The 243,511-nt window shown below is 32.1% G+C and overlaps 8 protein-coding genes across 31 annotated transcripts in view; 3 read left to right on the plus strand and 5 right to left on the minus strand.

Annotated features, from left to right (window-relative positions):
* Positions 1-18,842, minus strand: part of LOC148627312 (ubiquitin-like modifier-activating enzyme 1) — a 19,777-nt gene extending 935 nt beyond the window's left edge. Inside the window, exons 1-27 of one of the 5 annotated variants that reach the window (XM_088571282.1) lie at positions 18,586-18,842; positions 18,114-18,209; positions 17,034-17,069; positions 14,738-14,802; positions 14,005-14,173; positions 13,618-13,752; positions 13,235-13,341; positions 12,367-12,457; positions 11,961-12,093; positions 11,554-11,651; positions 11,192-11,338; positions 9,625-9,906; positions 9,306-9,386; positions 8,756-8,908; positions 8,085-8,250; positions 7,466-7,548; positions 6,809-6,922; positions 6,205-6,318; positions 5,729-5,875; positions 5,004-5,078; positions 4,338-4,533; positions 3,503-3,684; positions 1,977-2,063; positions 1,507-1,611; positions 1,049-1,132; positions 653-753; positions 1-336 (exon numbers count right to left, since the gene is read on the minus strand). The exon at positions 1-336 is cut by the window's left edge and continues 935 nt beyond it. In XM_088571282.1, coding sequence (XP_088427408.1) covers positions 195-336; positions 653-753; positions 1,049-1,132; positions 1,507-1,611; positions 1,977-2,063; positions 3,503-3,684; positions 4,338-4,533; positions 5,004-5,078; positions 5,729-5,875; positions 6,205-6,318; positions 6,809-6,922; positions 7,466-7,548; positions 8,085-8,250; positions 8,756-8,908; positions 9,306-9,386; positions 9,625-9,906; positions 11,192-11,338; positions 11,554-11,651; positions 11,961-12,093; positions 12,367-12,457; positions 13,235-13,341; positions 13,618-13,752; positions 14,005-14,173; positions 14,738-14,802; positions 17,034-17,069; positions 18,114-18,209 — 3,189 coding nt within the window. In that variant the 5' untranslated portion in view covers positions 18,586-18,842 and the 3' untranslated portion in view covers positions 1-194. Of the gene's footprint in view, positions 337-652; positions 754-1,048; positions 1,133-1,506; positions 1,612-1,976; positions 2,064-3,502; positions 3,685-4,337; positions 4,534-5,003; positions 5,079-5,728; positions 5,876-6,204; positions 6,319-6,808; positions 6,923-7,465; positions 7,549-8,084; positions 8,251-8,755; positions 8,909-9,305; positions 9,387-9,624; positions 9,907-11,191; positions 11,339-11,553; positions 11,652-11,960; positions 12,094-12,366; positions 12,458-13,234; positions 13,342-13,617; positions 13,753-14,004; positions 14,174-14,737; positions 14,803-17,033; positions 17,070-18,113; positions 18,210-18,304; positions 18,424-18,585 lie in introns of those variants that run through there. The other 4 variants (XM_088571283.1, XM_088571284.1, XM_088571286.1 and 1 more) reach the window with 4 other exon arrangements.
* Positions 18,843-31,294: 12,452 nt separating this feature from the next.
* LOC148627313 (THO complex subunit 7 homolog) lies at positions 31,295-45,986 on the minus strand. Its single transcript, XM_088571287.1, has 8 exons — positions 45,950-45,986; positions 41,868-41,991; positions 37,768-37,895; positions 36,336-36,422; positions 35,380-35,437; positions 34,498-34,564; positions 32,360-32,429; positions 31,295-31,673 (listed from the first exon to the last, which is right to left on the minus strand). Exons 1-8 carry the CDS (start codon positions 45,963-45,965, stop codon positions 31,624-31,626), a joined length of 600 nt encoding a protein of 199 aa, XP_088427413.1. The 5' UTR covers positions 45,966-45,986; the 3' UTR covers positions 31,295-31,623.
* Positions 45,987-46,191: 205 nt separating this feature from the next.
* On the plus strand, positions 46,192-64,835 carry LOC148627314 (uncharacterized). The gene is made up of 11 exons (XM_088571288.1): positions 46,192-46,324; positions 46,478-46,546; positions 47,462-47,566; positions 49,093-50,307; positions 50,593-50,672; positions 51,415-51,713; positions 53,777-53,909; positions 56,724-56,857; positions 57,451-58,309; positions 58,536-58,596; positions 59,713-64,835. Exons 1-11 carry the CDS (start codon positions 46,237-46,239, stop codon positions 60,057-60,059), a joined length of 3,390 nt encoding a protein of 1,129 aa, XP_088427414.1. The 5' UTR covers positions 46,192-46,236; the 3' UTR covers positions 60,060-64,835.
* Positions 64,836-70,626: 5,791 nt separating this feature from the next.
* On the minus strand, positions 70,627-96,441 carry LOC148627315 (lysine-specific demethylase 5A-like). Of its 2 annotated transcripts, none has more exons than XM_088571290.1 (31): positions 96,153-96,441; positions 94,790-94,867; positions 94,554-94,613; positions 94,198-94,260; positions 91,575-91,748; positions 91,187-91,321; positions 90,587-90,674; positions 88,366-88,433; positions 87,887-88,045; positions 87,292-87,411; positions 85,644-85,799; positions 85,323-85,415; positions 85,060-85,148; positions 84,706-84,868; positions 84,321-84,440; positions 83,619-83,813; positions 82,556-82,670; positions 82,109-82,300; positions 81,439-81,589; positions 80,958-81,075; positions 80,544-80,690; positions 79,886-80,094; positions 79,367-79,505; positions 78,744-78,923; positions 78,247-78,390; positions 77,196-77,367; positions 76,218-76,850; positions 75,590-75,810; positions 74,965-75,214; positions 74,248-74,490; positions 70,627-73,836 (listed from the first exon to the last, which is right to left on the minus strand). In XM_088571290.1, exons 1-31 carry the CDS (start codon positions 96,303-96,305, stop codon positions 73,148-73,150), a joined length of 5,517 nt encoding a protein of 1,838 aa, XP_088427416.1. In that variant the 5' UTR covers positions 96,306-96,441; the 3' UTR covers positions 70,627-73,147. The 2 variants fall into 2 exon arrangements, with proteins under 2 accessions (XP_088427416.1, XP_088427415.1); XM_088571289.1 differs by having other exon boundaries at positions 91,157-91,321; positions 96,153-96,440.
* Positions 95,165-111,126, plus strand: LOC148627316 (coiled-coil domain-containing protein 77-like). Of its 2 annotated transcripts, none has more exons than XM_088571291.1 (10): positions 95,165-95,229; positions 100,917-101,044; positions 101,552-101,673; positions 101,956-102,093; positions 104,565-104,724; positions 106,770-107,019; positions 107,703-107,916; positions 108,672-108,797; positions 109,228-109,380; positions 110,158-111,126. In XM_088571291.1, exons 1-10 carry the CDS (start codon positions 95,189-95,191, stop codon positions 110,326-110,328), a joined length of 1,503 nt encoding a protein of 500 aa, XP_088427417.1. In that variant the 5' UTR covers positions 95,165-95,188; the 3' UTR covers positions 110,329-111,126. The 2 variants fall into 2 exon arrangements, with proteins under 2 accessions (XP_088427417.1, XP_088427419.1); XM_088571293.1 differs by lacking the exon at positions 95,165-95,229 and adding an exon at positions 99,791-99,838.
* A 3,991-nt stretch (positions 111,127-115,117) lies between these two features.
* LOC148627317 (IQ motif and SEC7 domain-containing protein 1-like) lies at positions 115,118-194,193 on the minus strand. Of its 15 annotated transcripts, none has more exons than XM_088571295.1 (13): positions 193,681-194,193; positions 144,931-146,430; positions 143,580-143,741; positions 134,608-134,689; positions 133,742-133,774; positions 129,985-130,159; positions 125,020-125,159; positions 123,774-123,899; positions 123,288-123,387; positions 122,151-122,272; positions 120,618-120,831; positions 118,807-118,856; positions 115,118-116,432 (listed from the first exon to the last, which is right to left on the minus strand). In XM_088571295.1, exons 1-13 carry the CDS (start codon positions 193,890-193,892, stop codon positions 116,256-116,258), a joined length of 3,093 nt encoding a protein of 1,030 aa, XP_088427421.1. In that variant the 5' UTR covers positions 193,893-194,193; the 3' UTR covers positions 115,118-116,255. The 15 variants fall into 15 exon arrangements, with proteins under 15 accessions (XP_088427421.1, XP_088427425.1, XP_088427426.1 ...); XM_088571299.1 differs by lacking the exon at positions 193,681-194,193 and adding an exon at positions 177,547-178,688; XM_088571300.1 differs by lacking the exon at positions 193,681-194,193 and adding an exon at positions 165,662-166,236 and having other exon boundaries at positions 120,728-120,831.
* A 5,812-nt stretch (positions 194,194-200,005) lies between these two features.
* On the minus strand, positions 200,006-218,348 carry LOC148627318 (sterile alpha motif domain-containing protein 3-like). Of its 3 annotated transcripts, none has more exons than XM_088571311.1 (2): positions 218,230-218,348; positions 200,006-208,453 (listed from the first exon to the last, which is right to left on the minus strand). In XM_088571311.1, exon 2 carries the CDS (start codon positions 208,405-208,407, stop codon positions 207,505-207,507), a length of 903 nt encoding a protein of 300 aa, XP_088427437.1. In that variant the 5' UTR covers positions 208,408-208,453; positions 218,230-218,348; the 3' UTR covers positions 200,006-207,504. The 3 variants fall into 3 exon arrangements, with proteins under 3 accessions (XP_088427437.1, XP_088427435.1, XP_088427436.1); XM_088571309.1 differs by having other exon boundaries at positions 218,163-218,342; XM_088571310.1 differs by lacking the exon at positions 218,230-218,348 and adding an exon at positions 213,597-213,797.
* A 6,727-nt stretch (positions 218,349-225,075) lies between these two features.
* LOC148627319 (uncharacterized) lies at positions 225,076-239,011 on the plus strand. Of its 2 annotated transcripts, none has more exons than XM_088571312.1 (4): positions 225,076-225,133; positions 227,922-228,089; positions 229,479-229,576; positions 232,678-239,011. In XM_088571312.1, the coding sequence occupies exons 2-4, from the start codon at positions 227,967-227,969 to the stop codon at positions 233,684-233,686; spliced, it is 1,230 nt and encodes a 409-aa protein (XP_088427438.1). In that variant the 5' UTR covers positions 225,076-225,133; positions 227,922-227,966; the 3' UTR covers positions 233,687-239,011. The 2 variants fall into 2 exon arrangements, with proteins under 2 accessions (XP_088427438.1, XP_088427439.1); XM_088571313.1 differs by lacking the exon at positions 225,076-225,133 and adding an exon at positions 225,152-225,421.
* Positions 239,012-243,511: the final 4,500 nt, after the last annotated feature.

Raw genomic sequence — 243,511 nt, forward strand, 5'->3', positions numbered from 1 at the left:
ACCAGTAGTTATATCAAATAGTTTGAAAGCCTACAGATAACAAATATATCAAAGATTTTCTTGAGAGTTCTTTTGTACCACAAATAAACTAGACAGTAAATACATAAAAACAATTATTTGTATCCCCAAAAATAATTAACATGTATGATTTGCAAAATGTTTGATCATTTCTTTACAACTAAATGTCATATACATCATTGTTTTGGTAGGTTGTATTTGATGTATGGTACTTCTACATCCTCTCCGTCTTTATCATAACAACATATTTCTAGGACTAGAGCACGTACATAACTTGGAATTTTCTTCTTTGATACAGTCTTCACAACTTGAGTTAACCTAAAATATTTTGGAATGGTTATTAATGTCCTTTGCTGATGAAGTCTGATTATTCTAAATACCTTAAAAATGCATTACTGACCAGAAATAATTTTGAAAAAAAGCTTGTGACATCCTTACCATTATATGAAATTAGACATGTGGACCATTGAAATTTTCCTAATGACTTTTTATCAACTGCTGTTTCACTCCTTGGTCATATGTAATGTGCCTTGAACTAATTCTTAAGTTTACTCACACTGGTGAGACAATCAATGACATGGTTTATTGAGGAGCAATCATATTAATTTATACCAGGGTCGTAATTTAAACTTACGGCATAGCTTTCCTTTCTTTAGCTTTAGCAGGAGCCATGAAAAATGAGAACAGCATTGAAACACCTTGGGATAGCATTGTGATCTCCAGCTTGTGATTTTTCTGGAAGAATTTTAACATGTTATTTAAGATAAATACTGTTACAAATGTAAATTACAATGGTCATATGGTTGTACTGTAAGAAGTGCAACAATGTCTTTGTGCAATGTTTAAAGTACAAAGAACAAAAAGATTTCATTAAGACTGTTTTCAACTCCTTCATCGAGTTCATTTATACCATTGAATAATACATAAAGCACCATTTGTTAAACCAAAAAATCAGTTATTTTATATTTATTCATTAGGAAACTAAGTGTTCAACAAACTAAATGTATTTGTACTGCAGATGTAATCCTACCTCAAAATAATCCAAGAGTTCCTGAAGAGTCATATCACCTTGTACTTCAAATCTATCCCACAATGTAAACTCAGTTTCATTATACTAAAACAATTAAATGAAAAACATACTTTAAAAAATTTGTAATGCAACAAGAGAAGTCCATATGTTAATACTCCCCATTACAATTATCAATTTATTATTAAAAATATTTCACTACAACCAATTCAAAGGCTCCCTCTGTATTATTACTTTGTACTTTTAATTTTATAATATTCTAATTATCAAGAAAATGCAATATATCATGCGACTATAGTGATTTTGTGACCCTTTTTAAAAGATTTAGAAGGTTAAGGGAATATAATTGAGCAACCAGAAACTCAATTCCATATGAAAATGATATTTCAATTGAAAATAGTTTGGATATTAGCCTGTGAAAACACTGGACTTAATTACATGTTCTTCAGAATCAAACCAACCTTGCTCTTTTTGGCTGCTATTGGTTCTGAGAAAGCAAAGAATGGCAATGCTAAATTAAGGAAACCATTTTTATATGTTTCCATTTTCTTTTGTCCTTGCACAATCTGGAAAATAAGAAGCACTCTAATGAATCAAGGTTTTCAAAAGTAAGCTTCAATGTAAGTATAAAATAAACAGAGAGTTAAAACTAGAATAACAGTTGGCAAACATTGAACAGTTTGTTAACAAAGAATGTTTGCAGTGTATTACAAGTAAGTGCAAAAAAATAGTACTGGCTTTAGTAGAATTTAAACAGTAAATAAAAAAAAATGCAAAAAATAATATCAAAAATAGGTTAAGTTGCAGAATCCTAAAATTAGTATGAATACATTTATAACAACAATACAATCTCAATTTAACATACAATAAACTAATGTCTTTCAGAAGTATAGACAGTTTGACAAAATGAATGTTGCACTATCAAACTTACTTTGATGAGCTCAATACACACTAGACCAACAACCAATGCAGTAGTTGTTGCTATGGCTGGAATGATTTTTCCTGCTATCAGTTTGCTCTGAAATCAGACACACATACAGTATGTGCAAAATTTGCAAAATCTTGTAGACAGAAGAGAGTGATGAATAAAGCAAAACTCGCTTAAAGTAACCATATCATGCCTATTGCAACTCAACTGTGGACTTGCATTACCTTTCTTGCTTTTTCACTTCATTAAGAGTGAATTTTCAACCCTGAAAATGGTTTCTGTTGGTTTTGAATATTGATTTATCATGTTTGGATGTTTGGGAAATAAAACTGTTCATTCAAAATTTGTTTCATTATCTGTGTACATCCCTAGAGTCTTATATATGAGGTGAAGTATACACTATGACTTCGATACAAGCAAGTCCATCCGCCTGCAAGTCACACCCCCCTTTTCCGTCCAAAATGTCTTGAACCTAGCCTTGACACACGTAAGTCGGACTGATTTCTGACAGCTGCATTGCTAACTTTCCTTATACAATGAGTATACCTGTTTGTTTTGATAACTTCAATAAATGTTGAAGTTAATAATTACAAGCCAGACTAGTTGTTTTTATAGTGGTAAGTAATTTAAAGTTCTTGACAAGCCATGTGAAATGTTTTTATAAGGCCATTTTTTCATTCATTCTAATTTTGGTACAACCAATGACATAAATTAAAATCATAAATACAAAGAACAACAAAGAACAAAAAAGAAAGTTAATGATACTCTTACAACTCACTTTAGAAGATATTTTAGTAAGTTAAGAAGATAAAAGAAATTCATAAAAAGAATTGTCATAACCAACTAAAATATTGATTACTATTGTTACGAATTATGGTACGTTATTGGGTTATGTTTCTATCACACCTTTGTGTTTTTGGCTATATGAGTGTACACAGGTAAAAATCAATTCACAAAATGAATGAGAGGGAAATATGAATAAAATCATAAAAGGCAAGTATTATGGAAAAACCAAGACTAACAGTAAATATTCTTTTACTGCATCATATTTTAGCAGTAAAAGGTAGAAGATGTTGAAAGTTTTCCTAAAACTGACGTTTACAATTTAAACATTAGGGGTAAACAGCGCTGGTCTGGTTGAATGTTGGGTGTCACACTCATGTCAATTATCAAGCTTTTGATATTTTCAAGCAGAAAATTTTAGTTCACATGATAGATCTCAACTGTAGGTCCGAACCCTTCCCAGCAGTTAAAAATTCAGCCTAAAAAATCTGACTTATAGGCAAGCATGTACGGTAAATAAAAGTTTAGCTATTACTTCAGACACAAAAAAAAATTACCTGATAATAAATTGACATGCTTGCTGAAATTAAGGATACCAACATCAACTGGCTATAATTCAGACCTGTGAGCTCTGTCTACTACTTTTAACTCAACCTTTTTAACAATACTACCACCATAACCAACACTGCAGAACCCAAGATCACCCTCAATAAATTCAGAATAAGTACAACTATGTAGTAACAAACCTTGTGCCTATCAGCTGGTGGTATAGAATAGTTCTCAGCACGTAAGTTTGAACATGCAACAATAAAGTCCATGTGATAATTTGTATCATCATCTTTTTCAAAATCAATAGGTGTTAATTTGAGTCCTTTGAAACTTTCTGCAGCTGGGATAGATTTCTTCAAGTTTTCAAGTTGTTCATCATCTACAGTAGAAAAATGTAATGTATATACTACAGCAGTATGTACAATAATACCATTTTTTTTCACATGCTTAGGAAAATATCAGATATATTGTGAACAAGATAAGGCCAGGAGGTGTAATAAAATGAAATTTTCCAAATTCAAGGCAAATTATTGAAGTATACACTAAAAAGCTTTTATTAAAAATTTACGATAGGTTCTGTTTAATCTGTACAGTATTGATTCCAGACCGTGCCCATGCAACATTGGCATGGATTTTTTTAAATGTGGTGCACAAAGTGTGGCATGTGGGCAGGGCATACAGTCTGTGATTGTAGATCTCTGAATTTTAAGATTTCTTCCAATTTGCATTTCTGTTATTCAAAGCGATAATGAACTTGAACGTTCCACAGTAAACATATTAGAGAAAAAAATGTAGCAACAACAAAATGAATGATAAATTGAATCAGCAGAATGTCATTAATAAACAAAAATTTTACTGCCAAGGGGTCCTTACGCCCTATTTTTTTTTAAAATGAACCACTGTAATTTTCAGTAATAAACACTGTATTTAGAAATCAAAAGACAACTCAAGTTTAGTGACTTCATTTGACAATCTGAAAATCGATCAAACTCATACACAAACTTATCCTACAACGTTATAGAAGATCATTACCACAGTTTCCTGAGCTTCTGTTGGCATCCATATCAGCATCATTAACATCTATTCTGACACCAGACTTTGGTGTAAATTCTGGCACTGTAACCTTGGCAACCATACTTTTCACAGCCTTTCTGTCCTTGACCTGTGGAAGTCCATATATTTCTGCTTTCAAATTAGCTGTGGCCTCAATAAAATCCATGTGCACAACCTGTCAATGAAAAAAGATATTTAAAAGTATCAACTTCTTCTTTGAATAATATTTCAACAGAAAACAAGGTGTTTTAAAAAACACACACTGCATTTCCTCATTTATCAATTTACCAGTTACAGTTTTCATCAGCTAAATATCTCATAAACCTTGATTGTCACTGTGAATTTTGATTTCAAGAGAGCCAAGATCTATTCAACTAAGCAAAACTGATGAGATTTCAGAAACTTGTCCTCAACCATTTCCAAAGGTTTTTCTTTATAAATTAGTAACGAAAAATTATGTTTTCCATAACTAGTTCCAAGATTTCTTTAGAAATTGTGTCTTTAAAATCTTACAATACTTATGTAGGGAAAATTATCACAATTAAACTCTTTAGACATGGTAACAATTGTCTCCTATACAGGAATTGGCAATTTTACATCTCTCCATACAATAAATTCATGCAACAGTTTACATTTTTAACTTACATTGTCAGCATTGAATTCTATATGATGAGGACATCTCTTGGGTCCTGACCAGAAAGGTGCTCCTGATGATGTCACCTGAAAATGAAACATAAGCATATTTACGAATACAAGTATAACAGTAAGACTTGACAAGATTTTGTTCTTACATTAAAATGATAAGTAGAAAAATATATTTTATACAAAGAACTGAGCAAATTTAGACAAAAATGTTTACCATTTAAGGTCATATTAAAATCTACATGCCCATTTTGACCCCTGTGACTGTGTAAAATAGAATTTGAACATTCTGAATAAATATTCAAATCACCAGCTAGAACTGCGAGTGAGTAGCATGTAATCCTTTCAAACCACCTAGTAATAATTTTCTTGCTTGATGCATTTCTGCACATGATGTCATGAGATTGATCTGTTCGGGTCATCAACCCTGTAAAGTTTCAGACATAACCACCTATGGTTTTAGTGAAATTAATCTGTACAAATTATGCAATCAGAAGCAAAGATTTCCTCACACAGTTATCTTGTTCGATCAAGTGGAATCAAAAGTGGATCTACTTTATGGACTCCTCCATACACTAAACATATACATGCTAAGATTGAATATAATCACTTAAGTGGTTTTATTCCAAGTCAAACAAAATATTAAAAATTCAAGGTTCAAAGATGCAATGTGTAAGCAAAAGCTTACTTGGGACATTTGATAAAAAAAAACCTTGAAAGTGTAATACCTGATCTGGAGGGAAATTAAACAGTAACTGTCGTATAGAATTGTTGTAATTCTCTTGGAAAAGATTTCGAGCGAAAGCCACACAATCCTGAAAATCTTTTGGTTTTTCTGTTGTCAAAACTCTTTTCACAGTCTCCAATGTTTCTTGCTGTACAAATAAAATGGCATCCCAATTAAAGAATATAAAATTCAAAAATAGTAGCAATACTTATGTTGCTATCTAGATAGGTTTATTCCTAAAATCAGTGTTATAAGTATCTTATCTAATGGCAAAAAATTCTTTAACATGTGGTGATGAATAGTATAAATGACTATGTCTTAATTGTATCTAAATCATGTATGACAATGTCATGAATGTTCTATTTTATTTGTATTAAAATGCTGACAAGAAGTCAATCATATGAACAACAAACATCTTTACCAAAAATATAATTATTGTGTGGGATCTGAAAATAAGCAATCAACATCTTATCTTACTGGTTGTGTGCCCTGTAATTTGAGAGTTCTTTCTATGAACTTTGGATCTGTCAGATACTGCAATGCTGACTCAACTGGTTGAGTATACAGTCCTTCAAACTGATCTCGTGCCCACTGAAGTAAAAACGAACACACTGCACCAAATCTGGCAAAACTAAAGATGTATTCAACTTCCATTTAAGCTTGTATTATAAAACAGTTAACATTAACCACAAAGTCTAATAATATCTTGAAAAATTAAAGTCTAAACAAATTCAAATTGAAAGATTTTTCTCTGCATTAATAAATAAGCATAAAAAGATCCCTAACCCAAAGACAAAGATGACACAAAGTTGCAAATTTCATGCTAGGTATACCCTTACTTGTGCAGGAAATTGATATTGGACAGCAAGCAAAATTACTTTCATACCATATTTGCCCTATCTGTATAAAGCCACATACTAAATTGCAACAAATTTCAGGTAGACAGACAGAAGTATGAAGTGATTTTAATATGCCATCAACTTGTTAAGTAGTGCTGAAATTTACATGACTCAACTTGTCACAGCTTATTTTTATGCATTACAATAAGGAATGGCATTTCACGTACTCATATAAGTCTTACCTGTAGGGTATGCTCAATCGCATTTGGGAAATTCTTGAGAGTACAGATAGGAATGGATTTTTCTGGTGGATCTTGTGATGAAGAGTAAGATTCTGTCATGTGAGGAAGAACCACCTTTTAAAAGAGAACAAGTACATATATACAAATGTACAAGGGCTAATTCATTCAGTAAATACTTAGAATAAATACAGTGATTTTCCACTCCCAATTTTTTGTCCTGATTGTGGTTCCATTTCAAATGAGAATTTCCCAGGAAGGGTTGGAATGTCACTAAGATATTTAAACATTGGTTGGGTTAATTCCGATATTTTACATGATTTAATGCATCAATTTTCTTGGGGGTAACCCTTAAAGAGTCCTGGTGCTCCACCCCTCCAAGGAAATTTTAATGGAGTAGCCATGACAAATATGCTCTAAATTTTCCAATTTTCTGGAGACAAATGAGTAGAGAAATTTAAGTTGGATACAGCTTTAAATTTTGATGGTGATTGAAACTGCATAGGCTTCTGACAAAGAAAGAAAATGTTTTTTTTATATAAACATTTGTATTGAAAGTTAAGATTAAAATCTCTAGCTAAAAATTTGTTTGTATTAAACTTAATCAATTATTTAAATACCTTCACATGTGTAATACTAACAGACTAGAATAAAACTTACCTGAACATTTCCTTTAGTACCAAGAGTCCCTGATTCCAGCAGGGGTTTACAATAATAAACACATCTTCGGTCCATGTACATCCCTATACAATAAAAAATTTTACAGTGTATTTCCATCATTGAATCAAAAATGCAATTTGATTTTGACAAGCATACCTGAGTCTTACCACTCAAATTTCTTCTCAAGACAATCAAATGGCCTTGCGGAAGAAATCTGAAGAAAATCGAGGATTATTTAGTCACCATAAGGAAAATCAGACCAATACTTGAATACTATATCTACATCATCATGGATTCAGTTGAAAATAATACATACAACATACCATTGTGATGGTAATAAAGACAAGTCATTAGATCATTTATTATCCACTAACATTTAACTTATTTAAAATTTTTTTAACTCATTTTCTTCAGCAGAATTAAAATAAGATAAAAATCAAGTTATATTGCTGTAAAAGAATTCTGTGATTTGAAATAAGTCCAGGGAAGAATATAACTTCAAACAACTTATTCTATTAACTAAGACATAAGTTTTACATTTCAATGCACAAGGAAGTTTTCTGAAAGAAAAAAGTAAAATATTGTAAATCCACTAGACTATTCATTTGATAAAACCTACTAGCATCAACATTATCCAATGCATTAGTAACACAGTCAAGAGCTTCAAAAAATTCATCGGTATAAATATTTTCTGTATCTGCTCCAACTCTGTTCTCTTGATGTACTATGTTAAAGGCTGGATTCATCTCTTGAGCAGCCTTGGCAGCTGTGCTTGATTTAGGTTTCTACAATTAAATGTTCTGGATTATATTGTGTACATGAAATTACTAGAAACTTAATCTCAGCACATTATGTACATGTACATGTATTCATCAAGAAATTAATCAAAATACATAATATATATAGTGTATCTTAATTGGTGTTAGAAACTTCAGTTCCTTTCATTTTTACACCAAAGAAACAGGAGTAAATCAACAATATTTTCCACAATACATCTATGAATTTATACAATGATAATATCCCATCTTGTCATCAATGGAATTTCAATTTTTTCAAAACTTCCTTGTTCAGTAATGAAGAGATTTAGACAATTCTACCTATAAAATCAATGAATTGGAGCGATCACTCTGGAAAATATCATGATGATGTACTACAAAGATATCAACATATATCATACATAGCATCATGCAGAAACTGCATGAAAAAAAAAAATTGTATAAAACTTTTTTTAGCAGAATAAATCAATAGGTGCATGTAAACAGGCACAAGGCAGTGACATAATATCATTACCTGTACATCCCATGGTCTGAATAGGAACTGTCTGTTGAGATTGGATTTCTCGATGATATCCATGTCTGTGACTATGGCCTTTCCTCCATCACTAGCAAGACCCATCATGGCCCAATTCTTCAACATTTCACAGCCTATTGCACCTGCCCCTACCTGGAAATAAATCATTTACAGTTATCTAAGTGAAAATCTAAGAAAGTGAGCTAGTTTCTCCAATTGGTATTAAAAGATAGTGTAAAATCTTACATACTCAGCAGTCATTGTGGCTCATAAGGTAAAATTTTAAGAACATTCTGAATATTGATGTGGACCCATTTAGACTCATGTAAATTGATTTCTGAATCGTATTTATTGAAGGTAGTGTAAACACCCTTTTGAGAGTGATTTCATGCATACTAGAATTTTTGTTAATTAACTGCTTATTTTTTTCCCTTCAAAATAGACCTTTCTGACACATAAAACATTTAATCTCCATTACACATCTGACAAGAGTGATGATTTACAAACAAAACATTGTTTGATGTAGCCAGAACATAATAAATGTACAAACCAAAAAGTTATTTTGTTTTCCCATTTTCTTCTGGAAATCACTACCAAATACAGCAATTTGACCATCATACCGACAATTTTGCTGAAAGCAATATAAATATATATTAAAACTCATCAATTATATTATTTAGAGATGAACCAAACAAAGAAATAATACATCCACATTATTTTTATATTATTTCAGAAATTTCAATGATTCAATCTTCATCATGCATACAGCACTTTATTTAATAAATATTTCACTGGAAAGGTTTTAGTTTCTTTACATGAAACAGATAGTATAGTGCATACCTGCCGAATAAACATGCAAATAAACTTACAGCTTTACATTTTTCTTCTGTGAGTACAGAATCCACATTTTCTTCTGGCAAACATTCAATGGCATCAAAATAGAGATATTGATTAATTGGGCTGAACTTCCCTGAACATGCTTTCATTACTTCCTGAGCAGCTATACCACCAATCACAGCTGCCAAGGGACAAATGTCACCCCTGGCTGTATAGGCAAATTCCTTCATTAGAGATTCATCAAGATCATCAACCTTGGCTGCTGATTTACTATTGACATCTTTAGCAATAGCAACAAATGCATCAGCATCAGCCTATAAATATACCAAGAAAATATTGTCAATAAATGTGAATATGCAGATTAGCATAACAATTCTTATTCACTCACAATTTACCCATTAAATTACACTACAACATACAAACAGGCAAAAAAGGAATATATGTTTGTTCATGGTTAGAAAACTGCATTTCAGTTTTTGTTTAACCCTTCAAATGCTGCACTGTAAATACAGCATGGGCGGCTACTGCTGCATTTTTCTTATATTTTTTGTTCAAATGGTACACTAATTTTAAGCTTTCACAACTTTTTTTTATCTTTGGAGATACAAAAAAGTTTATGTATGAAAACTTATCAATAGATATTATTCCAAGGTATAATAATGTTCCTATCCTTCCTCTAGACTTATATGCTTATATGGCATATTAGCACCTAAGGCCAAAATTATACCTCTGTTTCCTGCTTTATAATATCAGGTTCTTGAGTGATTAAAACATAATGGCCGACTGCCAAAAAAAAGAAGACTTATGTCATGAGTAGCAGTGGCGGCCAAAGAATTAGCATTAAAAAGGTTAAAATGTGTTATGTTCTGGAATAGCGGATATCATAATTGAAATGAAAAAAAAAGGAATGTCCTTAAATATCTTCACATTGATATAAATATAAATAATATTTTTTGGTCTTACAAGCAGTCAGTTATACATTGGTTGCATACTTAACCACCATGAATTATGAAACAAAGTTTGATACCAAAGTCATGTTATATTTTTTATTATTACATTATTGATCAATTAAAAGTTATATAGATGATTAACACATGAACAGCAAAACTTTATCCATACTAAAAAAAATAACCTGAAGAACTTTCTTAAAATTAAAATATTCAAAGTTTACTTAATTTAAACCTGAAAAAGCCAATTGTACCCATATGTCCCCCTTAGCCGCAACAAAAAATTGTTAAATCACGCAAAATGTTTCAAATCAAAATGGTGGCACAATATGACGAAGAACAACTTGTGACTAAAAATCCTACAAAATTTGAACAAAATCTGTAAAGCAGTTTCCAAGGAGTTGCATCCACATGGTGGACAGGATGGATGGATGCAGACAACGGTAGTTTTATGTCCCCTTCCACTAAGAGGCAGGGGACAATTATAACAGCAAATAAATAACACTGATGCATGTAAGTAATTCTCCTACAAGTTGCATTTACAAAGTACTTGAGGCACAGACAAATATTACTGAGTACCTCTGTTTGGTCGCGGTGGAGGACTAATAACTTTGCATGTAAAATGAACGACCAGGCATCACAAATTTCTTACCTTACACCTGCTTTTTGGCAACTCTCCTTTGGTTTTAACATACTCTGATATGGCTTGAAATGCAATGTGTAACTGGCCTGGTCTGTCAAACTTGGCAAAATCTGTCAAGAGGAATTCTGGTGCATCCATAGCATTCTTTATAGATTTCTGCAAGAGAAAAAAAAATGATTTCTTTTTTCCTATAAAAAAAATGATTTCCTGTAAGATAAGATTTGTAGCTCAATTATTTACTTTAACATTTCTTGAAATATGTACTTACATGTACAAAACTCATTATTAGGTAACAGAAAAATGATGAACAAGCAACACACATTTCTTCACTTAGGAATGGAACATCATTAAGAACTTTTATTTGAACTTACAAATTTGACTTCCTTGGGTTTTTTCACTTGTGTTACATTTCCACCTCTAACATAAGCACTCAAACCTGTTGTGTCACCAATACTAAATGTGTATGGACCTAAAAATAATTACAGAATTTATTTAGTCAGTTCAACTGTCAATAACCAATACTGAGTCACTAACATCTTGCATGTATTACTGGTTGTGATGTACCAAATTTTAAGGCTTTATTTAAATACATAAAATAGAACTTCAAATGAATTTTTTTCCTTAAAATTATGAGCACTACTCAATAAAAAGGGGTAGCATTGTCAAGGCTCTTTATAGGCCCAATAAATCAAAATATTAAAAAAAAATATATAAAAATAACAAGCGAGGCAAAAACCAAAATCTAAATGGGAAACATACAAAAAATAAAATTTTCCACCTAAAACTTTTATTTTCCTTGGTTCACAACCATTCAATTCAGTCATTCCCTGAACTTCAGAAAATGTGACATAGTCTCCATCTTCATATCCATGACGACTTTCATCCAAACATGTGACAACTCCATCCTTATCCTGTAAATATTAAAATTGTGCTTCAAGTTATTTATGAAACTTAACGAGAAATGAGCTTGACAGAAGCCCAGTAGTCAATGATACTGAAAATTTTGTTGAACCCTTACTTCTTATAGAAAGGCAAACATATGGGTTATACAAAAGTGTAACTGTTCACAAGTTGGGCACCTAGACAAAAAATTTCAAGCTCCATGGCCTATCAATTTTTCAAGAACTACTGTGAAAAATTCTATGAGATAAAATAAATATTCAAATAAAGATTCAAATTCCTACCTTTGTTACAGATGCAATCATGTTGCTAATTGGTTGTTCACCATCACTGTCTGCTACCATAAAACTTTCTCCAAAATCACAGAATACTTCACTGAAAAGATTATATTAAGAACATTGTTTGCCCTACTCGCACTGGTGAAAAAGTTGATAAATATAAATGTTTTTTTTTAACATTAATATTAAGAGTGTTACACAAAAAAACAGTCTTTTAATATTTGACCTGCCACAACCTTACAAAATATGAAAAATAATTTTAGGTCTGAAATTTAATTCTTAATGTTTGTGACATCATAAAATCATTTAACTTTGGTGTGAGTTACCATTAATGTCTGAAATATTCACAGGTATCTTTTTTGTTCAATAATAATAGGATAATTCAATGGAAAGAGTGAATAACCAAAACAGGATCACGATTGCCGAAGAACACCCAGATTTAACGAGTGTGCGGAACTTGTTCCGTGCACAAGTTAAACCTAAGCGTTCTTGGCAAGAGTGATCATATTTTGGTTATTCACGATAACCAATTGATTATCCTTTTTATCATATAGATTACCAACATTATTTATTGCTATTTTCAATATGAATTATATATTTTGTGAACGGCGGAATTGATATTCGTGTTGTGAAGTTTTGGCAGGTGAAAGCGTGAGAGTGAAATTACCGAATTTATTTCACAGTGTGAATTATCAATTTTTTTACAGTGGGAACATTCAGCAAATCACTGCTACCTATATAATATATGGGGAAAAGTGTTCATATATACATATTATTTCAGAAAACATTTCAAACATATTATGACTAAAAATGTTTGAAAACCTGACAACAAGGATTTCATATGTATAAAAAGAACAAACACAGAAGTCCTCACCCAAACAAACCCTTTGTATCTGCTACAATTAATTTGATTCCATTACTATGGCAGTATTCTCCCAACTTCATCTGCTCATCTAAAGGTGAATTTGTAAGAACCACCACCTAAAACATAAAACATATAATCAGAATTAGACAAGATTATACTATTTTTAACATACTGTCAGCTGTTACTCTTTTTATTTTTCCCATTTTAAGAGGTACAAAAAAACTTTCAGAATAGATAAACTATAATCATTTCTAAACTGTATGGGAAAAAACTCTGAATTATATGAATCCTATGAAATCCAAATGTTAGTGTTCATTGGATGTCACAGAATTTTGCCATTTCCTTGTACCTTCAGGAATTTTATTACATGTATTTCAATTATGAAAATATACCTGGAACTTTTTTACAAAGCTTTCTGCTAAAGGGTCTGTGTTAGCACTAACTGGAACATAGTTGTTCAATTCTGCAAGTCTGGCTACACAAGCTGTGGCTCTGTTTTTTCCAATATCAGCTTCTCTTAAGAAAAACTGCAATGAAAAGTTACAATACTAAAAGTGTACAAATTATTCTGAACAACAGCAAATCACCTTTCACAGAAAAATATCTCGGTTCCAGTTTAATCAATTGTTACAAAATTAAAACTATAATTAAAAAACTACTCCTTTTCAAGTACAGATGTGGGAACACATTTTGAATACACAATTAACACAATATGTTTAAGAAAAATGCATTTCATAAAAGTTAATGAGTTTAAATAAAATGTATAATATTGTACACACCTGAGAGCTCAAATCATACCAGGAGGCATTTCCTGTGTCATGTATAGTCACAGATTTTACTCCACCAAGCACAACATTTTTAGCAATTTCAATTCCAAGTCCCTTCATTCCAGATATAAGGACATTGGAATTGGCCATTTTTTTCATGGCTTCATGACCAAGTACATATCTATAAAAATAAACAACAAGCATTTTATACAATAATGGCATCCTGACAATAATCATTTATAGCAAATATTTAACCTATCTAAACTTTTAATATTTTTAAATTCTTAACCATTGATTTTTAAGCCATTTCAATTTCCAAAGTAAGACCACTGCCATTTGAAGAAAAAAATATAAAATAAGAAGCTGCATTTGATTTCTATTCATTTATGGTTGGGTGAAGCTCATCAGGGCAATGGAAAGCAGATTTCCTCCACCCTTTGAAATTTAGTCCACAGAAAGTTAAATTTACTGCAGGTTGATTTATGTAGAAGAAAAGTTCGTTTTGTCATAAGCTGTCAGAAAATTTCTAAAATTCAAGAATACTGGTTTGTCAATGTTAATAAAATACTGTAAAAACTTAATAAAAGTTTGAAGTTGTGGGTAAGTTATAATTAGGTCATTTGAAATGTTTACTTATCTCCTTTTCTATTAGTATGAAATAGCACGCTCTCTGTTCAACAGTAACTGAAACCTCTAGACAAGGTGCTAAGAAATGTTATTTATCTCTTTCCATTACATTACTCACAGTTGTCTGGAGTACAGGCTTTCATCAATGTCAGCTTCACCAGTTCCATTTTGCGACATGTTTACCTGAAATAAAAACATATTTCATCATTTTCATCATGTGTTTTAGGCAGTTGCATTAAATTCTGAACTGTTTATTGAAAGATATTGAAGCAGTATCAGGTCTAACATATACATTTTACCTGAACTGTCATAAACATTTCAAGTGTATTTTGAATGTCATCGAAAAAGTATGCAGGGTTAAGGTAACATTCAATTTACTACTCATGCAGTTGCATACTAAATTACTTTTAAGCATATTATTAGAAACCTCAATTTTGGTAATGACACGAAATTACAACAAATTAACAAATCATTATTTTGGTTGAATTCACATGAATGCACTCTGGTGAACTAAACAATAAGCAAATCTAGGTAATAAGACTTGTAAGCTTAATATAGGAAATTCTAAATACATTTTCAGGTGTTTTCAAACAGAAAGAATGTGCATCACACTGTCTTGTTTACCCACAACATTTTATAGAAAAAAAAAAAATCACAGTATGTACGAACAAGATATAGCCACAAAACCAACATGAAATTCATGTTTCATGGCAATATCAAGTCAGTTTAGTCTTTCCTAATTTAAAATGTCTCTTTGAATTGCTTATTTGAAGTATTCAAACATAGAGTTGAGGTTGCTGTTAAGGGAAATAAATATTACATGCAAGATTAAAATAATTTTACAATCCTATCATTTAAAATCCCTTCAGAAATCTCTATCTTGATTTGCCATGTACATTGCAGATGCAGTAAACTGTTAGAAGATGCCAAAATTTCTGTACACAGTTGATAAAGCAAACTGATTGTGAAAGCAGTTGGGATTCAAAATGATTTTTTTAATTTTTAAAAAATGGAAATTACTTAAATGTGTCTTTCTAATACAATTAATGTACATGACACAAATAACTTGCACATATATCTGTAATGACAAAAGTCACTGACAATTTACCAGTGGAGTCAAAATCAACATAATGTCACTAAAATTTTACTGAACAAAATGAAATCCACATTCCTTGTTTCTTTCAAATTTTAGCAATGTCGATTTTTTACATATCAGTAATTAACTCAGACCCATCGAAATTTTTTTAAGCACATCTGACATTCGGTCAGACACAAGGTGATGACTTGTCTGACCGAACGACAATTTGTCTGACCGAAAAAACTCTGAACAATTTATCGACACGCTAACATTTTTGATGGGAGGTGGGAATCTCCAAGTACATTTTATTATCAAGCTGATTTTAAAACTACTGGGTATGGGCTCTTGAATTTGTTAATTTGTCACCATTATTCATTTTGGCTAGAGTGTATCTGATGAGTCTTCATAAACGAAACATGTGTACTTTGTTTTGAGTTCTTTGTATTATATATTGTTGATTTTTTAAATTTGAAATAAAGCATTGTTATTAAATTATAAAATCTATTCTCAATCTCTGGCATAAAACATAATTATTTCAAAATTCAACATTTCATCTTGATAGTCAAAACATTCACTGTCTTCATAATCATCATCATTGTCAAATGAAAATTTGTTTTATCAGATGTTCAATTATTAATCTTTATCAATTTCGATGTAAAAGAAATATACTTTATTATTTTTTTTCATTATTATTTTGACAATATAGTGACCGCATGTTTCACATGTAAACGAGTAGCGAGACAACGGAAGGGACGATATATCAAAGGACGAAATGACGTGTAGCGAATGAACCAGAAGTTACATATTATTGTTTACAATCAAATTGATTGACTATCTCGCTAGACTGTAGACTAATTCATGTAATTATTAAAATGTTCTAGTTTTATTATTCACAAAAACCACTTCAGTTTTGAGAAAATCTTCTTTAACGTAAGAAAAAAACTTCGGACACCCGGGCCGACAAGCAACGTGTATTTACCGGACAGGTCCGACAGTCCGGCAGGTTTCGATGGGTCTGTTAACTTTATTGAGCGCAATATTTAGGAATTAACAATTAAACTACATCTGTAATACATTAGTATGTATAACTTGATTGACTTGATTTGCTTACTTTTATACAAAGGTATTTTACGATGTTGGGCTACAAATTTCAAACAAATTGTTTGTTCAAATATAAGTCCTTTCCTGTAGTTATATGAAATATTGAAAACTAGTAATACATCTCCTTTTTACCATTCTCATAACATGGAATATGCTTTCAAAATCATTTTGAGACCCAAAGTACATAGTCAACTGACAATATAATGCAAATGGAGTACAAGTCATGTACATGTACCTTTGATTTTCCTGGCTTGGAACCCATTTCATATTCCTAAAGTAAATTCATATTTATAGACTCTCTCTAAAAGATTTTTGTGACAACACACAATACCCTTCAAAAACAGCATTGATTTATGAATTAAATGGTACAAATTGAAGTTTTAAAGTATACTGTAACTATTAATACTGTATTCAAAGGTATTATTATTCATTACATTTTATTGAAATAACCAGATCAATACCATGTCTGCACCTGCGTTACCATCATACATGTATATTTGTCAGCACATTAGTGTCTTCAATAGGTATATATGTATATAAATACTAAGCAAGTAAAAAAACCACAGTGTGGGTTACAAATGTCTATATGTAATGTCCTAATCATAGCACATACTGGCCAAGTTCAACATGCTAAACATGTTATAGGAAGAAATTTATCAAACTTTTCCATCATGGGAATTGCACATCTTCAATATGAATATAATGCCTGTGCAAAGTTTGAATAATATTGGATTATGAGTTAAAGATTACACAAAGTATATACCCTTCACAACATAAAGTGACAAAAATGGAAAGCATGAGCATGAACATAGTAAAACCCTTTTCATTTCATAATGAAAACTAAATTCTTCCATTTCAACTTGTTGTCAGAATGTCATTTTTATTCCCATGGTCCCAAAATATTGGGATATTATCGGAAGATTTTCCTTTTGTGGTGACTTAAACTGGCCACGTAAGACAGTTTTTTCCACCATTAAAGAAACACCAATACTTGTTTGGAAAATGTCAGTAATTAACTTTCAAGGTACAAGTATCTCATATTTGACTGTGATAAAGCAGAACTTAAGTTGAGGTCTTGCTCATCTCATAAGTTTGGTCTTTCAAGTAGTCAGAATATGCAGAAACTGGATAAATGTACTAAATGAAGTACTATGTGGTAATGTTTCTTAACCTGTTTTGAGCTTTGTATAATTTGAACATGAATCATGATAACAGTTTTAAATCAAAGTCTGCAATCAGGTATTTTAAATAATTTACATCAGAGTAAGTGAAATGCTCACTAACTACTCAGCATCCAGCAATTCTTAAAACTTACTTCTTTACCAACAGAATTTGAGGTACAGTTTTCTGATATTTGCTCTGTTCGCTGTTTCTTGGCAGGGGGACCCTCAGAATCTGTGCAACTGGACATCTGACAAAACACAAAGAGAACAAATTTTTAGCATTTATTATTTGGGAGCAAACACCGACTAAAAGTTCACGTATACTTATGAATGTATGCTAGACCTGTCTTAATCGAAAATGTATAAAAATCTTTCGAAAGAATCTCTTTTCTTTTGCAGACGAGTTTCAGCGCCACAAAAATGGCGGAGGTTACGGAAGCCCTACACGTGCGAACGGCGCACTCGGGCTTTATCATACGGAAATCGAAACAAAAAAAAATTGACAGCTTCTGTCCCACATTCGTTTCTATGACACAACACCTTTTCAAAAAGTCGGGGTTAAAGTAAAACTGTGAAATGAAATGTTAATATTTTTAAGGTACATTAACAATGAAATAAACCCACCAAATGTAGATTCAAAACATTCGACTCGTTCGACCGGCTTCCTCCGTTAACGAATTGATATTGTTGTATCACTCGATAAAAACATTCAATACACGCAGCACAGTGTGAAATGTGTAGTTATTTGTGTAAATTGTGTGAAAGGATAATCAAGGAATTTCTGTCAATTAATAGCCGTGACTCAACGATTACGGTGATTTCCAATAATATTTCTGACATACAAAGTACTTCCTGTTTCTATGTCACTCCATTGGAATTCTGGGAATATGCAAATGATTTTTTCACGTGATGCCTTTTCATTATCACAAATATGTATTCAACTTCCTGTTGTTGTTAAAACCATTTTTTTTCTTTTTGAAATATCATATAATAAATAAAATAAATAAATTCAACCAAAGATCTTATAGACTGAGTATAATAGAAACTTCAAATATGCATGGTCCAAACCCGCATTGGAAATTATCAAAAAGTTGATTAAGAAAGTGTACTAAAAAAAACAGATTGATGAATTTGCTGAAGCGAACGATTGTGTTTTTTCTGTTAAATGTAATAATGAATATGAACAAATCACTGATAGACAAGGGGTACGCAGCTGGGTAGGCTTCATTGAAAAAAAAGATAGATTGTAGTGGAAATCAACAGAATATAATCCAGGGACAAAGACCAGACATGGAAAACAGACAAACACAACAAAGAACAAAAAGTAAATAAAATAATACATACAGAGTAACAAAAGTAAAATGAGCAACCCGGACTCAACTTAAAACCGGGAGCATGGGCCAGGTGCACCGGTAGGGTAATCGTCCTCTGCTTTTATAGAAACGTCTGCCGAGTTGCTAAAAAAGTCAACTCCGGGGTAGAGGAAAAGGAAAGAAAAACTATGACACATTGAATAAATCAGTTTTCATGGTGCAGATGGATACACTGTAGCGATCAACGAGTTCATGATGACGATCGTAAAACTTCTGTAGTGATGACTTCCATCTTGTATAGCAACATAGCCCTGTTCCAGAAGCCTAATTGTAAGAAGTCTAGCGCGATACAAAAAGTCTGCGTAGTTACGGCAAGCTCTGGCATAACGTATGAGCTGTGATATGAAAACTCCATTCGCATGTGCTGAAGGGATATTGCCAGAGATGAAAGGAAAGTTGACAATTCTGAATGAAAAGTCATCACGTTTGTCGTAAAGTTTGGTCAGTAGTTTTCCGTTACCATTGATCTCTAAGTGTAGGTCAAGATATGAGACTGACTTCACAGTGTCTGTAGTATCCTTTATCTCAAGTTCTTTGGGGTAGATGCGATGTATCAAATCCCCGAAACTAGGATTGTTTAGCGACAATACGTCATCTATATAGCGGAAACTGAGATTAAAGTATCTAGCTAACGATGTTCTTTCTTGCGGATCAGATCAGCTATAAAGTCAGCCTCATATTAAAGAGTGAAGGAATAGGTCAGCAAGTAGAGGAGCACAATTCGTTCCCAGGGAGTTTAGGAATCCAGTACATAGACGGTAAATTACAATCATCGTCTTTGGTAGAGAGACCAAAAGAGGATAGCACAGATTTATGGTTTTCTTCTTTAAAGAGTTTAGTGGCAGTATAGGTCTCATATAGGTCTGCTATTACTTTCTATGTCTACCTCTGATAATAAAAATCTGATATAATACGTTTTGCAGACAAAATAATGTTGTACGACAACATATTTGTCATGTATAGTAGACAATGGTTAAGCTACATCGGGTTCTTTGAAAACTGATGTAGCATTGGCACTCATGGACCTACTTAAAACTTTCATTCGTTTCAAAATTAAAGACCTCACGACCTTGTTCTCGTTTTATCCATTTTCGTGTGTAGTCCTCCACAGCATCCATAGGAACTTGAAAGTACTAATTCCAATTAATAGAGCGTGATTCACTACTTGGGATCTTTAGAGACCTTACGGGGAGATTCGTTTTCTATGATGTTTAAATCTCCAGTAACGACTTGACCGGAAGGACCATATTTGAATGGAGAGTTTTTGCAAAGAATAGTCAGGTGGTTTAGCCTTGAAGTCCTCAATCTCGAGGTTCTGCAATAGCCTTTGGATTTAGTAGGTGAAGTATAAGAATATGAAATAATCGGTATTGATTTGTCCTTGGAATATAGGGGAATTTTGTTACATTTTTGAGAAGGAGGATGTTAGCCAAATTAATTGCATCTATTCTTTTGTTGACAAACGGTAGTGGAAGAAATGACCCGAGATATCTTACGTCTCTGTAAGAATCTCCAGGTGACTATATTCATAGCGGATGGGTCAAATATTTTATGAACTGAAAAGCTTCGGAAAATGACTCATTTCATGCCGTCTACAAGAAACGTATCGAATCAGATGTCTAGTCAATTCATTAGTCCTTTGCTGAACCAAATAGTTACAGTGAAGAAACATTTACCACCGAAGAAGAAATTTGATCTATTATGAATTAACTCAAGTGTGGAAAAGCGCCAGATGAACAGATGTTGACAAGTGAGCATCTGATTTACGGTGGTGAGTTAATAGTTACCATTTTAAAACAGATTTTTGAAAGGATATGGTCAGATTGTGGTATACCTAATTCTTTTAAATCAAAATGCATAACAAGCCATCGGATGAGCGTGACTTGTGTTGCAATCGGAACTACTCGGTCGTTTCCGCTACATTAAAAAATTTCTCCGTGTAACCAGGAAGGCCGAGTAGTTCCGATGGCAAAGTATTTGAATCAACGGGGGGCGGATTCAGGCGGGGGCGTGGCGGGTATGCGCCCCTAAAATTTGCAAAGCATGGGTTGTCAGGGGTAGGTTTAGGCGGTTTTAGGTTAAAACTTCAATTTTTCGCTAATTTTACTGCAAAGGATATCTACCTTGCACCCACTCTAGAAGAATATTTAAATAATTCAACCTAAAAAAAATTTCGAAATTTTAACTGTGCGCCCCACCCCCATTAATCTAAAATCCTGGATCCGCCCCTGATCACTGTATTTGTCACGAATAAGTCCTACGATCGATCATACTCAAAACCGACTACAACGGGGATTCACAAAAATTTATTACCTACAAATGCGACACTTTTACTTAAAGAAGCAATTTTTTAATCAAAAGACCAGAACACGAAGCTATAGGCGGCTTTCATTGATGCGTCAAAGGCGTTAGATGGTGTGTGGCATTACTCTTTACTTCAGAAGATATTTGAAGGAAAGGACTGGATGATTGTTTATAATTGGTATCAAAAGTTACATTCAAAAATAAAATGGGATGAACATGTCTCAAGACCATTTATAGAAGAATAAGGGGTCAGACAAGGTGGAATCCTGTCGCCTTCTCTTAAAAGGTGTTCATTAATCCTATGTTAAATTGGTATGAAGAAAATCGTCTTGGTTATCAAATTGGTTCTATTCACGTGAGATCTCCTGCGTGTGCAGATGACATATATATATATATATATATATTTTGTTTTCCAGCAATGTACAGGACTTATAAGTAATGTTGAATCTGCAGGAACATTTTGCGCATTTTTGTGAGATATACTTTAGGGAAACCAAAACCAAAGTCATGACTTTGAACATCAAAAGAAAAGATGCTAGGGTTGATGAACTAAGCCTGAGCGGTAAAAAGATGGAAGAGGTGACACGCACATTGGAATCAACAGAAACCATGATGCGAAAGAACTTGTCCAGGAGAGAATCAAACTTGCCAGGCGTATAGTGTATGGTCTTATGGGTGCTGATTTACATGGGTACAATGGCATAAATTAATGATAATTTGATCAGCGTATGGTGTAGTTGTTGATATGACCCGATAGATATTAAGAAGGATAATATCAAATTGCGATTCTTGTCTAGAGTGTACATAGTACAGTCAAACCGTAGTAAATTTAACCACAACGAAGTTAATCCCTCTGCCTGTTATGTGAGCTGAACGATGAAGATATTGAACATTTTTGCTGCTCTGTGACAAGACAGAACAAGTCAGAAGCCCGTATATGGTCTTATTGCGATCTATTATTCAAGATTCCGACGGTGATCTGGAAAGTATGATAATAAAAATTTGAAGTTTACATTTTAAACACTACAGAATACAAATGTCAGTCAATGAGAGGGAATAGGTTCAGTGACAGACAAGCTTTTTTTTTTTAAAACTACTTTAAGCCCTTAAAATTTTATACAAGTATGTACGTTCTATCAGATTTATTCTGATAACTGCCATCAGAGTTGCGCATAAAGCCTACTTAATTTTGTTGGTGTCTCACTTGTATTATGATTACAACCAATATGATATTTTAAAAATCAACTATAATGCAATAGAATAATTACGTCCGACCTAGTTTCCAGTCATGAATTAATTTCATTTCATGATTTACGTTTTAGATTTTAAATACAAGCAAAGACCTTATCTCAATGTATTATGTGTTCTAAGTTTTTGCTATATCTTTAAGTTTGGTTCAATGATTTGTTTTTGATCTATAGTTTACGTCTCACGATCTTCCTTGATTATTTTAGATTTTAAAAATATAATGTACGGTTTTACTATATATACAAAATGCAAATATTCATTTTATGAGTATCATACTCATTTGACTACATATGTCCATTAAAAAAAAAACGTTTTTACTTCTCTAACACATAATTTACAAATATCATTTGATGCAATTTAGCTGGAGTGATGGGGGTCTAAAGTTTTTTTTTATATCAATTATGGTTTTCAAGGTATTGGCTAAAACTGTAAAAAAAAACTTCATAAAGGAGTCATCCAACTTTGACCAAAGGGCACCTCTGTTAAACTGACGAAAATTGTCATAGCAAGCCTCAATTTGCAATACTACGGAGTCATTTTCTAACAGAAGAAAATATTTCATATTATTGACTAACGTTCGAATATTAGCCTAAATATGATTCAAAACTGCCAGTACAATACAGAATACGAAAGTGCGACAATACGGGAATCGGGATTTACTCGCCATAACGTCATATTGGACTAGTTAAAATCCATATTGGCCTAGGCTAATGTGACGCATTGCACTAGTTAGTCAAATAAAGGTATAATTGCGTTAGGTTTTTCATATTGGCTGAGTTGTTGGTTTTGGACTTCAGCTCAGTCCAAAATGGCAACCTCGGGCCAATAATTAAGCCATATCGAAAACCTTACGTCATTAAAACTATAATATTACGAAGTATAATTTGTGCCATTCATTTGGTAATATAACATATTGAACTTCGAATATTGATAAAGCATTTAATAATATTAGTATATATATTTTTAATATTAGAAAATGATTTCTTGATATTGTTAATCCCAACGAATTTTCTAATATTAGAAAATCATTTTTTAACATCAAGTATATTTCTAATATTGTTCACCTATTCATTATTCTTTCTAATATTGCTGAACAACCTTTTAATATAATAAAATGGTTTTCTGATATAAAAGAAATCATTTTATAATACTAGTATGTCAATTGTTTGTTAAACAATTGAAAGGTCTTTCCCTTGTAAACTTTCTCTTTGTAATATATACATTAAAACATCTACAACAGTTCGACTTTTTGCACTTGGTGACCTTGTCAAATGCAATTGTCGATGTTCCCATCATGACTTTTGTAATGTCAACTCGACGACCTTTCGTTAGATATACAACAACCCTACTTTCTGTGAACTTTAGAATTTTGCACTTATTAAACCCAACTGGGTTCTTTTTCTATATAAATAAATTGAAATTTGAGATGTAAAAATTATTACCATTTATTTGATATGCGACAACCTAACTACATAAACAACTTAAGTTTTGCACTCATTGACCTCACCCAAGTCATTTATTTCGAGACAAAACATCGACATGTACGCTTCAAGACCTCTCATTTGATATGCAACAACCTTACCCTGTACGAACTTTAAATTTTTGCACTTAATGACCCTACTATTTGAACATGTATTACTTATCATGGTTGAAACTCTGATAATGTGCTCATTTTGACCTTCAAAATGATGTATCACGTGACCCCCTTCGACAAAGTTGAAAAAATGATGCAATTTCAAATCTATAAATAGGTATTGATGAAATATATCAAACCATTGGGAAATGTGAAAATTTTAAGTTGTTGTAGTATCACTGTTTTTTTTATCAGGCGCGTAGCTGCCGTTAGGCAAAAAAGCTTTTGCTTGCACTTAATTTTGCCAATTTTAAAAATTTTTTTGTATTTGAGATAAAATACATCCAGGAGAGGCATAAACGATGCTCTAAATCGCTATCTCCGCGGAGTTTCGGGGGGGGGCTTTGCCCTCCTGGACCCCCTACCAGGGCCCCGCTCTGGACCTGCTGGGGGCCTTAAGCGGCCCCCAGACCCCCGCCGTAATTTTGCCTACACTTCAATTTGGCCTCAGGTACGCGCCTGTTTATATTGAATCTTGGTATTTTGTGAAACAGTTGTACTTGTGCAGATCTTTCATTCTGTGGAATGACAATTTGTGTGTCTGCTGTGGATTTTAAAATATATACCCCCGCTCTCAAAACTTAAAATTTCAATAGATCCAAAACTAGACAAGATATGTCAAATCTGAAAACTATGATAATTTGCAAAACATATACAACAAAATTACAAAATAATTTGGGCGATTTTGGAGCTCATTTTGAGCCCAATGATTATTAAAATATGCAATAACAAACTCCAGTACCAGAAGTCGTAAAGACATGAAACTACCACTATACACCTTAGGATTACCTGACCTTGAAAAAACTTACAAGGTCAAGGTCATATGTTTATGTCAAGGTCACAAACCGGATTCTGCAAAACATTTAAATTGTCATAAGTTTTGAACAGACGTTCAAAATGTAGGACTTATAGAGAGGGTCATTGCATACGCTGTATGTATGCACTTATCTCTTATTGTTTTCTCAATATCAATGTATGTACTTTGCAGTGAGAAGGCTTTCTACAACTCTATGAACTTTGACCTTGGATGCAAATGAAAGATCAAATGAACCAAAGATCAGTGATGAAGGTCCCATGTTTCTACAACTTCTGGTTCTCAAAATATAAATTTGAAAAACTTAAGTATGATGTTTCAAGGAATATAACTCCTGTATGATAATGATATCCTGAAAAATGAGTTCGGGGGACCTATTACCCATATTGATAAGACGCTAATAAGCGGGAGATAACTTCTACAATGGATAATGAAATTCTGAATGGGATTATCCTGTAAAAGTCCTCAGAAAGGTCTATTGATGGTCCAATTTTGTAATATCTTGAAAGATAATGCAACAGGCCGTGCCAAAGTAAATATTGAAAGGGAAATATACTAGCACTCTATGACCTTTGACCTTGGGTGCAAATGAAAGGTCACATAGACAAAAGATCATTGATGAAGGTCCCACGTCTCTACAACTTCCGGTTCTCGAAATATAAATTTTTAAAACTCAAGTATGATATTTCAAGGGATATAACTCCCGTATGGTTTGATAACAAAATACAAATTTATGTTTATTAATTGAGCCGTCTGCTTATGTGCATGAAAGGTTTTCCAGAATTATTCTATCTCATGGTTTTTAAGATATGAGTCATTAAAAGAAACTGTTTTAAAGGGACATAACTCTTAAAGATGGTAATGAAATCCTAAGCAGGGTCATTTCTTAATTGAACCTGATGACATCTATATGTTCATCAAATATGGTCATGATATTCTGAAAAATGGTAGGGAAAGCCCTTAATTACTAATTAAACTTTATTATTAATATTAGAAAATGGTTTTGTGATATTATAAAAACAATTTCCTAATATAATTAATTCAATTTATGAAATTAAAAACTCTTCCCAAAATATTTAGTACTTATATAAAATCCTTGTATAATATTACAAATTAATTTCGTAACATTAGAAAATGATTTTGTAATATTAGTACCAGTAAATAATTTTGAAACATTACAAAATTATGATTATGTTATGTTAGGAAATGATTTTGTAATATTAGTATTTTATTTTGTAACATTACAAAGTACTCAGTTTAGTAAACTTTGGTTTGCATACTATTACAAATTCATTTAGTAATGACAAAGAATCATTTCATGATACTAAAAAATAGGGCAGATTTTTTAAATATAACTAAATATATCCTTAATATAAGAAATTGCATTTTTAACCTTATAAAATGAATTTCTAATTTCAAAAAATAATATCTATTTACTGTAAGAGTTTAATTGAATTATTAATATTAGACCAAGATTGCTACACCTAGCCATATGTTGCCTGCCGTTGCAGAAAAAGTTGAAGCCCAAATGTCTCCTAATTCCTGTATTTTGTGGAACCATAGCTGATATCAATCATTACTGCATGGGAATATACATATGTGCAGAAAGTAAAAAAAAAAAAAAAAGAAGGCAACCAAGTTTCATAATTATCAAAGTTATGGTTTCATAGAAAACAACTGAAATTCAAAGGTGAAGTTAATATTAAGTGTGACCGAGAAGAAGGAACAGATCGAAAATTGACAAAGCATAAAAATTGAGAAAATTTTACTTTGCAGGTTTGTTGGTGAAAAAAATATTTCTCTTAAGCTGCACTAGATATACACATCATACAAGTTCGCGTTAAGATAATTTTATACAGTAAAAAAAAAAAACGATATCTTTCTTACATAGCATCCAAAAAATGAAGATGAAGGAATGTAACTTCACCAGCAAACAGAAATAACAATTTAACAAAATTTGTAGGAAATATGTTGAGGGGTCTCAGAGGAGTTGCATCTTCAAAGTGTTCCCATAGTGTAACGTAAAAAAATCGACTGTCCCACAACTCCCGTTAACTTTGCCAAATCAAAATGGCAGTTGAATATGATCAACTACACATGGTGACTATCAATCCTACAAAGTTTGAAGCAAATCTGTTTCACAGTCTCTAAGGAGTTGCGTCCAAAATATGTTGCCATAGTGTAACATGTAAAAAATTGACAAAGTCCCACAACTCTCCTAAAATTTTACAAAATCAAATCTGTGGTGCAATATGATTAACTACATATGGTTACTAACAATCCTACAAATTTTTAACAAAATCCATTTAGGGCTGTCCAAGGAGTTGCATCCACATAGTGTTCCTATAGTAAACCATGTAAAAAAATCAACAAAGTTGCATAACTCCCCTAAAATTTGGCGAATCAAAATGGCATTTTAATATAATCAATTATATTAGGTAACTAACAACCCTAAAAGTTTTAACAAAATCCATTCAGTGGTCTCCGAGGAGTGGCATCCACAAAGTGTTCCTATAGTGAACCGTGTAAAAAATCAACAAACTCCAGCAAAATTTGCCAAATGAAAATGTTGGTTGAATGTGATCACTACATGGTGGCTTAAAACATTACAAAGTTTGAGCAAAATCCATTCAACAGTCTCTGAAGAGTTGGATCCACATGGTTCGGATGCACACTCCAATGCCTTGACACCAGTATCTTCAAGTCCCCTGCTGCATTGTGACAGGGGACAATGAATTTGTTACATTAGATATTAACTTTTTTAAAATTAGAAAAATATTTCATAATTTCAAAAAACAAATTTGGTCTACTTTGGCATGCCATAAATGGTCTCATTTATTTTCCAGTATTTCTCTTTTAGTTTTTGAGATAAATGTAGAAATCCCTGTGGTATAAAAATAGCAGAAGCCACTGTTTTACACTTGTTCTACATATCAACACAATTTTCAAAGTAGATATCCTATATTTTGGCCAGCTATTACCGACTAAAAACATTTATTTTTCTCCAGAGTTATCTCCCCTCTTCAATAGTTCTGAGATTCCAAGTCTGGACTGTTTTACACCTTTTCACGTGTATAAATGGATCATAATACTATAGATTTGAAAACATTTCCTATTGCAATTAGTTCAAGGTTAAAAAAAGTTATTAACTGGACTGCTTAGGTGGCGATTGATCACTTACGACAGTAACAATTGTAAAAATTGAGTTACTTTGAAGACTAGCATGCAGAGTTTAACTTTGATAATGGCCCTTTATTCAAATCTGGAAAAGACTGAGTAACATTGACTTATTCTTGCTATTTCCTTGTATAATCAATATAGAAATTTCAAATACAAGAGTATAGATTTCATTTGACAACTACAGTAATGTAATGATAACTGATTTTGTTAACTGTAACATATTGAAAGATTTCTTCTTGAGTGCAGTATACTTAAAATCATACAGTGACTTATATGACTGAAATTCTCCCTTGGAATGAGAACAATTTTTTGCCAGAAATATTGATTTTCACATGGCCTTCAAATCTTTTGAGACTAAGAACACTACAAATACAGAGCAGGCCCCATACATAGGATGTGTGAAGGTGCAACTGCACACCCTTTGATAACAAACAACCACTATTAAACTCGTCATTTTGATTCAACTGTGACTATAAAAGTGACATTACCCCTTCCTCACCTTCCAATAAAGTTTGATAAATCCTGGGTATGGGCCTGCAGAGGAGTCTGCCACATATTTTGATCTGCTATAAATATTTGAAGAAGGCTCACAATTAAACACTTCAGTTTTTATTTTGCATTTGTCTGTAGTAACATTCTTTCTGCCCCTATGTTTATATCACAGCTCATAAATTATGTCAGAGCATGCCTAAGCTCCATGTCCTTTTTGTTTACAATGTATATATGCCATGGGAATAAAATTACTTTGCCATGGTTAGTCCAAAAGTTTTACATTGGACATCATGAACTCATTGGTTGTTATGGTGTGGCCATATTCACCATGAGACCAATGCCATTGTAATTTCCCACTCATTTGAAGCTGGAATGCATATCAAGTGAGCAATTACGCTTACCCTAATGGTGCACTTGGGCCATATAAGTTTTACTGGCCCTGGTTGCTTGTTTATTCTTTAGTTACTGTGTGTCTAGCATCATTAAAGTTTTTTTTTTTGTCTCGACTTTGTACTCGTGGATCATGAATATTCTGTTCCACTTCAGATTTGTTTACCCAGAAACAAGATCTAATCACTTGAAAGCAGGAGTTTGGCATGTATATTCCCAATTTTCACTTAGAAAAAAGTTTGCTTGATTCTGAAAATATCCACCTGTCAGTATTTTTAATTGCCACAAACTAATTTGCACTGAGCAGCAGATATGATGGTTTAACACATATCAAGAAAGACCTAAAATGAAAAATGAATTATTTTTCTTATAAAAATCACCAAGTTTTTCCTCCTCTCGCCCTAAACCCCATTTTTTGTTTAAAATTTGTTTTATTTGGTGCAATTTTGACAAAATTGGGCAAAAATAGCCTGGACCTACCAATTTTTACATATTTCTGGACCAGAATCTCCTTTTTATATTTCGACCAGTGCAGGTCCAGGTGCCAAAAGAATAAGCCAGCAGCAGCGCTAAGCTTGTCGTAAAAGGCGACTAAATAGTGCTCAGAACTTTAGCCAAGGGCTAGGGTGCTCTGCCCACTGAGCAACTGGGCTGTGTGCCCCAGGTGGTAGAATGGGGTACCCCTAGTGTGTTACATGCTGGGGTTGTAAGGCTATAATACGGAAAACCTGAATGCAAACCATAGTGGTACACTTGTTGGGAAAGATGCCACATTCCTCGCACATTAAAAAATCCTACTGTGGTATTCTCCCGGAGTAAGAACCATAGGGCTCTGCCACAGGAGGTCAAATTGCCCAACCCTTTCCACCTCTCCCTATTTCCAGTGGCAATCAAAATTTGTCAACCCCATTATCCTTGCGTCCCATCCCATTTTTCATTTCATCATCATTTCATGTTCATTTTATCATCGACTTCATGTCCATCGCCTGAATGTAGCTGAAATATTGCTGCTCGGGTGTTAAACCCCAACAAACAAACAAACCAACCTTTTTATATTTCTGTATCCACCCCCAACACTGACCAAGCAACAGTAGGTTTATAAGACAATCTTCTATTTTTCAATGAGAGCTAATATTAACACCTATACATATCTAAACAAAAAATATGTCAACCAATGTGTCTTTCACATTTTTCAACAGTAGCCATGCTTATTGTATGCATACACATACAATGTATGTAACAATTTATATTGTATTGCTTATCTGATGTAAATAATGTACTTTGTATCTTTGGAGATGGCTCATGTAGGCATTGCCTGCTGTCCGATCCTATTCAGACCCATACTGAATAAAATATTGTTTGAACTAGCCCATTAACACCAAGTGAGGATTGTTTTTAAAGATTATTGTTGTGAATAAAGTTTTACAACATTATGCCTGTAATTCAGAGAATAAGAGATGATATCTGAAAGTGAACAACTTGACTACAAGATTGCCTATAAATAGTACTTGCTGCAAAGAACACATGTACCTTTTAAATGCCTACCACCGGCCTCTATGTCCTAAATTGTTTAAATCAAAACCCCTAAAAGCAGATAAGGCCTGATTTTGCGGTGTGGTACCTTGTACAATTTTGTACAAACCTAGTACTCAAGTAATTGTATGGACACAAAATGTCTATGGATGCCGTCAAAATCCAAAACATTAGATGATAGAAAACTTTTTTTGTGATTTTATAAACATTAAGAGCATATTTCTGAAAATTCAAAAATTGATTCAATAATTCTTTGATAATTTAAAAATGCTAAAAATCATTTACAAAGACTGGCAGTTGTTGTCTAATCTTTCCTTTGATATGAGATAGCAATAAAAAGTCAAGAATAAATGATTCAGAATCATATATGTAAAATTGATAATGTAATTTAATGAAATTTAAATGAAAATATCAAAATATCTTACATTTTCTCACAAAACTAACATTTACTTGAAAGTCAACAAGGAGAAACAACATCTTTCTTTGACATAAAAATGATGATTGACATGCATAATTAAAGTCACATGATTCATTAATACATATATCTAAGATCTAAGTTCTAAATAAAAATGAACTAATTAGTTGAAATATGTCACAGATGAAGGTGTTTTTCACATTTGTATGTTTGGCAGAAAATATTAGACAATGGACATGTGACAATAAAGATAATGAAGATTCTATCAGTGTGGCCAATATCAACTTGTATCCATTACTTCATCCTTGCTCTCCTCGGTTTCTTCATCGTCTGCAAGTAAAAAGTAGATACAAATATCTAGAATTTATGAATGCAAGTTCATAATAAGTGAGTATAAGATTTCATGGTGTATCAAAAATTGTTTTCATTCATGGATTTTTTTTTATTAAAGATTATATAAAATCATCATAATAAATTTTCCAGGTAAGTTTTACATTTTGTTGAAATTTGATTCATAAATTACTTACAGAAAACAAACATGAAGTTGCATACTTTGCCATGTTAGGCATACCCAAACTTGTACAAGAAGTTGAAATTGGCAAACAATTAAATCACAACATATGCTCCATCTACATGAACCCATACACCAAAATTATAATCAATTCAATAATTTGGAGCTCAGATTTTTGTGACAAAAATTTTCACTATTATTCCATATATTGAAAAAGTCAAAGTGCCAGAACACAGGAAGTTGATATTGGACAGCACCAAAAATCTTTTCCAATGTATGCCCCATCTATATAAAACCACAAACTGAATTGGAAATAAATACATTCATTGAAAGATAATTGCCATGAAATTTGGAAAGACAAACAAGGTGATTCATATATACCACCTTGTTGAGTGGGTGAATAATAATTGGAAAGAAGAAGAAGGTTAGAATTTGTTGAAACTTACTAAAAGAACACTCAAAATTAAACACTACCAGTAATTTACACATGCAAGTTAAAACATACCATCCAAAATCTGTTGGAGCTCATGAATAGCTGCAATCAGCACATGAAACTGTTTCCTTCTCATGTCCAGCTTAAATAATAGAAAATTAATTTTCATATGACAATTATACTTACAAGCAGAGCTAAAGCAGACAATAGTTTTAGGTTCTGTCTATCTATCATTCTGCATCAAATCAGTTGACTACCTGTAGATTTGTTTCCAAGTTTCCAAGTTGTGTAAGATAAATTCTTAATTTCTAATTTGTCGATTTGCTTGCAAATTTTTCAATAGAATGTTAGAAAAATGATGTTTTTCACAGAGTTATCTGCCCCTCAAATGTTCATTTACAGTGCATTTCAATGATATCATATCCCAATGCACCAACATGATATGGAAAATTTGGTTTTTTTCCCCTTGATTCTAATCATGCAAAAAGTCAAATTATGCTATCTTAATGATGGGTTTTTTTTCATACCATATTTCACCCACTGCCTGATTTTTACAAAGACTGACACTTAAAAAAAAAGAATTGTGAAAACTGATTATGAAATACAGTTTTTAGATCAATTTAAAAAAAAAACACTTATTTTACCCATTTGTGCACAATGGAAAAGGGCAAATGACCAAAATGTAAATAGCAAGCTTCATCTAACATCAAATAACAATATTTCAAAATTTCATGAAATTTAGTTCCTTAGAACTATTACTTTATATACTCTGAAAACCCATTTAATGTAAATACAGCATGATTAAGAGGTAACACCAAACCATCACCAATATTTCATTTGAATATTGTGACAAAATATTCTCATTTGTGATTCATGATAAAAGCTTATTATGTATAATTAATCAAAAGCTTTGCCAAGCACAGCATGGTAAGACCACTGACAATTAAACTGGGGCAAATGTGGATACAATTATTTTTGAGCCACTTAAACTTTGGGACTTACAGTTCATTATGGACACAACAACTGGTTTGGATACAATATTGCCCAATATTAAGTAAAAAGTTCTCTGCTTTCAGAGATCACTTTGTGCCCTGATCTCAAAACAACTGATGATGAGCCCTTATGAAGAGGAACAATTTACAAAAACAATCATTAAAATCAAATAAAATTTGTAAATATGACCCCTAATTACTAAAAAAGGATGAGAACTCAATCTTCATGGGCCTATGTTTTTTACATTAAAATTCCTAAGTGTGTTCATTCACAAAGGTCATCTTCCAGAATAACAAGGACAATTTATTTTCATTGGATTTGCTTGCAAATTTTTCAATAGAATGTTAGAAAAATGATGTTTTTCACAGAGTTATCTGCCCCTCAAATGTTCATTTCCAGTGCATTTCAATGATATCATATCTCAATGCACCAACATGATATGGAACATTTGGTTTTTTCCCCTTGATTCTAATCATGCAAAAAGTCAAATTATGCTATCAAAATGATGTTTTTGTTTCATACTATATTTCACCCACTGCCTGATTTTTACAAAGACTGACACTTAAAAAAAGAATTGTGAAAAATTAAATATGAAATACAGTTTTTAGATCAATTTTAAATAAACACTTATTTTACTCATTTGTGCACAATGGAAAAGGGCAAATGACCCAACTGTAAATAGCAAGCTTCATCTAGCATCAAATGACAATATTTCAAAATTGCAGGAAATTTGGTTCCTTAGAACTATAACTTTGTTTATCACACAAATATAAAAAAAAAAATTAACACTGAAGATTACACCGCCCCTTACTATAATGACAACATCTTCACTTAATACAACTAATTTTTTGCAGTTGTATAAAAACTACAAAAAGTATGAAGTTGCCTGAAGAGAACATAGAATATTGCATCATTTCATTAAGAAATCAAGACAACCTGAATCAGGTTTGTTAATAAATCAAGATGAGTTTTGATAAAAAGACAACCCTGAGGACGCTTACTCTACCGGTGCACCTGATCCATGCTCCCAGTTTTTAGTGGAGTCCGAGTTGCTCATTTACTTTTGTTACTTTGTATGTATGATTTTAGTTACTTTATGTTCTTTGTTGTGTATGTCTGTTTTCCATGTCTGGTCTTTGTCCCTGGATTACATTCTTTTGATTACCGCTATAACCTTGTTTCCCTTGGTTACTCTTTTTTTAACTCTCTGGATTTACCTTTTGTTCCAGATTTGTTTTCTTCTCCTCCAAACTGGTGACTTCTTTGTCTATAACTTGAAGCTGCCTATATTAAAAATAGCATTTGATTCACATCTTTACACACTTGTTATGCCATATAACCTTGAGCAATTCAAGGCTAGTTCAATTTATTTTTTAAATGAGTAATGCCTGGTTTGATTTTTTATGACTTTAAGTCCAATAAAACATTTTAAAAGGTTTCAAAAATGTGTTAGTAATAGTAAATTATATCGCTTATTTTCAAATCCAACTGATCCTGCAGGACAGAGGCATCTACAAAACTCGAAACATAAAGATTAGAACATGCATAAATCACAATTGTGAACGGCAATAACTCTTTAACAACTGCACATACAAAGCATAGTTCTAGGTTCAATGTTTTTGGTACTAAATATAAAGGTGGTCCTTTGACCTGCAAGTAGTTAATTTGACTTACAGACATTTCTAGAATAAACCAATGTAAATTGAATTAAATTTAAATAAAAATACTTTTGTTGTGGAGAATAATAGTATCCATTAACAGCAACTTTATCTTTAAGAAAATGTGGTTAACCAGGAATTTTATAAAAATAGATAAACACCTACCCTTCTTAATAAAAAAGAATCATTTCAAAAAGGAAACTTCTACTAAAAGTTTCAATGTTATGAAAATATGCCATGTTAACTTCTCCCTTAAGGGCTCTACATTATTTTTTAAAAAGAACATAGAACTATGCTTCATATGGTAAAAGAGTTTTCATAAACATTTTTGCAATAAAGTTAATGTTTGACCCCTCTTTGGAATATAGTTCCTCCTCTTTCATATGTAACCAATCCTTATAATTTAAATATAAGGTACAAAATATTTTTATATATATTTACTTAGTTGTGTCCTGTCTGTCCGGGTGTTTCTGTATAACTTTAGCCAAAGCATCATATTCTGAAAAGAAACAGTCCATATGTAATGCAAAGTATTCATGAATGCAACTTTTATTCAGAAAAAGTTTCTGTCTTCAAATGATAGAGCACACTACTTCAATGAAACACTGATTGCTAAAAATAATGTAGTCTTGATTCTAAAACTAATATACCCAAGATAAACCAATCCTGCAGATGAATTTATATATATACTTAAATAGCTCTCTAGGTAGACACATCTGCCCTACATTATACTAATGTGTCCTACTTAACTACTTCAGAACACCTGTATGATCTTTTGGACACTGTCTTTTAAGTTTGAATAGCTGTCAATTATGATGACAATGATTTAAATGGCCTCAGTGAGTTGTATTTACTTGACCTTTAGAAGTATAGGTCATCATAATTGACAGCTATTCAAACTTAAAAGACAGTGTCCAAAAGATCACACAGGTGTTCTGAAGTAGTTGAGAACATATTGGTTTAATGTAGGGCAGATTTCTACCTAGAGAGCTATTTAAACTACTCAGAAGTCTACCTAGATTTGTATTGAAATTGGATTTGGTCTATTTCAACAAGCTGTAAATTGCAAAATAAATGCTGTATTAAAATTACAAAATTATACATCAAATTGCTAATATTTTTCAAATATGATGCACCTGCACACATATTTTTTCATTAAAGACATTCCTCATCTGTAAAAATATTTTTTTATGTTTTAAGAAATAATTACACAACATTTTCATCTTTTCAAGGGCAATAACTTGAAATGGAGGTCTCTTACACCTTTTACTTAAGAATATGTCGTTTGTAGATATTTTCATAATGATTAAATCATTAGTAAAACTGATTTTATCTGATATAGGTTCTAAAAAGAAGCAAAATTACATATTTTGCTTTTTAAAGGCACACATTACTACCTTGTCTATTCTTTCTGATTCTCTTTGCTTGTTGTAGTTCATTTTTACATTCTGATATCTTTTCTGTGGCTTCATTTATTTTTTGTTCTACAAGACAAATAAGATGATGATTACAGTCATTGGTGTACAATATCTCGAATTCTCAATATATAACATTTTCCACATCAACTTTTTATTGTGGTGTTAAAGCTCAGCCTTTTTGTTGTGTTTCATGGTAATATTTTGGTTTATATATTATTTGTTTTTTGACAAGTGAGTTACAATAATTTACAATATAAACATAAGAGATATCTGAAATATGATTGAAAAATACAGGCAGGTGACTTTCATGAGGAAACTAATTAAAAACTGTACTATAAATAAACAAGAGGCTCCAAGAAGCCTATATTGCTCACCTGCTTAACCCTAACATGGATTTATCTGACAATTCTGACTCAGCAAAGACGTAGGTAGGACTTATTATAAGAATCATGTCATCAATTGAAGTTTCTTTCTATCTATTATAGTTTTCAAGATATTGGCTAAAAACTGCTAAAAACATAAATTTTTGCCATTCAAGGGCAATAACTCTAACAATGAGTCATCCGACAATTTTGATCTTTGAAGACTATTGTAAGCCTTATAATAAGAATCATTTAAGCAACTGAAAGAATTTGGCTAATTCTGGCAGTTTTGGAGAAATTATGAGAAAAGCTTCTGACCCCTTTGTTCTATTTTTAGTAAACCCTGCCATGTTTATTTCAACAGATCAAAAATCCCCACATCAGATCTATGCAGAAATCCCTTAGGAACATTCATACCAAATTTGTTTTCAATTGGTCAAGTAATGTCAGAGGAGAAGATTAATGAGAGAAAAAACATTAAAAAAAAAAAGAGCAATCCCCGAAAAAAAAAAAACAATAACTCCAACATTGTTTCACAGATTAAAACAAAAATTTGACCACATATAGATCTCATCATGCTGAATACTTTTACCCCGTCAAAATATTGCTACACCAAACAGTTTTGAAGATATATGTAAAAAACTTCAGTCTGACCTCTATGTTCTACTTACTTAAGTAACAGTGGCCATGCTTTTCAATGGATCAAAAATCTCCACATCATTTCTAAGCAGGATTCACCAAGGAACATTCATACCAAGTTTGGTTCTAATTGGTCAAGCAGTGTCAGAGGAGATTTTTTTAAAATTGTAAACGACGACTTATGACGACAACAGACGCCAAATGATGGCAATGGCTCATATGGCCTTGGCCAGGTGAGCTAAAAAATGAAAGCTTGCAGAAATTTAAGTTTGTACACAGTAATAAAGAGTTATACACAGAAAAATTGAATAAAAAAAGCATAATTACATTTTGAAGTGAGAGAAAAAAATGTTAAACAATATGCAACAAATAATACTTTTGTAATCTATTTAAAAACATTTAAATCATACCAATTTGTTTGCTTAACTTCTCATAGTTCGTCTGTTCTTTCAGGTTCATTTTATAAACATTCAAACATTTCTCTATTGTGCAATCACACTGTGCCAGACTAGCCAACATTCTTTCATATTGTAGATGACTGTACAGAAAAAGACAATTCATGAATTATACATATAGAAATTTTACTTAAGTACAGATCCAGGTACCAGGGTTTAAATTCACATACTGTGAAAGTGCTATTGTTCATGGGGTAGCAATTTTTGTGGATTTTATGAGTAAGCTAAACCATGAATTAAGTCCTTCTTTTGCTAATATGAGACCTGAATAAATATTCAGATTGAAATCTAAAATAAGGAGTACATATTTAATGAAGATTCTGTAAAAGTTTCATTACATTGGTTCAGTATGACCAACAGATAAGAGATGGATACCACCTTGTAGCATATTCATAATAACAAAGTCCACATTTATAAAAAGGTGCATAATGGAAATGTGTAAAAAAGGGTTTGTGGAAGTTTCATTAAATTCTACTCAGTGGTGTAGTAGAAGTAAAAGATAAGAGATGTGTACCCCCAAGTGCAATGGGAGGAAGTAATGATACTCCTATCACTATATACCCCCATTTTGCAAGTTGTGGGTATTATAAAAACATGATACTCTATATGTTGAACATGTTCTAAGACCAGTCAAACAGAATTGATTGATAGATTGATTAATTGTAGTTTAATATCAAATAACAGATATTTCAAGACAGGAACTTTAAACAATGGAACAAACCTTGCTTTGTACTAGTCCAACACACTGAGTCAGATCTTTCTTGTGCTAGTTCATAGAAGCAAAAGCAGGCATGTAGGCATATCAACCAATTCTAATATATTATTCTGACTCTGAGCCAAAAAGACATCATTCTATCCCCTATATACTGAATGTCTGGCACAAAAGCATTGTCTCTTAATATGACTCGGCTGGAGATCGAACTACAGCCTCCCACACTTGAGTTGACCACACAACTCCAAAACCACCAAAGCACTTGTTATGCCTTGAAGCCCTTACTATTACTGTCTATATTAAATCAATATGATATGCTATGACATGAAACAATAAAATTAAGTTATAAATTCTGAACTATGACAGTGCATCAGCTAGAAATTGAAACGAGCAGGGCACAATTTTTTTTGCAGTGTACTTTTTCCCATTATATGTCTTTGTTCTCACATTTTGTATTTGAGGCAATTATCCAAGTTTTCTCTTACTCAACCTGTAACCAATGCATTAATCATTGCTTGTAGACAGTACAGATAACATAGAATCGAATCCCAATTGGCTGGTCCTATCAAAATGTACAACTTGGACATGTGTTTCATTACAGTTACTGCATACCATGAGGTTAAGTGTTGCAGGAAATGTAATGAATGATCAAGATTGCTACTACCAAATTCCCAAAATCATCACTAATTTAGACAAAAAAATAATAATCTTGTTTCCTGCTACCAGCAAGAAAAAAAATGGGTAGGTAGGTAGGCAAATAATTTAATTTTTTCAAAAAATTTTACATTGAGTTAAATGAGAAACAATCTAGACTTGAACAGTACTTGAGCCAAAATGACAATAAAATGTTTAGGATAGGCACAAAAAACTAGGGAAGATAGGGTAGCAGGAAACAGACATATTATTATGTTCTCCCCAAAAGGAATAGCAATTGCAAGCACATTTGGCAAATAAACTGTACTGTTGAAAATACAAAAAAAAATTGGAACATTATGCAGGAAGTAACTGACAATTTGATAAACAAACAACTTTGTAATTTTATATTGTGGTTCAACATACAGTAATTTAGACCTGTTAAATTAACAGTATTTGTCTAATTAATTGTGCAGTAGAAATTACTCATTATTAAAAAAATGATTTGCTTTCCCTTTTCTACCTGTCATTATAGGATAACCCTGATCAGCTGATTGGTACCCCTGGCATATTACATGCTGGGGTTGTCAGGCTATAATACGGAAAACCTGACCGCAAACCATAGTGGTGCACCATGTTGGGAAACATGCCACGTTCCTCGCACGTTAAAGAACCCTGCTGTGGTATTCGATAGGAGTAGGAACCATTGCGCTCCGCCACAGGAGGCTAAATTGCCCGACCTTACCCATCCCCCCTTTTTCCAGCGCCAATCAAAATTTGTCGACCCTATTATCCTTGCGACCCATCCTTTTTTTTTTTATTTCATGTTCATTTTATCATCCATTTTATGTTCATTGTCTGAATATAGCTGAAATATTGCTGCTCGGACGTTAAACCCCAATAAACAAACAAATTACTGGTCACAAAACTTTCCCTTATCTGTTTAGACAGCAATTAACAGGTTCTAAATTGGGCTAATGAGACCACTGTAAGGTTCATTCTAGTAATGTATTTAGTCATGGTTTTGGTGTTTGGTTCTCCGTTAACAATTAACTGAACAACTGTTGACATTTGCCATCTCTGATAAAACTAAATAACATTCTAAAACTGCTAAAGGGTGTATTGAGATAAAAAAAAATGTCTCCTCTATCAACCTTAAAATATAACATTCTAAAACTGCTAAAGGGTGAATGGAGATAAAATATATCTCCTGTATCAACCTTAAAATAATCTGGGTCCAGTTTCATAAAACATCTCAAATTGAGATTTTCCTTAAATCCTTCCTCAACTCAAATTTCCACCAATCAGATCACTTGAAATTGAAGATTTGAGGTAAAACACAGGATGAGGAAATTCCCAAGTTGAGATTTATTTTATGAAACCCAGGGTCCATAAAGAGCTTACAATAAAATGTTCTAACTCTGGGAAATTTTGCAATGACTGACCACCCTTTAAGCAGAAAGGGTTACACTCATTTAAACCACTTTCAGGCCCTGTTATTCAGTAAACATTTTAGCTTACCGAATGCAAAGACTTATTGTCATATTTCTGTGTTAGAAACCTGGACAAAAAAGGTTTCCAATAATTTCTTTAAAAATTTGGAGGTTTGTAAGTGTTTTTTCTGTACAGACATACTGGCCACATGTTTCCATGTTGCTCATTTACTTTTGTTACTTTGTATGTATGATTTTAGTTACTTTATGTTCTTTCTTGTGTATGTCTGTTTTCCATGTCTGGTCTTTGTCCCTGGATTACATTCTTTTGATCACCGCTATAACCTTGGTTCCCTTGATTACTCTTTGATTACTGCTATAACTTTGGTTCCCTTGATTACTCTTTGATTATCGCTATAACCTTGGTTCCCTTGATTACTCTTTGATTATCACTATAACCTTGGTTCCCTTGATTACTCTTCCACAACTTAAATATTTAGTCAAAAGTTGTCATGATACAATAGGCTTTCATGGTGGAAATATTGAAGTTGTCGATCAATGTGGCCAATATCTCCTGAAATAAAAATTGATATCAAGTGTTTTTCACCAATTCGGCAGAATTAACAGATTTTGGCTTCATTTAGCACATAGAGGTTTCTATTTTATGCATAGATGAACAACAAAAAAGGTTTGTTGGGAGGTATATACTCATCTACTTAAATATAATATTATTCAATTTAAATGTTGATTTGATAAAGTTAAATGTCAGGGCTGACTTTGATATTAACTGAACAAGCCCCTTTGATAGCCATACTAAATAAATGTAAAGATAAAAAAGGTTGCTATGCATAGCTTTATATCTGCTGATTAAGTCCTTTAACCTCTGTAAAATATGTTATGTCAGAAAAGCACTATAGTATGCACATCTAAATATCACAATACAGCATTCCAAATATCAAAGGGATCTCTCATGTATCCTATTGATGATTTATGCTAAAAATAGTCTCAGTACAATAACTCCTACAAAATTTGACAATCAAAATGGCCTAAGGCCTTGTAGCATGCATACCTAAATATCATAACAATGCAGTATTCAAAATATCAACAAAATCTGTCAAGCGGTTTCAGAGGACTTGCATCCACAAAACCTAATGGGCAGATGGACGGACACCTACCATTACCATGTGCCTCTGACACTTCATGGTAGGATACAAAAATTATAGTATGCCCCTGTACAGTAATCATTTTACTTCAAGAAACTTAGATATTAGTGTTACTTTTCTTCTTTAGAATCTTCAGCTTCATTTGCCCAATGAAAGAATGTTTTCAGCAGACTATTGAGTCTTTTGTCATCTCCACTCCCATCACCTTCTATGAGTAATCTTCTTCTAAATATATCATCTACAAGTAAATACAGAAAATAGAATTAGATAAAATTAATAAAAAGAAGAAATTTTGAACACTATATGTAGTAAAATATTGCACAGTATTGATTATACAGACATTGAAAATTTTTTAGCATTAATTTATATCATGATGGATGCAATTGCTTTTATAACTCTTTGAATTCTACTGAATTTAAGTATGAAAAGGGTCATTTTGGGTCAAACTATTATTTAGTCAAACTGACTTATTGATTAAAATTTGACAAAGTTAATTAAAGCAAGCATTCTGAGAGTATTGCAAAACAATACATAGTCCCTTATTGGCCACTTATATCACTGACCCAAATACTACCTTGGATCATCAAGTATAAATGACAACCTGAGGAAATGACCTTGATTTTGATACTGCAGGGATATGGACAAAGACAAGACAGATGTTCAAATCCATATAACAGATGCAGATTTGCAAAGTTTTATGCACGGACAATTGGACAGATTAGGTTTCAAATTCCATACCAATCTAAATGAATAATTACCCTTATTGGTAACCTTAAAATCAGCAAAGCAGAACCAAATGTAAACTTGGTCTGTATCTCATCAAGGTAGACTCACATACCAAAAATCAACTTAATACCTGCAAGCCTTTAGAAAAAAGTGCAGAAAACTTAAATTTCTGTAAATTTTTCAAAGTTCAAGGGCCATAACTCACACAAAAATCAGTGAAGTGTAACTAAATGTATACTTGATCTGTATCTCATAAGCATTTAGAAAAAGTGCAGAAAACTTAAATTTCTGGACTGACAGATGGATGGATGGATGGATGGATGGATGGATGGAATGCAAATCTTAAGTCCCCTTTGGCTAAAGCTGGTTGGGGACTAAAAGGGGAGACTAGACAAAGTGATGCACCCACACTCCACATGGACACAAATGTTTAACCGAACTAATCAAAGTAAGACTACCCTAGAAAAATCTTTGAGTATGCCCAGCACAAGAAATATTTGTATTGACTCTTAGGTAACATAATAAACAATTTTTCACTGAGCTGCTAAGCACATTTTATATTAATCCTCTATAAATATAATGCCCATGCATGAAAAAGAACACATTTAGATGAAAATATTTTAAACTAGAGGCTCACCAGCCTCTATAAGCAACATTCTATTTTGGCAAAAGCAGCCATGTATTTTTCTTGGATAAAAATTCCTAATGCTCATATCTAGGGATCAATCATATCAATTTTTATTAAATTCTGTCTGGTAGTTTGTGAGGAGAAAATTTCTTAAAGTATGTAATATAATTAAAAATAACAAAAAAAAGTAGAAAAAGGACAATAACTCTAACATGGCAAAATTGATTAACACAAACATATAACCACAGATAGATATTATCATGCTGAACAGAGGCCATACTTTTTTGACGGATCAAAAATCCCCAAAACAGATCTATGCAGAATACCCTAAGAAACATTCATACAAAGTTTGGCTTGATTGGTCTAGTAGTTTCAAAGTTTTGAAAAATTGATGACGACAATGACATATGATAGCAGAAGATGATGACCAATGGCAAGTGACAGTAATAGCTTAGATGGCCCTTCAGGCTAGGTAAGCTAAAATACGATTGGTTTCACCATGCTGATTTGAATCCAACAATATCATCAAAAAAATTCACACCAATTGCCGCAAGTGTTTTACTGTGAAAAATTGACACAATGGATATATATACTTTCCTTACGTTTCATTATAATTGATAACGATTTTTGAATAATTGAATAAATAACTTTTCCTACAAAAAAATGTACTTCCCTTGTATTTTGTATTTTTGTACCTCAGGAAGTAATGCTATAAATAAGCCTTTATATACATAATGGTTGATGGGGAAACACCCAGATAATAGGTATTCTAATATGTAATTAAAATCATTAGAGGCTGTCCTTTGACAAAATAAGACTAAACCATTATTGATACAAATAAATGACATTTACCCAAAACAACGAAAAATATAAGAAGTATAAAAGGTTATGACTGCCAAGTCAATTGGGCTACAAACACTACATGTCCATTTATAAAGTGTTGAAATAAGTAGTAAATATGTACACAGTTACTGCATATTATATTTTAAACCAAAAAGTTCACCTTAAAGGACCTTATGAACCATCTTGTGCTTTTGTAAGTTTTTCTCACATGTAAATCACAGGATGCAAAAAGACCAAACATTGTAGCAAAGGTGCTTCTTTGGAAATATAGCGCAAAATGTCGAAAATTGTATTTTAAGCAATTTTTATTGTATTTAGTACTTTTCTCTGATTTTTCTCAAATTCGTATATTTGAGAAAGCTAAAAATTCTTTCTACAGATTACATTGAAGATTTTGGATATCTGAGTTGAGCAATTACTGAAATCAGCCCTACTTGTGCTCAAAATCCTGGGGAAAATGGCCCAGGTCCTTTCAAGGAATAACTTGAAAGAAAAAAAACGAAAAAAATATAAAGAAAGCTTTCCACTATTGATATATACACTTTCTAAAAGTTTCAATTCAATTGGTACAAGCAATTTTGAGTTATTGTGTGCTTCGAAGGTCCAAGATTTAATTTGCATTCTTCACCATTATGAGGACTTAGTCCTCTATTACAGGAACACCTTGTCTGAAATGAGAAAAGTGTTCTATTTTAAATTTGTTTTATGCCTAAGGACAGCTATCATGCAAAATAAAAAAAAATGGCTTCCAAAACATACATAAACATATTATTTGAAGTATTAAAATCTCTGTTTGATGCCAAAATCCATAAAATTTAACATAAACCATCCAATACTGATGGCTCTAATTGGCTTTAAAATACCAATACCAAGCTATGCATGGTACAATGTATTGATGATATAGACTGGATGAAGCTATTTTCACTTGCACCATTAAGTTTGACAAGAGGTCACTCTCTAACTTTAAAAAAAAACAACATGTAGAATATCACAGCAATTAAATACATCCTCCATCAGATTGTAGAATATGAGAATTGTAACAAGTCAAGTCGCCCCCGAGACAAGTCGCCCACTATCTAACTTCAAGTTATGTTATCTTGTTGGTTTAAAAAGTTTACTCAAAATATGAAATGAAGGAATGTTTACGCATCTTCTATTGATCAACATATAGATATACATAAACAAAAAAATAACTATTTATCAACATTCCAATACAAGGAAACATTTGGAAAATAAGGACACAAGAATTCATTTTATCCAAATTATGCAAAAATAATAAGTTTAAATTACTTATTGTTACATAAAATGCATTTATATTTTGATTGGGCATTAATGAGGGGGCAACTTGTCTTAATTAAGTGGGCGACTTGTCTTAATTAGGAGTTGGCAACTTGTCTCACATTCTTGGGAATAGCCTATCTGATTCAACTCTTGCTTCAAGGTTAATCAATGCCTTCAAATCTGCCGTAAATGACGAGGAATGGAACCCATACAAATTTACCTGATCATGTTAATTTTGTAGTGTTATATTGCACATGTATTTTTGCGCAAACCCACACATAAGTTCCTGTATCTAAGTTATAAGTTTTCATAAGGCGAGAGAAAACCTAGCACCAAAGATGAGGGATCTACAGAAGCTTTAGTGCTTAATATCGGACCCAAAGTCAAAGATAGAGGTATAAGGTATAATAGGTAGCCAAACATGAATCAATAAACTTGTGATTTCTATAAACTCCTCTACCTAATTTTGAGGGCAAAAAATCAAATCAATTAAGTGCTGATAAACGGCACTCATGAGTAATGTCACATGCCCAATAATATGCCATAGTCCCATACCCCTAGCTATTTCCCGCGTTTGACGGACCACACGGACAATATCATTACCAACATTTATTTTTTTTCGAAAGTCTTTAAAAAAATATTTGAGTTACATAATAATTTAAATTTGGGTCATTTAAAGCGCTTAACATGAAAAGTGTGCTGCACGTGCAACACTAACCATCACTGACAGCCATGTCGTCGCTTACATCAATGAGAATTGTAAACATTCTGGAGTTTCTCTCTTATCACTCTAAACATTTTGATTTTCATTTATTTATTGGTGATAAAATATGAAAAACTACTAACGTATTTTGTTTATTTCATTTCTGATTGGTATTATTCCAGGATTTATTTTACAGAGCTGTAAGCGGAAGTCTCATATCATTGTAGCGGACATTCTCGAACTTTACGTCACAGTACTTCGTTGATATTCGGAATTTCAGAAAGCAACAAGAAAACTGCAAAATGGCGACCCTGGACAGTAGTCCGTCGCATTTTGCGGGCCAACCATGGTCCGAATGGGCCAAAAATGTGCCTTCTCCACCATACAATGGTGAGAATTATGTCTTATCTTGTAAATGATTTGTTGATGTATATTCCCACTGTATAAAAATATTCTATTGGCGAAGTTTTTCCATACCCCTATCTTGTCCACATTCAAATTTCCCCGACAAATGTCAAAATATACCGCTTTTGTTTATTTCAGATTCAGGTGGCGAACGCACTGAATCTCACATTTATGAAGATGGTGACAGTATGAAACTGAACATTGAAGGTAATACTTGAACAACATGAGAGAAAAAAAGAATTATTCAACAATGAACATAACAAATTGAAGGGAACGTGCATGTCTGATGTTATATTCCTTGATTCATGATAAATTTGTCTAATAAAAGCTTACTGTCAAGCATTAATTATGCTCATTGTGATATTTTTTTCATTTTTTATGTGTAAAGTCAATTCACGAATTAGAACTTTTTGTAATATACTCAACTTATTCTCAAAATATGAGAGTAAAATAATGTTACTGTGGCCCAGTGATAATTTATCTTTTTGTTAGAACAGTAATACAGTGACTATTTTGTAACCTTCTTCTGTATCTTAACAATTAATTGAAATGGGTTTTTGAAAGTTTTTGGTAGCTTCTGTTCAAAAAAGAGATATACTAGGGAAAAAGTTGTTAATAAATTTTTTCAAGATTTTGGTTTTTCTGTAATACACTTTAAAACACAGTTTATATATGTGTACTTTGACACAAATTGAAAACATATCTAGTGATTTTTCATTTTTACTGCAACTGTTCTATTTAAGCAGTCAAAATGCATACTGTATATACAAGTGATATACAGTGACTGACTGAACATACAAATGTAACTTTCTGTTGTGACATTACAAACATTACATTGTTTTGAATTTGCAAGGATGTCACTTGCATTGAATGAAAAAACGTTTTTCTTGCTTAAAAGATAATTTTTCTTGCAGTATAATGTCAACAACAGTGCACTGACTTGACAAAAACTTTGATGTACGAATTTGGCTTGAACTGATGAAAACAAATAGCCTCTAATTTTCCCGCAGTTCTAAGCCTCATCCATATATCAATTTCATATCAGTGCACTTTTATTGTCTTTGAAAAATAACTAAGTTTTTTGTAACAACATTTTTATTGTTCCTTGTTTAAAATTTACAGATAGTGCATTGTTTGGTGTATGCCCATCACAGGATGAATTTTACCTTATTGAATGTGAAAAATGTAAGAAAGTTGTGAAGCCACAAGCATTCAAGAGACATCTGCGTAAGTACTGTGGTGCAGTAAAATTGTCAAGTGTTAAATATATCAAAGAATTAAGCATCCAGACAAACTGTTGTATCCAGATACATGTACATGTATGATGATAATGCCAGTGAGTAATTGAAGGCCAAAACAGTCAAGCATTTAAAAAAAACGCAACAGTAAGGCTTAAATGTAGCTTAGAGTGAATGACAGTAGAACTCGAAACATAAATAATGTACTAATTTGCAAACATATAGTCCTTCGAATTTATTGGTTAATTTTTAAATAGTTTACTTAAGTTGAACTTTAAATATAAAAGAATTATTAAAATATTGTAATTCAGCTTAGATTTATAGTGATTAAAAAGACTATTTTTTCTTGGTATAATGAATGCATTCCCTTTGCTATACAGGTTTTTTTTAAGTAGCAAGATTCAGGGACAAAATTTGAAAAGTTCCAAAATTTATAGAAAGAACCATAATAAATGTAATATAAGATATAGTAAAGTCCCCAAATCACACATGTCATGTCTAGCTGCACAAGGTAGCTTTAAAAAAATCCCCAAATTTGTTAATATTCCCCAATATTGACTATTGAATTGGTTACAAGTAATAGGTTTTCTAAAAAGTTAGCCATCTCTTGCTTTATCAGCCTTTTTGTAACACACCTCCAAATAATGGACAAAAATTTCGCCAAGTATCAAGATTTATAACATTTAAGTTTTGTCTAGAGGTATTCTCTTGTTTATGATGCACCTTATGATAATGGACAGTGATATTCTCACAAACCCTCGAAATATAGCATTACTGTTGTGACCGACATGGGGAAGTTTCATTATCTTGACCAACTCTACAAAAGCTGTGTGTTGAAGAGTTATTTCAAATAGAAAAGCTTGATACAATGTGAAAAGATAAATGATGTCATCTTTTATTGTCATGCATTTTAGGTTGATTCTGTACATCCATAATATGTTTCTTTTTTTTTCATAGAAAATATCTTATAACAAAAACACAAGACAGTTCTGTCCTTTTAAGTTGACTTTCTCCTCTATGTAAATCATAACATTTTTTTATATTGTTAAATTGTGGCTAATTTAAGAGCTGCCATCCAGTGCCTTGTGCAGATTTCTATCCACATTGCAGCCAAATCAGCGACTTGACAAATCAAAAACCGTTATTTTCTCAACTGTCACCCATGTAACACGACTAGTTGCTTATTATAAGCTTTTCATTATTTATCCCATCTTGCCAGCAAGATGGGAATTAATCTAACACTTAAGTATGGAAAAGAATAAAATTTTAAAATCTGATACTAAAAACATTAATAACCCATTATCCAAGTACAATATTTATACCAAAATTTGGATTAATACAGTTGTGAAAATTAGTGTGCAGAATGAAGAGACATCAGGTACATCCAATACAGGAGGTACCATGTATTTAGAAAAAAAAATATCATCACTATGTTATAATTGATAAAAATGTTTCTAACTCAAGTGAAAAAAATACATTTTCATTCAATATCATTTCTTTTTTATTTTGTTTCAGTTACAAGGCATGCGAATGATAATGATACAACCAGACCTTCTGTAGGAAATACCTCTTCAAACAGTCGCTCATCAGTAAAAGCATCTCCAGCCAAGTCAAGGTCAGCGAATCTGTCTGTGCCAACAAAAGCTAGTGTGAAGGAAATACCCCAATCTGTCAATAATGCTAGGAAAATGGGAGAACTTCATGCTCAGCTGACAAAGAGCACCAAGAGCAAGAGAAATCACACAATGCCTGTAGTTAAGGTGGAAAGGATGAATGTTCACAAAATGGACATGAAAAAGGTGTCTGGTCAATCACAACTAGTTGAGGATTCTTCACCATTAACTAATGGTGATTCTCATCATGTTGTTAAAGCAAGGAGCACTCCAACACCTCCTATAAAGGAGGATACTTCTGTCGGTTCATTGACATCAAAAACACCCACTCCTCCACCAGTTTTCACTCTTGCACAATCAACAAGTTCAACGAAGGGTCTTTCAAGTAAATTTAAATCAACATTTACTTCCAGACCACTGTCTCCTCCAAAGCCAGCCTCTCATGGACTGTTCTTGACTAACACAACTCCTTCACTGTCCATGGCAACACCAACATTAACAACTGCAACGACTACGTGTATGACAACTACCATGACAACAACTCATACTGATCTCCAAGTCTCAACAACATTGTCATTTAACAGTGTCAGCTTTGCAAAGCCATATATAAATGATGAAGACATTAAGAATCTGCAAAATCTTGAAGTAGATGATGAAGTACATGATAAAGACACAAATTTGAATGATTTCAACTTGAATAAAGTAAAGGTGGAGTCCAGAAGTTCAGATGAGGGGTACTCTTCAAGTGTCTTAAGTTACAGTGACTCATGCTTAAATCATAGACCTCAAACCAGTGCTGTTTTGACAGGGCATTCTACATTAAGTTTAAATGAAACTAAGCCACCTGTTAAAAGTAGCAGTGCTTCAAATGTAAATTTGCATCGAAACAGAAATCCCATCTCTGTAGACAATGCACCTTACTTGAAAAGCCATTTATTGAGTGGCAGAAAAAGTTTAAGCAAATTAGATACTAGTTTAAGTAGTGTGAGCAGCACAAGTTTGAACAGTTCAAGTAGTTCCAGTTTGAACAGTGGAGGGAGTAGTCCAGGTGATCCCAGTAAGAAAAAGTATCCTAGATTGCTGTTCGGGAAGGCAGACAAAGTTATTCCATGCAAAGGTATATATGTATCATTGAAAAGTAAGATGCAAAACTCTATCCTTGTACACACATATATTGTAAAAAAAAAAATTACGGTGCATACTTAAGTAAAAATGAATGAGGAATTTTCAACAAGTTTTTAAGAATAATGGCATAAAAGAATTGACAGTTGAAAAAAAATTAAATTTAAATAAGATTAGCAGTAGAAGAAACAATGTTTACCATGAAATTTTGAGTTCAATAAAGATTTAAATTATTTTTCCAACTAAAATGTAATTACAAATATTAAGTATTTGTTTACAGATCGGGAATACGATCCTGATAAGCACTGTGGAGTGACCGGTGATGATGGTAAACCATGTACTAGATCCCTCACCTGTAAGGTAATGCCATTTGTTAGGGAGAACTCTGAATTAATGGCCTTCTTTGTTAAGTGCTGATGATCATATTAACATGACAATGTTTGCCTGTCTTTTCATACTATACTTCTGTAACTAGGGTCTCACTAACCACTAATAACATTTACATTACTTTACATGTTAAAAAAGTAATTTTCAAAGCTTCACGATGAAATCCCAGAACAAATAACGTCTTAAAGTTGCTAACATTGCGAAGCTTGGAAAATAAGGCCTTCAAAATCATTATGCTAATGGTACGATAATTGTACAACTTCTTCACAAAATTTACTTGAATAAATAATACTAAAAATCCACATTTTTACTTTTTCTGCTAACTGACAGCTTGCAGGCAAATTACTCGCTCATGTAAACAATATTCATACACTTTTGTAGTAAATTACAAATATTATTTTAAAGTACACCTTCTCAGCTTTATTTTGACCATTTTTAATCAGAGTACACACAAACAATGCACTTAAAATGCATAGGTCTAGGTTCAGTGTGTTTTTGGTACTACATAGCACATTTGACCTGGAAGTGGTTAGTGAGACCTAGGCTTTACCATTGATTGTTTCCCTTGCACATGTGTAATTGTCTCTTTGGAGGCTTTTTTCAGTTAAGTAAATATCTGGAACAAAAGTGAACATCAATGTATGATTTAAATACTTTACAACAAGGTCCACAAAATTTGTTTTAATACTGAATTCCACAATATCATTTTGTTTAGACTCATGCTATTTCAAGAAGAAGGAAAGTTGCAGGTAGAAGAAAGCCATTTGATGACTTGCTAAAAGAGCACAGAGCTGCCAAAGAGTTGTTACTTAAACAGAAAGCTGAGATGAAGCAAGCTGCTGCAATGGGATTGAGTCCTACATCAGTTTTACAAGGTGGCATTCCTACTGTCCCAGAAAGCAAACCTAGCACAATCAAGATAGAGAAAGAAAATACATCTCAGTATTCTGGTCATGCTGATTCACAAATTCCTATCTTTAAACCTGTTAAACCAAACAGTATACACACTCATAGGTATGTACTTTATATGATACTTTGAATTTCATGGGAAAAAAAGGATTGAATGGTCAGGTGCGAGTTTGATGTAATTAATCTGCATATTATAAATAAATGTTTTTTCATACTTTTTAGAAAATATGTTATAAAAACAGAAATCCAATTTTGGATTGACAATTTTGGCCATCAGGGAGAAAAAAAAACACATTTTGTATATTGAATTTACTATTAGGAGGCATACTTCCAAATACTTGGATAAATGCATCTTGAAATGGTAATATGCCAACCATTCACAGAAAAATTGAGCATTAAGGCCATACCAAAAAAATGCCTAGGTCCTCGGACCACTTTTTAAAAAAATTGATGTGGGAGGGAGAGGCTTTTTTTTTTTTTCAGAAGCAAGTTTTCTTTTCTTTTGAGAAATTTCATCGAATTGAACAATTCTGTAAACGTACAGGATGTTGAGAAGTTAAATAAAATACTCCATGGCATTAAAACTTTACTGGAATATGAGATCTGGCAAGAAATAAAAACCATCTCTCCGCCACAACATGAACTTTCATTTTTAATTGTCATTGTTTAATAACAGCCTCATTCGCATTGTACCTTTTACTTTTCTGTCAAGCGCACAGATGATTCCATAACTAATTAAAAGTCGGCTCCTGACTGGATATGAAAATTTCTGGAACGGATATAAAATTTGCGGATTTTACCATAATAAAAATCACAGATACAGGAGGGTTTTTAGGGATGCGGGGGTACCTTAGAACCTAACATTTTTATTTATTATTATTTTTTTTTTTTATTAGCCTAAATAGCTACATACAACAAAACTTAATGGTCCTAATTATTGTGTTAAAGTCTGACTTGATTTGGTTGAGGGGTTCTTTAGTCATGGTATGGAAACCCGTAAGTGTGACAGGAAAAGAAAAGAATTGATGCACACCAAAATAACTACCATATTTTCCAGACTATAAGTCAGATTGCCTAATTTTGACCAAAATCGACAAAAAAACATAGATAAGTTGAATTTGGCAGATAAGTGGAGGGTCAAACGTGTGCATTTATATCGTGGGTGTCAGCAGAGATCTGCGTTGAAAGGTTTGTTTTTAACAGCCTATTATTCCAGCGATGTTATTTTTATAGCATTTCTGATTTAAATTAATATTTGTGTTTTTGTTAAAGTGTACTTTGTGCGTGAGTCCAAATATTTTTATTGAATGGCATGTCAATGGCTCTGAAGCCTTAGATCATCAGGAGTACAAAATCGTAAACATTTCAAGCTTGGGCACCTATGTGTGAAATAAGCGCCTTAGTGGGAAATTGGTTTGATGAATTGGTCATAATTACAAATGGTAATTAATAAACAATATTACCTGGTATTACGAAATACAATAAAAAATAATTTTTTCTTGTAAATTTGATTGCAATTAGCCATGTAGATAACACCTTAATTGAATTATAATTTGAGCCATGTGTGAATGTGTTACAACATACCGTAAATGGGTATAAATTTGCATATTGAAGGACCAATAACCCTCGAAAACTCAATAATGTCTTCCCAGTTAAAAAAGAGTTTTACTAACATATTTTCTAGAGTTAGTTTATTTATTTATATATTTTAACAGTTTCAAAGTTTTTATTAACATTGTCGTATTCATTGATAAAGGATAGCGTCACTGATCAATAATCTTCAAGTTCGATTGCCGGTTTGACTGTTTGTGTGACGACTTTCATTGAAAGTGAACTAAACAAATCTAATGAAATGCATTGTAGATAAACAATTTTTTTCTTGATAAATCCTTATATAATTTAAGTGGTCTATAAGTCGAGGTGGATACTTTGCTGAAAAAAAAAATTGACTTATAGTCCGGAAAAAACTCTCCTTGTTAGTCTGCTTGAAATCACCAAATGCTTACACTTACCATTTAAAATGCAACTAGAAAAATTAGGCTTTTCATATCAATCCAAATTGGCCAATATATCTGAATCCTTTGAAAGCTTAATGAATGATGCAGGTCTTGTTTAACCTGTAAATTGATTAACTGCCAAATTTATCAACTTTACTTGCATGTTTTCAGATCTAGCCTATCCAGTTTACATTCTTTTTCAACACCAAGTCCTCGAGAGGATCTAAAGCCACCAGAATTCCCTGAACGTGTTGAGGATGAAGATGAAAGTACCTACTTACCCCACCATCCACGCCCTGCTGCAGTGAGTGTAGATCAATGATTATACAACATCTTGTGTTGTGTTTAGCTCACCTGGCCCATAGGGCCAGGTCAGCTATTGCCATCGCTTAGCATCCATTGTCACCATTGTTAACAATTATTCAAAACTCTTCTCCTCTGAAACAACTGGACTAATTAGAGCCAAAGTTAGTATGAATGTTCCTTAGGGTATTCTGCATTGAATTGATGTGGAGATTTTTGATTTGTCAAAAAAAAAACATGGCCGTCATTATTAAAAAAAAATAGAACATAGGGGTCTGACAAAAGCTTTTCACATTCGTCTCCAAAATGCTTTATCAAAATTTTGATGGGCTAAAAGTGTTCAGCATGATGAGATCTATCTGCAGTCAAGTTTCCATGTAAATATGTTATGCCATGTTGGAGTAATTACTCTTTTCAATGTCTTTTTGACGTATTATGGTATACCGTTGTCCATCTGTCCGTCATCATCACTTCCGACAATAACTCAAAAATACTTTCACCAACTTTTGTTAAACTTTGGTGAATTGTTCATATCGATTTTTATAAATTTCAGTTTTTCGTTTCTGTGTTATGAATTTTTTTACTTAAAAAAAGGGGTATTTTCAAGTATTCGCACAATAACTCAAAACACTTTCACCTACTGTTATGAAACATTGGTGAATTGTCTATATCTGTTGACATAAGCTCCCTTTCGATTTTTATAAATTTCAAATTTTCGTTTTTTCGTGTAATGAATTTTTATACTTAAAAGGGGGATTTTCAAGTTTTCACCCAATAACTCGAAAACACTTTCACCAACTTTTATGAAACATTGTTGAATTGTCTATATCTATTGATGTAAACTCCCTTTCCATTTTTATAAATTTCAGTTTTTTTGTTTCTGTGTTATGAATTTTTATACTTGAAAAAGGGTGACTTTCAATTTTTGGCACAATTACTCAAAACTTTCTCTTAACTTTTTTGAAATTTTGGTGAATTGTTCATATTTATTGAAGTAAGCTCCCTTCCAATTCGTATAGATGTCAAAATTTTACTTTTCCTTGTTCTGAATTTTACTCTTTAAAAAACAAAATGTATTTAAACTTGAGATAGCCTTGATAGTACCAAATTTTTTGTGCATTTTTTATTCCCTTTTTTTTTTTTTGGGGGGGGGAAGGTTATTTGACAAGGCTCACATTATTTCTAGTTGATCATATAAATTCATTAAAAGCATAATGACAAGTTAAAAGGGCAACAAGTGTATCATGTGCTTAAAGTGCCGCTCTTTATTAATATTTTTACTTTTAAAAATCTTCTCCTGGTCTGATTGTTCCTTAGGTATTTTTATGATAAATTTTATTCAAGAAAAAAGATGGCTGCTTTTACAAAAAGTAGAATTTTGCTTATCAAGCCAGGTGAGTGATTCTAGCTCTTTAGAGTCTCTAGTTTTATATACCCTAACCATTTCATGCTTTTTATACAGCCACAAAAAATGTGGTCGTATAATGGTAGGGCATTGTAGTCATCTGTAGACACTTGCTTGGTTTTCATGGGATAGCATGGATACAAGTTGTTTGATCTTTGCAAATAATAAAACGAGGTTCCAACCACAAAAGGAAGGTTTGTATTGATTTTTGGGGTTATGACCCATATTGTGTTGGAGTTAGGGTCAAAAACAAGCGTTTTATACAATTAACCTACAGAACTCCAGTAAAAGCAAACAGATGTCTTCCACTGTGTCTATCGAAGTTTGATATAGGTCAGATTGCAATTGATTTTGAGGGTTAAGACTTGAACCTTTAAAGAATGAGGGGCCAAAAAGGTGTCATAAACAAGCATATTCCTGTTGTCAAGACAATAACTTGACTATGAATTATTGCATCTTTTTAAAATTGTCCACAAGGTGCCATACCACCAAAGGTAGGTTTGAACTAATTTTAGGGGTTTTGACTTGATTTGATTAACATTTAGGAATTAGTGTTTTCCTGATGTCCAAAGAATAACTTCAGCAAAAGTTAACTGATTTCTTTTTAATTCTTCTACAAGTTGCCATACTTCAAAATGAGACTGGCATTGAAATTTGGGGTGTAACTTCAGCCAATTAAGAAGTAGGGACCACAAACGCACCAGAAATAAGAATTTATCTTATTTCTAGATAATAACTTCAGTAAAAGGAAATAGATCTCTTTTGCTACCATACTCCTGTAGGAAGAGAGAGATTGATTTTGGTTGTCACTGGAATCATTAGGGAATTAAGGGCCAAAAAGGATCAAGCTGTGCCCCATAAAGGTTTTTTTTATATTAAGGATATTGTATGATTCATTTTTTTTTTTTTTTTTTTTTTGTTTTTTTTTTTGTTTTTGTTTTTGTTTTTGTTTTTTTTTCGAAAAGGTTTGATTGAAATGCAGGAACAATAAATTTTAAACCTAGTTTTTCTTTTTCTAAGTTCCTTAATAATGCAGATGAAATGGTTGACCATTTTTAAAGAACTTTGAAAACGAAATTTACAACTTTATGACAATAGTCTGTGTTTATATTGGCTTATTCTAAATAATGTAAGAAAGGTTTACCTGTATTCTGTACAATTAATATTAGTGATACTTTGCAGATGCATTTAAAAACATATTACAGTTTTTATTTTGTTTATCCATTCAGAAGGTACACTGTATATAGTTTGGGCACGTTACCAATAGAGGTTTATAGTACAGACTCTAGATTAATTGTCAACAAAGTAAAAACTTAGTTACCCATATGTCATATTGTTGTTACCTTATGTAAGAAGGGAGTTGATCAGAAATATATAAGAAAAAAACACATTATTTTTATATTTCAACAGATGTGTACTTATGGTGCCAGATTTCACAGCAATAATGCAGGGAAACGATGCTACAGCTTTACAAGGAGAACAGATATGTTCCGTGTGGCATTTATCAGTGCCCTTGAAAAACATCTTAACCCTCCTCCTGCCAAGTAAGGCCACTCATATAATCATTTGACAATGTATTTGTATAAAATAGAGAAAAAGGGACAAGTTGTAATGATTTTAAAATAATGATACTTGTAACACATTTAAGCTTTGCAATTAGTGTGTCAAAGGTGATTGTTCAAAGCTTCTGTTTTGAATTTGAATAAATAAAATTAAGTTATGAAAGTCCTAAACTTGCTACAAGTCTTTCTATATTAAATATATGACAGAGAAAAATTATGTAATTAATCTCTCTGACAACGCCACTATTAATTGCTGGCCTGGAATGATTAGTATATTTGCAATAGAGAGATACTTGCAATAAATAAACTTTTTTATTTATTCTTATAGTTAAACAGAGAGACTTGTAGCAGGTCTATGAAAATGTTCTGACCCGTGTACCTACCCAGTAATGAATATCCCAAAATGTTCTGAATTGTTTTCTTCCAGTATGCAAATCAAAAATGCTTTAATCTTGGAATTTTAATAGTTCAACTGTTGTTATATTTAAACAATTAAGTATGATATTAAGCCATGGATTTTTTGTCTGTAATATTATTTTAGAGGAAAAGTAAATTCTTATATTTTGTATTATCAGAAAAAGATGTTTGGAAACCAATCTTTCAAAGGATACTCAGGGTGCCATGAACTGCAGGGATCCATATGATTTTCAGTCTCTTGATGCTGGGTCAATTCCTCAAGTTCAGCATTTCACTCCAGTATTAAACCAAGTGGACAACTTGGGGTCTAAAAACAAATCTAGGTCGTCAAGTGGTGGGAAGCATAAACAGAAGGACAGTGGCTCTAAAAGTCCAAGCAGTGCTACAAATAGTGCCATACTTAATGCAATTGGAAATAGTGCTAAACGTAGACGTAGTGGAACTGGAGCTACATCTTGCGCTGGATCAGCATTGACCTCTGGTTTAAGGACCGTAACCTCAAACTCAACAATGCAGACTGTTGGTGCCCCTGCTGTTATGGGAAACATTACAATCAATAGTCAAGGAAGTACACCATTGATTGCAATACCAAATGTGAATCTGTCTAGTACAACTCTTAGTCATATAAGTGCTAATCTAAATAATACTAAACAGCCTAAGAACAGTGCAATAATCAAAGACATTAAGGACATTGGTTTAGTATTGACAGGACTTGATGGATCTATCGTGAATGGCCAGTATCTGAACATCACTGCTGCTCCGCAGCCAGTAGATGACAAGCTACTTCAACCACATCTAGTCGGTAAAAATAACAAGATTGTGAACTTAGACCAATTGAAAACCTTGCCAAAGAATCTTATACCTGTAAACCAGTTGCTGATAGATGGAGGAGTTCAGTCAGGTACAACTGTCCTGGCTCCTGTGACTCTAGCACCCATCTCCAACAGCTCAAATATAGTCACCAATGTATCTCAATCTCAGACAACTCCAGTTCTAGTCTCTCAGAATCTTAAACCAGTAAGTATGACTTCCTTGTTCTGTCTTTCGAAGTATATTTTGAAGTAGACAATCTTTAAAACAGTACTATTTTCATGGGAGAAGTAATTAAAACTGCTTATTATTTGAACTTACATTAGTATTGATATTTTCGTCCCACCTACGTCTTGTTAGATATGCCTCGGTTGCTTCGACCAAGTTTGTCTTCAAATTCTTGACTTAATACATGTTTTGGTTAATTTTACAGGGGATAGTTAGTAGTCATGTGACACTGACATCCATTCCTAATGGTGTGATATCTTCAGCAGGTAAGTGTACGAAAAAATACAAGTACAGTGAAACTTTTCCAAACCGGCCACCGCTGGGACAAGAAAAAATGGCCGGTTTATTGGGGTGGCCGGTTTTGTGAAAAATAGCAATGCATTCTCAGATGTGTTCTATAACCCTACACATTGACAGTTTTTTGGTCAAGATATGTTTAATGCCAATTCAAAACTTTTGGCTTTTTCATACATTTCAAATCTTGCATCATTTGTAAATGATTTGAATTTACAAACAGTACTGCCGACAAAATAATGTTCACGGTTTTGAAAGAATGTGTATTAAAGAACAAAGGGCTATTGATGGTAATTAATTATTTTTATTTTTTTATAAATTACCTATCAAAAAAGTCTAATAATTTCACCCCTATGTTGTTTTGGCTTGGTACAGGTCACATTAATTGAAGTTAAAAGATTGTAAAGATCGTACTATTAAATGACCCTGGTTGCCTGACATGTGTACACACCAATTAACAGCCAACCAGTGACAAAATGTATTGTCTGGATTAAATTCGTTGTTTAAACTACTGTCCCCTTCAATTATCATCTGTCCACTGATGACCGGTCAATGAACGAATTATTAATTACGTAATATTACATAATCATTTACAGTTTTGTTGACACATTTATTACAGGTGAACAATAATTGAGCGGCCGGAATTGAGAGTTTTTTTTTTTATTTGCAATATGTAACTAAAACTCTGGAAAACTGGCCGATGTACGGTTTTAGGGATGGCCGGTCTATTAAAGACAAAACACACAGGTTTTAAGGTATATCGGCCGGGACTTTTGAAAACGGCCAGTTTTAAGGGAAGACCGGTTTTCTGAGGGTCCGGTTTGGAGAAGTTTCACTGTATTCCATAGTAAAACTAATTATTGAACCAAAACAAGCCTAGTGTGAAAGATACAACATTATTTCCTTTTGTGGAGAGGACAGTTTTTTAATTTTTGAGATATTTTTATTCTGTAAAATAAATTGTCTTTTAATGTCTCTTTGAGGTCAAGATCAATAATCGGAAATTGCAAACAAATTCAAACTTATGACCCTTCACTCTCAAATTCATTGATGTGAACTAAAAAAAAATTATTGCTTGTTATTTTCAGACAAATCCAACCCAAAACCACAAGGTGTTGTGCATCATAAGCCTAAGTCAATCCATCCACAGCATAGCATTCTTACCAATGCTGTCATTGCCTCATCAAACAACAGCCAAGTTTGTGGAGGTCAGATTATAACAACCCAGCTTGCTTTAAAACCAATGAATATTGCAAAGTCTGGTGCGACTGGAGAGATGACAGTACAGCCAGTTTCATTGACATTCCCATTAACTGGCTTACGTGTCCCAGGTCAGCAGCATCCAATGCAAACATTCTATATCACCAGTACCAACGAGTCCCAACAACAACATGACAATATACAACAATTATCAAATTCACCGTCAGTTTCATAGTATAGAGTTTTCATTCTAAGCTTTTTATATATTGCTCATGTTGTTAGTTGCACATATCTTGTTGAGTTTTCAAATTCGTATTTATGCTTGTATTTATTTATTATTTAATGGTACAAAGTTGTGTGGCATATACAATGGCTGATTTGACAAACCTCAAGATGATTATGTGACATAAAGTAATGTCAGGGATCTCTCCTCTTGAATTGGTGATTTTTACTTAAGGGTTATTTATGTAATGGTGAAACTGCTTCTAGCTTATCTACTTTTAGTATACTCTTATAAGAAAATGATATTAATTGCTCATGGTATAAATTTATGTACATTTTTCTTTGGAATGATTTTGAAAGAAGAGTCTTCTTTTCTTACGCCATTAATGACAAGCCTTTGAAGGTTAGTGCAGGTACATCCTTTCTGGATTTGAAGAAAATGTTTATGATTGAAATTGTGTAGTAAATAGGAATGTTTTTTTTTAAGTAAATAAATAAACAAATCAATTTGCATAATGGGAATTAATATTTCCGTTAATTACAGATAATTGTCAAGTATATATAGGTTCAAATTTCTAATTAACTAATATAAAGGACTGATTTTCCCAAAGACAACTTTCTTAAGTTTTTAAAGTCTATTCAAGGATGAGGCAGATAATTACAGTATACCAGTGCTTAATGTTTCAGTTGTACTTAATGCCCAGTTGTTTTGTTTGTTTTTTTTTTATGTCTTTTTTAATTCTTTTTGTCACAAGACTTTTGATGAACTGGAGAGGAAATTATATGGGCTGTTTGACCCATTATATACAAGTCAGAGTGTCCCTCAAAGTTTCTGGTCTTTACAGAATGTTTAAGTGAATAACTTATGGGAATATTGTAAGTACAGTTTTGATTTTTTTATTCTGATGGGAAGTTCTCATTAAATGGTTGTTGAATAAGAATTGTGAATCTCTATTGTTTGATTTCTTGACTATTATTTATCAAGTCTATAATGCAGTGGGATAATAATGTTCCTTATGTGGTAATATAGTTGACATTTCTTTGCCAAAAACTGAAATTTCGCAACATCCAATTTCTTGGTTTATAATGTAAGACTTTCTTCACCACCATTATTCATTTGAATTACACTTAGTGATTTTTTTTACCAGAAATATTTAAATTGATATCAAAGCACACATCAACATGTAAAGTAGAGCATTTTGGTATAATATATGGAAGATATGATGGAAAGCATTGTAAAATTAATGAAAATAAATATTAAAAAATATTGCCAATAATTAAGTTCTATTGCAAATATTTTTAAATAATTATTATTGTTGCTAAGTAGATATATTCATTTTGTTAATGTACTAAAAGTAAATAAGTTGTAATGATCAGCTACTTTTTTAATTTGTTAAAAAGCAACACAAGAGATAACCTGACTGATGCTTTTAAGGTGTTAAGAAGCAGCAAGAAGTGTATACTTCCAATTTCATAGAGAAGTTATTTGTAATATGTGAAGTGGTTTCTAGTGTATTAACATAAAATTACTTAACCATATTTTTATGTATTCTAGCTGAGCTACAGATACACAGAAAATTGTAGAACCAACACTATGAGAGTGAATCAGATTTTTGGTCTCCCACTGATATCAGGTTGTTACTAAAAGTAAAGTAATTTTTTACTCGTTCTCAAACCAAAGATACTTTACACTAGTCTTGAGTGGTTTCAGAATGTTTTCTATGCATGAAGTAGTCTGGTACACACTGTTGCATTTTATGAAATTGTTATTTTCTAATTTATGATTCTGGTTAACTATCAGTGCTTCCCATTGGCAAGTGCCAGTAAAGGGAGTTAACCCTTACATTGTGTGCTGACACTGATACAATAATTTTGATTAACTGCACTGAACATTTATTTATTTTTATAGAAAAGATCATTTGTTATATATCTAGTCAGTATTATGTGCCACTGATGTGTATTCAGCTTATCTTTTTGCAACATTTTATAAACATTGAGGGCAATTGGTTTGTAATGAAATATTATAAAAATGGATGTATGATAAATTATCATTTAAGTCATTAGACTTTAAACAGTTTGACAAGGTCACACTTATTCTTTTCAGGTGATTTATATGTTGGACAAATAATTTTTCTATTTTCTTTTTTTTTTTTCGTCCACAATTAGTGTTGAATTCTTGAACACAATGGAGATATTTTTTGTCTCATTAAATGAAGAATGGCATGATCTCTAATCATACTCACAATTGTTTTTTTTTATTATGATTTTATAACATTATGGAATGAACCAATATCTTACTGTACAAAAATGTACCATTGGTATTATTTTGTTATAAAGCAATATGACTATCAGTCAATGTAACTCTATACAATTACCTTCTGTAGAATAGATCATCAAACAATATGTAGGTGGTTCCTTGGAAAAAAAAAACTACTCTATATGTTGTCACATAACTCTCTTGAAAGTTGTTTCTGCTGAGATGAAGACTTGAAATCTTGAAAAAATGCAAAAGTGACAAATTGTTGTGTGAATAATGCAGCGACTGATTTCTACCTCGGAGATAGTAAGATTGATAATGGTCACTCAACTGAATCTGTGATATTAAAATGAGAGTAGGCTTCAATGTAAATTAGCCATTGCCTTTTCACTTAGCTGATTTTATTTTGTTGTGCTTTGCATTTTTCTACTTTAGTGTACATAGTAAGTTATTTTAATGAGCCAGTGATATGTGAAGGGGCTTCTGTCTGTGGTTGAAAATTTTGATCTGTATTTATTTGACTTACAAACATGCCCTGTCAGAAAGTTCTCACTTGTATTAGTTTTGTCTGATTTCCTGCTGCGTATACTCTGACAGTTGTACCAAATAACCAATGTTAGATTCAAATGACAGGTAATCTGTAATAGAGATTTATTGTTAACAAAATAACCTTATAGGGAATTTTTTAACTCCTACTCACAAATACCTTAAATCTAGTGTATTTTTAATACAGGGGCAGATCTAGAACATTTTTAAAGGATGGTGTTCCAAACAGGAAGTGGGTTAAACTATGATTAGTCCAATTTTGCACAAGATTAACAAAAATTTTCCAAACAGGGTGGGAGGGAGTTGGAGGTTCCAACCCCTAGATCTGCCACTGTAATACCATTTTATATCGTTTCTTAGATTTATTTATAATGACTGCATACATTAGATAGGAATCACAAAAAGATTATTAAGACAACTGAAGTTTCTACCATGTGTAATACTGGTATTGGTCTCATTTCATGCTTGCCATGTGAAGGCTCCAAGAACTTTGCATTGCTGAAAGTGCCATTGTTTGTATTTTATGTCAATTATATTCTTTTCAATTTTTTATGTTAATACACTAGTGCAGATCTGGACATCTGTAGCTTACAAGTTACTTGCAGACATCTTTGTGCATTCTATAAATATTTCATATAATTGACAAAAAAAAACTTAATACTCAAAGAGTAATCAAGGGAACCAAAAGTAGCATATTGTGTCATGGTAGGAATGTGTTTTTTTAATTATTCCAACAATGGTTTTTTATCTCTAAAAATTAAGTACCATTAATGCGTATAAGATAACACTTATACTTGAAACAAAGTTGTGATTTTTCTGTTTTCTTGTACAGATTAAACCAGTATTTATTTTTAAAAAAACTTTTCTGGAAGTTCATTTAAAATCAGGGACCTTAATTTCAGCCAGATTTCTCTGTTTCATTCCAGGAGTTTGATAAAACAGTCATTTTATTTTGTCAAACATCATTTCATATCATCAAATGATCTTAGTGTTGTTTTAATAGCTCTGTCCATGTTAGTCAACTTCAGTTATTCTCTCAGTTTATGTTCTTCAGCATTGAAGTTGTTTCTATTTAAGGTCTCTTTTACTAGTTAAGGAATTCCTCCTACCAATTATTTAAGAGGGGTCAAGTAAGAGGATTGCACCAGGTTGAAAATAGGATAAAAGGGCATAATCAGTGAAAAGAGGTAATTTAGCATGCTTTGCCAGGACTTCATTTTTAATCCTTGTTAAAAAAATGAAAGGTAAATATTGAGGTTTTTTGATAACTATATTAGTTATAATGTAAGTTCGTGTTTATTTTGAATTAACTTGCTCAGTTGTCGATAAGAACAGCTTTGTTATTCTTCCTTAACTGTCTTTCGTTTACTTCTTGGGTTAGGAATTATTTTATTTCATTCCACTAATTACAAAGAGTTCCATTCCATTGGTGCAGACTTGCAAAATTTGGTGACGATGGGCATTTAGGACACAAGTATTAAACTGTTTCTCTCAAATAAGTGGATATGGTTGTTGATTGCTTATGACATCTTCTGTTGATATAACTAGAATCCAGTTCCTTTGAAAAAAAGCTAAATTTATGTTCTTGCACATTTTCCTCCTGAGTGCTCTATGTAAAAATATAAATGAAATTTACTAGTAAATTTACTTATAATTTTTTTTCTGTAGTGTAGAATTCAGATCTTGTATAAAAATCCCATTGACAATCTTATCAATTTGTTCATTACCCTACTAATATCACAAAATCAGCAAATTATATTTTGTTCAGGGAAAGGTCACTAGATTGCACATTTTCTAGACATAGAATATATATATCATTATGCATGACATACATTTTTTTCATATTTGTACAGTTAATTTAATAGTTTTTGTAAGTGAGAATGTGTAAATAACATTTGTTTATTATGTACATTTGATTGTTATATAAGATTTATATACACTGTTTAAGTGATACAATAAAACCAGCAACAGTTGGTAAAACAATTCTCTATATGTGGTTTATTTCTCTTGTAAAAAGGCCTCCAATAGCCTAAGTCAATTAGATGTTTGGTCCACTTCACCAGATAAACACCTAGGCATAGTTCATTTAGAAACAATTGGAAAAATATTCCCTTATAGTTTTATAAGGGAATTGTAACTGTGCTGAAGTGTTCTGAATTGCAGCAGCACAAAATATTTGCTAGATTTTGGGTAATTCGCTAAGTGCTTGTTTATTTTAACCAACCTGAAAATTTCTCCAGTAGTTAAATTTTATTGTGCAGTTGTAGTTGTCTGTGCTGTCATCCTGAGACACTTGGTTTCATATGATAACTTGAATTGATGGACCTTGAAGTTTTGCAACAAAACAGGACAGTTGGTATTGATTTTATAGATGATGGCTTCAAATGTGTGTGGAGGGGGGGGGCTAAAAAAAATCAAGCATTTTATAAGATTCACCAATATAACTCAAAGATAAGTTAATAGATTCTCTATGAAATTGTGCTGCTAGGTTCCATACCACAAAATTCAGACCTGCATTTGAGTTGCGCCATATGATCTGAAATATTTAAGATTTAGGGGCTGCAAAAAGTCAACAATAGTTTTCAGACAATAGCTTGAGGTGTTTAGATATCGCTTGACTTTGCACTGCAAGGTTATAAGCACGTTGGTCCTGGCTGTAGAGAAATAAAGGGTAAAAAAACAAGCATTTTATAAACTTTTCTTTATAGAATATTAATGACAGAAATTATTTTGGAGGATATAACCATTACCCAGGAAGAAGTTGTCAAAGGGAACCTGCAAAAAAAAAAACATTTTCCTGTTTTTGATTCAAGAACTTGAATAAGTGGGTACTTTGCAAACATTGGTTACTTATATGTAATTGCAAATTTTAAATTATCAGAGCTCTTTCATTCGGTGTCTGAAAATTGTATAGTCGCTGTTTCAACCCAACTGTTCAGGATTGACTTTTGCGGTCATACCCAGCTGCACTCAGCAAAGCATTTTATTTAATATTTAATAGTATGTCTGGTAAAGTTGGTGAAACATCTTTCATGCAATTAAAATCTGCATATCTTATCTTTCATAAGGCTTTCACATGTGATTTCATATTATAGACACTTGTTTCTTTCGATGGTCAGTTACTATCAACTATGGATATACAAGTTAATGAAACTATAATGGTGTGTTGTGGTATATCCGTAAATAGTCTTCCAATTTGTTACATTCATGGTCGGTTTGAAGACAGTTTTCGTTTAGTTCAAGGTTCTTTTCTCTTTAAACAACAGAGAAACCACAGTGTGTCGCCCTTATTAAGGCTTCACCATTTTGGTCAGTCACTAGCAATCGGGAGCCTTAAAGTGGGCTTTTCCCATCACACCATCCTTTTGGTCGATTCCGCGTATCAAATTAAACAAAATTGAAAAAAAATCTTAAGGATTTTTCCTAAAAAAAAAATATCAGTTAACTATATTGTCGATGAAAGAAAATGCACTAGCCGCAACCCAAGCTTCATGTCTAGATTTGTGTGCACATTGATCGTTTTTTTTTTATATATTGTATGCAGTTGTTTAGTATATACGAAAACCCTAACATTTGCAACGTATTTAAAGGATTTGGGAGAAGCGTTCAATAATTCCACTTCCTCTGTGATCTGCTGTATTGGGACCGGGGTGTGCGTCTACCAACCAATGCATTCACGAAGACACGAGAATCAAAGTATGGACAATCTCGTCAACCTAAGCGTGAATAAGAATAAGAAAGGGAATATTTATCTTCTGCCTTTAATCCTTTAAATAACAGTAGATTATTATGTCTCTAACTTGTTAATAGAATGCCAATTTTGCAGAAGTTCTATATATCTCATTTAATTTTACATTAATAGTAAATACATTGTTCTAATTCACGTATTAGCCTTAATATTACAGTAGTCTCGAATATCCTTTTTACCGCTAACTCTTGTGCGAAAGTAGTTCGGCACACTTGTTCAGCAAAGACAATATTGTACAATCAAGAATTAAATACGATACGATTTGAATGATAGAGGCAAAACAGAATATATGGAAACACATTATCAATGATCCAATTGAAAATGTTGAAAACCCAAGGGTTTCATTAAAAAGCTCTAAACAGAGAGTTTAATCAAATCTAGGATTTTAAGCTACCTGGCTAAAATTGGAGCTGAGGAAGGATCTTTTTGACTTGTTGCCGTTTACTTAGTTAAGACCACTAAAACACACACTTCCCAGTTAATTTGGTTTTTCAATCTGAACTTTTAAGTAAATATTTCACAATACCGAAGGTACAAACGAGGGAAATGCAACGACGAGAACACCAAAATGACAACATGCACAGAAGAACTAGACACGAACAGCACGAACCTGACAAAAAATCGGGAAGAATTTAGGTGTTCCTGGAGAGTAAGCAGATCCTGCTTCTTGGGAGTTACCTGTCGTGCTGTTCATCGAAAGTCATGTATGGTGAAAAAAAATTTCTAGTGGGAAGCAATCCAAATATCAATAATTGATTCGTAATCAAAACGTTATTTTGTATGGGAGTATTTCACAGGGGCTTGCTCTCACTATAAAATATGCAGCCCCACTTGTATATATAACCACATACTAGTGAGGCTGCATATTTTATAGTAGTAGCAAACCTCTAACTGTGAATATACGAATCGCAGAGTGCGGATCAAAAAAAGGTATGTTTCTACGGGTTTCTAACTTTGAACAAGTTTTACTATATAACCTGTGGTCCTTTTCACAAAAAACTCGCAAGTGTAAAACTAGTCGTAAGTTATGAGGTCATAGTAAATAAAGGTATTGTGACGTCATGACTTACGACTAATTTTACTCTTACTATTTTTTTGTGAAAAGGGCCACTGGTTCGGGCCAGTTTACATTTTTTATAAACCGTTTTACGCATAAACTGCCGCAAACCAGAATATTTCGTATAACTGTTCAAACATTAAAAACATTCCTTAATTAAATGTCCATGATACTAGGTCATGTGCTTGTTGTAATGAGTTGGATCTTCTAATGGGCTAAAATTGTACTAAAATGCTGTTTTAATTATTCTTTACATTTTACTCTCCACGACCATACACAAAAAAAAACACGTTTTTAAATACTTTTTTGGTCATGTTAGTGTATGGTCATGGATAGTAAAATGTAAAAAATCGTTAAAACAGCATTTCAGTACAAATTTTGTCCATTTAATGGATCGAACTCGCTTTGTATAATAGATAATACGGTCAGCGTACGTTTGTTCGTTATACCGGTGTCTGCTGACTCAGCAGAACGTATTAACTACGTTTTGTGGAGACGAAGTTATTTAAATACCATACGCTGCGATAATGGCTTGTCAGAAACACCGTAAGATGGATATGACTAGCAGGGATGTCAAACTGTGGAACTTGTGGAGCGGAAGGACCGTACAGTTCGGACCTTTGTGGAATAAATCTAAAGGGTGTGTTGATTTATCCAAGATTGATGTATTTTCTGAACACTCTAAGGATTGTTTTTGCACTAAACTTTCAAAACCACTTTACAGAAGAACTTCAACTAGATCTTGATGAATAGCATCATACGAATGAAGACCTGCAATCTCGAAAGCGATATCTGATGATGTCATTGGGGAAAAAAACTCCTCCGAGTAATGACCTTCCCAATTTGAGAATAATCGATATTTACGACTTATAAAATATATAGGTAGACAAAATGATGTTTACTTCAAAAACTCGATGTTAACTTCAAATGGAACAACCGTTCACATTATTGTATTTTGCCGATATTTGTTTGAACTGTATAAATATTCCTTTTAAATTTTAAAATCGTTTGACATTCCATAGAAGTCCTGAAGCAAATCGTGCGTAGTATCATATGCTTATTCAGCGACAATGAACAGTTTTCTTTCCGTATAGTAGATCTTCCTTCATTTCATCAACAGCAATCCCACAGGTGAAGACAAAAACTAACTACTATTAACATGCGATTTGGCCGAGGCAGATTGTCATCCGAAAATTTTACTATGGAATTGTGGCATCCTTAGAATCATTTAAGTCCTAATTTTCAATTGTATCTTTATTCAAATACATTTATATCAGTGATACGATTTTGTGCAAAATTTTGATGGCGTGCATTTTGTCACGGATTAAATGGTGGCAAACTAAAAAGGATCAATTTTGCCTACAAAAATGTATTCATTAAGCGAATGTGTATTTTTGTCCAATTTTCACGCCACAGCTGATGAACAGTAACAACGCATACAATTAAAATCCGAGGTAAAACATGTTGTAAAAAGCAAGTTAATGTTTAAGGGTGAATAAAAAAAACTTATCCTAGCCTTTTTTTTTATTGCTGGCCATTTCAGTTTATATAAATAGCCCTCAGATTGGCTATTTCCCCGCGTGCTTCCTTAGTCTGATTATTATAAATGAGATTCCGTACGTTTTAAAGTATTTAGTTGTTATAATGCCTTGCAGAAACTAAACTCAATGAATACCCAACTATGCAACAGTTATAGATAATTATAATTGAAAATATCCATTTAATTTGCTTAACTCATCGTACAAGTTGAACAGAATCGTCCCAATAAGGACAACCCAAAAGAAAGAGTATCATTACCAGCATAGAATAAAGACACTAATATATCACTGACAAGTGTAAGGAGACCGGGATGAAAGATGTCAGCTCACGGCACCCGTGGGTCTTCATTGAATGAAAAGGAAATCCTCACAACACAGGACAGGCTGCAGATGGCCCCAAAAAACAACATTATACACAGGTACATCGAAATAGTTGCACCATATATCCCAGCAACATAAATGTAAACTGAAAGTGAAAACGAAACAATATATACAAGGCAAGAATTAAGATCCCGACTTTGGACAGGCGCATCAAACCAAATTTTGCAGAAAAGCACTCAAGTTCAACAGCCATCATTTCTACAATTTACGTCCAAACATAAGTTCCTGACAGTAAGTACATCCTAATATGGTAATTTAACACCCCATCAAGTTTCATTACAATCCTGCAAGTCCTTAAGGAGGAGTAGCGATCATTGCATCAGACCAAGTTTTGCTGTAAAACACCTAAGTTCAAAAAGCAGTAATTTCTACAAAGTTTGTCCAAACATAAGCTCCAGACAGTATGCACATATTCTTGTATTAGTGTTTCATCCAACAAAATTTCATAACAATGCTCTAAGCTGCTTAGAAAATAGTTTGAATGGATGGACAGACAGGGGGAAACCAATATACCCCTAAAACTTTATTTGTGGGGGTTATAAAATTATTACATGAACACTGGTCCATGTCACATATTTTTGTTTATATTTGTCAATTTTTGTTTACATGAAAACTGATTTTTTCAACAAGTCATGGTTTCCTTTTCTCTATCGTCTACCCTGGACTTGACTCTTTTTAAATCAGCTGGTGTTTCAAAAAAAGCAGAAGGCGCTTACCCTACTAATGCACCAGGTCCATGCTCCCATTTTTTAATGGAGTCTGAGTTGCTCATTTACTTTTGTTACTTTATATGTATTATTTTAGTTACTTTATGTTCTTTGTGGTGTTTGTTTTCCATGTCTGGTCTTTGTCCCTATACTACATTCTTTTGATTACCATTAGAATTTTGGTTCCCTTGATTACTCTTTTACAAGATCTCTTTGTACAAATGTACTATTTTTCTAGTTACATGTGATATTTGGTGCCATTTTTGTTAGGCTAATTGAATATTGAAGACAACTGTAAACATCCTAATGTACATTTTTGTTCAGGCATAAAGTAATGAAGAGAGTACAGTTTTACATGGTAATTTAATCAACTGTCTTTCATCAACATAAGATATTTTCTAAGTGGACAAATAGCACTGAACATTCATATTTACATGGCACACTAATATCTACAATTGTATCTATACACATAGTATGGGTACTCTCAAACAACCTCCATCCTGATATGAAACAAAATTAATTGTAAATTCAGAAACTATTGCAAATATACACCAATAGCTACATCACCGTGAGCCTTCTTAAAATTCTACATATCTTTTCCAAATGATCATTAATAACTAAAAAAACTTCTGTTGTCTACAATGACATATCAACTTACATAAAATTACTATAAGAAAAATGAATTAATATTCTGCAACTTTGCTGAATTCTTAAGCAAAAACAAAATGTGAATTTGGTAATAACAAAAATCAAAGGCATAAGTCTCCAAACTTGGAAAACTTAATAAGTGAATGGACTCAGCCTAGAGTTAGTGACTAAAATTGATTACTGTGAAAGTACTTTAATTCCTGGATACAAATTTTAGTGGATTAGGGAAGAAACACAAATTCATGGATTCTTGAATTTGTGGTTTTGAAGTTTAAGTATACACATTAATGAAAATCCCCTTTACGTTAGTAACCAAATTTTGTGGTTTGGCTTACACACAAAAACCATGACAACTGGTACCCCACGAACAACAGTACTTTCACAGTAATGCATTAATTTCAAAATTTACAATATAACTGACATTGAAATGAGACATGTGGTTGGATAAATAACTATAGAAACAAATGACTTAAACAATTTAGATTGACTAAACAAAAAACTCAAATAAAAACCTTATACAAAAACAAAGCTGCAAATGATTTAGTAACAGCATTGGTTTCCTGAGAACAGAATTATCATTCTGGATATGAAGTAAAGAATACAAACTTGTATGAACAGTTAAAACCTATATATCAATAGATTTGATCGATTTGTCAAAGAGTAAAATACAAAGGGGTACACTATACAAATATTTGCATACACATACTGCCAAGATGGCATTTAACTGATATTTAAACTTTTTTTTTTAATTTAGAAGGCATTGAACATATCCACAAAGCAAATAAAATAAATTCCAAAAGCTGCAATAGTGCTTAGTAAATAAAAGAGCAAAGAACAAATTACAACAAGGAAAGTGGTGTTATGACAGTATTTCCCTTTACTTCCCTGTACATGAACTTCACCATCTATAATTTTAACTTTCTTACACAGATTGACTCTCTTTTGTAAAATTTCTGAACATTTCCAGAGTACCAAATAAATTTACACAACAATTACAAGACTGAATATTCATCACTTCATACAACAAAGATCTCAAACAAAATTCAAAACCACAACACAGGATCTTACAAAAAGAAATAAAACTTCCAAACAAAACAAGAAAAATCTTAACAACAAAAAAATAAACATAGAATCTCCATAAATGTACAAAATATTAACAAATCTTGATTATTATACTTAAAATAGATACCCTCTGGAGTTAAACACTTATTTTTAGCAAATCGCCAGATCAGATTATTACTCAATATCCCATGTGAAAAGAAGTTAATATAATTAAAAATGATTATAGCTTGGGAAAAATACTACTGTAAATTCTGAAATTAACAAAATTTGTTATAACATATTTAATTTGTCTTCGGCCGAAAAGTGTGATTCAAAATTTCATGAGATCTGAGTATCCTTATTCTGTAATGGTGCAAAAGTTTTATACACGTTATTGCAACAAAATACTAACATCAACATAGGTATCACTATATTTTCTTGATTTTAAAATATAACCAAAATGTCTTAATACAGACATGCACAGACTATCCCTTTTCAAGAATTTTATAACAGAGAAATTGTCATTTTAATGAAACCACTTCCTTGGTCTCATATATACATGTACTGGAACATGTAGTAGAAAACTAACATGTAGACTGTTCCCATCTGTTGATAACCAGAAAAAGTCAAATGGTAAAAATACTGACTAATAGTAACAAACAGACCTTTTTGTACTAACTGCACTCTAGCTTATAAAGAAAGATAAAAATAAATCTTTTTTGAAGATAAAGTCTTCAATTTTCCATTAAAAATGGGGTAAAACTAAACAAAGTAAAGTGTATTTTTTTTTAAATTCAGTCTTCAACTTCAACTATCTTTTAAATATTCAATACTCCCTTTGAACAACACATGGATACAAGGTGCTCTTCATAGCAACTCTTGATAAGACATGGATTAAAGATGAAAATATGAATGAAACTTGGGCATAAAAAAATGAAGATCATCAAAAATGTAATGGTTTTAACATACATAATAATCATTACAAAAGGGAAAATTTACAAACACACACACAAAAAAAAAGAATTTTGCAAATCAGGGTTGTAAATGTATTCTGTACTGAATATTAATTAAATGTGTATACATGATTTGCTAATAATTACATCAACGTAAAATTTGATGCATGGGCACTTTGCTGTAATAGCTGAAGAAGAGATCACAATATGGTGTAGTAATTATTACTATGAGGTTTCATCAGTATTGTTTTCCACTGAAGAAATACTTGGTGCATCCTGTGAACAACTACTTTCCTCAATATCAGGCATCACATGTGACACTACCATGGGTGTATTTACTGCTTCAACAACAGTTTGACTTTCTTCTACAATGTCTTCTGATGTTTCTAGATTCTGACTGTCATCCTGACTATCCATTGAAGATTCATCTTGCATTAAATTATCTTGAGTGTCCAAATTCACACTATTGTTCTCTTCAACCACACTTGTTATTTCTTCACCCGTTATTGCATTGTCACCAGCCTGTGGCACAAATTCTTCCAAAACATTTGGAACACTTCCCTCTGTTGCTGCTACAGAGTTAAAATCACATGACATTTCTGATTCTTGAACAATTTCTTCACTGTCTTCAACAATGTTGTCTTCCACTTCTGATTTGTGTGGATTCAAGTTTTGTGTAAACACGGATGAACTTATCTCCTCAGGCATACTTTCATGACAAATCAAATCGTTCTGTGATTCCTGTTTTATAATGATATCGGACATTGATGGAATGATGGTTGTACTGTTATTATCACTACATTTAAAGCACTTGTAATCCTCATCTTCTTTTACTTCATCAGTACCAAGTCCTACACATAACAAATGGTACCACTCCTCACAGTGGTCACATTGTACCCAATTCACTTCTTCCCCTGCAAAATACGTCAAGTAGGTCATGTAAGAAATTTGTATTCACATGTACAATGGTTTTCATACAATAATTTACTTTTGTTACAAAAATTTTTAAGCTAGTGAAATTCAACATGAAAACTGAAATCAAGAAATACTACATTCTGTTCAGGACAACAAAAAATGCTATTTGTTCTGAATTTTAGGTTTACATTTCTGTATACATTTTTTAGTTAAACTTTTTTGTTAAAATACACGTTGTAATACATATTTATATGAAATAATACAGCTGTCATAATCTTTTTTTTTGGTTCTGAAACTCAGGAAGGGACCACACTGTCACCCATTAATGACCACTACTACTGAGCCTAAATATAGTAGATGATGTAATGCCTTCAAAGTTTTACATTTTTACCTGCTATAAATGTAATTACCTGTTGGTTTGAGACATTTAATAGCTGCACAATTATCAGCATCATCTTCATCATCTAACATAACCTTCTTCTTTTCTTTCTTTTCTCTAGGTTTTCTTTTCTTTTTCTCTCCAGTTTCTTCTCCTTCCTTCTTTTTGATTTTCTTTTTCTTAGGTTTCTCTCCCAGTTTTTTCAGTTTGTCTAGAACTGATGCTGTTTTCTTGATTTGTTCTACATCTGCTGCTGTGTCACCTGATAATGGTGCTGAAAAAAAAAAGAAGTTTGAAAATTCCAGCAATGCTTAACATGTTATGTCATGGTTCAATTTTTCAAATTGGTATTACCAATGTTGTATCAGAAAAAAAAAAAGAGTCATTGCACCATATATTTAAAAATATTATGTACAAAACTAGAAAGGGTTGACCTTATAACCAATTTTAATTAAAAAGGGTCATATCGCCTGAATGGAAAATGCAATGAAAATCTACAGTATTTTGGTTTTTTTGAAAGATTTGGTTGTTCAGCAGAGCATCATCTGGAAACCAAAATGGTGAAGGATGGACATGAGGAAATGATGATCACCAACTAAATGAGCAAGAGAAAAAAATGCTTTTAATTCTTTTTTGTTTTTTTGGAAGGGCGATTGCTTAAACTGATAAGTTTCCTTCCTACTTCAGTACTGAGTAAATATATTTTATGGATAGGCTAGCAATAATTCTAAGATCTCTAACACTTTACCTAATTCCTCTATGTCCTCCTGTTTAATTACTGGCAATTTGTCTTTACTGGGTTCTTTCTTGATCTTGACCTTTATTTTGACCTTATTGGGGTCCTTCATTTTCTTGGGTTTAGAAGCATCTCCAGTACCATCTTCAATTTTCTTCCTTTTCTTTTTCTTTTTCTCTACATCATCTGGTTTTTCTTTTTTGATTTTTACTACCAATTTCTCCTTATCAATTGGATCTTTGGATACCAGAGATTCAGTTTCCTACAACAATAAAAAAAATATATAAATTATAAAAAATATTGATACTGCAAGTTTAAAAAGATAGTGCAAGATTACTCTATCATACATTCAGTATTTTTCTCATAATATATTTAACAGGGTACTGATAATATAAATTGATGCTAGAATGCATTTAAATAATTGGTCGACTAAAAGTTGTTGCATAGAAAAAATCTCATGTGTTAGTATGTAATTGGAAAATCAAAACTTGAGGTTGTTGAATATTAATTTCCAAATTAATTAACATTGTTAGTAAAAGTTCCAAAAACAATAACAGGATGATAATCAAAAACCAATATTTTATCATAGCTGCTTTAGTAGATCTCACTGTAGTTATACTATGATCTCAGAATTTACCTCCAAATCCAGGAACTTTCCATCAGGTCGTGGTTGGCAAGCCTGTAATATTCTCCAAATATGTTGTGTTTCATCCAATGATACCTCAAGGATATCTCCTTCCATCATTAGTTCTTCTAGTTGGTACCTGGCAGCCTCTGATAACTCCAATACAGGGGCATCTACTGACCTGGCTATTAATGGAGATTTTCTTGGGTGTTTTCTTGGAGAGTCTGTCTGACCTGAAAGTGTTTTTAAAGGTTGAACACAAATAGCATTTATTACCCACCAAAAAAACTTGCAAATAGTTTGTAAGACATATACATTTATAAATAGCGCTCTAAATTTTAGAAAATTTTAGATTTCCACAGGAAAGCTTCAAAGGAACAGTCAATTTCTGCTTTCTGAACTAAACAAATCCTTTTTGATATTAAAGTTTTCTTTCTGCCAAAGGGAATGTAAACCATTATAAATAACACATTTTTAGTTTTTACCTTTCAAGTTGACTGAAATGGAAAACTTAAAAAATAAATTTGCTCTTCCAATTCTATTCTTCTCTAATTGTCAGTAGTTTATTTTCAAGTAAATGATTGTAAAAAGGTGCAATCATTTTTTAATTACATTACGATATCTATTTTGTAACACTTACTTGCACTGGATTTAGAAGCAGAGGAGTAGGCATGTTCTGACATTCCTGACATATGATTGGAACTGACAACTTCTACTTCCATCTGTATATCATCTGAGTTCTGTGACAATGATGGAGGTGAGAGAGGCATTGCAAATGAACTTTCTGATTCCATACTGAAATGTCCAGAGTCTGAGTTTTTAAATGATGTAACAGAGCTTGATGAACCACCAAAAGCACTTTGTGTAACACTAGCAAGGTGCCCCTGAAGTTCTGGATTATTTGCTGCTTTTAAAAGTTCAGCATTGATTATTTTTTCAGTCTTTTCTCTTGCAGCCTGCTCAACTATTTTCTGACTGAGTACACTGAGTTTGGCAAGAGCAGAAGCCAGTTCACTTGTTGTCAATGCTTGCCTTGCCCTGTCCTGCCATGCCATTGCCCGTTCTGTCAGACACTGTAATGCTTCACCTTCAGGTAACCTGACAGGTAGTTTTTGTAATGAAACAAGTAATGATAAAATGGTTTCCAGTCTTGGTCTTCTAGAACGTAGACACAAGGGACAGAGGAATTTAAGATCTTTAGCTGCCTGTACAGCTGCAGCTTGTGCAGTTTTGTTCTTGATATTTGCGGATTTTGGTAATGGTACACAAGTTCCTGAAAAAGGAAGAAGTATATACAAATGTATGGTACTATAAGTTTGTGGTAAATGAAATCATTTTACTTTATTCTGAATTTAGGTGGTCATTTTCATAAAAGTGTTAATGTTGAAAATTGATGGCAAGTTGAATAATGGCTAACAGTATATAACAGTCCTAACTTAAAATTATATTAATTTTGACTGCATAATTCTAAATTTAATTTAGTGCATATTGTGCATAAAGGAATTATAATGTTATATGTTGTTTAGGAATTAAATAACTCAGAATGTCTATTCATAGAATACATCTAACTAATAATTCCTTATTCACACAATGGACTGGTTACCAACAGGACACTTACCATGGAACCAGTCTTTACAAAGTTCACACTGCAACATGAAGCCAGCGGCTGGTTTTCTACAGATGCAGTACTTGACTTCATACTGAGTTTGGTTTAGCTTACTTAGGTTGATTTGTCGTAACTCTTTCATTGATTCATATTCTTTATACTCTGCTGATTTAAATGCTGCAACCTGTGAAATAAATCAATATATGAAGTAAAGCTAGGAACAAATGTGAACACCCACTAAAAGAGAATGTCCAAAAAGTTTGATTATCTCTATTTTTATTCTACAACTGTAGTTTAAAGTCACACAAATATATGGAATTATAGTGTAGATTAATTTTTGCATTTGAACAAAATTTCTATCAGTATATACAGCCTAATCTCTCTTTTCATGTGATTTTTTTTTAAACAAACCAATCACTGTAACTCCTTTGCATGTGTCAAATCATGATAGTGGCACTACCCAGTAAAAATGCAACAATCGTATAAAACTTGGTAAAAAACTAAATCAAAGAGGACTAAAATTATTTTAAAGCAAACCTTTGCTCTACTGTGAAGTGGGAGACAAAATATGGAAACTTAGTGTTACAATCAGTTTGAACCATGCAGACATATACAATTCTATCATGGCTTGATTATGTTGTACAGGTATCAATATTTGCTATCACATATGTGGTTACAGGCAATATTTATGGTAAAATATTAACTGTAAACTAATAGCACTTGGTTTCAAATAATTTGGTTCTCGTACTGTGAAAGTACTACTGTTCATGGGGTACTGATTTACTTGGTTTTTCATGGGTAGGCCACACCATGTAATTTGGTTCCAAACAAAAAGGAGATTTCAATTAATATGTATACTGAAAACCTCAAAACCATGAATTCAAGAATCCATAAACTTTTTGTTTTTCCTTAATCCACAAAAATTGGTATCAATGAATTAAAGTACTTTCACAGTATTTCATTTATCCAACGATAGTTTATTGTTTAAAAGAACTCATTTTCATTTTCATACCTTTATTACTAACAAGTAATTAAGTGACAACATCTTTCAAAAATATCTTACAATAGCAGCTGGATCCCTGTGTTCTTCTGTTTTATAATCTGTATTGTTGTTGGTTTCACTATCTCTTCTGTCTCTGTCTTCTTTCCTTTTCTTTCTATTCTTAGCCCCACTGTAAACTCCAACATCTGTCCTGGGTGATAACACCTATAAGGTAAAATCATTATCATGTGTAGAAACAATTGTGTAGAAACAATTTTCAAGAGATCTGACAATTCATATGCATGAAAGTACATTTCAATTACTTAATAGGATTACTGATCTAATTACTCGAACTGAGTGAAAATGAATGTGAAGCACATCATATTAAAACTGAAATGAGTCAAAAAAGGTACTATTTTCCATCAACTGACAAGGAAATTATCATATGTTGTCTGTCAAAATTTTTACTTTACATTCCTAACGCATGTACAAATAGACATCTGCAAGGATTTTCAGGCATTTTTTAAGTCAATGAAAATATTGTTTGATTCCTAGAGAATTACTCCTCATGTTCATACCTCTAATAGGGTATAGGTGGAGTTTTTCTTCAGGAAAGTCCTGGCAGTTCTCTCCCTCCATGATTTAGCAGCAGCTACCTGAGATTCTACCTGTGGTAACTGGTCTAACCTGACAGGTATTGGACGACCTTTGTTGACCAGACTTTCTAATACATCAAGATAAGGATAAGACTCTGAGTTCTGTAAATAAAAAAAAGCTTTCTTACATATTCAGTTAGAGTGAAGATAAGGTACTTCCATGAATACAAACCACAACCTTTTTATTACTGTAAATTATCAATTTCCCTTAAGAACTTGTCACATCCAGTTTGAACCATGCAGATATGAATCACCTGACATGGCTTGATTATGTTGTGTTCATATTAGCTATCATGAAGTTTGACTCAACAAGCATCTATAATCAAATGTTTGCTGGATATTGATAGCTTTGGGAACTAAATGTACTTTCACTTGTCTTGTTACACAACATTTCAAAGAGTTCCAAAATAACTCTTTTCAAAGTTTTTTTCACAATCTTATGAATCCAAAGCAAATTTTTGAACTAATGATGACTTAGATATACTTCTGTTATCTATATTTCAGTAAGATACATTTCTTAGCTTAAAAATAATTTCTCAACCCACCTGAACAGCTTCCACTTTAGAAGTCCATTCCTTAGCTTTCCTTAATGCATCCTTCAGTGCTGTGACATTTGGGAGATAGGCATTAATTCCTTCAGCCTCCTTGATTATTGCCTCTAATGTAGCCATCACATGGCGTGGTCTATAAATACAAAACAAAAATTACTGCAAATACACCTGTTTTACCATAATTGTACACTCAACCAAATGTTAAGAAACTTGATTACAATCATAATTCATCAGACTCAACAAAACTTTGCAAATTCATCTTTATTATTAATAAAAAGAATCTCCTGGATACTCCCTTTGTGCTTTAAAATATGACCAGTGTATCCTCCATATCCTTCTTTCTCTATTTTAGTCTGTATAATTACATGTACTGTATTATATGTCTCTGTACCTGATTTTTGGTTTTGGAGAAATAAATAACATTTATCAAAATATGTATTATACTGCTCAGACAAAAAAGACACTTCATGGTTTAAAATTCTTTTAAATTGATTTCTATTTCATTAAGCTTACCTGGCCTGCAGACATATCCTAGCTTTCTCTTCCCACCTCTCACTGATAGTCAGAAGTTCCTGTAACTCTGCCATAGCTTTCTCAACCGCAGGATGTGGTGCTAGACCTACACCTGAGTCCATCAACTTTCTCATCACGTCCAGTGTAACATTCAATGGATCTTTCATGGTCTCTCTCACTTCATCTAACCATCTTGCTTGTTGGAGAACCTAAAATAAAATAAAATTAGCAGTCAAAAACTTTATCAATGTGGAAAACTAGAGCTATAACTATATAGAAATTCAAACCAGTCTTGCATGGACTTTAGTTAAAATCAACAATATAGAGGCTTGACTCAATGTTAAAGAATATCACTTTTGAATATTTAGTTTAATTAAAACAACACTTTTAATGTAGTGATAATGTCTTAATGATGTCTTTTTTGTAAAATGATGTAAAAATTGATTAAAAATTAATCAAATCATGTCAAATACATTTGCCGATTCTGTCAGGTAGGTATATTCATGGGTATCAAATTTTCACCGATTCAAAAAATGATAACCATTATACAGTTTTAAAAATCAATTTCGCTTATACTACTTTTCACAGCTTTCTTTCCACCGTGGAAATAGCAAAAATTAGTGTGTTTACAATACTTGCTCTTGAAGATTACACATACCTGCTTAAGTCTTGGGATCTCGACCAAATCAACATCCATAGTGGCACTAAACTCAATCAGTTGTTCTAGCTTCTCAGAATCAGGAGTTTCAGCATTCAAAGCATCCTGTGCTTCTTTCTGGAAGTTAATAACCTGATCAAGCAGTTCCTACAAAATATCATTATTTCAGATAATTTTAAAAGAATAGAGTAGAAAGACTTCATCTATCATATAAGAATAAAGTTATCTTAAGTTCAAAATCTTAAAAAAAATATACTAAGCTCAACTGGAACCTAAAAAAAAATACATAGAAACAAGCATATAAGATGTAACTCTAATACTGAATTTCCTGCTTACTAGTTACTAAACCATTCCACAAATCAGTATTTCAGAAGGAGCAATGGAATAGTACTTAAATAAAGAAACAATTCATACCTTGACAAGTTTAGCTTCTTTGAGTATGCATGGAAGGTTAGCAATTTGTTCATAAAAACAGTTCAATTCTTCTAAGCTAAGCTTGGCAATATACTTTCCTTCATTAGACTGACGATTCCTGTAACAATTTAAGAAAATTTATATTCTATACAAAACAGTTGTTGTAAATATAAGAAAAACAACTTACACAAAATGAGCAGTGATCTTTCAATTTTTCCATTACTAACAATCTGTTATAATTAATTTCCTTATTGTCCTTTTAAAAAGAATTTATCAACATAGAAGCTTACAAAAACTAAAAACATTTACACAGACATAATTTTACACAGCAAACAAAAAAAGCAGAAATTGACAAATACCAAATAAACATAAGGTAAAAAAAGAAATGAAAAGGTTAATCTGGATTTGAAAAAGCACAATTCTATTTTTAAAAGAAAGTCAAACATGTAATAGTTTTACATTAGTCAATAACAATACTGACCTGGTTCTGACTTTCTTGGTCACAAGTTGGTTGGCCACACTGGCACACTTATCAGCTTCACTGACAGCATTGATCAGATTCTGTAATAACTCAGAGTCTGGATATCTCTTCTCATCAGCCTCTGTGATCAGTTCCTTTATCTCTGGTAGCTCTGTTGAAGAAAAAAAGAAGAAAATCACAAGAAAACTTACTTTGAGAGAGAATTAAATATGAAGTGTTTAAACTTTTTATAAAAATGAATTGTTTTTCAATTGTTCTCCCTACCCAATATTTTCCATCTCGGGTTACTTATGTCAGGATATAAGTAAATGTACTAAAACATATTGGCAATATGCAATGAAAACATTACGTTGCACTGACAGGGCTGATAACATTAATAATATTTTGAAAGTCTCAGCAGAATATCTCATCTATCATCCGAACATGCTCACTGTGTCTTGACTTCAAAAATGTCAAATTAAAAGTAGCTGTATGGATTTGTTTTCCTTCAGTAATTTTTTCTTTTATTGATTAAACTGTGTAATATATTTCTAACCTTCTTGAGCTTTACCATTCTTTTACAATATAGCAAGATCTTGAAAGCAGTTTGATCATTGTATTAGTAATTATCACTTATCAATATATAAGCTATATTAAGCGTGTGTTTTTTTCATTTCTCAATTTATCTTACCCAGTCTTGAATCACCAGAAGCATCCATAGCCTCCCTAACTTTATTTGACCAGTTGTCAAATGATTCAGCTCTCATCTTAAGTTTTTGTAACATGGAAGGTAATTCATCCAGAGTATATCTGTATCTTAGGATATGGTTCTTAGGATCACAGCTACACAGATTCTCAGCATGGTGGGTGCATACAATCTTATCTGTAAAACATAACAAATCAATCATTCACACATTGGGATCAATTTTTTTTTTTGCTTCCACATTTAGCCTTACAGAAAAAAAGAAGAAAAACTGCTCATTTACAACTTAAGAAATGCACTGCAAGAAAGAATTCATAAATCTTTTGTTCATGAACATTTTTTTTTATAAAATCCCCCAAAAATGTTACACTTGCTAAACAATTTTCAGATGTGTCTTTTCACCCATACTAATATCATATTTTGAAAATATTTTACTTGGAGAGCATGAACATGTAACTCCAGATAGGAAACAGGTGGTTTTACAGTAGTCACACTGTCTTTCATCATCAGGTAACAATTCAAATGCCTCTCTCTCAGCTTCAACAGTTCCCTGCAAAAAAACAAACATAACATCATCAGGTAACAATTCAAATGCTTCGCTCTCAGGTTCAACAGTTCCCTGCCAAAAAACAGTCATAATATCATCAGGTAACAATTCAAATGCCTCTCTCTCAGCTTCGACAGTTCCCTGCCAAAAAAAAAAAAAACATAATATCATCAGGTAACAATTCAAATGCCTCTCTCTCAGCTTCAACAGTTCCCTGCCAAAAAAAAAAACATAACATCATCAGGTAACAATTCAAATGCCTCTTTCTCAGCTTTAACAGTTCCCTGCCAAAAAAACCCAAAAAAACCAAAAATATTGAAGTCAATAAATACACTGTATTGTAATATTTATAAATCTTCAAAAAAAGAAAGTACCATATTTTTTGGACTACAAGTCAATATTATTTTTCAACAAGATGTCAGCCTCAACTTATTGTCCACTTGCACCCCATGGTTTTTTTTTAAAGAAAAATGTTTATCTACAAAGCATTTCATTAAATCATAGTTTCCTGTGAAAGGTAAAGCTGTCAAACATGCAATCAAAGACAAATGATCAGTGTCGCTATTCCATTATGAATGAATATAACAATGTTATACAAAATCATCCCTCAGGGTTTTATTCTAAACTCAATACATAATTAATAACTATTATAATATATAAACAAACTCTAGGTGATTACAAAACTAGTAAAACATTATTGGATCAACCATTCCAGCGTAAAACATGTGTATAAAAGTTTTGTCAAAATTGGATCAGCAATTCCATTTTTAGGGCAAAAAGTATATTAATTCCCATGCCACAAACCACAAAAAATATTTCCATTGGCTTTTACTCATACATTCTAGTCAGTTGCCAATTAACTTGGTTTTGATTTACCTGCAAAACATAAGACAGGTAATGTCATTAAACATGACATTTTAATTGGTTAAAGTGTCCCTTTTTTATACTCACATTATCCAATATCTTCTTTCTTAATTTCTTCTCTTTTTCAGCAATAACCAGCAGGTCTTGGTAGGTTTTAGCTGCCACAATAAGATCTAGACCATCTGGGTCAGCTGCCATTTTACACACTAACTCCTCATGGGAAAATACACACTGTCTGTGTAACAATCTGTAATGCTCCACACATAGTCTTCCTAATGGTAACTGTAATATCAAATAAAAAAATTAAAAATAAATAAGTTTAATAAAATGCATAACAAATTAGAATGTCTGTATTAACTAGGAAAATCAATGCAACTAAGTTTTATACAGTTAAAATGTCATTGTGTATAGAACCTATAAGTACTTTCTCACAGTTGTACTTTTAATAAAGACAAGAACAACATTGTTGAAAAATTTCACTGAGATCCATTTACTGTTATATAACAACTTTATTGTCAAGAAACCAAATGTCTATAGATAAGGATGGAATGATAAAGATGACACAAAGAATGATGCCATCACATAATACTTGTTATTTTTTTTGTGGTTCAATAAAACAATAAAAAACCATGTAGTTTGTAACTTCCATTATAAAAAAGTACTGAGACTCAAAATAAATCAAAGTCACTCAACCTTATTACAATTACTATTGGAAGCCATTAATGTATACACATATAATTAAAATTCTGCCTTTGAATCACATATCATTAACTTTAAACAGTATCTTACCCAGTCAGCAGTACAGAAATTAACAGCTTCAGCAAAGTTATATCCCTGGTTAAATCCAGCATGATAAGATCTAGGGAATGTCACCATAAACTCTCCAGCATGTTGGTCTGCTCTTACAATCTAATAAATATAATGATCAAATTCTTAGTAACCAAGAATAATTCTCCTACTATCTTTTGAGTATAATAGTATTATTGGGTTAGGTCTTTTTGCTAAATTTCTTATCACTCACTTTATGTTTTTTTTTTAAATTAATGACTAAAATATTTGTTATTTAAATCAGTTTGGTTTATTCACCACATTTTTGATTTTTTTTAAATGAGCATTTGCGTTAATATTACAACACATCTGTAACATAAGTTTTTTTTTCTATTCCAAAACTTACAGGAACACCCAGATCCATCAGTATGTTGGGATTCATTATAGTAGTCAGCTGATGTAAGAGATCTGGAGCTTGTTCAAACAAATCTGGTGCTTTGGACTTCATAGCTGCTTCAAACTGCTCAGCACAATCACCAGGTACACCATACCAGGTTTTAGGTTCTCCCCTTAAATAAGATAAAGTGTTATTTATTCACGTTATATATTTTTTAAAAATATGTCTTTAATATTCAAATGTGAACACAACAAAAAAACTGATAGTTTTATTTCTTTTTCTTCAGCTAATCATTATTTAAATCATTACAATCCTTTAAAAATCATCCAATTAGTTTAATAAGTGTACATTGTCTGTACATACCAGTGTAGGTAGTTGATGGAATAACTCCAGTGGTCCTCATTGTGCCAACAGAAACTCGAGAAACACATACCAACATAACACCATGGGATCTAAAAATGAACAATACAATAGGGTAAACATATACAATAACTTTCTATTTCTTTAATTTATTAATTAATTAATAATTATTAATTTACTTCTTAGTTCTATTTCTTAATACAGTGAAAATAACATTCTTTAAAACCTACCCAATAAGCTAGAAACTATGTTCATAAACCACTCACTTTCATGCCAGAGATGTCTGCATTAATATGACAGAGGACAGACTGCTCCAAGATTGGTAGGTTGTTCAAATTCCATCCAGAGTTTATGTACTCCTGAAAAATTATCCTAACTTTATACATAAATGATCATAATTCATTGGTGACTGTCACACTGAAGGGAACATAATAGCTGTATCATTAATTAAAATATCAAAATGACACTTATGCATTTGGTTATGTAGTACAAAACACTAATAAAACATATTATGTAACAAAAAATAAAATCTTATCTTAGCATTCTATTTCTCATATATATCAAAAGTTGTGTCACAGTGAACAGACCTCATCTTCCGGGAATAAGTCTTTGGTTTGTTTGGTTGGAAACCCACTGCCCATTTCCATGGCATGAATATCAGCTCCATACTGTACACACACATCTTCCTCAATACTGGCTACCAGTCTCCAAAACTCTCTCTCAACTTGACTAAGGGGTACCATCTGAAAAAAAAAAAGACATATAATTTGTATGACTGGCAGCTTTTTCATCATGGTAACAGTTTAATGTATAGATTGAATATGGTTTTGCATACTATATCAGGTATTTTATGTATTTCAGGATGAAAATCTTGGATCAATCAGACCCTGATTTGTACTAGCCAGATTTTTTCATGTACTAGAACACAGAAACAACAGCCTGAAGAAAGGCATGACTAATTACTCACACACATTATTTTGACTTAGAGCCAACCAGTCATCACTTCTCTCAAAATCCTATAAACTCAATACTTGGTAGAGAAGTAGTGAATACCAATTTTAAAGTCATAAGCAAGACCAAGATAGAATCCATGACCTTCTACACTTGCTTGCTTCCATGCAACCAAAGAAATTTAGAAATGGAAGTTACTCAAAAATGTTGTAAAAGAATAAACACAGGGAGTAAGATAAAAGTACTTTTAAAACTTTCTTGTCAAATTTCCATCATATTTTTTTCTATCAATTATTCTTATTTTTTCACTTTTCAGTAATCAACTTTTTTTTAAATTCTGAATTATTGAGTATAATATACATGATTACTGTATTCTTCATGTGTACTGCACACTTTTTTTTTACCTTTTCTTTGTTCCAGGAGGGGTTGTGCGGTACACACCGAAACAACAAGTTTCTAGATATTTTTTTCTGAAGACATAATTTTCAGAAATCAGAACCAAAGTCATCAACAAAAGACAAGATTAAGCCATTTTGCAATTTTGAGAACAGTTTTATGTGAAATAAACGAAGTTTTACTGCTATTTAATAGTCTGTACGAAAAACCACAACTTGCTTCTTATTTTTCTCTCAAAACATACCATCATTATTATAACTTCTTCACCTGAGTGCAGTGGAGTGTTAAATACACAATAACAGGAGTGCCAACAAGTCCTCGGGCCCATTTTCATTTTATTATCAAATAACAAAAGATCAATATAAAAGGTGAAAACAATTGTATCTAATCCTCTAATCGGCTTGATGAACTGTTTCCAGATGTCAAATATCAATACACAAGCTTGGCAAATTAAAACATTTTTTTTATAAACGGTCAGACTTTATGCCATTGTTTTAGTGAAATACCCGATTTGCATATGAACAGGAAAGTTAACATTTAACTGACTTGTTGAATACCCAATACATTGCTGTATTTTAATCAGTAAATGGCTTGCAAACGCAGGAAAACATACAAAAATACTTAAAAAATTTAACAATGAAAGGATACGCATTTCAGGGAATTTACCAGAATACTTTCATCTCAGTGGTCTTCTGCTGGTAATTTTTCCTCGCTTCCCAGTGCACGTTTTACACGAAAACTAACCTTTTTTGTTGATCTCTTGTGCCAAGAAGGGGGTGTGCAGAATACACGAAAGCTCTTAATACACAGAAGAATATGGTACATTGCAATTTTGACATTTAAAATCTTACTAACTATTAGAATTTCAAATATAATATCCTGACTTACATGAACCGGCATATTGAAGTAGTTTGATTTAAACTGATCAGCCATCTCTCCAAAGGACTGTAAAGTGTACTCTCTCTTGGATTGGTCAAATCCATATGGTTCTAGAGGTTTAGAACACACCTACAAGAACAACATTGCAATAATAAAACAAAATATGTTTTACAAAGATTTGTCTTGCCTATCCCACACGGACACAAATTTTAAAGTCAATAGACCCTGGCTGTAAGAGCATATGCATAAAACAGATACAGAATTATGAAATAATTCATAATTATATTGAGCTGTTTTGTATGAAATATAGTGATGCTAATGCAACTGCACACCAAATATGATAGAACTAGCATAAAAGGTCCATATTAAACTGACTCAATCAGAAAACTTCACATTAGAAGCTAACACAGCCTCCTACGCCAACACAGGAAAAGACCTTAGTCTCCCCTTCCACAGCATTTGTTGAAGGTTGATAGGGGAAAGGATGGAAGATACAATTATTATTAACATGGTTTCTGCGATTCAAAGACTAGTTACACTGTGCTTAATAGTGATGATTACATCCTACATTAAAAATGTTCACACATAATGACCATTTCCATACCTGTTTAACACATTTAGGACATCGCCAATCCCCTTTGGGAACCTCATTGAGTGGTGGTATCAGACAGTAGGTATGAAAGGCATCATCACAGCCATCACACAACAGCATGTACTCATCTCCATCACCACGGTTACACATGTGACAGATGTAGAAATCAATCTGATATTGGGGAATAAGATACCATGTGTAAATTAATGTTATGTCACGAAAAGGTGGAAATTTGAGACTCAGTTTCAATATCTGATAATTAATAGGCAAATAAAAAAGACACCAACTATAATTATCACCTCCACTATCCTTTTTCAAGTGCTAAATGCTTCCAAAAATTTTGTTGCAATTTTTTTTCTGATATAGAGACATATTTTTAGAACAAAACATTTTTTTTTTCATTCAGGTGACCAAATGTCGACTCACCTAACAGTTAATTGAAATATATTTGCATAAATTTGTTATTGCCCAACCCAATTATTAACACTTACACCAGTATAAGCTGTTGGGTCTACAGTCTTCCCTCTGGTGTTAAGTTTTGTCTTTCCAACTTTGTCATCTGTATAATAAGAAATAATTACTGTACATTTTGTTTCATACATAGTCAACTGAAAAACCTTTTAAACATGGCTATTGTTTACTTATTCATTATTGTTATCGACTGAAAAAAGGCTTTCTGCATTATAATATTCTCCTAGACTAAAATTATTATTAATAATATTAATATTTAATTTCTTTCCTTGTACTGCTTGAAAATGTAGAAGTTGATCATAATATCTTTGAACCAAAACAGGTGGCCAAAGCAAGTCATCAATATAGCAAATTCTGCTTTATCTTGTCTCATGTCTCAAGAAATGTTCTGTAGAAAAGATAAGTTCCACTCTTATAAAATAACTTTTAAACAATAAAGGCTTTTGGAAGTCAATAAATTATTTTCAAAACTAAACTAGATTAACTCTCAACAATATTTAACTTCATCAACATTGTTTTACTTACATTTAAATACAACTGTTAATAAATTAACAGCATAACAAAATTAACACATGCTTCCAAACAAGATACATTTCACTAACTGGTATAAAGTGATGGTGATCTAGCAGAACAATGGGACTAGTTCAGGTAACACAAAACTCCTTACAAAGTACGCTCCATTTATGTAAAGCAACAGACCAAATTTCTAATCAATCCATCCAGTTGGAGGCAAGATTTTTGCGACAAAAATTTTCATTATCATTCCATATAGTGTACAGGGCTCAAGCTACTTGAAACAAACAGGGAGAAGTGACTTCTCTTTCAGAGACACTAGGGAGAAGTGGGGATGAACAGGGAGAAGTGAACACGATTGCGCATCATTTACTAATGCTTTTAAAAATTATGTGTTTCTGTTACTTACATGCACACAATATAAGCAAGCATTTTTAAATGATATATTCATTTTCTTTTATTGAGATAAATATTACTTTTTCTTTAAGCTATATATGTAAGTAACTAAGTATTTTGGACAAAATGAAATCAGCCTCCTGACTGAATGATTGACTGTATCATATATTCATGAAATTGAATTTCTAATCTATACCTCTACCCCTTACCAAATTTATTAAAGCAAAATTAATATATGATTGAGCAAAGCAAAGCTTCTTGCATTGCACCGTCCTTTTGATTTTGTCTTTTTAGCAGCACTGGAATAGAAACTTTCAAGCAGTGACACTCTCTTGGAATTTTCATTTTCTGTTTTTTCCTGATCCCACTTAATCCATACTGATTTCTTGTTCAAAATAATCAGTCTATTGATATAAGTTGATCAAGAGTATCAATAAACATGTAAAAATGTTATTACTGACAAATCAAGACTGAAACTTTATTCAATTATTGATTATTCAATTAATCTATTACGAAACATGAAGACCAAAAGAAACACTCGGGTTTTCTATCAAATATCAATTGAGATAAATTGAACTTAACTCCAAGAACCTGCACAACGAATTTACAAGTTTCGTAACAAAATGTGAACGATAAAACATGAATTATCGTAAGTTGAAGTGAAGAATGTTCATTCCGTATCCTTACTTAAACGTTTGAAACAAAAAGGTGATTAAAGTACTTGCTTGTAACTGATAATTCTAAAGATTTCGAAATTTTTTGGAATTTATTTTCTCTAACTGGCACCATTTTTGTTTAATTTGTTATCAGAAGAGCGATAACTCTGGTCAAAATACCGCTGAAAGACACATTACAGTCCTGATCACGGGTGATGTCTGAAAATGAGAGGGCGACTTCACTTTGCTTTTCGCCCGAATCGCCCAGCAGCGTGAGCCATGGTGTAAAATGGGAAAGTCCCAACGCAACAGGAAGTTGATATTAGTTGGCAACCAAATTTGCTTACAATGCATGCCCCATCCATTTAAGGTCACATATCAAATTTGATATCAATCTATCAAACTGGAGTCAAGATAATTTAGACAAAATTTGAACAGACCAAATGACAGACTAACACTATCATTATATAACACTTTTTTACTTCATTTAAAGCAACCATGAAAAAATAATTCATTTACAGTAATTCAGTGTTTCAAATAACTTTTGGCAAAGGTTACACACATGACAAGTCCAAATCATTTTCAACATGTTCCCAATTTAACGAAACTAGTCCACGTATTTGACAAAAAGTGATTTCTAACACTAGTTACACATTTTATTCTTAGGAACAACTACCTTGTCCAGGTACAGCCGCTTTTGGTCCAGCCCCATAAAATTGTAATTTCTTCAATTCACTGTTTACATTGTAGTCAATATCTACTTCCTGAAATAAATAAATAAATGTGAACATTGACATTTACTTCCAATGCTTTAAAGTACAGAGTATTTTATTTGTTGTTATTTTGACTAGTTTATCAGTCTTTTACATTTAAAATCAATATTAGCATGCATTAATAACATGTCCTTGAACCATAAATGTTCCTATTAAAAGTTAAGGATGTCATTTAATTTTTTTTATACTTGCATTAGAAATACATATTTTAGTTGTAAACTGGCTTACTCAACTTTTGGTTGAGACGAGGAAAAGGCATTTTTAAGGGTTAAACCAGAAGTAAATATATAATGAAGAAATATGAAAGAGCAGAATATGAATATGTAAGCAAGATGTAAGTCTGGCCTATAACTGAAGTACTGTGGACCCTGTAAGAATAATGACAACATTAGGTGAATAAGATATTTAAGAACAATATAAATTGATAAATAAGATTGAACTGAGTTTGAATCAGGACCAATCTGAAGTCGTACGTCTTTTGGGAGATCAAGGTCGATCACTACCTCTTCTTTAACCATGCGTTCCTGTTTATTCTTTCTTCTGAAGTTTCCAGCAGCCTGTTTAGCAGCAATACCATGTGGTTTGTAATCAGCATCAAAATCATCCTCTGTCTTTACTGGTGCCTCTTTCTTGTATCTCTGAAATAACAGAACAGTGGATAAAGGAAGAGCATTAGAAAACTAACTCTCAAAATCCCTGGTTTTTCATTCAAGTCTTTCTCAGCAAATGGTTTCCCTCATGGTATCATTTTTATTGTCAGCATAATATGATTATTTAATTGTTAAATACAGTTCTGTTATCATAAACTGGTACATTTTGTACATGGGTTTGAATGTATTAGTGAGACCAATAAATTAAGCAAATTATTTCCGATTGTATCATCATACTTACATCTGAATCAAAGATATCTCCTTTCTTGAACACAAAGAATGGATACAATATCCTTTCATAGTGTGCTTTAAGTGTAGCACCCACTTGTTTAGAAGGATAGTGGAGCTTTATAGCAATTCTAGACCAGCCTCTTTCTCTATTCAGAAGTTCCATTCCTCCCTCTTCTTCAACAACCTGAATTTAAAGCATCAAAAAAGCATGTTTAAAATCTCAGGTTATTATACTGCAGGAAATATTATAGCTAGTTTCAATAATGTATGCATATTTAAATACATGAATTTTGTAGAACTAATTGCATTTCCGAGAGGAAAGCTCAAAATGATTTTTAACATTCTTATATTCAACATCTACTTCATAAAGTAGTTCTTTTGGAAATTTACGGAAAAGTGCTGCAAAGTAAATAAAATTTCATTAGGGAATCCTAATCATCCTAGAATTCTGAATATATTAACCTATAGTTTGTAGTCTTTGTGCCAAATACAAATATATGCATCATTATTTTCATGTACATGCATTATTCCTTAACAAGAATGTAGTAATAAATTGTCTCCTGATTATTTTGTTCAATGGATTATAGTCTCATAGGCATCAACCTTTGAAAATTCAAGACAGGGAGATCTCCCTCTCAAAATGTTTTTAAAGCAGGAGATTTGCCGAGTTTTATCAAGAATTAATTTTTTTTACGATTTGAAGCTGAAAAGGCATAAAAGACAATTGAGAGTTCCTTCAATAAAGCTTAATTTCGCTGAAAAATTCTGTGTGAAAGATTCACAAGCTTGTGATATCGAAAACCTTGAGGCAGTAATTTCTCGGTTATATAACTTTTTCTTTCGTTACAATCCTAAACATTCTTACTAATACAAGCAAATCAAACCAATGGAGATATGTCAACACCATATGATGGTGACAAAGGGACATCATCTAAAAATGGATAGTTAACAATAGGGAATGGAAAATACACTACTGTCAACACAAATTTTAATTTCTCCACTCTCCACAGTCGAGATATTTAGAGTGGAGTCACCATTAAAAAATTATATGTACATTGACATTAACTTCTCCTGTCTTTAATGGTTCTAGCAGTTAAATAACATTTCAGTAAAGGACAGAAAAAAAATTATTGATATTGAGCAATTTCATTCTGGTTTTCACTTTGGTGGAGTCACAGTGGAGGATATGAGTGACTCCACTGTGAAGAGTGGAGAAATTAGAATTTTGGTTGACAGTAGTGTAATCTCATTAATCATAAATTTTAGTATTTAGTTAACCATTATTGAAATGAATACTAAAATCAAGAACACATACTTTATTTAGTGTGTATCATCTTAAAATATTGTTCTCAAAGCAAGAAGGGCAAAGGCACAATAAAAAGATCCCAATTATTAAATGCATGGACCTGCTAAAAATGTACAATGTATATGCAGTATCTCAGCTAACCTAAAATGGAAAAGAGTAGTACATTCCTCATTTTTTATGTTCCTTTTCAGTGATATTAACAACATTTTTGGCATATGGACTACCAATGGGGATTTTTTTTAAAAGGTTTTGAAAACTGTTTCTTTAACTTTTTACCCAAAATTTCTGAATTAAAAAAAAAATTTTGTATACATAAAAGAGGATGGGGAAGGTTTGAAAAAGTGACCTCTTTTCCTGAGCATTCATACTTTCAAAATTATTGGATATGACCAAAGAACAAATGATAATGGCCATATTTGGTGTGTAAAATATCATGATAATGTAAAATGGCAGCCATGAACAAACAATGTTTTAAGGAAAGAAAAAAAGGATGCTCATTGGTTACAGAAACATCACTTTTGAGCTTTAAAGGTTGTTTGTTTTATACCAGAACCATAGATTTATTGTCTTAAAAAGCAAATATAAAAAGAGAGAGATTCAGAGCTACATTCACCGTATGAAATACTTAGTTACATGCTAGTAAAAACAGTCAAGATTACTTTTTTTTAACCCTTTTTAACCCCTGATGACCCCACATTTCCATCCCTTGTTATTTACCAAATAACATTAAGGACTTAATTCATGATGTTTGGTATAAGTACATGTATGAACTGACATGTACACTAGTGTAACAAGTATCAAATTTAGGTCAGCTCTATGCAAAGTAAATATATTCAATATTATTCCTAGCATGCAAGTCTAAATAAGGTTGGGGTATGTACCGGTAATGTGTTCATAAAATGGCCTCCTAAGTTTTGTGTTTTTACCAGAATTTAAAATGTCAGTGAATACAGTGATACATGTATCACTTCCAAAACAAGACGGTTTCCCCTCAAGAAAGATTCACAATTTGTTAGAAAAAATCTAAGGATAAACCCTAACTAGATGAATTATTCCATAACTGGTAGTCCAAATGCCAGCCTTAGTGTTTTGACTTAACTTTTTTTATACATGTAATATTAATAATTTTACATGTAACTACAAATTCAAGGCTTCAAACAAATACATTTTTATATTTCAAATTTCCAAAACTATAAAAAAAAAAATGATACACACTTTCCTAAAACAAGGAGGATGAGGTAGTTTTGAAATGGAAAACACTATTGTTGGGTATTACCGACAATATCGAAAAAAGGGAGATAACAAATAAGAATCAAACATGTCTTACCTTGTAGAGTGAATATAAATCCACAAGTTTTCTATCCACATGAGGAATTTTTAAAGAACACCCCTGAAAAAAAGACAAATCAAGATGTGTTACTACATGTACCTGACATGCATATATACAATCTTCATACCAGCTACCAAAATCTACTGTTCATACAGCATTGTGGAGAACATTTTCCAACAGAAATAATAGGATATATAGAAACTGAATGTCATAAAGAAAAAAAAAAGGTTTGTTGGGATAGACAAAATATGATTTTGCGAAAAGAGGGGGAGGGGGTAAAGTGTTAACAATTTAATTACTTTTTGAATATAAACGTATAAAAAACATATATGTATCAAGAAATAAGAACTTACCTGTAACTCCCAGAATTTAGCAAGTTGGTCCAGGAAGTTCAGTTTCATCCTGGACTTTGCCTGAAAAACAAAAATTGATTGCTCATTAGTCCTTAAATATTGACACAAATAAAGTTCATCATATTTGTATTTACAACCATTAGCACTCAATAGAATCAGCCATATATATAAAAAAGTTTGTGTACATGCTGACCAATGTGTGAAAGTGTTCCCCATCAAGAGCCCCCACTACTTACATCAAGCTCATTCAATCTCTGTATTCTTGGTGTAAATGTAAACTTCTCGACATCTACTGCAAATGGAGGCTGCCAGTCCTGTTGAAAAAATGAAAATTGATTAAAAAAATTGTCCACTCTTTACATGCAAAGCCATTTTTCTCTGAACATGACAAGATGGAGCTTCATTATGGCTACCTATACCTCAATATGGCAGCCATATTGTTTGAACTATTTTATGTAGTTCCTTGACCAAGTTTTCCAATAACAATGCTTTGCTCCAATATTCCAGCCTTATTTCATTTTTTTTATTCAAATTAAATTATATTATTTCAATTCAAACAAAATAATAAATTTTACAGAAGTATTAGATGGCTTTATGACCTTCTGGTTAAAAGGGGACAGTCTACTACATGTGAAATGAAAAGCAGTCATCAGGAACTGTACACAATAATAACAAGGTCAGTTTCTTTGCTTGCAACTCTTCGGTGAAAATAAAAAAGACAGGTTAAAATGATAGGAATAGCTAATTAAAATGTATGTACAATTCAGAATGCAGCTACATGTTAATTAATGGTCTTAGATAAAATCAACAATATTTTAAATGTTTCTGGGGCAGATTTTGAATAAAAAAGACTAAAAAGGATATTAATTTGTAGAAAATCGTGGTCCTCAGTTGGAAAAACATATGACCGGCCACAGAGAGGGTTAAAATAATCAGAAACCAATATCATGTAAAACAAGTATATACACATGACCTTCTGGACTTTTCATTTTCAAGAAAACAAAGGCAATGTTTTATTACTTGTACATGGTGTCAACATAAACAAAATAATTTGGAACAAAACTGCTTTTATACTCCTACTCCATTTTTGTTAATTGAATTTAAATTTAATTAATAATTTAAGCAGAGTTTTTTTCATCATTCCAAAAACTATCATTTCTAATATATTTCACTTTCATAAATAACCTCGTCATTATATCATACCGTTCAAAACACACGCATATTTTGAAAAAAAATCAAATTGTATGCTGCTCTTTGGGGCAGGGGCCCAAAATCATATGATTATCCATTGTTTCATAACTTACTGAAAACACAAGTTTTTACCATGCAAATATTGCTTTTGAACTGTTTGCACAAACAGTTTTGTAGCAAAATCAATTTAAAAAACGTTTGTTATAATTAAACTAAAATATAATTAAGATATAATGTATGACAGCTTCAAACAAAAGGCGTCGCCATGTTTGGAAAAATAACTTGCACGTATGATCACGTATTGCCATGCAAAACTTAACCATTGACTTCGGATCACAAAAGAAAGATGACAATATGACAGTTAGGCTAGAATAACTCTTAATATAAGAAAAATAAATAAAAACAGACCGGTGGTGGCTTTATTTTGCATAATCCGACTTTTTCTGCCATCGGTCTTATTTTGGCAAGATATGCCAACGGATCGGCAAACTCCTCCTCGGTTGGGTTGAAAACCGGACATTCTGGAGGCGGTCTGAAGTTTAAGTAACAATCCTCATCCATTTCATAAGCTGACTTTTGCCACTTTTAATTCATTGGTAGTCCGTGAGAACAGAAATTAACTCCAAAACTCAGACTATCAGAACCATGAAAACACTAATTCAGTCTGTGTGGAGCGGTGCCGAAGAACACCCCGATACTAAATTTGGGATACAAAACATAGTTCTATATACATTAAGCTTTTGACGAAAAAATATCAATTAACATACACTTTCATTAAAAACTGAGGCTAAAACAATAATTAAATTTTTATTTCTCAAGTTTTTGTATAAAAATCTCACTTTAAAATTAAATTCGTAATGTTTTACATTTTTTAGCGTATGAATACAATCAAACAAAATTTTGATTGGTTGTCACGATTTCCTTTAGGTTCGGAGTTAATATAATTTGCATATGGGAATAAATATTCTGTCTTCATGTTAATCAAAAAGTGTAAAAACATAGAAACATTCTAAACTAATGAATTGAATAGTTCTTATTAAAATATTCAATTAATTTTTAGTGCATTAATAACCCAACGAGCTCATATTGCATTATAAAGTGTTCATTTCTGCAGATTTGAACATAACGGTAATGTGGCTCTATGGAGAGATTGGCACCAATCTCCTCCGCATACCTATACTCCGAAACAGTTGGATTGGAGAAACGCTCTCGGATCCACGTGAGGCCTGAGTGTAGGCCAGAGCGTCAACAGAGCAGCCCAGCCGCTCGTAGGACATACTCTGAGTTCTTAGGTCAGGTATCCCGAAGGCTGGGCTTCGCTACCTCTAGCTACTAACAGACATCTACTAAAACAATTCTGCAAGGGCGGTCGTGCGAGATCCGCAAGGATAGTCAAGACCGTATAAACCAATACGGGTACATATTACTCTCTTAGATCATGGGCTCTGCTTATACAGAATGTAACAAAAATCACAACTTCCGTTGTAGAGTGATAATTTGCAATTTAGTATTGGTAAGCGAATACACCATCTAGACAGGAGACTGGATCGGCACATACAATATAGCTGTAGTAACAATACCTAGTGATATGCACGTCCCTTGGAATACAGAACTTGCGTATACAAACGATAGTACGTGACAAAACAAGACCAAGAACATTGAACGGAACAATCATACCAGTCAAAAGAACAAAAAATGCACACTTAGGAGATGAGAGTGAGGTCATTAGGTCTGTGGGTAAAAAATAAGAAAAGTTGTAGTTATGACAAATAAACAAAGTGTTCATGGCAGAAACGGAAAAGCCTGCATGCTGAAACCGGTTAAATCGTTAATCCATGACCAGAGCAGTGTGCCTAATACCATATTACATGTTGACCTTTTGATTTTGTTGGCTTTTTATTTTATTGTGTTTCGCTTCTTTTGCTTTTAGTTTCGCTACTATTTTTACCTATTTAGTTACTTCTTGCCTGCTTAACATTACTTTTTGTGCTTACTAGTGCTTTTTATGTACATACCTGTATCTTTATCGTGTAACTGTCTGGCCACGAATTGTATTTACTGTCTATGTATCATTTTACTGTCCATTATTATATATATGTTTTTTTACTGTATATATCGTTCAATTAATGTCGATTATAAAAAAAACTCTCAAGAGCGTCTGTTGAATTGTTATTTAACTTGTCGACTTTCTGAAAAGCATGAATAAGGTAATCATAGAATTAAATTATATGATAAGCAAATAAATTAGAATATATTACACATGGCATTTGTTGCAGATGTGTTTATATTTTATATGTAAGCTGCATGAATGCTGACTGTTGATAAAACTTCTAGCCCTTAAGCACACATATTTGTTTCTAGATTGTTTTGTTTTGTTTAAAAAAAGTCTTATTATTGCTGCAAATGTTGAGTATGTCTTCTTTTTGTTGGCGTATACTAGTATGAAAGCTCTGAATCAGCTACTACTCCTATCTCTTTTTCCTGATGACGATTGCCATTTCCTTTCCTCATAACTTATAAATCGAAGGGTTTTCTGACCTATACCTTGAAGTAATCATGTGCTAGCTAGCATTCTCTGGCTGGAAATTCACCAACAACCGCGTGTACTGACTCAACTCCGTAGTGCCACTTAATCAAATTCTTTTTGTGAAACCCCGTGTTACAACTAATTACTTTGATGATCTTGTGTCTTCTGTCAGAGATCATGTACTTGGCCTTGTATTTATATTAATTCTAATTTGTAGATATCATATAAAATTCATAGATATTGTCTGTTTTTACAGTAAATCTAATATACTGTACAGTTTATAAGATATCTTTGAAATATATCAGATATCTCATAAACTATACGAGATATCTAATAAAGTTTATAAGATATAAACAAAGCTTTATAAGATTTTTATAAAAAACAGAAGATTTCTACTGAATTATAATTATATAAGATATCTGATATAATGTTCAGTTTTTAAGATATATCATAAATTGCAAAAGATATCTCATAAAGTACATTAGATATCTTATCAATTTTATAAGATATCTTATAAAAAATTAATATACCTTATAAACTGTAAAGATACCTGATGAACTGTATAAAGATATATCTGTTATAGGTATCTTTAAAACTATATAAGATATTTTATATATTTTATGAAATACCCTATTAAATCAGAAGATATTTACTTAATGATATAAGATATCTACAAACTTGAATGAAAATAGATATGGCCTGTCATATTGAAAATTATTTAAAAAATAACAAATAGATACACACTTAAGTCGATTTATCCATTCTTTGTTTATGGAATGCAGAAGTCCATGGCAAACCATTATATCTATTTAAAATATTTCATATAATGTAGAAGATATCTGATCAAATATCTTGTACATCTTATATCATTTAAGATGTCTTAAATACTATATGAGATCTTACACAATACTTAAGAATCAAATATAACATCAAACAACTCTTTTAAAGGTGTATTCAAGGTATCTCAAGTTATATACTAATTGAGATATATTATTTACTGTATAAGATATTATTTATAATATGTTTGATATAACATATAATATATCTTATACAGTATATGAGATACAATCTACTAATGTCATGTTTTTAGTGAATGTTGGTTTGTCAGTCACTGAAATGATAAGAATGAAATAAATTACACAAAGCACTGGAAATTTTAAAGTAAAGGGAAACAACTCTTTGATCTGTTAATACATAATAAGTTAATTATAGAGAAATTTGAAAATATTCTGAGTTATTCACTATTCATACCATAGAAATACCTGCTCTTTCTGACAACGTAATTTTTCAGTTTAATATTACATGGAACAAAAAGGAAAAAACAGTGGAGTAACTTCAATTTTAATAGTCCAATGATCCGATCTGCTTACTTTCTGCATGGGCAGTCTCTTAAAGATATCTGTATATCTTAAATCTAGTGTGAAAAAGTTAACATAAGCATCAAAAATGATTTACAATCATTTATTTAACAGTATAAAGGACACGCCGTGAATGTGTATGGAACATATAAAATGAACACATCACAATAGAAAAATCAAAGTTTAAAAATGGCGTCTACTGCCAAAAGGTATGACTGTAGTAGTTGCTTTTAGCGAATTTATCAATCTGTTGACGGTTTTGTACCATTTACAAGCAAGGAATATTACACCATTCATATTTATAAAAGTTTTGTATCAACACAAATCCGAATTAAGGATGAACATTTACATTTAACGTTTTGTTTACATTGGTTACTTGTTGTGACATGTCAGAAATTTATGAAAATACACTGTGATATGCTTTGTAGTTATGTTGCAAACGCGATTAAAAGTTTGTTTTAATTACTGTCTTTATCATCACCTTTTTTTTCTGTGTTTGCAATTCACATACCACAGTATCTGAATTGCAAAGACAGTAAATACTAATTTGCTTTAGTACCATGTATCAATGCGAATAGCTGCTTTGAGACCACAACCATAGTTCATTTTTGATTGTCATTTGAGAAGCATGTGCTAAAATATATCTGCATGAGTTACCTCCACATTTTTTTTAATCATGTAAGCAAATATACTTAGAGTTTTCATTATGATGTGGTTTAAATACATTTTTATTCATTCCAGTAGCATGGAGAAGCATCAGATTCATATTTTAGAATAAATAAATTTCAGTGATGTTTTTGAAAAGTTCATTATAAAAGTTCTTACAGTAAATAAAAATGTAAACTAAAATTTTGTTTTCATGTGCATGTTGTCATTTTCAATATAAACATACACATTGAAAATTTTGTTTCAGTACACATGGTAAAATGTCCATGCGTGAACAATGTTACCTCAAATAAGCAGACAAACTAGTGCGAATTCTATGATTGTTAAACTTCACACAATTTTTTTCATAATTATTTAAAAAAAGCATGAAGTTCAACTACCCTCCCATTTTGTTAATGCTGTAAAGTGGCATATGTTAACCTAATTACAAAAATAAGAATAAAGCACCTTAACTGTCCTATTAGAATTGAAATATAAGCTTGAAGCACTAATGCTTTACATTTAAGTAAGTATATTAATGCATTATACAGCAGATATGAAAAAAATTTATCAATCCTTGGTACGTAATAAATATTTGAAATTTAATACATGTTGTATAATAAACTATGTCTATCATAACAGTAAAGGTAGAAATTCACCTGTTCCAAAAAAGGCAAATGTATCACAGCTTGACCAATCACAGAATGCCTATTCACCAAGAGAAGTCACAAAGACAAGTCCTGATTTGCCATCCATCAATGAACGGCTTGGTACTTATATAGTTTTAACATTTCATAAGAGCATTGATATCAGTTTAATTTACTTACATTGTATTTGGCAGAAGAATTTTATAAACTGTCTTGGATTATACAATGTAACAGTGATCCAGCTAGATACAGCTTTAACATTCTAAAATAAAGGGAACTTCTGTGAAAATTATGGTTAAATGCTATTTTAAGTTTGTTAATTTTGTATTTCTGCTAAAAAGCAGTTCAAAATAAGGAAGGCGTTAAAAAAAAACCCCCAAAAAACAGGTATGACTGAATTAATTTTGCATGTCCTTCTAAGGCTCAGAAGGGTACTCAAAAAGGTAGGAGGGGATTGTGCCCTACAAGGCAAGTAGGGACACTGTTTAAAATGAATCATAAAATATCATGAGTTTTGTAAGTTAAACAAGTTGATATGGACAACATATTATGCAACCTCAAATTATTCAAAGAAAATTTGTGCCCTTTTAATTAATCACACCAGATAACTGAACTTTGAATATTTTACAGGGCACTTGCGTCCATCTAGAGAACTACTAGAATATTATAGAAAGAAAATAGCTGAATATGATGAAGAGCATGATCATATGGTCAGCAAGCTAGAAGAATATAAAATCACTTATGAAGAACAGGTAACACAAAAAGAAGTATTAAGACATAACCATATACAATGTATTTTAGTATAGATTAAACTTTACTGGTAATAGTTGACATCTTTATTATGTTCTTTATTTTTTTGTAATTTCATGTACATAAAAAAAATCAGTTTAGTGCTGTTCCAGAATAAAATGAATCCTGATATAATGCTAAATTCACATGTAAGTGTTAGATTAATTATTACGTACTTGAAATAGGCATCATTTACGTTATGTATATTTTCTTATTATGGCATGTTTGTCTTTTTTTGTATTCAGCACAAATTACAGTGGGAGTTGAGACAAAGAGAAGAAGAAATAGTAGAATTACAGAAAGCATTAAGTGACATGCAGATTTATCTGTTTCAAGAAAGAGAACATGTTCTTAGACTTTACTCTGAAAATGACAGACTGAAGGTAAACATATGCTGGAAAATAGCATCAGCAAAAAGATTTTTAAGTAATGAAAAACTCTTCATATTTCAAAAGCATGGCAACTACTAGTTATACCTGCAAATAAGTTCTATGTAAAAAAAAACTGAAACATTAGCAAAAGGTAAGGACTTAACACGCAAGAAACTATTATAAGATCAAATTTTGAAAATCAGAATTAAAATCCAAGATAATACAATGTTCTAGGATTCCTATTTCCCGTTACCCAGGGCAAGTGAAATTTGGGTGAGGGAAAGTTAGGTACTTAGTTACACTTTCCTGTGGCAAGTTGAAAACTTCATATGCTGTAAGGATTTGTTTTGTTAGGAAAGCCATCATTGACTGTGGGAAAGTTGATTTTATGTGGATTTTTCCTGAGGATATCTCAATTTCTGAGAAATCCTAGAACACTGTAATATAATTACCTTGGTAATTCAGCAGTGAGCAAATGGATTTCAGAATGGATCAATTATCCTCCATCACAGTTTTTGATTGACAACTTTTGTTTTCCAAAGACATGTGATTGCAGTTTATTCCTGATTATAATTGAATTTAAAATAATTAAATCATTTTACAATTCAAGGGCTGAAGCTGTGGTCTGGAAAACAATGGTTTTGAAAGTTCAGAGGTCTTCAAAACATATATCTGACCATAAATAATTAACTTGATTGAAATAAACAATTCTGTGGATCTGTAAAACCTGAGTAAGACACTATGACTTAATGAAATGCATGGTAGATGGTAAATTAATATTTTGCTTGAAAAATCTTTACATGATAAGTCAAGGCTAATGACTCACTGAAAAAAAATATTGTCTTATAGTAAAAAAAATACAGTTAATAAAACATTCAGTAATCATTTTTTTTATATATTTCTCTGACACCACATTTAGCGGCAGCGTATTATGTAAAACTATCCATTTATATTGACAGGTGTGTGTCAATCTGTCTGTCTTCCAGATGATAACTTGAGAAAAGATCATGTTTGTTTTGTCAAACTTTGCACAATTGTTAAACACAATAAAATACAGACCATTTTCCTTTTTTCCCAGCAAAATTTCATTTATTGTTATTGAATTACTAGGATGCCATTTTGAACATTTATCATCCCCCTTTTTGTGATATCCAGATGATAACATTTGGCCAATCAAGAAAAATTTATTCAGACTTTGCATACTTGTTTAAATACTGTAAAATACGGATCAGATTTGGTTTGATTTTCAGGGCAGTTATATTTTTAGCTCTCCAGTTTATACTGTTCTAATTTTTTTCACCTTTATCGCTTTAGTTTTTAGCTCACCTGGCCGAAGGCCATGTGAGCTATTGCCATCACTTTGTGTCTGTTGTTGTTGTTGTTAACTATTTTTCAAAACTCTTCTCTTCTGACACTACTTGACCAATTGGAACTAAACTTGGTATGAATGTTCCTTGGGGTATCCTGCATAGAACTGATGTGGGGACTTGATCTGTTGAAAAACATCGCTGCTGTTACCAAAAAATAAACATAGGTGTCAGACAGTAGTTTATTGCATATATCTCTGAAACCGTCAGGTTTAGCCAAATTGTGATTGCAAGTAAAAGTGTTCAGCATTATGAGATCTATCTGTGGTCAAAGTTTCATTTTAATCTGTTTTGCCATGTTGGAGTTATTGCCCTTTTTCAATGTTTAATTGCTATTTTTAGTGTTATTTCTTTCAAAAATCTTCTCCTCTGATACTACTTTACCAATTGCAACCAAACTTGGTATGAATGTTCCTTGGGTATCCTGCATAGAACTGGTGTGGGGATTTTTGATCCGTTGGAAACATGCCCGCCATTACTAAAAATAGAACATAGTCCTCAGACAGTAGTTTTCAAAAGTCTCCAGGTCTTCAGGGATCAAAGTTGTTAGGCGATGCCTTGTAAGAGTTATTACCCTTGAAAGATGAATAATGACTTTTTTTTTTACAGTTTTCAGCCAATTTCTTGAAAACTATAAGAGAGAGAGAAAATTTCAGTTGCTGAAACGATCTTTTTGATAAGTCCTACTAAAGTCTTCTTGAGTCAAAATTGTTGGACAACTCCTTGTTCAATTTAAGAGAAACGTAAACTAATTGAGTGATTCAAGCTCCTGGGAGCCTCTTGTTCTCTTTGCATTCTTTATTCTCCAACATTGTGGTAGGGTATAATTTTTAATGTTCCATTAGGTGCCCTTTTTTGTGATGTGCATCATGAAATTTGTAAATAATTAATAGCAACAATGGGTAAAGGATGCTTACCCTACCGGTGCACCTGGTCCATGCTCCCAGTGTTTAGTGGAGTCCGAGTTGCTCATTTACTTTTGTTACTTTGTATGTATGATTTTAGTTGCTTTATGTTCTTTGTTGTGAATGTCTGTTTTCCATGTCTGGTCTTTGTCCCTGGATTACATTCTTTTGATTACCGTTATAACCTTGGTTCCCTTGATTACTCTTGTAGATAAGGGAGCTGGAAGACAAGAAGAAAATACAACAGCTGTTAAGTCTGAGTGGAACACCAGACAGTGAGATCACTTATTTCATGAAAGAGCCACCTGCTAAAGCTATAGTAGAGCAGAAAAAGAGACCAAACACAGCACCTAACAATAATGTTAAAAATGGTAAGTTAACAGCCAGAGATATAAATACTATATACACCCCCTCTAAATCGGTAAGAAAAAATTTGTCACCACAAGTTTCACTCCATAATATTTTTTGCCTTGCTTTGCATGGCATTTAATTCAATTTATGCCCCCCCCCCTAAATTCAAATCCTGGATCTGCCCCTGGTTACAACATTTTCTATCAGATTGACATCACAAAGTTTTGTTTCTATTTAACTTTTACAAAATTTGGAAGTTAACATTTTTTCAATTGAGACCAGGGATGGGATAATTGTAGATGTAGTCATTAAATCAGCCAAAAATCTGATTACATGTAATTTAATTTAATCAATTACTTGTCAAATACCCTGTAATTCTGATTACTTTATGATTATGTTATGATTACAGTGGAAATATTAAAGCCTGAAATGGTATCTATTGATAATGCATTATGTCAACAACAAAAAAAGAGTAAAATGATTGTTAATCATTCAATGCTTCTTTGAGTAAATTTTTCTTTTGTTTTTTTCTCCTTCTTTTGTGAAGATATTACAAAATGATAATTCAATACCAACAAGTAAAAACAAAAATCTAATTATTCTAATGATAAATGTTTGTTAGAGCTATCAAAACATCTTCTACAATTTTTTTTAATGAATTGGATAAGAAGTACAAAAGTAAAACCCAAGGGTATTATGGCTATTTTCTTTCATATTTAAATATCCCTAAGGGCATAACTGTACATGAATCAAGTGCAATGGTTCTTTAAAATTGTAGTGAAAGTAATGAATTGTTATATTGAACTTGTATAAATTTTATAGATCTATGTGGTTTAATAAATTGGTGAAGGTTGATGTTCTACTGTACATTAAAAAATAATTTTATAGGTTAAATTCAGTATTTAGAGTCTTATGAAAAATACAAATAACATAAACAAAATGTTCTAAACCTTTCAATTAATTCTTAGTTATTTGCAAATTCATCATAATCAGATGTAATCATGATTACTTGCCATTGTAATCATTAATTTAATCAATTACTTTCAGAAATGCTGTAATCGTTAATTTAATTTAATTATACTTTGGACAAAGTAATTGTAATTTAATCAATTACATTGAAAGTAATCAGACCCATCTCTGATTCAGACAAATTGGTGAAATGCTTTGACAAGCTATATATTTTGTTGAAAGTTGTTACAATACAACAGCTTTAAATGGTTCGAGTATTTGAGTTGACCGAAATCTTCTGCAAAGTAAAATCAAGTAAAATCCAAAGTTTTCCCCTATTTGGCAAAAATTACTCATTTGTCTATTTTCCACTAAGGTTTCTATGATATGCATGAATAAACTGAAAAAGTGATTTTGCTGAAACAAAAAATAAATACACATTTGAGTAAATATTATACTAAGTCCATACTGATGTGACTGAGTTTATTTTTATGGGGTCAAATTTGATAAATCAAACATACCTATTTTCTGATAATGTGATTTAGTTGAATTTACATGCTCTTTTTTATTACCATTTATTAAAGTGAATGAAAGTGTTTTAAACATGACGACACTTGATTTTTTGTTGAAATTTTTTTTCAAATATGTATGTATGCATTTTTACATGAAAAATGACATTTTATGAAATTTCAACAAAACTTTCAGTGATAATGTAAAATTCTAAGTTCAAATGTTTGGAGATTATGCTTGAAGTAGGCAAATTCACTGCAACAAAAACACATACTGAGATGATATTGAAATTTTCACTCAGAAAAATAAACCAAACGACAGATTCTCTGGAAACAACAATTTGTAAGTGCCTGTATGATTTGGAGGGTTTTATAATGTTTGGTGTAATTATTCATATCAGATTTTCACAAACTTGAAAAAAAACTTAAAACTCTATGAGCTTTTTGATTGAAGGTCAGGTATATATGAAAGTGTTTACTCAGTTAATAGGAATATTGACATGAACTGACACTTAAAACTAACTGACCATTGTGCAAATGGGTCCTGATGCAAATGATCCTCCATATGCTAAGTGTAAAAATATGTAATAACTGTGTGTAATTTTTAGGTATGAAAAAGAAGACCCTACCAATGTCAGACCGACGCAGATCCATGTCTCCCAATCCAGAAGAGAAGTATAAACATGATAATGAAGTCCTAGCTTTACAGATTGAGGCACTACAATCCCAATTACAGGAACAAACCAAAGTAGCGAAAGAACAGGTAGAAGCTTTAATGGAAGATCGACGGGTGAAGGAAGAGGAGTTGGAAACAAGGAGACAAAGAGATGAAGCTAAAATTCATACTCTAACAGAAAAGTATTCTAATTTGTATTCATTATAAAATATTCTAATTAATTCAACATAGTCATGAATAAATGAATGGAGAATTCTTCCATCTGATCTGTAAAACATACTGTAGGTTGATGATTTTTTTTTTTTTTAGATCTGAATTAAGACATTTTTCTGTTTTATCAAGTTGTGATCCCCTTTATATCCCCACTTACAAAGTGGAGGTATGTAATGATAAAGTTTCCTTTTTTTCCGTTACATAGAGTGGTACCCATTTCTTATGTTTTACTTCTCCTACACTACTGAATGGAATTTATTTAAAGAAACTTCTATTGAATCATACTTACAAATTTCTATTGTGCACATTTTACTTTAAATTTGATCACAATCAATTTGAGTGTTTCGTCATTTATGAATATGGGGACACAGGGGTATCCATCGCTTATCCATTATTCCTTCTAAATCACAAAGCAGGATTAATTGAAACATTAAATTTACAGAATCTATATTTCATATTCCCATTACTTCTCCTACTTCAGATTTTGATCCAAATTAATTTGGAGATCAAAAGGTGAATGTTATTAAATGGGGAAGTGTTGGTATCAATTTAGTGAGCGTTCCTCACTGTTTTTCTAGTTCACTAGGTAATTTAATTATTTTTAGAAATGATTATTTTGCATGTTTACTTTAGCATTATCGTGTATTTGCAGATTACACAAAACTCAGGATTTGTTATATGAAAGCACAAAAGACTTTTTAGAACTCAGATATCAGGGTCGAGCCAATGAAAGACAATGGATGGCAGAAAAAGATAGACTTTTAAGAGATTTAGATAGTGCTAAAGATAAAGCAACAGGAGGAAAAGATTCATTACTTCTCAATGTGTCATCTGAAATAAGGTCCACCTACGCAGAGGAAGTCAAGGTATATACTATGGCCAAAAATCATGCTGCTGATCTATTTTTTTTTTAATACCAAAGATGAAAGCAAGACAAAAGAAAACGAATTTTACATGAACAAAAAATGAGCACAGGGTAGGAAGTAATGTTACAGAAATGGATTATACTAAACAAACCATGAAACCCTCTTTGAAAAATCTCACTTTTAGATATACGATAATTTCCCTTTTAACATTACCATGACATAGAAAAGTAATGTAGAGATATACAATTCTTTCTGCCTGTGTGTAGTTTAAACATTTGTATTTAAAGTGAGAAATACAACGAGTAATAACTAAAACTGTAAGTCTGTGGACATGTCTCTGATGAAGATCCAATCAAGGATCAGGCCGACTCGTAAACATACCAAGCAACAGTTCACAGTGCTATATATAACAACACCAGTGGTGTACTGCTTGTACTAAACTGGTCAGGCTGACTCGTAAACATACCAAGCAACAGTTCACAGTTCTATCCATAACAACACCAACGGTGTACTGTTTGTATTAAACTGGTCAGGCTGACTCATACACATAGCAAGCAACAGTTCACAGTGCTATCCATAACACCAGCGGTGTACTGCTTGTATTAAACTGGTCAGGCTGACTCATACACATAGCAAGCAACAGTTCACAGTGCTATCCATATCAACACCAGCGATGTACTGCTTGTATTCATACATTGTATTTATAGATATGTCTTTGTCTGATATATTTAAGTTACCACAGATCTATATTTCAGTCATTAGATTATCAATTGCAACAAGCCCAGAAATTAGCAGAAATGTACAGAGAACAAGTAATACAATTAGAAGATGAGTTGTCTAGAATCCGAGAAGAAGGTGATGTTACTCGGGAAATTTTTAAGGTAAATAGATTTCTCATGTCAGAGGTAAAATTCTGTTGTTGTCCAATCATTTTAGAGTGTAGTTGTGGTTAACTGATATGTAAGGAAAGAGTTTTGATAATTATGTGGAAACATTTTTTATAGAGACTTGGTCAACTTAGTAGTATTTAAAAAATAAGGATTAGTGTGAATTATGCTTTTTAATGGATAGATTCTGTAGATATTTTTCTTTACACTCCACTTAACATCACACATTACATCAGGTTTGTAAAGATAAAATAATTTCTCAGTAGACATTGTTATATTGCTGTAACAAAGCATAGTATAAAATGATGGCAGAGTACTTGTTCTATTTGGGTATTTTTGCTCTTTGATAATTTGCTGCAACTCATGAAATCTGGAATTCTTGCATTTCAATACGTTTAAATGTTTTGATATTGGATATTTTCAGGGAAGAAGTGATAAGATGACCAAGAGACTTGCCATGATGAATCAGAGATACCAAGATCTAGAGAGAAGGAGGAATCTGGAGGTAGAAGGGTTCAAAAATGATATAAAGAATCTAAGGTCAAGGTTAAAGGATGTGGAACGGCAACTGTATAAGGTAACATTTATACTCGGAAATGCATTTGATACTAGCAGGAGAAAACTTCTGGTTGAATCTGTAAGATTGGTTGGCTATTGAATTTGTGACATGCATAGTTTTTCCATGTTAATGTTTAACACAAAGGTCGTTGATAATCAAAAGAAACACAGTACAAACTATATTATACAAGAATAAGAGAAACACTATTTTATTGAGAACTGTTTGTATTGTTTTTCTGGAGTTTTAAAGTTACATTTTAAAATGACAGTATAGAGTAATCAAGGGAACCATGGTTATAGCGGTAATCAAAAGAATGTAATCCAGGGACAAAGACCCAGACATACACAACAAAGAACATAAAGTAACTAAAATCATACATACAAAGTAACAAAAGCAAATGAGCAACTAAGACTCCACTAAAAACTGGGAGCATGGACCAGGTGCACTGGTAGGGTAAGTGTCCTCTGCTTTTCTAGAAACACCCGCTGAGTTGCTGATAAAAAGTGGTATGAAATTTAGAACATAACTTTTGAAACTGTAAAAATACTGTTTGCAAAGACAAAATGTTCATTGGTGAAACCTGTAGACATTGATCTGTAAAAATAGTGGTAATTTAAATGTTTAAAAGAAAATAAATAACATAAAATGATTTTGCCTTAGGAACTTGCTTTTTCTAATATAATTTTGTTGGTTCCATACTTAATATATAACAAATTACCTCCCTTTTTGCAAGAGATAGACATAAAGCTTTTCAGATTTACATCTGTGTATTTTTTGTACTGTTCCTTATTTCAGGTGACAATGGGATTTGCTGAAGACATGGACATCAAGAAACCTGGAGATATTGACATGCAGATCTTAAGAAATGTACATGCCACTGCTGGTAGATCAAAGAAAATTGTGGGTGAATTGAAAAATCTCAAATCTAAAATGTATGGACTGGAAAATGATCTGAAACATTTATGATCATAGGTGGTTCTTTTGTGGAGGAATGATGCATTTCAATACAATCATGAAGAAAGAAAGACAACAAGACATAATTTGCCTGCCTGATTGTATTAATGTTTTATCTGTGATATTTATCCTGCAATGCAGGTTACTGTGTTACTATATCCTATTATAGATGGTCAACATTCTGTAAGGAGTCAGTAGTTGAAAGGAGTTGATGACTTATTAGTCTTGCTATATCAGCAGAACTTACATTAAATATTAATTATGTGACAGGTTTACGGTTTTTTTCTTTTTGAATCAATATTGCGAGAGAGAAAACAAGTATTATCTTCAAAAAACAAATATTACCAGTGCAATGAATTTATTTTTTTTTTCTTATAATTTCAATTTTCAATACAGTTTCTTGAACACTTAGTTATCAATATTACAGGAAACAGAATTACTATCAAATGACTTATATTTCCATAGAGAAGCATCTTAAAGGTCAAAGGGTCAAAGGAAAATAAGTGAAACTTTTCGGACTGTGTCTGAAAAAGAAAGACAAGGCTGTCATGAAAAAAAATGCCATTTTAACAAAGAAGACCATTTTGAAATATGTGTATATGAAATTCTATACCAAAAATTTATAAGCATATATATGTCCTTTAAACTATTGTCCTTCATTACAATCCATAGGTTTAACTGATACACTGTAAAGATTAGAGATAGAGCTATAATAATCTGCCAGTCCATAACAATAGCTTATAGGGTCAGTCAGATTGTTATTGTATAAATGTATAAAATTATTTAATAAATAAAGTTATAAGTCTTTGATTTAGTTTTTGTGGATATAAAAAATAACCTTGGCATAAGTTGACATGTGGCATTCATGATTTCAATATGTTTGGTTTTGAGTACTTCTTGTGTATAATAATTTTTTTTTAAATCTTGAAATCCCTAAGAATTTGCTGCTGAGAAAAGGTTACTCCTAGAAACACGTTTACAGAAATTTGCAATATTTATATGATAGGCATTTTTTTATTCTATTGAAGCTTTTTCAAAAATTCTAGAAAAATTCTGAATACAATATGGGTATGCCAAGTTTTGAGGTATTGGCTTAGTCTTTGGTTGGTCAACAGAAAGGATGATGTAGGCGATGATGGCGCCATACCATTATATGACTTCAAATGTAAGCTCTACTCCTCCTAAACCACTCAAGGGATTTTGATGAAATTTGATGGGATGGTTGGGTATGATATGTAGATGTGCATGAAGGAATGAAATAAGTCCGAGGACTCCAAAGGGAGACACTAGTAATCCAAATTAAGGGATTTACATGTTAAAACCTAATAAGCACAACTCCTTAACCACTCAAGGGATTTTGATGAAATTTAATAGGAAGTTTGTTTATCATATGTAGATGTGCTTGAAATAATATAATTACCGGTACTGTAGGAGCACTGCAAGGGGAGATAATCCAAATTGTGGGTTTTACATGTTAAAACATTGTAAGTGCAACTCCTCCTATACTGCTCAAGGGACTTGATGAAATTAAATAGGAAGGATGGGTATCATATGCAAATGTGCATGAAGGAATATAATTACCAGTACTGATGGAGAATTCCAATGGGAGATAATCCTAGTGAAGGGTTTTACATGTTAAAACCTTTAAGTGCAACTCCTCCTATACTGCTCAAGGGATTTGATGAAATTAAATAGGAAGGTTGGGTATCATATGCAAATGTGCACGATGGAATATAATTACGGGCACTGTCGGAGAACTCCAATGGGAGATAATCCTAATTAAGGCTTTTACATGTTAAAACCTTGTAATTGCAACTCCTCCTAAACTACTCAAGGGGTCTTTATGAAATTGTATAGGAAGTCTTTACAATCATATGTTGGTGTGCTTAAAAAAATATATATATTTGGGGAGAACTCCAATTGGAAATAATCCAAATTAAGGGTTTTACATGTTAAAACCTTATAAGCGCAACTCCTCCTAAACCACTCAAAGGGCTGTGATGAAATTTTATACTTAGGTTGGGTATTATATGTAGATGTGCTTAAAGGGATATAACAACTGTTGGAGGCCTCCAAAGGGAAATAATCCAAATTAAGGGTTTTACATAGTAACACTTTGTAAGTGCAACTCCTCTTTACTACTCAAGGGATTTTGATGAAATTTTATATAAGATCGGGTATCATATGTAGATATGCATGAAGGAATATTATTACTCTTGGATGATGCCAAAAGGAGATAATCCAACAAGGGTTTTATTATTTTTCAAGTAAGTCCATTTGAAGCGGGAGTATTCTCTTTGTGAGCTTGCTGACAGCTTTTCTAGTTCTAATAAAGAATATTCACCAGTGAAATATAAAAAAAAAAGAAAAAAAAAAGCAGAAAATGTTTATGCCACCAATTAACCATTTGATTGTTTTGTTTTCATTGTGTGATAAATAACAACCCCATAAGGTCATGCAAGGAGGTTCATAATCATTGTTTTATCTGTGAAGGCTATTTCAAGAATTAGATTAAAAGAATCTTATTTTGCAAACAATTGACTATTGTGTGTATGAAATCTTGAAAGTTCAATATTGAAGTTTCATAGCGTATTCTCAAAATTTAAGTCTTGTCAAGTAATTTTTCACACAGTAAAATTATGTCCTACAGGTATTAATTATCTAGCTAGCTTCTTGTTACTTGACATTTGTTTTTAAGGTTGAATGATTGATTGTAGTCTAACATCCTATGGCAGGTATTGCATGCATTTCAAAATAAAAGTCTTTTATTAATCAAACAGAAGTCTAACACTCAGAGCCAGATTTAATCTGCTAGCTCACAGAAGTTACACTTGGATGTCACTTTATCTCATATATGCTAAATTATTAGTGAAGAAGCAGTGACTACCAACATTTTAAATCTTTAACATGACTTGAATGGAGATAAAACCCATCCCATACTTGAGGCGGACACACAACCATGAGACCATTTAGGCCAAAGGAAATAATATCTTAGTGCGAGATATGGACAGTATAGCAAGTTATTTATTGAAGGTGCCAAATTTCTTGATTTGCTCTATGAATAGGGGTACTATTTTTTCGCCATCTTTATTGTTTGCATCTCTAGATTTAATGGAATGAAAATTATATATTTAATACTTGGACTTGAATTTGTCAAGCTTTTATTTTTGTGATTACCAAAACCTCACAAATACAGCAAAAATTATAACCATGAAAATTTACTGCTACATAACATTTGAAAGCTGTTTTTTGTTAAAAGAGAACTTCTTTTAATTGACCTATAGCCGAGGAACAAGCAGCTGCGATATAACCCATCTGAACATTTTTTTTTTATTTTTGTATTTGACTTGCATATTGTTAGGGTTATAAATAGCATGTGTCAGGTTAGAGCTTTTGTACAAGATTTAGTAAGTTTTGCAACTAGCTTAAGCATCAGAGTAGTTCAAGCCTTGCAAATAAAATATTAAGTGCATACTAGATGTACACCTCACTTTTATGTTATGATTATGAAACCAAATCTAATAGCAGATGTAAATGACAAGTTTACATTCTTATGAGGTGGTGTGTAAGGGTATTTTATAGGACCCTCTGTACCAAGTTCATACTCCCAGTTCTATGTTCAGCCTGGTTTGCTAATTTCCATTTTTTTTTTGTATCAACTGTGGAAGCACTATCATTAAATAGGCCACTAGTTTTCACGAAACTGGTCCAGTCAATCTATGAATTCAAGTTCCCAACAAAATGAAATATTTGTGTTTAAGATGTACGAGGTTCTTTTCAAAACCCTGAATTTGAATTTGACATACAACCAAAACTGGTATCCAAACTAAAGTACATTGACAGTTTTTGATGAACTCTCTACATATGTTGTTTCTTTGCTACATGTCTATCACTTTGATTATGATCTTTGGTGTATGGTTTAAATAACAGTGGTCATCCTTGATTTCATATTCACATTTTTCTTTTGTTAAAAAGTACGAAAGTTTCTATCTATCTCATTACTTCATGAAATATATATATATCTATATTTTTTTTAAATAAATTGAAAGAACTGGTAAATAGTTTCTTGTAACTCCATGTTTATCTGTACTGTAGAGGTCATTATAAATACAGCAAAATAGCAGAAGATAATGTCCCATATTGGTTGTATTTCTGAGTAAATGTCAATTTCTTTTTATTTATATCCCCACTCCATTAGTAGATGGTTGATTGGAATCACCTTACCCTTCCATCTAAATTTTGTAACAAATATCTAACTCCCAATGAATTGATTGGTATCAAATTTGGTATGTGGCTATATATAGATTGAGCACTTGTTGATAGTGATTTTGATTGCTCTCCCTTACCTACTTCCTGGTTTGTGGGATTAATGTATGAGTAGGTGTATACCTAGCACATCAACAGTTGAAATGTACACTGTGATGGCAACAGGTCTTATTGGAAGAAAGGCTATATATACCATATAAACAAAATACGAAAGGCAAATTTTTTTTCTGATTCTTTATTGTGTTGTGATATATAAATATGCAGTTCTACTGCACATAATAGTGGTTGACTGCAATAATCCAATCACTCATCTCTCAATTATCACACATACACTTACTTTCATATCACACATCCCAAAAATGATAAGAGATAAACAGCTCAGCTTATAAAACAAGCTGTGGACTGCTATTCATAGTTATCAAATTTACTATTAAATTTTGATGACGTATCCAACATTAGGAAATAATTTCAACAATATGATCCAAAACAGACTTGACTTTCATATAATGAAAATATGCTCAAAAGTACATTACACTTCTTTGATTTGAACATGGAATCAATGAATGATCTTCAAGAAATCCATAATGGCAAAAACCCTGTTGTCACAAAATGATAGAATCTATTTTTAGCACTGTAGCCAACTTCTTTTAATAGGAAGTAAAATATTGCACAATTATTGAACACTATACAACTGACATACATTTAACCTCCCTCACTTCAACTCTAACCTCCAATGTGACAACCACTCAAATCATTGAGAAATCCTCAAAAAACAAGAAAAACAATGTGGTATTAATAAAAACAAATAAATTAATTCTATCACAAAGACAGATCATTCACACATAAACCAAACTATGTTGAATTAATCATACACCAACTTAAAACATCAATATATTTTAAATGTACCATTTTGTACAATATTCTATCGTTGGTTATTGAAAATAAAGTATTTACACTATATATATATATGTACGTCATGATGTATTGCATAATATATATTAGACCTATTTTTAACAATTATATCCCCAATATTTATAAGTAATTTTAAGCAAGAGTACTATGGGAATCCTGTGTTTATTTTCACTGTCCCTTTCAGAATTAAATATTTTTAACTTGACTTTTCGCAAATCAAAACTTAACTTTATCACTTTAGTTCAATATCTTAAACTATCCAAATCCAAATTCTATCAAAGGATGCTTCAATAACCAAAATTCTTCTAATCTAGCTTCATTACCCACTAACCAGCAACAAAAGATGGAATAAAATAACACTAACATTGCACTACAAAGTGGATTTCTCCTATTAAGTACAGCCTATGGCACAAAAACAAGAAAACTTTATACTAGAAACAAAAAATACTTACATTTTACATTAACAGATACAGTTTACAAGAATAAATTATTCAAGATTTAGAAAGTATATAAGATTTAAATATATTGTATCACAAAGTTACAATGAAGTAAATTTGTACCATGTCAGACAAAGTATAACTTTCTACTACACAGAGACACACAATGTCCTTTTTTCACCACAATTGTAACACATGAAAATCTATATTGAATAATTCACTCTGTATCACAATAAATATAAATTTAGTCTTTTTTTTTTGATTTTGTAAAGACACTGTTTCCTTTCACATTTCTTGTTCCTTCTATTACTATACAGAACCCTTTCAGACTTCAGTCCCGTGAGGTACGGCCGACTGAGACAGAGATCCTTTGGACCTGACCTTCTTACTGGATGACTGTAATGATGACGATGATGGTCCCCTGACACCTAACATGGTCTGACTAGTCTGTGTACCCAGTGATTCACCACTACTGTTTACACCCTGGGAACTTCCTGATGCCTGTAACCAATGATAAAATAGATATGATTAACAATTATTCCTAACAATGTATTTTACTAGTCAAGTGTGAATAAAATTTATACAACCATAACGAATCATTCTTATGAAGTCTGATGAGTAAAATACATCAGAGGCTCAAGACAGCCTGAATCGCTCACCTGGTTAGCAATTTGCTTATTTGAAAAACATGAGGAATGAGACAGGCTAAGTAAAAATTAACTGAATTGTCAAATGCAGAAAATGCTTATAATAGCATTTTTATGACCTGAACCAGAATTTAGTTAAAGGAAACAATTTTTGAATTATTTTCAAAAAACTGTCTTCCGACACTTATGTTCCATTTTTAGTACAGGCAGCCATATTTATTCACAGATGAAAAATCGCAAGTCATTTCCAGCACAATACACTAAAGAACCAATAAGCTTATTTTTATTAAATGATATTAAATAATTTTAGAGAAGATTTACAAAGTTGCACATGTGGGAGAAAAAAAATGCTTCAGGGGCTGTAACTCCTACATCAGTTGACAAATCGTTTTTAACATTTCAGGGTAAGTCAATCTAATGTTTACGTTTATGTATTATGTTAAATACAGTCGAACCTTGTTAAGTCGAGGTCGAAGGGACCATGCAAAAATGTTAAAGTTATCCAAGGTTCGAGTAATCCGAGGTCGAGGATAAACCGGAATACTAGTAGTTTGGTCCATGACTGTTTCTGTATTTACATCATTTGTTGTGCTTGTACATGTACATGTACATGTACTTCACATTGCACGGTACTTTGTAAAGTCATGCGTTTCATATCGGAAGATTTTTTTTTTTGTATGTTGTATATCCTGTTTGATATACTGAACGGTAATGAGTGTTTTAGTGAAATTTCCTTTTTTATTTTTCTTATATTAAAAATGTCATAGTTCATAATATGCTGCTTCGTTTGATTCACAATCAGTAGTATCGTCAAACCATGTGCTCTACAGTATTACGATAATATTTCAAATTCACCAACGAAACGAATATAGTCGTTGAAATACCCTCACTATTGTCTGTTTGGTGTTTCATGAAATAGTCTGATACCATTACAATTCATCTGTATTTTAAAAACTGTTAGTGTAAATTCCGACGTGTTATTAATAAAATTCGTTTCTTTTAACAACATGCACAATTTTAAATTAATTAAATAAACAAGCCATAAAGAGTGTCAATAAATAAATTTTAAAAGCCATGCTAATTGTTGTTAAAAAACACTTCGATCATGGTTTATAATAAAGCAATCAGTTTTCCGACTAATTAGTTGACTTCGAAACATCAGGGTTAATTAACCTCGAAGTCCTATTGAGGGGACTAATTGATTACCTCAAGTTATCCCAGGTTTCTATTCATCTGAGTTCGAGTCATCCGAGGTAAAATTGTATTTGAGTAAAGGGAGTTTTGCTGGGACTTTGTAATTAGTTCGAGTTATCCGAGATTTCGAGTAATCCGAGTTCAACACATCGAGGTTCGACTGTAATAATACCCTGTCAGAATTTTGCTGAAGTTAACAGTTCTTGAGTTAATTGCAAAAAACTGCTTCCCAACTCCTATGTTCAATTTTTAGTAAGGGTGGCTATGTTTTTTTCACAGATAAAAAATATCAACAGTCAATTTGTGTGGGAGAGTCTAAGGTACAAATATGCAAACTTTCAATGAATTCTGTAAAATGGTTTTTGAGAAGATTTTCAAAGTTGTACATGCAAAAAATGGCAAAAAAACTGTTTCAGGGGCTGCAACTCCTACATCAAATGATGAATTGTTTCGAAAAATAATGTTGAACCCTGCCAGAATTTTTCTAAAGGCAATGGTTTTTTGAGTTATTTGCCAAAAGATGCCTTCTGGTCCCTTTTTTTCTTTTTATAGTAACGGCAGCCATGTTTTCTCACATATCATAAATCCCAACAGGCATTTTGTGCATAATACTCCAAGGAACAATCATGCCCAGTTTTCATCCTGTTGGCCTAGTAGTTTCAGACGAGGAGATTTTCGAAAATTTGTCAATGACGACAATGACAACAATGGACGCCAAGTGATGACAAGCTGACTTGGCCTATGGCCAGGTGAGCTAATAATATAGATAATAGGAATTTTATTGACCTGATTATTGCAATGGAAACACCCTAAATTACTTCTCGTCAGAGAGCAACATTGGATTTATCATCAAAACAAATGGAAAATTTAGTCACAAATGAAAAACACTACAGAGCTTGTTTCATAACTAAACTATACCATCTCTCAGTTTCTGTGATATGTAATAAGAAATGTTGTGAGAGATGAATAAAATAAGTTGGTAATTGCAGTCAAATACCATTTTAATCATATTTTTACTGATTTGTTCAACTTACCACGCCACTGTCTAGTGATCCACCACTGCTACCTCTCCTCATCCCCTGAACTGCAAAAAAAAAAAATAACAAAAACTAAATAGAGTTATCTCCCTTACACCATTTGTGCAATGAAATAAATACAGGTAGGTTGATCATAATTTCTGTAACAAATTTTAAGAATTATCTGTTGAGATAAAATATACATCATATCTTTAAAAATGTAATTTGCAATAATGTTTTTCTCCTGAAAACACTCAAACATGAACAGACAATAACAAATGAGATGTGATAAAATTATGACAACAAATATGAAGCACATTGACCTTGCAGAGAGAGAAAGATACTAAATAGAATAAATGTCATAGAAAACAAAGCTATAAATCTAAATGGTTTTCTAATGTAAATTAAAAATTTGACCTGAATCATAGGATGGAAACTTTTTTTAAAGGAAAGAACTATTGCAGATATGCTAAATACTATAATCATTCTGTTAAAGTATACATCTACAAGTTTAATACAGAATATGCTGTTTATAGATTGTTCTCAAGACACAAAATGCTTTTGTTCCCTAGGTAAAAAGCAAGTTAAAATTATGAATATGATGAATAGCTTCAAAAGCAAAACAAATCTTTCTCAGAACAGGGAAAAAACAAAAACATTCACACGAATGTATCACAGAATTAGATCCACCAAATAATGACAACAACAAAAGCATGAATGGGATGGAGAAACAAATAAAACCGTTTCTACAAAAAGAATTGATTCTGTTACATACAACACAAAAATCAAAGAATCAATAGGAAAAGTTGTTTAAAGCTATGAAAGATGTTTTAAAAACCCAAACTTTTAAATTTTCAAATAAACGAATAATGCACAATCATCATGAAAATAAGATTAACAAAATAGTTGTTAAGAAGCAATGTATTAATTGAAGACTGCATACCAAGACTGATAAGATGAATAAATAAATGCATTGTTTTAATTTGACAGTCCTATACATGCTTTAACAGATTTCTAGGACAGAAAGAAAATAATGATCTTTTGAAAGAATGCAAGTCAAGAATAACAGCATGAATATTAAGCATGATAAGTTGTTTGATAAATTTTAGAATATGAAAATGATGAATGATTGACTTTTGAATACTTTTAACATATTGTCAATCTTTTGCTGAGGTACTTCTCACATCTTGGGTGAAACATCAACTTGCCAATCATATCTGTAGCAATGTACATCTTGATCTATTGGCAATTATTAGGATCAAAGATGCCATGACAACAACATGTCAGTTTTCACTAGAATTAATCATGACTATACTTTATAGAAGATAATTATTCTTAAGAGTTTAACACGTTGGTGGCTTTTTTCAAACACATTAAATGAATATAAATATTTTTTCCCAGAGAAAAGCATACAGATTTTGCCATATGATAAGTATGCATCAAGAGGTCATAGCTTAAAGATTAATTGTGCTGTGAATTCATCAGAAGTATAAATATTTTTCATGAAAAGTTGATGTCATATTCTGCGACTCAAAATTGAAGTTATAAAAAATTAAAAAAAAATAAAATAAAAATACGCATGTACTGTTAAGTCATCACTCAAAAACCTAATTGTAAGATAATTTGACTATGTGTACACATACAAGACTGTAGTGTCAGTATTCTGCTACACCTATTAAAAATATATCACAATCTATGACTAATAGTTAAAACTTCAATGATGCAGCTATGGATATTTCTTTAATGTTAGTCTCTTAAGATTCCTATCAGATTCTCAGCAAAAGAATGAACAATGTATGCAGTCTTCTATACAAACACAACATGCATACCTTCACATAGATCAGTAAGAGAATTGGACAGATGAAGCTGTTTCAAGCCACCACATTCAGGGGCAGATAATCTATTTAATGCAGGGTCAGAGGGTTTTGACAATTCGTACATTAAAACCCTGGAATCGTCATTTGCATATCTTTCTAATGAGTTGTGGTTGGCACTCTGTTTGTTTAATTCATCTTCAATTCTTAGTTGTTCCATTCCATTGCACTGTAAGAGAAAAGATTGAATTTTTAGATGATTTTAATGTACACAATGGCTGCATTACCACACAAAGAAAATAATACTTCTTTGTGAAAGCCTTGTGTATTGTTAGTTAGTAGAAAAAGTAGGAGAATATATTTTATTGTCACATCAAACATTTTGCATTTAAAGTATTCTTCAAGCTATAAATTTCATTTGATAAAAGACGAAAAAAAAATTTTTTGTAAAGATTATCAATAAAATCTGCATTCAATATAATTACATAATTTTTGACAGAATCTAATGTACAGCAGAAAACAGAGCCTGTCAAGCTTTTAATATATTAAACATGAAAAAAATATATATATATATATACAGAGATTTTAACAAAAGTAAGAACCATACAAGTTTTTCAGTTAATTGGTGTTTAAAATTGAAAGAGAATTTCAATCTGTTAACTATAAAGACATGGGTGCATACAAAAACACCAGTTTCATTTTACAGATATACCTTGAAGATAATAACAAGTTTAAGTAAAAAAATGTATTTTTTAAATGGGTAACTAACATTATATACAGCTTATCATGATGTAATATTTTACATCCCTCCATTGAATAGGTATAAAAACAGCATGTTATACAAGCAAAAAATGTAAAAACAAAAATGCTGAAGTTCTGAAGTATGTTCATCAGTGAAGACAGATCAGATAAATTGTGTAATTTAGTTTCTCTAATTTGTATTTAATCACCAACTGATGAGTGGAAATGAACAGTTCTCTAATGTTACTGGTTCCCTGCCGTGAAACTGAATTGTAAACATACTGCAGTTGTCTATTTCGGAGATAAGTAAATAACAGAACAGCAAGGTTACATAACTAATGCATCTTCCCTAATGAACAGATGCTCTGCTATGTGCACCAGACTATAAACTGATGTTTTTACATCGTTGTCTCCATATTCAATGTTATCAAAGAGCAGAGGAATAAAAATGGGTGTTGATTACAACCTGTCTTTACTGAAATGAACGAGGACAACACCCTACTCCATATCACATTTCATGTCTATTTTGTTTGGAACTTGTAACTTTACAGAATTATATAATCGAAATATAAGAGTAAAAATTGTGCAATAAAACTTTAAATACTTCTTCTACAAAAGCACTTGTTACCCTCATTTTTTTAGTTGCCTTTTCTTTGCTGATGGTGTTAAGGTATTTAAAGACAATTAAAACACTTGATTTGAATATGCTAGACAAGTTCATTCAGGGATATAATTGGGAAAAGTTCCGATGATTTTATATGACCATCCTATTTATCAAATTTAACTGGTTCTGGTCAAAATTTCTACCTCTTGTATGGCTTCCTTGAGATCACCAACAAACTTTTGTCTATCATGGTCGTTTCTTGCATTGAATGTGATAAGTGTTTTACCATCTAAACCGTTGGTTAACCTCACTCCAAACTGATAGTCTAAAATAGAAAATGTATAATGTTTATAGATATCTCTGGAGGATATATCTTGCACACATAATGATAAACACATTAGCAATAGAGGTAAACCATATCCCATTATTTCATGTTTAATAAAATTGCTAATAAAAATGACAGATAGTAACTCTTTGATATATTAGCATACCAGTAGTTCAAAATTAAATTGTAGAAAAATCAAGGGAGGATTTGTCGTTAAGGAGAATTAAAGAAGTTTTGAGTGAAAGCATTTTTTAAATTTCATGACACAACAATGCAAATGTACCTGTACAAATTAGTAATGAAGCTTAAAAAACTAAACAATATAAAAATCTCTTTTCTTAAAATGACACATTCAAGATATTATGACGCAAGTAAGTTAACAGACTTGCATACAGAAGTACATGTATACTACTTTACTGCCTCAGTAATATATCACTGTAATAATAAAACCCTTACATCAAATATTACACAGCACATGTCAAATGTATATACTCTAACAGTACTAGGTAACTACAAGAGAATTAATCACCAATAACATGATGAAGGAAGCAATTAACAAAATAAAACTTTTGTTTAACCATAAAATTATTGATACTCCTAAAAGGCACTATATCTGTCATGGACAAACAACAATTTGCTTAGATGTAATTTAATTAAAAACACCCACCAACTCCTCCATTAAAATGAGAAAATAATTTTCATAACGCCCCTAGTTAAATTTTTAATCAGTTACGTAACCGATTCTAAAAATTATAGTCTTGCATACAATTTCTGAATGTCAAACCTTAAAACCTACAAAAAATCTTGTGTGACAAACTATGCTTTACTATAGCAACATTGCTATTTGTGCAAAATGTCATATCGATCAAAGTCCATATGCAAAATGTATGAGATATTGAATAAAGCATAAGGTATAACCCTTCAAATGAAGACTCTGTCTTAATCCCTGTATGTTTACATTTCATTTTTGTAAAGAATGTGATGAATTTAAAATGACGATCCTGTTTGTACTTACGGGATGTATCAAATAGGTACACATGCATGCCAGCCAATGTAAACGATTGTTTAAATGAGTATGTTATTCCACTCTTTTTCTTACTCAGGATCTTTGTAACCTGAAAAATAAGGTGACAGTGAATATTTGTTTCAATATCAAAGAGAATGAACTATACGAAAAACTAAAGTTTGATAAAATACTTAAAATGTTAAGTGATGATTTTGTTAGTCAGATATCTAAACTAAAGTTATGTGAATACCTAATAAAGTTTTTTTTCTGATTAAACTACTAGTAATGGCCCTCATTACATATGACTTATTTACATAATTTCTTGTAACATAGTGTACAATGTGAATTTTTTGGCAAAATGAAAAATTTGGAAACTGCTGTAACATCAATAAGCAGTACAATACTATAACATTGTCAAAATTTTAAAACTGTGACTGCATATGACCTTTGTAGGACAGAATCCTACGACCTTTGAACTTTGACCTTAGTTCTTACCAGTAAACAGTCATTGAACAGGAATACTTCACGTTGATGTAACCCAATTTTCTCTTTTTTGTTAGGATCATGGACCTCATACAATCTACAGTAACACACCAATCTTCTATGGGGCAAGGCTAGTTGCTGAAAAAAAGATACCAGTCGGTATTGAGTTTGTTTTGACATCAGGTGACATCTATATATATATTGCAATATAACCGATGTTGCTTACAATCTCATATTTCATTGGACAAATGTGATAACAACCATGAAATTTAAGGCTCCATTGGGGGAAGAGGTGTCTGGAATGTTTCAGTCACTTTTATATATTGAATAATTGGAAATAGTTTTTATGTTAAACCAATAAATAATTGAAATATGAAAAATTGCACAGTGATCACACAGTCTTAATCATATTTGGGTATTAACAAAGCCAGAATATACATCAGTCTTTTTTTTTAAAAGATAATACTTTTTTTTTAATAGCTATTGTGTATTTTAAAAATAACTCACTACAAAAAAGAATTATCTGGACAATCCTTAAACACTTTATAATAGCATTAGCTTTCCAAGTTCTAATTTTTTTAGTACTTCTTTGTCCAATATAGCCTATCTATGCTATCAAGTTGGCTATGAAAACAAAAAACTTCAGCAGAATTTGTTTATAACATGCAAACTGTTAATATATTAGTACTTTCAACCTACTCAAAACAGCTATTTAGTCTTGTCAAATTAACACTATAACTATTCCATAAAAGGAAAGGCATAAAAATAAGGAGAGACCTATTGATTAATCAATTAAGTTAATGTAAATGTATCTAATACAGTCTGGATCTACTGTCTACAGACACTCATGGATATTGATATGTCCAGAAAAAGAACAATCCTGTGGGTTTTTTACGAGAACTCCAGCCAATACTCCTTGTAATTTCCTATCAATGAGGAAGTTGGCCAGAATACAAGACCAGTAAATTTTGTTGTAATTATATTGTACTTTGTATCATGGTATCACTGACGATTAGTTTGATATACACTCAACTTAACTGATGTAAACTGATGTTAACAGACTTATATGTGTCTGAGATTACCTAATTTCAAACTCAGGAAATTAGTCAATGTACTGAAGTCAAAGACAATTTTCTTCTGATAAATGTTAAGGTATAAGTTTAGGACCTGCAAAATGTATCTCTGTGTATCTCTTTATCAACAAGAGCATCTTACATAAAACTTATAAATGTTAAGACTTTTTCTTGATTGAACTTACTGGTTTCTTGCCAACGATAGTCTGTTCTACTTTCATAACCTGAGTTACATGGTCAACACCAGGTCGGAATTCTGTTTGTTTGATTCTGTCGTAGATTCCCAAAAGTATATCTCTGTCTATATCTTCACCATCATCAATATCTGGAGAGGAAAAAATCATACCAATACAGTAAAATAATATCCAAAGAATATCCCTAAAATAATTGGCAATAAAATGCAGAAATCTTAAGATGTTGAAAGATCAGTTTACCTAAAATATAACAAGAGAAAATTTTCTACATATATGAGGGTGGATATGACCTTCGCTCCCCCTCCACACACACACACACACACACTAAAAAACAAATAGGCCACACTTTTTAGCACAATGTTTGTTTTCAATTCATTTGTCAGTTAAATTAACTATCCCCCTTTCCAAAAAATAAATTTTGTTAAACTCTCATATATAACACATACAGTTCGAGAGTTTATTGCTGAACAAATTTAATATGTATGTCACAATGTTCATGATCCAGGATGTCAGCAAACATTTGGCTACCAATTCAATTTGTCCTTATAAACAAGGTGAATATCAAGTACATCTAAGCACCATATTAAAGATCAACTGAAATAATGATGTATTTCTTGTGAAAGAGCCAAAAACTTTTTTCAGCATTTACCAAGATCAATAACCATAGAAATTACCCCTAATGACTCTAAGAATTTGTATCTAAGATTAAAGTGCATTTTATGTGCACTTCCAGTTTGTAAGATAAATAAACCACAAGAGATGCCCTTATTCTACACAATCGATTGCCTCACAACGATTATGGTGTATAAAATCATCAAAATCTACTGATCCCTTTTTATCTTATTTATCCATAGGTTAATTTTTGTCCACGGAAGTCATTAAATTTTCTGGATCACCTCTTTCCATAGAAAGGTTCAATACCAAATCAATATAGGGAATTAGGAGTTTTATTTAGCCATTGTGTAAATCTGAACTCAGTGTCACCTGGTTTGGAATATCTTAATCTAGCATCAAGATAATTATCACCACAACATTCCTCTAAAGGGCCGTACCGGAAGAAATGTATCATCTTATAAAAAAGTTTTCCCCTTTAAAGTTTGATTACTATAGAAGCAACTTTTTTTAGATATAAGCTTAACCATCACAGCCATAAACTGTCTTCTATTTCAGTAGGTACAATACCATCCTTTTTCTATCTTAAATTTAAAGGGTCATGAGAAAAGAGAAAAATAAGACATTTAAAAGCAATTAAAACAATTTTTCAAAATATTGTATTTCAGCTATTTGTACCCTCTCTTGCAATGTTTTAGTGGGAAAGCAAACCAAGGACTTCTTAGGTGAATCTCCCTGAACTTCATGTTCCTTTCCAGCAAAGCTGACCACAACTTTCTTCAAAGAAAGTTCACATGAACTTAAAACATTTGCACAAACAACTTAATCAAATTAAATAAACCCAGATGACCAGATGAAAGTTTGAGCTGAGTTCCACAATACCTCCTATGAATCAATAGGTTTATAATGAGCTTTGGTATTGTTTAATAAAGTGTTTTAGAAACCAAAATGAAAATACATCCAAAATAACACTACATAAGTTATTGTATCTATTTCTGTAGTTTTTGTAATACAAGTAGTGCAAGAACAAGTTTGACCTATCGTGTCAGGTTGTGCCCTTCCAACCACCTTTTCAAACTAGAGATAATTAATCAGTGTAATTTCTGAAATGATCTATAAAATTGATAAGATCTATCCGAACTTCACTATTATCATTCTTTCCTTATCTTAATGTGAAGAAAGAAAAAACCGAATCTGTAATGAAAGTCATAAAAAGTTCACAAAACATGGTGCACAGCTTCTCATTCTGAAAAGATTTTATTTTTCATATATGATTTTTTTAACTTTCAAGTGAATTTTAAGTAGTTATGCAGAGGCCTTATCTTATTCATATTAAGATTGTGTAGATTTTTATTGAAGTCTCAGGTGGGCATCAGACTAGATCAATTCTATATTTCATCACCAGACTATAAAAACACAAAAAAACAGGTGTTAGATAGATACATGTAGGTCATATGTGCATGAAAAGTTCATATTTGTAGAAAATATAAAATACTTGAATAGATTTATTTGTACAAGTACCAGTATGGAGAGTTATGTGTGTAATCAACACTAATATGAAAGAAACAAAAGTAAATGTGTATTTCTATAGATATTATGAAAATAAAACCACACCCTTTCCTTCAATTGCAATGAAAACGTTTTGTCCATATAATATTAGAACATATTATTGTGAAAAAATAAACTTCAACATAGTAAAAGCCTGATAGCAATATTTCTCCATTTTTTCAATATAACTTGGCAAACCTATATTTTTCAGTGACCTTAAAACCAAGGGAGTAAAGAAAAAAAAAGAAACCACGAAAATTCAACTAAGAGCATAAAATTCAAAACATACTCAGGTTTCAAATCATAATTAAACAAGACATGCAAAGACAGACTTTTAAATCATTTAACCTCATAGGTATTACTGGCTAAAGTTCACTCCTCAAATTCCTAGTAATTGAGAAAAATTTCATTCAATGGTTTTTTAACCTAAATAAATGTGACTGACATTTAAAATCTCAACTCAAGTAACAGCTTTTAACATTTTCTTTCTCAAATTAATGTTTAAATTCCCTAGTTAGTTAATGAAGCTCATAAATCTCACTGTGGCTTAAATACATGGTAGTAGTTTAAGTAAATTTGCTTAATAAGCTAATTTACCTTTTTAAAAAACGGGTTATGATAAAAAAAATGAAAAATTCCTGCAAAATTTGCTTATTTAGAATTCACATAAGTTCTCAATTTGTGCCTTTAGACAATTGTTTGATTTGAATGTATTCTAATTTGTATTTAAATGCAATAGGAAACACTAATTTTACAAAACAATATTACAATATTCCAATGATTCTAAGAGAATTTTAATGAATTGAACTAGAAAGTGGGGATGCAGTAAAATATAGGAGCTGTTAGATAATATATGTTGAAAACTCTTCAATATATTGTTGAAAATCAAATCTATTACACAGGTAACTTTTTTTTTCTTCCGAATTTGCATGACATTTAGAAAAAAAAATATCAAACTATCAATCCTTCTTATTTAACATGTGACAAATCAACTGTTCAATCAAGAACTGATTAAAGTCTGTTTAATATTACAAATTACATTCTATACATAAAAGATACACAAGTCCTTGATCTTTTCCCTCCTATATCCTGTGATGTATAGATGCTTTATTTGTTTGTTTGACCTATGTCAACTTCATTATATGTTGACAAACTAACAACCACCTAGTTCAACATCTGGTCCCGTGCCAAGCCATAGGGATGGACATGGTCCTATGTTTAGAAAAATCCATTCTCCCATTCCTAGCTGGTGATTAAATTTCAGTGAGAGTTTTCTCACCATCTTACATTTTTCGTGTCTTCTACAGATTTCATGGTAAAACTGATTCTAATTCAGTCTTTCCTCAATTTAAATCATTTCTCCACTCTTATGGTAAAATCAGATTTTAATATGCTTGCTAAAGCTTGCATGTTAAAAATCTCAATTTTACAATCCTAAGAGGAAATAATTTAAAGCACTCATTACTCACCAGCTGTAATGATGCTTAAGCCTTCACTTTCCACCCTATCTATCTACTGACCATCTTCTTGGGTGAAAACCAGTATAAGAGCATGTTTTTACACAAAAACTTAAAAAAGGACCACATTGAACATGTTCTATTATGTAGAGTAAACAAGAATTTTTTTATTTAAGATATTACAAAACAAATACAGGCTATTGCCAGTATGAACTCTCTTACAAAGGAGGCTAATTATTCTATCCCCAACAGAGGAGACAGTAGGACTATAGACTATGCTTATTTTACCCTCCAGAAACCTTTTAATGTACCCATGATGCACTGGTTACATAAATAATGTGACAAAAGCATAATTAGGTCCCTTTTGTGGGGTTTAAATGATTTGTATTTAATGTGATATATGAAACCATTCCAGTCCTTCTGGAGTCTATCAATGACACCAAGCAATTATTTCCAAGTTACAAGTTTATTAGTATTCAGAATAGATATTTGAATGTATCTTCAGGTACAAAAAAATTGATTAAACATAACATGTTTATTTTTCTTTATCAACATGCATTCACCAACTTGTGGTAAACATAACTTGACATGCAAATAGTGAGGTAGTGTGAACAAGAGTAATTGACTTGAAACAATGTACTTTTAAATGCCAAATGAAACAAATTACTTATGCCACTAACAGGTAAAGTTTCTTGAAATCGTAAGAACATGAAAACAGACAAAACTTTTCAATACTTTAGATTAAAGCCTAAATGCACAAGATCAGTAACCATGTATCTCACTTCTTCAACTCACCAGTGACCATGTATCTCACTTCCTCAAATCACCAGTGACCGTGTATCTAGCTTCCTCAACTCTACAGTGACCATGAATCTTACTCCACTTACTCACCACTGACCATGTATCTCACTTCACTAACTCAACAATGACCATGTATCTCACTTCCCTAACCCACCAGTGACCATGTATCTCACTTCCTCAACTCACCAGTGACCATGTATCTCACTTCACTAACTCACCAGTGGCCATGTATCTCACTTTGCTGACTCACCAGTGACCATATATCTCGCTTCTCCAACTCACCAGTGACCATGTATCTCACTTTGCTAACTCACCAGTGACCATGTATATCACTTCACTAACTCACCAGTGACCATGTATCTCACTTCCCCAACTTACTAGTGACCATGTATCTCACTTCCTCAATTCACCAGTGACCATGTATCTCAATTCACTAACTCACCAGTGACCATGTATCTCACTTCACTAACTCACCAGTGACCATGTATCTCACTTTGCTAATTCACTAGTGACCATGTAACTCACTTCCCAAACTCACCTCTTAGATTTTTAATGAATTCTTCAGGTTTCATACGTCTTTCTTGTTTGATGCTACGATTATGAAGATCTGTGGTCAACATGATGATTGCAAATGCTAACAGGAAAATGGTGTCAGGATTCTTAAAGTTCTTTACTTGGTCAGGATTGCAGTCACAAAATCTAGAAGCAAAAGCCTGAAAAAAGAAACATGAAAAATTATTTATTAAAAAAAAGGATAAAATGTAGTATCATACATGCATCAGCAACATGCAACAACACTCAATGTTTTTTCATGATCTACAATGAATAAGAACTGATGGTTTGTTTTTTTTTTCAATAACATAACAACAGTTTTTCTGCTGATCTTTCAGTATGTTAAGTGCATCGTCTGGTATTTTCATAATTTTTGTGTTACTTCTTTATGTTTTTCTTTATTTTGGGAATAACATTCAGGTAAAACATAGTTAGCATTAGGGACAAAGGATTGAAAAGAAAACTACTGTTGAGATATAAACAAATATGGCATTCAGATAGGAGCCTATTACTGACTATACTGCTGAACCAACCAACTAAATTTACTGCATGCTACATTAATTTCCGTAATAACAACATCAGTATGTTCTGTATTTGTTAATAGCTCAGTTAAAGGCTAATTACAATGTAAAAATTGTATAATGAAGTAACAACTCAAAGCAGACACCCTCACTTACAGCAATATAAACAGTCTCAAGTTAATTCATTTTCCTTGGAGGTCAAGGCCAGAATAAAATATCCCTGCTTACCATATTATATATATATTACAGCTTATTTTTCTGTTTTTTGGTTTTCCTGTTGTGACAAACCATAAAACTGACACCCTCACTTCAGAACATTAACTCTATAGAGTATAATTGTCTTTAATTTCTGTGGAAGTTCAAAGTATAATATGACACCAACACTTTAACAATGGTGTTAAATAGTAAATACTCTTCAATAAGCATGATTCAAAGAGGAAAAATTAAGTCCAGTGAAGACAGAAGGCAGAGGCTGAGTGCTAAAAGTCCTTGCAATAAGAGTATATCAAGTTAATCCTCCAAGAGATTTTGATCTTTAGCATCATTACAATAGAGAAATCAGATACACACACTTCAAATGAACAAGAACTTCCTCTTGTAATTCCAAAATTAAATTTGTAAAGCTCAAGATTATGAAACCACCTTGAATGATTGGAAGTTATAGATGGGGATGACATGCTGTGTCTGACTTGAGTACACTGGTCTAAAGGTCATCATTATATGTTTATATTTTTTCTCCAGTATTTCCATTTAATTAGGAATGTTTACTTTCCCTTTTTAGTAGACACTTGGCTGATTATATACTTTAGTTTTCTGTGTTTTCATTGTGTTTTGATTGTTATGTGTGGTAATTTTCTGCATCTGATTCACCTTAATTGCTATCATTTCGCTTAGCTTCTACCATTTTTTTTATTACCATAGTGAGTAGACTAGACTAATGATGCACCCAACAAAGGACTTAAAGGGAAAAAAAAGCATGATTTGAGAAAAGTTTATTCCTTGAATCAATTAATACAAATGTATAAAGGAGAAAGCAATTTTTTGTCACTTGACATGCAAGTTTCCAATAAAGCTTAACCATCTGTTCAGGAAAATGTTCATTAATACTTGTTAAAATCTACAATGAGCAAATTATTTGGTGCCATCTACTTCAAAATTAGCCAGTTTTAGTCACAACAGACTAGACCATGAATCATTGAACAACTTACTTAGAGCGGAAGGCACCAAAATGGAGAAAATGGCTGTTTTCATAGCCTGATTTCATCATGCTGGTGACAGAGCCATTAGTTTTCTAGAGATAAAAAGTAACGCAATAAAATTCCAATGTCCAAATTATTTTTTACAATTTTTGCCATTTTATATCTCCATTTACCATCAATAATCTAAGAGAAATATGATTTGCAAAATATTAAACCAATTCTTCTTTCATTTTTTTCCCAGAAAGCAATCATTTAAGTGGACTCAGATGTAAAAAAAAGTATTACTGATTGATGGGTAATGATAGCTCTAAATAAATAATCAATGTATTCAAATAGAATAAATTTATTAGTTATCAGAATTGATTAACAATTGACAAAAACAAACCTAAGTTCTGTACATTGTGACTGTTTCAGCTTTCATCAGTACAAGATTTAAAAAAAAAATATCTTCAATGGTGATTCCTTTAATCTGATGATATATTGTTAAAACACTGCATGCATTATTGCCATTTTTTTCATATCTGTCCCAAATGAAATATAATCAATTCACATTTTTGGCAATAAAACATCAGAGTTATTCCCCAACATACAGTGTATGGAAAACTGACAGAGAAAGTGAGACTTGAGAATGAAATCAATGTCAGAAAGATTAAAGATATGGTATTGGACAATTCTGAGATACACTCCAACAAAATGATACAAATCTACTTAATCATCTTCTTTGCAGGTTATGTAATAAAAGTCATTCTTTAGTGTTTTATGGACATGACTAATATGGTAGATGAATGGTCAACAGGCAGAAATGTGGAATTTCTCCCCAAACATGCAAGCTAATGGAGTAGAAATTATTTATGATGACTATACCATCATTAGAAGTATCAATAAAATTATAGAGGCCTGTATTTATTTTTGTCTACTATCAAAATGGAAAAGCAACATCAGATGTTAAAACTAGATATATCAATGATGATGTCATGAACTATATGCACTGAGCTGACAACAACCAGAATAAACATAAAATGCCAGAGAAAAACAACCATACATTTTATAAGAGGTGTTTCTGAAGGAGCCATTACAAGGCTTTCAGTATTTATTTAAAGTAACACTGTATTTTACAATAAGAGAGTATTATATAAGAGTGGTCTAATCCAAATTATGTCATGTACTTCGAAATGCCAGAACTTAGAGTGAAGTAGTGAACAAAAATAACCACATAAGATGTCATATTCTTAGAGGTTGTTTCAAAGCAAAGGGGTCAACTGAAAAGAAGTGAGTGCACTTTAATGAAAAACAAAAATCTGTTCCTTTTGAAATCCACAAATATATGGATACATTTAGCTTAATCATTATAAACACATGTAAGATCATGCAAGTAACTTGAAGACCCATAAACTTCAGAGTTCTCCTCATTAATTCTTCTCATGTCACCATCTTTTTATAATGAAAGACTGTAGAAAGTTTACCACCTTGTTAAAATTCAAGAGCCCTATCATTTTCACAAGTCTAATGCATCATTATTTCCTTTCTATAGTATCATTGTATATCACTTCACATGTTTTTATACAAGAAAGGGGTCTCTATATTTTGCTGTTTCATGCTTAACTTCGTGGTAATTGAAAGTTTCTGAAATGCAAAACCACAAAAGCTGTCAAAATCATTTTTCTGTTCTGTCAGTCTTTGGGATATTTACATGACAAAAAAAAAAAAAAGGATAACCACAACAGCTAATTAAAATCCAGATCTAGTGACATTAACCAAGTTTTACCATATCTCCTGCTGTTAAAACTTTTACAGTAGGAAAACTTTCCAAGTCTCTCACATCACAAAATGTGAAGCATGAAGTAATTTAGGTAACAAATAAACCAGTGACATTGATCCCCTGAAAAAAAATAGGACTACTGTTCCAAAACTTCATGCCTAGAAAGAGCACTCCACAAAATTTTCATGGGTTATTTTCTTCTCAAAAGTAGGCACTATTTTGTAGAATACTATTCCCATGGAACTATCAATATACAATACCTACCTCCATTAGTCTTTCTATCTTCTGAGCTTCACCCTGTAAGTATAAATGGTTCTTTTGGGTCCATGATGATACCAACTTAATTAAAGCCCAAGTATAAATAACACGAAAAATAGGGTAGTTCTTACTAGTGCTACAGCTTTTTTTCTTGATGGAATAGTAAAATCACCTCAAATTTGGTACAAATATATATTATAATACATCTACATGAATCTATACAACTATGTCATTAAACGAAAGTGCAAAGCATGGATTCTGACTATCATCTTGTCTTTAATCTGTATTGAAATTTTTCTAATTAATTGTGTTACTTGTATCTGCTGTACATGAATTGCAATGCAAATAGTTTAAGTCAGATTTGATTTACAACTCATTCTAACTGTCAGTCAAAGTCTATATAAAATTTCTGAACATTCTTGACATTGTATACATCTTATTTATGCAAGAATGCCATTATAAATAAAACAATTTTACAACCAAAGAAACACAGAGGATCGAATAAATATCTTCTCTGATTGAATCAATGTCATTTGCATATTACTCAAATTGATAGAAATCCCCCTGATCAACTCAAGACATATATATTTGACATTAATACAATTCAGTATAAAACTCTGATGTCTGTTGCTGCTGTGATAAGAAGTGAATATAATTCAACATTTCATATTTTTATTTGTTGGATAGGAGTGGTGGTGCATTTCTTCTTCTTATATTTTTCTATAAGAACTAAATATTCCTAAAAAGAGTATAACATTTGATAAGTATGCAACTTCACCATATGCACAAACTTCTCTGTCATACAGGCATTATGTTAATTAATGTAATGACATTTTCTTTCTATTGACCGAAAGGAAGAGTCATTTACTTACAGGCATTCTGAAAAAAGACTGGAATTTCCGCAAGGCCATGTCTACCTGTAGTCCAGCGAGATCTATTTCCTGAGCAAAGTATCTGAAAATAAAGAAGAAACATTAAGTATGAGAAAAAAACTTGTGTGTTCAGATAAATATTTCTTTTGATTCAAAGAACTATTTCCACATTAATAATGAAATGTCAGCGATGAGCATATACATATAGATTCTTCTTCAGAAAGAAGTGGAGAAGTAGTTTAATCTAAGAAAAGGCTGAAGTGGAATTGATTTCTCAAATGAAATCTGTAGAAAACTTGGAAAATGTAAATTGGCGGGAAACCTCTTTAGAAATTTAATCACCGCCAGTGGTTGAAAAGTCACCTAGCATAAAATGGGGCAAAAAAATAATATCTAGAATGTCTAGCTTATGACTAAATCTGCCATCACAAAACATCAGTCAGTGAAACAATACAAAAAGTGTTATGTAATTGATTTGAACTTCTTGTTATTTCATGCTCTTGGAGACTCTAGAGAAAGACCCGCATTCCAAAAAATATATTCATAGTGTAAGAACATAGCCATATAAGGAAAGAATTCTTACTTAGATGACATGTATTTTTGTACTAAATACCTCATCTTAAAATATTGACTCCAACAGAGAAGTATGATGGCCACAGACCACAGACCATAAACTTCACCCATAGAGACATAGCTCTTACCAGGGCAACCACAACAATTCAACTGCTTGACTTGTAACTATGACCTCAAATTTTTAATCACATTACTGTGGTAGATTAAAGAAGTTTTAACCTGATTCTAAACATGTACCAAAATACTATTAAGGTGTACAATTTTAATCCCCATTCCATACATAATGTTTAAACCAACATAAATCACAGCACAGTCTGGAATACACAACTTTATCCTTTAAATGTTTTACTGACCAATACAATCTGATTAGCTTTGACAAATAGTTAAATAAGAAATTATTTGCTTCATTTCTCCAATTCAATGGATCAGAAAGCCACATATCTTCTTTTCCACATGGAAGAAAAGAGTATTTATCTGTTCTAGACATCTTATTCAATGCCTTGCACTTGTCAAGTAAAATTAGTCTACCTCAATGACAAATGTATATATGCCAAGTTGACAATTGCATGCATATTAAAAAATAAAACAGATCATTTCCACCGTAGTCTAACAGAAGGTTTATAATATATTGCTGAGAGAACAAATGCACTGTTAGAAAATCTGCTTTCAATTTAGGTTCTAGATAATTTGGTTGCAGTTAATTTTCCTGCTAATTCACTAGTATACATGGATTACACCTCCTTTGATACCAATAGTCATCTTTCAACCCTTATATGGAAAGTTCAGCCATTCTTCAACCCAAATATATAGAGCTAGTCATAAAAAACCTTACATGTAAAGTTCAGCCATTATTTAGAGATAATCATTTAACAACCCTTACATGTAGAGCTCAGTGATCTGGACTCACCCTTATAACAATGTTTTGTTTCAGAGATTAACTATCAAAGCAGCAAAAGAATCAGTAACAGACAACAACACAAAGGTTATCAAGGAAAGAATTCAGAACTCTGATAACACAATACTTATGGTGTTTTAAATAAACATCCAGAAACAAGGAATATCTTGAAAACAACAATAAGAACACACAAGATATATTGATAAACCAGGATACCATACAAGACAGAGGGTACAGAGCATCAAACATACAAACACCTGCCTGTACTCTAAGATTGGACAAGATATCTGGATGGAAGACTTGATGAATGCTACAGTTAGTTTGTCAGTGTTAAAAACTGACAAATATTAGGATTTGCCAAAGAGCAGGGAATTCTTAGTTATCAATGATGATTATGTAGTACTCATTGAAAAATCCAACTATCCAAATGAAAACAGAATCACCACCAATTTCTAGTCATTTCCAGAAACAGAAAGATGCTAAAATTCTGGTTCCCTAATGATGTTTTAACTTATTGCCTCTGCTATGTAAGCTATATTTATGAAACATTCATGACAACAACCTAAAATTCTCACATGATGAAGGTAGTGACACAAATGCTGAATTGGTTGTAGAACAACATTAGAGTACCACATGTTACCTGATCATGTGAAAAGAAAGCTAATATCACAATGGTCTAATAATTCAACGGTTGTGACAGTTTGCCCTATTAAGACAATTCTGAACAATTTACTTTTCAACTAAGGTATAGGGTAATTGTTGCTACAATTTAAGAATGTCAGTTTCAAAGGCCCAGATCAATTCAAAGGACCACAAACTCTATGCAGATAAGATTTCTCTTTAAACTTTATATACACTATATCAGAACACCTAATCATATATATACTAGATTTGCAACAATGTAAATTTACCATATGTGACATGCTCTACCACAGTATTAGGAACATATGTTGTTTTAATGCTATCTAGGAAAAGATCCTTCAAAGCAAAACATGTATTTATTCACAGTAGCAGTGTTTTTATCTAAATTCACTTAAAGCTAGAAGTATCATTTCGCAAGGTCTATATTTACTGTGTTAACAGATATTGATTGACATTTTCGACTAATTCCTATCAAAGAGTAACCAAAGGAATAATAGCTCACTTGTTTAAAGTGTAAACTATCTAAAACTTTAATCAATGCTAAATTCCACTCAAGACTATTTATATACTTTGCTGATTCAAGCAAGAATGTTGGTGAGAAAAACAACCTTAAAAGCATTCCATAATGTCTTTTTTTAAGTCAGTTCTTTAAGAAGCATAAAAAAACCAACACCCTAAGTGAATACCATTCAGACCTCTACTGTACTAGACAAGTGTGAAATTGAAGTCTTAAGGCAACCTAATGGCAAAACCTTTTAGTCACCAACTAAGATAATATGTATGATGAAACTAGAATGGACTCCATCAGGTTCTACTTAGTTGAAGAACACCAACATCACTTGTCATAATAAAGACATAAAGCCTTCAGATCTTCTTCTCAAAACAAAGTAACTTCCCCACTGTGTAATAATAACACAAGTCTTTGACTTTGCACTCTTACTGAACCATGTAAAGATATTCTGCAAATTATTCCCTGCATAGTGGAGTGTATCTCATAACTTCTCATCATTTGATACCAATCCATTTCCCTCTCAAAGACTTCTAACAAGTCTAATAGCATTTTTAACATTGATATTTGACAAGAAAACGCTGATGAATCATGATATGAAGTAATTGTGGTTGGTCACAAAGTCATGTCAGTATCTCTTGTTTTCAATACTCATACTTGTAGAGGAAATGAAGCAACTGATAATCTTAATAGTTTTCTCTTTAAAGAATATATAATAAATGCAAATCAATTTTAAAAAACCTAAAAGTGATTGCTATGAAATAATACCTCATTTTCTTAAGTTTTTAGCACTGAGCTTGCATACATGTATTGATCAAAGTTGATTCCTTTTTAAAGAGTACAAACATCAAAATCGCAAATGCAAATGTACTCTTAAAGAACTTATAACTAGACGCACTAAAAACAGATCTAAAATTTCATAATGATGGCATCTTTATGCAAATACATTTTGTATAAAGATAAGTACTACACTGTCACATTGCTACTTATGATGGTAAAAGATACTATGCTAAATAAGGAAAATCAATGCTATATTTGGTCTGGAAATAAAATACAAAAAATTTCTGCTGCAATAAAAACTACTGATGTGGAAATAACATACATGAATTTTGGATCTCAGTTTCTAGTTACGTAATAATGCTGTCTCCAATTATAGCAAGATCGATTGGACATCTGCACTTTCAACAAATTGAGAACATTAATTAACAAAAATTGATTCTCTGCATTATAAGTATATGAATAGAATCATTTGAAGCTTCCCACTTGCTGATTTGATGCTAAAAATTCCCTGAATTCATCTCTAAGCAGCTTTTGAAACAAATATAGACATTTAAACTGCGTCATTGCATAAAACGATGAGGTTTTGAACCATTTTGGAACACTTGAAAGGTGTAGAATTTTAATAATAATAATAATAATAAAAAGTTTTTTACATGACTAATATTTCTGCAAGAAGTCATTATTATAAAATGAAAAGCCCACAAGGCTCTTATTTACCACCTAAAAAAATTTATGTGCCAGATTTCGTCAATATTTGTATTCAAAGTTCCAGAAATTTCTGTGAGACAATCAATGCTAACTCACAATATTTTTGCTTTCATAATGGAAAAAACACATAATCATTTCTAAAAATTTATACAGAATGTTGATTTGATAGAAAAAACAAATAGAAATCAAGGTGCAGCTTATGAGCTTCATCAAAACACCTGAAATAAAGGGGTATGGTAAGATATATATTGGAAGTCTTCCAGCCATCAAGTCTCGATTATATTGATATTTTGTAACTTTTCCAAGATAAATGATTTCGATCATAACATTATTACCTTGATTTTTGTATTATTTTACACATCATTATCAGAGAGCTCAAATATAATCAAGTGCTGAAAGACTGGTGCAAAGTTATACAAATATTACAACATGTATCATGCCAGACTTCCACTCTTGTACTCAGAAAGCACTTTTTATCAAATTATAGTTATTTTTCAACCAGTGTTTTGCAAAATGGGCAAAAACAAACAAAACCAGAATGGAACAGACTAATAAGAACCTTAGACAACCATATGATATTTTCATTAAATTCCGAGACTCTTGGGTGAAAATTATGATTCAACAAAAACACAATACAATATTGTCAATGATTCTTTTGTCTAGACTTATTTAGCAGTACCAAATTGTCCAATCAAATCCAGGATTTGACTAAAACAAGTTAAATTTTCTCTTGATGGAGCCATAATTTCTTCAAAACTGGTCTGTGCCAACTACCAGTCATTAACATGTTTATTCACCTCAGTGCAATATATTTTTCTTCATTTCTGGCTTCACAAGATCATCTAACAATAAAATGACATTTTTTTTCAAACCCTTGTTGAGCCTCCTTTAAATATTGACCAGCTAAGAATCAACAAATTTTATCCAAGACAAAATGGGCGCAAACTCATTAGTCAAAGTGAATGATTGGTAATTAATGGGAAATTGCAGGATATGTCCAGTCATAGAAATCTGTCCTGACAGCTTTATCAACTCAAGTGCCAATGGCTGGCACTCTACAATGTTTCAGAAGTGTCTGAATCCACTGCCTACTCTAGGGCCAACAATTTCTCTAAAGAAGATATTACAACAAAGTGGTACCAAGCAAATTTTAAACATGTACTATTGCAACTGGTCATCCAGTTCATGGGTATATCCAGTCCCCTTGGAAAGGAGAGGTACATCAGAAAAAAAGGGGGTAGCTGGGACATTATTTAAAATTTTTTGTCAATTTTACACATGAAAATGACAATTTTTCCAATAAAAAGGTGGTGTGCCAACCCCCTGCACATCTTCTCTGGATTGACCAATGAGCTTTCAGTCCATACCAATACCTAACTCAGTTCATTACAAGGTCATTTTATTCTGAAATCATAAGCCTTGGTTTGGCTTCTGGTTTTAATATATGGTTTTGATAGAACTAGATGTATTCTCTTCTTACTCATAATTACAAACAAATCTCTATATATTTGTCTTATTGGTGTAATTATTAGGACAGAGTTATAAATCCTGTACCATCAAGAGATTTTTTTTCTGAAATATTAAGATGACAAAGCCAGCTTAATTCTGTGATTAAGTTCCATCCAGAGTTGACAATCCAGTCATCCAGCAGGCACCAAGGATAATTTCATAAAGATTGTGAGTTCATGACCCAGCACTATGACTAAGCAATGGATCATTATCATACAATAAGAATGGATTTCAAATTATTGTCTTCAGAAAAATCCTTACAAAATGCTCCAGGGAACTAAAAGAGGTCTTTATTCAAGAATTAAAGGTTAACAACTTACAAGGGGAAAATAAGGATTGTTTTGTCATCTCCATCATCAGTTTCTCCTTGTACAAGTTGTTCAAATTTGTTTTGTCTTAGACACATATAAATATAATTGCATGTTGCAATCTTATTTCATTCTAACACTGTAAACTGTAGACATTTTCTTATAAGACATATAAAAAATGTTGAAATCATCAGATTGTTTTAATTTACTCTGTCATGGATGCATAAAAATACTGTTTAACCTATGTTTTCCTAACATAATCAAATGCAATCAACTTACAGGAGAAAAGACATGGATTAAACTTCGAACATTTTCAAAGTTCTAGTCCTAATACAGTGTATAACAATTACATTCATATTGAATTTCATAAGCCAACATTGGTTACTTTGAAATTAAACACTTTTCAAACACTTGTATTGATCTTATGTAAATGCATTTTATACAAGAACAAAAAAAAACAATGAATAATATTTCTTGGGAAAATAATAACATCAAAATCAATGATCTATTTCTGAAGCCAAATTTAAAAGTGTCAAAACTGTTCTATAAAATGCTATTAGATGGAAGATAAATTCAGATTTTTTGTCCCAAGTGAGAAATATTGAAAATAAATATGGGAGGGTGTTAGATACCACGGGATGTATTTCTATGATAAAATCAGGATGTTATAGCAGGCCAAGGAATGAGTAAATCATAGATTTTCTATAGATCCTTTGTAATGAGAACCACCTCCCACAAGTTAAGACAGAATTGTAGCAAAATGAGTTTGACATATTGTTTTCCATGGTTCTAAATATACAGCATTTATACTGGTGATATGTTTCCAGAAAGCAATAAGTGTCACAGTGATAACTTTTTATTAAAAACAAACAACAAAAAACATGATGGATTTTTTGTTGTTGCTTCCTTCCTCCTCATCATAACAGTAGATTTATTCTTTACAGAAAATATTGTTTGACTAAAGCAGTTTCTGTTCATGAAATCTTATTAGCTTGTCTAAATGTAATCTATTGAAAAGGAATTTCTATTCAATGGTTATCAATATGTTTTATATATTATGGATAATGATAAAATGCTCATAAAATCAGAAAAAAAAGACTCTTTCATGATTCATAAATACAACTGTTAATAGAATTTCGATCATAAACAATTTGTTATTACAAATGCAAAGCACAGCCATGGAGAAACACTTTCCAGTAGAATCTGAGTTTTAGAGAAAGTAATGACATAAAATCTGGGTGTAATTTGAAAGCATGTCCATAATGAGGGTTTAATGCCCTACAGTGTCAATCACTTAGGGACTTAACTGGTATTCTATAAGCTAAAAGCTAATATCATGCCATAACTTAGGTGTGTCCTTTAGCTGTATCAATTGATGACAGTGACAGTATTAATGCAATTACATAGAAACTAATATCTAAGTAAGACACGTTAAGTAGCTGTCTTTGTAAGAATCATGAAAATCTGAAAAATGTGATACGTCCTAAAAAAGGCTACATATTTTTATTTTTGTAATTAAGTTGTTTTATGGGTCTATACTATGAAATGTGTAATTATTCATTCAAATCTTCCTGCTCTTACGAGAAAATCAACATTGAAAATCCAAAAGATTCTATTGTATTTGAGCGTCATTTACAGAGTTATCTCCCTTAATTTTGAAATCTACAGTGCATTCTATACAATTTTTATCTCCTAAGAGTACGGGTTATATGAAAAACCACATGTTAATTTCTGTTTACTATGACATTTCAAACAAAATATCAAAAATAAAAATATGTAGGCTTTTTACCCATGAATCACATTTTGCATGATCCTTAGCTGGAGTGCTACTTAATATTCTTGTAATGTGAAACATGTATTCCTGCTCCAATCATAGTGAACTGTCAACTAATATAAGCAGTATCAGTAAGGCAATAAAGGTATTCAAGTGACTACATGTTTATTTGGCTTAAAGTTTTTAACCAAATTAATGGCCCCACCTTTACAAATCTGCACTCTTTCTTTCATATTACTTTCACTCTCTAATTACTACAGTAATACATTTACCCAGAAATACCAACCTTTAATCAATGACCATTCACTTATGTAAAGAAATAATGAACATTTAATGAAATGGTTAGATAAAAGTGATAAAACTAAATGACTCCAGTGTAGTTATGTAATTGAGAAAGAGACATTGCATGGATCAATTATTCCAGGACATGTTCTATCAAGATGGACATTTTCACTATCAGCCCTTTAACCTTGGGGGTATACAGTATTAACATAGTTTATATAAGATCAAACAGGATTTTGTTTATTATTTATACCTAAACATTTCTCTATAGAGGGACAAATGGTTTACATAGTTTCTCTGATGTCTAGGGCAAAGTTTACAACAGGGAAAAGGTAACAACATTTGGTTTATGATGATTACTCCCAGAGAAGATAGTCCATACTTTCAGGCAATAACATATGTATAAAATAATCAAATAACTCATTCATCAATGTTCTACAGAATACTGTGCAGATGACAGGGAGAGGTGGAATGGAGAAACACTGAAATATTAACTTCTGCTGAAAACTAGAAATGTACGAAATATGCTGAGTTTAATAAATTCATATGCATACACAATTTTTTCAATTTCTTAAGGTCATAAAGGATACTTCAGAATTCACTAAGATCAGCCTTGTAATATCTTCCAATGTTTGAATATTTAAGTCCATAAAACGTGATCAAAGAAACGTGCTTAAAAAAAAATTTTGTACCTACAAACCAATAAGCCCATTAAACAGCATATGTCACTTTAAAAACAACCACAATTCATGATTATCCTTGCCATATTATTGGTCTAACATCTGTGATAGTGTATTTCTAAAAAAGTATTATTCTCCAACATGAAAGTAAGCATGTATCATATTCTTTCAAGGACATGGATGTACTTTTAACTGTTTTGAAAAAATGTACTACAGTGTTTTAGAACCTTCTATATTGAAAGAATGCCATCATTGAGCACCAATTGGGTGGAAGTCCAAAAGAGGGGTGTAGACAAGACAAAACTGAACTTACTCTAAGACTGCCATATTGAAATCATTCTGTAAGTTGCCAAGGTACTCTCCAATCATCTGTTTACTCAGGCCCTTCCGAGAGATAAGGAACTTGGCCACAGCATGTGGATCTTCCTCAACAAACCCACACTGACATAAAAACTGGATTCCTTTCTCAGGTTTCCTGAAATGTAATTATATAGTATTTTTGAGGGTGAAGTAATGGACATATGTATTATTCTGTACACTGCATCATAAAAACTCAATGCACTGATAGCGTCTACGAAAGAGCTAAATTCAGGGTGCAAGCAGAACATTATATTACATCCTATGCCAAATTAAAAGATCCTTTTTTACAGATGAAATTAAAGCTATTAAATATTTATAATACTTACACACTTGGTTGAGACTAGTCTCTATTTTGCATGTTTATTTTTACAGTACCTCAGTATGTGTGTGTTCATGGTTTTGTTTCACTGTACAAGTATATATAATAATTAAAGGACTTAAATAACTTTCATAGTTCAACTAAATGTTGACCGTTCATGGTTTTTGAATTTGTGGATTTCATTAGAGCATCACTGCTTTAGAATTTGAATCAGTATTAATTGGACCATACCTTAAATATCACCAAAATTAGTACCCACTAGAAACTGGTTTGTTCTATAGTTTATTATTTTTATATTTATCTTCCTCTTTTTTTTTCTTTTTTTTTTCTCACACTGGGTTCAAATATATAAAGTTCAATGTTTCCTTGTCAAATGACATCATGTACAAGTATGTACAGGAAAGTAACAATTAAGATAAGAGGAAAGAATGGGTGTGAAGTTTCAAAGTGGATGTAGATTATACAAAATGTTTCTTATGACTAATTAGGAACTTCATCACAAAACAACAGTTTAATGAAACTCATCACTACCCAAAACCATGTTAGAACACTACTACTACTTATAATTTTATCAATTATAACTTATGAATTCCCCTATCTATCAATGTCAATTATCTTCATAATTTATATGGCAATAAATTCTAGTTCTTGCATCCTTCATGTCTCTTTTGGAGACATTAATGACTTGATATGGTTTTTATTTCATTTTAACAATGGGGATTTCATGCATGTAATTTCCACTTTTCGTGATTTCTACAAATTGATACACTATTGAAAATACATTTTGTAGTCAAAACGGACAAAAAAATGGTCCCACTCATATCTTTAACCAATAACAAGCATTTATGCTTATACCTAAGGCTAACAACAGACAATTTAAATAATCATTTCAACTAAACAAATAATGCCACTGGCATCTAAAACAACTTGAATTTCATGTTTACAAATTAAAGACCTCTTCATAGCTTTTAAATATAATACTCACTTGTTGAACAAATTCATGCCAATTCTGTAGGTACGTTTTCTGACTTTGTCAGCAGACTTTGGAACAGAATGATGGTGATCAGGTGTAACACTGAGACGTAATCGTCTTTGATAGTTCAGACTATGTTCACTATTTATACTAGAATTTTCACCATTTACATTTTCTGAGCTTGGGGAGCTAGAACAATTACCATCATATGAATCTGCCTCACTTGTTTCTGATATATTGCTCATACGCTTCTGTTCAACAGTTTTTGGGGGTGCATTGCCATTTACAGCAGCACTCTTACGTTTCCACACCGGTGAAGCTTCTGGGGCCCTGACTGGAACCTGAGGAGGCTTTTTGGAAAAACCTTCCCCCAATTGTCTACTTCTTAATTTTACTTCCTGGTTCATGTAATATTTTAAAGTTTGATCTGCCATTTGTTTTTGTTCTGGTGTTCGTATATTTTCTAAAGAGGAGCTATCAGCTTTAATTTGTAAATCCCCTTGACTGCCACAGGATCCTGAATCAGAATAGTTTGTTCTAAAATTTTCATAGGATGCACTTTTGTTGCTCTCTAAAGTGTCTGTACTTGCATTTGAAAAAAGAGATGATGCAGATGGTTTATGAGTAAATGTGTAATTTGTAATATCATTCTGACTATCACTATTAATACTGTCACTATTAAAGCTATCTGCTAAAATTTCTGTCTCTCTACTATCCAGGAGAGTTTCAAAATTAAGACTAGGTAAATCTACAGTGTTTTCACTTGGTCCTCTTTGAGAAGATTCATTAGCACTATTTTGGTTCATTTCAGGGTATGAATTTCTGTTATTGTTTGTTTCTTCAACAGTTTTGTGAAAATTTTGATTTACAGGAATGTCTCCAAAATCTACTTCCTTGCATCGTTCTAATTTCTTCCTTTCTAGCTGAGAAAGTCTAGTCCGTAAAGAAGAATCAATTTTCATATTTTGATCTAAAGACATCTGATGTCTAATCCTAGAGTCACCAGATTGAAAGGGCTCACTATAGTGTTGCCCGTCTACGTTGTTTTGCACAAAAGGAGCACCCATTGTATGTGCATTATCTGAAATTCTATCTGTCCAAACAGTATTACTACGTCCTATTTCTGATAAACGTTTTGAAATCCTTGATCTTTCTCCCACAGAATTTCTCAATTTTTCAAAATTTTTATTCATACAATGTTGTCTAAAAGCTTGTTGAATAGTCTTGGCAGCACGTCGAGATCGGAGTGAACCACCATATTTTCTCTCTAGCATTTCTAACTGTTTTTCACGAAGGTCATCTGAAAGTTCATAAGAAACTGAATGAGAGCGTGATCTCTTCACATCTTCTTCATTATTCCGGAATGACCGTTGTCTTTGAGCTCTATTCCCATGTGTACTATTTTGATGTGCAAGTTTACTACTTCTTGGAGATTCCAATGGCGACCCTCCAACCGATCTTGACCTTGACTTGTTTCTCAATAAGTCATCTCCAGTCCTAGCTCCAGAAACACTGCAATGAAAAAATATTCAAACATTACATAAAACTCAAATTGATTTATATCTTTAAATATCCTGAAAAACTAAATAGAAGTTAACAACAATGCTGGTGTAATCAATAACGTCACAATGCATCGGGTGCGAAATCAATGCAGTAATTACATTCAGAATCAATATTAATAACCTTATAACAAAGTCCCATCTCTTCCACCACCACTCTAGAGCAAAACTGAAGTTCCTGGTAGACAATGGTAGAAAAACATTATCAAATGGCAGATGGTTCTTGCTATATCCCCATGGATAATAAAATGGGGTTTAATCACTTGGAAAATAAATTTACCAGTGGAGAAGTTTAATTACTGTGTCCTCCAACCGTGAACAGACAACAGAAGAATTACAAATATCTCTTGGTTCCCTTAATTGAAAACACTTCAAAATGCAAAACACAACTTCAGTTTTCTCTAGCTGTGACACAATTCCAGATGTTTAATTTGTTGTTTCACTGTTTTCTTGTGATGACACTCATGCTGTTTCCAGAGCACACGTTTTAGCATGATAAAATTGAAGATGTAAATCCATCTCTACATTAGACAACATGAATCATTCATGTTTTGCAATAAATGCATCACTTTGGAGGAAACTCATTATTTCTTTATAAACATTATACTACAAAGCCCATATTTTCTTTAAAGCTCCCAAAATAAAGCTAGAGTAACACTACTTTCATCTGATCATGTTTTACATAATTACCAACAAAATCAAGTAGTGCAAATAACATTAAGCTATGTTAGTTCTTTTATATCATAGGTAAAATTTGCATAAAATTGGGCATGTGGTACATTCTGAAAGGTCAAAGTTGAAAATAGGGAAGTAACACATTGACTTTGCAATGGCCTTATCTAAGCTGAGCAGGAAACAAACTCAGAAAACAATCAGGCTCATTAAAACACATGACCTCAAATCTTCTATGTCAACAGAATGTTAAAATGTGATAAAAACTTTACTTTTCCTGCTCTGTGATATAACTGTTAATCTAGGATCAAAAGATAACATTTTATTTTCAGATAGGCTATAAAAATATGCTGAACTATGTTTATAAACTTTTAGCAAAGACATGAAACTTAAGATGAAACACTCATTGGTGCCAAGAGCACAACCAAAAGGTAAATAATGATCTGACCCCAGTAATGTCATGGGCCAAAATTGAATGAAATGACTACATAGACCAAGTTCTAAAAAATTCTTATGTACCACTGAATTTCAAAACATGAACTTGACGAATTTCTAATTTTTTTTTAAAAAAGATAGCTGATGCAGTAAAATTTGTTCTTTTTACTTATAATTTTCTACATTGCATACAGGAAATACACATGGCACTCAATTTCAATTTTCGATACACTTTTCTAAAGACCACTCAGCTAACAGTATTTGGCCAACCTGGAATCAGAACTGCAATCAGATAACTTGCCTTGCCATTGAAGAGCGTCTTCAAGGTCAAAGGGTAAAAAGAGAAACTATACCAACCGCATTAGAAAAAAAGATTGCATCATCCTGATAAAAAACTAAATGTTATTGTTAGAAAAAGAATTACAGGTGACAGGTATAAATCCTTAATCATTTAGCATATGTTCTGACCTCTTTGGCCTAACACAATGTTTCAGTAATAAGATATTTCCAAAACAATTTTCTTCACACTGAAGTTAAAAACAAAACTGATCAAGTAACATACTACAGAAACAGCAAAGATTTTAACATCTTTTTCATACCTGTTTGCATTCTATTCCCAAATGTTAAGGTTCCCTTATTATCAAAATATCATATTCATATAGATCATATGTAAAAGAAAGGAGGTGAATAGAAATGCATTATGCATGACAAGATCAAAAGATGTTACATGTAAAAATATGCATTGTATAAAATGATGACGAGAGAAAAAAAAAGACAGTGTGAAAACTTACAGCTCTGCATAATTGAATAAGGTCCAAACCAATGAATGATCCAATGTAAAACCAATGTATTAAAAAAAAAGAACAAAAAAAAAAAATGAAAATTTCAAACTTCTCTATAATCCATCATTAACACTAATACAACCATAAAGAACTGACCAGCAGACCAAGAAATCCTTGTATTCTATCAACTGAATACAATGTTTACATGTCAAACGATCCCTATCTCCACCTGTAATCTACCTGCGGGTGAAAACCCTGCCATTATCACCCAATATGTAATTACTGATAAAATAATAATAAGCTTATTCATATCTATAATTACTGAGGCATAATGTGGAGGGCTGTAAATACCCCCAAAAATAAAAGGGCATTTATACTGATCATAACAGAACAAAAATATGCTCTCCTTTTGAATCTGCCGCTCAAATACGAAACTTGACCAATTAGGTAGAATTTAACAACAGATTATTGACATATGAAAGTAAAACACCTAAATTTCTTTGCCTGTAAAGAGGCAGAAAATACAAACCAAATAATCTATGACATATACACTATACCTATTCTTGTTATAATAAGGAGCGGCCTGGGGAGATACACTGCATTTCTTTTGCATTACTTCTTCCTAATCTTAGTAAATTAGGTGATGGTCAAATTTTGTTTAAAGAAAGGAAACATAATTTGAAAAACACACACATAGAAACAAAATTTGAGAATAATTTACTATTCATAGTTTAATTACTTCATTCATTTTGCATCATACAAAATGACTAACTTGAGAGAGAAAAATAATAAAGAACAAAGGACACTTTTTACAATTAAAATAAAATTTTCTTACCAAAACTTTAAAGTATCCAAATAAATCCTATGTTTTTTCTATAATGAGTAAATAAACACCATATGTATTATTTTAAGGTAAAACTTGCATCAGTTTGTGAGAATACACGACACAAATACAGTTACACCATCAAGAGAGCCAATCATAATGAGAGCATGTGTCACACGAGTCTTAACAGCTTCTAGTGACGATTTCCCATTGTCCTTAGCGTCATATTCTTAATCAATAGTCCTGTTATATTTATTCAATCAAACTGCTCATTCATTGGAAGAATTATTACAAGGTTAGAAAAGAAAAGTACAAATGATTATTGGATGGAAATACTTAAATTTGCATAAAATCAATTTTCATTTCCCTGTTTTCTAGAGAAATATTAGTAAACATTGCACATAGTATAAAGAAACAATTGTGCCCATAAGTTACAACTTTAATGTCTAGGGATTTAGTATAGGAACTAATTCCAGTGCAATATGTTGATTAAATGCTTTCTAACAGAAAATAAGCCATTTGTAGTGTGTTGCTGGGAAACTGAGCACACCCCATCTTTTGAGAATGTCCACTTCAACAGTAGATGATGCAAAAAGTCAAATTGTCCACGAAACAAAAACTAAATTATATTCTAAGAATTCAAAGCAACATTGATATCATATCAAAATAATTTCTAAATTGGGGGCCAGGGAGTTTTTGGATTTTTTTTTTTTTATTCAAAAATTTTAACCAGTTTTTTGTTAGCTCAACCATGGACAGAAAACAGTTGTAATAAATTTATGAATAATATAAAAAAAATATAAATCATTTTTGCACTTGCAAGAATATGTTTTTCTCTTTCAACAAAAAATTCCTAGCTTCCATTGAGAAGAAATGGTCTGTGCCTTATCCAACCTCAACTTAGACAAAGTAACCAATGTGAACCAACAGACCTGTTGTCAATACACCTGATAACCTTCTACTAATTACTGATAGGTGATAGACAAATAAATACATTTCCAGGTCAATATTAGTCAGGGGATAAAAACATGTAAAGAAACTCTTGAACTCTTCAATGAGGCTCTTAACTTGACAGTCTTTGATTTAAGCAATGAATTACAGCATAAGTGTTCAACATGGTTGACCATAGTACAATGGGGTTGAACTTTGGTTACACAGAGAATTTTAGTCAACCTTTCAACTTCACTTGTAAAATTGAAAATCAGCAAAAATTAAAATGTGAATAAAATTCCCTAATTTTATAAGTTTAACATTATTTATCCTACATGAAGAGAACCTAGTTCAAGGAGAGAAAACATCTAACGTAGTATATTAGTTACTTCTATACTAATGTGTATTACCTGCCAGGCTAACAAAATATTACTTTTGGTACACAGCCATTCCAACCACAGGTGTTCCATTTGTAAATGGTTTAAAGAAAGATTAATTTTTCACAACAATACCATAAAATCTTTTCCCTTCACTTAAATCTCATAGAAAAACTTGAAATTTTTGTGTTGGCTCCAATGACATTAAGTTATGAATGGAATTACTGGTTATATAAGTTAGGAAGATATGATCATTTTTTTTAATTAATAGTCAAACCAACCTTTTCTAAGTGTGTCAATCAAATTATTGACACACCATTGTCTTTCAGCATGTATATATATTTGTTCACTCAGTCAAATAATAAGGTCTCAAATTCATACAAATTACGGTCAAAATAACAGTCAAGGCATTCTGTGTCTCGACCCACAGACTCCATTGTAGAATACTGAGGAGCAAAATATCTGTACATGTACAGTATATTACAAACTATGCTCACCTTTGTGGTTACAGTTAATTCTAAACTCATTTGATAGCACTGTAAGTCTTCTAAACATCTAAATGAACATTAATTGAATGTGTAATGGACCAAGAGCATGTATTAAGATCAAGTTATGGCCCAAAATAGTATTTTGCCCCAACTTGATCCTACTTATTACTTTTGACATGAAACAAAATGACCACAAGAACCATAAGAAATACATCATACTCTGTATTTGTGGTAAAAATAATATTAATTGATAGACGCAGTGGAAACAATATAGAGACACAAAACTGTGTTTTACAACAATATCATTAAATCAAATACCATCATCAATAAAAAATATAATAGATAACAGCATATCATGATAAAAATAATAATTATTAAAACACAACCCATGAAGCAGCTGTGCAGAACAATTACATTGTCAGCAATGCAGATAACAGTCTAAAATATTAGTGCAGTAAAAATACTATCATTTTTTTCCTTACTATTTCTGGTTAATTTATATAACATATTCTAATGTGCTCAAATAAGTGTTGATTATTAGTCAAGCGAATAAGTCTGCTGAGATTTTTATCTTGTACAGTACTCTTAGAAATACCTTAAATTTAAAAGTTTGGTTCAACTGAGGTGTAATTAAAGGCATTCAAAGTTCTTGAGGCTTATTTTTCCAAATGATGGATGACCAGACACATTACACAAACAAACCTAACTAGCCTATTCCTGCTTGTGTATCATCCAGAAACCTCACTTTTCCATGATATTGTTATATCTACCAGTAAGGACAGTACAATCAATCTATCTACCATCTGATGTCAAAATATTGTGGAAATTAATCATATAATATAGTTTCATCAAGAAATTAATTTACATTTGTTTCTATGGTAACATCCCTAAATGAAAGTTTTCCTAGGGTGATGATTTTATTGGAGAACAAGTGATTAAGTGCCATGTTTAGTTATCCAAGCTTGAAATATTAACTAGTCAATATATTTAATGTAGCATATCAATATTGTTGCTTCCAAAGGCACCATTCTCTTTGGAAACAGGTGCCTTCCATAAGAAAAACATGGTTATTCTGTTGCCCATAGTAAAAATATGTTAGGAAATCCCAACAAGTCTGATCATACACATTTGTATACAAACATCTATGATATATATTTTGAAGAAGTAACAAGGTGCATCCCATCAAAACCAAATATAATGGTAACTTAGATTCAAAAATTAACCAACAACCTGTCAAAACAAATGATGTCAACCTCTGTAGACTATATAAACCTGGCTATACTGAACAAAAATGTTTATTATACAAGGGTTTCATCACTGGTACATTATTTCTATGATCTACATGGAAAGTAAACTTGTATTGCATCTTTACATTATCTAAGTGTAATGCTGTCACTGAGTCACATCAGTTTAACATCAAACTAAGTGAACACCTGGAGAAAATCCAAACACTACTGTACTTAGTCTGGATTATTGTCAACTATAAAGGATGCAATAACCTCTTCATTATATAAACATTCTAAATAATAAAGAAGTAAACAATTTAAACACAATCACTGAATCTAAAGATTTTGTATGGAGTTCTCTTGCCATTTTGTGTTATCATTCCCCTGCACCAATGGAAGCATTATTAAAAACTTGCACTATATAGAGAGAACGTAATCTGAAACTCATAAAGAGTATGAATGAATTTGATCTGAAACTCGTAAAGAGTATGAATGAATTTGATCTGAAACTTGTAAAGAGTATGAATTACTTTGATCTGAAACTGGTAAAGAGTATGAATGAATTTGATCTGAAACTCGTAAAGAGTATGAAAGAATTTGGAAAAAATACATGATTTTATCTTTTCTGATTTTATGAACAGAGAGATTTTCACAACTGAACAATGTTCCCTTTTCACCTTCTGTCTTGATTGTTCTTACCTTTGGTTATAAATGTTCAAGGTCCAAAACAAGAAATCATTAACTTATCCACTTATTAAGATACCATAAATTGTCAACTTTATAACTTTAAACCCAACAATAACAAGTACAAATGTTGTATAAAATATTTTGTCTTCTCTCCACAACCTTACACGAACATCTGTTTACGACTGATCCCAATTTGCATGTTTAGTAAAAATCAAGTAAAAAATATATGTTAAAGTGTCATACAGGTGTAAATGACACCTGACAATGTCTTTTTTTTATTTATAGGTCTGATTTTTATATAATCCCTCTAATCACTTATAGTAACAAGTCCAGTGACCTCAAACAATACTTTATCATGTAAGTACCTCACCCACTAATAATAGGTCAAAATATTGGGTTTTATAGCTCAAGAGATGTTTTAAGTCATCCCTGACAAAAAATGTCATACCCTGTGTAAATCTGAGGCACATAGTTAGTTGGCAAGTCAAATCCACCAAGATATCAGATGTTGAGTCAGAAATGTAAAATATTTAATTCAATTTTAATGAGGCGAGTAAAGTTTACAATCTTATTTTAAAATCTTCATCTCTATTTGACAATCTGTCATCTAATTCTCTAAAACTAGCTATAAACCTAATTAAAGTCAACCTAAATGCTGTACATAAAAATTCTAACACATTAATACTCTTACAGAAAACATCTTACACAGATCTTGAGAAAGACCTTTTTTTATCAAATGGACCACCATCCAAACCTTCAATCTTTATCACAATATCATTTTGTCATATCAAGTCAAAATGCCCCTTACCTGAACATGTATCCAATTTCAAAAAAGGTATCCATCTGATCAAGACCATTAAAATCCCCTATAATGATTATCTAGATCTGTCAGAGAAGTCAAACTGCCTCAGTCCAGAACTATCAGTAGTGTTCTTTTGTACAAAATGTGTGGCCCTAGACACTTCATGACTCAAAATAAATTAAGGTATGCATCTAAATACAGTGAAAGATGGGCGTGAATATGATAAATATGGTCTTTTTTAATCTATCAAACTTAATAATCCATGGTCAACCACACATATATGACCACATACAGGTTTTTAAAAATAGTTCTGACATTAAAAATCTGAAGAAGATGAACAGTATCTATCAAACATGATAGTATTGACCTCTAATGTACAATGTATAACTTCAGTGAGGAAGAAAAATAGTTTTTTTGGACGTGTAAATCTAAATCCAATGAGTTCCTACCTGGAATGTTTCAGACAACCAACATTGACATTTCTTGACAGTCGCTTCACCTTTAAAGTCTGGGTTTTGCCACTATTGTAGTTACAGAAAGAAAAGACAACCAAAATATAAATGTATGTTTCTGACAGATTAAATCCCATTTATTTAAAATTCCATTTTAAGCCATAGAAATCTTTACATCTGTACTTGAATGTTTAAACCAGATTTACTGATTTCTGTAGTAAGTTAATTGCTGGGACTACAATCAGAGCCAAGTGGATTAGATTAGGCCCCTGCATACCTACAGCCAATATATACTCAGGATTAAATCTGTCATATAGCCCTACAGCTTATCACAGCTTCCTTTCTGTGACAGACACACTGTTAGTCAATGTCTCTGTGTTGTATACATCTGGTTTATAATAAAAGCAACTCCTTATTTTATGTTAGTTTGAATTGGAAGGTCATGCTGGTTTTCTTTATTTTAAGTGCCAAACACCTTTAGATTAGGAGCAATGCCCTGTTAGGTTTATAGCAAAGGAGAAATGCAAGGTATCTCCATCAAATCATTTGGACCATAATTACAGATAAAAGTGGTAAACCTAATGCTGCTGCAAACTAATAATTAATAAATAATTAATAATATATTGTGAACAAAAACAATAATATTTACAGTGTACACTCACAAAACAAAAACAATAATATTTACAGTGTACACTCACAAAACAAAAACAATATTTACAGTGTACACCCACAAAACAAAAACATTTACCTGCAACAAGAGAAACTAAATATAATCCAGATTTTCCAAATAGAGAAATAATCAAAGTATATCCAAAACCTCAATATTTACACTAGTTCATAACAGGTACCATTGACAAATCAGACCATAGACCCAATGTCGATAGTCTATGATTAGTACCTCTAATTGGTAGTTGTAGTACAGTACAGGTACTTATTTCACTATAGCTCCAAGGTGAGTGATTGATGGATCAAAAGGGTTAGAGAACATGCCAATATTACCTCAGGACAGGTTTCTTTTGATTGATTTTGCAGATTAGAGTGTTTACCAAACAGGTTATTATTTTAAATATTGATGATCTTGTACATTTGTTTGACTGTAAAACTGCCAGTGTAATAGCTAACAAAAGACCTACTGAAAGTGTCACCACTCAGTCTCTTGTCAACCAGGTGAAATTAAGGTATCAGACTTGGAATGATTTGAAACACAGCCTCATTTTTGCCATATAATGCTTTAGGAAGTATTATATAGCTGGTGGTTAAAATATAAACTAATTCATCCATCAGTTATAAATAGCTACAGAATTATATTTTATGGAAGCTTTGAACATAATGAGTAATTACATGTAACATATGTAACATAACAGAAATTCAAATTATGGTGATGACTTTATAATTACATTATCAAATTTATAACAAATACTAAATATGGAAGTTTTATATCTACATAAGTAGCATTTTTCTATATGTTAAGCCTATAATAAAAATTTAACTTGGCTAAAATAAAACAATTGTAGCATTTCTTTCTGAATTTACAGTAATCAGCTGATTAATAACCAGATCTAAAACGGAGTTAGTTCGGTAGCTTTATACCAGAAGAGTGATGTCTCATAACAACCACCATTATGGAGTTAGTTAGGTAGCTTTATACCAGAAGAGTGATGTCTGATATCAACTACCATTATGGAGTTAGTTAGGTAGCTTTATACCAGAAGAGTGATGTCAGATATCAACCTCCATTATACCAGAAGAGTGATGTCTGATATCAACCCCTTTATACCAGAAGAGTGATATCTGATATCAACCACCAATATGCTCTAATAAATAAACAAACAAGACAGATAGCCTGTATCTCATTAGAAGTCTCCTTCAGATAGGTAATGACATTGTCATTTTCTTCCCCTATACATGTTAAATGTTAAGCGCCATAATGGTACCAATCAATCATATTCATATTCCAATCATGCTTTAGCAGGAAGTGAAAACCCTTTACTTGATGAACCTTGATAAACAGTGTTGTTGTCCCCCAAAAATTGAAGTCCACAGGCCCCCTTTCTGTAACCACTAACTTGGAGTTAATTTTGAATCATCCCATCATTTGAACAGCTTTGTAGACCACAGCTACTGATCAATAGGACTAGTTAAGCATGAAATATTGGATAAATAGGGCATAATCCAATTTATATAGGAAAACTATGGTGCAAGGAAGCTTGCATTATACTGCAGCAAATCAGCAGCCTTACAAAATACTCATATATTAAACACAGATTTTAATGGCCTAATAGGAAAATGATGGATTATTACTAAAATTTGAGAGGAAAATGATCATAGTTATAAATGTTACAATGGTTCTAACTCTGTCATCAATAGTAGAAAAGATTAACACACAAGACACAACTGTAATTAACTTATATGGAACTTACCCAGTACACAAAAAGATTTTAAAATATACACCGTAACATGGTTAGATCAAATGCCATTTTATTCCATCAGCATTATATTTGACATACATACACATGCAGATAAAATGACACAAGTAAAAATAATGTCAACCTTACCTCTTTGAAGCACATCTTTGCCTTAATTTACGTGTTTGGTCCATTATTAATGAGGATACTTATTTCACATCAATTCTTCATTAATTTTAGATCATTTTTCAATTGTTTAATGTGAGTCACTTCCCTACTTCACAACAACTTTTGAGCATGTATAGATACATACAAGTGTCAACGTCCAAATTGGCTAAGTACCGGTACACAAGTACATGTACTGGCAAATAAATCCACTAAACGCAGTCACTTTGACACATTAAAAACCAGAGCCTTACTTCCTTGACAAAGGAAAATTCTAGCATTTATCCTTGGCAAAAGCACAGCACAATATGAGTATAACTTCTTCCTCAACCCAAAGCTAGTTTAACTGTGTAGGATTGACTTAGTAACAGACAACAAAACAGAGATGAATACTGACAATCATGCTTGAACATGGCCGTATTGACATCTTTCTCATCTTAGTCCTAATATTGCAGTTTTCAATGAAAACAATCAATCCAATTAACAACCACTTTCTGTCGGAATTTTTTCTGCAGACAAAATCAACAGTAGGGAGCGCTCTAAAAATCTATTTTAGCTATAAACGCTTGCAATAATCAATAGGGAAATCAACTATGTAAAATCTCCATTCGACAAAACTGAATTCCTCATGAGAGATGAAAGAACAGACAACACTACCATCAAGAAAATGTCAGTACATTTTTATATGTTTGTTTTTATCTCACTTTGGCACCAGTGCTATAATTTCAAAGTCAGATCACACATCACGATCAGTTAATTTTTTTTTCTTTAACACTATGGATCCCAAACTATTACATAATGGATCAATACTTCTTCATAATGATAATTAATGATCTCTGTACATCAAACAATATTGGAGCATCATTAATGTTTTTTAAATATTGATTAAAGTCATTATATAGAAATCCGAAGTTATTACCCTAAAACATACTGTATCTTATTAGAAAACTAAACAGAATGATTCAAAACACTAAGAACTAACCACACCTCATCCAAAATAATGATGATATAAAAGTGCTTTACCTTCAGCAGCAAGATAAATATAGATTTGTTTGTCAATTGATTCATTGAAAATGTTAAGCTTCTAAAGATCACTTCAAAATTATTAATACATCAGTTTAACTGATAGATGCCAATCTTAAGGCTTCCTAGGGATCATTAGACAAGGACATTTTATGCCACATCTTACCATCAATCCAAAAGTTGGGTGTCACAAAAATACTTTGATGGATCAAAGTTTGTGATCTCTAGAGTTTCCATTCATTTCTAAACTACAATTAGAACTTTTAACACACACACATACAATAAAGAGACACTCATATCATGTATGCTTGCTTTATTTGCCAATGATGCATTTGAAATAGCAGTAAAATTATATACAAGCCTCATCATCCCAAGGTTAAAGTATAGGAAGGATCTCTTTGCAATGGCCAATACATTTTCATGTGATGCATTTGAAATAGCTGACTAGTGAAATAAACATTAGATGAAAATTAAAATAAAAAATAATACAACATAATAAACCTTGAAATCACAAAATTTCATTGCAGTCATAACAGGTTATTTCTGCCAGTTTCAGGTAGAATCATTAGTAACTGATAATTAACGACCTGTCAGGAAAAGTCTTACAATATTATCTACAGTCATCCTACATTCTACTATGGTATGGTGGTATGTAGATAGTGGAATATCTGTCTGCCATATTCATCAACTTTATAAGGAAACAGGGTAATGGATAAAATGGACAATCTTGAAAGCAAACAAAATCATGTATTAAGGATAAATGCCTGTCTGCTGCCTAGTTATCAACTTTTCCTCTGTAAACCTGCTAAAATGTACTGACCTGTAATACCTGATTCTGAACAAATTTTTAAAAGCTTGAGCCATTGGGCTGAGTCAAAAAGATGGAGAGAACAGCAAACACTGAACACCCCTTGGAGCTGAACTTAGAAGAACTTTTTCCATAAAGTATAATCAATTATTAACTTCATTCATAATACTTTATGAATCATGCTTCATGTCCTGGAAATCTGATGATAAAAATTATATTGTGATCTCATCTATTAAAGGATAAATATCCGGGCAATTAACCACCATTTGGCAACACCAAAATGCATTTCATGGGTGGAATATATCAAAGATATTAATCCATCCATCTGATGTGGTCTAACAGTAACTGAAGAATTTCAGTCTCAAGAGAAGGAACCTAATAGGGATACCATATGCTTAGTAAATATTCAGACAATAGCTGTGGATATCAAACAAATGCCTTTAGGGAAGCAATATTACATTGTGTGTAATGTTATGGTTACACATCAATTTCACATGCTTTCTATACCATTAATCAAAAATAAGATGTTGGTGTGAATGCTTAATTTATACATGAGAACCGCTGACTACATCTGAGTTTCATTTCATCATTGCTACAACAAGATGCCAAAAGAAAAAAAACTTGACCTGCTTAACTAAATAAATATTAATCTGAACTCTTAAAGTTAAAGCATTATTTTCCAATAAAACAAAAAAAGGCAGACACTGAAAATCATTAACATAGAATCAAAACTGTTGCAACACTTAATATAGACTAGACAATATTCAATACTTCCCCCATTCATAATTTTTGTAATTACTACACACAAATTCTGCCAAATCTTCCAGCAAATCACATAATAGTCTAACAAGACAGGACATAATAAAATGCTTATGGGCAACAAGCCTGTTTACTAATGAACACGAAAAAAGCATTAAAATGTGTCGGCTTACCATAATATTCACCAGCAAACGCTGCCATGGCCTTGCCTTCCCTTGTACCTACTGAATGCCTATCTATCTAGATCTCATCATAGCTACACCTGGAGTTAGTATATATAGGTGTTTAATCAGTACAACCAAAATAATTACTATGATCAATACATTTCTCATTTAACTGTTAACATCTTTGGCTTTCATTTTCGTTTCTGCCAAAGGTAGACCATTGAAAGACATGACAAAATCGGAAGCTAAAGCAATCAGAAAGATAAACATCCTTTCTGCATTTTACTGAAAGATTTAAATTAAAAGGTAACTAAAAAATTATTTCTAAACTTGTTGCAGGTTTATAGTTAGTGCAAACAGCTGCCCAATGCTGATCAAAAACTTAGAACTGGAGAAAGACAAACGAAACCTTAAAATCATTAAAATTCAATTTGACATATAAAATTACAAGTAGTAAAATATTATACCCAAGAGTCCAGATTCACAATAAAACAGGTTTCAAATTTTACCCACCTTTCAAGTGATTGTTTATGATTATCCCCTGCTCAAGTTTTTCATACAAATGTACAGTTTGCATGAGGAATTCAAATTAAAATCAAAACATTCACGGTTCAAGTCAGGCAGGTGAAAAAGGCAATACATTATGTAAATGAAGTCTTTGGTAATTGTGGTTAAAATTCCATCTATTAATGTAATTATGCTGTCAATGTTTATTGTTGAACCAAAAAGTTATCTCCCTTAAACTCGAGAAGTGTTGATAATGCCTGGCTTTAAAAATAAAGTGGAAACCGCAAGACAATAGTAAAAGGCAATAATTACCCAAGACAAAAAGCTATCAGTAAGGGCAATTTCCTGAGCTCAATTGGGCAAAATACACCCATTATACATCATATTTAAAAAACAGCAAATACAATGAATTTGTCTACCTACAGCCTACAAATAGGACTAAACGCAAAAAATGTAAGATCTAAAACTTAAAGCTAACACATGGTACATCTAATCTATAATTATTCATAAATTTGAATTATCTGTGCACTAAAATAACCCCTCCCAAGCCAACTTCCTACTGTAAACTGCCAATCATAAAGTAATAGTCACCTACCATGAGGAAGGGCATGACACTTTGATATTGGGGAGTTTTTATGAGCAGGTTATCAATTAAAGGTCATTTTCCCCATAGTTATTAATAACCAAGTTCTTAACCCTTTAATAAATTAGTTCTTCATTTAAATCCAACTGATTCAGAAATGGTCCAAGTAAACACTGGGACTGGCTTGATGAAACACACTAGAAGTTTGAGCATGGGGTGACAATACCATTAAAAGACCACTTTAGTTTTGTTCCCATACTTAACCACATAAAACAAGGCATGACTTTTCATTGAAGTAAAACATTAAAGAAATTCTAAAATACTTCTAAATACCTTGAAGGAGTAAAACTTAAAGTTATAGTTTATAAAATATTTGAAGTGATTAAATTTACCCCAGAATTTGATATATTAAAATAATTAATAAATACTTCAAAAGCAATAAATCTGGAGTACTAAACCTTGTAATGCAAAAGTACTTCATTCCATCTGTGTCAGTGACTTCAAAATAAATTTGAAAACATACCATGAAAAGGCAGCTTAAGATCACACCATTTCTGACAAAAGCCTACAAGTCCTGGTCAGTAGTGGCTGTCCACTTGTTTATATAAACATCCTGGTACATGATTTCTTTGAAACGACTATTGTATAACAGTTTTATGTACTTATTAATAAAATTTATGACTTACTATAAACTCTATATGAATCTGTTCAATAAGTATAACTGAATCAAGCTTAATACCTCTTAGAAAACAGGAATTTACTCAAAATATTTTCTTATGACTTGAAATGTACTAGTTTAAATAACTAAAGGAAAATCTAAATAAGTCTATGAACAATAAACATTATCATACCTGCAAAATTCTATTTCAAATAAAAATGCATCCACGAAATTGATCACAGATGAAAATAAAAACCTGTCCACTGACAAAATACACACATTGGTATCCTTATCATAAAGCCATAAATCTAATACTTGTATCTCTATACATGTCTAATTAATTATAGAGATCAAAGGGATTTATTACAGAAGTCATAAATAAGTGTTAATTGGTAACACCTATCTGAGCAACCATTGCAGGTTAATTGTGACAACATACATGAGTTGTTATCAAAGATATTTTTTGTGTGTTATTGAGTATCAGCATGGTATCAACTCTATAGAACACTGACAAGGAAACTAACATGTTCATTGTCAAAATTTTCAAAATGTTACTTACATCAAAATATATTTTATAACAAAAATTAAAAAAACCATTTTTTTCCTGGTATGATTACTTCTTTGATGTTCTGATATTTTGCCTCAAAAATAAGTTATATAAAGAAATATAACTAATTGTTTGTGTATTTGGATATTCTATAAATTTGAAATTGATTTTCAAAAACAAAACAAACTATTGAGCAGGATTACACTGACTGACCTGACCACATTTGTTTACCGAGTTCATCATTTAAGGGTGTAACCAGTTCAGGGTAACAGTTGTAATAAAGGAAGAGAAATCCAGTGAACACAGGTACAAAAGACTGGTGTGAATTTGTATCCTGTTGTTAAAGTAGAATTAAATTAAATTTCACCTACATGCATTTGATTTATTTCTATTAGGTTCCAATGTTCTGCATGTCAATAAACCAATCACTGCTGCCATGAATTATGTCCCTTTGCCCAGACCCTGGTCAGCCCACACTGTCAATAGCTCATCAATTTGATTGCATGTCAATAAACTAAGGATAAAAGGCTAATTGGAAATAGAAGTTCATTAACAAACAAGACATAAAATAGAAACCATCAACCCAGACAATGTTTCTAAAAAAAGAACTGGTCATGAAAAACTACATAAATACAGCATTCATTTCCATAGATTTCCATAAAAATTTATATAGTCTGTCAGAAAACTAAAGCTCCTGTTAACATACAAAGGCCCTTGAGTAATCTTCTAAATTATTATCAGCATTTTGAAGAATGTACATGTAAACATGTTGACTGCTGTAGTCACAGAATGCCAGAATGCATCACCATCACACAACTTAGAATACTAGCAGAAACATTGTAACACTTACCAAAGTAGATTCTTCAAGAAAGATTTCATACCACTTATAAAATCTAACCAAGTTTAGAACAGTCCTAACAGAGTACTATTACCTAGCATAGTACATCAATTTCAATTTCATGCTTCTAATTAAACACCTACTCACTTTAAATATTGACAAAAAAGAAAATAAAAACCTTCATATTTCATCCCCTATTTAACTTTTCTTGTCCCTATTATTCAATGAATAAGACATTATGGTAAGGATGGTTGGCCTAACCCCTCTAAGTACAAGTTGATATTGAACAAGTACAAAGAACTTGATACAGACAAATTGAAAATCTGATAGAAATAAACATCTCAATTAGAAATCAAATATCCATAGAGGTGAACTGACAAGCAATGAATTTATTAAAAAGTGACATGGGAAATTATAGCTTTATAAAATATCACTTTTTACATTATAAAGGTTGTTTATCTGCCTATACTTATGTCAAATAATAAAGATTTCCATAAAAAGCCACAATTACCTTTGTGTGAACTCATTTCTAGTGCATTTTTCAGAAAAATTAATGAAATGAAAACCTAAATGAAAGATGCTTATCTTTTTGTGACAAATTGTACTGCTTTTGTGGATGCACTAAAATTGTTTGTTTTTTTGTAATAGATGCACTAATCAAGTGTTTTTTATAAATGCACTAAATCCATTGTGTTTGCAACAGAGGCTCTAAATCCGGTGTTTTTGCTATTAATACACTAAGATAATGCTCAGAGTCTATAGAACAGTTTCACAAAAATGAAAATTATTTTCTTGGTATAGAACCAGCCATATCATTGTGGCACTCATGTTATAAACACTTCACTGACAAAAAAAATGATAATAAAAAAATTTTACCTCACAATTATGCTTTGGCTCTACAAAAATATCAGTAATCAAAAACTAAACTCAAAAACTGAACACTTGCATTAGTGGAAAAGGAGGTCATTTCTACTGTAAATCTTACCTTAGACATTTTGATCATTTCAGTAATTTACAAGAATAGTTAACTCATTGTAACAACATGAAACAGATCAAAAGTATACAATAAATTATTAAAGATCAAACAAACAAGTCTGACAACATTTGAGAAGCACCAAACACTTACATGGGACACTACAATGCTAATATTCTCTGAGTACATCAGACCACGAATATACATGTAAGTCACATTTTATACATGTATCCTTTAAACAACTCTAGACTTCAAGTGTCTACCATAAGAATTGATCTAAGTGTCTAAAATTTCACGAAAACAACTTGTATATAAGACAAGTTTTATGAAAAACATCAATGGTACTTAGTTCACTTGCATCACTTAATGATGTGATGTTATTCAAGACAATAATAATATGCTAATGAAATTACGTTAATGAAATTCTAGATCATGTATGAGAGTGCCATTGTGTAACAGGCAGATGTAACTCTGTCAAGAAGTTGGTGACTTCACTGCAGCTGTACATGACATATGGCAGGCAAGATCTACCACGTAACCATTTTGTACTCATCGAAAATACCTAAAGTACCTATCCTAAACAAGGTATATATTCCTACTCAATGGCATAAAAGTGCACAAACAATCTTGGAAAATTTTGAAAATGAGTGAAATGTGGCTTACACAATTATTTCTCAATAAACTTAATTTGTGAACTAAATTTAAGGAATATTACACCATTCACTCACATAATCCTGACAGATTACAGCCAGTACTCTGATTATGTATTCAAAATTACCAATAAATACATGTAAAAGGGCAACTAGTCAGTAAGTAGAATATGTGTTACCCAATATTAGAAAGAAAACAGACTTACAATTCACAATCTGGTTTGATTACAACTGGACTCCACAATATAAAAGCCATAATCCTGATAATGTACTGTATAAAATTTCACCTATCCCCAGATGTTGACAGGTGCTAAATTTATGATACAATTTTATCATTTAAAATCCTATCTTTTTCTGAAGTGATCTTTACGTCAATGGATGATGAAAGGGGAATAACTCAAGTACAATCCTACCCCCATTTTGTATTTTGAATAATAGAGAGTATATCTATCGATTAAAACAAGGGCATTGAAACTAGTTAGAACTTAGCCAGGGATGTCAATAGAAGCCATCAGCCGGCAAAGTTGGAATGCTACTAACTGACGAATACTTTACTTTAAAAAATGGGTGAACTCTTGCAAAATTTTCATCAGTCTACCTGGTCTTAAAATACTACTGACTGACTTGCCTGTTAACCTCAATTTTTCACAAAATCATTTAATTTGTCTCCTTCTAATTAAGTCTTCACTTTGATCGAGGACCAAGGTACACCTAACATCTTATGCACACTTAACCATATTTTTATAAGAAACACAGAAATGTCTTGTAGTAGTCCCAAGAACACAAACTGCTAACATAACAAGTAATGTTTATTTCTACATATAATTGCTTATAACTATTTGTCAAGACTACATTTTCATACAAGTTAGAAAAATAGATGAACAGCTAAGATTGTGCATTTATAACAGGGAGGACAATAGTTTCAACTCATATTGTCCTTGAAGAAACAGGAGAGGCATTGAAGCACACACAAAACAGGCAACTTCCCAAGTTATGTAAAAAGAATGTTTTCATAAGATAAAGGGTGTCTAAAAATGCTTACTAAAATTGTTCAACCCTATCTATTTCCTGGAAGAGAAAACCAATGTCATCAAATATGATTAATTAGTTCTAGCCTCATAATTGTTGTCAAAATATTGTATTAACAAGCTTTGAGACTAATCCACAGTATGAGGATATAGCCTTATTCATCTTGTATACATATTACTCACAGGGGGTATACCTCTACCATACAAATGCCTGGAATCTTTAACATCCTTGACTGCTCTTACAAGCCTCATATGGATTGCCTGAAGTAGTACAATTGACTATTTCTTACAAGTTTAGGGGTAGTTTTCCAATAATTCTACAGTGGTTCTATAGTAAAGACTAAAAAAGCCTGTATGAAAACTGAGAAAAGTTAAAGAGAAACTGATCATTTAACATTCTACCTTCTTTCTGGAACAGTCAGATATTTCCTAATTATTCTCGGTGTACCTCGAGGGGAGTCATCTTCAAAAGCTGGATTACATTCTATAAGGACAATCTGTGGAATGGTATCGGCTGGTCCCATGTTATTTACAAATCCATTATCATCATAATTATCTTCACTATCATACAAGTCATCCCTACTCTCACTATAGTAACTATGCTTGTCTTTTAGAAAAGAATCTGGGCGCCGGCAAAAACATTGCACAATGAGGCTACGGACCCAATTAAGGGCCATAACTCCAATCACTTCATGAATTCTACATCCCCAGCAGTTATCCTACTGATGACACTCCTGGTTTGTCAATATTATTTCCATGAATATAAATCAAACAAAACCTTCAATATACTATTTATCTAAAAACAGATATTCTAAAATCCACATTGAGAAAATGGAACTTGGCATTGATTTTTCACAAAGATTCGATACTGCATATAATCCTAGCTGTAAGGTTTGTACACCATCAATGTCATTTCTCTTGAGCCTAGGCCAAAAACAAATCCATACAAATTCCACTAGAATTCATCGCCTACTTCAACAATAAACATTTAATTATGCACCAAACAATTGCTTGTCATGGCAAAACACATACAGCTGTTTTTCGACATTTTCCAAAAGATAGTCAGTAAATTACAAGATCATTAATACTAAATGACCACAGCATCCTTAAGTAGGTAATAACGAGAATACAGGTGAGGATACGCAGGTAAATACGGCTTGATTTACTGTCTAATCTCATAAATTTTTTATGCTTGGAAGTAAATCAACAGACATCTTATGGATGTCTTTAGTAGAAAATTTACATTAGTAAATTTTTATTGTTAAGTAAATTTGTTTCGCCTACTGTCATCATATTTATCACACTAAAGTACCAGTCAAGCAAGTAAAGAATACACACCGAGAGACATGAAGTTGTGTATTGAAGAAAAAAAACATGCAAGTCATGTTCAGTATATCAAATTCATTCAAGTGTGGTAGGTTTTAGATTTTAAGAAAATAAACTCCAAATGACAGAAGACACTGGAAACCTTTTAAAACAACCACATATCATTAATAATTCAAATATATCAAATCTTCAACAAGCACAAATCCTAATGACAGTTAACAAATAATTACTCTCAGTATAAATTTACATTTTATTTCTGCATATTCAGTTCATGTGATGTATGGGCATGTAGAGCCTTGGGGTCAAAATCTAGATCAAAAACATGCAGGTGAGATATGTAAGTAAGTCTGGAATTTCTTACAAGTTCTCACACCTTTCATCATGTTCACAGCTGATGGATGAGGGATGTCTTAATTAATACAGGTGCAATATCTATGTTTGATGCAAGTCTCACTAACTGGCTTACTGTATAAGCACTAGTTCTGTCAAGTCTTGCCTGCTTGTTGCTTTTTTTCCAAAACTAGATACTGCAGAAGCAGAGTCTCCTCATGTTCCGAACACTGAATACTTCAGCACACAGTTCATGCAAATAAAACATCTCCAATTTGCAAAAATAACCACTGCATTACTTCAAAGATAACAAGGAACTATTGACATGATTTAGCATTAAGTATTAAACTTTATATATATCTGTAAATAGAAACCATAAGATTCTTATCTTAATTCCTACACCAAAGATGTGACAAGCCTTTAAGTTATTAGACAGTCATTGTTTTTCACATCAGAAATTGCTTAGTTGGCATTTTTTTTAAGATACAGAACTTACACAACAGTTAAAAAATATATATGTCACTGGGATAACTGAACCAATTTGACAGGTTGTCAAGAACCAATTATTTGTACATTAATAAAGAGTATTGGGGTTAACATTAATATAGGTCTTGAAAAAAAAAACTTTGTCAAATCAACCAAAAGTGTGCTGTCTAACATTAGTTCAAGCAAACATGGAAACAAAAATGTGTAAATTAAGCCAAATGGGCTTAATAAAAAAAAACTTGGTTTCATGACATTTTTCAAAGTTGAGACATATTGGCCACATGCATCAACAACCCTTACAAATTTAAAAACAATGAATCAAAACTATTTCTTAATAAAATATTTAGTTTGGAGAGGCAAATTACCACTTTATAGGATTAAAACTCCCCTCTAAAAAAAACAAAAAAAACAAAAAAAAACACGTAAAATCCTACCAGTTTCATAAACATTCATTGATAATTGCACGAAAACAATATTTAAGGTATCATTTTGACATGAAAGACATAACAGGCTACAAATCATTGTTTCAACATATAAGACTATGCCATTATAACAATTTCACTCAATACCAGAGCAACTACATGGTATAAGCAAATATATTATTTTTCATTGGACTATTTGATGACGCACCTTTTAATAGTACAAGATTCCAGTTCTGGATGTACTATGATCAAAGGGAAATAACTCTAACATCCTTGGTCATAATCATGTATGAGAATACAATTGTGTCCAAACAAACCAATGACCTAAGTAAAATCATGTTAAATTCTTAATAATAAATAGCAACATCCTGAAGAGACTAGGTAACACCTAAAAACAATGTAGCATAATATCTCAATTTCATTTCATCTAATGAATAACTACACTTATATTTTATGTAACTGCAAAACCCTAAGGCAAAGAGAAGTGTAAATGATGAATGATGTAAAACATACACTTTACCGTGGGTGGTATACAGTAACAAGATCATACATGTACATGTAGCTTATCTGCTCTGAGATTTATTAATTCATGATAAAATAATAAGTTCAAATACTAATCTCCCAGAATCACTATAGTAAAAAAAACGTTTTGTATGAAATAAAATCAAAATTTTTCTTAGGAAAGACAACTTATATTACATCACAGATATCTATCTCCTGTTTTGATATTCTACACCAGGAAATTCATGGACTACCTTTCTAATATTTTTTTTTGGATCAATTTACAAAATAGTCTTAAATTCTCCACTGACAATTTGTATGTAATATTGAGGAAAATGTTCAGGCATTCAAATTTTTGGAGTTACAGTTCATTAAAATATGAATTTACCATAAATATCTCAGGTTTACACCTTAAAACGAAGAGAAATTTTCTCTACAAATAGAAAATTTACATTCTGATTAATTTGTCTTAGAACTTTTCAACCCTATTTGTGAAAGGTCCAGACTTATCCCACAGGCAATTGTCTGTCCACCACAACTGGTCTAATCACGAACTTTTATCACATCCCATCAAAAACAAATCTAGATGTCAACACAACACTATTTTGTCCACAAAAACAACTAATTTCCTCTTTCTCCAGGCTGTAAATAAATTGGCTGATTCCCATATTAACATTTTTATCTACAAGAAAATTGTACAAAAAAATGACATTAAACACAGGACAAACATGAGATTGACTACATACAGAACATTTGGTTCCCACAGGAGACAACTGAGGACTCTATTAAATATAGTAAGCCGACCATTGTGTTTTGGGCTTACAGGAGATGGAAACATGTTCGGTTAACTGGACAACACTTTTGATCTATCTAATCCATGCACATTAGACACAAACTACATCTCCCTGGTACATTTTGGAAGCTACAGTCCCAACATTAAAAAAAATATCATATTTCTTGTATTTAGAGTAAAATGGAACATTGAAAGTTCCCAGCCCACATTTTTTGTTGACAGTTTGTGAATCTAAAAAAGAAAATATTTAAAGCTCAACATTTAGTACATCTCAACTTGAGTTAACCCTAAGGTAGGAAGGATATACCTTCACAATGAGTTGACCCAAAGGTAGGAAGGAGATACATTCACACTGAGTTGATCCTATTAAGGTAGGAGGAGGATACCTTCACATTGAGTTGACCCCAGAGTAGGAAGAGGATACCTTCACACTGAGTTGATCCTACTAAGGTAGGAAGAGGATACCTTCACAATGAGTTGATCCTAAGGTAGAAAGAAGATACTCACACTGAGTCGATCCTAAGGTAGGAAGAGGATACTCACACTGAGTTGATCCTAAGGTAGGAAGATGATACCTTCACAATGAGTTGATCCTAAGGTAGGAAGAGGATGCCTTCACATTGAGTTGACCCTAAGGTAGGGAGAGGATATCTTTGAGTTGATCCTACTAAGGTAGGAAGAGGATACCTTCACATTGAGTTGACTCTATTAAAGTAGGAAGAAGACACCTTTACATAGAGTTGACCCTACCAAGGTAGGAAGAGGATACCTCCCCACTGAGTTGATTGTAAGGTTGGAAGAGGATACTCACACTGAGTTGATCCTATTACGATACGAAGAGGATACCTTCACATTGAGTTGATCCTACTAAGATAGCAAGAGGATACCTTCACATTGAGTTAACCCTAAGGTAGGAAGAATATGCCTTCACACTGAGTTGACCCTACAGTAGGAAGAGGCTACCTTCACATTGAGTAGAAGCTACTAAGGTAGGAAGAGGATACCTTCACATGGAGTTGACCCTAGGGTAGGAAGAGGATACCTTCACACTGACTTGATCCTACGGTAGGAAGAGGATACCTTTACTAATATAAAATCAAGTAGCTTCATTACTACAAGGTAGATCAAATCAGGATATGACAACACAAGGTTTCATTAAAATAAAATACTCATCAGGGATCCTACTTTTTATTTCCTGCGGCAAGTAAAATTTAGTCTAAGGGAAAGTTACATCTGTAGGTTTTGTATTACAATTTCCTTTGATTTTCCTGTAAAACTTTCTTGTGGAAAGCAAAAAATTCAATAATTCTAGATCTCTGCTGAGTCTTTATATGATGTTGACACTAAGTTAGATGACACAGTTCAATTTCAACTATTGAGGTCTATTCTTCCTGTACATCAGTAATCTGTCAATGACGTAGGTTGACAAGTGAGCTAACTGCCATAAATTCAAATCTCAAAAATAAATACTTAAATGATAAGAAAATTACAATGTAAATGCACCAAGATGATCTTCCTTGATAACTTATATCCATATAATCTGTTCATTGTTAAGTATATAGAAGGAATCTTTTATAGAAATATCATCCACCAGCTGATACTGTGACATACCAACAGTATTGACACTTTGACCTACAAGCTCCTGGATAGATTAAATTCTTCACATAAAACTAAGCTACAATGACTTCCTTATATTAAATTATAACTGATTTTTTTTTACATATTGCTATAGATAAGAATTAATTCCCCCATTTTCCTAATTTTTTTTTTAAATCAAGTGATCAGATTCGGAGAAATCTGAGGTGAGGCAGAATTGGAGAAAGAACTTCATAAGAGATTTTCTATGGAACTAAAAGGTCCCAAAAATTAGAGTGTCAATAAGCGTCAATACAAATAATCCACAATTGCGCCATCTTCGTTATACACCACCATTTGATTTCACTCACTATATTACAGTGGTATCCTTCCATTTTACTTTTTTATAGTAAAAGTTAGCCATTTGTAGCATTCTTTGCACTTCTCTTATTAAGAATAAACTCTTTTCATTGGTCCTAAAACAGGTAATAAGTTTTAACCTTTCCTCAAAACCCTCATTCCAAACCAAGATACCCTGATATTATGTAACACAGTTTCTTAAGTAAGAGCCTATTCATCATAGTAAAGAAGGTCAAGTAAACCAGTACCAGGGTACCCTAACCTAGCAATAACCCAGGACTAAATACTTCACAGACAGTTTAATTTATCTTCTAAAATATTGATGACAGAACAAGATTTAAACAGGCAAAATTTACAACAATAGTAAACTTGTGTGGTTTACCAGTACTCAAACTGAAATGTTTGTACTTATAATTTACATAGAAATAGTCAACAAAAAGGCTGGGTACTTTCATTGTCTAAATGTAAAACAAAAAATTCTGCATTTCTTTGGAAAGATTTGAGTAAACAGTGCTCACACTAAAGTGAAAGAAGCACAAAATAAAAGAAAAATAGCAGACAGACAGATGGATAAACACAACACAAAAACACTGAACCAACCACCCCCTTGGAAAGGGAAGAGCTATTTTACAGAATTAAACTTTTTTTGGAAACAAAGTATTTCACAAGTTATACATAAGTATCAGTATGTATTAATTAGTGACTGTAAGTTCAACAGAAGGGTTTCATCAATAGATAGTATGATATTCAATCAGGAATCGAATTTCATAGATTGACCTTTTAACCACAAAAACCAGACCCATACAAAAAAGAAGATTCACTGTACTAGTGTCAGATTTTTATTTTCAAGAAGGGCTGAACCTCTGTAGAACAGCACTATAAACAGTGTGATATGGTCAACTATCTGTATGAAAGGACAAGCTCTAGTACAACACATGTTTTTACAGGTGGGATATAAACTACAATAGCTCAAATTGACAATAATTCATTTCATAGCAGTAATGATACATTTAATCATACACTATGTAAAACATAAGCAGTTTGTTATTGTCCATAAAAAAAAGTCCTGAAACATATTGTCCCCATGGACTCCCAAAACTGTTAGGCTAATTAACAGTATATTTCATAGCATCTATTACAGTGTTCCTTCTTAATTTCAATCACTCAGATACTATAAAAGTACACTGGTTAGTTCAGTTTCTATTTTCTCAGTTTTTATGTGCAGATCAAACCTCAAGTTCTACATCATGATAACATACCCCTAAAGAATTAACTTTATAACTGGAATCATTTAGAAAAAAAAACCCAGAACTGTGTTGCAGAATAACAGAATAAGAAACATGGGAAAACTTTCTTTCCAGCCACTTATTGGTGGAGGCATAAAAATAAAAATGTAATACAGATGATTCCATGACAATCACTAATGAAATTCAAAACCCTAAGAATCAATAAAATTTTGTCATTTTCGATTTTGATATCAAATGAAATAAAGTACTTTTTGTTTTCAAATTTAAAGCCATGAATATTAATGACAGTACCATGGCAACTGTTTGGGAATGTACAAACCATGACAGGAAAACTTTGAAAACAATACAATGTAATTGAAAAAATAACTACTTGACAACCCAACAAGGTAAAGGAAACAATCAATTTTGATAAAATTGAAATTGAAATCTATGTTGAAGTATTGATGTTTTGTTTTGTTAATGAACAGACCTCTATAGACCTGTTTAACTGTTAAGCCACCCTCTACACTAATCTTATATTGCTTAACATATAAATCCCAGTTGAAGTAAAGGAAGTCTTGTCATTCCTTAGTTCCCAAGATAGGAGGACTTTCTAAGGCTTATAGAAGGATTAATTGAAAAAGAAGCACTTCAAAATTACATCATTCATAGAAAAACACAGCAATATAATAGGATTACATGTACTAATAACATAACCTCCTTCAAAGTTTCACCCAAATCAGTATGACTTTCTCACATTTATACGATGATTACACCCATGTTGTTTTACACTAAATCTGAAGTCAACGTCCTGTGGAGAGAAACCATACAATTTGCTGAGATCAGCTTTTGATAGAAATGCAAAATTTTCATGTCTGGATAAGATTATGACTGATCCAAACTGTCTGTCCTGAGGATTCAGCATACAATAGATTGTCAATCAAACCTATAAAATCAACCATTTTATATCAAGAGCATGGAATTTGATTCAAATATCAGCATGTTCAATACATATAATTCATCAATTTGCATGAACTGTAATTAAAATACACATGTCAATTAAAATTTTCAGCTGTGAGAGGTTATAAAGGTTGTATTCAAATTAGGTTCCCACAGTACATGTCCTTTAACTGTACGGCTATTTCCCCTATACCCTATTTTTTGGCTTCTCATTGCTATATCATTATGAACTTATTACATACTTCATGCCAGATCAAAGCCTCCCCATGAAGGGTCATTAGTAGTTAATGTATCTGCCAATTATTTCTCCATTCTCCATTTATCACTGCTAAATTTAGTACTAAATGGATATCTTACATAAAGTTTAACACTATCTTTCTTGACCCTCTTGTTATCTCTATAAAAAATTTATTGTTCTCCCCCTGGTCAAAAGAAGCCCTTCATTATCAATGAAGAGTTTAAAGTATTCTTACTTATGTCCACTGTGAATAGCTACTAAATAGGATAAAAGCAATAGTGCTTATTTACTTCATTTGTGTTACCCAACTCATCAGCCCATATCTGATACATAAAAATCCCATAAAATTTCAATTCAAATATTTATTTGTATATGTATGGTGAAATGGTCATTGTTATGGTGTATCCATCAGCACCATGAAAACTGATTTATTCAATGGGTCATAGTTTTCCTATCCTCGTTTGCCTACCCCGGACTTGACTTTTTATGAGCAACTCGGCGGGTGTTTCTCGAAAAGCAGAGGACGCTTACCCTATCAGTGCACCTGGTCCATGCTCCCAGTTTTTAGTGGAGTCCGAGTTGCTCATTTACTTTTGTTACTTTGTTGTGTATGTCTGTTTTCCATGTCTGGTCTTTGTCCCTGGATTAAATTCTTTTGATAACCGCTATAACCTTGGTTCCCTTGATTACTCTTAAGTTTGATGATCAATTTAGTAACAATGTATCATGTAACTAGTGCTTCGAAAAAATTGCTAATTTTTCACAAATTAAAATAAAACAAAAAACCTTTTTAGTTGACCCTGATCATGTAAGTGATAATTCAGTGATGAAACCCTGAGGGTCCATTATCAGACCCTACATCAAGAACAAGAACAATTAGTGAACCACACATCAGAGAAAAAAAATTAAAAAATTGAACTTTATGTTACTTACACCATGAAAGAGATTTCCTCAATATTTCAGTTGATACCATTATGCTGAAAACTGAATTGAAACCTTAGCACTGTGACAGGAGTCATTTTTAGCTATCCTTACTATTTTTATACATTCTATTTGACCTTTGAACTTTTTTCTTGAAATTCTTATTACCTACCAGTTTGTGCTGGTAATGTCATGACTGTGGAATTACATATCCTTTTTGTTTGTGGACTATTCATTTTCAGAGTTGTTGATGATGAGCCAAGTCATCATGGTTAAAGTATACATGAACTGTATCTTTTTTTTTAAATCTTGATTACCATGCATGTACATGTACATGCACATGCAATATAATTGACCTGTTACAGCAATCAATCTATAGGACAGAATTCTAGAGTCCTAACAGCAATAACTACAATGGTCAAGTATTTAACTAATTAACTGATGAACATCAAATTCTGTCCAACTATAAAATTACACAAAGTAAACAGCACGTAACCATGATAGATAGAAGGACTACTAGACCTGTCATTGGTGATGCAGGTTAAAACATAACATTACAAAAATATATTATATATCATGTGTAATTGGAGAGAACTGAAAAATATGTTACTGAAGGACAAAATTTTACTTAAACAAGTTCAAGTTCATTTCTAAAAGATCTTAAGGCAGCTCTTTTTTTACTTCTCATATCTATTCATTACCTCAGGAATGAGATTCTCTTTAAAAACAGAATCTGCGTACACTTGATGTCAATTTTAAACAGTTATGCATGTAAATTCTACGTAAAATTGTTTCCATCTCAACTTGACAATTCCCAGCGGCAACCATTAATGCACTTTTTTCTTCAACAAGAAGATTCATTTTCACCACTTCATCTTCATGCCTCAAAGAACCAGAATTAATTTTAGCAAAAATCAAATACTTCAAAAATCAATGAATCTTCTAGAAATCTCAGTGTAATTGGCATTTGGCATTTTCATCATTATAGAAATAATACTGGTTTTAACCAAGCTTTTAGAAAAATCTATTTAAAACCGACACTTTCAAATCATTTTCCCTTTTTCTATCAAGTTAATGGAGACCAAAACAAGAAATTACTGAATGTCTCAGGAGTTTATAAACAAGAAAAGCAATATATATTGAGTTGGCTTAGAAGTAACTAGGAAGTTACAGACACAATAGATTTTTTAGCATGGCCTTGATTAGGCCATTCATGTATATATGTAGGGATGAAAATTTTATTGACAAAATTTTCTATGGACACCATTAATTATATTCCTATTCAATAACAAGCATTGAAAACTAGTACAGCATTTCATAGGTACAAAGATAATTTACATGTAAAATGAACATTCAGGAAGCTAATTCTTTATACTGAGATAAGATAAAAAAAAAAATGTTGCCTCTTCAATAACTGACAATTTGAATTTGATTGGAACGTTCAAGAATTCCACTTGCTAGTATGAATTATATTTTTTTTTTTACAAAACAGTTAGGCAATACTCCAGTTTTTTAGGGGCACCTGAGGTTTTTTTAAGACATAATGTCTAGATGCAATATGTATCCTGGGCTTGAACTCCTTACTCCAATTTATCAGGCTTCTATAAATAGATCAAATCACCTGTGAAAATCAGTTTGTTTACAGAAAAATCATTTCAACTTAAAGGCATGGTCAAAATTAGCTTAGAATTAGCTTAATAATGATTTGTTTTCATCTTACATTCTACTTTTAAAACTTTTTCAGAGAGTTTTCCTAGAAGCTTCACACTATCAGCCATGACTTTAATAGTGCAAAGTCTTCCCCTATATTGCAGGTACCCCACAGACTATTTTGCAACAATGTATGTAAAAAGTATACATTGATAATATTTCAATAAGTAAATATTTACCTAGATCTTTCATGTTTAAATCTTAAGGTGTTAAGAACATTTAGCTGATTAAACAAATTGTTTGAGTTTCACAGGCATCCACAAAAATCAGACTCAACATATTTTTGTAAATATTTTTAGTCCATTAAATACATACTTTGTCTGCTATCATCAAAGAGAGTAACAGACTGGTTGAATCTGACTAAATGAAAGCAATAATAAGTTTCATTTTAATTGTTGCTTTCTAAAAGTTCGGGACCTTTTCAGTTGACCTTTGTAAACATAGGTCTACGTTCATGACAAAATGTTGGTAATTTTCTAATCATTTCAACACTTTCATTGAAAAATTGCCAAACATATAACTGTTTTCTTCAAATTCAAATAAATCTGAAACATTTTGTTTTTCTAATGAAGTATATCAATAAACTAATTTTTTACATATATTTGACATACCTGGGGCTAGCAAACTAAATTTTGGACATTTATTTTTTTTATTGAAATCAGATTTTTTAACAGATAAAATTATAGTAATGAAAGATGAAATCTTTGACACTTGTGGTTAGTATCATAAGTGATATCTTACATGTCATGCGGCTGTCTAATTAACATAATCAAATGTAATGGCAATTAACAGCATGAGTAATTAATCAAACAGCATGGAATTGTTTACAGGACTACATGTACTAAAGGTGTTGAGCAGATGTAGATTGAAGACCTTAAACCCACCACATGTATCCATGCAAACAGAATTCAGGGTATTTCAGACCATGTTACCATGACAAAAATGATGATTTGCTACTGACAAATTGGAACAGAAAGAAATGGGTAGGTTTACAGAAAATCATATGAACCCAAAGTTCTTTTTTGGTTGGCCATAGATTTAAGTAAGAGACTGTAGCAACCTACTCTTTATTCGCCTTTCCTTCAAGACAAACTTACAGGCGTAGATGTTATCTGCTATTAAAAGTTCAGTTTATGGAATACTCCCTGGGGGATACAAACTATCTGAAAATTTTATCCATTTATAGGCAGTTAAGAGGTACTTGACTACTCAATGCTACCAAATAATACAGAAGGATTTCCATACAAGACACACCTAATACATACAAATCAATTTCAAAGGAAGGAATTATGTACAAATGTAAAAATCAAAAGAATGATCAAAATAATTTTGAGATAACATATCACTCCCTATGCAAACTCTGTAAACAAAAACACATTAAATTTATCAATTAAATTAAAATCTGACACAGATATTAAAGGATTAAATATTCTACATACCCAGTGATACAAATATACATGTTGATGAGCTTCAGAGTAAATCCTATAATGTATGTACTTCTGTCATTCTGTCATTACAAGATGATCACTATGTTGTCCAATGAGTGAGGCAAATATCACTTTAATTAATCCCTATGTCTATAAGCATTCCAATAGAAATCCTAATTTTGGAAGTATGTGGTCAATATTGTTCTAATTATCTCTCCAAATTCCACACTGACCTTACAACTGCAACATTGATGATAAAAAATGACAGGCCATAACAATGCCAATTTCAGCAACTATTCATAAATCAAGGCATGCAATAAAATTTTATTTTCTATGTAAAATTCTGATACTTGACTAATGCAAATCTAAGTTTAAAAAAAAACAGTTCCCTGACCTGTTTGTTAGTATCTCAATTCTCAAATCCATAATTACAGTCTAGTTACAAATAGTTATCCACCCATAGGGTTAATTGTAGCATTAAATCACGACAATATGTCAAGCCAGCATACAACCCTTTGTGATCCTAAGAATGACCACAGCTAAGTATGATCATAGCCAATTGCTTATAAAAATCCTCACACTATTCTGAATAAATCAGCTCCTTTCAAGTACTATTAATTGACTTAAAAATGTCAATTTATATCCTGAAGTTCCACAAAAAATGGCCTATAAATTTAATAACAAGCCTTATACCTGAGTGTTATAAGAACAATACATGAAGTCCTGAAAATTGGTCAATTATTATGAAGGTGTCGATAATATTTGTAAAGCAATTATTTAATCCTCTGATAATCAATGTTATCATTGTATCTCCCCCATCTGTGGCAAATCAACAAAATAACAGCAGAAAAATCAATGCACTAAATATCATCCAATAGTGATTGATTCTGATAAGAGCTGTCAAGAATGGCTTCATGGATTTTAAAACCCTACAGTGACTGGTCAGTTTCAGCAATCTGAATTCTGAAAAACCCTTCACCAAACCAATCTACTTCCACACACAAGAATTTATCAAAAAGCCTTGTCAAATAATTGTGAAACTTTCAGTAACTGTTCATCGTCAGCTATCCACAACTATTGGTCATTGAAGTCTCAAGTTACAGATTCCCTCTTGTAAAAAAATGTCCAATATGTAAATATTTACTTAAAATTCGTAAGTTCCAACTTAAGTGTACACAATAAAGCAAATAATTCTAAACAAAAAGGCGAAAGATATATATACCAACTTCCACGTTAAATTCTTTGTGAAAAGACATCTGTCGCTGAATTATCCATTTGATGGTAATCACATATCAGTATAAAAGTTTTGAATAAAAATTTTCCAATATTTTGTGGTATCAGCTGATAGATATTGAGTCTTAAGTGTCACTTTGTATACTTTTCAATAAACAGTAAACAATCTCCAAGTGAAAACTTACAAGTAGGTAAAATGTATGTATTTGTACCCCTCTGGGTAAACCAGGTAGAACAGCTATGACTAGGAGAAATATTTACACTGATGTAAATTAATGGTTTCAATTGATACACTTAAATCCACATTATTAAAAAAGCACAAATTATTGACATGTCAACACATAAAATAGAAATAAAATAAATTTGCAACTCAAATGACACCAACATTTGGCTAAAAAATTGATAATCAGTTAGAATTTGTCACCTAAGACCAAAATTCAAGACAAGACACAATAAATTGAATTTTTGTAATTTATTTATATAATGGTATCATATTTTTCAATTGTTTACCTAAGAACAAACACAGAACAGATCCAAGGAAGATAATTAAATGCTAAAAGTAATATGATTTTCAAAATAATGAAATGTAAACCAAAATAACAATGAAAAATTTAAAGACCAGATGAAACAGGATTTTGACATAATGAACTTTGTTTTCTTTTCAATTTAAGATAGACATCTTTTACCTACCAAAAATAAACAATTATAAATAAGTTTGTAAGGTTAAAGATCAAGCACTTAATTTCAGTATTCTTCACTAATGATCTGTTGTGATTTATTGTGTGTTTTAAAGGTTTATTTTGGTGGTCTTTGTTCCATAACAAACTTTTTTAGTCTTTGGTTGGGATGTAAATACTTTTGTAACCATAACCATTCAAAGTAAAAAAGTGTATATAGCTCTGCCACAAGATGTTATTGCGATAAATCTATTACTTAATCTATTGAAGAATCGAAGGAAAATCAAGGGAATCAGGATTTAAAGAACATAATCGAAGAATAATGATTAGTCAAGACACACACAACAAAGAATATGATATAACCAAGCTAACAAGCACAGAAGTAACAAAAGTAAATGAGCAACCAGGACTAAAACTAGGAGCATGGACCATGTGCACTGGTAGGGTAAGCATCCTCTGCTTTTCTAGAAAAGCAACTGAGTTGCTCACAAAATGAGTAGAAGAGGGAAGGAGATTATGACACAGTGAAAAAAAAAATGAGTTCTGGTGGTGCTGATGGATACACCATAACTATCCACGAACACAGGCTTTCAGTTATAGGTAAATGGGAATCCTCCATAATTCAATGTTTTGGTCAATAATTAAATTTTGGACCCAAAATTTGAATGAGCCTAGGACCTGATTTAAGAAAGATTTAAACATGTTTCTGGGGGATATATGATCATACAAAGGCTATCTTCAGTGTTCTAGGATTTTTCAGAAATTGAGGTTTCCTCAGGAAAAATCCATATAATATCAACTTTCCCACAGTCAATGACTGCTTTCCTGACAAAACAAATATGAAGTTTTCAACCTGCCAAGGGAAAGTGTAACTTAGTACCTAACTTTCCCATACCCAAATTTCACTTGCCCTGGGTAACGGGAAATAGGAATCCTAGAACACTGTATCTTGTCATGACATACTGTAGTAAGTAATTGAATGATGAAGCTTCAGTTTTATCTTGATATTGTCCTAAGACAAATATATATACTAAACATGTTTTAGAGGCAAAAGAAAAAGATTTGATAACTTATACATTTTACATGTGGTGGGTTTAAGGTCATTAATTTACATCATATGTAAAACAATACTAAGTAGATCAAAAACACAAGACCACCCTTAGAAGATTTCACTCAAATATTTAAAAAGATATTCATGGACAAGCAAACACATTGTAGGATTGCACTACAGAAGTTTTATGGTCATCGTCATGAACTTGGTGTATCCATCTGCACCATGAGAACTGATTTGTTCAACATATTATAGTTTTCATTTCCTCTTTCATCTACCCTGGACTTGACTTTTTATTAGCAAATCAGCGAGTGTTTCAAGAAAAGCAGAGGATATTTACCCTATCAGTGCACCTGGTCCATGCTCCCAGTTTATAGTGGAGTCTGTTGCCATTTGTTTCCTTGTACATATAATTTTGAATTATGTTATGGTCTTTCTTGTGTGTGTGTGTTTTTCCTGTCTGGTCCTTGTCCCTGGATTAAGTTCTTTTGATTTCCACTAGAATCTTGGTTCCCTTGATTACTCCTGCCATAGGTTAAACAAGATATACAAGGGAAACAATCAGAATGTGTTCCAACAATGGAAACTTACGGTCAGAATAGAAACAACATAAGGTAATTAAACAGAATGGTTCCAAATCTGACCAATGCCAGTTAATGGTATATCTAACCTAACAAAACACATTTCCTGTGAAGCCAATCAACATAAACCAATATTTATGCAGCCTCATGTAGTAAATCTGTCAATCTCATTTATTTGATATGGTACTACAGAACAAATCACAAATGAAACTCAAATTAATGGACAATGGCCACTCTAACATAGAAAAGACCTCTTCAAGTCCTATATCAGTCATCCTGTAACACAATAAAACATCCATTAGATGATGAATATATTTTTTGTTCAACCATATCCAGGATTTTTGAAGTCATATTGATTGACCATCCACTCAGTGTGTAGTTTACTTTATTGATGATTGTAACAGCATGTAGATATCATTCTGACACCAGATCAATTTGCCTAACCAAAGGTAATAATACAGACAGGCAGATTATTTTGAAGCTCATTACACTAAGATAACATTAATTACTGACAGAAATGGTACAGCATTAGTTTGAAAAGCAAGAAATCAAACATTCTTAATAAATGCCTCAATTGGTTAGACATATATTCTGTTGATTATAAACACGAGAATCATATATGAAAACGAAAGATTCTGACAGGGAAAACATCCATGTTTGATCCTGATATAATCTTGTTTTAATGTTCCATCTATAGATAAATTATGTTCCTTTATTGAAATCAGACTGAAGTGAAGAGGTTAATACAGTCCTGAAACATCTGGAGATTTAGTGCAGTTGCCTGGAACAATATCCTCCCCTGATCCTGAGACATCTGGACAGTTGGTGTGGTTCACCTGGAACCAAATCCATGGGGAGGAACATTATCTCCAATGAGCCACGTGTCCCCTGGTGATAAAGTCAATCATCACCTGTGGACAGTATGTCAGTGTCAGAATAAATCAGATTGGATATGCCACCACACTGAGTAAATGACCAAACAATCTGAAATTTCACTCTCATCATGATACAGCTGGTTTTCTATGAAGCAATTCAACAATTATAATGGGCAGCTGTGTTCACCAAGGTACATTATAAACAATCCATGCTACCAAAAAGTACAAATCAGAAGATATGCTTTGTATATTTTCATTTATTATTTCATTTTAATTTCCCGAGTTCTAGAATTCAAGGAAAAAAGGACATTGCCCTGGTATGCAACACCATGGAATTCGACTACAAACTAGTGAGCCATAGTATGTATTTCGATTTAATTTATCTTTGATGAAAAGATTTACGATCAATCATCAAAATTAGTCAATGAAACAGAACAACATATTTCCTCCATGTATAACTATTTCACACCAAAATACCACAATCAATATAAAATCTTTATCAATAATCTGTGAATTTTAGAAACTAATCTTCTATCTTTCTCAAGAGAAAGTTGTGGGAGTAGAAAGGAGTCCTCAGTACACAAGTCATTGAATTTTAGAGTCTACTGAATTCAATCGCTAATCCAAATACCACATGGAGATTTTCATCATGTCTGAGATAATATTGCATCAAGCCAACTTAAGACAGTGGATAGTAACAATATACTATTTTTTTGTAGCAGGAAACACCTAAGTTTATCAAGAAACCAAAAAATACAATTATAGGAATCAATGGATTGATGAACAACTTCACTAAAAAACCATAAAAAGTATTAAATTTTTTTTTGTTTCATTAGTTAACTCAGATCTATATTTTTTATGACCCTAACAAGTACTCAGCTGTTTTAAACAATAACCCAAAACTAGGTAAAAATTTATAAATAGCTGTAGATTGTTTGTACTTATAGACCCTTTTTGATAAATCCACAAATGAGACATATCATACTGAATAATAATCCCTTAAAAACAGCAATATCATCCATAATATGAATTGACTGATCAAATAACACCTTTAGGGAGATCCAAAATATTGTATTCAGTCAGGTACAGGAAAGTTCAATCAGGTAGTTTCATCCTCATGGATGAAATAGCAAAATTTTTTTTTTTTAGATTATCTAGTTACTTCACAGGTCAAAGAACAGCCTGACGAAATTGTGAAAAGACAAATAGGTAGGAATTATGACTGTTGACAGAAGAAATTGAGCATCTTGGCAAACAGAATGGGAGAATAAGCACCTGTTCTTCCTTTAAGTCAATGACTCGCTGTACATGTTTTTGTGATGATTCATCAGGAAAGAACAGAGTTTAGAGCAACTGATCACAGAAAGACATTCCAACTTTATTATGAAGATATACTATTGAGATTGCAACAAGAAGTACCACAAGAAGTCGGACTGAACCTGATGTGATGATCTTTGGAGACATTTAAGTAATTTGTTAACAAGTCATATGAAACAACATGATTTTGGCAATTTTACACATTTTGTAAACTGCTTCACAGTTTAAACATTTAAATATCAACTCCTACGAACCATTTTATTTGGTACACGTAACCTGTTCAAAAATTAGAAACATTCCTTGTAATATAATTTCTGACATATTCAAATCCAAATATTAAGATCTTTTTCATTAATCAAACATAATTTATAATGGGATTATTTGAATATTTGAGTATGAACTCATCTATGATAGTGACATCACAGTACAAAAACAAGTAAAAAAGAAGTTATACAAATAACTTGGTTTGTTCAAGAGAACCAACCAATCAGAAAGCTTCTTGCAATTCAAATCAAATTATTCATGGCTGTTTCATTAGAACACTGTCATTGACAAATGACTTTGCTATTTTTAGTATCAAAGCAGTGGACTGTGACTCTAAGTTGCTCATGCAATAAGTAATAAAGTTGCAAGAAAATTGTTTCTTTAATTCATGTTGCAGACTTAATGAACAAAAACATAAGAAGTCAACAAACAGTAATTACAGTTTAGATGTCCTAAATCATATGTACATAGCTTAAATTAAAGTATCACTAAACACACAAGAATTGCTCACCTGCTTATTTAAGGATAAGTAAGGATGCCAATTGATAGCAATTGCTCAATAGCCAGGTGAGCTTAAAATCAGGAGTTGACATATGATCTATCTCATCCTGAAAGGGACTTCTGGAATTAGAATCACCTAAACCTTTAATAAAATTATTTTTCACTTAATATGGACCTGGACTTTCCCATCTTGGAAGCTAATTAGAACCCTTTCAAAAGATATATTTCTGGTGGACAGACAGTTCAAAAAAAGTTCACCACGGAGCTGTGGTCTTCTAAGGATTACGTACTACAAGAAATAATAAATCAGTCAAAGGGAAATAATCCAATTTTAATAAAAAGCATTTTTTAAAATCATTAACATGCAGCTAAAGGGGAGTAATCTGGTTACCGTAATTTTTTTAGCTGTCTCAATCTTGCATTAATATTCCCATAGACTTCTATAGTGAATATTCCCACAAACTTCTATAGAAAAGTGTATATTTTTATGATTAAAAAAAATAAAACTTTCACTTAGGTAGCATTTTAAGGACATTTGAAAAATTAATTTCCCTGCAAAATAAGTAGGGTGAGTTTACCAAGATCAGACAGAAAAGTAGCCTTGAACCATAAATAGCAATTTTCTCTACATAGTTTAATTCCATGAAATGCTTGTTTTTGGTCCCTAATTTCATGAGTGCAAAATTCTGTTTTGCACTCATCAAACCGAACCTTTTCAGAAGCTTATTTTTATGTTATGTTAAATTTTCTTATTGAAAACTTGTCATCTTATAGTATTATGTTTGATTTATTTTATAAGTCATTGTTCATATATTGTGACAAAACATTAGTTTGGAAAGAGACAAAAAGAAAGCACCCTATATTTTTATACCCTCTATGTTTAGACTTACATCCACTCAGGGACATGCAATACAAGACTGGTACTGTATGATTTAATACTGAATTAACAGACAGAAATACATAAAAGCAAATTACTTAAGATTTAGGTGATAGCTGGAGTTTAAACATAAGTTCCTGTACACATTTTCCATTGGCATGTATTAAGTAACAAATTTCACAGTAGTGCATACAGCAGTGTTACTTTATCATTTCACAATTTTGTAAATGAGGTAATTATACATCTTACATGCTGTCATAGGTGTACAAAACTATAGCATGTAAAGAAGTACACATGCTTTTATCTTACATACTTTTAGGCTACTGTTTTACTCCATTTACATGTATTACCAATACATGTAGAGAGCTGCTACCAATAGATTAATCTCTTCAATTCAAAACAGCCTAAAAAATGTATGTTATCTTTCAATTTCAAAGGAAGCAGCTCCACTCCTATCTTAATTGAAAAATCTAGCCAGCATCCTCTAGTTTTATCAATTTATTAACCCCCATAGCAAATACACAGGTGTAAATCCACTCCATGAATACAAGATTGTTTGTTCCCCAGTAGTCTAGCCAGAAAAAAAAAGTCATGTACTGCAGTGCAAAAATTAACTGATGTGTCAAGATATTAACTCAAAATATTTTCTTCTTAAAAATATGTGTTAATGCCATTCCAATATACCTAGTCATGAAGGAAAATATCAAGTAACTATGTAAGAGAAAAGCAGAGATATTTCTATTATGGTTCCATTACTACTGATGCAGATATACATGTACCATTGATAGAGTATAATTTAGCTTAACCGTCAATTGAACTGAGAATAGATATATGAAAAAATAATCAAGGGAAATTTTTTTAAATGAAAAGATTTCTATTTGGCATTATAATCTCATAACTAAGAGTAGACTATAATTTGTCAATGAACACAGACACTCTGAGAACAGCTACAATAAAAGTTGGACACTTTTTCTTTCGACTACCTGGCACGTGTACTTTTGATGACTAGGGTTTTTTACGGTCTTGACTATCCTTACAGATCTCGCACAACCGCCCCTTACAGGAATTCTGTTAGTAATGCCAGTTAGTAGTAGAAGGTAGCGGAACCCAGCCTTCGGGATACCTGACCGAAGAACTCAGTGTATGTCCTACTAGTGGCTGGGCTGCTGTATTGACGCTCTGGCCTATTCCCAGACCCCAATCTAACTGTTTGGGAGTACATCAACGTGTACAGTGCATGCACTTTTATTTGACATTAACAATTTATGAGCACTGACAATTTTGTGCTATTTTATGGAGTTTTGATTTCATGGATATGATTTGGATTATTTCAAATGGAAACTTCACATTTTACTGGGAATCAGCAAGAATTGTTTTGTCAAATTTAGTAAAAAAATTCAAATTGGTACACCAAATGAAACAGTTTTTTCATAACTGAACAGTTTATGCCATATTCAATCACTAATTACTTGTGCTATACACCAAAAATAAACCCTGATGTTGTGAAGGACAGTTTTTATTCTAAACAGGACATTTGATTTAAACTTCAATCTAAGGAAAAATGACACAGCCAGTTTTCATGTAGCCCACTTAACTTCAATGTTACAGCCTTGTAAACATTACTATAGTACTATATTAATAATGCTGTAACTGGATTTCCATACTGTTTACTTTTCACAGTCTATCAAGTCAGCCTTTATTTCTTAACTGATTTACAATTCTTTTCAAAACCTTCTAAACCAGGTAATATTATTTCATTTTGTCAAACCACAATAATTCCGTCAATCACCCAAATCTGACATATTTGATCAAAGCCAGCTAAAATCCCTATTAAATGGAAACTCAATCTGAATACCAACTACACATAATACAAAGGGACAAAAAATGGGGTAGCCCTGAAACAAAGATGCAATGATAAACCTTCAAATCTACAGTAAAGCATGCATGATTTATTCTTTTCAAACTGTAAAAAACACAAGATGCTCCTGTCATGTCAAAAAATTACAAACAAGGTCAAAATTTGGACATTAAAATTTGTAGAAAACTTTAGAACCCAATGTTGCCTACATATATTCCTACCATAACATTTCATTAAATATATACAAAAGTAAAATATCATTGTTATGAAATATATATCTATGTATGTACTTGAAATGTCTTAAACCTGTTCATATATACCTTTAATTGTATGGAGTTGAATTAAAATCTTTTGATCCAAGAAAATATTATATGAAGGACTTAATCTTTAAACTTTAATGAGACTTATTTATCCCATCGAAATTAAGAAGAAATTCAAAGGGGAAGTTGAAATAATGAACAAATTTCTACCATTTCTACAGATATCAACTTAAAAATAACTTTTAAAAAGTACAATTATATATCAAGTATTTACTGCTATAATGATATTTCCTGTGAAATCACATTTACACCCATTTACCTTTCAAATGAGAGAGATATCCTAGACACTGAGCCAACCAAAAATAAAAACTTAGCCAACGAACACCTTTAAAAAACTAAACATATCAATTCTGAACTTTCATGTACTTAAATGTAAAAGTACATGTCCATCTTCACAGCTTTAAACCCAGGTTCACTAGATAAATGATGATATAATTAAGGGAAACTAATTCAGTGAGTAGTTCTTAACACAACAACAAACAAATTGCTGAGCAACCAAGATATAAATATGTACTAACACACACAAACACACAACTCTGATTAACAAATACTGAACTTCGCCTTAAAAGCACTTCCAAAAAATGGAATCACCAAAAAAGCTATTACAAACTTGATTGATTGATTATGGTTTAATGTCCTATGGCAGATATATAATGCATTACTGGATTAGAAGGATTGATTAATCGAACAGACCCTGCTCTGCACTTGACAGTCACACTGAGCTGGATTTTAACTGTGCCAGCTCAAAGAAGCAACAGCCCACAGGTAGGCATGTCACCCCATTAGGACAAATTATTCTGACTCTGAGCCAACAGTTGACACTCCTGTTCAATAATGTGTGACTACCAATTTACCAAAGGCTTCAAACATAAATGATGAACAGAAAATAAAAAAAAATAATTATGCCAATTTTTTCATGAACACTTTGTACTTGTACTGAGTAAACAAGAAAATAAGACTCCAATTGAAGCAACATCAACATCAAACTTTAGCTCCAATGGGCTTTTAACCAAATTTGTTAAATCAAATAAGAAGAAATCAATGGAAACCTGATTTCAATCAAATTATTGCTAATTGAATATGAAAAGAATCACACCACCATTATTAAAAATGAATTTGGATTTCCATCAGACTTCTTACAATGAAATTTGCAATGAAACTAATACTAACTTCCTGAATTATTGATTACAAACACACCTTCTACAAATATAACCTCATTTGTAAAATGTCCAAACAAGTTAATAGCAGAGATATAATATGATCACGTAAGGAAACCAAGATAAAGAGAAATATAAATTTTAATGTAATCTGTATTTTAATGGTCCTTTATACTCAAACCAAACAGGAAATCAAGGATACAATGTACAAAATGTTGGAGGTTTGAGGCCTTTAGGAAAGTTGGAAACTATCAACTTAAAAAAGACAAAAAATACTACCCTTTTGTAGATTCAGAATGTTTTAGACTTGATTCACCCATTGTTAACTGATCCAGGTTTCATTTTACTATCGAAGATTATGTATACTTTATAAAAAAGTCCCCACTTAAGACCTAATTTTTCTACAGTCCAATAAAACCAGGTGAGTCACAAACAACTACTTTGCACCCATAAAACACATCCATACAACTTGGATACCTTACTATTTCTGAAATATATCACCTTGCTTTTTTTATCTAATTCGTTTAGATCAAAATGTCAGACTTAACCAAATCTAATCTTTAAAAGCTTTTCTTTAAACCCAACTACAACACTCACATATTTTACATAAGAAAAATAAAGTCGCAATGAAATCTAAGTCTTTCCTAGAAAATAATTTCAGATGTAAGTATGATGTTTACATTTTACTTCATTATGCCATGAACTTTGTACTCAGATTTTATGAAATTTTATTTTTAACTTTAAATAGCCAACATGACTTTCCTTAAATTTATTTTTAATGCATGGCGACATGGAATTACAAAAAATATATATTTGTCACATTCCTATTTTTGACATGATTCATAGGAATTCTTAAATATATCTTTTTTTTTAATTGTTTACTTGTACTACAACTTAAAATGATGCAATTCTGTAATGCACTTCAACAATGCAGAACATTTGTCCTCAGGGAACTTTGGATTTTTCTCTCACTGCCCAAAATAGTAAGGAAGCATTGATACTGTGTGTAATCATCATTTCAACACTTTCTGAATTCTTGTATGCATATACATGTATAGTACTTAGCAGCCAAACAAAAATAAGCAGCTATACTCAACAACAATACACTCATCTACATCCTAACTTCAATGTCATGTAAAATCGAAAAAAACAAAACAAACCAAAAGGTGCTATCTTTTATGAAATGTTCTATTATTTAAAACTTTTTGTAGTACCTTTTGTAAAGTATAACATGGGGATGGACATACAAATGGACAGAACAATGATATGTCCTCAAAAGACAGGTGAATAAACATGTCAAAATTTCGATCTGTAAACTCAACTGAATTACATGTAACATTTATTATGGAAACTACTTTTTGTGAATTATATATAACTAATCATTGTTTTGTCCACTGTACCATATGCACATTTACATTTCTGGTATCAGTCATCCTTAATTAAAGATATCAAATAGTAAAATGTTGATTCAAATTTGATATTTAGAATGTTTACATTTAGAAATTAGCAATCAGCTACATCTACATGTAAAGACCATCTATGGTGGGGGGAGACTTACCACTTACTTGTATCATACAAATATAGTACTATGACAAAGCATACATTTATTAAATAGGGGAACTTACCACTTACATTTTGTACGTGCAAATGCATCATACAAGTATAGTACTATGACAAAGCTTACATTTACCAAAAAGGGGGGACTTATCACTTTTTATGCATCATACAAGTGTAGTACATTGTACTAGGAATAAGTATATGTTTTGAATATAAAAATGGTTGAAAGTTAAGGGTTTTTAACCCTCTTCAAGGCTTCATACACGGAATGCTAATCAACTGCATGTGTACCATTATTAGGAATACCAGTGCATCTCTTGTACATTTGTATATTACCTTAAATAGACTAATCACATTGAAAGGTTTCTAAGTATCATATATGCTTCCTTATTCTATTACCCAATGGAAAACATATCTTTCTAATGGACTACCTACAGAATATAGACACTTAAGCCAGTATGACAACTCCCAGAAGGTTGGAGTAATTAGAAATGTCTAGCTATTCAATTACATATAGGGATATATGGACACTGTTGACTGGCAATTTGTACATTCTGAGGTCTGTTTTTATTGAATTCTTTACTTAATCTGGTAGATGGAGGCACTGCCATTAAGTATTGGTAGTATGTATATTAGGTCTTGTGTTTTAAATAGATCAAAAGATGATCATATCTACTAATGCTAGTTTTATACCAGCATGTACAATGTACAATTGAACACATACCTAATGTTGCATGATGTTACCTGATCATGTTTGTAAAATGTATTTTATTTAACTTATAAGAAGTTCGTTTTCTGGACAGCTGTAACTGCACCAGTATGAAAGCATGTATGTATGTGTCTCCCCAATATTGCAAATAACTTCTTGTTATGATTGTAATACATGTACATGTATGATGTTCTAATTCTATCTATGACAGGAAATTATTTCATCTGTTCTAATAATGACTTTCTAGTTAGAAAACTTCAAAAATTTGTTATCCTGCTTTGACATTATAAGTCATAAGCTCCCTGAGGCGATAGCCGAATCCCTCCAACAGATCTACTGACAGTCTAAATAATCATAGATGGTTACCGTAGCTTATAACATTTTTGTACGATTTTGCTATCCATTAACCTTTGTATCTAACTATATTTTTCCGAAAGTCATTTTGGAAATCATTCAGTGGTTACTAGGTAAATTCTATTTCTGTCTTGGTATCCAGGTCAAATGTACACACTGACTGGTGGCGTGATTCAGGTCAAATTGTTTAAAAGTGCACACTTAGGGTGTGTCATTTCATTGATAGAGCTATATTAGTCTCATGCTACTCTACGATTGTTATCATTGATGGATGAATTTTCCTTTTATGGTCATTAGCATTTGTTCATTCATATATTTTCATCAATAGAGGATGGATTTTTCTTCATTGGTATACTGCTGCTTCAGTCATTTGGATGAATACATGTAGTTTTATCCAATCACAAGTGGTCAACATAACGCAAAATCATACAAAAATAATTGTGTTCCAGATATCAGGATAAACAGACGATTAACCTTGATATCAATCTTTAGTCATAGGTTATCAGAAAAAAACCTTCAGCCACATGTCATTCAGGGTCAACAATGCCATCACAAACAATGTAAATGTAGCCATTTAAGAAGTACATATAAGTGCAGTTAATGTGTACAACACAACGCTGTGGTTGAAAGATACATTATGTAAGAGCATTTAGAATACAAGTACAATAAGTATCTATGACTGCCAGTTACACAGGGATCTGATTGAACCACACAACATAAAAAACAATTGTTTACACTCTCAGTCTGTACATGTACATTGTATACAAGTATACCTACTGGTATTGTATTCACATTCTTTTGTTTGACTTTAACATATTTACATATGAGCATTTTTTGTACATGTACGTTTGGCAACTTCAATGGTTTGCTCATTTACATTACATGTATGTCAAAGATTATTTGGTGCCTTTACTTACTATTCACACATTAGTTTGTGACACAAACACATACATTTAAAACATGACAAATAAAATCTGAAGAAAACATTGCAAACATTTTTGTAGGGACCTGCTACAATGGTAATAAGTACTCCTGCACATTAATTACTACAAATTCAACACAACCATAACATTTTAATGGGCATTTAGAAATGTCAATCAATCAATGCACTGGCTAGAAACTTGATCATCCTGTAACAAGAATTATGTAATATTCTGCTTACAGTGAGTGAATCAATCCAGAAACTAGCAGATTCAAATAAAAACAATAAGATGGTGGTTATACATTTTCCTTTGATCGAACCAACATAAGCTGGTAATGAAGAAATTGTATTGATTTTTATTTTGAACAGGAAATGCATGCAAGATATTTGAATCTTTTACTTAACCTACAGAACAGAAAACTTAAGCACAGAAAATTTGATTAAAAGACAAAACACTACTGAAGTCAAGAGACTAGAACACGAAACAGTTTTGATTTTCAGTTTTCTTTGGATTTCAGATGATAATTGTTAGATACATGAATATCCAAGAAGGAACACATTTCATCTGCTGATTTGCTTGTAACCAACTCTGTATTACATGTAACTGTATATACATGTACATGTATCTATCACAGCATCTTAATGCTTATGTTGTAATAAATCAACTATTCTGGTCTTTGAAATTATTGGGTTTCTTCGTAAGTTAAGAATTGTCCTTGTTAGGCCATTATCATTTGTTATCATTTTTTTTTACAAATTTACTCTAAAGTTTAAGATTACACTGCATGTGAACAGCCGTCACGGCTCTAAAGTTTAAGATTACACTGCATGTGAGCAGCCGTCACGGCTTCATCTATTGGAAGACCAATCTATATAGTGTAACTCTGAATTAGTTGGTCAAGACAATGCAAACCAGGGTGTACATCTTATAATTGCTTAGGATCAATTCTGAATTATATTTTCACATAGCAAAATATCTGATAAAATATGCTGCAATTTTTGAAATTTACTTCATCCATACATATATATTTACATGTACAGTAGATGTACTTTTGTACAAAGTACATCATTATGGAGTGAAAGCAGTCAGAAAAGTGACTCCAAGTTCCAGGTGCACAAGTACATTTATTGACAACACATAATTCCAACCCTGATTATTTTAAAGCTATGTCACTCATTACAGACACATACAGCTGTCAGTTATGTATCTATTTTTGTTTTTATGGTGATTCATACAATTTTCTTACAAGCTCAAACCCTCATGGTAACATTTTTATCAGATCTACTTCATAACATCCTTTAAATTCAACTTATATCTATTATAATCATGAGAATATAAGATAAAATACAGGAATCTTTCATCTGCAACTTAAAATATATTGAGCAATTTGAATGATAAAATTTACTACGGAATTAAGAATTTTACACAAGTTATAGTTGAAGTTACTCAATTATTACACACGAGTTTTCATTAATGCCACTTTTTAGTTTTTAAATGTAGCAAGTCCTAAAATTATTTTTAATTTGGCATAAAATCAACTACATGAAATATGCTCAAGACAAAAAGTGTTATTTTTTTAAATTTTACCATGAATGTCTACATTTTGTACATGTATACTGAATATAATATTATATGCTTATACATGTATTCTGGTTTATATTGTTTTTTTTTTTGTCAACTTTTCATATATTGGGGGGATACAATAGTTGTCACCTGTAGCAAAGATGTGTAATATACATTTACTTCACAATGTTTACAACTTCTGTGTATTCAGGTCACAAATTTTAAGTATTGCAAACATTAATCAATTACATTGTACTAACACCAAATATTACATCAATGTAATTGTTATGAATAATATACATTTGATCAATACAAGCTGTTATACACACCTGTCATTCTGTGAAAAGACTGTCATCTGTTTCTGCAGGTCTGAATTTTCTTTTCTCAAGCGCAGTACCTCGGCCTTGAGTCTGTCAATTTGGTCCCTTTGGGACTCAATTATTCTTTCTTTATCTTCGACTAATTTCCACAATTCCTCCATAGTATCCGTATTTAAGCACTGTGACTGAATTACACAATACTTCCCAATAGTTTCTATCATTTCTTATCATAATCAATACACATTTTTCATTCTCCACCCCATAATTTCATACTGCTTCTGTTTATGCTACTACCAAAATTCACCAGCCATGTTCCATGGAAAAAACAAGACAAAAATCAATGCTACGAGAATATCAGAAGCGAGAAGACTTATTTACAACTCATTATCAGTTCCACTGTTCACAGTCCAGTTACGAATTGATTAGAATAGGCTGCGAAATGACAACAGAATAGTGTATTACCCGCCAGTATACATATATTCACCTTATTAAAGTCCCCATGGCCCGGAAGTTGTGATGACGTCATTTGACAGGTACGAGCTCGGTAACGCCACTTTATTTTCGGCACAGGTGATTCCAATGATTCACATTTTGAATGGTCTTATCAGATTAAAGTATTTTTGCCATTTTGCTCTCAGAGTAAAGGAATTGAAAAGACGTTCTGGATTTTAACACAGGTGCAATTCACCATTTTTTTTTAAATAAATAATGTGAAATTTAAATTTTCAAACTGCTTCCATTTCAATGGATTGTGTTTTTTTTTCTAAATAAATCAGACCCACGTGGAGTTTCATCCGATCAACTCATTATAGATATAATGTGGGAAGAAACGAGTGACAGTGTTAATTTTTTGCTCAATTTCTCTTACTTGCTATTATTGCTAATATGTACACTCCCTGTTTCGAGGCAAAATGAATGAACCCGAGATGGAAAATAACCTAAAGTATGAGCAGAATGGATACTATACCCCCTACCCCCGTTTTTTCTCTACACCCCCTAAAAATAAATCAGTGATTAACGCCTAATTTCTATACCTCTGTATGCGTTGTCATATAACTTTGTGACTTCAAAGACTAGGCCAAGACATAAAATACAACATGGACTCTATAATACAGTGGCGGATCCAGGGGGTGCAGGAGGTTGGCACCGCTTTTTCTTGAAAATTTTTCATTTTCACGTGTGAAATTGACAAAAGTAACAAATTATGTCCTATTAACCCCTTTTTTCGGAGGAACTCCACCTGGCATCCTTCCTTTTTAAAGTGTCTGGATCCGTCCCTGATAATACTATGTCAGTAATAAATTATCTCTGAACAAGTTAACTAAAAGGCAGTCCGTGCGAGACCCAACAGGGTAGTCAAGAACGTTAAAAACCGCCTTAGTAGCAGTTAACTAAAAGTAACAAATTAACAACGGAGCAATTCTCGGGCGATATCAGGTGAGGTATTTTAGCCATTTTTATACGACTGCAATTTTTTTCGTTCGTATAATGGTATCACCGTCGTCATCGTTGGTGTTAATTTTAGTTTATTCGCGATAACTTGAGTAAAACTTATCCGATCTTTTTGAAACTTTAAAACATTGTTCATAGGGACATGCAGTTTTTTTTAATTTTTGTTTTTGTTTTATTTTGTTTTGTTTTTTGTTTATTTTTGTTTTTGTTTTTATTATAGTTTTTTTAGAAATGAGGAGCTAAATATGGGGAAAATTGGAAGGAAAAACTTGTTATTGATTCTTTTGAAACTGTTCTGAATTTTTGTTTACAGAGTATTGTTATCTTATACCGTTTTGGAGTTATATGAGTGCGTGATTGAGCGACGCCTAAACTTTTTAATTGTTGGTCCGATTTCCTTTTTTTAAAATGCTCTTTTTGAAAATTCCTGCCTGTGATTTTATTCATGTTCAGATATTTCTTACGATTTTCGGGCCACACCCCCAAAAAATCTACTTTTTAATTTGGTTCGATTTCGAAAGTATTTAATGGATTCTTATTGGAAATTTCAATCACATTTCAGATGTCTCTTACGGCTTTTGAGTTATTAGAGATCAAAGGGCCACACCCCAAAAAATTGCTACAATTTTTAATTGAATTTTAAATTTTGCGTTATTATGTGTCCAAACCAGTTGTTGTTCATTATGAACTGGAAGTATCTATTCTTAAGTGTGTCGAACACTTATTTGTGTCCACACAAGCCCGAAGTGATCAGCCTATAGTTCGACATGCTAAGGTCGTATCATGCTGCACTCCACAAGGCTCTTTATACATGCGATAGTTAAAACTTTTGATCTTGAACTTGATAATTAAAATTTCTAAAATATGTGAAAAGTAGCTGTTTTTATATCATGAGTTTACTTTAATGAGTTTTAAAGTGTTAAAACCCTGACAAGATGTTTCTATTACAAAATTCTACAAAAAACACCGATTTACTCATAAGATGTCAAATGCATTTAAGCGATTCTTGTTGTTCGGGAGTATCACACACGTGGTATCTCGTAAGTTGCACAAGGATTTGTTGGATAAAAACTTCACACTGGCTTGTCAGACCTACAAAGTATAGCTAAATTAATACGTTTGTTTGTTGGGGTTTAACGTCCGAGCAGCAATATTTCAGCTATATTCAGACAATGAACATGAAATGGATGATAAAATGAACATGAAATGAAAAAAAAGGATGGGTCACAAGGATAATAGGGTCGACAAATTTTGATTGCCACGGGAAAAAGAGGGGATGTGTAAGGTCGGGCAATTTAGCCTCCTGTGGCGGAGCGCAAAGGTTCCTACTCCTATCGAATACCACAGCAGGGTTCTTTAACGTGCGAGGAACGTGGCATCTTTCCCAACACGGTGCACCACTATGGTTTGCGGTCAGGTTTTCCGTATTATAGCCTGACAACCCCAGCATGTAACACGCCAGGGGTACCCCATTCAACCACCTGGGGCACACATCCCAGTTGCTCTGTGGGCAGAGCGCCTAGCCCCCGGCTAGGTTTCTGAGCACTATTTAGTCGCCTTATACGACAAGCTTAGCGCTGCTGCAGGCCTATTCTTTTAACACCCGGACATGCACGGGGCTAAATTAATACGATATACATATATACACTTCACTACTTCTGCTAAAATTACTAAAATTAAGATATCGTTGCATTTCACCAGTTCTGCTAAAATTAATAAAATTAAAAGATAGCGTTACACTTGGGGTCAAATTGCTCCCACTGCCGTTTTGCAAAAATCTAGTTACGACATGGCTGTATATTAAACTTCGAGTCCCTAAAAAATGTTGTGATTTGACCTACGAACATAACATGGCACAAATGGGGGATATATTTAGAGTGTTTTGAAAAAAGCACAGGACGATTATCCTATTCAGTTGCTGGAAGCACGAATTGTTGGCCCGTGTAAATTTTGAATTTGACAGTGGAATGAGTGCTTTGCCTGTAATTGTAATTGTTTGCGGGTTTCGTTGGACTTCAGTGTTTTATTGGTAGTTCTTTTTTACCTTGGAGAATGTAGTCCTTTTGTTTACATCAATCTACTTACACATTTTGAACGTTGCTCATGTATCCTTGCAAACATACAGACAAATATCTACTACGAATTCGTATATGATACACGATATATTAAATACACCCCCTCCATCCACGATGGGACAACAGACTATGCACCTAAAAATCAAATCAATGAAAAGGGGATTGAAAAAAAAAACTAGAACAGCATTACTGGAGAAATGAATATGGTATTGTGCAAAAATATGAAACTGGTGAATATTGTATAGTAGTTGATGATAAAACAAAGTTTAATAAAAATAAATCAGTGATTAACGCCTAATTTCTATACCTCTGTATGCGTTGTCATATAACTTTGTGACTTCAAAGACTAGGCCAAGACATAAAATACAACATGGACTCTATAATACAGTGGCGGATCCAGGGGGTGCAGGAGGTTGGCACCGCTTTTTCTTGAAAATTTTTCATTTTCACGTGTGAAATTGACAAAAGTAACAAATTATGTCCTATTAACCCCTTTTTCGGAGGAACTCCACCTGGCATCCTTCCTTTTTAAAGTGTCTGGATCCGTCCCTGATAATACTATGTCAGTAATAAATTATCTCTGAACAAGTTAACTAAAAGGCAGTCCGTGCGAGACCCAACAGGGTAGTCAAGAACGTTAAAAACCGCCTTAGTAGCAGTTAACTAAAAGTAACAAATTAACAACGGAGCAATTCTCGGGCGATATCAGGTGAGGTATTTTAGCCATTTTTATACGACTGCAATTTTTTTTCGTTCGTATAATGGTATCACCGTCATCACTGGTGTTAATTTTAGTTTATTCGCGATAACTCGAGTAAAACTTATCCGATCTTTTTGAAACTTTAAAACATTGTTCATAGGGACATGCAGTTTTTTTAATTTTTGTTTTTGTTTTATTTTGTTTTGTTTTTTGTTTATTTTTGTTTTTGTTTTTATTATAGACTTTTTAGAAATGAGGAGCTAAATATGGGGAAAATTGGAAGGAAAAACTTGTTATTGATTCTTTTGAAACTCTGTTCTGAATTTTTGTTTACAGAGTATTGTTATCTTATACCGTTTTGGAGTTATATGAGTGCGTGATTGAGCGACGCCTAAACTTTTTAATTGTTGGTCCGATTTCCTTTTTTTAAAATGCTCTTTTTGAAAATTCCTGCCTGTGATTTTATTCATGTTCAGATATTTCTTACGATTTTCGGGCCACACCCCCAAAAAATCTACTTTTTAATTTGGTTCGATTTCGAAAGTATTTAATGGATTCTTATTGGAAATTTCAATCACATTTCAGATGTCTCTTACGGCTTTTGAGTTATTAGAGATCAAAGGGCCACACCCCAAAAAATTGCTACAATTTTTAATTGAATTTTAAATTTTGCGTTATTATGTGTCCAAACCAGTTGTTGTTCATTATGAACTGGAAGTATCTATTCTTAAGTGTGTCGAACACTTATTTGTGTCCACACAAGCCCGAAGTGATCAGCCTATAGTTCGACATGCTAAGGTCGTATCATGTTGCACTCCACAAGGCTCTTTATACATGCGATAGTTAAAACTTTTGATCTTGAACTTGATAATTAAAATTTCTAAAATATGTGAAAAGTAGCTGTTTTTATATCATGAGTTTACTTTAATGAGTTTTAAAGTGTTAAAACCCTGACAAGATGTTTCTATTACAAAATTCTACAAAAAACACCGATTTACTCATAAGATGTCAAATGCATTTAAGCGATTCTTGTTGTTCGGGAGTATCACACACGTGGTATCTCGTAAGTTGCACAAGGATTTGTTGGATAAAAACTTCACACTGGCTTGTCAGACCTACAAAGTATAGCTAAATTAATACGTTTGTTTGTTGGGGTTTAACGTCCGAGCAGCAATATTTCAGCTATATTCAGACAATGAACATGAAATGGATGATAAAATGAACATTGATCTGGGACACGTGTCAGTAAAAATGGAGGGTATTAAAATATCTCACCACTATGGGGGATAATAAAAAACAATAAACTACAATAAAATTTGATGGTCCTTGGCATTCTTTAGTATAATTCCAGGCATTGAAATTGGTGAAATGTGTCTCTTTCTATATTATTCAATTTCAATAAGGAGTCAAGAACCTTGATGAGTAAGCTCATATTTGACACAGTCCCAAAAAGCGGTCAGCTCTAAAACAGTATCTGCGAAAATCATGTAATTCCTCCAAGCTTTGTACACAGGAAATCTAACAAAATATAGAAGTCTTTTTCCCACAACAAGTAAAAATCTTTGATAAGTCCCTTTCAGACCCATCATTCATTGATCCAAATACATGATAGACATCCCAATGTTTATGAATAACATAGATTAGAAATGTATATAATTGAAAGGAAGCTTACAGGAAAAGAAATGAACAATTCATCAGTCTCATGGAAGCTGGTGGAAGTATTTTGTGTGAAATTTGAAAGATGGATGAAAGGACTGATAACTGTCCTACCTAAGCTTGAACAGTAACAAATACAATGAAATACTTATAAAATTTCATACCAAACATATACAATTTTTTTCCTCTTTTTTTCACTTTGAATACTGTACCACTTTCAGAAAACCTTTAACATTTATATGTAATCCAGATAAGTTCCTTTAAAAGAATTTAAAACAATCTATTTGTGTTTTATTTGTTGGAAACTTTGTGTGAGAATCCCCTGTTCAGAATTTCAATATTGGTATCTAATAGCTTCATTTTTTTCCAAAAATGCTCATAAGACCATCATTAACAAATTCCTAGATTATCAGCCAACATATTTAAAAAAGGGGGCAGGGCAGGCAATTACTTTTTATTTTTTTACTATTTTAAGTAAAAAACACTGTCAATTTGAAAGAAACAGACCAAAATAGGGATAAAAAATTAAAATAAAATTTTTCAGGAAGGGAGGAAAATTGGGTTGGGAGGAAGGAGAATCTAGGATATTTTTTATTTTGGCCTAAAAGATGCTCAGTAGGAGACCCCACGAATACATCAAGATAAAGGAAATATGACTATATGATAAGTTATGTACTTTCAACTTCTTTATTCTATAACTAAAAAATTATACACAACAAATATAAAAATAAAACAAAAACAACATAGATTAAAAGCACCAAGATGATGAATGGTAAAAAGTGAACATTTCAGTACTTGTATCATGGTTCACACAACCCAAATAACACAATAAAAGCTATACTGCTACAGATTTTGAATAAAAAAAATTATCATCATGCTTCCATTTACAAATAGATAAGATGAACTTACTGAATATAAAAGAAAACAACTTTGTATCAGACTGGTAGTTCAATCATATTGTAGTGTATTTGTTTAACGTTATGTATATATATTAGCAGCAGCAAAAAACCATTAACAATACAATACAAAAACAAACTGAGAACTGGAGGCATCTTCGCACAAAAAAATTAAATTGAAATATCTGAATGTGAATACAAGAGGTTAAAGTAATATTAATTCCGGTACTGTAGATTACAATTAAAGATTTTTTTAAAACTGATGGTGACAGTTGTGTTCGAAAACATGACAGCCTGAAGACTTTCAGAAATTATCTCATTAGAACCAACTACTATTTCTTGAAGCCATCTTGTTCATCTGTAAGATCAAAACCTTTTATAAAACATTCTTGTTAAGGTCTATAAATTGCTTCAGGTTCCCTCTAAAGTTTCAAGGACAACACAGACTTTTGGTAGCCTGAAAAAAATATGATAGAAAAGAAAATGAAATAGTAATCAACTATATATAAAAAAAAAGAAATGCCCAAGATATGTTTTAAACAGGAACATTTCAAATCAGAAACTGTGTTGAGCATCCCAACTGAATAATTAGTTTTTTCATTGAAATACTTACAATTCAGGGATTGCTCCTGAAATTTATAAAGGGGAGTTTCATGCTACCTTTTGCTCATTTTAACACCCAAAAAACGCTAAAATGAATAACTTTTAAACAAAAAGTTGGGGGGGGGGTAAATTTATGGAACCCTCTCCCTCAATCCCCAACTTCAACTACTTACTGAAATGCTCTTAATGCAACCACTGTGTGTGATTAAAATGAATGCTTTTAAAGCCTTTTTTCACAAAACTGTACTGCACCAGCATTCAGAATGCTACAACATTACATTTGAATGTCAAGTTACATTGAAATTGTTACAATAGTACGGTTCAGCCTGATACAATCAGCTTAAGTCCATGTGAACTAATTTTGTTTTGAAAAATTTAAACTTAAGAAAAAATGCTTTAGTTTCTGGTCTGAAGAAAAGTGATCAATGATAGGAACTAAAGCCCAACCATCAAATTGAGTTTTAATTGCATTCTTAAAATTTCACATGATAAAGACAATTAATTAATTGATAAAAATATCTCAAAGTTAACCGAATAAAACAGAAAAACAAAAATGATTAAAAAATCGGGTCTCTCCTGATCACTTAAAACAGAAATAGTTTATTTATTTACAGTGACAAAAGCAAAATGGTACAAATAATTTCATCAGAAACTGAAATTTGAATGAGTCATAAGATACACTATATATTAAACAATTGAACAAAAGGGAATTGTACATCAATATGCAAGTAAAGTGGACACAAATTGCAGAAAAATAATGCCTGGCAGTTCTAATGCAATACTGTTTGAAACACTGTTTAGTTACAATTTCATAATTAATATGCATAAGAAAGATATAAAGGCAAGCAGTGACATCACTATCCATATATGAAATTAGTTTTTGATACAAATTACTAGGAAGTAGTGGTAGATTGTGATATAAACTGTGTAGTATTTACTGATTTTGTGATATCAGCACTTTCATCAGTAAATTCGATGTTCATATATTTACCTCTGACTCAAGTTAAAAACAGATATATGTGACAATCAAATCATAATGTACTATACAGTTATCTCCCTTGCATTGTAAAAAAAATAAAATACATCTACTCAGTAACAAAGTAAAGAAACTAAGAAGTAATTTTCAAATCTCTGTTCTAGAGATTTTTAAGGTTGGGTTAATTTTTTAAAATAAATTTCCACAAATGGGATTTATCAAATTTGAAATCCATGAATAAAATATATTCAATGTAACTGAAGTCAGACATAAAATAATATATTTTTTAAAAAAGTAATTTAAAATTAAACAAAAGACAGCTTGATAAATGATAATTGTGAACAACAAAACATAAATGTACAATTATACACTGAAAAAAAAAAAAAAAAGAATGGAACCAATATTGCTGTGATTAAATATTTAGACATACATCATTACTTTTTGAAACTTGCCCATAAAATGAAAAGAAAAGAGACTTTATTTTCTTCCTTTAACCTAAGTTATGGAAGGAGAAGAACATCATTTAAGAACTTTCTACAAAAATGAAAGAGACTGACCACTTTTGTAGATGTTATATTTAGAGACAGTACAGGTGTTAAAATAAAGAATACAACCAGGAATGTCATACTTAGATTGCCGATAGTTTTGAAGAATAATTCTGTATATTTTAACATGTAGTATACCATGTAAAAATATTCTTCAGAGATCAAAATATTTACCTTTTCCAAAATGATCCAAATTTTAAAAGCAACATTATCTTACGCTATTGAACAGACAATCAAATATTTTTTCAGTTCTTTTTGGCAAGACATTCAAAACAATCAAGAAGTATTTAGAATGCTATAGTTTTAAACTGCTGGAAGAATTTGTCAAAATTGAAAAATAATTAATCATGCTCAGAAAAAATCACAATCTGAAAATGTTGGCACATAATTTATGGTCTATTGAAGACAAACTGAAAGGTTGTTCATTTTAGAAAGGATTACTAAAGAATGTTAGGGAAAAAGTGAGTCATCTCCCTTTAATGTTCATATAATACAGACACTTAATGCCATTTCTGCATTTCAGATAACATTTTAAATGAAATTTCATGGAAAGACTTGTGTGTTTTCACCATGATCCACCCACTGCCTGATTCTTACAGGGAATAGACTTAACAGTGCAGTAGCTAGAAATTTTAAAAGGGGGATGCACTTGTATGCAGTTCCATCTTTCACGGGGGGTGCATTTCCCATTTTAGCTGATTTTCTCTAGGAAGTTAAAATGTTTTAAGCAAAAGTAGAGTATACTTGCACCCATGGCACCTCTGGCTACGGCCATGCTTAATCTCAACATCCTTTTTTAACTATGGTATGTAAAAATTAATAAAGAACTGTGCTAAACGTGATATTCCTGTCACCTCTTCTTTTGGTACTTAATGACCCAACACTCTAAAACAAAAACTTTGAAAAAATGAAAGGGTGCTTCACTTCATCTGTTTTTCTTTTAAAAAAATATAAAATGTAGATATTGGTAATTGAAAAAAACCGTTATCGAAAGAATGGCCTGAACAAAGTATGTCATCAGTGTAACATATAGAAATATATGACAAATTATATAAAGTGGTTTTGTTAAAATCAAATTATGAATGTCAAATCTGCAGGACAAAAATCATACAAAATTTCTCACATAATGAAGAGCTAAGGGAAAATTTTTAAATGATGTGGATAGTGTACAAATATTTTAAGCAATTGTATACAAGAGCAGACAGGTACACAAAATTATGTTTGTTAATAAGTACTACAGCTCAAGCATATACATAAATTAAAAAAAAAAAAAACCAATTTTCAGGTAGATTAGAAATTTGTTTCAATGATACATAGGAAATATGTATTTGCACCACTTCTAATGCTACTAGGTAGCCAGTAACATTATTGAATAAATCTTGAATAATCATTAATACACACTGTATAGATGATAAATAAAATTACTTAATACAGGTGGCAAAGTATCAAACTATAAGTACTAATAATAAGTTTAAAGGAACAAAGCATTCTTTAATTAATGTAAGAATGGTACCCACTCAAACATAGTCATGTTGCAAACAAAAATCAAAGTTAGAAAGGCATATGACATCTCCTTGTCATCCATTTATGTAAAACTTCATCTGAATTAAACAAGGAGTTTAGGAGGAGTTGCAATTTAAAGATATCATAATTCCCCTTCCATATTAAAATACATGTATATAATTGTAATTATTGTGAATCCTTCTGTAAAGTTTTATCAAAATCCATCAGAGGAGGAACTTTCCCGAAAAGATTTCAGGAGTCCTTTACCCAAGTTACATATACATACATTCCCTTTGGAACCTCAGAACCAAACTATATTATGGTATGAACAGCTACATGTTAAGTTCTTTATTTGTTGGAGGTTTAATTGAAACCTCTGGGATTAAAACATGGCAGACAAAAACACCCAACATAACAGATCTCGAATTCCATATAATTTTAAAGGAATACATGTATATAAGACTATAGACTTATATATATATATATATATATATTTATGGACTAGATTTTTTAAGGTAAAAATATATGAGTTCAAGAAATGTTAGAGAAAAGATTTTCCAAAACTAAACCTTTTACATATATAAATTGGTGAATCTTCCTGTAATGCATTCAATGATTGAAAAAAAGTGTTTAAAGAATGGTTAATACCATAATCATTGCAAGGTTTAAGCTGAAAAAAAAATAGTAAAATGTACTAATTTTTTGTAAATTGTCACATTTGAGATGAAAATCTTATTTTTTTTTCAAAGATTTGGTTAAGTTTAACTGGCATGTATGAATTGATAGAACTACCAATAGTTCATTGCAGGTAAGTTTTACCTGCCATGGTGTACTACTTCATTGATCCATCAGATCTACTTGTCTGAACATAGTAAAGTATTTGTTTGTTTGCCATTTCTGCCACACTAATAATATGACAGAGTAGTTCCAATTGCTTCATTGGTAAGTCTGAAAGTCAAATTTTCACGTTTGAGATATCTTAAAAGTATTATTTTTCATGGGGTACTAATTTTCATGGTTTTCATGGGTTTAGTAAACCACAACACTTGGTTCCAAAATGAAAAAGAAATTTTACCCACTAACTAGAATGGTAGAGTTATCAAATTCAGAACTCAAGGACTCAAGAATTGAAAATATTTCCCTAAACCACGAAAATTGGTACCCCAAAATAATAGTACTTTCACAGTAGTTGGGATTAACATCTTACACTGGAAAATATAGATATAGGTAAAAATGCACCATACCTAAAGTACCAGTCTTCCAAAAAATCAGACAGAAGGTGATTCGTGCATGTTAAAAACCCAACAAACTCAGTCTTGTTTCTTGTTCAGAAACAGTTACTGATCGCATAAACAGCCTTAGTTTTTCATTTGGTGGTTGTGCTTTTGAGATAAAAATCATATAGATTGTACATGAAATTTGCACATTGGAAGAGTTATTGTTCTTAATTTGGCTTGATTTGGTTGATTTCAGTGAGAGAAGAATGTATGATTTTCTTAAAAGTGCAGAACTAAATGCAGCAAAGATTGCTGTTATATGAAAGTTTAGCATACGTAGATTGAAAAAGCATTGTTTGTATGGTGGGTTTTTCTCCACCAATAATCACTCTACCAGTGTCTGAATTTAATGTGGACTGGTACTTAAGTACTTAGAAAATTAACACAACTCGGCAATAATATAAATTCTGTCAATGCCTCAAACACAAGCTTCTTAATCACAAAAGTAAAATTTCAATAAAATGGTATTCTTCAACAAAAAATGCTCTTCAAATAAACAACAAGAAAATATATACAATGTTCATATATAACAAATATCTAAGCAGATATCTTAACCCTAATGTAACACAAGACATTTGTTGTTTCTAAGTGAAAGAGTAAATCATTGAGAAAGAATATCTATACAAGATTTTCAAAAGATGTGGATTAAATAATTCAAAAGCTGAACTCAATTGTTCACAACATATAAAGAAGCCTAGTTTGTCTTTGTTTCCAATCTAACATTTGTATTACATTTGTATAGAAAGGTAGTGGAGCCAGTAACCTCTTAAATTGGCCTTGTTTAATTTGATATTATCTGTTTGATACTTTCTAGAAATATTTCTAAATATGTCTCCTTTAGATGAAAAATAATTTCAAAGTTTAAAAGTTTAATAATAAAATAACGAAAGAAATTAAAAGTATGAATTTCACTTAAAAACATGGCCATCACTACTATTTTTCTACGAAAAGAAAGTGATGCAACTCGTTTCAAATCATTTTTTGTCAACTCGAAAGGGAAGAATTCTGCCACTTAAAATATTTAAAGTGGAATATTTCTGAACAGGTGGTGGCACCACACAAAAAAGGAAGATAATATACATTGTATCATGGAAGTTAACATTTACAAGAAAAGGTGCCAATTTTTAATGCTGTATGTATTTCGTACAGGTCATTTAAACCCTGTCTCTCTTCAAACACATAAGTAATCCACTTCATTCTCAAATGACAGAAAACAAGCCAGAAAAATTCCAATTTTCAGAGACAGTAAAGACATCCATGACTCAGGTACTTTAAAATAAGGAATCTGGAGTTCAATACTATTCACAGGTCTGAGACCAATTAACTTCTAAGTTCAATAAAAACTTAGTGATATGCTGAATAATCAAGGCATAAAGACATGGGTGACTCAAAACTTTGTGATATTTTGAATGCTCTAGACATAGACAATACATATGTGACTCAAAACTTAGTGATATTTTGAATGCTCTAGAAATTTAGTAGAATTGGGTCAACCATTTACAAGATTACGATAATCAAAACTGTCTTTAGCTCACAGTAAAAATATCCTTTTTATATAAATTGACACTCTTTTTTATTACCAGTATGATGTTTTTGTTTTTAATTAAAAGTTTATCTAGTTCATGTTATTCATGTTATATCTAGAAGAAAAAGGTGATGTTTCATGCCTAAGTTTAAGTATCAGGTTGAGATTCTACCACCAGCACCATATAAAAGGAAAACAGTTTTGAAATGAATGCAGTTTCATTAACACTAAATAATCTCATATGGCTAAACAATTGGAATTAAAAAAAAAACATGAATAACCACAAACAATTTTTTTGTAAACTTAAAGTTTAAAATAGTTCTGAATAGGTACATGTCTATTCCAGGACATACAGTTATAAAATGAAGAGTCTATGATTTTGAAACATTTACAGAGACATTTTCATACACACATTGTAACATGAATAACCGGTTTACTTCAGTATTTGATAATGCTCAATATTCCTTTCACTTAACTAAATAAATGCTAAATATAACAAATGAAAATGAGTTTTAAATAGACATTGGTCAAAATCATCATGGCACATAAGCAAAATAAAATTTTGTTCAAAAATCATTCTTAAAAATAATCATTCTCTTAAATGAGAGGCATAGCATCCGGGTTTTCATTTCTTCTTCTGTTTCATCTGTTCAGCAACTTCCATTTTCTGTAATCTTTGCACCAGCTGTTTACAGGGAGGTGGAATAGGAGTCCCATCCTTCAAATGAATTATAGCCTTTTGAATGAAGTTGTATGAATTGTTCAGTGTTTTTGGGTATTGCATGTTGAAGACCCAGTAAGCTGCAAAAAGAGTAGCGAATGCTATTGTAAACTCTTCGAACTCTTGGACGATTTCTTCTTCAATGACAAGGAAGAATTCATCACTTCTGAATATTGTTCCCTTTGAAATTAATATTGGAACTATTTTACCCTTAGGATCTACTTCTTGATCTTCAGTTATCTCTACCACCATTTCTACAAAGTTCTCCTTCAGCAACATAGGAATTAGAGACAATGCAGTGACCATATCCCAGTACTGCTTTAATGCTGCATTTTGTTGTTTGATTTCCTCAGCTTGTCGAAGGATTACACTGGAACCAGACATATACTTGGCAATGTTGATTATGTTAGTGGCATATTTTACACAATACTCCTGAATTAAATGGTCTATATCAAGATTTGTGATTCTCTGAAACTCAGCCAACATTTGTCTCCCAGAAAATAACTGAGGGTATGTCTGTTTCACAGCTAAAGCTGTCGGCATTTCAACAGTTATAAATGACCGACGAATATCAAATGTCTCATCCATATACGATTGGATTTCTTCTTGCTTTTTCTCATCGTTTAACTCATCCTCTGAATAGGACAGTTTAGGTTTTTTATCAGGACTAGCATCACTTGCATCCCCCTTTTCTGACATTTCAAGAGAAGTGTTAGCTTCCTTTATACTTCGTTCCACAACACTTGACGGCCCTGGCACAACCTCGGCAGTCATCATAGCACTTTTACGTTTTGGTCTCTGTGACATGGCAAATCACCTTAAAGGTGATACTTTACAATCATTCTGTCATAGTCTGAAAATACAGAGATATAATTAGTGAACAGAACAATTTAATAAAACTACTATCATACTTCAACTCATTAGAGTGGGGCTATATTGCCAACACCTTGTCTATCCCTCTGTTGCAATCATTCTGTCATAGTCTGAAAATACAGAAATATAACTAGTGGACAGTACAGTTGAATAAAACTACTATCATACTACAATTCTGGCTATATTGCAATCACCTTGTCCATCCCTCTATTACCATCATTCTGTAAAAGTCCAAAAACACAGATATAATTAATTTACAGTACAGTTTAATAAAAAAAAAATCTAAATCGGAACTTCTCAGCCTTTTTTGCTACTCAAAAGAAAAACCTCGGAAGCATTAGGCAGAAGAATTTGTCTGAAATTTGACCAATCTGACTATATTTTTTAGAACCACCTGGTGAATGGAACTATTTTGATTTATGTATGACTACAATGTCTGCAAATTTTTCACGAAAAAATTCTCCTTTCTGAATTCATGGTTATTTTTTTTTGGACAGGCAAGTATAGGTAATGGACAAGTAGTTCCGATTGTGAAACTACTATCACATTCCAACTCATTAGAGTGGAGCTATATTGCTATAACCTTGTCTTTCTCCGTTACACTTTTCTGAAACAGATTATTCAGCTCCTATTGGTGGGGATCCTGTCTTCCATTTCCAGGTTGACAGAGACAGTTTAATGGGAGTATTTATAGCACTAAGTAAAATGCAACATCTTGTTATAGGCCTACATGTAGTCAATGAATTTATAATCATTCTCAAATCAAGCCAGAATAAAAGATAAAGAGCTGCTCTTTAAGCACATGAAACACCCATTGCCCTTTTAACTTGTCATTATGCTTTTAATGAATTTATATGATCAACTAGAAATACTGTGAGCCCTGTCAAATACTCCCCATTTTTTAAATAAAAAATGCACAAAAAAATTTGGCACTATCAAGGCTACCCCAAGTTTAACGAAGTTAGTCGTCTTGATTTTCACTCATACATTTCTATCTTGTTCAAAACACACTTTTCTGAGAAGTGTTACCAAGTACCCTTTATATTTATTAGTCTATCACCATAACAAATGGTCTGCTTTCAATGATTTTTCAACGAATAAAATTTCCTTGGCCATTTCTGCCTTTTTTTAAAGAGTAAAACTTCATAACATGGAAATGTAAAATTTGACATTTATACAAATCGGAATAGAGCTTACTTCAATAGATATGAACACTTCACCAAAGTCTCATAGAAGTTAGTGAAAGTATTTTGGAGTGATTGTGAGAAAACTTGAAATTCCCCCTTTTTTTTAAGTATAAAAAGTCATAATACAGAAACAATAAATCTGAAATTTATAAAAATCGAAGGGGAACTTACATCAATAGATATGAACAATTCATCAAAGTTTCATTAAAGTAGGTGAAACTATTTTTGAGTTATTGTCTGAAAACTTGAAAATCCCCCTTTTTTGTTAAGTAAAAAAAAATTCATAACACAGTAACAATAAATCAGAAATTTATAAAAATTGAAAAGGGAGCTTATGTCAATAGATATGAACAATTCACCAAAGGTTCATAAAAGTTGGTGAAAGTTCTTTTGAGTTATTGTCTGAAGTATGGACGACAGACGGACAGACAACGGTATACCATAATACGTCCTGTCTTAGACAGGCTTATAAAAACAGACAGGTGTATAAAAATTATGGACAAAGAAAAGTTTAAGGCCATAACTCTATAAAATTTATCAATCAGTTGATGCCAAAAACAGAACTAAACTTTGAACTCAACACATTAATTATACATGTATAAAACTCACTGGCAGGAGGCTAACAACTCCATGAATTAAGAGGGTGTCCATGCAAAAACCAAGCATGACAAATTTTTTTTTTTTTTAAATTACATTTATTTCATATCACAAATGCATCTTTCCTCAAGTTGAATGTTGGTTTTTTATTAACTGCAACGGTTAAAGAGAAATAAATTACATAGAAAGCATTGAAAGTCATTGAAAAAGGGAGGTAACTCTTTCATTTTGTGCAAAATTTGGTTGCTGTCTTATGGAAATTTTAAAACATTTTCTGTGCCATCCATTGTAAATTTTAAAAAACATATTTGTAATATTGGACATACATATGATATAGACATTACATTGTATAAATCATTACATTCCATGGGATAAGATTTACCATATGCCATCCATATCATAGGAACTGCCTGGTTTATAAATGGAGTCTCTCAACAAAATTTTATAACTTAAAACTGATATCCATGGATAAAAATCATTATTCTACTCTTTCATGAAGGAATGTTTCATATCAACATTTGTTATTCATTGTGCTGTGTTTAGGTTACTTTAGGCTAGAAACCACTAATTCCACTTCCCATAGGCTTCTATGCAAATTTCACAATATTCAATGGCTTCTCTGGACTTTACCCTAACTTTAACCTGCAGAGGACTATATATCAGAATGATTCTACATATGTCAGCTCACAATCCTCAGAATGGCATGTGGGGTTAGCAGACTTGCAGTGCAGTACTGGTCACCGGAAGTGAAGGGTCTATAAATAGCATGGGAAATCCCAGTGTTTTCACAAGATAGGGGTATATTTAAAAATCATTATGGAGATTAGGCTTCACATCACAAGAAGCAAAATGCACCTATAAAATGTACAGAAATGTTTTTCCTTTCAGAAACTGTTTAAATTTTTTAAATAAGATGAGAACTTTTTTCACAGCACTATGAGGAACAGGGGTAATTTCTGCGTAGGACTATTTTTGCGTACATTCCAAATGCTCATTGGTTGAATTGGTGGTCTGTAACCTAAATTTAAACATGGTGAAAACAACGACCAAAAGATGTAGTCCCACACACTTGAGAAAATCAAGAACTCCAACTTCATTTGTACATAACAATGAAGACATATATGGTCAATATTAAATGTTTAAAGAAAATTGTGTTAGTTTTTTCAAGCAAATAAAATTATAATGATTTTTAACTGCTTGATTTCCATGCTTAAAAAGTCCATGAATTAATACTTTTGGCAATTCTGTTTCTTCCGAAATATCTAATAAATATATAAATTATGTACTTCAAAGTCATGAACAGGTGATTATATCATAAAATTTCTATAGTCACTTGAAAGCATTTCCTTCCTCTGTTACTTTTATTTTACTATTTGATCAAGAAATCAAATTGATTAGTCTTGATAGCAACTTCAGTGTATCATTATAACCTTAGGCCAAAATTATATTTATTTTGTTTCTGCTTGCCCTACATACCCATAAAAATTGGCCCTACCTAAATAATCTTATTGCAATATTCTGACAAGATCATACCAGTTAACCTTTTGAATGCTCAGAGGGAAATCTTTCTCTTTTCTGCTTTTCTAAGAGGGAGAATTAGCGTGACAACCTTTTCACAGAAAAAAGGATAATTTTGCTAGAAATCCAAGTACAAAGATAAGACAAAGATATAAAATCTATGATAGTTTCATTAATCTAGCTACTAAGGGTTTCTACTCAAAATTTGAGTAATTTGTACATCAAAAGGTTTAATTATTTGTTGATTTTTTCTCAGTGATTATTATATTACATAAAAATTTTATTTTTTATCAATTTACTAAGCCATTTAGAACATAATTTTTGCAATATTTTTGCTAAGAAGGAGATTTTACAGGAGTAATTTGTAAAAGAGGGAGATTTGTGTCTCCCATGTGGGAGACTTTGTCAAAGAAGGTGATTAAACCAAAAAAGAGGAGTCCCCCTCCTAAAGAGTGAGGGTAAACAGGTATGCAAGACTTTTTCTTCAGATTTCAAAGCAACATTTTTCACATCTTTTTTTACAGCATCAAATGAACTTAAGGAAAAAATATTTTCCCTTTCCTACCTACCCATTTCCAGTAGGTAAGGTCTGGTTAGGGGATACATACAATATGTTGAACATGGCCTTACAAGAACAGATCTTACTTTTATCTTGAAAGATCACACTGGTGGTAACATACATGATTTAAGTTCGTCAAAGATTGAGGATAAATACAGTATAATAACCAAGAGTCATAAAAACCTATCCAAAATATCTTCAATGAGGACACCATTCAGACCTAATGCAGACATAGCAAGCTGTACAACACCATCAATAAATCATCATAACAGAGAAATAACTATTGAATATGAACCAGGATCAAATTCCTATAATGTTGTCTTACACTACATGCATATATTACAAACCAATTTCAAACTTGGTTTCTTAAGATTGACATAACACAATCACATAAAAACTGGCTGCAAAGTTGCCAAATCATCACTATTGCTAATTAAAAATTAGATGTGCACACTTAACCACTTACATTTCACATATATTGAATTACATAAACCAAACCCCTTGATGGTCTTGACATATTGTGCTCGCCTGGGGTTCTAATCTTGGCAGAGTCACACCAAAGACTTTAAAATTGGTTGTCACTACCTTTCTGCCTAACACACAGTTTTTAAGGGATGTGGTAAGGACTTGTTGGTTCTTAGTCAATAATGTGTCTGAGTGGGGTGGCATGCCTACCAGCGGGCTGTTGCTTCAGTGAGCTTAGAAAATGAAGATCTGGCCAGGCGTGTCATTCTACATGTTGTACACAGCAGGATCTGTTCAATTGGTCAATCATTCATTCCAGAAATGCATGAAATATGTGCCATAATATTTTAAACCATAATCAATCAATCACCCATTGAAACAAATGCTTGTGATGAATGTTTGTTGTCAAGCCATCCAAAACAATGTTAGATGTAAGTCCAGAAAATTAACAACATCTATTTTAAATAGTATCTGAATTTGTCCCATGCACAGCCTTCAAATATAACCCATGCCTGAAAGTGGATAAAACTATGTTTTACTTGTATCAAGAGTTACAATACAGTTATATATATATTAGTAAAGAAACAATTGAAAGACATCTGCACTGGGTCTGTTTGCCAAAAGATAAGTATGATAAATGTATAAATGTTTATAATACAGAGTACATGTAGTTTTGGCTGTCTAGTAACTTTATATTCCTTCATAATGAAATGGTGAAGGCAAATCCTAAAGTTTTTAAAAACAAAGTGTACTCTAAACCTAACAACACAAAAAAAAACCCAGAAAAATCAACTTACATTTTGAGTAGTGTAAAATACACCGATTAGATCCAAGACATCAATAAAAGGCATGTGGTCAAGCTGACCTACAGTGTCACAACTGAAGTATCCATTTCTATTGAAATCACACATTGTAACTGAACAACACCATAATAATCAAATAAAACAGGATCAAATGAAATAATTTAGACTTCCAGCTTTAATGTAATCATATGGAAATTGAACAGGATAAAAATAGAATATAAACATTGCACTTGGTTGTATGAACGACTGCACCTAACACATTGTATTGATTTTCAACTTGTTTTCTTGAATCAAACCCAAACTAAACATATAAGACTCTTAAAAAACTAATTAAGTGTAGGAAAATACAAAAATATTGGTAAGAAGAAATTCCTTTACCTTCATTGTAGTGACATCACCAAAAGAATACATAATTATCTTGGGTCTGAAACCTACAGAGGAATATATTGATCATCTGGTAGAGTGACAAAGAAAATCTATTTCTAGGCCAATACTACTGTGTAGCTATATCATGAAATTATTGATGTTGAATCTAAAATATTACCATCAAGACTTGCTCTGAGCTGTTTCTTTGGAGTTTGATTATAAGAAATGTTATGCCAGTTAATAAGGACATCATTAAGGACATGTGAAAATGGCATAACCATAAAATAAAAAAAAAAAATGTCATAAGATGCATAAGCTCATGGTATTGTCAGTGTACAGGTACTACTTTACATTTCGTGTAAACTGTGAACTGTGGGGCTGTTGATAATCATGCTCTTTATCCTTCCATAAATTCTTTTGTTCTACCCCAAACCCTACCTAGCGGAAATACATCACACACATGCTCATCGACTATCCAGCTGTCAACACAAAACAGTTTATTCCAATTTTGGTATTTTGTTTGGAGAGTTATATATCCAAATTTTTCTTGCCAACATCCTCTTGTAGTAAGGAATATAGTGGTATAATTATTGTTATTCATGTTATGAGGGACAAATAAAAATAAAATGCTTCACAGGGCACAGCTAGATACAACTGCAGAAATTAGACAATAAATTGTTATGGCAAGTATGGAAGTATGGACACACCATTCAAACTAGATACAACTTTGAATTTTGATTGTGGTTGGATATTTGACACAGGATTAATATTTGAATAAGAATCAAAGTGGCCCCTTTTTAGCCTTATTCCTAAATGGTTCCAGTCTATTTCAATTTCGGTATTTTGTTTGTAGAGTTATATATCCATTTTTTTTTTTCTTGCCAACATCCTTTTGTAGTAAGGAATATAGTGGTATAACCATTGTTATTCATGTTATGTGGGACAGATAAAAATAAAATGCTTCACAGGGCACAGCTAGATACAACCGCAGAAGTTAAATAATAAATTGTTATGGCAAGTATGGAAACACCAATCAAACTAAATACAACTTTGAATTTTGATTATGATTACATATATGACACAAGATTAATATTAGAATAGAAACAGTGGTAACCTCAATAAGAACTCAAATTCTGTGTTGCAAAACTTTATCATTTCCTCCTTTTTGAACAAAGTGATGATAGCTTAGTGATTTAATAAAAATTAAAAACTAGACTTGAATAGGATATAACAGTTGTTGGTTTTTATTTTATTTTTTTCATTTTGGCAAAGAAACTCTAGGGACCAGAACCACATATTTTGTTTTAATTTGGCCTTAGGGGCAAAAGCCTTAAAGCAATTCCGTTCTGCCCCCCCCCCCCCAAAAAAAAAAAAAAACAGTGGAGTAGAGTAAAATTGATTTGTATACAATAACATAGTCATATTAATAGTTTCTAACACACCAACATATTGCTCTACAGGATGCAGCTTGAAACTGTTTTGAAAAGAACATATACAAACCCTGTATTTGGATATTTATCACAGCTTAGGCCTCTTCAAGAGAGTGAATGACTATTGAGATAATGAGATAATAGATCTTGAAAATTAAGAAACACAATACAGTTGAGGAAATACTGAAATCTAAATTAGATAAAAGTTGTTTTTTTTAATTTAAAGAGCAATAACTTGTATAAGTAATTGCATTATGCAAACTTTGCAGTTATGGAAAATATCCTTTTCACTCTGAATTTGTAAATCATAAATGATTTCTTGAAGTGCACACCATCACAAAGCTTGGAAAAACAAAATGCTTTGCAAGGTCCAGCTCTATACGGTTTCATAGAGGACCAACTCTGAACAGTTGGAACAAGTAAAGACACACCATTCAAGCTTGATTCAGCTGGTCCTTTCCTGCCCCTAATTCCTAAATGGTAATCCTCCTTTTTTCTGAATAAGGTATAAACACTTGAAAACGAAAATTAAAATTTTTAACAATTAGAAAGGAAGCTACAAATGTAACATCAATAAAAAACAAGCATTCTGAGAGTATTGCAAAACAATACATGGCCCACCAACTAGCTGCTTACATCACTGACCCAAATACTATCTTGTATCATCAAGTATAAATGACTAACTGGGGAAATGACTTTGATTTTGATCAGAAGAAGGGATATGGACAAAGTCAAGAAAGATGTTCAAATCCATTTAACAGATGCAGATTTGCAATGTTTTAAGCACGAATAATTGAACAGATTAGGTTTAAAATAATGGCTGACTGATTTGTCAAAAAAAAACAACTGAATATCTTAAGTCTTTAGAAAAAAGCACATAAAACTGAAACTTTGGTACAGACAGTGAAACTGAAAGTTGGTAACTTTGGAAAAATCATCCAAGTTTGATGTATAAATTCTTGAGTCGAGAATATATAGTGCTACACAACACCAGGACATGGATGTTATCTTTACATGCATTATTACGTTATTTAATACATTTTTTCTATTCAATAAATACTACATTCAACATTAAAACTTAGTTCTTTCCTTTTAGACTGTTTCGCTGCGACATTTTGGTGCCATGACCAGGATTGCTAAGTTGCTAGCTATTTGAGAGGGACACGAAGGAACTATTTCAAGACTGTGGAAGAAATTCAATGTCGCAAAGGCTTCAAAGTCAGACACACACAATGAAGACATTACAGCTATTTTGGAGGCACTTCAACAAAAGAGGAATATTCTACAGAACACGAACAAGAAAATTGTAAATGCAGTTTCTGAAGATGAAATTGTTGAAATTCAAAATTCATATGGGTACATTTTTTATTTAGAGTCTATAATATGAAAAATACATGTTTTTCCTCTGTATTATGGTCTAATGTACTTCAATGTCTGTCATCTAAGTCAACTTTGTAGTTACAAGTTCCTAAAACTTACTCTTCCTATGTTCAACAGATAAATATTGATGTGGCAGTCATTTTGGGATTGCATGCAGAGTTAACATAATCCTACACTCAACGATGTCAAAAGATTCTGTTATTTGAGGGCATAGTTGTCAGACCCAGCACTACAAACCAAAGACAGATTTTCTCTATCCTATGCCAACTATCAGGAGGCTATTTGTTTACTTACCAAACATTATGGACAAACACATAAAATTACAAATACACTAATGCAAGCTTTTGTCAACATGCCAGCACCAGAAAACAATGTTTTCAGCCTATGGTATTTTAACAATAAAGTAGAGACTTACATCAGAAGTTTAGAAGCACTAGGTATATTAACTGATACTTTTGGAGCATTACTCATTCCAATCATTCTCAAGAAATTACCACTTGATGTTAAAATGAACTTAAAATGACAGAATGGTAGTGATTTGTGGAATTTAAAAACGTTAGGTAAATGCATTCTAAAAAAGTAAACATAATTGAAGCCAGGAAACCCATACAACCACAGAATAATTTGGTCTCATCTAAGTTACAAGGCGAACAAAGCCACCGATTCGAAATACCACATCATGTAAAGACCCCAAGCATTGTTTATTCAGTAATGACTAAAATGCTTAGTAAATGTTTCATTCTTTCATTGTAGTTAGTCAATTTGCATTCACTTTTTGCAGCCCAGAGTATGTTGGGAATACATCTATATAGTGCTACACAACGAGAGGACATTGAGATTATTTTTACATACATTGTTATGTCGTTTAATATGTTTTCGTCTATTCACAATACAACATTCAACACAAAAACTTAGTTCTTTCCTTTTCGACTGTTTTGCTATGACAACTTGTATTGATTTGATTATAATAAACACGAACTGAAAACTGTTCACTTTATTAAATGTGAACACAGTTCGCAATGACATTAATAGTCGTACATTTGTGGATAAGTTCGACAACATTATGTAACGAATCAGGCATTTCTGTCAGGATTCCGTGTGTTTTTTATGCAAACTGGATGTGTAGACGATTAGCCTGAAGAGGCCATCCACGAATGTGTGGACGAGGAGCCACTGCCTTTCCAGAAGTGGACCCTGGAGAGCTACTAGCTGTAAATAGATATCAAATGATCGCTTAAGCTACAATTTCAGGTTTAACAATGTAGGCTATAAAGCAGTTACCCTACTTCAGACCACAAAAAAAAACAAGGTAAGACGTGTATAACTAGTTGAGTCTGGGTTCAGTTCAAAATTTTGACACATCGGCATATTAGGGACAACTTACGAAATCCTAATTAACATCTGACAATCTTTTAGGTTATCGAGTGTCTCCAGCTAACGCAGCAACCTACAAATGCAAACGCTTATCTTTTTAGAGCTTCTTAGACAAGTAATCGTTGTATAGTTCTTCCTCATCAACACCGCGCACCTTGCTGCTGCAGCCGACCATAATACAGTACGTCACAGTCATAACGTAGCAGCGCGAATGCCGTTGGACAAATTTAGAATACCTATCCATCCGGAATTGAACATCTCAGTTTTAAATACTATCTTTTTATGATAAACTGTAAATAAAACTTGACTCAGCCCTTTAGTTTACATATATCTGTTAATCCTCCCAGGGAGTGCATATAAAGTCCCTGTCCTCCCACTTGAGCGAAGAATCCAACAAACTCAGTAAAAAAATTAGAAAATCCCACATAAGTAAAATGGACTACATAGTCAATGGAGATATAATTGCTACGCCCCAGTCCAATATATGGCTAGCCTCGGACCAAAAACTAAGCCAGTATAGAGAACCTCAAGCAATGATACTATATTATTGACTAACGTTCGAATATTAGCCCAAATATGATCAAAATTTCCAATACAATACAAAATACAAAAGTGCGCCAATACTGGATTTAGCCGTCCAATACAACTTTTACCGTCCAATACGTCATATTGGACTGGTTGAAATCCATAATGGCCTTGCATATTGAACTAGTTAGTCAATAGAGGTATAAATGCCTAGAAATACCCCCAACAATTTTTGGTCTGCCCCTACAGGAACTAATTATCTTTGGTAACGTGATAGTACAGATGTGGTTATTAATGTATCTATTATCTCAACAGGGTCTAAAGTTGGATTTTGAAGCGGTTTGTCTTGGCATGATTGCGTAAGATTTCCATATTGACTGAGTTATTGGTCATCGGCTAGAAACATTGGACTTCGGCAATGCCTCAGTCCAATATGGCTAGCGGCGGACCAAAAACTCAGCCAATATGGAAATTCTTATGCAATAATACTATATTATAAGTCAGTGACAGATGATGGTATCGAATCAAAACGTTTTTGGTCTTTTACCTTGTTTGCCTTGTTTACCTTGTTAGTGTCGCCTCTCTGATCCGTTTCAATATTTTTTTCAATACCTGCCTCCGGTCCATAACAGTCAGGTGCAAATTTTATTGGATTGTTTTTTCTATTGAATATTTAGGGAACTTTTAAAAGTTTATGTTTCTAGCTTCTTTACGTGATACAGGCAGTGAATTCCACATGTCCACAACCCTTTGCGAAAAACTACGTTTCCTTTCACTTTTTTGCAGTGTTTTTTTAAAATATCTTATATTTATGATCTCTCGTGATCGACTCTTTGACTGGAAAAATATTGTCACATTCAACTTTATCAATACCATTAATAATTTTATATGTCTCAACAATGTCTGATCTGCCCCTTCTGTACTGTAATGATGGTAACCCTAGATAAGTCAGCCTTTCACAATGGCTCATGTGTTGGATGTCTTTTAATAGTCTGGTCGCCCCTTTTTGCACGTTTTCATTTAGGATTTCTTCCTTTTCATTTAGAACTAATATTTTCTTATCTACTATTTACTGTGGCATAGACTTGGTGTCGTCGGCAAAGAGTTTGACCAGGTTTTCAATAGCATAAGGGAGGTCTCTTATGTATATTGTGAAGTGTATAGGACCAAGAACACTGCCTTACGGAATTCCACTGGTGGCACTGGACCAGTTTGAGCGGTCTCCTTTTAGCACAACTCTTGTTTTCTGTTATTGAGGAAATCTTGAATCCAATTTAGTACGTTACCGTCTATTATCTTTACCAAAGACGATGATTGTGATTTACCGTCTATGTACTGGATTCCTAAACTCCACAAGAATCCATACAAACAACGTTACATAGCTGGACCTGCAAAATGTACCACCAAACCTCTTTCAAAACTTTGACTTCTATACTCATATTTGTCAAAGAGGGTCTCCATTCTTACCACAACACTTCTTACTCCGGTCGTGGTATTTTAAAATTCAATGTGGATCTTGAAAAATTCGGAAGACCTTTTGGAGACCCTCAATTCAAGATTATTAACATAATATAATAGCATTAAAATCTATGATTTTTCACCACTGTATACTTCTTTTCCCCATACTCAGTTAAAATCCCGACTCAAAAACATTATACATGGTTGTTTCTCAAAAAAACGATGGCGCACCTAGATACAAATATATAGTTCTTGATATAGAGATTCCTTATACTTTGTAAAAAAAAATAATTCCAAATCATCTTCTAAATATACAGAAGAAAATGTTTTCAAAATGCTGGAATTTTTTATCGACAATATATTTGTCCATTGTGGTGGGCGCGTTTTTCAACAAACGGCCGGCATTCCAGTGGGAACATATTGTGCTCCTCTACTTGCTGACCTATTCCTTCACTTATGAGGCTGACTTTATAGCTGATCTGATCCGAAAGAAATGACATCGTTTAGCTAGATCCTTTAATCTCAGTTTCCGCTATATAGATGGCGTATTATCGTTGAACAATCTTAGTTTCGGGGATTTGATACATCGCATCTACTCAAAGAATTTGAGATAAAGGATACTACAGACACTGTGAAGTCAGCCTCGTATCTTGACCTACACTTAGAAACCGATGGTAAAGGAAAACTATTGACCAAACTTTACGACAAAAGTGATGACTTTTTATTCAGAATTGTCAACTTTCCTTTCATCTGTAGCAACATCCCTTCAGTACCTGTGTATGGAGTGTTCATGTCACAACTCATACGTTATACCAGAGCTTGCTGTAACTACGCAGACTTTTTGTATCGCGCTAGAATTCTTACAAATAGGCTTCTGGAACAGGGTTATGTTGCTACAAGTCATCACTACAGAAGTATAATAGTCATCATCATGAACTCGTGGATCGTTATGGTGTATCCATCTGCGCCATGAAAACTGATTTATTCAACGTGTCATAATTTTCCTTTTTTCGTTTGTCTACACTGGAATTGACTTTTCATGAGCAACTCGGCGGGTGTTTCTAGAAAAGCAGAGGACGCTCACCCTACCGGTGCACATGGTCATTGCTCCCAGTTTTTTAGTGGAGTCCGTTTGTTTGTTTGTTTGTTTGTTTGGGTTAACGTCCGAGCAGCAATATTTCAGCTATATTCAGACGATGAACATGAAATTGATGATAAAATGAACATGAAATGATGATGAAATGAAAGAGGGATGGGACACAAGGACAATGGGTTCGAAAAATTTTGATTGCCACTGGAAATAGGGAGAGGTGGGTAGGGTCGGGCAATTTAGCCTCCTGTGGCGGAGCCCTATGGTTCCTACTCCGGGAGAATACCACAGTAGGGTTCTTTAACGTGCGAGGAATATGGCATTTTTTCCGACACGGTGCACCACTATATGGTTTGCGGTCAGGTTTTCCGTATTATAGCCTGACAACTCCAGCATGTAACACGCCAGGGGTACCCCATTCCACCACCTGGGACACACAACCCAGTTGCTCTGTGGGTAGAGCGCCCAAGCCCCCGGCTTGGGTTCTGAGCACTATTTAGTCGTCTTTTACGACAAGCTTGGCGCTGCTGCAGGCTTATTCTTTTAACACCCGTAGTGGAGTCCGAGTTGCTCATTTGCTTTTGTTACTTTGTATGTATGATTTTAGTTACGTCATGTTCTTTGTTGTGTATTTCTGTTTTCCATGTCTGGTCTTTATCCCTGGATTACATTCTTTTGATTTTGGCTAGAATCTTGGTTCCCTTGATTATTCTTTGAATGTTGCTCTTTCAGAGCGATACATTCAAAAATAAAGTGAAATTTGTCGCCCAGCTTATTTTCGTTACAGAGGTGGCAGTAGCTACCTTCCTCGAAGACCAGTCTCTATTGGTAAATTATGAGTTATTGTTTTAAATTTACACAATATATTGGCACATGTAATATCTAGAATGTTCAAATATTCTTCAAATCTAAACTCAGTTTTGAAAATTTATGTAGTTCATAGTTTTAGTTGAGTCATTAATATTGGAATACTGTTATGCCGTTAGTGTATGTGTCTCTTGGAAAATGTACCAACTCTGTATCTAGGGTTAGGCTATGAAATAAAATGAAGTTGTTATAATTGTCTGGGGAAAATAGCAAATCTTTAATCCCATGGATAGAACATGTACCGGTGCAGGTCAGCTGTTGGTCAAAATATAATAATTCAGGTTAAAATATTTATTAAGATGTTTCTTCTTCAAATCCAGCAGTCAAAGTGACGCATACTTCTTTTGCCAGATATTTGGGAGGGGTGACTGCTGGATCGATTTCATGAATTAGATGACCAATCAGGTTTATGCCCCCTTTTCGGGTACCACCCTAATTCGCTGTCAATTACTTAAATCTACGTTTTTAGGCATTAATCCTGCTTATGAGCCGAAAGCGATAAACTTGATTGTTAAAGTGGTCTATTGTCTGACCAGTGTCCGGATTATGTTTCGAACAACGAAAGACATTTTTTTTCTCAAAGATAATTTCAAGTGTGTGACATAATCTTACAAACTTTATAACTTTTATCTATATTCTTTGTATGGACGCCTGCAAACATGTCTTTTCCTAAGTGAAAAATAAATTAAATTCTAAATTGGAATTGAATAATAAAATGTAACCTTATACAAAATAATTCTTCTTTTCTTGTCCTAACTTCATCCTTAAACTGAACTTATAAAAATCAGATGAAAATAATAGAAAATAAAAACGAAAAAACAAGGAAAATTGAAATAATCAAAATCTTAATAAATTTCAACTAATATATAAAAATTTACTTGTATATGCATATAACTGCATTACAATACCATGTTTGAACAAATTGGTCTGCCAGTCGTTGTTCTAACGATTTTTTAAGCCAATCTTTATTTGAAATTATACCCGACTGCTCTACATGTGAACTTCACATACGCAATCCAGCTAAATTGGCCTGTATTACCCTTGGCTAACTTCCTAACTAAAGGGTATAGTAAGTGGGAAATTTTAATTTGCTTGCCAGTAACCAGTCTTTAAATATTAGCAATTATTGAATTAATATCAACATCTATTGTATGTTATCCAAGTTCGCCATAAATCATATAACTTGGTGTTGATTTTATTAGGGTTAGAAATATTTTTACAAAGCTTTAGGTGAACTTTTTCTAAAATTTCGTTGTCCATAAAACCCCAAATTTTAGTCCACACAAAAGTATAAGTTTAACCATTCTATCAAAAAGGTCTAGATGAAGCTGAATTGACAATTTATATGATCTTGAGAGTCCCAGTGGTTCATACATAGCCCTCCGAGCTTTGTCTGCCAAGTTCTTTTTTAATGTCACACCGAAATTTCAAGTTGTTTTTTTAGTAACTCCAAGGTAGTTCAACTCCAGAACTATTTCCAATTTTAAATTTCTATAGAAGTTCAAATCACTTTTCTGTGTGTACCAAAACCAAAAACTATTATCTTTATTTCTTTGCTACGTTAACCTTCATTTTCCAAATATCACAATAATTACTAAAACTATCTACATGTAACTGCTGTTGTAAAATTTCAGCTGATTCAGCTAATAAAGCAGCATCATCAGCCTAAATAATATGAACATTTTCATTCATATTTTTAGTTCTTCTTGTGTATTTACTTGTTGCACTTAGATCATTAATATTTTCTAATACAAAAAAAAAACAACTTAGAGGTCATTTAGAAACAATGTAAAGAGAAAGGGTTACAAGTTTTCACAAGTTATCAATATACATTATACAAATGTACATCTTTCCATTAATACTGTTCAGTAACATTATATAAGATAAACCATTTCACCAGCCCTTATGATAAATAATCGTTGTACCCTGTAAAACGGCCATGGTTTTAAAACGGTGTAGAGATCTGCAGGTCAAGTACAAAAATCCATGATTTCACGGGACAAATCAAGTGTACGTTAGGTTTGTTTTCCTTGTGAAATTTTGCGAATCGAAAAGTCTAAAATCGTGAGATTTGTCTCTCATTGGTCAGATTTATCATTTCATGACTGTGACTTTGATTTTGAACTGTGTTGACTTAATTGTTCTTGTCAATATATAACTTCCCGTTTTGATACACGTCAAATTTTCCATGTGCATATTTTGTTTATTGCACTTCGAGCAATAAACAATATGCACATGGAAAATTTATGTTATTTTTCAATAGACAACATTTTTATTATTGCCAATTCTTAAATAACTATTATCAAAGTCGCCTTGGTGAGTAGATTTACTTTTGACATCTCAGTTACCGAATTGATTGATTGATTGTTGGGGTTTTACGTTCAAGCAGCAATATTTCAGCTATATTCAGACGATGAACATGAAATGGATGATAAAATGAGCATGAAATGATGATAAAATGAAAAATGGGATGGACCACAAGGTCATAATAGGGTCGAAAAATTTTGATTGCCACTAGAAAAAGGGGGGGAAATGGTAAGGTCGGGCAACTGAGCCTCCTGTGGCGAAGCGCAAAGGTTCCTACTCCGGGAGAATACCACAGCATGGTTCTTTAACGTGTGAGGAACGTGGCATCTTTCCCAACACGTTGCACCACTATGGTTTGCGGTCATGTTTTCCGTATTATAGCCTGACAACTCCAGCATGTAACACGCCAGGGGTACCCCATTCCACCACCTGGGGCACACAACCCAGTTGCTCTGTGGGCAGAGCGCCTAGCCCCCGGCTTGGTTTCTGAGCACTATTTAATCGCCTTTTACGACAAGCCTGGCGCTGCTGCAGGCCTATTCTTTTGATACCCGGACCAGCACGGGGCTTTAGTTATCGAAGCAGAACACCACAATACGATTGATCACCGCGCTCCTTCTGTAATGTAGGTTAAAACGAATTACATCTGTATGAAGTTATTTAGAGAGGCTCCGAACTACCATGAACATGCGTAATACTTCTCAACTTCCGGGTTGAATGAAATGAAAACAATGGTAACGTCAACCTTTTTAATGAACTTTCACTCCTTTAACCAAAACAAATTGAAGGAAAAAGATGTTTTCGTTTTAACATTTATCTTGAGCTTTAGTTATTATGCATGATATGTCCCATAGTTTGGAAAATAGACCAAACATACTTTAAACTTGTTGACAAACATGACACAGTTATTGTATCGATCCAGGATTTTCCCTCTGAAGCAGGTTATTCCCTGAAATTTCTAATCATCCTCAAAACAAAGGACTTCATTATGGATATTTTTTTCTAACTTAGAAAAAGAGGTGGTAAGTCTAACTTTTGAATTGCAAATTACATATAAATATAAATCTGAGTAAGAAAAATGGTCTCTTCTGTTTTTTTTTTTTTTTTTTTACCAGTATGGAAAGGGAAAAAACTCACTGTACATGCTAAATCACAGGTTAACAGTTTTGTTTATTTCAAAACTGTAACTGTGAAAGAAACTCAACACTAATGATTTCGTGAACATACTTGTATATTTTCATATGCTAGTCAAGAACAGTTCTTGTCAGCTAATAAAAATCTCTACCTAAAATTTTGGTAATTTTCAGAGAAGAAACACACACAATTATAGACTGAGTGAGGGAGTTGTGAAATATCAATTTTTCAAGTTCAGTTTTAAGTAATTTTAAGTGAAACAAATGTATATTGTACTGTTGGTGTAGGTGTATGAAAAAACAATTACATGTATACATGTACATAGAAAGTTGTGGTTTTTTTATTTGGCCAGGTGTCCGATGTAAAAAATGTCTTAATTGGAAACATTCTACATTCTAGACTTTGAAAATCTGACTTAATACTAAGTAAACTTGATTGCCATGAGTTTTAAAAATTAATTCCAAAAGTATTCTTATCCTATATTGTACATCAAGGTTTGCTAGTCTTTAGGTTAGTTTAAAAAAAAAAAAGAAAAAAGAAAATATGTATTTAATTATTACATGTATGTAATACTATATTTCATTCAAGGTAGTGAACTGAAACCTGTTTCATGTAAAAAAAAAGCACCACCAGTACATGTACATGTTTATGTACCTTTGTTAGGGAGAATACTTCCAATGAATTTAAAACAAAATAACTTATATGCATCAATTCCACATGACTAAATGAAAACAATAAATTGTAGATTGAAACATTTCACAATTTTTTGAAAAGAGTTGTGAAAATAATACGTATACCTGCAAATGTATGGAAATCGTAGGACAAAGTGTGAACATACAATTTCACCTCATATTTTTGCAAATTACATGTATATAGGTTTTACTATATTAATGTATGGATGACACCCTTTTTAGTATTAACACCCCTTTTTCAGTTGACCAAGTGTTTTATACAATGTATGCATGTAATATAATTAATAGCAGTTAGTTAGCCCTTTTTTAACAGTTGTTTCCTCCAAACCTAATTGAAATTCAGAACTTTGAAAACTCCAAAAAAATGTAATGACATATAAAGTAACCATGCAGAGATCCTTTCTTTCGTAACAAGTCTTTCCATCCAGGTGATTAAACAGGTCAAATCTGACCTTAAAATTTGTGTAAGCGGGAAATGAGGTCAGTATCGTATAAAACACACTTAAATCATGTAAGTTAGCAGGTATGAAAGTTTTATTCATCTTGAGGTAGACTTTGTGCATGATTTAAGAAATGCAAATATAACTCACTCTATTTGATCATTATTTTACCATTGGCTGGCTATTTGTGTTGCCTTATTTTACCCTAAACAATAATGCAGGGTATATTTATGAAATTAATGACCAGCATATTGTTAAACAATGATAAAATAGAGTTTCTGTGAAATATTTTGATACTAATAGGACTAATTTTTTCATGTTCATGGAAAGATGGAGCCTTTGTGTTAGACCAATTGCAACCATTGGAGAACAAAATTCTACCGTGATATTTGTAAATTGGAAAAAGATATCAATGACAACACAAATACGACATTAGTCATGTTTATCACTGTTTTATTAGGCTAGAATCATACTAGAATATGCTATTGTATGGTATCAAATAATAGCTGTATGACCAGAACTTACAATATGAACAAAATTGCTTATAATAAAGAAATGAGACCAGATATTTTTCTTTGTTTTTGTATATAGTTAGGGTTTTACAACATTCCCCAACATCACTATTTGGGGTTTTGTAATGTTATGTTGAATTCTTTGCTTTAAACCAACAATGTTAGGCAGTTTTTCTTCCAATTTGCGTATGAATATGTACATGAACTGTTTTCCAATAAATAACTAAAGATTTAATTTGATGTCTGCCTCAGGAATGCGGAAAAAGAAAGTGCTTTTTTCATAACATACATGTAATCTGAATATTATTTTCTTTGAAAAATTTGAAAAACATGTAAGACATTTGAGGTGAATGAAGCAGTCAGAAAACATGTTCTATAGTCTCTATGCTCTGATTACAAAAAGAACACATATTTGAATCTTTTATATGAATCTTGTGCAAAAACATATTGTTAGGTACAACTCAATGTAAAACTTGTATTGGAAATTGGCAAGATAAGCCTTATTACAACACTTCTTATTCAGAACAAAATATTTTTTGTCCAATCTGGAATTTCAGTATGCAATTCACTTTTTCAGGCCAGATCCTTTTTTTGTCAGTCTGAAAAATTGTCAGTGAAGAAAAGTAGAAAAATCTCTGCTATTGATTGTAGAGTGTATATTGTAATACAATGTATCACTTTCTTTGAGTGGATGTCTACAGTCTTGAATGTTGATAATTAACAATTTTATGATTTTTTTTTCAGGAAGTCAATGAGAAACTTTTCTGTTACTCATGAATATCAGTCATCATGCCAAGGGGAAAAACTCCAGAAGCTCCCCTCCCAGCATCCAGTGCTAGCAATGGCAGTGTGACATCAATTGAAAGCAGGGAACTTCCTTACTTCTACAGCAACTTTAGTAATGCAGATGAGGTAATAAAAAAAAAGATTTTTAGTTATACAGATGAGGTAATCAAAAAAGATATGTATTGTATATCAACAGTTTCTTTATGATTACAAGAGTATATTTCTGAGATGAAATGTCTGTTTTGATTTAAAAACGAATTGAAAAAAAAAAACAAAACAAAAGAAAACCCATAGATTTGCAAAACTCACATTTAAACTGTTTCCACGTGTATTTTATGAGCTACTTTCCCCTACAATAGGTGTTACAAATTGATATGGAGCACACCAAGGGTTTTTTTACAACAATGGTTGGTGGTTTAATTGTCCCCTTGTCTGAATAGTAGGGAAACTTGGACAGTAGGTGATACTTATATGACCTCACTGGAATGCATAGATTAATTTCATATGTTTTACCTGCATTTCAGTTTAACGGATCTCCTTTACATAGTTCTTGGGGTCCCAATAAAGAAATTCTTTTTTCATATATGTTCTTATTTTTATTGTGTTTAGGAAGTACGTTATGCATCCCCAGTATTCTTTAGTTTTAAGTTCCCCATCAGCAGCATAAATTATTATTAGCAGTTCATATCTACTCATTCATGATTAAATCACCATTTAAGGAGAAGGTTATCATTGACTCCAGATGTGTATTGTATATGGACATGAACTTTCAACGCTTGTAAAGGAATCCCACGAACTTCCATGTGACGTGGTAAATATAAACGACAAACACTGAAATTTCATGATTTATTTTTAGCACCCAAATACATAATGAGTTGTGAAAATAAAACTATGCATTTCTTCTTTGGTTACTCAGATCATGAAAATAAATGTAGGCGAAAATTTCTTACTTACCGTAATCAAGTGATGTCTATGAAATTGTATCACAACGTTCCATACCACAAAGGTCAGACTGATCTTTATTTTGAAAAAAGGCAATGAACAAACATTTTTCCTGGTTCTTAGGAGTAAATGAAATAAAGATGTACAGATCTCTATGAAATAGTACTGGTACAAGATTGCCCATACCACAAAATGAAGGTTTCCATAATTTCAAGTGTTATGGACCTAACCATTTAGGAAAATGGGCCACCTATGTATGAATTTTCTGAAAAATTGTATAAATTGCCTATTTTCTTTGTCTGATTGGAAATTTTAAAGTTATTTGACTATTTTCATTCTGGTCAGAAAACTTTGCTGTACTAAACATTTAATCAATATCCTAATTCAGAGATGTCAAGCTTGAATGTTGTGTCTATAATTGCCCATGCTGTTCTGGTTTTGAATTCTGCAGTTGCACCTAGTAGCTTTGTCCTTCAAAGCATTTTGTTCATAGCATAACAGCTTAATATTTTGATAAATTTAAGCATTTTATGAGGGTATTGCAACTTTATTTGCTATAAATCTAAATTGCAGGTTGCTGACTTCTTGCTTCATAAATCAAAGTCCAAGGCTGGATACTTTCTTGTACGCCCAAGTTTTAGGAACAAGACATTGTTAACAGTATCTGTTGTGTGAGTATTGATAAAACATGGATTTTGATATCAAACTATGTGGTATGCATTATCAAATTTTCATGCAGGGCTTCCATATTATTATCTTATAGAAACACATATTGAAAAAGACATTAGTAATATATTACATTTAGATCGGATTGAAACTAAAAAAAAAACAAATGGTTAATGACAAGTGAAAGATCATTATAAAATTATGCAACATGAATGATTTTGAAAGCAAAAGCAGTGGTATAATGGTATGTCTCTGTCATTGTGTTGTCCATAGTCACATAGTTTTCCTAAGATATATATATTGAATATTAGTTACATGTAGTTGATCTTTATAAAATTTTATAACATGGTTCCAAGCCACAAGAGGAAGGTTGGTCTTGATTTTGGGGGTTATGGCTTGAACACGTTTTAGAATCAGGGGCCAAGAACAAGCATTTTATAAAAGGAGAAGGTTATGGCCAATTTTGGCCTCAAACTTTGAAATTGTTCAAAATAAAGATTTTTATCGTTTTTGAGTGTTAACACCTGCTAGTTTGGTTAGATTTAGGCCAAAACAGAAAAGCATCTCATCATTGTAGCACCAACAAAATTGCCTAAATGTTGAAAAATGCCGAAATGATCCTTATTATAAAGCCTACAAAAGTTTGCATTAGATTTTATTACAAGGTGCCATACCACAAACGTTTTGACTGGAACCATTTAGGAATAAGGAATCAAAAAGTGACTTCTTCAATTCTGATAAAATTTTCATCCTTACAACAAATGTCTAATCATAATCAAACTTCAAATCTGTGTCAAGTTTGAATGGTGTATCCATACTTGCCCCAAACTTTAAGGATTTAATCTTTGCAATCATTTCAAGCTGCATCCTGTGAATCATTTTATTTAAATACTTTAACAGTGACAGTGTCTAAATGAATTGAGATACCATAAAAGCAATACATGAATTGTTTTGCCCCCATGGTATATATGAGTCACTTTGTCTGTCCCGTCCTTCTATCCTACATGCATTTTCATTGGACAGATTGGTTTCAAATTTGGTAAATGGCGTTATTTTATTTCGATGGGACGTACGTTTAAAGCGATTTTGGCTGCTTTTTTGTATCAACTTCCTGTTTTGTTGGACTTTTTTTTAGCTCACCTGGCCGAAGACCATGTGAGCTATTTGCCATCACTTGGCATCCGTTGTTGTCGTCTGTCGCTAACAATTTTCCATAACTCTTCTCCTCAGACACCACATGACCAACTGGAACCAAACTTCGTATGAATGTTCCTCTGTGTTTTCTGCATAGAACTTTTGTAGGGATTTTTGATTCTTTAAAAAAAAAGTGGCCACTGTTACTAAAAATAGAAAATAGGGGTCACACAGTAGTTTTTTGCATACATCTCTAAAGCTGATAGGTAGAGCACAATTCTGACTGGATAAAAGTGTCCAGCATGGTAAGATCTATCTGTGGTCAAATTTTCATGGTAATCTAATGAGCCATGTTGGAGTTATTGCCCTTTTTCAATGGGTTTTTTTTTTGCTATTTTCAATGTTATTTCTTTGAAAAATGTTCTCCTTTGACACTACTTGACCAGCTGGAACCAAACTTGGTATGAATGATCTTGGGATATCCTGCATAGAACTGATGTGGGGATTTTCGATTCGTTAAGGGAACCAAGATTCTAGCCAAAATCAAAAGAATGTAATCCAGGGACAAAGACCAGACATGGAAAACAGACAAACATAACAAAGAACATAAAGTAACTAAAATAATATATTCAAAGTAACAGAAAGTAAATAAGCAAATCGGACTCCATTAAAAACTGGGAGCACGGACCAGGTGCACTGGTAGGGTAAAGGTCCTCTGCTTTTCTAGAAACACCTGCTAAGTTGCTTTTAAAAAGTCAAGTCTGGAGTAGACGAAACGAGGAAAGGAAAACTATGACACATTGAACAAATCAGTTTTCATGGTCCAGATGGATACACCATAATGATCCCAAACTTCATGACGATGACTACAAAACTTCTGTAGTGATGACTTCAATCTTGTAGCATCATAACCTTGTTCCAGAAGCCTAATTGTAAGAAATCTAGCGCAATACAAAAATTATGTGTAGTTACAGCAAGCTCTGGCATAACGTTTGAGTTGTGATATGAAAACTCCATATGCAAGTGCTGATGGGATGTTGCCACAGATGAAAGGAAAGTTGACAATTCTGAATGATAAGTCATCACATTTGTTGTAAAGTTTGGTCAAAGTTTTTCCTCACCATCCATCTCTAAGTGTAGGTCAAGATATGAGGCTGACTTCACAGTGTCTTTAGTATCCTTTATCTCAAGTTCTTTGGGGAAGATGTGATGTATCAAGTCCACAAAACTGAGAGTGTTTAAAGATAACAATAGATAAACCTCTTAGTGTATCAGAAGTTTCAAACTTGTACTGCTTGTATAACAAGTTAAATGGAAGTTGGTGTACAAATGTAAATTGTCAACGCAACTACACAATTGTGATGATTCAATAATTACAAAAATGTGAATAAGGAAGAAATATGTGAAGGTCTATTTTGAAAATAAGGAAGCATGTGTACCTAACCATTTGTACTTATAAGAGATATCACATATTGTCCTTTCGATGAATATTTAGCTTTGATGTATAGTTTAAAATGATAATTTTTAAAGGAATGTTTAGGGAAATATTTGATGCTAATAATTTTACAATGGAAATCATGTTCTGCATTCATTTATTTTTACTTTAACTTATAAATGAAAATTTATGCTCACCATTTGTTTAGCAGTTTAAAAGGATGGGGAGAAGTATTTTAATTGTATTGTTCTTTCTTTACATGTGTCTATTTGTTTATTTTGAGATGATCCATTATATAGTGCATATACATTTGGGCATTGAATTTTGAAAACATCTGTATGAACTTCATGTTTTGATATTAGCACTTTAGCTTTATGTTCAAAATTGCCTTAATTTACATTAGTTTCTGGTTTCTTTTTATTTTTAATACATCTTTGATACTTTCTTCTTGTAAAGATAATTTATAAAGAATGTTTATAACACCACTTTTACTCATAAGCATAGTTGTAATTGTCTATAATTCTTTCTGTTATACAGAGTAGCAGACAAAACTGTCAGACATACCAATATTATTGTAGAAGGGGCTGGTGCTGCTAAAAAGTACTTTCTTGTGAAGGAGAAAAAGTTTGACTATGTTGATGAATTAATCAGGTATTATAAAGAACATGATGTAAAAAATTTACAAAAGGTCACCCATGTGAGATTTCTTCATCCATTGGTCCGTCCCAATTTTCGTGATGACAGATCAACATCATCAGGAGGGTCATATAATTCAATACCCCACAGTCAGGGGTCAGCTGGATCCTTTCATGCTCATGCCCCTGGGTCTCCAGTTGATAGGCCACCACTACCTGCTAGGCCATCCCATTTACAGCGGTTAGGAAGCCAGGAGAGTTTTGGAAGTCAAATCTCAGTTTTTACTCAGAACTCAATTAATGGGAGTAGCCAGGTGTTAAATCAAGTCAATGAAGCTTCAGGGGGCACATTGCCACGAGGGGCATCAAATAACAGTATTCCTCATGTGGATTGGCACCTAGGACCAAGTGGCGATTCATTTCCATGTTTACCTTCTCCTACATTACCTTCTCCAACAGAGAAAAATGTGAACAGACCGCCTGTCCCTATTCCTGAAATTCCAAAAGCAGAAGGAAATTTGTACTACTCCACACCTCGTAATGTGGATGAGAGCATTAAAGAGGAATTAAAAAAGGTCATACGAGAAAGTGAGCGTTGTGATTGTGGTATTCCTAGAGATCTTGCTGACTTGCCTCTTGGTTGGACTGTTCATCGAAGCAAAGATGCTGCAACCTATGGTAGGATCTTCTATCAAAATGAGGCTGGTGTTACCAGCTGGAAATTACCAGAGGAAGTCATGCGAAAAATGACCCCAACACACAAAACAAATATTCAAAAAGTAAAACTTATGAAAATTGATGATGATTACTTGGAAAATAATATTCATCCAGAATTTGTGCCACGAACAAGAAATCCATCCATTGGAAGTGGTAGTTCTGAAGGAAAAAGATTCTCTAATACACAGTTTTAGACTAGAGGCCATTTTTATAATATTGTTTTACATTTTTAAGTCTGAAAATACTGAGATAGGTACATGTATTCCTTAAGATGAAGAATACATAGGTTTCTAAGTCATTCATTGAGGACCCATGTGTGGCCTTGAGTTGACATTTTTCATCATGGTGGCGTTGCTGTGTCTCTGACGTACTGACCATGTCAATTCTTGTTATATATTTTCAGACTTGAAAATTTGGAAAACTATTGTGAATTGGCCAACACATACTTTTATTTTTAACTGGGTATAATATTCTGTGTAATTTTACATCATGTGTACATGTATTTAAGATACTGCTGCCTAGAGTTTTATTGAAAATTTAATTATCATTTTTGCATAGAAGGTCACAACACACTTATTTTTCAAGTATTTCCATATAGCCATTCTGTATAACATTATAAACTGGTGCTATGGTAGCCAAAATATTCATATTTTCTGATATATTTACACAAACAGATCAAAATATATACTGTACAAATACCAAAATTGTTCAGTCTTTCTTCATGAACAACATTGTAGTTTTATGATTTCATTTCAGATGTAACACACTTTCTGATTGGATAAAAAAATTTGTTCATCATCTCATAGACCAAATTTTGTAAAGTGACTGTGATGTCATCAACCTTTTTTGCTGATTTACTCCTTAAATTTTGATACTAAAATTAAATTATAAGGAATGACTGTTATATTTTTTTCAGTATATTTGAAATAACTTCAATGCTCATGGTTCACATTTGAAAATAACCTGCTATACAGGTTATTTAGTATACACCATATGATTGAGGTTTTTTCCTAATAGACCAAAAAAATACAACAGTCATTCCTTGAATAATTAATCTGTAACTGAATCAAGTCAGTGTCTTTAATTTGGTAGCTCCGAAAGGTACACCAGGTTGTTATGGACTAAGAATACAGGAGCATAATGCAAGTCTTAATTATACATTCTCCTTCTAGGAAATTCAGCATGTATTGCATGTCATGACAAAAAAATGTGTGATGTTAGTGATGGTGTTTTCTTCTGTTTGACATTGTATTTACTTTATCAACTGTGATTCAAGGTTGCAGTAATGGATACTGTTAGACGTTGTCCTGTAAAACGGGACAGTTTTTTTCTGAGAAATTGAAGTGTCATCATTACTAATATATATATATATATATGTATATCAATGTCAGATTAGAAATGATTTTTTTGGCAATTATTTGAAAATCATTTTAATTTTTCATTCTTAACATGTTAAAAATGTCAAAATTTGTAGTCATAATAGTGTCCAGTAATTTTTAATAAGTACATGGACAAGTTTTGTCACAAAGTATTTTCCCAAAACTGTTAGAAACATGTAATGAAAATCATATGTAACTTTGTTAAACATTTATTTTTAGTTTACTTAGATTTGTAGCTAAATATCTGAATGTAACATCAACTACTAGGTATTATGACATTGTAGTTAAGTCTGTGTTGAAAGAGGTGCTATGAATATTGCCATGGTATCCAGTCACAAATGTTTAAATCCATTATGCTGATACATGACTTAATGATGTAAATTTGTGTATTGATTGAAAACGTTTGAATTATATTAGGAACAATTGTCACTCAAGACATGTTTTTTTTTTTTTGTCTCACTCTTATACTCTACTGTACAGTATATTTCTTTGCATGTCGATACACGTATGTCTCTCTATTCTAGTTATATAGGATAGCATTTAGCTCCTAGGTGGATCTAGGGGTGCATTACATGATAGACTGGACCTCTCCCTTCTCAAAATCTCTGGATTCTTGTCTATGACTTGTGTATATAGTTTGAACCATATACAAAGATGGATGTTGCTAAGTGCCAAATGTATCCTTAACTATCTTTTTTTATATAATAATTAGGGTAGACATATGTCACATGACATATTCCAAACAAGTTTTCAAATTGTATATGATGATGTTCGGAAGATGTATTTGCCAAATTTAAAATTGTTCTTTAGATCTCATTTGATATCTATCTTGATCACATATAATTAGTTTTAGTAAATGCATGCTCTCACAAAAAAAGCTATGTTTCCAATGAAAATGACAATATGACATATAGAATGGAAGCATACATCTCAGTATTCACTTGTAGGTATGATTAAAAAAAATTCAGTGCTGTGTGTCAACATAATGTATTTGAATCTCATATTTTGCCTGGTGTTAATGAACTTTGATGGGTCATAGTTCTGTGTTTTGTGTTTTTTTTTCTCTCAAAAATTACAGGACTTGGACTCAGGAAATTCATTGAACAATTCCTTACTCTTTACACATGTCGAGATGATTTTCAAGATGTGAGTGACCGATTACAAATTGAGGACATTTTGTTTAGCTACTCTTAAAAACTATTGACATTTCATATTAATAAACATCCCTGAGTTGAATCATATCTGTCATAAACCAATATTGTGTCATGGGGGGAAAAAGATATGTCAGGTTGTAATATAGAGTCTGTAATTACTGATAGCCTTATTGTTCAGGTACTTGTATCTATAGATTTCTATTTCAACTGTTAATTGTGTGTTGTATCAAATTTTGCATGTAAAATGTGATGGTGTTAATTTCTTTAAATACTATGAAGGATTATTGTTTTATGGTTTTCTTAGGTTTGTCATCACAAATTTGAATTCTCTACCAAATATAAATTTTCAAAAATTAGAGGCTGTTCTGAAACTTCAAATATAAACTCATCTTACAAATTGTTTTTAGACCTTGAGAATAGGGTTTGTAAGTCTCGTTCTATTTTCAGTTTCCCATCCAGAACGTCCGATGTAGTACATATTGAAATCCGAAAACTGATTTGCATTTGATTGTTTACTTCCGAGAAATTGAAGCACTGAATCACAATGCAAAATATTACATTTTTTATACTTTTCTTAACATTTTTATTCCGTAGAACTAGATAATTATCATTTTTTATTAGTATATTTACGCATGAAGATATTTTGCTTATTATATTGAACTCAATGCTGTGTTAATGACAAATCTCCATGCATTTGAATGGTAGACGAGGACCCATTCTCGTGAAACCACTGAGTCACGTGACGAGACTTACATACCTTTTTGATTCCAACTTAATTCCTTAACAGATGAGATACTGTTAAAGCATTATTTAGACTGCATGTAATCTGATTGAATTCTCTCATGCATAATGTTTCAAACCAATATTGATGTAAAACCTGCTGATTTTTATGTCAGGTAGGACGTCAGTAACATTTAAGAAATATGACTCTTTTTTAAAATAACTTTATTAAGAATTCTAAAAAAACTCATTTTAGTCAAATTTAAGTAATTCATGAGTAGGTCAGATAAAGTTTCATGGTATTTTCCTGAGGAAAAAAAAAGCTGGAGTAATATAGTAAATTCATTGTACATATAACATAATGAAATTCACCATCCCTTTGATACAACAACACTAAACATGTTTTTGATAAAATATTATAAATAATGCATATTTATTTTGTGAGTACGAGTTATTATTCCAGGTGCTACAGTGCACACAATAATAATGTTAAGGAATTGGAGAAGGCCTTCCATTGATTGGATGATAGTTATTGGAAGAAGTTCTCTGGACAATTGAAAAGGAGATATAAATTTTCAAATCAGTATCAGTCGAATTTTCTGATGGAAGTGTAAATCTTCTCAATTGTCTAGTCAATTACCTAACCAAGGGAAGACCAACTCTATCCACAGAACATCATAATTGTTTGTGCTATAAAGTAATTGTGAATGTTTATTGATAAATTTGAATCTTATATTGAAAGACATGCATTCTATAGATATACAAGAAGAATTCATGAGTGATTTTACTGTTTGTGAAGTAAAATTGATAGAACAAAATGTGATGTGCATCTAATTATTTATAATAATATATGTTTATGTATATGATTTTTAATGATATTATTCTCATTGGTTGTGATTTCATTTTATTTAAGATATATTTATGTATGTTGTTTATATTTTGTTTTTCATTAAGGTTAAAGATAATTTTATTTATGCAGCATGTTTTATTGAATAATTTTGGTGCATGCATGTACATGTATGCTCATATACTGTAAAGTTCAGATTCTGCATAATTAATAAACTAATATAGAATAGAATATTTATAAACATATCACAAAACAAATAATTTAAAAATGACTTACAATATAATGATACTGATTATATTCTTCCTGATGATGATTCAAAGAATTTTCTTTCTAATTTTTAACAAGTGTAAAAACACCTTTGACTAAGCCCTGAAATGCCCTGACAACAAAAGTAAGTAGACATTGATCACTGTGATATTATTTTGGCTGTCATTTAAGTACATAATTGCAGTGTTGTAAGATTGTCGGAGGGCAACCAGGCATGTAATAGTGAATTACTGTAATCCATGCATATTGACATTTTATGAAGTACTAACACAAATGATTCAGAAATGACTGATTCCAGACCAGAATGAAGCAAGCTTTTTAATGTATTGAAATAGATTGAAATATATATGGACTGATTGGTAAAAAGGTTTTTCAGGTTTCTTAAAAATTGTGTGGCATCATTGGAATACTATATGAAGTAAAATGTTAGGTGTTATTAATTCTTTTATTGGGTAGATCTATACTCATGAGGTACAATTTGAATTTTGATCAAAAGTCTTTTAAAAAATACAAGTAGAAAAGTTTTATTTAGATCTGGTTTTTAACAGATTATACATGTTTTAGGTACTTTTTTCCTTAAAAAATGAATTCACTAACATTCAAGGCTTCCCAATGTCAATTCATACTTTGGGAATATTTCTGTGATAAAAAGGGACTTGGTGCATGTTTAACACACCTTTTAACCTCAATGTACTTATTCAATGTAGTATTATTGTTATCAAATTGCTCAACTTAGAGAAGAAGATAGAAATACAATGCAACATACAATACATTTAGTACACAAGTACTAGTTCATTTTGACTACTCAGTATTCATGATAATAGTTGTGAAAATACATATATCAAAGTGGGCCTGTGATTAGGTATTTTATAGATGTAGAGAAGTTTTGTATAGATTACATATCCATTGACCATATCCCAGTATGATGAGAAGTAACGGTCAAATTTAACAAATATATTGATAATCTCCATCTCTTGACTAATAATATATCTTTATCATAGAGAATAAAAGCATGTGTATCATTGAATGCATTTATTTTATTTTTTATTTTTTTCTTTGTTATGTACGAGTTAAGTATTCTTGTTCAGTTTTCTTATTCTCAAATATATCTTATATTTCTTGGAGCTTATGGAATAAATGCTATAAAAATCTTGGCTTTGTTAAGTCTATGTATGGCCTTGTGTAAAATTACTAACTCCACTAACCTGATGTTTAAGTACTTTTCCATCTAAGAATCAAGCAAAATGTGTATAAGGTATGGCACATGAAGGAAAAAACACAGAGATTTTATTGCATTAAACAAGTATTTATATCCTATAACGTCTAGAAATAAACAAGTGTTTGTAAAATTTGCCTTTTAAGGATATTGATAGGTCAAATTTAGTTGAAATGCACTAATGATAAATGGTCAGAACCTTTTCACACTTTCCTTAAATAAGCAGTCAAAAAATATCTAGGTCACAGTTGCCTATATATCAATAACAATATATTCCCGTGCTGGTTGTTTTGATATTTTCGATTATAAATAACTTAATAAAGGGAAACACTCGTTAGTGATGATTGACTAATACCAGTAAGCTAAGTACCTACTTTTTAGAAAGTAGAAATAAAAAATCCCTATAAGAAATGAATGTTACGTTGACCTTATGTTGAGTCTAATAATAGTAATTCATCAACTGTACCAATTAGAACACATGTAAATAGGTCAAGATTGTCGTTAAAATGACCAAAACATAGTTGTCGGCCACAGCCGCCTCAGTCACCACATACGTTTGAATTGTAGATCAAGTTTAAAATCATTTAATCAGTCTATATTTCTGAAAAGAACTTACGATAATGGAATAATTAAATGCGCTCTTTAAACAACGGAGTCTGAATAACAACCATACTCATCCATATTCTGGACCAAATGTCAGAATAAGTCCCTGTCATTTGACGGTTCCTTTTCTGGTGTCTGGTCAGGGCCCTCTAGAGCTTACTTAAAGATGTGTTTATACTTGTTGAAGTCCTTTGGTGATATCTGTTAAGTATTTACTATTTCTATAATGGGTTTGTTGTGTTTCATCATATCTTTTCCTTTTTTTATCGTAGTAATAATTCCAAAACTTCTTGACATATTACAGCCTTTATAGGTACTGTAAAGTTTACTTCGAATGTACAAGTTCTATCATCATTACAGACAGGTAGAAATGTTAATGGAAGTCGGTGATATATAAATACGAACACAGGCTTTGTACAACTTTCTACCGACATTAAAATTTTACAGATTATCATTGGTTTGGGAAAAAATTGCGATACAAACTCTGAAAACAGTCGTTGACAATATTTTTCTACAAATAGTTTACTCTGGTATTTCTCTAAATTTCCAATGAATCCCCCAGAAGAAAATGCGAATTTCTCTACACAGCTATTGTACTTGTCGGTAGTTAGCTGATATATAACGATATATAAAAGAAACGACCAGTTTAAGAACTGCTTTATTGGACACAACATAAAAAAGAACGGATATGGTGAAATGCAACAAATGTACTAGCGTATAACCTTAATCCATAATAATAAATACTTTCAGAGATCACAAAATGGCCTTTAACAAGTGTAAAACGCCTTTGGCTAAGCCCTGAAACGCCCTGACAACAAAAGTAAGTAGACATCGCCACTAACGGGACTAATAACCCCGCAGCCTGTTGAATTTTTTACATTTGGGGACCAGTGTGGACACACAATTCATATTGGACACATTTTTATGGGGGATAGACTCAGCCCCTTTGACAACACAATAACATAATATGACTTCAAATTTACTTTATACATAAATTTCTGACAAAATGCACACATCTCCATGGTAATGTAGTACTCCACTGAGTTTCATAACAATCTTACAAGTCACCGAGGAGTTGCTGACAAAGCATCAGACCAAAGATTTGCTGTAAAACATCTAAGTCACACAGCCGTCATTTCTACAACTTTTGCCCAAAAACAATTTCCTGACAATATGCACGTCCCAATATGAAAATTTAACAGGCCACTAGGTTTCATGACTATCCTGCAAGTAGTTGAGGAAGAGTTGTGGACAACGCGCATCAGACCAAGCATTGCTGACAAACGCCTAACTCCAACAGCCATCATTTCTACAATATTTGCTCAAACTTTAATCTTGACAGTATGCATACCTCCACGCAGTTATGTTACACCCCACAGAGTTCAATGACAATGCTGCAAGCTCCTTAAAAATAGTTGCTGACAGACGGACAGACTAATTGGTGGTTTGTACTGTCTTGACTATCCTCTTGACGGATCTCGCACGACCGCCCCTTGCGAGGATTGTGTTGGTAGACGTCTGTTAGTAGTTGGAGGTAGCGAAGCCCAGTCTTTGGGATACCTGACCGAAGAACTCAATAGTATGTCCAACTAGCGGCTGGGCTGCCCTGTTGACGCTCTGGCCTACTCCTAGAGCCCACGTGTTTGGGAGTAGGTCAACGTGTAGAGTGTAATGACGGACAGACAGACACTGTGCAACCTATATACCCCCAAAACTTCGTTTGCTGGGGGTATAATAAAATCCACGATAACAGAACGATATATCAATTTAAACATATTAATTACCAACATCTTTTGACTATAGACAGGCACATAGAATCTGCGGTGAGGTTAAAATATAGTTTTACAAGACATTAACCATCCCCTTTAGTGTAAGGTAAAAATGAACTGAAACACCAAACTTACAAACCATAAAATTCACCCAATGATACATCTAATTATCTCCATCAAGTACCTCAATATACACCATACAGAACTAAACACTGCCCCAAACGGGACTAATACCCCCAAAGCCTGTTTAACCTTGTACATTTGAGGACCAGTTTGACAGTCGATTCATATTGGCCTTAATTTGTATGGGAGTTAAATTAAGCACACAATTTTCCGGCCATTTTTAAGACATCTAGCTCCAAACCGCAATCAGTACTATTTTTATTGTTGACAAGACAATGACAGAATATAACTCAAAATTTACTTTAAGCATAAGTTTTTGACAATATTCCTGTCCCTATGTTGTAATCTAACACCCCATTAAGTTTCATAACAATCCTGCAAGTCGTTGATGAGGAGTTGCGGACAACGCATGAGACCTGGTTGTGCTGAAAACTCCTATTAAGTTCAACAGCGGTCATTTCTACATTTTTTTACCAAAAATTTATTCCTGATAGTTTGCAAATCTCCATGTGGTGATACTGCATGTGAAATGTAACTACCGCAAGGGAGGGTGCTTCAGGATTATCACAATCTAGGAATTAAAAATTAACAATAAGAAAATCTACGTAATCTCTTCTGCCAGGTAATGTAAACATTTTCTTGAAACACCCATCGATTTGCCTTTGTCATATCAGGAATATAACGGAATAGGAAAGGTATGATAAATGAAATACATCCGTCCTCTGTGAATGTCGACGGAATGGCTCAAAATGGTGATCTGAACGTTAATTTGGGTAAAAATAACAAGCAATTGACAGAAACATATTCAATGTATTTTGTTGTACTTGCTAACGCAGGAAAAGTACTAATACGGAAAACTATTGGTAGTGAATATTGTTTATATTTTTTCAAGAAAAAAAGCTTTAAACCTACAGGTCCCCAAGTGGATAGCAAATATGAAATGGCACGATGAAGTAGAACAATAAACTACTTATAGTAACAATTACATAGTGAACAATAACTTGAACTTACATTGAAATTGAATACTGGTTTTTAAATATATGCATTGAAATATACTCCTTCAAAGTATCTACTTTAACAATAGCTCGGATTCTTATATATTTCTTGCACATGTTTTCATATTATTTAAAATATACATGTGCAAAATGTATATAATTCTGATGAAATTTAATGCACTTAAATCATAAGTATAAGTCCAATAAATTCATTTTGCACATAAAACACTCAAATCAGAGCTGTAAATCATAGCACTAAATCCAGAACAACAATTACAATGAAAATAAAACTAAGAAATATATTCTCCTTATAATTCCAGTTGCATGTATGTCATTGCACGTAATCCCAAGCTGTACTTCCAAAGAAAAAAAAAGCAATTAATCCAAATCTTTAATTTGAAAATAACCATTGCACTTTAAAAATGCACTAAATCCCAAGCTATCACATTTGAATGAAAATCCTTGCACTTTAATAATCCACATAAGTTTCAAGGAAAACAGCATTTAAATCCAAATCTATAAATTCAATGAACAGCACTTAATCCAAAGAAGTTTCAATTTAAATAACACTTATTCCAAATCTAAAATTTCATTGAAAATCATTGCACTAAAAATCCCAAATCATAATTTCAATCGAACTCAATGCACTAAATCCCTAACTATAACAAGAATGAAAATCATTATTAATATGATACTAAGTCCCAAACTATGAAAACCAGTGCAGTTAATCTGGAACATCATAATTCCAATGGAAATCATTCACAACTAATAAAGCACCTAATTCACTTTTAAGCCTACTCATACTCAAAATTGAATAAAATAAACTCACCACTATTTCAAAAATTGAAATTCACGTGAACCTCAAACTGCTTGCATTTTGTATAACACGTGTTCCTTAACTATAGTATGGATCACATACTTTCCATTAAAAGTGTACGTTAGTAGG

Source organism: Perna viridis, chromosome 1, assembly GCF_037379345.1.
Source record: "Perna viridis isolate PV_CMFRI_1.1 ecotype Kerala chromosome 1, ASM3737934v1, whole genome shotgun sequence".
In the NCBI taxonomy this organism is placed as follows: domain Eukaryota; kingdom Metazoa; phylum Mollusca; class Bivalvia; order Mytilida; family Mytilidae; genus Perna; species Perna viridis.

Excerpts from the sequence above, each read along its gene's own strand:
- LOC148627315 (XM_088571289.1), bottom strand. The coding sequence starts at position 96,305 with ATGGATGAGGATTGTTACTTAAACTTCAGACCGCCTCCAGAATGTCCG. Across the intron at positions 79,506-79,885 it reads AGGATATGTCTGCAGGCCAG|ACCACGCCATGTGATGGCTA; the intron begins GTAAGCTTAATG and ends TTGTATTTATAG. Across the intron at positions 73,837-74,247 it reads TAAATGTCTCAAACCAACAG|GGGAAGAAGTGAATTGGGTA; the intron begins GTAATTACATTT and ends CGTATTTTGCAG.
- LOC148627314 (XM_088571288.1), top strand. The coding sequence starts at position 46,237 with ATGGCGACCCTGGACAGTAGTCCGTCGCATTTTGCGGGCCAACCATGG. Across the intron at positions 46,547-47,461 it reads TATGAAACTGAACATTGAAG|ATAGTGCATTGTTTGGTGTA; the intron begins GTAATACTTGAA and ends TAAAATTTACAG. Across the intron at positions 50,308-50,592 it reads CAAAGTTATTCCATGCAAAG|ATCGGGAATACGATCCTGAT; the intron begins GTATATATGTAT and ends ATTTGTTTACAG.
- LOC148627313 (XM_088571287.1), bottom strand. Across the intron at positions 32,430-34,497 it reads AAACAAATCTGGAACAAAAG|CTGGACATGAGAAGGAAACA; the intron begins GTAAATCCAGAG and ends CTATTATTTAAG. Across the intron at positions 31,674-32,359 it reads GCTCCAACAGATTTTGGATG|ACGATGAAGAAACCGAGGAG; the intron begins GTATGTTTTAAC and ends TTTTACTTGCAG.
- LOC148627319 (XM_088571312.1), top strand. The coding sequence starts at position 227,967 with ATGCCAAGGGGAAAAACTCCAGAAGCTCCCCTCCCAGCATCCAGTGCT. Across the intron at positions 228,090-229,478 it reads ACTTTAGTAATGCAGATGAG|GTTGCTGACTTCTTGCTTCA; the intron begins GTAATAAAAAAA and ends TCTAAATTGCAG. Across the intron at positions 229,577-232,677 it reads TTGTTAACAGTATCTGTTGT|AGTAGCAGACAAAACTGTCA; the intron begins GTGAGTATTGAT and ends TCTGTTATACAG.
- LOC148627316 (XM_088571291.1), top strand. The coding sequence starts at position 95,189 with ATGAAAAGCAGTCATCAGGAACTGTACACAATAATAACAAG. Across the intron at positions 104,725-106,769 it reads TAACAATAATGTTAAAAATG|GTATGAAAAAGAAGACCCTA; the intron begins GTAAGTTAACAG and ends TGTAATTTTTAG. Across the intron at positions 107,020-107,702 it reads ATTCATACTCTAACAGAAAA|ATTACACAAAACTCAGGATT; the intron begins GTATTCTAATTT and ends GTGTATTTGCAG.
- LOC148627318 (XM_088571311.1), bottom strand. The coding sequence starts at position 208,407 with ATGTCACAGAGACCAAAACGTAAAAGTGCTATGATGACTGCCGAGGTT.
- LOC148627317 (XM_088571294.1), bottom strand. The coding sequence starts at position 165,936 with ATGGCCCTTAATTGGGTCCGTAGCCTCATTGTGCAATGTTTTTGCCGG. Across the intron at positions 133,775-134,607 it reads AGTCTTTTTTCAGAATGCCT|GGTGAAGCTCAGAAGATAGA; the intron begins GTAAGTAAATGA and ends TTATACTTACAG. Across the intron at positions 118,857-120,617 it reads TCTTACTGATCTATGTGAAG|TTCAGGGGATGAGGAGAGGT; the intron begins GTATGCATGTTG and ends TTTTTTTTGCAG.